We start from the raw sequence: 235,799 nt of genomic DNA, 5'->3' as shown, positions 1-235,799 counted from the left end.
AGACAGGAAGGGAGCAAGGACTAGTTACTCAACAATAGAAGTTGTAAGTGAAGTTCTCCGAGGATTAGTGCTGTACTACTGCTGTTCACAATTTATGTTAGTAGTTCAGAGGTTGAGACTAAGACACAACTTCTGAGTTGGTGGATGACACCAATGTTTCTTTTAACTGGTAAGTTGGAGGGGTATTGTCGAGACTGAAGCAAACGACAGCAAATTAACAGCTTAAAAAATTGAAGAACGGGCAAAATATTAGCAAGTGATGTTCAATACAGATTAATGAGGTTGTACATTTTAGTAAGAGGAATATGACGGTCACTTATTGCTCGTAAGGTACAAGTCTAGGTGTGGTAGAGGAAGAACGGAATCATGCACAATACAATCATCACTAAAAGGTGTGCCAGATTGATAAGGCCATAACTCCATGCATTCTCTCTGGAAGGCTATCATTGAAAAATAGGGGAGTTATCCAAATGTGATATGAACTGATTTGCATATATTTTTAATATCAATTGTTGTAAGTTTGAGTTTTTAAGATTCTGCATTAGTGGAAGACTTGATTTTTAATGTTTTGGCAAAGATCTCTAGCTTGGATTGTGGATGAAGTTGTTGACTTGCTCGCCGAGCTGGCTTGTTTTTGTTCAGATGTTTCATCGTTATATTACATCGGACAGATAGAAAAGAAACTAGCATCAGTATACGTGGGGCATCTGCTAGTAGCAAAATGGCACAACAAACTGTCCTTAATAGCAGTACATTCACACAATGAAGGCTGTCAATTTAACTAGGACAAAGTAACCATAGCAGCCCAAACCAAACATAGACACGCTCGGGAATTCATGGCAGCATTATTCTCTACCCATAATGCAATCAACAGTAATATAGAATTGGACCCAATATACAAACCCATATAGATCAAAATCAGAAATGACAGCACTCACCATAACAGACCGGACAGTATAAATTCCAAGCAGAGTAAAATAACATTGCCTCAATGGCGGCTCCACTGATGATATCACCTAGCATGGTAAAGAAACGTCTGAACAAAAAAAAGCCAGCTTGGCAAGCAAGTCAATAACCTCAAAGACTTGTTTTTTTTCCTCTATATGTCTGAGGGTAATAATTAATCAGTATTTCTGTGACCATGGTGATTTGTTTTAAAACAGTTTGGGTCCTAGCTTTCGAATTTGAATTTATCAGTATTGTGTAAGATTGAACAACTGAACAAGATAAACAAGCTTCAGTTTAGAAGTTAAACATAGTAACACCCAAAGATCTACTGATACTAGAAATCAGAAACTAAAATAGAAATTGCTGGATAAACTCAGCAGGTCTGGCAGCATCTGTGGAAAGCAGGCAGAGTTTATGTTTTGTGTCCAGAGACTCTTCTTCAGAACGCTGACCTTTTGATGAATTTGTCTAGCAATTTCTGTTTTCATTTTCTCCAGTTTAGAAGGTCTGGAGAGGTTTAATAAGTTTAAAGTAGAGAACCAGTTGCTTAGAGAGAAGGTTCTCGCTTAGTTTCACTCTGGATTTTGAGTGGCGCTGTGAATTCTTTGGATGAAGATGGATGGATTAATTAGTGCTACTGAGCAGAAAAGGCGAGAGTAAAACTTGATTATCTTAGAGTAAAGAATTGCTGATAGTTCCAGACCAGAAGTGTTTGAGTAAAGCCCTCAAATGGCTACTTCAGTACATTTAGGTTCAAGTGTATGAGGAGCTCCAGGAAGAAACTGTCTGCTGTTCCAGTTGTTGTAAGTGACTTAAGTCGGTGAGGTGTGAGAGACAGGGACTCGGATGTGAGTACTGTATGACTGGTATCTTTGGGTGCCATACCAGAGGTATGTTTTGTGTGTGATACAAGAAGTGAATATTTTGGGATTAATGGAATTGCACTTTTCACCATGTATTTAAGAATTTCTGAATTTGTATTGAAAGTGACAATTTATTTTGTTTTTTTTTGTTTATTTCTTTTGTTAATAAACTTTTGTTTTATTAAAAGCAAAATCTGCAGTATTGCTTATTCTTCAGTGACAGACCACTTTGTTAAAACCAAAATAAAACAAAAGATGATCTCTTAACCCTGGTTTAGATCTGGGATCTGACTTCCAATAGTGCAACTGGCTGGGATCATGACACCAAATCTTTATTGAACGTTGGTTAGACACCTATATGTATTCCGTGCGATTACGGTTGACACATTATGCAAAGTGAATAGAGACACTGAAGAAGGAAAAAAGAAGATTTAAAAGAATAATAGCAGAATTGCAAGGGTACACATCTGGGAAGAATTGACAGGCTTAACTGTTTTTACTCTTGAGAAAAGGCTAATAGAGATCTATCAGCAGTCTTTAAAACTACGAAAAGTATTGATTGCATGGATACAGAGGCAATATTTTCTCTTGTAGGGGCCAAAGGTGGCTCACTGGTTAGCACTGCTGCCTCACAGCACCAGGGACCTGGGTTCGATTCCAGCCTTGGGTGACTGTCTGTATGGAGTTTACATGTTTTGAGGAAAGGCTGGACAGGCTGGGCCTGTATCTTCTGTAATCAGTGATGACTGAATTGAATCATTTCAGATTCTGAGGGGGCTTGACTGGATAGATGATTCTGGGAGAATCTAGAACTATGGGTCATAGTTTAAAATTAACAGGGCACCTATTTAAAACAGGCATGAGGAGACCTGTTTTTCTTTTGAGAGTTGAGTATCTTTGGAATTCCCTTCCTCGAAAGGCAGTAGATGCAGAATCTTTAAATATTTTTAAAAGAGGTGCAGATAGATTCTTGATTACCAATGTAGGATGCTGCAGTGGTGAAGCCGGTGTGTTCTGTTCCTTGTTGCCATTGTGGCCACATCCTGGTGGGTCCAACAAAGTGGTGGTGTGCTTCCACATCTTTGGTGGTATAATGAGTCCGTCCTGGGATTCCAATGGCAGTAGCGTTGACGATGAGGTTGGTGTGATGCTTTTTATTGTTGGCTTTCTGCAGCGGTGGAGAATGTGGGTCCTGTCTTTTCCTCAAAGATTGACTTTTTCATAATTTTAAATTTTTTATATATGATTTCTGCTATTAATAAAAGTACCGTGTATGGTGAGTTAAACAGTTCACTTTTTTTTGTAAAAGTACAAGTGACAATAAATTACTGTTCTATTGGATGAAATCTTATTGGGGAGATGCAGGAATGTAGTGTTGAGGTTAAAATAGATCATCCATGATCTTATTGAATGGCAGAGGAGGCTTGAAGGACCAAATTGTTAATTTGTGTTGATATTTTCATATGGTAAGTTGATTGTCGTATGCAACTTTTGCTGAAAAGCCAACATACCGTTGAAACATTTTGTCTTGAAGGCCAGGAGCACGAACATGTTGTTCCCTTAGAAATTTGGCATTCTTGCATCTGTTCTAATGAGAAAAGGATGTAAAGCTTTTCCAGTCTATGTCTATTTTATCAGCAATGCTCAGGTATTAAGAATGTGGGACTGACTACTGAGAGTAGTGGAAACGAATGGTGTATGTGCATTGGAGAGGAAATCGGATAAAGATATGACAGGTGAAGGTAGAGGGTTCCTGCTGTTTGATTTAGATGAGAATGAAAGGGATAGGACAGAAGTGGGCCGTAAACACAAATATGGACTGCTGAACTGAATAGCTTGCTTTGGTGCTGTACATCTAATTTAAGCCAATGGAAGGAACTGGAACATCAGCATCTAGTTTTCGGGTTGAACATAGGTGTTCGGCACAGTGATGACCAAATTTATGTTTGGGCTGAATGTACAGGAGAATGCTTTATGACCAATTAATTCATGAAACTAAATATAATAATATACAATTAATTTGTTGTTTGACTTGGAGAGAATGTCTGAGATCCTGGAGGGAGACAAGGGAACACGTTTCAGCACATGTATGGGAAGTTACTGTGTGAAGGATAGTGCATGTTGGGTGGTGATCAGAAGTGTACATGATTGTGTCCTGGAGGGAATAGACAAGTCAGAATTCTGAAAGGAGAGAGGAGAAGCTGACATCTTTGTTGGTGACATTGTGCTGAAAATGCTGGTTAGTTGTCCTTTGCATTTAGAGACTACTGAGGTGGAAAGTGAAAATGCAAAACTCTACTGTGTTTCCGGGAGGGTGGGGAAGCAGTGAGAACAGAAGGACAAAGTAGAAAAGGTGCTTTTGTAAGCAAAACCTGTCTAATTTTCTTAGCTTATGCGCTGATTCATTTGTTCCCCTGTTTGCATGTAAGTGACATACTTACATAAGACATACCTTCAGGCTTTTGACATGCACTGATGGCGCTTCCTAAGCGTGTTGTGTAAATTGAAAATTTGAACTGACTGTTGTCACTTGTCTTGACAGCGACCTGTATGGGCACTTGGAAACAGTTGTAATCCACAGGGATCAAGAGAGAGCTATGTTTCATTTCAAGTTGTGATCTTTGACAGTCGTAATAGGGATATGGCTTTTTAGTTGCTGATGTGTGGCTGAAATTGACCTTGAATTTATAGAATTGTTAAGTGACTATTGGGTGTAATTATTGAAGTTGGCCTCAGTGTTAAATCTGCCTGCTGGATTTTTCTTTTGATATGCTGATTGTTGTTGCCTCGGGCTGTTTTAAAAAGGATGAAACTTCATTGCCTGCTGAGCAACTTTGGCTTCATTGTCAAACTGAACATGTTTGACAGCCTACTTTGGGTGTGCATTATTAGAAGGTAGTTAAGTACATTGCTGAACAATGCCTTAACACAGCCTCGCAAAGAAACAATGTAAACACTAAGCAGCAAATTCTGCTGAAATGGGTTAACAACAGAATGGGAATATTTTAGATTATTGTCATATTATTGACATGAAAAATCAGTTTTAAAATGTCTGTAGTGCAAATAGTAGTTTAACAAAAATACAAAGTTCAACTATTCCAAATGATCTAGGTTTGACTTCTATGCTGCCATTTTTGATACCACGATTAGGCAAGTGTAATGCAGGGACCAGTTTCAAAGACTGTGCAAAATATATTAGTAGCTGGATTTACTGTTTATTTGCTGACAGTTCATTACTTAAGGATTTTATTGTACACTTAAATTGTGATTTTGATGATGCTGTTTTGATTTGACAATATGCCAACACAAAGCTATTTGAGGCAACTGTGGTGTGATTCTAGCAAGTGGTTTGACTTTTTATGCAGTTGATTTGCTGATCTTATCTTTGGTTGTGAGGAGGCAGGGAATTTCTAATTACAGAGGAAGTAATAGCCTATGGTCTGAAGGGGGGAAAAATATTGAGGTCAGTTAAACTCAGACTAAAGTTGCATGATTCCCTCACAACATGGGTGGAGGCCTGGAATTCAGTCTGCATGTATTGCATGGCAAGAAAAACAGGGAGACAGAGTTGACACTAAAGTCAAAGATGTATCATTTTAGGTTAGAATCATGGCTGTTATCCAAACTGTAAGATCACATCCACATAGGACCATGTTCGAAGTAGCTTTACAGTGAAGTTATGAATTTCCTGTTGCATGTATTTTTCTGTTTAGTTTTCATATTGCATGATCATGAATGCCCAGTTAAATATTAAACAAGTTGAACCAAATTAATTTCTAGAGGCACTACATTGACTAAACTGAAGATCTGTAGTGTGTCGGGCTTGACTGGCTGTAGTCCACATGATGTAACTCAACCGGAGGCCTCTCGCCTGTATGGCACTAAAGTTGACAAACATGTATGGTTATGATAGAGATAATGGGAACTGCAGATGCTGGAGAATTCCAAGATAATAAAATGTGAGGCTGGATGAACACAGCAGGCCAAGCAGCATCTCAGGAGCACAAAAGCTGACGTTTCGGGCCTAGACCCTTCATCAGAGAGCTCTCTGATGAAGGGTCTAGGCCCGAAACGTCAGCTTTTGTGCTCCTGAGATGCTGCTTGGCCTGCTGTGTTCATCCAGCCTCACATTTTATTATGTATGTTTATGATGACAATGATATTAACATCCTGTGTTTGCGGGATACCAAAACTTGTCCATGGATGTGCTGCAACGAGTTAATTCACTCCTGTGTTCCAAACGCTGGAGTTTATGGGACTATAATTTAAACTATCACCTTTAATTCAAAGTAAGATGGAGACATTTATGGAAAGGGATAAGACCTCTGTCAAAATCTGCCTTTAGATAAACCTTAGTGCCGAGTGCTATGGGGACAGCAGCCCTAGTCAAAACTTAGTGAGAGTAACAAGCAAGTTTAAACATGTGGATATGAGGGAGGAAGAAACTGTGTACACACTGTCAGACTTTGAGTCCAACAGATTTGGAGAAGATCCACCATAGGTGTCTTGCTGAAGAAAAGCACTATTTTTGGATTCAACAAACAGAGTGCTGGTGAACATGGATTCTCAATTCGAAGAAAAAAAGCTTGTGGAGAGTTCAGGACCAAGGGGTTGCTAGAGGATCACAGAAAATTATGGTGAAACTCAGCAGATCTGGCGGCAACTGTTTCTCTCTCCAGAGATGCTGCCAACTTTGTGAGTTTCTCCAACATGTTCAATGTTCGTTTCAGATTCCATCCTCAATATTTTGCTTTTATTGTGAGATGATACTTTACTACAGTGAATCCACTTGGATTACGTTCAGAAAATTGAATGAATTGACTTTGTTTAAAATGATGAAAGATTCACTTTGGTGGAGCAAAGTTAAGCTATAACAGGAAGTAGGTGTAGGAACTTTGTACACATGTCTACATTTCTGTTGAGAGTATCATGTAATATTTAAGTATGACTTTGGATTTGCAGTTGTGTTTAGTTAGTAGGAATTATGTTTTCTGTAGTTTAGTCTAATAATTGCCTAAGTAACTTTGAGTATTCCTTTTCTGATGAAGGATCAAGGCCCGAAATGTCAGCTTTTGAGCTCCTAAGATGCTGCCTGGCCTGCTGTGTTCATCCAGCTCCACACTTTGTTATTTCAGATTCTCCAGCATCTGCAGTTCCCATTATCTCTGATCATAACTTTGAGCATGTGTTAGTTTTTGTTTGTCACAGTAAAAGCAAAATTTATTTCTCTGTTGTAAAGTTCTCAATCACCTGGCAATTGTGATACCTGAAACAAAGTACAAATAAGACAAGATGAGGCCTGTTGCAGGTTTATATTAATGGCTACTATGCTAGTTGCAGCTGAGATGCTTTTGACTTAATTGTGCTCATGCAACGTTTAAAAGAACTGTGGTGAGTTGCTGATGAAATGTGGAGGTTTATGCTGCAGAAAGAAAGAAAATTACATAGCCTTACGTGGGTGTGAAGCCAATAGTTATAGTGATGCCTGCTCTACAGCATGATGTGTAGAGGAGGAGGTAGACAGCAAATTCTTTGTAAGGAAGGAGGGAAAGGAGGCTGTCCTTAGAAGGCTGTACCCTGCAGGTCTTCTAGAAGTACCATTCAAATACTTGAAAGAACCAGAGCCAGCTCTCAGGAAACTTTGGTTCATAAAAGAGGGAGTTACAGAGTTGTTCCAACTCCTCGTTGATAACCTGTTGCCTCAAACTAGGATGAGGATAGCCCCTCAGTGATGTGAAACTCATTCTGACCTCAACGTGCCACATTTTCAGTACGCGAAATTAGGGGTGACAAAGGGAACTTTATTGTCATCTCCCTGAGAAGAGAAGACCAGTGTTTGCAAAGGCGATATGATCCCTTCACCATCAAATACAGGTAGAAAACCTTCTGTGTCAATAGGGAGTGATATCACAACCACAGGAGCTACCTTGCTATTGAAGTAAAATTGGTGACCAACCACAGGAGGAGGAGAAACAGAAGAAGACCACAAGAATCTCATGGAACTGGAAGGAGTAGGTAGAATCAAATTGTAAGGTTTTGCTTCTTTTACTAGAAATACCACCAAAACAGAACATATTCATTTCAGACTTCTTGTGAGAACATCCCCTTAACTAGCACCACTTGGTAGTACCTCAGTGTGGGTAGCTGCATTGTGGGCTGGCTGTCTGGGAGAGAGGCTGTAGCAAGGGAACTTATAGAGTGGTAGTGTTCATGTGTGAATGCTGTCATTCTGGTAATGCCAATACGGAAGTGTGCACTGTTTACACAGTGGAGAGGATGCCTTTCTGAAGAAGGTCTCGACCTGAAACATCAACTTTCCTGCTCCTCTGATCCTGCCTGGCCCGCTGTGGTCCTCCAGCTCCACACTGTGTTAACTCTGACTCTAACGTCTGCAATTTTGACTATCTTACCTCCAAACTGTGCAAGGTTTTCTCTGCCAGCACTTGAGCCAGATTACTGAATGACCCTATCCAGTGTTTGCAGGCTGTGTAGAAGGCCTGCCAATGCACTAAGCATCTTGATGTGCAACAGCAGCATTGTTTTCTTATAGTGTGATCCGGAAAGGTCCTCTTCTGAGTCTCCTGCAGTAGAACTCGTAAGTGAGGTTACTGTCTGGGGAGCTGTCTCACGAACAGATCCACGTCCCTGTCTTGTGTGTAACCCATTAGTGCCTGGCTGCGTCTAAATCCTGATGTAAGTCTAGCTTTAGATGTTCCCATTGCAGCAGTATATGAATTATTGCTGAGAGTTTTAGGTGAAATGATGGTACTGACAGGCCAAATAATCTCCTCCTATCATAATCATTCTATTGTATACGAGGTGAATAGAGAAGATCTACAGCAGCATATTATCATAATCCAGATTGGCTTCAGCAGCGCTGGGTGCAGTTGACCTTGTAGCATGGATGCCTGTCATGTTATGGATTATCTCCTATCAGGTGGCACGGTTGGGGTGAGACTGGTGGATCAGCCTCATCAGGCAGGGGTTGGGAAGAATAGGTTGTTCCATAGCTCTGTCTAGCTTGAATTGCTTTTACCCCTTGGTTCAAGTATGTACAATTGGAATCTAGAAATGACACAATTTTAAATCTTGGTTTCTCTCTGGTTGGGTGAACCAAATGAGTACACAAGGGCATTGACCCAATGGCCTGCAGTTTTATGTCCAATGCCTTCCAGATTTCATGAAGCACACCTGGTGGCACGTTTCATTCACTTTTTAGACAGCGTCGAATGAGAAATATAAAGCCAGTGGGCCAGTCATCTACTGGGTAGGGCATTTCATTTTGTCACTTCAGTATGAATACTGGATTTGCATAATGACACAAAGTACATTGTGCGTGCAGATTGAAGCAGTTTCATCATCCCTCAGGTTATTTGTGGTTAGAAGAAAACTGGGTGTGTGTTGAACTAAGAATTAAGACTAGAACAGAGATAACTGGCTAGAAGGCAAAATTGTATGTGCAGAATAAGGAAATTCACTATGTTGCTTTGAGCTATGTATCTTTCAATATTTAGAATACTAAGATCTACTTCCTTGGAAGATTTTACAGTTGCCATTTTGCAAAATCCTTTTTGGGCATATAATGAGGGTTCTAATTGACAATTTAGATATGACTAGTTGATTTTTAGTGTTCAAGCTAGATTATTTCCAAGTTGGCGTACACATTTTCTCAAGGACAGTTGGGAACAAGAATAAATGCTTCTCTAATATTAACTCTACTCTATTTTTTTGCTCCAAGTTGCAAAAGTACTGTAAGTGACATACACCAAAGCTGTATACATGAATGTTAATTTGGATGTCTAGAAAGCAATAAATCTCCATTCAACAGAAATTGCTGGAAAAGCTCAACAGGTCTGGCATCATCATGGATTGCCTCTTATGCTCGTTGTAGCTTTACTGCCTTACAAATTTGGCACCTTGCCACTGAAAAATATAATAACCAGATATGCAATGGATGTCAAAATAAATGACCTGCTGCAGCAAACCTGGGCCATTTTATGCGCACCTGCATTACAGTTGTCGTCTTAGTTACCTAGGCAGGAACTCTGAAAACCAGTTGTTTAGAAATGGGTGTTTCCTTGTAAGTTGAACTTTTGACATTCTCTTGTTGAAAATTCAACATTCTATACCTATGGGCCATACCCAAATATTTCTTTTTGGCTTTACACCCAGAAAAATAACCTGATATTTCATATTGCTTAATGGTAACTGATAGGCTTTCCAGAGAGTTGAAGAGAATTAGTGGTGCAATGGAAAGCTACATAAAGTGTTTCAGAAATATAGAAGGTAAATACCTATTGTACCTGTTGATGAACAAGTACTGCAGCCCTAATGACAAGTTGAAGCATGTTGCAGCATCACCAAAGGAGAGCTAATTCTTAAAACAGCAAGTTTCAATTGAAACCAAGTTTGATTTTGTAATGTAGCATTGAGGCAATCTTTGGGTGCAATGTTGAGAATCCACCTGGGGCACAGAAGAAATGCTTTTTTTATAGATACATTTCTTCAAATATTAAGCATCAGCAGGCTGGAAAGTGTAAGTTATGATGTGTTCGCTTGATAGTGGCTCTGCAAAGCAGTGGCACATTTCTTGAGCAGAGCCATTTATAGTTCCAACTAGTTAGAAAAGTAAACTAGACTATCAGAAGTTGAAAGAAAGTAAAGTAAAACAACTTGCATTTTTATAAAATTGAAATATTGCAGATGCTGCAAATTTGAAATAAAAACAATGTATTAAATTCTCAGCAGGACAGGTTGCGTTTTTGGAGACAATATGAATTAACAATCCAAATTTTAGAATCCTGCTGAATGTGAAAACACCATCATGGAATTTTCTTACCTCAGTATTTTGCCATTGTGGTAGTACGTTCCACTTCTGGGTCACTTTTGAGGAGATGCTAATCAAGGCTTTTGGCTACTTGCATGCAAATAATGTACAACTTGTTATATTGAGGGTAATGATCAGAGGCTGGAATTCTTGCCAGCAGCTTGGGGAATCAGCATTTCAGGACCAAATTGAGCACTACATTCAGAATGCCTTCATGTTTGCAGTGGCCAAAGGCTTCTGGATGGATTTCCCCTCCATCTTGTAGTCCAGCAGTTGAGGCTATTTCTTTTACTTTTAAAAGGTTTGCTTAAAATACTGAGAAGAGCATCTTCCACAATTCCGGCTGAGAACACCCCAGTTGTTGTTGTTCGTATGTGATGGTGCAAGAGACTGTAAATTTTTTTTATTTGGGTTTGGACTGAAAATGTTGAGCATGTAGGAAAACTGACAGCAGCTCAAGACTCCTCAGTAGTTAATAATGTCATTTAGGGTGGATAAATTCTGTAGACTGCCTTTAAACCAACCAACTAACCTACTGCTGAGTTCATGATTTTCTAACCAGTTTGGCAACCAAGCTGATGATAGGGTTTTAGAATTATTAACCAACTTTCTGTTCCTGATGCCAGAAAGGTTCTTTAAAATTAAACTGTTATTACAGGATTCATCCATAAAGCCTTGGGTCTCGAATTATCTTGGTAAATTCTGTTTTGATGGAAACATCAAAAATCACATAGTAAATTGCCGAGCCAGTGTGATTCTGTAGCAGTTTGTGCAGATAATTCAAAGAATAAGCAAGCTCTTGTCAATCTTGGTAACATGTAGAGTACTCTCAGTCATCCTTAACTCTGTAACAGTTTTCTAACCTCCATTCTGGACTCAATACTTCAGGCGTGATGTGTACTGGTCCTATACTTCAGATGCATCATGTTTCGTTCCATTTTTGTTATGCAGTAATGGTTAGTACTCTGGGCTTTAAATACAGAGGTGCTGAGCAGAAGGCTAAGTCTGATGTATGAAATGTTGAGGCTGACAAGTGAAGCTGTGCATGAGAAAGCTGAAAGCAGAACAAAATACCGGAGGGTGCAATTGTCCAGCAGATTGTCAGTTTGCAAGTGAGAGAGGCCAGGAAGTAGTATCTCCGTTCGGTGACGTGATGGGAAACAAAGAGGCTGCCAGACAATTGTCATATTAGTTAATTACATGGGATATTTTCCACAGAAGTAGCATTTGTCACAATCATACGTATGTTGTACTCTGCAATGCAAAAATGTTTTGTGATGTAAATATTAATAATAAAACCAGATAATGTTTGAAAGAACCATTGCTGTAGCAGCTTCTGTGGAGAGAGAAATAGTTGTTGTTTCAGTTGCTTGACGTTCCATGAGAACTGGAAAAAGATAGGGCTGTGGCAGGAGTGTATAGGACCAAAATCGGAAAGACTGCTGCTTTTGCACACTGCTGCTGAGCAAAACTGATCTCATCGAAAGTGTTTTGACACTTCGGTAGGCAGCAGCTCTGCATGCATTTACATTTAAATGGTATTGGTATCTGCGGCAGTTGTATGAAGTGCTGGACCTCAAGTGAATTTGGTCCATTTACAGTTATAGTCATAAAGTCATACAGCAAAGAAATGGGACGTTTTGGCCAACCATGTCTGTGCCGACAAACACCAAACTATGTTAGTCCCATTTACTGGTACTTGGTCCATAGCCCACTATGCCCTGGCATTTTAAGTGCTCGTTCAGATTTTGAACCACACCTTTCTATGGAGCATCATTGCTCCCCTCAAACTGCCCAGTGATAACAGTGACATTTCACATTTGTTGTCTTTTCAGCCTTAGGATGTTAAAGATTTTCTGATATTATTCAAAGTACAACAACAGTATTTTTTGATGTTTGACCTTGTATTGAGACGTTTTAATGGACATTGCCGCAGGAAATGGAATGTTTGTTGATTTAATTGAGCAGACACTGAGCAGTTTGATTCCACCAAGCAGTATGATTACTTTGACAGTGCCATCTTTGTTCCAGGCCTCTGCTGTCCCATCTCATTGTAGAGCAGCTGTTTCTGCACATGTGCAAATGCCACACCCTCTAGCAGTGGCATTAACAATAAAGAAAGCAAACAAAATGCTGGCCAATCTCAGCAGGTCTGGCAGCTTCCTTGGAAAGAGAAACAGAGTTAACATTTCAATTCCGCCATGAAGCTTCCTTGGACCTCTGTTTCTCCCTTGACAGATACTACCAGAGCTTCTGCATTTCTCTGACATTCTGTGTTTGTTTCAGATTTCCAGTATCTGCAGTATTTTGCTTTTATTGGAAACAATAAATATATCATGTTAGGAGGTCCTAAGGAGTGAATTGGCAAATTCACATGTTAAGTGATGAGAAGCTTGGGGCTGTGGTTATGAACTGAACTGAAATGTTCCACCAAGTGATCACCTAATCTGCCTTTTGTCTCTCCAGTGGAAATGTGATTGCTGTATTCTGTAACCTTGCTATATTTGTATCTCTGTCAGTTTAGTAAGTTAATGTTTTACCTAGGGGGGCATGTTTGGGGCCTTGAACAGTGAGAAGGGCGGCACGGTGGCTCAGTGGTTGGCACAGCTGCCTCACAGTGCCAGGGACCCGGGTTTGATTCCACCCACGGTTGACCACCAGTGTGGAATTTGCATATTCTTTCCGTGTTTGCGTCGGTTTCCTCCAGGTGCTCCAGTTTCCTCCCACAGTTCAAAGATATGCAGGCTAGGTGGATTGGCCATGCTAAATTGCCCATTGTATTTTGGGATGTTTAGATTAGGTTGGTTATAGGGGGAATGAGTCTGGGTGGGATGCTGTTAGGAGGGTTGGTGTGGACATGTTAGGCCAAAGGGCCTGTTTCCACACTAGGGATTCCAAGGGAAAAACTTCATTTGAGTAAGGAAAGAGAGAAGGCTGTATCTTCAAAAGCATAGTCCTCTAACCCACACGGTCTATTTCTACGTACTTCCAAAATCCTCTTCTAGGATGCCCTGGTAAATCCATCGTTTCGACTTGCTAATACAGAAAGAACTGATCTCTTCTTAATTCAGTTTTATTTTTGCCCCCCTGTTCATCTTTATCTGCCTACTTCTGCACAGTTTCCCAGTCCTGACGGTGTCCTTTTTGTCAAAACTGCACTCAAAAGCAGCACATGTTACGATGATTGAGACTGGACACCGTTGTGAGAATCAGTATTTATTAAACTTATGAGCTTAGCAACTCCTGCTGTTGAGTTCGGTTTTAATATCACATATGCCCAAGTAGATGGTGCTACATGAGTTCCTTGCTAGGCTATGTGCTCTCAGCATCTTTACTGGATTGTAAGACAAATGTGTCTTTGATGGAATGACAGCAAACCACCTGCACCTTGTATATTTCTGATATGTAGATGGAATGTTTGCTATATTTAAATCTGCTGCTGCTTAAAGGAACTTCCTTGCATATCTCAACAGGACCCATCCTGTGCTCAAATTCACAGTGAGATGGAGCTGTAAAATGAACTCCCTTTTTTCAATGTCCCAGTTGTTAAATTGGCCAAATGGCCTGCAATACCGTCTAATTCAAACCTATTTTCTATGGTCAGTATACACCTTGGAAATCTTACAGTTCCATGCAGAATAAAGTCGGCTGATCACCAACCTTGTAAATAGAACCTGAGCCATTTGTTTGTTTACCAACTTGTTGACGAAATCGGCCACATCAAAGCCATCCTGGCAGATGGTAGTTACCTAATCAGAGCATTTCTCACTGTATGTTGTGCAAACTCATGTCAAGTCCACAGACGGTTAGTGACTGTTGGTCTGAGAACATGACCAGTCTACCTCCAATCACTGTGGATGACCTATTTCAAAGTTTGAACAACAGATGGAGCTAACTGCTTCATGCTGCTAATATGCATTTGCAGTATGAGTGATGTTTGCCACCAGTGGGATAATCCCATCAAAACAACAAGATGTTCAGTGTATCGCACAAATGAGTAATGTGATGGTATGTGAATTTCAGGGCCAGTGCAAAGCAAGGTATGTAAGTCAGGTGCTCCAAAGACTAACAGATCACATCAAACGGTATATCCTTTTATTTGTTCACAACAAGCAAATCAGTGACCGAACATAGTCAGCCTGCATGTGCAAAGCACTCAACAGACTGTTTAACACCAGATGTAATTCTGCAACTGGACAAAATTTGCATGTACTGGAAGCTACTTTATTCACATACAGGCCCTGGTCTTTGCAGACAGAAAAGGCATGCACTTGCACTGGGTGGTTCGAGAAGGCAGTTCACCACCGCCATCTCAAGAGCAATTTGCGATTGGCAGTAAATGTTGGCCCAGCTAGCAAATCCCATGTCCCAAAAATGATTTAAAATAAAAGCTGCTCTTGCTTCAAGTCGACAAATAGGTGACAGTCATACGCTGGTTCATTTGTCAAGGCAAATTCCTGACTAGTCAGTGTCAACCTGCTTGGTTTAAAATTTAAATGAAACCGGTCAGTTAACTGTCAAACATAATAAATTGCTGCAGTCCGAGTCCAGTTGCCAAACGATGAATGCTGTGACGTCTTAGAGTATAGGGGATCCCTGATTTGCAAACATCCAACTTAGAAATGTGTATACTGAATGAATGCAATCTCATAGTAGAATGTAGTTTTAAAGATCTCAATGTAGAAACATTTCCTGTACTTATAAATAGCTCCTTTATATTGTCCTGCACTGTGTTCTGACTTACCTACAGATCAACTTACAAATGGACTTCAGATAGGAACCCATTCGCATCACAGGGTTTCTACTTGAATTGATGTTCCTGTAAATTGTCCACTAAATGTGTGCAAGATGGAAAGATGTGACAAAATGTCTTTTTTACAATGGTTCTTAGGTTCTATACTACCTAATGACTTAGTTTTCTAGATATTGAGCTGGGTCTGATAAATGGTAAATAACAATCATGCCACACAAAGGGGAGGGCAACGAACATCTCCGACTACAGAGAGTTGAACAGTCATGCATGGAATGTGGATATTGCTGGCTGGGCCTGCATTTATTACATGTCCCAGTTGTGCTTGAGAAGATACCTTCTTGAACTGCTGCAGCCCATTTGCTCTAGGTGGACCCCCAATGGCACTGGGAGGAAGTTCTGGGATTTTTAACCAAGTGGTGCTGAAAGAACAGTGATACATTGTAAAGTCAGGATGATATGTAGCTTGGAGGAGAAGTTGTGGGTAGTCTTGTTTCTGTGTATCTGCTGTCCTTGTCCTTCTGGATAGCAATAGTTGAGTTTTCAAGGGGCTGTCTAAGGAACCTTGGTGAATTTTTGCAGTGCATCTTTTAGATGATACGCAGTGCTGCTACTGAGCATCAATGATTGAGAGATTAAATGTTTGTTGATGTGTCGCCTATCAAGCAGGCCGTTTTGCCCTGGATGGTGTTGAAGAGAGGCAAGTGGTTACATAGGCATCTAGCTAGCTGAGCTAACTGATGCTTTTTGTTTCACCATTTGTCCCATTATCATTTCTTTCTGCCTAGCACCATTAATTCTGTTTTGTAATTTTAATTTTCATCCAGTCATACCCACTTTATTTGCTCTGTCCTAACTGAAGCCCATTCCCTGTTCCCTGTCTCTGTTTGCATAGCACCTGTTTTAAATGTGCCTTTTCCAGTTTTGATGAAAGGTTCTTCAAGCTGAAAAGTTGATTCTCTTTCTTCACAGGCGCTGGTAACAGCTGAATATTCCCAGCATTTTTTATTTCAGATTTACAGCATTTAACTTTTGTTTTGCAAGTTGGAAGTTAGTGTACTTTGGAACGATAATTTGAAATTTTTATCAGTGGTGTGAGTCACTTTTGAGGTCAGGATCTGTGTGTTAACATTCTTATAGATCATGTACAGAAGTTAACAGAAAGATTCTTGGCAATGTGGAGGAGCAGAGGGATCTTCAGGTCCATGTTCACATTATTCTGAAAGCTGCCACCCAGGTGGACAGAGTTGTTAAGAAGGCATATGGTGTGTTAGCTTTCATTAATAGAGGGATTGAGTTCAAGAGCCGTGAAGTTATGCTCCAGCTATACAAAAGCCTGGTTTGGCCACGTCTGGAGTATTACGGCCTCATTACAGGAAAGCTGTGGAAGCATTGGAAAAGGTGCAGAGGAGATTTACTAGGATGTTGCCCGGAATGACGGGAAGGTCTTACGAGGAAAGGTTGAGAGAGCTAGGGCTTTTCTCTTTAGAACGACGAAGGATGAGAGGTGACTTGACAGAGGTGTGCAAAATGATCAGAGGTATAGATAGAGTAAGCAACAAGAGACTTTTTCCTAGGGTGGAGGTAGCTTTTATGAGGGGACATAGTTTCAAAGTGAAAGGAGGTAGATATCGGAGAGACGTCAGAGGTAGGTTCTTTACTCAGAGAGTGGTAGGGGCGTGGAATGCATTGCCGGAGAGGGTGGTGGAGTCGGCCTCATTAGGGGCATCTAAGCAGCTATTAGATAGACACATGTATGATAGTATAAGGTAGTAGTGGAGGGTGGATAGACCTTAGGTTTCAGGTAAAAGTTCGGCACAACATCGTGGGCCGAAGGGCCTGTACTGTGCTGTACTGTTCTATGAATCCTGTGAATGTTATGACAAATCCTTCTGATTAGATGCTGTTATTATCTATATATATTTTTTCTCTTTACCACTTTATGTGTATTTGAATCAAGTTACAAAATGATAGGAAAACTGTTTTTCTTTTTGAAACAGAACCTTGTAGCTAAGTGTGAAGGGATCCTGGAAATAATTGTTGCTTAACTGTGAAAAACGGACAACATCTTTCTGGGGTGGCATGGTGGGACAAAGGTTAGCACTGTTGCCATGTAGCACCAGGAACCCAGATGCGATTCCGTCCTTGGATGACTGTGTGAAGTTTGCATGTTCTCCCCGTGTGTCCACCGGGTGCTCTGATTTACTCTTGTGGTCCAGAGATGTACAAGTAAGGTGGATTGGCCATGCCCAGTTGTCTGCTTGTCTAGGAATGTACTGGCTGGGTATATTAGCCATGGTAAATGCAGAGTCATGGGGTCAGGTTAGTGGGTGGGGTCTGGGCGGATGCTCTTCAGAGGATTAGTGGAACTTGATGGGCTGAATAGCTTTTTTTCTACACTGTAGGGAATAAATTTTTAAAAAATCTTGGAAAGGAATTGTTTAATTCACCATTTTTTTTAAAATTTCTCCTCTTCAGTTCCTTGGTAATAACAGCTGTGTTTGACCGCAATGTTAACTGTCGAAGGGCTGCCTCAGTAAGTATTTAGCATGAGCTATGTTACAGTGCTATGTGTAAGTGATGTGGCGATGATCTATTTTACCTAATTATATTTCATTTTATTGTATATTTGTACAACCTCATGTTGGAATACAATATGGAACATAATTGGTTACATTGTAGTGATATGACATTGATTAATTTTCACTGGCTTTACATACAAAGGCATCATCAGAGTGACATTACAAAGTCAAAAGCAACTCCCCATTCAAAAAATACAGCGTGCCAAAGTGCACACTCATTGGTTTCTAAAGCAAGCCATGTAGTGGAAGCTAAAGATTTTGAAATAATTTTAAAACCAAATAATATTATGGAAAGTAACTAATGATAGCAGATTTCTAATTGGAACTAATGAGATTTATGTCAGTTGCTTTCAATGAGTTAGTCAATGTAGCACTAGGGAAGATTCAAATAGGCATGTCTTTTACAAATGAAAATAGTTTGATCACAGAATGCTGTCAGTTTATGCTTTAGGGCATTCTGCAGCTAATTCATAAAAACAGGAGTAGAGAATGCAGTATTAAATAGAAAACAAAGTTTACTTGGGCCTCTCCAAATTTGCTTTCTGTACTGTAGCAAATATTTAATTTGTCTTGCTTTTCTAATTCAACAAAGCTTCTTTTGAAATGTGGGTTTCCTTTTGTACTTTTTTCTTCTGGTACAATATTGCACATCAAGTTTATCCTGTTAATCCACTGGTGCCTGGTGTAGTTTCAGCTCCACCTTAATGAAACTCATTTCCTAATCTTTGATTCTTTCTTCTGATTAGTCAGGTTGCTATAGTTAATCCATGGAAAAAGCATGAATTGTGGCCAAGTTTAACACCTGTTCAAGTTTTAAATCATCACTTCAAAAGCTATACAAGTATATGTGTATTGTCTGTGCATTTATTTTAAATGATTTATTGAATGATTTGAATCTCTTAATTCCGATGCTCTCAACCCAAATAGAATTCCTGTGCATTTCGGGATAAACTGCTACTGATTATAGACTAAGAACAGGTTATTTCTACACTGGAGGGAAGATTGTCCCAGTTTCATCTCTTAATAATGTTCCATAACTCCATTTGACAGACAAGGATCCAGTCAACAATTACGAAGTTTGATTTACTTAGTTTGATTTATTATTGTCACATATACCGAGAAACAGTGAAAAGTGTTGTTTTGCATGCTTTACAGGCAGATTGTACCATACAAATTGCATCAGGGTAGATAAACATACTGAATGAACACAGGAGTAAGAAAAAAAAGCAATAATGGAGTAAGAGGAAGTGAGAGAATTGGAAAAGAAATGGTAGGAGAGGACAAAAGGTGATGCAGTAAAGGGACGAAAATGTAATTAATTTCAATAAACTCTTATGCTGGGTGCAGCTGATATCAGTGTTTAAATACCAGAAGTTCTAGACTGTCACAGGACTGGATGTAGAAATGGAGGATGCAAGTTGAGGAGCAAGCTAGCCCACACTACTGTTTGAAGGTCTCTAAAGTTGCAGAGATCAAACGAATGTATGACCAAGTAGCAAGAGCAGACCATTCACTCTTGCACCCTGATCGCCTTTTATAAAATAATGGATGATCTGATTGTGGTCTGAGGTCTACTTTTCTACTTACACCTTCTATTCTTGTCTAACAAGAGAGGAGGTCTAGCTCTGCCTTAAAAATATTCGATGGTCCTTTCTCCAGTGCTGTCTGGGGATGAGAGCTCCTAAGACTTACTTCCCCTGAGAGAAAAGATGTCTTCTCATCATCACCTGAAATGGGAGCCCCCAGTCTGTTGCAAGAGGAAACATTCTTTTCACATCAGCTGTGTCATGCCCTCTCAGGGCCGAATATGCTTTAATTAGATCATCTCTAATTCTTCCAGCCTTTAGTAGATATAGGCCTAGCCTCCCTCATCATTTAAGATAACGCCCTCATCCCAGGTGACCCCTCTCTGAATAGTCTCAAATGCATTTATATCCCTTCTTAAATAATGAGACCAATAATGCATACAGTATTGTAAACGTGACTTCACCAGCATCCTAAGAGCTGTGGCAAAATTTTGCTACGTTGTAATTCATTCAGCTTACAACAAACAACAACACTCCAGTTTCATCCTGAATCACCTGCATACTCACATTTTGTGATTTTAAGATTAGATTAGATTCCCTACAGTGTGGAAACAGGCCCTCCGGCCCAACAAGTCCACACCGCCCCTTGAAGCATCCCACCCAGACCCATCCCCCTATAAACCACACACCCCTGAACACTATGAACGATTTAGCACGGCCGATCCACCTAGCCTGCACATCTTTGGACTGTGGGAGGATACCGGAGCACCTGGAGGAAACCCAAGCAGACACGGGGAGAATGTGCAAACTCCACACAGACAGTCGCCTGAGGCTGGAATCGAACTCGGGTCCCTGGCGCTGTGAGGCTGCAGTGCTAACCACTGAGCCACCGTGCCACCCTATGCACCACCATACCCAGGTTCCTCTGTACCTCATGGTTCTGCAATCTCTCTGTGTTTAAATACTATACTCCACTTTAGCTGTTCTTGTGAAAATAAACAAGTTCACATATTCTCACTTTATATTCCAGCTGCCGATTTTTTCCTATCACTTAACCTGCTAGATCTCTCTCGGCTCCTATATCCTGTTCACAGCTTACTTTCCTACCTACTGTAGTGTCGTCACCAAATTTATCAGCCATGCATTTCGTCCCTTCAGCCAAGTCAGATGTAGATGATAGATAATTGTTGGTCTAACGCTATCCTACCAGCTGAAAGTACCTCATTGTGCACATCAGGTTCCTATGAGCCAACCAATTGCTATTGATGTTGATATGTTATTGCCTCCATTATTATCCCTTGTGTAGTAACCTTCAATGTGGCACATTGTCAAATGCCTTTTGGTTTCCCTTTTTCCACATTGTTACTTCCTTAAATAACTCAAATTGCTTGGTGAAACATGAGTTGACTTTCACATAACCATGATGACTCTTGATTGCATGACGTTTTTCTAAGTGCCCTATTATAAACCGTGTTATAATAGATTCCATCATTTTCCCCTATTGTTGATGTTAGGCTAACCTTCTACGATTTCATCTTTCTGTCTGTTCTTTCTTGCTCCCATGTCTTTTTAAAATCCCTTTCATTTTAAAAATATGCCGCCTCATCTTGAAATCCCCCATCTTGGGCAAAAGACACCCACCATTAACCCTATCTGTAACCCTCATGATTTTATAAACCTCCAAAAGGTAATCTCTCAAACTCCGAACCTTCAGTGCGAAAAAGTCCCAGCCTATCCAGCATTTTACAAGTCAAACCTTCCATACTCGTCAACGTCCTAGCAAATCTCTTCTGAACCATATCTAGCTTAATATCCTTCCCATAACAGGGTGACCAGAACTGTCCATTCCATCTGCAATTTCCTTATATTTCATTATTAATTTCCTAGACACACTCTAGAGGAGCTTTGCTTACTTCACTTGCTCTTTGTCTTTTTGGAAACTCTTAGTATTTGTTGTCATATGTTTATAGTTTGAGTTCTGAAATACTCTAATTTCTCCCTTCTTATTAATGTTTTGGTCATTCTTTGTTGTTTTTTATATTCTGTCCAATTTTTTTATGCCACTCATCTTTGCGGATTTACATGCCTTTTTACTTCAATTTGACACTGTCTTTAGGTCGTTTAGGTAACCATGGATGATGTGTCCTTTTTTTATTAAATACATATCTTCAGTGTATTCTCAGATATCCCAGACTTCTGCAGCTGTGTGTATACTGACCTGTTCCTTAACCCAGTGGTACAGTTAGTTGGGCATTACTCTCCATGCTATACTATTGCATCATCCACTAAATTCAGGATCACAGCGTAACGAGAAGTAATTGATCTGAAGTTTCAGGCTGCAGCTGATCACTGCTGTCACTTCACGTAAAGCAATGCTGGGCCAAATTCCGAGAATTCTCTCCCTAAGCATATGGTGAGTCTACCCACAGCTAGTGGACTGCAGCTCTTCACTGCCTTCTCAAGGGCAACAGGGGAGTGACGCCCATGTCTCATGAGTAAATAAAAACAGCCCTAAAGCTGTCCAGCAACTGCAGATGCCTGTACATTAGATACTGCTGAGCAACATCTGTCTCCCTATTAAGATTAAACTCATGAAGATAGCTTTCAAAAGTGCTAGATAAATAGAAATACTAGAGCCAGAAGACTTGAGTGATTGCAGTTGGAAGATTGCAGCCAGTTGGAAGATTGCAGCTCATCAAGTAACCATTACTCTTAATTTTCTTGATACGATTTCTTCCGTATGTTGGTATTGAAATTGTGATGTATTGTGATTAGGATACTCCTGAACAAGTTTCCAATATTTGGATAAGTTATGATTCACATATTTCACAGAAACTGTAAATGACAAGTATTTTCAGCTCCATTTGCAGATATGGCTACCCCTTGGAGGGCTTGTAAAGATGCCACAGTGGTCTAATGTACTTTCTTTCCACAAGTTTTTCTATTCCAGACTAGTCAGAGCAGGCACTATAGGTGAGGAAAGGCGAGGCTGTAATGTCTGACTTCACTCAAATTCATTGCAGTGTCTATTATTCCAGAAAATGACAAATGTGAGGACCTCATTGTACCAAGTGTCTGTAACTGCTTCTTACAAAGCAGCATTGTGGACTGCAGTCATGACATGGACTCTCCTTTCTCCATGATGACAAAATTTACCCAATGTGATCCCCCAAGTTTATTATTTGGACTAGTTTAAGGCTTTTCAATTTATCAGACCTATTGTTATTTTGAGTATTTATCATAAAAAATATGTGTTTGTAAAGTACACGGCTGTATTTCTCTACTATTAAGCTGATGTTTATTATAACAGGATAAGACAGGATAGATAAACTGTTTCCAATGGTTAGGGAATTTTAGAACTTGGGGACGTAGTCCGAGAGTGAGGGCTAGGCTGTTCAGGAGGGATGTTAGGAAGTACTTCTACACGCAAACAATGATAGATGTTTGGAAATCCCTTCCAGAAACAGATACTAGATCTGTTGTTAATTTTAAATCTGAGGTAGATAATTTTTTGTTATGCAAAAGCATGTGGAGTTAGGCTACAGATCAGCCCTGATCTCATTGAATGGTGGAATAGACTTAGGGGGTTGAATGGCCTATTCCTGTTGCTATGTTCCTATGACTTCATTGATACATTGTTACAGCCATTGTTTTTCTAAATCTTCTTACTGCAGGCTGCTTTCCAGGAGAACGTTGGAAGACAGGTACTGTTTCTTATGTATGCCATATATAGCAAATGTGTTGTGAACAATTGGTAAATATGCTGAAAATATTTCAAGTTGTGTAGAAAGATTTATAAGGAGCAAGGAACTGTTTGTAATTAAGGGCTTGTCAATCACAGCTTGGAAATGGTGTACCTAAAATTGTTTGTTGAGTTAAACCAGAAAATGCTGAAGAACTCATTGCACCAAGTCTTTGTGACTGTATCATCCAAAGCAACGTTGTGGGCTGCTTTCATGACACGAACTCTCTGCTTGCTCCATGATGCACAATTGGGGTTCAATGGATCTTTGCTCACCAATATGTCAAGTTTGTCTGGGGGCACTCAACTCCTCATTAATGCATGATGATTTTATTGGTGAATCCTGGATAGACTTCTAGTGAAAGGTCATTGACTTAAAACATTCACACCATTTATTTCTCTATTGATGCTATCTGACTTATTGCGTGTTTCCAGCATTTTCAGTTTTATTTCACTTTCCAACATCTAGAATATTTTTGTATTGCTTTTGCATTGAGGTTTAAACTTTTTTGTGTTTGTGTTGGTTTTAACTTCCTCATTAAATTGACACTGAGATGCAAATACATGACATTTTCATTCGTACACAGGTTGCACTTGATCAGAGATCACATTGCTAGCACAGATCTGTTACATTTCATTTCTGATGTTCATGTGGTATCCCTGAATCAAACAATTTTTCCAGTATCTGTTCAGGTTCTGCACTAGCATTTTTATCTCCCACTAACCTCAGATTCTCTTCTTCCTTTTCTGAATATGTTTTATCACTATATATATTAAATCCCATCTCTTGGAGAGGTGACAGATACATTTTATTATTCAAATTTGGGCTTAATTGGAATTTTTATTAAGTGTGGCAAGTATGTCTTTCATTGAGATTATGCTTGGTATGATTATCTTAGCCCTTTTGAAAGGACTATGCCATGTACTTGCTTTCATACTGCAATTTGCGGTAATAACGAGATTAGTCTGCAGCATTGAAAGTCAAACAAGATAGATGTCAAGATGAACTGTATATTTCTTTGTAAATGTATTCATTATTTAAAATATGTCATAGGTTAACCTGCATTTACGTTGTGTTTCTGATCATTTGTTGAACATTGAGGGTAATTAGTTTTGTTTACATGTTTTGCAGGGTACATTTCCACATGGAATTGAAATACTCACAGCAGCTGACTATTTTGCAGTTGGAAATCGGACCAAATGTTTTTTGAATATTAGGTAATGCTTCAAAGCTTATGAACTTCCTATTATCTGCAAAAATATGTAAAATACTGACTTACAGTACAGATGAAGCACTAAGGAACTTGTTTGTTTGGATTTAGAATTTCCTTTTTTGCTGAAAATTTCCAACGTAGATCGGTTGATTCCCGGAGGCCATAGATTTAAGATGTTTGGTAAAAGAACCACAGGCAACATGATGATCTCTTCTACAAAATAAACAGTTACTGTCTGGAATTCTCTGACTGGATGATAGCGACCAATTTTATTGGGGATTCAAAGGGAAGTTAGATAAATATTTGAAAGAGAAAAAGATTGCATAAATTTAAAGGAAAAGTAAGGGGTCTGATTGGATGTCTTTTGAAAGAGTCATTGTGGATATGCTAGATCTAATGACCTCCTCCTGTGTTGCACTAATTTAGGATGTACTCTAGTTTCATATCTGCTGATGGCACATAGTCCTTCCCTTAAATGGCCACACTTCAAATGGTGAGGATTGACAGATTATTTGTGTGGTAGGCGTCACACTTTGGTTAATTTTTTGCACAAATAATGTCAGAAGTATTAAATGGTGATTTTATTTTTCTCCTCCTCTATAACCCAAGGAACAGCTATGCTCTCTGCAAACCATATTGTTACCTGGCTGTATGTGTGGCCAGTGCTACTTGTGGCTGGAAGACTGCCCCACATGCATAGAATTGGAGTGACACTTGGTGTAACGCCATTAAAATAGAAGACTGTTTGCTAATTGTTGAAAGTTTAGAGGACCCAAGAGATTGAAGAAAATCTTTGCTCCAGATACATTGGCATTGAGAAAATGTCTTCGATTAGCTTCACAACAGAAGGGTGAATGCAATCTTGGTGCTGTTACAGTGTATACCACGCATTATGCAGTGAAACCATTTGCTTAGAATATTGCAAAGTATGCAACAGATGTCATGATATTTGTATTCTACCTTCAGTGCCTCACTAGATCTTTGTTAAAAAGATATTGCTTGCTCGCTCAAGGAATGACATTATGGCTATAACTGCACGTGCGCACATGGATCATGGCAAAGTGACAGCGCCTCTTTCCTTCATTTGGAACACACTATCTTCTAATATACCAAGGATAGTACCCTAGTCCTCTAGCTGAGATTAACTTAGCAGCTACAATGATCCATTGTATGTTTGCAGCTTGTGTTTTTCTTATTAACGTCTTTGCTTACATGGTTAATGACATTCAGTCGGTGCTGGGGAATGGATCACTGTCTCCATTTGGGCATCTATTATTTGCGTCAGATGCTGTCAGTTGGATTATTATACAATTGGATGCAAAGACAAAGCATCGAGTGTGAATGGGCTTTTAATTTTTACTGTTGTAAGATCATAAGATGGAGCAGTGGAAGCAGACCATTGATTCCATTGTGTCTGCTCCACTATTCAATGACATCATGGCTGATCTGATAATCCTCAATTCAATTTTCCTGCCTTTTCCTCATCACCTTTGATTCTTAAGCTGATTAAAAATCTGTCTCAGCCTTGAATAAATTTAACGACCCAGCCTGTACTGCCCCCTGTGGTAAGCACAAATTCACTTACCTTCGGGAGAGAAGAAATTGCTCCTCATCTTTGTTTTAAAAGGTAATTTTTATGCCCTCTAGTCTTAGACTCTCCCAAAAAGGGAAGCAATCTTTCTGCATCAACCCTGTCAAGTACTCCAAGAGTCTTGTGTGTTTTGATAAGGCTGCCTCTCATTCTTCTAGTCTCCAATGAGCACTGGTCCAACCTACTCAACCTCTTTTCATGAAGGCAGTCCCTCCAAACCCAGGATCAGCTTAGTGAACCTTCTCTGAACTGCTTTTAATGTTAGCGTATCTTTTCTTAGATAAGTGACCGAAAACTGTTCATATCATTCCAGTTGTGGTCTGACTTGTGTCTTGTATAGTTTTAACAGGACATCCTTATTTTTATGTTCCATTTCCTTTGAAATAAAGACCAACATTATATTTTGCTTCTCCATTACCTGCCGTCTCCTGTTTTGTATTTTGTCTCCTGTTTGACATTTGCTATGAAGAATAGACAGCTAACTAAGTCACTGGAGGTTATTAATAATTGTGAAGTGGTACCACAAACAGTCATTACCTTCCACAGGAGGATATTGTTTGTGCTGCGGTTAATGAGTAGTGTCATGTACTTTGAGGTCAACCATGTTTACTGTACTATATATATCTAGCCGACTAGTTTCAAACCATAACTAATTATAAAATTGCTTCGGGTAAGCTCTTTTTATGCAAGACCTGTGAACATATACAGTAATTACCTGAAAGGAATTCTGAATATTAAGCTAGTTTTTTTAAAAATGCTGAGCATCTTCAAAACGTTAATTAGCTGCTTGCAATATACTGACAGGTAAATTATTAAATCAGTTCTACATCTGCGCACTTTGAATTCTACAAGGCCTGCAGGTGCAGAACAGAGGACAAGGGGCCAAACAATTATATAGGGAGGGCAGGAGGTGGATTGCTTGTCAACCTGTCTTAGGAAATCTTATCCTGTGTTGCTCAGCCTGAACACACTTTCTTTGACATTTCCATCCAGTGCACCGCCTCAACCTTTCCCTCATCATTGATGGTTGTGCTTTTGTCTTCGTGCTCCCCAATCTGGAATTTCCTTTTTAAATTTCTCTCCCACCACATCCTTTAAGACCACTGTTTCTAGTTACCAGATCAGTCCTAATATCTCCTTTTTGGTCATGCGTTTCTGCACAGTTCTGAAAGATGGATAGACGTTACTCAGTTGAAAGTACTATATCAATGAAATACACTTTTGAATCAGGATGTTATTTTATGAATTGTTTAAATTTGCTGTTACAAAGGACAGAATTCAGCAGAGGCTTTGACCAAGTGAAACATTAACTATGTGTTATGAAAAATAATTAGAGATGTAAATAACTGCTGGATACCATGCTTTCCTGACAGCCAGAAGATGATGTAATTTGTATGGGATGCAATGCATTATGTTTGATAACTTCTTTTTTCTCCCCATTTCCTGAGAGCTGTCCTTATTTTCTGCATTTTGGTTTATTTAATCACGACAATATTCAAAGCCACGTTTCAAGTCGAACAGGTAGTCCATTTGTGAATCCAGCATTCATTAACTAGTCATCCGACATATTTTCGTTGACTGAACTGTCTGATGAGAGCACCATGTGGCAGCAATATCGCATTAGAAAGACCTTTGGATCGCAATAATGTTCACTGTTTTTCTCACATTTATTGATGAATTAGGTTCACAATGAAAGCTGATGCAGTGATAGATTTCAGAAGACCAGGGATATATATAAAACAGAGCCATTGAAGGTTACTCTTTTCATTATTCATTTGGGGTTACACACTTCACAGGTGAGGCCAGCATTTATTGCCCATCCATAATCGCCGTTGAGAAGGTTTGTTGAGCTGCTGCAGTCCATTTGATTTAGGTATACCCTCACAATGCTGTTAGGAAACAGGTTCCTGGGTTTGACCAAGCAGTGATGAAGGCGTGGTAATTTTCAGATAAGGATGGTGAATGGTTTGGATGTGAACTTACAGGCGATGGTGTCCTATGTATCTACTACTGTTATCCTGATGGATAGCAGTAATTGTTGGTTTGGAAGGTGTTGTTGAAAGAACATTTGGTAAATTTTTGCAGGGCACTTTATACATGGTACACTCTGTTGGTGCTAGAGGGAATGAATGTTTGTGGATGTGGTGCAAATCAAGCAGACTGCTTTGTCCTAGATAGTATTAAGCTTCTTAACTATTGTTGGAGCCACATTCATCCAGGCAAGTGGGGAGTATTTCAACACAATCCTTATTTGTGCCTTATAGATGGTAAACAATTTTGGAAGGTCAGGAGGTGAGTTAATATATATAGGGTTCTTAGCTTCTGACTTGCCCTTGTAGCCACAGCATCTATATGGCTAGTTAAGTTCACTTTCTGGTCATTTGTAACACCCAGAATATTGACAGTGGGGATTCAGAGACAACAATGCCATTGAATGTCAAGAGGCGGAGATTAAATTCTCTCTTGTTAGAGATGTTTGTTGCCATCATGTTAGATAAAGCAAGATATGGAAGCCTGAACCAATTGGTATGAGCCCAATGAATAAAGATGGCCATTTTGTCCTTATCCATGATAACAAAGTGTAGAGCTCTATTTCTGAAGAAGGGTCTAGGCCCAAAACATCAGCCTTCCTGCTCCTCTGATGCTGCTTGGCCTGCTGTGTTCATCCAGCTCTATACCTTGTTGTCTCAGATTCCCCAGCATCTGCAGTTCCTACTACCTTTGTCCTTATCCATGCCTACTTTCTTAACATTAAACTATCTACTTTAGAATTTACATATGAATAATGATGCATTTGTGTTCAATGTCTCCTAAATTTACTGTTTGTCTTAGATAGTTGAAGAGGAATTTATTGGATGTTTTCCTTGAAATTGGTCCAAGTTTCTTCCAATTCTTGCTTCATCACTTTTTATTTTGCCTCACCTAAGTTTTCACATTAGCAAGAGTCAGAGAGAGTTGTGCGTAAGATGCACCCTCTAATGGATAAGCTGAGCATTCTTGAACCAAGCTCACTGTCTTCTCTCACATTCATATTCATATAGTCAGTAATTGATCAAACAATGGCCCGATTAAAACTAGAGGATGAGTTAATTAAATTGTTCAGCTCAAGTTGCAGCCTAGCTTTGATAATTGTGAAGTGTCTATGAATTTATACAAATACAGTAATAGCAAAGATTGCCGAATTTGCTCTTTGCATCAGCATCCTGAAGAAACAGGACTTCAAAGGATAGAATTTCCCAAAGATTAAGTTAGAATGGAAAGTCTTGCTGTTTAGGATTTAAATCTTTGTGCCAAGGTATAATAAATTATTCATGAAATATTTGTGAATAGGTGAGCTTCCCACAGAGTTCCTTCTTGAAACCACTACAGTCTTATTACTTCCGTTTGCTTTTTATGTTACAATCAACATATTGTAGATTTGCATATTAAAGCTCTTTCTATTAAATGTTATATACCATTTTTCATATCTGAAACAAACAGTTGACAAATCTGTCTGTGTAACTAATTCAGTCATAATGTTAACATTGTGCATGTTTTTGTAGAATATTGTTCATCTGCATATACCCTTGATTTCTTTACATATGTTTAAATACAAATTTATTTCACTTTGAACAAAAACTTTCATCTGTTTCCAGTGTCAAAAAACGAATCGATAGAGGAGGAGGATGACATTGGCCCAAAACCTACACAAATTATTGTTCAGTACAGACAAACTACTGAGTATGTTTGTAAAATATCAAAGAAAATCTGTTAAATTTTGATCTACCATGATTGTGAATCATTGTGATTGTTTGCCAAAGGTATAGAGATCCACAGCAAGAAACAACAATGTGATAGCAGCAAGGGAAAAAGAAAATAGAGAAAGTATAGTATATTTGGATGATGTATTTTGGGACTTGAGTTTAAGATGACCTGTAATCAGCTCGTAAATCATTATTTGTGGCAACATATTTATGAAGCCTATGTTTCATGGTTCTCATTAAATCTCTTGTTCTGTAAGCACCTATCAGTAATCGAAGAGGTTTGTCCATAAATCTGAAACATTTGCACATACTGTCATAACATTGTTTAAACTAGTCTTTGTAATATTCTCACCATTCTTTCATGGATAATCCTGATTACTCTGTTATAACAATTGTAGATTCCATTTACATTAAGCAATAATTTATTCCCTTTTTATGTGTGCCTGTTTTGTAGCATTTACATTGTTGGATTCCCTGAGTATACACAACCTTTGATCGATCATCTGATACAAAAGAAATTTAACCACTGGGATTGGTAAGAGAAAGCAAGGTGTTTTAAGTATTTGTACATTGAAACATATATAGATTTTTCATATTTTGTGAAAGTATCTGGTTACTGTACAACTGGAAATTCATATGTGCTTCTTTATTGATTTTATAACTGTAAATGCCAGCCAAAGTTGAATAAGCTGTGCTAAAAAAATCACCTTTTTACTCTTACCAGCAATCAATTTGAGTGAACAAAGCACAATTATCTATGATTCTGATGATGGAAAAAAGGTTTTACCTTTAGGATGGATAAATAATGATCATATAAGATCAAAATCACTGGAAAATAATGCACTCCTGAGGAAGCAGCTGGGATTTGGCCACTGACTGGACAATGGGAATCCCTGCTATTTTTGTGTCACTCAAGCCCTTAACATGTCAACTGGGGGAACAGGTCAACTGGGGGCTGTTTTCCCAGGTCGCAAACTCTGGGATTGAGTTCCCATCCACTGAGAACTATGGGCCAATCAGAGGCTGGCAGCTCTTCGGTACTCAGCAGTACCACTGTTGAGGTGGTGGCTGCTGATAGTACAGCACCCACATGAGGTCACAGATCACTGAGGCACCTAGGTGCCTTTGAACAAGGGACTGCCCAACCCCACTACACCTGCTCCACCTGGCACCCTGCAAGTAACCATATTTGGATTTGCTTATCATGCTCTCCAGAGACTTAGAAGACTCAGAATCCCTACAGTGTGGAAACAGGCCATTTGGCCCAATGAGTCCTGCATTTACCATGGCTAACGCAGCTAACTTCTTACACACCCCTGAACACTATATGGGTAATTTAGCATGCCCATCCACCTAACCTGCACATCTTTGGACCATGGCAGGAAATCGGAGCACCCGGCAGAAACTCATGTAGACCCAAGGGGAGAATGTGCAAACTCCAAACAGACAGTTGCCCGAGGGCAGAATTGAACCCAGGTCCATGGTGCTGTGAGGCAGCAGTGGTAACCATGGAGCCACCATGCTACCCTGGGCACGAAATTAGACTATACTTTGGCAAGTAAATGAAGATAAAAATTTCATTTTAGTTTTCTCATGTTTCTGTATATTGAATGCTGGTTTGGCCAGGCTGAAGTCAGAGTTTGCCTAAGGCACCCAAAATTCTTTGGCCAGCCCTGTTACCAAGCCTCTCACTACCTGCTGAATTGATACACAGTGGTGGAGGAATAATGCTGTTAAGTAGCATGGTCTTAAAGGTGTGGGACAGGAAGGCCTGATTGAGTTCTCCCACCCCTGTCACTAGTTTCACCGCAGCAAAGGTGTGAGATTCCACCCGATCTGTGCACTGAAGTAAGAAACCAAGTGGTGTGCAAAGGTGAAAACTGGTGGGATAGATACATAGTATATATGTATATGGATTTCTTCTGTTCATCACCATGCAAAAATTGGAAAATAATTCTCTAAGAATACTTAATATGGGAATTTTATATTGTTTTGGGGGAGAATTTAAATTAGTCCTGTAGGATTTAGGGTTTGGGGCCATTGTTGCTTAAAATAGGCATCTACAAACTTTATTAAGGAGCAGCAGTTTAGAAATGATGCATTAGCTAATTAGATAGGAAAAGCATACAACCTGTGACTGCTGAAGACCGTTCATTGATACTAGAGGATAAGTGGAAGGTTAACACAAAGGTTGTTGATCACAGCTTATGATGGCAGCCAAATATTTGAGCACTCTCCCCTGGGTTTTCCCCTATCATTCCTGGGCAGTCTTCCAGCTGAAAAAGGTGTGTGTCCGACAAACACTGCCACCCGAAAGAGATCCTTGTTCCCTAATGAAGATTTGTTAACATATTGTAATCGTACAGCATGGTTGTTTGCACTTTGTTGGTCATCTGTTCAAACTTTTTTAAGTAATGAATACAGGACAGATCTTAAATTATTAGGAAAGATTACCTCCCTGTCTGTCCATCTCCCAGTCAAGGTCATCATTTGCTTCTTTTTAAACACTTGCATTGATAATGGATATACACCAGGTGCCGGAGCAGTTCCTGACTGGTTCGGGAACGTAGTGACCTCGGTGCTGAGAGTGCAATCTTTGTCACCTTTATCTCTATAGAATTGCCTATACCTTCACATATTAAAGATTTGATACTGATCAGGAAATGCTGATTTATAAAATGCCCTAATTTCTTATTGTTCACTAATTGAAAATATATGAATTTGATTTTTATTTGTTGTACATTTTTAAAAGTTTAAACTTATAAACATCAGTTTCTTGGGTGTGATCATTAAGTGTCAGAATTTAGAATGTACGCTGTAACATTCTAGCCTGAGGAGCAGATCATGCCATCAAAGTAAAGATCCGTAACTATATTTCCTGTTGTGGTGTTTTGATGAGGTTAGAGAAAACACTTAGCAGGTGGTCATTTTAGCAAAGTAGGTGGCCAGATTTGACTTTGTTGAGAAGGCATTTGATGAGAATTTGTTGGAAGATATGTAGCCACTTTAATAGCAAATATTATAGTGACAAACTTTATTCTTTTACCTTTTGATGGATGTTTTTCTGTTCTGGAAACTTTGCAATTTATGCTGACATATAACTTGCATTGAAAGAATTTTTTTTTCCCCAACATTGCTCTTTGTGAGCCTTTGTTATTTCTAACTCATTCCCAGGGAGCAACTGTAAAGTCTCTGTAACTTTAACCTTACTTTCGGACGTTATTACATAATGAATTGTGCTGTAGTATATGTACAGTCTGATATCTATAATTCTTGTGAAAGGGGGAACCAGAAAATATTTTGTAGTTTGCATTCAAGGTTAAAGCATGATTTTCTGTAACATAATGAATAAATGTCTTGGTTTCACAGTGCCATTCGAGAACTCACGGCAAAGACCCTTCATAATCTTACTCCACATGCTCCAGAATATATGGCAAATATTGGTAAGTGGCCAAGAAAATTGATTTTTATCTTGAAATAAATAGCATTTTTTATAATTGTGATTCTAACAGAGATGTTGACCGATGACCATGCGGTATTCTTATTTCTACAACTGATTTGTACAGTAGCAGCATCAACTCCCATTAAGTCAGCAAGAAGTCCCAGTTGAAAACAATTCAGATTGTCAGCACAAATAGCGCAAAAAATACTGCAGCTTTCAAATCTGATCTTGATGATGTGAGAGAACTTCATTATTTCATTCTGCCCAAAATCAAATTTTAACCCTGTCAAGTCAATCAGATCATTCCTATCTATCTTCCGAACAGGCCTTAAAGACTCATTTCCTGCCTCCCATTGACCTCAAGATGGGAACCTGTGAACATCTCTGTTTTGTTGAATCTCCCCAGTTTTGTTTGCTTGTATTTCTTCAACATCTTATTCTTTTGTTCTTCAGAAAATGATTACTTATATTTCAAGTTATCGGTGGCTAAGACCCCAGCACTGATTTTTGCAGTGCTGCATTATTTACAGCCTGTCTTCAAGTTGAAACTTCCGTGTCCATTTTCTGCCCACTACAAAGTTCGTATTCCAATAAACCTCTGCAATAAACCTCTCTTGCACCTATCCTAAAATTCATATCTCCTTTTCAAATACTCACCAACTAGAGCAAGTAGTCTTTTCCATGTATAATCAAGTTTCTTTATTTCAATATCTCTTGGATACAGCTCGTTTGAATCAAGTGATGCATTTTATTTGTCATTGTACAAAGCAAGAAGAAAGTATACTTGCATTTTAACTTGCAGGGGTTTTATATAATTCTCAATGAGAGCTCAATTACGTGAATAAGAAACAATTATAAATTATTTGACATAAGATTTGATTACTTAGTAGTAAAGATGTTTCTGTTTTGTAGCTTTGCCAAGATTGTTACCTTTAGCAACAGGCATCGATTTGAACACTCGTCATGGAGCTGTCTTGGCCTGTGCAGAAATTGTTTATGCACTGTATAAAATGACTCTTGAGAACAACAGGTATGAGACTAGTGTTCATTACTTTGAATTTTCTTACATTTATTCATGTGTATACATTTTAATGAAATTAAACCATCAGTTGGAATAACTTAAATTAACTTATTAAATTAACTTTCTATGTCAGTTTTTTGATGCAATTATTAATAATAGATGTGATAGCAGCGGTAAGACTATGGTTTTGAATAATATATTCAGTTCTAGGTGTTTAATGAATTAACTCAAAAAAACTCTGTTTCCTAAAACATCAAGCTTCAAATCTTTCCTTTTTTAATTGGAGTATTATTACAACTTTTGGTTTAAGCTTGTTAGTATATCAGTATGTTCCTTTGAAATTCTTTGGACAATTATGTGAGCCAAAGTGTTTGCCTGTTCAAACTAAATTAATAAAAAAATTATACTTTAAAACAGCATACGTAGACTTTTAATTAAATACAATACAATACTTAATATTGTGCAATTGAATACCAGCTCTTAATTCTTTCGTTGTTTGTATCTTGTATTTCATATATCAGCAAATTTGTTGATAGGTGGTAAATCAATTTGATTTGAAGGGGAGCGTCCTTGACAGGACTATTGACAGGATACATGCAAATATGTCACACAGCCTTACAAATTGAATGAGAGACAATTTTTTTTGTTATGGTTATCTTGGACTTAGTTTTCAATTTTATTTTAAAAACATTATGTTTTTAACAGACCAGTGACTGACTATATTAATGAGAATACATTGGAAAGCCTGAAGAACATTCATCGAAAGGTATGATTGATGAAATACAATTTAGGAGCAAATTGCTGCAGATGCTGGAATCTGAACTGCAATCGAACAGTATTGGAGACCACAGCAGGTCACGCAGCATGTATAGAGAATAAACCAGCTAACGTTTTGAGGTTAGACAACTCTTCATCAGAGCTGAAGTGAACTTTGGAGGGGGCAGCTTTTATGTATGGGGGGGATGGTGTTGGTGTTGGAGAGAAAGGATGTTGATAGTTCAGATTAAGTGTTCGGAATATGACAATGGCAGAACAATAGTGTGTCTAACTGCCAGACTGGAAAGAACGGAAAGTCCCACTGGGGTTGTGGGAGGTGAAGAGACAGGTTTTGCACCTTCTCCAGTTACGTGGGAAGCTGCTGTAGGAAGGGGATGGTGGTGTTTGTGGACAAGATTGCGGGAGGTACAGGTGAAATGCTGTTTCACCTAGAAAGACTGCAAGATTGGTGAAACACCAAACCCCCCTTCCCATGTAACCGCAGAAGGTGCAACACCCTGACCCTCCACATCCTCCCTGCACACCATCGAGGGACCTACACAGTCTTTCCAGGTGAAGCAGTATTTCACCTGAACCTGTTCCAATCATTCCAATATTGTATTTGCTGGAACCAATGTGGTGTAGTCATTGGAGAAACCAAACATAGACTAGGTGACTATTTTTCAGAACATTCCAGTCTGAACACAAGCATGACCCTGATCCTCCTATAGCCAGTCCTTTTAACACAGCATCTTGCTTGCATGCTTATTTATCGGTCCTCAGCATGCTGCAGTGCTCCAGTGAATCACAGTGCAAACTGGAGGAGCAACATATCTTCAGACTAGGCAATTTACAACCTTCTGGGCTAAAAATTGAGTTCAACACCTTCAAACTCATTCCTTCCTTTTCTTTTAGCTTTGCTGTTACATTCTCTGACACCCTTTCTCCCCTCCTGTCTCACAATTGGGACTGTCTGTTCTGTCCAGTCTGGCAGCTCGACACGCCATTGTCTTGCCATTCTTACATTCTGATCACCTAATCTGAACTATCAACATTTTTTCTCCCCCCATACTCCATCACCTCTCTCCCAATCCCAACCCCGCAACTATTGCATAAAGGCTGCTCTCTCCACACTTCACTTAGTTCTGATGAAGTGTCATCTAGACTCAATATTAACTTAGAAAGTAATTCAATTGATTTGTATTTATCTATAGTTGTTTAATGTTCACGTTATCATGAGATGGCTTCATGACCATTTCAAAACCAATATCTAACCACATTTTGCAAAACAGCAAATCTGTTAAATATACTTTGAGAGACATTCAGGTTTTAAGTTGTTTTGCCAGTGGTGTTCCTGTAAGAGGATGCTAACAATAGCAAATCAAGGGCAACAAGGAATCTCGGTCCTTGTTGAATAAAGGGACCAGCTGGATCTCCTTAATCAATAAAATTTAAAGATTCAGATGCATAAAGAGGAAGACCAAATGATTTTTAATTAATTGCCACTCAAAGCAGAAAGAATACATGGAAAGAATGGATTACAAGAGAGAAAGAAAAAAGAAAATGTTAAATTTGACACTTTTAAAAATTACAGGAGATAGTTACAACCTGAATGATTGAGACCACATATTTATAAAGGTTCATATTCTGGGCAAGTTAAGTTGATGGGCTGTTATAATCAATTAGAATTTTGCTAAAAGGTTCTTATGGTATGAATTACTAGATTTAACTTTCCATAGCAAGTTTAATAGACATTTATGTGAAAACACAGCTGTTTTACAAAAATCTTGGAGAGGGGTGTTGGTTTTGTTCAACTATCTGCACTGTGACACAAAACAATCAGCAAACTGTGGGAACTTGCAATTCATAATTAACTCAGCATCGACACACCTCTGAGGCAGGTGCTACTTGAACCCAGACCACTATACCCACTTTCTTCAATCAAATAAAAGTCTATTCAAGAGAACATGGAATTAATTGGTTGCGCCAATGTATATACAATGGGTTAACTTGAGATCTTTGTAAATCAAATAGAGCAAGAAAACAGCAAAGCAGATTAAGTTTGAGCCTTCTTAATGTCCTTGGATCTGTTTGGATCCTGCAGATGCCTTGGTAGATATTTGTAAACAATATCTTAAACTTAAACAATTTTTGTCAAAATTGCTACAAAGCACTTGCTATGAAACTAACTGCTTTTTGAATAATGAGTCCGTGAGTTTTCAGGGAAGCATGATTCATCTTCGTGTAATCTGATGGACCTCCAAGCTGGTCATTTTGGGAGTAAAATTTGGTCAGTTATCCATCCTATGTATTGGATGATGGTATACATACAGGAAGTGAAATGACTATCACAGTGTTGTAAAGCTTGCATTGTCTAAATTTTAATTGCGTATACCAGGCACTTCTGGCTGATGAAACTATCATTGTAACATGACACTTTGGCATCGTTGATGAAATAGTTTTGTTCTCAAGCATGTTCTTTTTAAAGAATTTTAGAATAATTAACTGCAAGGTGTGTCCCTACTGCAGAATAGCAACACTGATAGTACAGCCAGGGGCCAATTGCAATCTATCAGCCCTCTACTTATGACTCTTAGGTGACAGGCTGCTCTGTGCGCTTCTGGACATTTATTTGTGGCCTGACAACTGCAGAATTTCATCCAGGCTGAGATTTCCTCTCCTTTCCTGCTTTCTACGAATAGTAGAAGAGAACGCTACTAGTAGGCATTGATATTCTTATTTATCCCCATCAAGTAAAAGTCCACTTTTAAAATGAAACTACGTTCAGAAGGCTTTTCCTCCTCTTGTGGGAAATGCATCAATACACACATAGTGAGAATCCAAAGTAAGATGATTGAACTCTCTTTCTCTTGGCTTATCAACAGCAATCTCTTTTTGTTTGCCTGTTTCTTTTTCTCTCTTTTTCCATGTAGACACCATCTCCATGTACCATATTTTCCAAAACCAACCCTCCCCCAACACACCATGTCATGTCATCTGCCTACCCTTTTCCATCTATCCTCTGTTCTGATGAAGGTTACTGCACTTGAAACATTAACTGTTTTCTCCCTACAGATGCTGCCTGACCTGCTGCATTCACTATTGAATCATAGAGCCCCTACTGTGTGGAAACAGATCCTTCGGCCCACCACATCCACACTGACCTTCAGAGCATCCCAAATAGACCCATCCCCCTATAATACACCTAATCTACATGTCTCTGAACACCATGGTATTATTTAGCATGGCCAATCCACCTAGTTTGCACATGTTTGGACTGTGGGAGGATACCGGAGCACCCGGAGGAAACCCAGAGGGGAGAATGTGCATGCTTCAGATAGACAGCTTCCTGAGGGTGGAATTGAACCTAGGTCCTTTATGTATGAAGCAGCAGTGCTAACCACTGAGCCACTGTGCTGCCCTAATTCTTTGTGTCTGTTTGATTGTGTTGGCTTGTCATTGCTCAATGGTGCAGTGTTTCTGAAATAATCATTCAGGAAAAACATTGGGTAGCTCTACATCAGTGAGCAAAGCTTAAATGTTTGGTTTTATTGTGCACCAATGAAGTTTTTGACTTGTTTGCCGAGCTGGCATGTTCTCATTCAGACATTTCATCACCATGCTAGGTGACATCAGTGGAGCCTCTGATGAAGCGATGTTATTCTACTCTGCTTGGCATTTATACTGTCTGGTCCGTTATGGTGAACAACGTCATTTCCGGTTTTGTTCTGTATGGGTGTGTATATGGGGTCTAATTCTGTATGTTTGTTGATTGCATTACGGGTGGAGAACCATGTCTGTGGAAATTCCCTTGCGTGTCTATGTTTGGCTTGGGCTACTATAGTTACCATGTTCCAGTTAAACTGATGGCCTTCATTGTCTGAGTGTACCGATATTAAGGAGAGTTTGTCAGGCTGTTTTGCTGCTAGTTGATGTACATGTAACAATAGTAACTATAGTAGCCCAAGCCAAACATAGACACGCAAGGGAACTTCCACAGGCATGGTTCTCCACCCGTAATGCAATCAACAAACATACAGAATTAGACCCCATATACAAACCCATACAGAACAAAACCGGAAATGATGCTGTTCACCATAACAGACCTGACAGTATAAATTCCAAGCGGAGTAGAATAACATCGCTTCATTGGAGGTTCAACTGATGATGTCACCTAGCATGGTGATGAAACGTCTGAATGAAAACATGCCAGCTCGGCGAGCAAGTCAAAAACTTCACCCACAACTCAAGTTACAGATCTTTGCCGAAACTTCATGCACCAATGAAGACAGTGATTGTTATGAGTTTGGCAATGAAACTCTCAGGCCTCATTAATTTTAACTTTATCCATATTCTCATGTACGTGAGATTGTAGATAGTAAAACTGTGTGTGTTCACATTGGGAAAGTTCACCAGGTTGCTCTTTCAGAAAAATCTTTCTCATTTTCTTCAATAAGCAGCATTCAGCAAATGGATGCATCTTTGCTCATTAGCATCAATTCAGTAATAAGCAAACTCTATATTTTGATTTGGAAGCTTTTTCATTTGATTGTTTTACTAATCAGAATTTGAGTGTTTTGAACTTTCTAATAAATCTGTGCTGCAATAAATTTGCCAGCTTGTCCATCAGTTGTCTTACTAAAGTGCATAAAGAATTCGATTCATAAATGCTTAATGGCTGTTATTTCTTTCAGCTTTATAACTGCCAGTTATATAGGTAAGCACTTTTTTTGAAAAGCTTTCGTTTACATTTATTTTTGTTGATAAGGCAATTGTATTTATCAGTATTATTGAATACAAACTATATTTTTCATAGCAATCACCACTATTTCTGTTCACCAAACAAATCATAATGTAAATGTAGAATAATATAAAAAAATCCACGTTTTTGCTATCCACAGTTCATTGACTTTTTAAGTCCTATTGAACAGATCAGACTGTCTGATGTATGGACTTTTCATAATGATAGCACCATGCTTTCTGTCACTGAACACAGCCTAACTCTCTCTCTCCAAGGATAAGGATCAATTTTCCATGCTTTTTTAATGTCAGTTTTTACAGACTTTTCTGTTATTGTTTACTTTGATTTTTGTATAAGTCATAATACAGAATTCAGGTGAAGGGATGATCAGAAGTGTAGGCAGAATTTCTCATTCTGATTCTGTTTGCTTTTTTTTCAAAAATATGTCAAAAAGCTCAAGTTTTAGGTAGACCTCTCAATGAATAAACTAATGCTTTCTTCCTCTCTACATTTCCAGATCATTTCTATTTATTAGCTCTGTTTAATGTTGGTATGTTCTTGACCTCAGCAGCATAGGCACTTTTATGGCAAGAACATTTCCCCCTTGAGATTCTCTTCAGAGAACTAGCCAATATTATTCTCAGCCTCATTGTGTTTTTACTGGCCTGGGCTCAGCACAGTTACGTCAGAAAAGGTATTGAGATTTTTCACTGGCTGGAAACCATACTTAATTACATTTTACTGTTTTTTTTTAAGAACAGTTCAGTTCTGTTATGGAACTCCAAGCCTTAGCAAATAGGTCATTCAGGATCATAGAATGACACAGCACAAACTGAGGCCAGTGTCCCTAAGCTGGCTCTTTGGTAGATCTATCCAATTTGCCCACTTCTGTACCTTTCCCATGTAGCCATATCAACTTCTGGACTTCAAAAAATATATTTAAATCCTTTTAAAAAGTTAGTATAGAACACGCTGCTCACAAGGTAATTATTCCAATCACAACAGCTCACCATGTGAAGTTTATTTTCCTTATGACATCTCTGGTTATTTTACCAATAATTTAAAATATTTGGTGTCTTGTTTATTACTTTATTGGAAGCATTTTTTTTCTTATTTACTCTGTAATTTGTTTTTGATTTTGAATACCTCAATCCAAAGTTTCCTTAACCACCTTTGCTTCACTGTGAATAATCACTGCTTCTCACAGTATCTCCTCACAACTGAAGTTCCTGTTACTACTGCCTTTCCAGTATATCTCCTCTTGACACTCTTTCTAAAGTGGTCCCCAGAAAAATGCATCGGACTCCAAATGAGGCTGAACTTTTATTAAATAATTACATAGCTTTCTTGTTTTTATACTGTATGTCTTTATTTAGAAAGCTAAGAATTGTATCTGCATTTTAACATCTTGCTTAATTTACTCTAGAGTCTTTAGAAATATTGATATGTGTACATTTCTCTTCCCCTTGGCTAGCCCACATTCTTTCCATCAAAATGTATCACTGTACATTTCTGTCAATTTCATCTGCCATGTCGCTGGACATTTCACCAGTATTTCTATGTTCTTCTGAAGTCTGTTACTATCTTCCTCATTAAATTATTATTGTCAGACCATTATCCCGTCATACGTCTGTACAACTGTTCGTGTCTCTCTTTGGACTCGATTCCCACCTATCGTTTACTCCTTACCCCATCCCTCAGCCTATCTTCTGCACATAGACTGACATTTTCCTGGGTACTACCAGTTCTGAGGAAGAGTCACTGGAACTGAAATGTTAACTCTGATTTCTCTTCACAGAAACTGCCAGACTTGGTGAGCTTTTCCAGTAACTTCTGTTTTTGTCCTATCTTCCCCATTGTTTACTGCAGTCTGAGTTTTACATCATCACTACATTTTGGAATTATGACCTGTATACTCCAGTCCAGGTCATTGCCCTGCTTTTAAAAAAATCAATAGTCCTAATTACTGACTCCTGGAAGCCATAATTCTGTGCACTTCTCCAGTCTGGAAAATAATGTTCACTACATTCTGCATCTGTCCCTGAACTAATTTTGTTATAATTCTGCCGCAGTCTCTTTCATTCCATGGTATTTAGTTTTGCTCATAAGATTATTTATTACGTAATTTATTTTTATTCATTTGTGGTATATGGCCGTTGCTGGCTGGCCAGAATTTATTGCCTATTGCTAGTTGCCCTTGAGAAGGTGGTGGTGAGCTGCCTTTTTGAACTGCTGCAGTCCTCCTGCTGTGGGTTGATCCACAATGCTATTAGGGAGGGAATTCTAGGATTTTGCCCCAGCGGCAGTGAAGGAACGGTGATATATTTCCAAGTCAGAATAGTGAGTTATTTGGAGGGTAACTTGGAGGTGGTGGTGTTCCCATATATCTGCTGCCCTTGTCCTTCTAGATGGAATTGGTCATGAGTTTGGAAGATGCTGGCTGAGGATCTTTGGTGAATTTCTGCAGTGCATCTTGTAGATAGTACACACTGTTGCTACGGAGCGTCGGTGGTGGAGGGAGTGGATGCTTGTGGATGTACTGGAACAGTTTGGCTAGGGGAGTGGCACGTTCTGGAGGACAAGTCTTCAGTACTACTGCCAGAATGTTGTCAGGGCCGGAAGCCTTTGCCAATAAAGCGGGCTGCTTTGTCCTGAATGGTGTCAAGCTTCTTGTGTTATTGGGGCTGTACTCTTCCTGGCAAGTGGGGAGTATTCCATCACATTCCTGACTTGTGCCTTGTAGATAGGGGACAGGCTTTGAGGAGTCAGGAGGTGAGTTACTCGTTGCAGTATTGCCAGCTTCTGGCCTGCTGTTGTAGCCACTCTGTTAATGTGGTGAGTCCAGTTGAGTTTCTGATCTACAGTAACCCCCAGGATGTTGTTAGCAGGGGATTCAGTGATGATAACGCCATTGAGTGTCAAGGGGCGGTGGTTAGATTGTCTCTTCTTGGTGATGGTCATAGCCTGTCATTTGTCTGGCGTGAATGTCACTTGCCACTTGTCATCCCAAGCCTGAATATTGTCCAGCTCTTGTTGTAAGTGAACATGGACTGTTTCAGCATCTGAGGAGCCACGAATGGTGCTGAACTTTGTGCAATCATTGGTGAACATCCCCAGTACTGACCTTATGATGGAGAGAACGTCATTGATGAAGCAGCTGAAGATGGTTGGGCCTAGGACATTACCCTGAGTAACTCCTGCAGACATATCCTGGAGCTGAGATGACTGCCCTCCCACAACCATGACCATCTTCCTATGTGTCAGGTATGACTCCAAACACCTTAGCATTTTCCCCTTAATACCCACTGATTCCAGTTTTGCCAGGGCTCCTTGATGCCACACTCGGTCGAATGCAGCCTTGATATTAAGGGCTGTCACTCAACCTCACCTCTGGACTTCAGCTCTTTTGTCCATTTTTGAACCAAGGCTGTAATGAGGTCAGGAGCTGAGTAGCCCGGCAGAACCCAAACTGGGCGTCGCTGCACAGGTTATTGCTGAGCAAGTGCTGCTTGATAGCACTATTGATGACGCCTATCACTTTACTGAAGATTGAGCGTAGACTGATGGGGTGGTAATTGGCCAGGTTGGATTTGACTTGTTTTTTGTGTACAGGACATACTTGGGCAATTTTCCACATTGTCGGGTAGATACCTGTGTTGTAACAGTACTGGAACAGTTTGGCTAGGGGAGTGGCACGTTCTGGAGGACAAGTCTTCAGTACTATTGCCAGAATGTTGTCAGGGCCGGTAGCCTTTGCAGTATCCAGTGTCTCCAACCGTTTCTTGATATCATGTGAAGTGAATAAAATTGGCTAAAGACTGGTATCTGTGATGTGGGGACCACTGGATGAGGCCGGTGGGATCAACCACTTGGCAGTTCTGGTGGAAGATTGCTGCGAATGCTTCAGCCTTATCTTTTGCACTGATGTGTTGGTCTATTCCATCATTGAGTATGGGGATATTTGTGGAGTCTCCTCTTCCAGTGAATTGTTTAATTGTCCACCACCATTCTCGACTGGAGGTGACAGGACTGCAGAGCTTAGATCTGATCTGTTGGTTTTGGAATCACTTAGGTCTGTCTATCACTTGCTGCTTTCGCTGTTTGGCTGCAAGTAGCCCTGTTTGGTGGCTTCACCAGGTTGATACCTCATCTTCAGGTATGCCTGGTGCTGCCCCTGGCATGCCCTCCTGCACACTTCATTGAGCCCAGGTTGATCTCCTGGCTTGATGGTAATGGTTGAGTGGGGGATATGCCAGGCCATGAGGTTACAGATTGTGCTGGAGTACAATTCTGCTGCTGTTGATGGCCCACAGCGCCTCATGGATGCCCAGTTTTGAGTTGCTAGATCTGTGCAAAGTCTGTCCCATTAAGCACGGTGATAGTGCCACACAACACGATGGAGGTTGTTCTCAATGTGAAGGCAGGATTTTGCCTCCACGAGGGCTGTGCGATGGCCACTTACCGATACTGTCATGGACAGATGCAACTACAGCTGGCAGATTAGTAAGGATTAGGTCAAGTATGTTTCTCCCTCTTGTTGGTTCCCTCACCACCTGCTGCAGACCCAGGCAGCTATAAAGAACAAAGGAAATTACAGCACAGGAACAGGCCCTTCGGCCCTCCACACCTGCTCCGATCGAGATCCTCTATCTAAACCTGTCGCCTATTTTCCAAGGATCTATATCCCTCTGCTGCCTGCCCATTCATGTATCTGTTTAGATACATCTTAAATGACCCTATAGTGCCTGCCTCCTCCACTTCTTCTGACAACACGATCCAGGCAGCCACCACCCTCTGCCTAAAGAACTTTCCACGCATATCTCCCTTAAACTTTTCCCCTCTCACCTTGAAATCGTGACCCCTCGTAATTGAGTCCCCCACTCTGGGGAAAAAGCTTCTTGCTATCCACCCTGTCTATACCTCTCATGATTTTGTAAACCTCAATCAGGTCCCCCCGTCAACCTCCGTCTTTCTAATGTAAATAATCCTAATCTACTCAACCCCTCATCTTTGCTAGAGTCCTTCATAGCAGGCAACATCCTGGTGAACCTCCTCTGAACCCTGTCCAAAGCATCCACATGCTTTTGGTAATGTGGTGGCCAGAAAATGTACGCAGTATTCCAAATGTGGTCAAACCAAAGTCCGATACAACTGTAACATGACCTGCCAACTCTTGTGCTCAATACCCCGTCCGATGATTGAAAGCATGTCATATGCCTTCTTGACCACTCTATCCACCTGCATTGCCACTTTCAGGGTTCAATGGACCTGAACACCCAGATCTCTCTGTGCATCAGTTTTGCCCAGGACTTTTCCATTTACCATGTTCTGTAGGACTCAACCAGCTCGTTCAATAGTACTGCTGCTGAGCCACTCTTGGTGGTAGACATTGAAATTCCCCACCCAGCGTACATTTTGTACCCTTGCCGTCCTCAGTGCTTCCTCTAAGTGCTGTTCAACATGGGGGAGTACAGATTCATCAGCTGAGGGAGGACGGTATGTGGTAATCAGTAGGAGATTTCCTTGCCCATGTTTAACTTGAAGCCATGAGACTTCATGGCATCCGGAGTCAGTGTTGAGGACTCCTAGAGGAACACCCTCCCAACTGTATACCAAGGTGCCGTCCCCTCTGCTGGGTCTGTCCTGCCGGTGAGACAGACCATATCCAGGGACGGTGATGGTGGTGTCTGGGACATTGTTTGTAAAGTATGATTCGATGAGTATGACTGTTTCAGGCTTTTGCTCGACTAGTCTGTGAGACAGCTGTCCCAATTTTGGCACTAACCCCCACATGGTACTGAGGAGGACTTTGCAGGGTCGACAGTTCTGCTGTTGTCTTTTTTGGTGCCTACATCAATGCCAGGTGATCTGTCCATTTCCATTTCTTTGAGTCTTTGTCGCGATTGGTACAACTGAGTGGCTTGCTAGGCCATTTCAGAGGGCAGTTGGGAGTCACCCACATTGCTGTGGGTCTGGAGTCACATATAGGCCAGAACAGGTAAGGGTGGCAGTTTCCTTCCCTGAAGGACATTAGTAAACCAAATAGGTTTTTGCCAAATGAGATTTTAAGAGTATACACAATCAGAATACCCTTATCAACTTTATTTATTATTTCCTAACAGAATTCATTCAAGTCAGACAAACATGATTTGCCTTTAATAATTCTCTGCTGACTTTGACACATCTTCTGACTGCTAGTTAATTTTTCCCTCGATGGCTGTGTGACAATTTGCCTAGCGCCAACTTTAGGTTTATCTGTCTTCCTTTTTTCTGGACAGGCATGTAATATTTCTAATCCTCCAATCCTCTGGCGCTATCCTGTGTGCAAAGAAGATTGGAAGATTGTGTTCAGAGTCTGTATAGTTTCTGCCGTTAATTCCCTCGTTAGCCGACTATAATTTCATTCAGATTAGCTTACTTTTTTCCTTTTGAGTACTGCCACCTTCTGAAGTGGCACTTCTTTATCTATTTTTGTCTTATCTAATATCACCACTTGACCCTTTTTTACTGCTGTATTGTCAACATCTCTATTGAAGATAATGCTAAGTTCTCATTATTGTCTGTGCACTAAAATTATTTTTGTGATTCCTAATCACCACCACTCTCCTCTTGACTGACTTTTATCTTTTGTATTGTTATGAACTATTTACATTCCCTTTTTTGTTAGTGACTAACTTATTCTCTTACTCTCTCTTTACCCAATTCATTTCCTTTTTTTAGATATCCCTTGTGCTTATTGTTTTTGGCTTTGTTCACTGTATTCATGCATATATTTGTAAGAACTTCTGTTTCATTTTCATTTTTACGTCTGTCATCGTCTGCTTTATCACTGGTTCTGTACCCCTCATAGGAAAATGCATATCCTGTACCTGAACCATCTCAACCTTCAGCCCCTCCCCTTAATATTCACTTACTACTTTGTTTACCAATTTTGATTTTAGTCCACCAGGCCAGATCCCTTATCAACTTAATTGATTTAAAACAGTTCCAGGTTTGATTACATTGTAATCATTGTCCCACAAATACTCTCCTGCTAAATCACTTTCTGCTTGCTCCAATTCATTATTCATAACTAGATCCAACACTGTTTCTTTTCTCATTGGGCTGAAAGCAAAAAAGTTTTCCTGTATGTATATTATGAGTTTCTCCCCATTTTAGTCCTTTCCACTGTTAATATTCCAGTACTTAAGTATTCAATCATTGCGACTCTTTTGTTCTTGCGTCTTTCTCTAATTTACCTGAAAATTTGATTTTCTTTCTCCTTTCCACTTTTTAGACAATAGACAATAGGTGCAGGAGTACGCCATTCGGCCCTTCGAGCCAGCACCACCATTCATTATGATCATGGCTGATTATCCACAATCAGTATCCTGTTCCTACCTAATCCCCATAACCCTTGATTCCACTATCTTTAAGACCTCTATCCATCTCTTTCTTGAAACTATCCAGAGACTTGGCCTCCACTGCCTTCTGGGGCAGAGCATTCCAAATGTCCACCACTCTCTGGGTGAAGAAGTTTTTCCTCAACTCTGTTTTAAATGGCCTACCCCTTATTTTTAAACTGTGTCCTCTGGTTCTGGACTCCCCCATCAACGGAAACATGCTTCCTGCCTCCAGAGTGTCCAAACCCTTAATAATCTTGCACGTCTCAATCAGATCCCTTCTCATCCTTCTAAACTGAAGTGTGTACAAGCCCAGTCGCTCCAATCTTTCAACATATGATAGTCCTGCCATTCTGGGAATTGACCTCGTGAACCTACGCTGCACTCCCTCAATAGCCAGAATGTCCTTCCTCAAATTTGGAGACCACAAATGCACCAGGGCCCTGTACAGCTGCAGAAGGGCCTCTTTACTCCTATACTCAATTCCTCTTGTTATGAAGGCCAGCATGCCATTAGCTTTCTTTACTGCCTGCTGTGCCTGCTTGCTTTTATTGACTGATGTACAAGAACACCTGGATCTCGTTGTACTTCCCCTTTACCTAACTTGAATCCATTTAGATAGTAATCTGCCTTCCTGTTCTTGCCGCCAAAGTGGATATCCACATTAAACTGCATCTGCCATGCATCCGTCCACTCACCTAGCCTGTCCAAGTCACCCTGTATTCTCATAACATCTTCCTCACATTTCACCCTGCCACCCAGCTTGGTGTCATCAGCAAATTTGCTAATATTACTTTTAATGCCTTCACCTATATCATTAATGCATATTATAAACAACTGCGGTCCCAGCACTGAACCTTTTGGTACCCCACTGGTCACTGCCTGCCATTCCGAAAGGGACCCATTTATCACTACTCTTTGCTTCCTGTCAGCCAGCCAATTTTCAATCTGAGTCAGTATTTTGCCCCCAATACCATGTGCCCTAATTTTGTTCACCAATCTCCTATGCAGGACTTTATCAAAGGCTTTCTGAAAGCCCAGGTACACTACATCCATTGGCTCTCCCTTGTCCATCTTCATAGTTACATCCTCAAAAAATTCCAGAAGATTACTCAAGCACAATTTCCCCTTCGTTAAACCATGCTGACTCTGACCTATCCTGTTACTGCTATCTAAATGAGTTGTAATTTCATCTTTTATAATTGAGTCCAGCATCTTTCCCACCACTAACGTCAGGCTAACCGGTCTATAATACCCTGTTTTCTCTCTCCCTCCTTTCATGAAAAGTGGGACAACATTAGCCGCCCTTCAATCCACAGGAACTAATCTCTAGAACATTGGAAAATGATTACGAATACGTCCACGATTTCTAGAGCCACCTCCTTTTTGCTGGCCTGTTGTGTATATCTATAAGCCTAATAACTCCTGTGTTGTTACTCGATTCTAATCTATTAAATCTGCTTTTGACCTCCTAATTACATCATTCTGTAGATGTTTATTTAATCAATACTGTCACACTCCTCTCCTTTTCCTTTTCCATACCTTTTTCTGAATGCCTTACCAGATATTTTGTTCCCCATTCCCCCTTTCTTTGAAGCAGCTCTCTGTTATTTCTACTACACCCTTGTGGCAACTTGTGCCACAGCTCACCAACTTTATTAACTCACGTTATGTGCATCACAAGTTGTTTATCTTCCCATAGACTGTTCGCCACCTGTCTCCCAGTTTCTGTCTGAGCGAAACCAGGATAAAACACACCACTTAAAGCCACAGCATTGTCACACTATGTGTAATGTTGTTCTCACAGTCAGCAGCTCATGTATGGCAATTCCAAAACTAACATTGTAACACAGATTTCATAACTAATAGTTAAGAACTTCTTGTTCAGGTAATTCTGAATGCAAACCCAGATAGGAAGCACACATCTTAAAGCATTTTATACTTTATATCAGTAGAACTGATCTGTACGTCACTGTTATGGATTAATTACAACTCTCTTGTTGGGAATGCATCATCAGTCTGTATCAACAGACACTTACACTGGGAACATCAGGTTTCTTACATTTTTGGGGCAACAAGAACACCTGTGACAGTAATGGCAACCAGTTTCTGTGGTTATGATTTTGATTAAAAACAATGATCTTATTTGTTTTTCATATTCTGTAGGGGGTTTGGTGGAGCATTTATGAGACCAGCAGGTGAGTTGAGAAATGTATCCCCTTAAGTTCTTTTATAAGAATATCATCTGAATCTCAAAATTCTACTCTAATTGATAATTCATATCCAAGTGTTTGCTTCTTTCTATATATTATTGTAAGCTATTCTCCAGTATTTCAGACATATCAAAATATAAACTTTGTTTATTATTATTTTATAACTGATAGAAATTTTAAACTGCAGTAACTTGATTCCATTTAGGTATTTGCTATCTAGTCATTGAGAACGTGATAATCAAATCACCTAATGTCTTGCTGCCATCAAATATAATATGCCTTAGGCTTTTCTGTAAACAGTACTAACATTATGTGGCACCTTTTTATAATGTCAGTTTTGCTGTCAGGCACTTTGGGACAATGAGGCATTTTTGAAGAGTAGCAAGTTTTTAACATTGAACTCTTGTGCCCCTACTTCAAACTGAAAGTGAAGTTTCAGATGATAGCAAGGGGTCTATTAAGCACTAGTACTTACTTCTCCTACTTGTATCTAACTCAAACATGAGGAGGTAATCACAGAAACGATAGAAAAATCCTGGGGTGTTCCTTCAGTATACAGAACATCTTGGTTTTTGTCCACACCAAATACCAACAATTCACAAACATGGAAATTCAAGGCAAAAAATCTACGTGAGCATCTCTTCAATCCTTGTTCTATCTTTCAACATATTCAGTTCAAGTCTACTTTTATTTTTGAAATCTCTTGGGGAGGAAAGTGAATATTGTCAATGTAATTTTAAATGTAACCTATTAATTAGTTGATTGTTTACTGAAGTCTTGTTTCATTTCTGTGAGCTGATTTCAAAATGTGATGACTGCTGCTGCTTAGTACACTGAATGTTGTCCCACTTCTGCACCCCTTAAAACACAATGTTAGACATTGCAAAAAAAAATTAAGCCTTATGTTTGAAAGTTAGTGATGTTTTCAAAGCAATGTATTCTAAATGGTGTGATTTATTTTGTGGATTTAACAGAGGAAGGAATTTTGTTACATAGAGAGCTTAGAGAAGGTGAAGGTGAGAATTAATAAAGGGGTTCAAAATCAGATATAGTTCATAAGACAAAATTTTTGCTAGTCCAGAAAGGTCATTAACAGGGTAACACACATTGTTCACCTTAAAACATTGGTGAGGTGAGATTTATTTTGAACACAAATTGTTATGCTGCAGCTGTACAAAACTCTGGTGCGGCCGCACTTGGAGTATTGCATACAGTTCTGGTCACCACATTATAAGAAGGATGTGGAAGCTTTGGAAAGGGTGCAGAGGAGATTTAGTAGGATGTTGCCTGGTCTGGAGGGAAGGTCTTACGAGGAAAGGCTGAGGGACTTGAGGCTGTTTTAGCTGGAGAGAAGGTTGAGAGGTGACTTAATTGAGACATATAAAATAATCAGAGGGTTAGATAGGGTGGCTAGGGAGAGCCTTTTTCCTAGGATGGTGACGGCGAGCACGAGGGGGCATAGCTTTAAATTGAGGGGTGAAAGATATAGGACAGATGTCAGAGGTAGTTTCTTCACTCAGAGAGTAGTAAGGGAATGGAACGCTTTGCCTGCAACGGTAGTAGATTCACCAACTTTAAGTACATTTAAGTCATCATTGGACAAGCATATGAACGTACATGGAATAGTGTAGGTTAGATGGGCTTCAGATCAGTATGACAGATCGGCACAACATCGAGGGCCGAAGGGCCTGTACTGTGCTGTAATGTTCTATGTTCCTTGAGTACACTTGCCTAAAAGAAAAGTATTTTCAGTTTTAATAACAACTTTGAGAAGAGATTTGGATAAAAACATGATGGAGTAAGATTTATAAGACTGTACGAAAATGGCGGGGGAATGAAAGTTATTGGATAATTTTTTCAAGGAAATGGTACGTGCATGATAGGGTGAATGGCTGTATGATTGAAGCATTCAGTAAATTCCTTCCTGAATTGTATAAATAAACTTGCTTCTAATTTTTCTGATGTTGTAACTGCTATTGATGCAAGAAGTTTTTTTGAAATTGGGCGATAGCTTTTTCACTTTTTTGACTTCACCCAGAAGATTCTGTGGGTTGATTGGAGTAGAGGCTTCACCACGTCTGGATGCATCAGTCAGAATAGACTTTATCTTTGTGATTTTTTGTACATCTGTATCTACATGATTAGGATGATCAAATCGTCTCTTATTTTAAAATATAAACTGATTATATTTCTTTGAAAGTTTGCCATTGATGAATGCCATATTTATTTATGAATTTGGATGAGTACTTTTGAAAATGGACTAATTATAAAAATATCACTAACTAGATAAATTATTTTCCCATTTTTTGGCAGTTTGCTGTTTCATTGAGAGAATGTCACTGTCAAAAATGCCTTTGAAGAATGACCCTATAATTGGTAAGCTGTTTTCAATATATTATTTGAAACCTGTCATTACACAATGTTTATTGCTTGTCTTTAATAATAAAGTCAGTAGTAAATGTTGTACCAAATGGGTACCAGTTAGGAATTTCAATAAATAGAACTTGCAGAATCAGGTTCCATTTAAACAAATCAATTCAATATATTTTGGACATCATTCATGTTGAGGGATTGACTATTTTAGCTGACTAAGTTCAGCAATGATGTGCAACTGGAAGGATAAAGAAAGTCTGGAGAAATAGAGCAGGAAATTTTAAAAAAGCTTTGTGACCCACACTGGCTTACAATCATGTCAGTTTTTGACGCTGTCTGCGCATTCCTTTGTTAGAATCAATTCATCTAAAAAAAACAAAATAAAGCAGTTATTATTAATAGGATGTATGTGCCATTTCAAAAAAAATGAGCTGTTATTTTTACACTGAATGCATACATCTACAGCAATGATGTAATAATGCAGGATATTTTGCTTTATACAGTAATACTGATGCGGAATTTTTATTCATTCATTCATGGCATGAGGACATTACCGGTTAGGCTGTTTGCAACAAATATAATCTTAGCCTACAGGCATACTTACTGTTTAAAATTTAAAATACAGGTCAAAAAAAACAGGGTTAACCTGAAACAAAAATTGAAAATGTTTAAGAAACTCAACAGGGCTGGCAACATCTGTGTAGAGAGAAACAGGATTAATGTTTGCAGCCAATATGACTTCCTCATCACTAAAAAGGGTTGCAAAATGATGGTTTTTGTGCTGTTGAAAAGGGAAAGGAGTTAGTGAAATAGATGGTGAGGGTGCCAGGCGTAAAGGAGAAATGGGTAGGCTCTGCTGAAATGAAAGCAGGCAAGACATGGGTGGGGGAAGATCAAGGTGGAGGACAGAGGTCATGCTGAGTTCTTGAACTCAATGTTCAGTCGTGAAGACTGTACTGTGTCTCAGTGGAAAATGAGGCGCAGTTCTTCCAGCTTACATTGCATTTTGTTGGATCGATGGAGCAGGCTCAGGTAGCAATATTAACATAGGAGCAAGAAGATGTTTTGAAATGGCAAACAACTAGAAAGTCAGGGTCATTCTTAGAGTGAAGATGTTCAGAATCTGGTCACTTGGTCTGTTTTTTAGTCATCCTGACGTGAAGAACACTCACATTGTGAGCAGTGAATTCTGCAGAAATCAACCATTGCTTGCCTAAACACTGAATTTTCTTTGGCTTATATGATTGTTTGTCTTTGAGAACAAAAATGTTTATTGTTTAATTCAGGAAATAGCCTCTCTAAGTTGAGCGTGTCTTATTCCGTATGTATTTCTACAAAATTTCTTTTGATTAGATGAATGGCAGTGGCTTATTGATGACAGTCTGAAAAGCATACATCACTTTACCAGCACTGCAAAGCAGAAAATCAAGGTATTATATCCTATTTTGGTCTTTCTTATTTCATATCGAGTTGTAGAAGTTGAATATGCCAACTGAGTGGCACACTATAAATTTGAGTAACAGAAAGTTAGGTCTTAAATGTATATGAGCCCAGAATGTTTGCTAGACAGTCGTTATTCCAGTGTGGGTGGGAGTTGCGCATGGGGACTGTGTGGAATCGCTATTCCTTCAAAGGAATTCCCTGGGAAATTGAATAGGGCATGGAGCAATTCCTTCACACCCGGAACCCTCTGAAAACCTCATGAAATAGGAAACTTTGGATGGTTCCATGAATTTAAAGAAAACAGTTTTGGAGGAACGGTTTGAGCATTAAATTGATAGTCTAATTCCTGAGTAACCATTAAATTAGCCCTGCACTTCCATTTCACATTCCGAATACTACTCCTCCCCAAGATCCCTTTAGACTCCTTGGGACTTGCCCCAAATTCAAGCTTAACCCCTCCTTGAACCTAGCTGCTCACAGGGCCCAATGGCAGACTCCGCACACACTGGACCTCTCCACCACCCACTACCCTCAGCCCCCAGCCTGATGCTCTGCAAGAGATGTTTCTTGCATCCACTACAACATACTCTCAACGTGGGCATCAGTTACTGTGCAACCTGGCACCCAACCATTTGACATTCTATCCCCTTCCCAAATAGCATACTATCCAGTGAGCACTCTACACCATTATCATCTAGTATCTTATCCCTTCTGCAGTTGAAACCCTGCTTAGTTGGCATTCCATTCTCTATCTTCCCTCCACCATTTGTATTACTATCCCTGCCACCGTATCCCTCCCTAGTTGGCACCCTTCCTAATAGGGAACATAGACATCCATCGCCCTATCATTTGGCATGTTACCGTTCCAACACCCTAACATTGCACACAAGTTATCAGCTTACAGTTTGACAGCAGCTGTCGAAGTGGCTTGTTGGACTCCTAAATTTCTGAATATGGCAATTGACTACTGTGGAAAGGGGGCATGGTTTGCTTTCCTTGATAGTTTGACGAAATGAAAGAGCTGTCAGAATGGAAGTACAGCTCCATATTCTGAAGGAGCTCTGAGCAAAATCTTGTGGAGCTCCCTTCTTTCATAAAACAGTGGTGGAGTAGCGATCTGCCTGAGACACAATGCATTTATTTGTGTAATCTGCATGAGATTGCTACTACTGAGAAAATCTGGCTCAATGTTCCAGACTATGTTCCAGTATATTTTGTGCTGAGTTTTATAAACACTACTGTGATTACAGTTTATATTTTGTTTTGTCACCACCACTTTCCCTTATTGTAACACTTCAAAATCAGTGCAGTTGTTACTTTGCTTGTACAAATTGAATTACTCAAGTCTAATCGTTGTCAAATAGTAATAATCCCTGTGTGTTCAGTTTCAGGAAGCTGTGATCTCAGCACTGACTGCTTTGTGCAATGAGTACTATCAAACTGCCCAGGGAACTGCAGATCCTGAAATACAGAGTAAGGAATTCGTTTGGTATGGTGTTGTTCAAATTCATTTGTAAATTTTGCCCCCAGTATTTTGTGTTTTTTTTTAAAGGTTTGAATCCACTTTATTTGATCCTTGTTCAGTTTAATTTAATGTTACTATTATCAATTCAAGTCTCAATTTCTTTTGCATAATATGTGCATGCCTGTTCATTTCCTTCAAACCACTTGGACTCGAGCATCCAACTAAAAGATAAATAGTAATGTCCACATGCATTATTTCAGCATTCATTCCAAAATAAATCATTTTATAAGTTCAATTAATGACATGTTACTTTCCTGAGATTGCTTCTAACAGAGATACATCTGCCGTCAGGTGTCATGTGTTTAAATGTTTACCTTGCATGATGGTGATCCTGTACAGAAATTAGCTTCAGACCCATTCCTATATTTCTTTGACAGCACCAGAGATCAATGTAACAAGAAAGATTTGTAGTCAGATATATGGTGTCAACCAGTTTCCAATAAATATGATTTTCACTGTTCAAAAAGTGATTGTATAATTGATAATAAAACAAATTGACCAAGGAATGCATAAAACTATTTCTATTAATACAGTTTTGATTGTGTTGGCCTCCGTGCATTTGCTTATTTAATGGACTTGTAAGAATCAAGTTATTAAATGTATTAAGTTTGTCAGTATTTACTTTGTGTAAGTATGTGACAACCTGTGCCAATCTCCTGTGTCACATACAAAGCACACATACAAAAATGAATGTAGGAGTGATTTGTAATGTTGGACTGAGTCTCACATTTAGAATAGAATATCTTTAATCGTCACATATAATTCAGGGACTATCGTGAAAGTTTAAACATCGTCAATTACAGTGCCAACTTAGATACATAAGTACCTAGGCATAGCTTCTTTTGTGACAAGATTTTAGACAATACAGAAATGAAATGTCCAGCATGACAGGAAAGAGTTCAGTACTGCAGACCACGCTGACACAAAGCTTCCAGTTCACACCAGGCCCTGGCTCCATACCGTGTCAGTGACACACCATGCCTGGAGGCTGCTGTAGGAGGTGGGGAGATTGCCATCTCACAAGGAGTTGATGCCAGAGGCTGGGGATCATTGCTCACTGGAGGCTGGGATTCTTTGCTCCTTGCCGGAGGTTGGAGTCGAAGGGCAAAAAAAGGGAGAAGACAAAAGCTTGAGGCAAAGGAAAAAGAGAAGAGAAAGAAAAGAAAGAGCGAGTGGAGCAGACAGGATCCCGCTGGAGCGACCCACTCTGCTGCCATCTTGCAAAATTTGTTACAAACTATGCAGTTTAACACACTTAGACGTAAGGTCATAAAATTATGTGCTTTGAAGCTATTGTAACTCTTAATAACAGATGCTGTTTGGCCAACTGAATTCATTAATTTTCTCACTTTAACAAATTAATCCCCTTCCCCCTTGCAATTTATAGGAACATAAGAGTACTTCATTCAGTCCCTCAAGCCTGCTCTGCTATGCTGGGTCATAGAAGTTTGTGCATCTCAACACCATTTTCCTCTGTTTCCCCATATCCCTTCATGTCATTAATATCTAGAAATGTATCCTTTACATACTCAATGACTGACTATGGAATAGACGTGAGATTCACCAACTTCTGAGTAAAGAAATTCTCATCTCAGACCTAAATGGTTTTCCCGTTACTCCAAGAACTCCCACTCCCACCCAGCCAAGGGAAGTATGCATTCTATGCCTACACTGTCTCATCCTTTAAAAGTTTTGCCAGCTTCAGTGAGTAAGTTTCACTTTATAAACTCAGGAGAATGCAGACAGTCTCCTCAGTATCTCAATTTACAGCAATCCATCCATACCATTCATTTTGGAAGGTCAAATTTGAATGCAAAATACAGGGTTAATGGCAGGATTCTCGGCAGTGTGGACGATCAGAAGGATCTTGGGGTCCACGTCCATAGATCCCTCAAAGTTGCTACCCAAGTTGATAGGCTTGTAAGGAAGGCTTTCGGTGTGTTGGCTTTCTTTGGCAGGGGAATTGAGTTGATGAGCTGTGAGGTAATGCTGCAGCTCTATAAAACTTTGGTTGGACCACACTTGGAATATTATGTTCAGTTCTGGTCACCTCATTATAGAAAAGATGTGGAAGCTTTAGAGAGGCGCCGAGGAGATTTACCAGGATCAAGGTGGCAAGTTTTGACTTTATTTCTTTTCCTAATTTTACATCTTCAGATAAGCTAGTGGACAAATATATTTCAGAACTTCAACTTTCTGAAGAAATGACTCGCTGTGGATATTCTTTGGCTTTGGGTGCACTTCCTAAATTTATGCTCAATGGTAAACTCCACCAGGTAAGATTAAAGATATTTATAGCTTTTAAGTAGCAAGTAATCAATATAGTATTATTCAAAATATAACAGGTACACACTGGTTGACAAAATATTACATTTCTATCTCGAGCAATCCTTGTGACGATGAAGATTTTAAGTATTTCCAACCTTGTGATTAGTAGTGTTTTTTAAAGCATTTATTTGCTGTAATAGGAAAATGACTTACTAAAATTGTATGATGGTTATTTAAAAAAAACTTCAACATTTTCTCCAAATATTGTACTTCTGAAAATAACTTGAAGAGTCAATGATTTATAAAGTTATGCCCAGACATGTAGTGGCATCATTCCACTTGATTCAAACATTTAATGTTTTGACTCTTCTATAAATTGGAGCTAGAACTAATATGGCTAATTGCCAGGGCAGTTATGTGATGACTTGATGACTGTGCTACATCCCTCTATATTTGAACCTGAATAAATGCTTTAAGATGTGTATCCATTTTTGACAAAAATCGGGGAAAAGATCAAGATAATGTGAAGATTATTTAACACAAGTTAAGAAAATGGATGCAAAAAGCAATGTAAGAAACCATAAGCAACCCAAAATTTGCTTCTTTATATTGTTCCTGACATGATGACGGATGTGTTTGAGTGCATTACTATCAGGAAGGAAGACAGTTAACACGACAAAAGATGAGGAAGATGAGATTGGCAAGGTGAAAGATGAAGGAAATAAGAACCAAAAGAACGGCAGATGCAGTAAATCAGGAACAAAAGCAGAAGTTCCTGGAAAAGCCCAGCATGTCTGGCGCATCTGTGAAGAAAAAATTCAGAGCTAACGTTTCGGGTCCGGTGACCCGTCCTCAGAACTGATGGTAGCTGGGAAAACGTCAGTTTATATGCAGAAAATAGGGAGGGGACTGGGGTAGGGAGTAAATAATAGGATAGATCCTAAAGAGAGAGAAGAACAGTTGAACAGACAAAAGAGTTGGTAATGATCTGGCTGGGTGGGTAGATAGTTGTTAATGGGGATTGTTAGTGACAAACAACAAGTAGTGTGTCATGGCAGGCTATGTGATAAAAAGGCCTGGTACGTGGGGTAGGGGATAGGACTTGGGAGAGTTTAGACTCTAAAATTATTGAACTTGATATTAAGTTCAGATGGCTGCAGGGTCCCCAAGCGGAAAATGAGGTGGTGTTCTTTCAACTTGCACTGAGCTTTGCTGGAATACTGCAGCAAACCGGCAGCAGAGATGTTGGCCAGGGAACAGGGTGGTGTGTCGAAGTGGCAGGCAACAGGTAGCTCAGGGTCTTCATTACAAGTAGAATATAGATGTTCTGTGAAGCAGTCATCCAGTCTACATTTCATTTCCCTAATGTAGAGGAGACCACATTGTGAGCAGCAAATGCACTAGACTAGATTCTGGGAAGAGAGGTGAAGTGCTGCTTCACCTGCAAGGTATGCTTTGGCTCTTGAATACTGGGGAGTGAGGAGGTATATGGACAGGTGTTGCACCTTCGCTGTTCACAGGAGAAGGTGCCTCAGGGCTGTGGGAAATGTTAGGGGTGAAGGAAGTGTGGACCAGGGTGTCCTGAAGGGAACGGTCCCTGCGGAAGGCAGACAAGGGAGGGGAATATGTGTCTGGTGGTGGCATCTCGCTAAAGGTGGCAGAAGTGACATCTGATGATCTTCTGGATGTGGATGCTGGTGGGATGGTAGGTAGGACAAGGGGACCCCCCTCGCTGTTGCGGGAGGGAAGAGAAGGGGTGAGGGTTGAAGTGTGGGAGATGGCTCGGACCTGGTTGAGGTCCCTGTTGACAAAGGTGCAAGGGAATCCTTGGTCGAGGAAGAAGATGGACATTTTGGCGGCTCCCTTGTCGAAGTTGGCCTCATCTGAACATATACACGGAGACAGAGGAATTGAGAATGGGATGGAGTCTATACAGGAAGCATGGTGTGAGGATGTATAGCCCAGGTAGCTGTGGGAGTTAGTGGCTTTATACTGAATATTGATGACCAGTCTATCCCCAGAAACATTGAGGAAGGGAAGGGAGATAGACCAGGTGAAAGTGAGGGCAAAGTGGAAATCGGAAGCGAAATTGATGAACTTTTCCAATTGCAGACCAGAGAGGGAAGCAGCACCAAAGATATCATCAATGTATCGGTGAAAGAGTTGTGGGTGGGGTTCGGAATAGACTGGAACAAGGAATGCTCCACAGACCCCACGAGGAGGCAGGCATGACTAGGGCCGACACGGATACCCATGGTCACCCGTCTTACCCGAAGAAAATGACAGGGGTTAAAAGAAAATATTTTGAGGGTGGGTACGAGTTCGGCCCAGCGAAGGATGGTGGTGGTGGGTGGGGATGGTTCAAGTCTTTGCTCCAGGAAGAAGCAGAGAGCCCGAAGATCCATCTGGTGGGGAATGGACGTGTGAAGGGATTGCACGTCCATGATAAAGAGGATGCAGCTGGAACCGGCAAACTGAAAGTTCTGAAACTAGTGTAAAGTGTCAGAAGAATTGCGATATAAGTGGGCAGGGTCTGGACCAGGGGAGAAAAGACCAAGTCAAGTTAGGAAAAGATGTATTCTGTGGGGCAGGAGCAGGCTGAAACAATGGGTCTGCCTGTACAGCCTTGTTTGTGGATTTTTGGAAGGAGATAGAAGTGAGGTATGCGGGGCTGGGGGACTATTAGCTTGGAAACAGTGGGGGGAGATCAATGGATGTGATGAAGGATTTGAATTTAATAAAAAGCTTGGATGGAAATGCCAAAGTGCAGAGAATTCAGTCAAGAATTCGAGAGCAGGAACACAATGGCTAAAGTAACAGCAGCACCAACAGGTGATGGAGCATGATGATGGACTGGCAAGGAGAAGTCTGCTGGTGGAAAATTGGGGGATATGCAAAATGATGGCAGGATGGGAGTGGGATGCAACAATGGAGAAATTCAAAAACAATGATTGGCATTTTGAAAGTACTCCACTTCAGGAGAATTAAAGTGATTGTGGATGCAGCGTTTTGTCTAAATTAAAGATCTTTCCAACTTACTTTAAAGATATGAGTGAGTAGAAAACTTACATTACTAGAGGCATTGAGCAAAATCTAAGAGGTAGCTGTAACTAAATGTAGCTATGAGCATCTTTGATCTGCTAATGATATACCCTGCCAGTTTTTTTTTCCCTTCCTTTGCCCTTTAGAAGCTTTGAGATGTTTGAATTTTCACATTTGGGACATTTATCCCTCAACTCTCCTCTTGCCTTACTCAATATAGACAGTACTCTGCTTTCAATGATCACTGCTCCTCTGATTGATCAGTCACCTCTGGTGTTCTTCGTTTGCTCTGTTTACCATTTGTATGTGAGGAGAAACAAATTACAGAAGAAAAATGAGCAAAAGCCCTGAAGCAAAATGACATTTGTGCTCCAGGGCTGCCTCTTGCTAAAAAACAAGCTTTGTGACTTGTTGCTCAACTCTCAGAGGAGGCTTTTAAAGATTCCCCCACCCAGCTGTGTCACAATTTTGTTGTTTTCAAAAAATTAATGCTTGACTGACTTGGCAATGCCTCAGGTCGGAGCAAAAATATTTTTGCACATCGCGTACAATTTAACTAAATAACTACATTAAGCCAATGAATGAGGATTCATTTTTGAGTGTACAGTGTTTAATTTTATACATTTTTACTGCCTCTTTGGCAAATTCAGAGGGTGTCATTGGCCAGGCCAGCATTTATTGCCCCTCCCTAATTACCTGGAGGACAGTTCAGAGTCAGCCACATCTCTATGGGTCTGGAGCCACATGCAGGCCAGGTGAGGTAAGGACAGCAGATTTCCTTCCCTAAGGAGCATTAGTGAACCAGATAGGGTTTTCTGACAAATCATAATGGTTTTCTGATCATCATTAGGCTGTTAATTCCAGATTTTTGTTGAATTCGAAATCTGTTTTGTTAATCTCTTTGATCATATACAATATTTAATATTGAGATAAGCAATCGTATTAATCTGACTGTGGTTATTTGGATGATTGCAGGTGTTAGAAGGACTACAGAGAGTCACCTGGATCACAGTGAAAGATACCACCTTTGCAGAAGCGAGGAGGGATGCACTAAAAGCCATTGCTCAGTATGGACAATTGCAATTTATTCAGAACAGTGTGCTAATATGCACCACAAGTAAATTACTGCAGATACTGAAATTCTGAAATGAAGGAAAATGCTAGAAAGGTTCAGCATGTGTGTTTTCAGCACTTAGAGATGGAAATAGAGTTAATGGTTTCAGGCTGCACTCTTTCATCTGATGAAGACTCAGTGACCTGAAACTCTTTGTTCCCTCTCTTCAGATGCTGCCAGACCTGCTGAATATCATCAGTATTTTTTTACTTTGGTATATTAGTTTTTTAATTTATGCTCATAATCTGACAATTGAGACATTCCCTAAAATTACTTAATTTGTTGGGAGGAAGTAAACCAGTTAAACAATTTACTGATTTTTGAGACAATTGGAGGCTCATTCAATTTTTGTAAGCACGATGTAGTTGTGAAGCTTAAAATTTTGATACCTCAACGAAGCCAAATAACTGAAGAATGTATTCAATATTGTAAATATTTTTGTCACTTGCTTTATGATTGTAGGATTGACTATCTACTCTGATATGTAACAATAGAAAATAGAGGAAAATAGACCAGAGACCTGTTCCTTGTGGTGGCCACCTCAAAGCAGCATTTGGATCTGCTTGCTCCTGCCTTTGTTTGTTGGATGGGTTGGGGAGCTATAAAAGAGAAGATGAAAGATAACAAAAAAATTACAGAAATACAATACTCTTCAATGTCTAAACAAAATGTAACTGATTTTTAAATTTAGTTGTTGGATCATTTTCTGATCTGTTTTTTCTAATATTTTGACCTAGAGTCTGTAAAACTGTAGGAGTGAATGAAGATGGACCATGTGATCAAGTCGTCTGCCGAAATAATGTGTCCCAGATCTACAATAGTCTTTTAGATTGTTTGAATGACTATACTACTGACAGTCGAGGGGATATTGGAGCATGGTATGTATAGGATTTTGTAACATTATCAATTCCTGCTTATATTCTACTCTCTAACAAAACTACATTGTTCAATCCGTTGCATCAACCTGCAAAGAGTACGTGGCAACTGAATTAAGTCAAGTGAAAAAAATTCCCCTTTCCTTTCAGGGTAAATATTCCCACAGATCTGAGATATCTCATCGTGATGAAATGTATCTGTGCTAGAACAAGCTATGTGTGAAGCAGCTGCTGAGCCACTTTGACTCAAATTTTCTGAAATTGTAAAAATGTATATTGCACATATTTCTTCCTTGTATTCTGAATGATTCAATTGGAAATGTGGGAAACCTGATTTAACTAGAAGGTCTGGATGCTCTCGGCCTTATATTTGCAGACTTTCAGTTTTGTGTTCATAAATTTGCCACTTACTTGAGAGTGATTTTGCCTTGGCTGATTATCAACTCCAAGATAAGTTTGAGTACTGGAATAGATGGGTAATTAAATAAACTTGGAGGAGGAATTGAAGCTAGATTGTTCAACAGGAGGCATTTGGAGGAATGCGAGCTGTCATACAAATGAAATGGAACTAACTTGTGCCTGTCAGATGGAGGTGCTTCTTTTCTCATGTACAAGTGTTCACCATAATCAGAATAGGAGTACTGTTACAAAACATAAGGAAGCTACTTGGGGTATGCTCTTGCCAGCTGTCTGAAAGAGCAATGCAGCTGGTGCCAATCTCCTGCCCTCCCACCATGGCCCAGTATATTCCCACTTTACTGATAATATTCCAATTCGCTTTTGACTGCTTTGATCGAACACGCCATCACCACACTCTGAGGCAGGACATTCCAGATCTTAACCACTTGTGTGAAAAGTTGTCTCCATGTCGGCATTGCTTCTTTTGCCAATTATTTATGCCCTCTTATTCTCATTCTTGGCAAACATTTAATAATTTTCCATGAGGTTATGAGTTTAATTGCACTTGAATAAAACAGGAATTTCATTTCACAGTGAAAACTATTTCAGAGAAAGGAGGATAAATATCATATCCTGCTTCAAATCGGACATAAATTGCATATATTCGTTATGCATGGGATTTTACAGTTCTGTGTTTGAATATGAGTACCAGGTTCACAAATGCAAAGTAACATGAAATTAAGAAAAGTGTTTTATTTAAAATATTCGCTTCAAATTTGCATACTTTTCTCTTGACTGGCATCAGAAAAGATCATATCAGGATTCTACAGATCACATTATGATAATGTATTGTGAGCTTTAAAACAAATCCCTATCCCTATTTTCTCCTATTGTCTGTAAGGTCATTGTGATTTAATATTCCTCCAGTTTTAATTTACAATGAGGGCATATTTTCCCCCATTCCTTCTGTCTGTTGGCTTCAACTTTGTAAGCACTTAAACAGCACTGTGGTAAATGCAATTGTCACAGTCCCAGAGGACCAAAGGACTCTTCTCTTATTAGAGAGGGATGCAAAGGGCAAGATTGAGAAGGTAGGGTCTTCATGGTAACCTCAACCATTGCAGGACTTGGACCTGCTCTGTTGCTGTTACAGACCATCACAAACCAGCTGTTCTGCTAACTGGTCTCCAACACTGTTGCAAAGCTAAACCAGAAGTTGTGTTTATTTCATATTCTCTTGGACATTGGGGAACATGTGGGTTTTGGGATTGAGATGTGACCCACATCACAAGCACACTTACGAACATACAAGATGATGTAAAACTTGAACAGATAGAGATTATTTAATCAGTAATGATTTAAACTTGTATCACTTGGTTGTTATGTCTTTATCAAATACCTTGCTTTTAAAGGTGGAGTCCAGAAATCTGAAACTGCAGTTGCTTGTTTGGCTTTCCCTTGTGGTGTGGATTGATTGGCTAGCCAACAATTAGGATATGTAGGAAGTTTTGCTCCAGTTTATGTTTCATTCTTTTGTCAAATCAAGTTTTTATTTACTTGCGGAGTGCAAAAATGCAAATGCATGCCTCCTATATCAGACCAGGGGCTTTTTCCTTTGTAGTCCAGGGCTGTTGTTCTTATAATGAACACCTTGTAGAATCTTTTCATAAGTAGATGTGGAATGGAACAGTCCTGATCCATTAACTGTCTGCTATTTCATAAATTGTATAGTTTTTAAAAAACAGTTGAGTTCTACACTGTCAAAGTAATGTGACTAAGCCTCCCCAGAGGAGAACCAGTTACCGTCAAGATAAAGGCTGGCATTGTAAATAGCTAACTGTCTATGGCCCCATGCAAGTTAAGTAGAAAGACATCATCATATCTTATAAAATTTGTACAATTTACATGGAAATCCCATGGCATCATCTATAAAAGAATAATAAGTTCTCTAATTCCTGGCCAAAATTAATTCCTTGCTCAGTACTACCCAAAGCAGATTATCTTTCCATTTGTATCCTCTCCAACAGCTTTCCCAGCACTGATGCCAGACTCACCAGCCTGTAATTACCTGGATTACCTATTTTTCCCTTCTTCAACAACAGAACAACATTGATCATTCTCCAGTTCTCTGGAACCTTGCCTGAGACCAAAGACATCATCTTTGGCTTGAATCTAAAAGTATGGCCTTCTTTGCCTTTCTGACCCTCACTCCTCACCTCTGCCTTCTATTTTTAAGAGCTCTGCGTCTGTTACTGAAGATGTTGGCTTTTGTCACCACTCAAGCACATTTCTGAGTACCTCACAGTATCACAATTTTAACTGTTGCTTTGCTTGCAGCCAGCTGCATTCACAGTACTTTGTGGAATTCCCCAATGGTGGCCTTGCAAACCCAGGAAGGTTATGAACTCCTCTAATGATTAAATTTGCACAGACTACTTGGCTAATTTTTGTTCATCAGTGGCAGCCATACGCTAATGAATAGCTGCCCCTTGAGGAGTGCACCCCTTAATAGGCCTACCTATTTAAATAGTGCTGACCATGAACAATTTCCTGCAATTTTGCCTCCTCCTTTGACTGATCCTTATATTTCTGTTTCTCATGTTCCCCATAAAAATTCCAAACTAGTCTTTGAGCGAATGAAAAGCTTTTTAATGAACTTAACTGGCCAATAGTCTGTATTAAGTGGGTTGCCAGGTCCTGCTTCTAACCTTTTGAGCAAAATCACCAAAAATATGAGGACAAATTGGCAGTGTTAGTTTTCATGCCCGGTCCCCACCCAACCTGCATGCACACCTCCATTTTAGAGCAAAAACTTACTGTCTCAAGTCCCGTCGTATCAACATAAATTTTACATTGCAAATGTAAAATGAATGAGTAGATTAGTTTTTCCCTAGTCTTGTAAATCTGTCAAAGACCTAGATAAGAAAACCAAGTAAAAACAGATTGTTAGCAAGAAACTGAGCTGTCTTTGTTATTTGAAGACATTTTTAATGCATTTTAATGTCAAGATAAACTCTAGATTCAGCTTTTGTTTTTCCTTCTTAATCTAATGTGGTAAGAAACTATTCAGTTTAATCACTCGAAACGAAGATACTTTCTATGGTTATTATACCATTAATAGGGTGATGTAGATATTTGTTCATTTACTTTGAACTTTGTACAAATCTAAAACTCTGAGGTGTCAGGGCTTGTGCTTAACTGTGGTCAAATTTTCTATTGTTCATGAATGCTCATTTGTGGAATTAGCTGTGTTGCTTTCTTAGCTGTGAGTGACTTTGATAGGTGTTTTCGGTAGCTTCATATAAATGTTCTGTACAGAAAATTTGCAATTTGTTTTCTCAGGCAGAGTATCCTTGAATAAATTGAATGGATATCGTGGACTGCTCCAACAGTAGCTGATAATGGAATAAAGATGAGGGAGCAATCCAGTTAAAAGCACTCTCGCCCATCCATTGCAAGATTTTCTAAAAAAAGTTGAAATTCCTTTAAAGATTTTCCAAGAATCAAATTTGCAAGTTTATAGCATTTTTTGATCCTATGCAGAATCTTTCTGTACCATCATCTCGCTTTAAAACATACTTTGAAACCAGTGGTTGTCTGAATTTGTTTCCTGTATGCAACATATAATTTTTTTGTTAGTGCCAAGTGCTGCCTTCATCATGTCAGTAATGTGGGACAGATCTGTGCTAGTGCATTTCACCTTTGCAAACTGGAAGTGTTTTGTCCAATTACCTATTGCTTACGCTAGGTTTTTGCTTCCATTCGAAAATTCAATCATTTACTGTGTTACAAATACTACATAAATACAAATTATTGTCACAACATATTTGCAGACACATACGGATTACACCGTGCGACAACCTACCTCACTATCCACAATCCCACCAATTTTTATGCCATCTGTGCACTTACTTATCAGGCCGCTTACGTTTTTGTCCAAATCATTTATAGAAATTACAATAAACAGAGATCCCAGACTAATTCTTGCGGAACGCCGCTGGTCACAGACCTCCAGTCAAAAAAAGCACTCCTCCACAATTACCCTCTACCTTCTATGAATATTGTATCTGACTTCCCGTTTAACTTAATCTCTGGACCAGCCTAACATGAGATACTTTTCCAAAGTATCACAATGTAGTGGTGATACTGGAGAGGTTGAAATGAGTAATATTGAAATGCAGGCCGAAGCTGAGTCTGTGTCTGTGAATGCTGCATGTTTATGAGTAGGTGGAAAGGGCCAAGGACGTAGATTGATAAATTCTGGAAGAGAGGCCAAGGGACCAAAATGTGCCACTAACACAGCTGCTGTGAGAAAGCCGAGAAAGAACTGAAGTTTGTTTGGATAGTTGTTGAGTTGACATTGCCAACATTTGTTATCCATCCCTAAGTGCACTTGAGAAAGTAGTTGTTGAGTTGCTTTCTTGAACTACCACATTTAGTGTAACTACTCACAATATTGTTAGGAAGGGGATTCCGAGTCTTTGACTGAACAGTAGTGAACAAATTGAAATATCCTTCTAAGGCAAGATGGCATGTTCCTAGGAAGGGACCTTGCAAGTGCATGTATTCCAGTGTGTCTGCTGCTGTTGCCCTTTGAGATGGTAGAGGATGAAAGTTTGTAGCAATGAGTAAGAATGGTTGGTAAGGTTATGCAAGTGTTATTTGTTGTCACTGTACACTGATCATGGACATAGTGAATAATTATGGCAGTAGAAAGGGTGCCAATTAATTGGGTGGTTTGCTTTTTTTTTCCAGGTTTGCTGATTTTTTTTTGAGTGTTTATGGAAGTGAATCTATTCGGGCAAATAGAAAATATTCCAATACATTCCTGACTTGTATCTTGTAGATGATGAGCAGGCTTTGGGGATTCAGGTGAGTTACTTGAATTCCCACCTGCCTGTGTGGTCACAATATTTATTTTATTTGTGCTGTTAATTTTCTGACTAATGATAGCTTCCAGGATGTATATCGATTTTTTGTGTGTGTGTGTGTGTGTGTGTGTGTGTGTGTGTGTGTGTTGAGGGTTGTATGTCCAGTGCGCAATGACAGTCACGCCATTGAACGTTACCAGCAGCAAGCTTGTATTTTTTCCTGTATTTTCACTCAGCCAGTTTGACACTTCACTTTCAGGTAAGATTGTGATTCACAACTGAATGTACTGCATGAACTTGTCTCAGCACTCAATAATTATAGTGCCACACCTATAGTGTGACACCTCAAAACTCTTGCTGAAGATGCTGAACATATGTAAGGGAACACATTATTCATCCAATCTAATTAACATTAAATTACAAATAATCTAATGAGGAACAATGAATATCTTATTTAATTATTTCCTTCAGTAATTACTTCCTTTTTTTTTTACAAAGCTTTCATTTATAAAATAAGAAGTATCATAAACCCACCCAGTCATTATTTGAGTGAAATTCTCTTATTTATTGTGTTGACCCTGATTTTCCAATTTGGGATAACAAAGTGTGGAGCTGGATGAACACAGCAGGCCAAGCAGCATCTTAGGAGCACAAAAGCTGATGTCTCGGGCCTAGACCCTTCATCAGAAAAGGGGGATGGGGAGAGGGTTATGAAATAAATAGGGTGAGAGGGGGAGGCGGACCGAAGATGGATAGAGGAGAAGATAGGTGGAGAGGACAGTATAGGTGTGGAGGTAGAGAGGGGATAGGTCAGTCCGGGAGGATAGACAGGTCAAGTTGGCGGGATGAGGTTAGTAGGTAGGAAATGGAGGTGCGGCTTGAGGTGGGAGGAGTGGATAGATGAGAGGAAGAACAGGTTAGGGAGGAGGGGACGAGCTGGGCAGGTTTTGGAAGTTGGGTTGAGTGTTGGGGCTTGATGACTGGATGTCCAGGTTGAGGTGAGATTTGGATTGGGGAATCAGGTATCGAATGACATTGAGGTTGCAGTAGCTGAGGAGGATGGTCACTGGTGAGTTGGAGTGAGGGAATCAGTTTTATAGTTAGCCAGGAGTTGGTGCAAGTTTCAGTCCCTCTAACCTTTCCTGTGCATACATATTAAGGTAAGTGAGCGAGAGTCTTCAGCTCAGATTCAGAATTGAGGACTTTTTGGAGAGTTCCTGATGCTACGTAATTGCCTATCAGAAGTTTCAACTTCCTGGGCAAGTCAGCTGCATTCAGATTTCAACATGATCCTGAAGCACAACTCTACACATCAGCAAAGACTATCTTGCTGTCAAACATCTGGCAATCAATATGCGCAGCTAAAAATAATGCTTATAACAAAGTCACAAAATTGTAAACATTCTGGCAGAAATCACTGAGATTGCAGCTTGACATTGGCAGCACGGTGGCTCAGTGGACCCAGTTTTGATTCCAGCCTCATGTGACGTAGAACATAGGACATAGAACAGTACAGCACAGCACAGGCCCTTCAGCCCACGATGTTGTGCTGACCTATTATCCTACCAAGGACAATCTAACCTGCATACCCTATGTTTTACTATCCTCTATGTGCCTATCCATGAGCCACTTAAAAGTCTCTGAAGTATCTGAGTCTGCTGCCACTGTCGGCAGCACATTCCACACGCCGACCACACTCTGTGTGAAGAACCTATATCTCACATCTCGCTGTACCTTCCTCCAATCACCTTAAAACTATGTCCCCTATGTCATTTCTGCCTTGGGAAAAAGTCTCTGGCAATCCATGCTACCTATGCCACTCATCATCTTGTAAACGCCTATCAAGTCACCTCTCATTCTTCTTTGCTCCAATGAAAAAAGCCCTAGCTCCCTCAACCTTTCCTCATAAGACCTGCCCTGCAATCCAGGCAGTATCCTGGTAAATCTCCTCTGCACCCTCTCTAAAGCTTTCACATCTTACCTATAATGAAGTGACCAGAACTGAACATAATATTCCAAGTGTGGTCCAACCAAAGTTTTATAGAGCTGCAGCATAACCTCACAGCTCTTAAACTCAATTTCTCTGCCAATGAAAGCCAACACACCATACACCTTCCTTACAACCCTATCAACTTGAGGGATCTATGGACATGACCCCAAGATCCCTCTATTCCTCCACACTGCCGAGAATCTTGCCATGAGCCCTGTATTTTGCATTCAAATTCGACCTTCCAAAATGAATGGTATGGATGGATTGCTGTAAATTGAGATACTGAGGAGACTGCATTCTCCTGAGTTTATAAGGTGAAATTTACTCACTGAAGCTGGCAAAACTTTTAAAGGATGAGACAGGGTAGGCGCATAGTATGCATACTTCCCTTGGCTGGGTGGGAGTGGGAGTTCTTGGAGTAACGGGAAAACCATTTAGGTCTGAGATGAGAATTTCTTTACTCAGAAGTTGGTGAATCTCATGTCTATTCCATAGTCAGTCATTGAGTATGTAAAGGTTACATTTCTAGATATTAATGACATGAAGGGATATGGGGAAACACAGGAAAATGGTGTTGAGATACTCAAACCTCTGTGACCCCAGCATAGCAGAGCAGGCTTGAGGGACTGAATGGAGTACTCTTATGTTCCTATAAATTGCAGAGGGGTAGGGGATTAATTTGTTAAAGTGAGAAAATTAATGAATTCACTTGGCTGAACAGCATCTTATTAAGAGTTACAACAGTTTCAAAGCACATAACTTTATGAACTTACGTCTAAGTATATTCAACTGCATAGTTTGTAACAAATTTTGCAAGATGGCAGCAGAGTGGATCGCTCCAGTGGGAGCCTGTCTGATCCACTCACTTTTCTTTTTCTCCTTTGCTTCAAGCTTTTGTCTTCTCCCTTTTTTTGCCCTTTGACTCCAACCTCCGGCAAGGTGCAAAGAATCCCAGCCTCCTGTGAGCAATGATCCCCTGCATCAACTCCTTGTGACATGGCAATCTTCCCACCTCCTACAGCAGCCTCCAGGCATGGTGTGTCACTGACACGGTATGGAGCCAGGGCCTGGTGTGAACTGGAAGCTTGGTGTCAGCGTGGTCTGCAGTACTGAACTCTTTCCTGTCATGCTGGACATTTCATTTCTGTATTGTCTAAAATCTTGTCACAAAAGAAGCTATGCCTAGGTACTTATGTATCTAAGTTGGCACTGTAATTGACGATGTTTAAACTTTCACGATAGTCCCTGAATATATGTGACAATTAAAGATATTCTATTCTAAACATGAGACTCAGTCCAACATTACAAATCACTCCTACATTCATTTTTGTATGTGTGCTTTGTATGTGACACAGGAGATTGGCACAGGTTGTCACATACTTACACAAAGTAAATACTGACAAACTTAATACATTTTAAAAACTTGATTCTTACAAATCCATTAAGTAAGCAAATTGAGGCCAACACAATCAAATTGTATTAATAGAAATAGAATTATGCATTCCTTGGTCAATCTGTTTTGTATTCAATTAAACAATCACTTCTTAAACAGTGAAAACCATTTCATTGGAAACTGGTTGAAACGATATTTCTGACTACAAATCTTTCTTGTCACATTGATCTCTGGTGCTGTCAAAGAAATTTGGGAATGGGTCTGAAGCTAATTTCTGTACAGGATCACCATCATGCAAGGTAAACATTTAAACACATGACACCTGACAGCATCTCTGTTACAAGCAATCTCAGAAAAGCATGATGCAATTAACTGAACTTAAAAAATGACTTACTCTTCCTGTGTGGAGATCGCACTTTCTTCCCTTGTTCCGCAATCCAAAGATGTGTAGGCTAGGTCGATTGGCCATGTTAAATTGCTCAAAGTGTTTGGGGATGTGCAGGTGAGGTGGATTAGCCAGGGTTATGGGGATATGATTGGGGGTGGGTCAGAGTGGGATGCTCTTCAGAGAGTCAGTGTGGATTCAATGGGCCAAACAGCCTGCTTCCACACTCTAGGGATTCTATGGTTATTTATGTGAGAAATGCTTGCAGTAAGTTTCTCCATTTATTGTTCCCCTTTTCTTTAAGTTATGAGGCTTGATGAAACTTCTACTTCCGTGTCAGTGGAAGTTGACAGCTCTACGGAAAAAATGTATTGTTTATATTGCCTTCTCAAAGTTGCCCCTTAAATCCCACTCCTGTAATAACCAGCATAGCCATGGTAACTGGGACATAAAAAAAGACAATAGCTGTGTAAACAATTATTAGACGTAGTGAGTACCTAATTTAAAAAACTGAGCTAGTGGTGTTGTTTGAGTCTTTTTCGTTATTGAGAGAAATTAAGATAGGAACTGGGGATAGAAATTGCTATGAAGAGCTCTATTCCCAGCTTCTCCAACTTTATCCAACTGAGACCCTCTTTTGATGGTTGAAAGCTGATATAATGACAGCTTCAAAACAGGGACAGTGGTGGGGTGGGGGTGTGTTGCTGGGCAAGGTGGTGTCAATTGGTGGGGGGAGGAATAGGTGGTCAGAGGACAAGGGTACAGTTATAAAATCACAATTTACAACATTTAAAGTAACAATAGTTTATAGAAAAATAATCTCAGAAAGCTACCGTCTTATGCAGGCTCTGTCAGTGATAATGATTGTGTCATGGAGTGCATTTCATTAAATGGTGACCACCAGCAAAATGTGTGCACTTCTGTCAAGTGGACTGGGAGCCTATCACTAGATTGTTTCCCCTGAAGTCCACTTCACTACTGCCATTGTAGCTGGCAATCCCAGTTGTCCATCCTGTTGTCTTGCCACATTCTGACTTTGCTGACATGCAACTAAATCTAGACCATGACAGTTGACCATATGTTTTAGTTACTGAAGATTCACAGCAGAGAAATAAGCAAATCTATAAAAGTGGTGTCTTCTGCAAATACTGGTTAGGGAGCAGAGTTTGTGGTGGGGTTCAATGATGCAGCTTTAGAGGAGACCATTCAGCTTATCATGCTTGTACTACTCTTTGAAAGCGCAGTCCAATTTAGTCCCACTCCATACTTTTTCTCCAGAGCTCTGCAACTTTATTTTTCCTTCTCAAGCATTTATCCATTTCTCTTTTGAAATTTATAGATGAATTGGCTCCAACCACCTTTTCAGGCAGTGCATTCCAAATCAACTTAAACCACTGCACATTTAAAAAAAAACATAAATCTCCATCTTTTGCCAAATGTCTTGAACCTGTTGCCTCTTATTATCAACATTTCTACCAAAAAAGTTAGTTTCTTCCTATTTCTTCTGTCAACCTGTCATTATTTTGAACACCTTCATTGTATTTCTTCTCACAGTATAGAGAATAAGAAGAATAATTCCATCTAGCCTATCTACATGAATGAATTTCCATTTCTTTGTAATTAAAATACTATAGGCAATTGCAGCATTAACCCCATAGCCTTGGTAAATGCTAGTATAACAAAACTTGCTTTTGCATAGCATTTTTGAATGCCAGGTGCATAGGCGTAATATAATGGAGCTCCTGCAGAATGCAATAAAACCAGCTTTTTATCAGATTTGTTGAAGCAACCTTCAGGCGCTATTATGATGGAAATAGAACAAGTGGCGTGTTTTGCATTTTAACTGCCTGCATAGTCCTTGATCTAATTCTACACAATTGGTCAAAGATACCAAACGTTATGAAATAACATGATAATCTAACTGATGCTGGATGTTGTAGCAGCACTATATGTGCTGTGTGTTACAATTTAACCGGTATGCATGGGATAGTTTCAGACTTGAAACACAACATTATGATCCTTTTCATCCTTAATGAATAGAGTTTTCCTTTTCCTAACATGCTTTAAGTTGGCGGATGTTTCAAGATAGTTATGTTGCATCAAGTTTGATACAACATGCAATTCCTTGATGCTGTAAGATATAGGCTTTCAAATGCAAATTTCTCACAGCATGTTTCTATGTATGTGCCACCCTGTCATCTCTGTTCACTGTCTTAGTTGTCACCTAGAGGCAGGAGGTATAAAAACCACCAAAGTCGTTACATTACAACTCCTGAAGATGGAATCAAGTGTAGCAATCTTATCCAGTAACAGTAGAAATAGGATAGCCAAATACCAATTTTTGTGTTGACCCAGTGAGGTTATTTGCATGAAGAAAATCTAAAAAGATAAAAGAGAAAGGATGTCATCAAGTGAGAATACCTTTAAATAATTTAAGAAGTTCTCCTGGAATGGAGATTATTGATGTGTTTGATCAAGAATGGCCCTGTTGCAATCTTCAGAGGGAAAATAATGAATTATTTTAAAGGATTAAATTTGGGCATTGTCTTTGAACAGTCAGAGCTAAGGCTTTGTCAGCAACTTGAGAGACGTACGGTGGGGCATCATGGCAAAGTCAAATGTCTTGCAAAACTGTCTCTAAAGATTCACGGTCACATTTGTCATGCTGTTTAAGGTATAAGGCAAGGAAAGTTTGTGCCAAATCCAGTTTGATTAGACTTTGTTCAGAAAGCTGTAGATTAGCTGTTGAACTGATTCAGTGGAAGACAACATACTAAATGGGATTGCTCCACTTTCGTACTTGACTCCTTTTTCAAAAGAGCTTGTATGTAAACAACTTTTGTGGTTTTCGCTCCTCCTATCTATGCTGCAACATTTTCATCTCTGATTTTAAAGTAAATAAGGAAGTCAAGGTTGATAGGCACGTTCAGAATCCTTCATTTCTCATGTAGTGTTTGGTTCCCAGATAGCAGAGGCACATTTGGCAAAAATAAATATCTATCTCCACATTATGTATGAGAAGATCTATTGTGATAAACATGCATTTGTATCAGATGCATATGAGAAGTATTCAAAAAGCAAACAAATTTTTTTTAAATGCTCACCAGATCTGGCAGCAACTGTGAAGAGACACTATTCATATTTCAGAAGAATGCCCTTTCATCTGATGAATGGTTATCATTTGAAGTATCAATTCTGTTCTGTCTCCACAAATACTGATCCTTTCTAGTTTTTTTTTATTTTGGAACTAACCCATTTTGCTAAAGTTTTCCAAGCAGCGGGTTCCTTTCTATATCTATCATTCTCCAGAATGGTCAACAAGTATGAAACTTCTGTTCCTTATTAGTTGTGTAAAAGTAGAACCCCTGTATTGCTCCACAGTTTTACAAACATTGTCTGATTTTAGCTTAAAAGTACATTTGGTTCTTCTACTTTATTCTGTTCAGAGTGTTTTTTTATTAAGCAAAGGCAGGCGTATAGAGTTAGGTGACAGATCAACTATGACTTCACTGAAAGCTGAAACAAGGGGCTGAATGGCCTGCTCCTGTTCATTCCTATCTTCTTAAATGTCTTGTTTGCAGCATGGCAGCACCATCCACTGACACAAAGTGGCGTTAATAATTCTAAGAACTATTTCTATCTCTTAGTTAAAATTAATGATATGTAAAGAGCTAAGTTGGTTGGAAGTGCAACAGTACAGATTAGAGCATAGTTTCAGAATAGTGTGACACTCATTTAAAACTGAGATTTAAAGCAATGTCTTCTTTCAGAGAACAGTGAATCTCTGGAATTCCCTATGCAGAGTGTTGTGGAGGCTAGAATACTGAAAGTATTTAAAGAGGATAAGGGTAGATTTTTTGAAATATCCAGAAGTTGAGAACAACTAGCACAAGAGAGGAGTTGGGACCTGGGGCAGATCTTCCCTGATCTTATAGAATGGTGAGGCAACTTGAGGTACTGAATGCCAAACCCCCAAGCCATTTTTATATTCGACTTCAGGAGGCTTTACACATCTAAGCAGTTGCTTGTTTGCTCATTTGTGCTCTCTATTTCCCTCATTCATTTGCTTCCACTCTGCATCAGTTGTTTTTCCTTTTGAGTAGACAAAATAGTTGGAAAGGCCATAGAATTTCACTTGGTCATATTTTGAAATCAATTTGGCTCAATTCATGGCACCTAAATAGCTGTTGGAGTTACTTGCAGTTTTTCTATCATTCTACAGTATTGTTTACTCTATTTTTGTGATCGGTGCTTCATTCAAAGCTTTCATGCCAAGCTCATTATTTAATGCCTTGCCAGTTAGGGATGGGAAACAAATGCAGGGGTTGCCAGCAATACCTACATCCCATTAAGCAATGAGGGAAAAAATAAGATAAAGAAATTCTATCAGGGTTTCTTGTTATAGTGGCTATAGAAAATTACTAGTCTCGAGTGCTTTACTGGCATGCATTAATACAATTCTGATCGTGACAATAAACATATAATCCCCAATCCCTTAATGCAGAGAGACATTTTGATCTGCAATTTGATCATCTCTAGATCAACAATTAAGTTATTTTCGATGGACAAGATGAAAAGATGTTGCCATTGTTTCTTCTCTTTATAAAGTTGCTGTAGGCAGTTCTTGTTCAAATAAGCATGTGAATGCTGAATTAGGACAAGCTCAGGCTGAGTTGTGGTCACCATAGATTAATAAATTGCAGGCTTAGAAGAGGTAGACAATTAAATAAACTGTGATTTGGTGTGAGTCATCACAGCAGAATAGACTGGGGCTATTCTTCCTAGAGCATCGAAGGCTGAGGGGTGACCTTATAAAATAATGAAGGGCATAGATAGCGTGAATAGCCAAGGCCTTTTCCTCAGGGTAGCGGAGTCCCAAACTGGAGGGTATAGATTTAAGGAGAGAGTAGATCGATTTAAAAGGGACCTGACGGGCAACTTTTTCATGCAGATGATGGTGTAGGTATGGAATGAACTGCCAGAGGAAGTGGTGGAGGCTTGTACACTTACAGCTTTTAACATGTACCTGAATGGGTACATGAATAGGGTGGGTTCAAGCAATATGGGCCAAATGGTGGCAAATGGGTCTAGATTAATTTAGGATATCTGGTTGGCATGGATAAATTGGACTGAGCAATCTGTTTCCATGCTTTACAACTCATTGACTCTATGCCTAACAGAAGGGTGAGGGTGGAAGTGGACAGAGAATCATAGATTTTAAGCTATCTTTTCTGCCCAATTGATCAATGTATAAAACAAAAATTTAGAGAATTGCTTGATATTTCCAAATATCTGGGCTTAGGTTTCAATTGACGTGATAGCAGTACTTCAAATTAAGATGGGTACGGTAAGGTAGATACAGAGAAAATGTTTCCACTCGTGAGGAGCCCAAAATCACTTGCTGATAAACTCAGTTTTGAGTGAGGAGTGTTGGAAATGAGAAACTTGCTACCACTTGAAATGGCTACAATGAAGATCATGAATGTGCTCAAGGAGAAGTGAAGTAAGTACAAGAAGAAGTTGGGAATAGAAGGATATATTGACATAATGGGATGAAGTAAGCAAACCCATTTGAGAGATAAACAATAGTCTAGTCATTAGCTAAATGTACTTTTTGTTTTGCTGTAAAATCATTAGTGTTTATTACTACTCGTGTTACAAGTTTTATATCATCTGCAAATTTCGGTTATGTATCTGACAAACAGGATCAGAATTTGGAATTTATTTGGCTTAGCCAATGCCATCTAAATGACTGTTCGGGCTACTTGCTGTTTTTCTTTCATTCTGCAGTGCTGGTTGCTCTGTTTTTGTGATCTGTGCTTCATTCAATGCTTCCTCATCAAGCTTGCTATTAAATTCCAGGGGAATGCCACAGAATCCCTCCCTCCTATCTGCAAAATAGCTTTTCACCACAGCACTCATTTTCTATCCATTAACTAGTTGTGTACCCATGCTGTTACTATCCCCATTATTCTGTAGGTTTCAGTTTTGCTCGCAGGACCATATAAACACCAACAGCAGTGTTGCCATCCACTCTGCTACCTCATCGTTTTTAAAATGCTACAGAGAAGAAAATATCAAGCAGTCTTTCAGCATTCAACAGCAAATAGCGCTCTTCTGTTTAACCTGTTTACGTAGAGTTATCTGCACTTGTTATTCTCTGAGTTGTGTCTTTGTTTCCATGTAATTCTATGGGAGTAGAAAATAGGTAACTGAAATTAAATGTAAAAAAAAACTTGATCAAACAATTTTCAATCACTAATAACATGGGTAATTGTGCTTTTTGACTTGTCTTTGGTGAGATGAAGTAGGTGATAATCCAGTGTCAAAATTAATTTGATAAGGATAAAGTAGAAGTACATTCTCAAGATGAATGCTTCAAAGATAGTTTTGATAAATATCTTCCGGGGCAGCACTTCATTAAGTTTAGTGGGAAATAATTCTGATACCTTCAATATTTCTATAGCCTTTGGTGCTTGCTTTTACTGTGTCTAATATGTGAAAGATTATTTGGATAAAAATGCTTATTCCACTGCAGTTTCAGTGTAATACCTGTCATTATACTCGTGGGTCTGTTCTAGTTAACCTTTTTGGGATTGTGCCAGCTTTTTTGGTGGTCCAACTCACTAGGTATTTCAAAATTGGCATTTATGAACTTAAACATTTTATTTATTCGACAGAATTTGCCATTACTTTTCTATTTGGCCTAAAATAAGCAAACATAACTCAGAGGCCAGTGTCACTTACCGTTTTGCATTATCAACAGGGTACGAGAAGCTGCCATGACAAGTTTGATGGAAGTAACAATACTCCTTGTACAAACTCAACCTCAGCTCATCTCTCCTGATAAGTGAGTTTAAAATTCTCCACTTGTTCCAGGTGTAATTTTAATTGTGATTTACATATTACTTTAATCAACTATCCAGTGTTTGGCTGTTAGTGTAAACTGCATAGTAATGGTGTTGTGCGCCAGTGAGACGGAATGTCTTTTGTCATTGAAAATACGCCAAAGGCTTATAATAGATTGTATCCAGCAAGAAATGGCAATCATAGCCAGACTGCAGCTCTAATCAAATGCTGTCCTGTATTTCTTTCCTGGCTTTCCCATAAACCTGAATCTCAGAATCCCTCAAGAGCTCTAGCAGCGTAGATTTGGCTGAAGGCAGGAAGTGCTCCCTTTTTACAGCATTAGCTGCCGTATGGTTTTAAAGTCTCCTGTGAATTAGAGAGTGTGAATATGGTTAATAATGAGGTGACATGTTGGGAGGGTAGTTGGGTGGCCTGTAGGAATGAATAAATTTGGGACTATTTTTTTGGGGGGTAGTTCAGTGCTCTGGAGACAGGAGGTTGGGTGGTGTAATGAGAGACATGGAGCATAGTTGAGGGCCTTGATGGTCGTTTAGGGAGCCAGGGCAGTTGGCTGTTGTTTGTGCCTGACTGAGATAATTTGCATTATTATCATGAGTTACACGAGGTTTTTCTCTTTAACATTTCCTGCATAATCTTTTAGGCAAGTAAGACGACCTGTCCAAAATTTGTTTGCAGAGGGTCCCAGATAGCTTTTTAATTGCCCATCAGAAGTTCAAACTTCCTGGGCAGTTCTCAGAGGTCAAAGTGTCAGGAGTCCCATGGGTCCAATTCTTATTTCTTGTTTATGCTGAGTCTCTAATGATTTGGAGTGTGAAAGGTTTGGTCCATTGGATACTTTATTTTCATGTGATTACTTAAATGTAAATTCTCCCTATCTATCAACCTTCAACTCTTGACACCTGTGCTGTGGAAAGGATATGCAATTTATTCATAGCTAGATCACCATGTTCTTTACAAATGCTGTTAGCGAGTACAAGGTGAGTCAATTCCTTTAAATGTCCAAGTGAGAGGTGCACTTCAGTATTGACAAGTCCGCAAGCCTTGAGACCAGGTATCAAACTAATTGTGTTGGATGCTGCTGTTGTGATTCATAATTCTGCATTCATTTTAAATTTCATCAGTTTCATAGATTCTGACTACATGGAAGATTGATGTTGAAACTTTTGTTCAGTGTATTTTCTCTGTTGCATTTCCACATTATAAAATTGACTACACTTCACAAGTATTATTGGTTGTGAAGAACTTTGGGATGGCCCAAGATAGTGAAAGGCTCCCTATTATTGCAAGTATATAAAACATACAAATTAGGAGCAGTAGTAAGCCACTCAGCTTATTGATCCTGTACTGTCATTTGACAAGATCATGACTGATCAAATCAGTTCTTTATCCCACCTACCCACAATAACCTTTTATCCCTCACTTTTCAAGAATGTCATTCTGCCCAGCCTTTCATGTCTTACATTGACCTAGTGCTGTTCATGACTTCAAGGTAAGTGCATTGCAGTCAGTGGTGTACTTTTGATGAGTTATCACTGTTGTAATTTAAGAATTGTAACAGTTTGCGCAAAGCGATTTGATACTGACCAGATAATCTGTTTTTGTGCTGGTAGTTCATCATTTAAGAATTAATACTATAGAATTCTGTGGCATTGATGCTTTCTCTCGCTTCTGTGCAGTTGTAGACAAATGATGTGCTACTTGGCTCAACTGTCAGCTGAGAAGATTGATCGATTTCGAGCACATGCTGGCTCAGTTTTTCTTCGAATTCTGCACTTTGACAACCCTGTAGTTCCACACATTCCACACCGGGAGGAGCTAGAGAATATTTTTCCACGGTGAGTTATTTAAAGACCCACATATCTGCTCTCATCATTTCTTTTGAATGTATATCGTGTTGTAGAGTTTAATGTAATATTGGTCTTTATATGTATTTGAAATGTATCCAGATTGTGAATTAACAAATGGCAGACTGGATTCAACAAAAAGGTTTTGAAGGATAAACAAAATAAGATGTGGTTAAATATTCTGACAAATTTTCAAGTTAAACACGTTTGTGGAAACCAAACTTTCCTAGCTGATGATAGTTCAAGACAAATCAGATCTTGGTTGATATGCTTGGTAGATCTTTACTTGTTTTTTAAACTGTGGAAGTCAGTTACTGAGCCAATTCACAAATGTTTGCAAGTATATTTTTAACACACAGAATAAAACATTATTAGACAAGAGAAAACTTGCATTATATTGCACTGGACAAATAGATTGGAAAGGTTTTGCTATAAATATCAGAAAGGATTGAAACTCTCACAACTTCTTTTATACCAGTCATATCCTTGCAAATACCAAATGCCAGCAAAGATTCACCACTGTCTTTGCACTAAGGCTTTTAGCTAGCTGACACAGCTACAACCAGTTTTCTTATAGTAGATCATTGGTGCTTTTCTTCAAATGGTATCTCATGCTGAGAAACTTAAAATTGCAGATTAAACTCAATGTTACTTTAACTTCAGAGCAAGCACATGCATTCAATAAACTCGGTTTTCAGCGATATTATAGGATTTCTCATGAAAGAGTTTAATTGTGCTGCTACCACTCTCTGGAACACCCATATACTTTCTGCATCTGGATTTTTCTGGCCCCTTTGGAGTTCTGCCACAAGACAACTGCACTGTTTTTTCTCTACCATCTTTTAATGGACTAAACTGCCATCTCATTCTCTTCACTTCAGAAGGTGGATAACTTCATTGAAAATGCATCTATACCAAATGATCTTCAGATCTCCTGATACCAAGTCTACAAAACATTGCAACCTTTTAACACAAAAGAACATAAAATATAAATCGAACTTGAATGTTTACATAATGTTCCTAACAAAATGTTGTTAGCACAGATGTAATAAATGGAGAAGATACACCAGAGGATTTTAGTTTTCTGTTCTCACATGCACTGAGCTACAGTGAAGAGTGTGTTTTGCATGCTGTGCAGACATGTACCATACAGAGTGCATCAGGGTAGCAGACTAAAGTGCAGCATACAGCGTTACAGCTGCTGAGAAGGTGCAGAGAGAGAAATTAGAATTAACATTTGAGACGTCTATTCAAAAGTCTGATAACAGTGGGGAACCAGTTGTTCTTGAATCTGTTCATATGTGTATACAAATTTTTATATCTTCTGCCTGACAGAAGAGTTTGGAAGGAAGTATAACCGGGTTGGCAGGGGTCTTTTATTATGTTGATTGCTTTCCTGAAGTAGCAGAAAGTACAGATGGAGTCAATGGATAGAAGGCTGATTTGCATCATGAACTGGGCTGTGTTCATGACCCTCTCGTTTCTTGTGGTCTTTGGAAGAGTAGTTGCCATACCATGCTGTGATGCATCCAGATGGGATGCTTTCTATGGTGCATCTATGACAATTGGTAAGAGTCTTTGTGGACATGCTGAATGTCCTTAGCCTCCTGAGGGAGTAGAGATGTTGTTGTGCTTTCTGGACTGTCACGTTGACATGGGTGAACAAGGATTGGTTGTTGGTGATCACCACTCCCTGGAACTTGACGCTGTCACCCATCTCCACCTCAGCGCCAGTGATGAAGACAGCTGTGCTCTCCACTCTGCTTCCTGAAGTCAGTGACTAGCTCCTACATTATGCTGACCTTGATGGAGAGATTATTGTCTTTACACCATGCTACCTACTCTATTTCCGGTACTCTGTCTCATCGTTGTTTGAGATCCAACTGACAATGGTGATATTGTCGCAATGTTGTAAATGGAATTGGTGAGGAATTTGGCCACGCAGTCGTGAGTGTATAAGCTGAGTTCTTAGCCTTGTGAGGCACCAGTGTTGAGGGTTATGGTGGTAGAGGTGTTGTCACCCGTTCTTAATGATTGCAATCTATGGGTCAGAAAGTCGAAGATCCAGTTACAGAGCAGGAACTTGTGACCAAGGTCTTGGAGTTTAAAGGTGAGTTTGTTTGGAATTATATTGAAGGTAGAACTGTAGTCAGTAAGTAGGAGCTGACATAGGTATCCTTTTTACCCAGATGTACCAGGGATGCGTATAGGGCCAGGAAGATGGCGTTCTCTGTGGACCTATGTGCACCGGTAGGCAAATTGCAAAGGATTGAGGCAATTTGGTAGGCTGGAGCTGTTGTGAGCCATGATTAACCTATTGAAGCACTTCATAATTAAGGAGGTCAGAGCCACTGGGTAGTAGTCATTGAGGCAAGCTGCATGATTTTTCATTGGCACTGGGATGAAGGTGATCTTTGAGAAACAGGTGGCCATTTAGATTGTAGTTAAGAAAGGTTAAAGATGTCTTGAGTGCTCCTGCCAGCTGGTCTGCACAGGATTTGGTTACATGGCTGGAGACTCCAACCAAGCCAGTCCCATTCCATGGGTTCACTGTCAAGAAGGCCGATCTAACATCTGCAGCAGTGATTGTGGCTGCATTTGCATCCGAGGCTGTTGGATAGGTGACATTGTTTTACTGATCTTCTGTTCAAAGCGAGCGTAGAATGCATTGAGATAACAGGGTGTAGAGCTGGATGAACACAGTTGGCCAAGCAGCATCAGAGGAGCAGAAAAGCTGACGTTTCAGGCCTAGACCCATTGAGCTCATCAGGTAGGGATGTAATATTTCCCATGATTCTGTTTGACCTCATTTTGTAGCCTGTTATGTCATGGAAGCCCTGTCACAAATGATGAGTGTCCATGTGGTTGGTCTGGATCTCAAACTTAGTTTCCCCTTGATGTCTCTGGCCTGAAGAAGATCATACCTGGATTTTCTGTACAGGCCAGTGTTGCCTGCTGACTTTATGCCTTAGACCTGAACTTGAGTATGGATGGATCTTCTGGTTTGTCCATGGTTTCCAATAGGGATATATTCTGATTAACAATACCAGCAGCAGTCTTCTAGACACTTACTAATGAAGTTTATAATTGTAGTAGTTTCTCATTAGGTTGGCCACTGAGTTCTTGAATATGAACCAGCCCACGGACTCTAAGCAGTTCCGTAGAAGCCCTACTGTTGCTTCAGACCAACACTGCACTACTTTTTCTACTGGGTCCTCACACTTCAATTTCTACTTGTAAGCTGGGAGGAGGAGGACAACGTTGTGATCTGATTTTCCAAAATACGTTTGGGGATTGGAGCGGTAGGCATCTTTGATGGTTGTTTGGCCCTCTGGTGGGGCAGGAGATATGTGGATGGTATTTTGGTAGCACATTCTTAAGGTTGGCCTGGTTGAAGACACCGGCCACAACGAACAAGGCATCGGGGTATTCCGCCTTAAGACTGTCGTGTTGTATGCTTCATCAAGTGCACTCATCACTTCCACATGAGGTGGGATATAAACGGCTGTCAGGTTAGAGGAGGTGAACCCACCCAGCAGGTAGTAGCGACAGCACTTCACTACGAGATATTCTCGGTCTGGGGAGCAGTAACTTGCTAGCGTTGTAATGGATGTGAGTTTGCTCGCTGCGCTGGAAGGTTCTTTTTCAGATGTTTCGTCACCATTCTAGGTAACATCATCAGTGAGCCTCCGACGAAGCGTTGTAATGTTTGAGCACCAAGAGGTGTTGATTAGGAGGCAGACCTCACTGCCCTTTGCCTTGCCTGAGGATGCCAAGCAGTCTGTTCAGTGCACTAAAAAACCCTTGGGTTGTAAGGCACAGTCAAGTGTAGCAGGAGAGAGTCATGTCTCTGTAAAGCCGAACACACAGCAGTCTGTCAATTCCCTTTGGAAGGTGAGTTTAGTTTTAAGGTCATCCATTTTGTTCTCGATAGCTTGGATGTTTGCCAGGTGTTTGCTGGGACGGGGGATCTTGAAACCCTGAGGTTTCAGTCTCATCTGAAGTCCAGTGTGTCTCCCACATTTCCTGGGCAGGTAGCTGCTGCTAGTCAACCCTGGGCGTTGATGAGAGAAGTCTGCTTCTCCGAGAGATGTGTGCGCGCTCCTGAAGAGGGCCCTGGATACCAATTGTGGCCATGAGCGTTCCGGGACTTGTGGTGGCTGGTTCTGTTGGGTCGCCTTGAAGTTGCTTCACTGTGTGGTCAGGTCTTGTTCCCGTGCTCATCATGCTTAGGTTCCCGATTTCAATGAGGAAATCGGGCTTGCAGGAAGCTATTAGTTCCCCTGGTCTTGCGGTTCTACCAGTGTCAGTAGTTGAGCCTCGTCACTTGTGGAATCTTTAAACTTGAAAGTAGTTTGAAGGCAATATTCTTAGTGATTCTGACAGGCTTAAAATCGAGTTTTGGATGAACAGAATGATCATAAGATATCTAAGAATAAGATCTGCTGTGGACAGCTCACAAAGTGTCATCAAGCTCTGGTTCCATCTTGAATATTGGGCAGAAATCCAAAGGCGGCCATGACAGAAAAATGAACAAACAAGGGTGACAAGAGAACACTAGAATAATATAGAATTTTTGAAGGTGAAGCTAAAACGAAATTTCCAATAGTTTTGTTCCTAAATCATTTACATTTAATTAATTAATCTCTTGCTGTTCTTTAGAAAAACGACGTTATAAAGTTATTGCAAATGTTTTTTTGAAAATATTTTCTACAATAATAAAACAACATGAATGTTCAGCAGTTATTACAGAAAATAATGAATTAAGTTTAGCTTTGCCAAGAATGTAATTTCTAACTCTTCAAATTTAAACCTTTGAAGATACCTCGCATGAGGTTGTTTACTGATCCACTGAAAATATGACAGATTCATAGGGAACATGTTGAAAGAGAAGTTGATGCAGCATCTTTTACACCCACCTACTATCTGACGGAAAGATTTGACTTTGGGGTAAATGGTGGTATTTTCAGCTTCTTAATACCGCAGTTGAGTCATTTCCTTTTTGTCAAGTCTGATTTTAAAACCAAGTTCTTCCAGCACCTGGAATTTCTTGGATTGAAACACTGCCATGACATTAACTTTAGCTACAGGAGCCCCCACGGCCAGATCACCATATTGGAACAATGGCACTGATTCACTGTAATCGGCTCAGGCTCTGGGGATTCCTCCTCCTTCTAGCACCTTCCCCTTAATTCATACTTTTAATCTCTAATTCCAGGTCAGAATTTGAAACACTGAATTGGAGTGCGCCCTCTCAAGCTTTCCCTCCTATCACAAAGCTTCTGGGACTTCCAACTTACCAGTACCGTGTTCTGCTGGGTCTCACTGTTTCAGTAGGAGGACTTACTGAATCCACGGTACGTAAATACTTGTGATGGCGTCATCGGCATTTGAAGTTTTCATTGATTATATGCAACAATTTACAAATCATCTATAGAGCAACCAAGACAAAAGATATACAGAGCGAAGGAGGGAAATAACTATATAAATAGCCAAAACTGCTAATTAATGCTTTCATTAAACATCCTTGGTGAATCAGTGGAATTCCAGAAAGTATTTGTTAAAATTTGCTCTGAAATAACTGTGCAAAAGGGGGGAAAAAACTGTTTCGAAAAGATTTTGTTTGTTGAATTTGTGTATCTGTATTTGTCATAGCATGTGGGTTCTTAAATTGATAATTTTGTTGTGTATGAAGGTCAGAAGTTAATAAAATAGAAGGAGCACATAAATGTGGAGTCACTTTCAGCATTTTAAGCAAGTTGTGTTTACTTTAAAATGAGAAGCTTAAAATTGGTAAATCTTTGCTGGAAGAAATTTTTCGATTAACAAATATCACTTTAAAATCAACTTGTGGTTAAGGCAACTGAAGACTTTAGGCAAAACCAAAGCACTAGTGGGTACTGGAATACTCAGTTGGTCTGGAAACCTTTGCACAGAGAGAAATAGAATTAATATTTCAGGTTGGTGACCTTTTGTATCACCTGAAAATTTTGAATTTCATATCTATGGTAATTTGATGAAATGATTTTCTTTTTTAGATTGTGGAATTCATTCCCTGTACCTTTTCTTCTGATCTCCCCCTCCCATTGGTTACTGAGTCTCCAACATGACCTTCTGTGAAAGCCCATAAAATCTCCACAGAGGAAGGGCATAAGCCCAGGGCAGATACCACTCAGACTCAGTAGGACATGGCTGCCATCACTCATCCTATTGGGAAAGTATGTTCCACTGCTGGCCGCAGTGATCAGCAGATTCCAAGGAGAGGCTTTTGGGGGGAGTGGGAATCACCAAAGCCGGAGTCTGCGTTGGGTAGTGAATCTCTGCTGTGTTTCTGTCAAGGTGACTTGAGCAGGGGCCTAGTGAGTTCCAGGGTGGCTTAATGTTGCTATATGGCTGTTGAAAAGGCCAGAATACTGAGTGTGTGAGGTTGGGGGAGGGGTTTGGGAAGAGGGGTGTATGTGTTATTGAGGGAGAGAGACTAGGATTAGGAGCAGGTGTACACAATTCAGTCCCTTGAGCATGCCTTACCATTCACGATTATCTATTTCAACTCTATTTTGCCACACCATCTCCATATCAATTGACGTCATGTTATCTAATGATTTCAGTGTATGTGTGGGGATTGTGAATATGGCTTTTGACTTGTCTGAGGGATGTAGACATCACTGGTTGGACTAACATTTATTGCGCATTCCTAATTATCCTTCAACTGCGTGGCTTGTGAGGCCACTACAGAAAGCAGTTGAGAGTCAAAACATTGCTGTGACCCTGGAGTCACACATAGGCCAGTCAGCAAGTTTCCTTCTCGCAATGATGTTAGTGAACCAGATGGGTGTTTACAACAATCAGTAATGTATACATGGTCACCATTAGCCCAGATTTCTTTTTTACTGATTTCAGATATCACTATCTGCCAAGGTGGAATTGGAACCTATGTTCTCAGAATTTTAGTCTGGACTTTGGATTACTTTCCAGTGACATTTTCAGCACACCACCACTTCCCCAGTTACAAGCAGGCTGAATGCAGTAAGGGCAACTCACATCTAAACAGAACAGCAATTTGTAAACATCCCTCCAAACAGGGCTTTGCACAGAGGAGACTTACTCAAGCTCAAAATCCCAGGTCAGATTTATTGTCTTACTGAGCCCAACTTGACCACTAGTTGTTTGACGTTCCATATGTTAGATCTTGCAGTCCTGACCTGAGCATTCTCAATAGTTTTCAGCTGAGACAATTAATTGAAAATGGAAGTCTACAGTTTAGAAAAAAATAGGATGTCAATTTAATTTATGTAAGCGAATGAATTTGTGTATAATGCTAAAATACCAGATTTCTACCATCAATAGATAAGATCTAAGCTCTGCAGTCGTGGATTGTGGTGGACAATTAAACAACTCACTGTAGGAGGAGCCTCCACAAATATCCCCATCTTCAATGATGAAAGCGCCCAGCACATTAGTGCAAAAATTAAGGCTGAAGCTTTTGCAGCAGTCTTCAGCCAGAAGTACCAAGTGGAGATGACGGCATAGTGGTATTATCACTGGACTGTTAATCCAGAGACCCAGATAATATTCTGGGGACCTGGGTTCGAATCGAATTGAAATATAGTGGCAGATGGTGGAATTTGAATTCAGTAAATATCTGGAATTAAGTGTCTAATGATGATCATGCATCCATTGCTGACTGTTGGGAAAAGCCTATCTGGTTCATTAATGTCCTTACCTAGTCTGGCCTACATGTGACTCCAGGCCCACAGCAATGTGGTTGACTGTTACTTGACCTCTGGGCAATTAAGGATGAGCAATAAATGCTGCCTGACCAGCGATGCCACATCTGTGAACAAATAAAAGAATAAAGGAATCCATCTTGGACTCCTCCAGTAGCATTACAGACATCAGTCTACGGTCAATTCGACGCACATGATATCAAGAAATGGTTAGAGACACCAGATACTGCAAAGACTACAAGCCCTGGCAATATTCTGGTAATAGTATTGAATATTGAGCTCCAGAATTTGCCGCTCTAGAACTTGCGTCTCTCCCCTCATCAAGCCATTCCAATACAATACTGGCACTTACCTGACAATGTCGAAAATTTCCCAACTATGTCCTGTACATAAAAGCAGGACAAATCCGACCCAGCCAAACACTGCACCATCAGTCTACCATCAATTAATAAAGTGATGGAAGGTGTTATCAATAGAGCTATGAAGATGACCCTGCTCAGCAGTAACTTTTTCAGTGACACCAATTTTGGTTCTGTCACTCAGCTCCTGACTTCATTACAAACTTGGTTCAAACATGGATAAAAGAGTTGAATTCCAGACATGAATTGAGAGTGATAGTTCCACTCGTTAAGGCTGCATTCGACCGAGTGTGGCACCAAGGACCCCGAGCAAAACTGGAATTGATGTGTATCAGTAGGCAAATTCTGCTGGTTGGAGCCATACCTGGCACATCGGAAGATGATTGTGATTGCTGGAGGTCAGTCATCTCAGGTCCAGGGCATCTTTGCAGAAGTTCTTCAAGGTAGTGTCCCAGGTCCAAACATCTTCAGCTACTTCATCAATGATCTTCCCTCCATCATTAGGTCAGAAGTGGGGATGTTTGCAGATGATTGCACAGTGTTGAGCACCATTTGTATCTTCCCAGATACTGAAGCAGTCCATGTTCAAACTCAACAAGATCTGGACAATATCCAGGCTTGGGGTGATAAGTGGCAAGTTACAGTCATGTCATACAAATGCCAGGCTATGGCCATCACCAGTAAGAGACATGTAATAGTCACCTTATGACATTCACTGAATCCCCTGCAACCAACATCCCCGAGGTTAGCATTGATCAGAAACTCAACTGGAATCAAACATAAACACAGTGGCTACAAGAGCAGGTCTGATGTGAGAGAAACTATGGTGACTACTCCCCAATTATCTGGATGGGTACAGCTCCAGCAACACACAAGAAGCTTGACACTTTCCAGGACAAAGCAGCCTGCTTGATTGGCATCACATCCGCAAACATCCACTCCGTCCGCCACTAGCAGCAGTGTGTACCATCTGCAAGGTGTGCTGCAGAAATTCACCAAACGTTCTCAGACAACATCTTCCAAACTCACTATCACTTCCATCTAGAAGAGCAAGGACAACAGATATATGGCTGCACCACCACCTTCTAGTTCGTCTCCAAATCATTCACCATCCTGACTTGAATATATATCACCATTCCTTCACTGTCGCTGGGTCAAAGTCCTGGAATCCCCACCCTAATGGCTTTTTGGGTCAACCCACAACAGGTGAACTGCAGCGGTTCAAGAAGGCAGCTCACCACCACCTTCTCAAGCATAAGTCAGGATGGGCAATAAATGCTGGCTCGCCAACGATGCCCACATCCCAGGACAAATGAATAAAAAAAAACTACAGTTTGCAAATTGCATACTGGAAACAACTGGTAACATTCCAGGAATCCAGAACTAAGTCACCATCAGTATAGAACATAATCACTGTGATGAGCTCAAAAATGGATATTTTCATTATCTCTGAATTTTTTAATGAACAGTTCCACTTCTTAAGCAGTTTGTTTGTTAAAAGTAGAAAGGTTAGAAACTCAGAAATCTCATGTGCCAGAATTATTTGTTGTGACCATAATGAGGTGGACCTGTCTACATTTGAGACTTTTTTCTCAGCACTTGCTTTTTTTAATGAGCAACTGAGTTCCACCATCATATAAGAGGGCTTTATGAATACTTACTACCTGGGAATTTAGTCACTCCTGTATTTTGATTACTATTTCTGGATTTAGTTGTGATTCCTGAATTTTTGGTCTTACAACAGTGTGCATGGAATGTACCTCAGTTTCCCTTATTCTTTGTGGCACTTCCATTAGATTGTTGTCCACAAGTTAAAATTACTCAGTCAAATTTTACAGTTGGAGTAAACATGGAGCAAGCAATTAAAACAGCATACTCTTTAAATCAAAAGAGCTAGAATTTATCTGCAAAATGTTTAGCTATTGTTTCAGAAAAGTCTCAGAACAATCACCGACTGGCAAGAAGCCCATTTGAGTAGGATAGTTTACTGTATGTAAATATAGGATCTTAAAGCTGCAGTGTTATTGTCATTGCTGTGAAGTTAAGTTTGGATATGGAGTTTGTTGTTCTTGTATAAAGCTGAAATGTTGGAGCCATGGGGATGAAAAGCAGTTTTTGCACCAAGTATTAAGTGTTAATGGGACCTGAAAACAGTTTGATAAATGTGCATCAAATCTCTGCTGAGACCCTCAGATAATCACTTCAGTTACCTCTTGACTAGTCTCCGATGTCCTCGCCTTCAAACACTTGCTGTCTTAAAAATTGCACTGCCCATGTTCTCTCATCAATTCACCCATACTCCTGTGCTTCGTGATTTTGATTGGGTAGTGTTTTAGCCATGTCTTGATTTTTAACATTCTTATTCTCATTTTCACAGCCCTTCATGACCTGGTCTCCAACTGCCTCACCTCCCCTCCCCTCAACCAACCCCTCCCGCCTCACCACCTCACAAATTGGGGATCAAACTCATGACCCTCCAGAGCTCTGCAGCTGAGATACTATCTAAACTATTGAAACATCGTGTCTTATGCTGAAAAGCAAATGTTTTTAAAACTCAAGTTAAAACTAAGCTTTGTTTGATATTTCCCTTTAAATCCTATGCATTGAAAGTTTGCCCATTGTATTTCCCTACTGGAAGCAGGGTATTGTTGAAGAATTGTGGCAGTTTAATGAGTAAATTTGATAGCCTCAAAACTTTATAGAATTTGACTTTTTTTGTTTTTTTGACTATATTAAATAGTTTAAGTCTATAGTACTTTCAGGATATTTATTTCACAGTTGTAATTATAGCACTGATTTCTGGTTGAAATGTAAATTATTGGTAGAAAGTTCAACTCCAGAAAATTGATATGGACGTCACCTTTGAATTGCTTGAGTCAACATATTATACAGATTATAATATGAACAAATATCATCCTACACAAACTTATTGTTGAACTTGATCAAAATCTCTCTTTAATGCATGAAGCCAAAGTTGGAATTTGGTCATTCTGAATTATTAAATATGTGACAAGACAGAACAAGTGCCTTTTTACTTGCAGAAAAAGAAACGTAAACATTATTTAAAACAACATTCCATTGCATTTGGGCAAGACTGTCTGCAATGGTTATTTGAACATTTTAAACTAAATTAAAGCTTCTATTCAACCAGATATTTGAAGCTTTCTGATCAAAATTTATATTGTTAGCCATTTTCTTCTAGAATATTCAACAACCCTTTGTGGTGTAAGAGTTTTAACCTGATTTCCTCCAATCTGTTTTTAAACACTTTGCCGTAATTGTTACTGCAGACTTTAAGTCTTAGTTGCAGTTACAACTAGCCTTTGGTTTTATGTTACATAGAATACACATCTACGCAGTGATGTAGTTAAACATTATTGAGCAAACAAGAAACACCTTATCATCCAAATAATGGTCAAACCTTATCAATGGAATAGAATCATAGAATCCCTATGGCATGGATGCAGGCTATTTGGCCCGTCGAGTCCACCATGCCCCTCACCCTGTCCCTATAACCCTACATTTCTCAAGGTTAACCCACCAGCCTACACATCCCTGGATGCTATGGGCAAATTAGCATGGCCAATCTACCTAACCTGCACGTCCTTGGACTGTGGGAGGAGCTCACGGAGACACAGAGAATTTGCAAACTGCACATACTCAGTCCCCCAAGCGCGGAATCAAAACCAGGTCCCTGGGAGCTGTGAGGCAGCAGTGCTAATCACTGAGCCACAGTGCCATTCCCCTATGGGTGAAGATGTGCATGAAAAGTTTTAATTACTCTCAGTGTTATCTTTTATTATGCTGTCTATTTTTTCAATGACTTGACAGGTAGCAAAAGACACCTGTCAAGTCACTGAAAAAGTAGATCGCATAGTAAAAGATGTAAAAGCTGCTTTTTCAGACTTGACTAGATCTTCCACCCAGTGAAGTAAATTATAGTGTTGAATTTTAACAATATTACTCATTACTGGGCATTATTTGTTCTACTGATGCATTATAAAATTGCCTTTGATTTTGGGATGAAAATGCTAACAGTAGAACACGATGGATCTTCAGTGAAGTATTTAACAATAAAGCTTCCTCAGTTAATAAAGGGAAAACTGAAATAAACTTTGTATCAAAAGGTGTCTGTCAGTAAAGTAAACCCACTTGCACTTAGGAAGCCTTCATTCCTGAAATTGAAAAGGACTCCCAGGTCATTTCCAATTCAGCTGTTTTACATGTGTATATATCCATAAAATGAATAATTTGCATACTAAATTAATTGGTTTAAGAACTTCTTACAAAATGTAAAGTAAACTGTTTAAATAGAAGAAATGTTTATTTTATCTAAAAATAAATCCAGAACTCTGCAAATAGCTGACCTTATTGTATTATTAACTGAAAGGAGAAATTTTCCTAGAATTTGCTGGATTGCCTGGACAGTGCCTGTTGGAAACCGCTGCAAATTTTGTGAAAGAAATATGTCTGGATTTTTTTCTCCTTAAGCTAAAGGAAGAACAGTTGCACAGTTTCCCATTATTCACTGTGCACTAGTGATCCAGCACATCTGGATCTGGGTGTGTCCAAAGTCACTGTGGAAGATACACTGGTAGTTGAATGAGCATTGCAAAATTCATGGAAAACTCCATGGACAAAGAATTGGACACAGTGTTCATGACCTGTGGAATTAGAGAAATGTTGGAAATATGAATAAAAGAAAGACTGTAAGATATATTGGTTTAGTTTTCTATAACTATAATTGCATATTTTAGTGTGTGCAATTCTGTAAGTATTAGAACATAGAACATTACAGCACAGTACAGGCCCTTCGGCCCTCGATGCTGTGCCGACCTGTCATACCAATCTGAAGCCCATCTAACCTACACCATTCCGTGTACGTCCATATGCTTGTCTAATGACGACTTAAATGTACCTAACGTTGGCAAATCTACTACCATTGCAGGCAAAGCATTCCATTCCCTCACTACTCTCTGAGTAAAGAAACGACCTCTGGCATCTGTATTATGCATTAAATATGGATACCGTAAGAAAACAGACTTAAAAATGTTAAGACCATAAGACATAGGAGCAGATATTAGGTCATTTGGCCCACTGAGTCTGCTCTGCCATTCAGTCATGGCTGATAAGTTCCTCAATTCCATTCTCCTGCTTTCTCCCCCTAACTCTTGATCTCCTTGATAATCAAGAATCTATGTATCTCAGTCTTAAATGTACTCAATGGGCTGGCCTCCATAGCCTTCTGTGGCAGTGAATTCTGTAGATTCACCACTCTCTGGCTGAAGCAGTTTCTCCTTATCTCTATTCAATGTTCAATAGTGTAAATGCGCTAAATTGATATGATCTATTAAATCGATGCAACCACTTGTGACGATGGTCTAGGATAATGATACCATCAATGCAATTCAGCCTGTCACTTTATGATTCCTTACTTCACCAAGATAGTTGAACAATTGTATTGTCATCACATTCGTTTGAACAAAAAACAGACAAAGCATATTAATGTGCTTTGTAATCATTGTAACATTTTCAGAAAGTTCACTAGAATTGTCCCAAAATGGAGGGAACAGACAGTGTATGAAGGGAATACTACAAAGCATTTCATGATAGCTAATGAGCACAATGCACTGCTCAAATAAAATCATGTTTTTCTAACATGAAAATACATGAAATATTATCTTTTTACTCAGCAATCTTGTTTATCTCTGAGTATTTTCAATTTGCAGTCATTTGAATATTTCATTTTACAAAATATACTAAATATAATCCAAGTCAGTGGGTCTGTCAACTATTGGAGAATTTTCCACAATTATCTGCCAGATGATAAATAGCATGTAACCATGCAAGGAACAAAACATATTTTCTTTCTCAAGTCTACATTTTAATTTTCAGGTTTTTTTTTAAAATCAGGGCCTTTTCATTCTTACCAATTCCTTTATAAGGATTACAGTGATGCAGTCATGTCACATTACGTTCTGGACTTTTGCTGCTGGCTGGGGTATTTGGACTTTCACAGAATCATAATTAGAAGAATTCATCAATTCCCTCCCCAATTATCAAACATACACTAAAGTGAAAGCCACAACACACAAAAAAGGCCTCCTCTCCCCTAAACCTGAAGCAGCTCCTCCCTTTCTCCAATTCTATTTGTAGCAGACATCATCCTCCCTGTAGTCTCCCTTCCCTCTCCAGCATCCTGCCTCTTTTCCTTCACGCTAACGGTCTCCCCCTCTCCCACCAGACCCTTGCAGCTTCCCCACACCCTGGTATCTTTCCTCAACCTCACAGGTCCGTGTTTCCCTTTCTTCCCTTATACCCTTTTTTTTATCTTGCAATCCCTCCTGATTTCATAGACAGACAGACTGCTCCTGGGCCTCCCCTTTGGTTCAGTTCCCACTCCCAGACTTAGTAAAACTACTCTGGTTCCTGAACCCCTCCAATGTCAGCATATGACCCATGGCCACTGACACACGTTCCCCTGGTGACTCTTCTGCTGGCTTTTAGATGCCTAACTGCTTCTTGCTCATCTAAAAAACATGCTGCTTTGCTCACATGTTTATTATTGATGGGCTCACTAATGAACTTATCAGCAGTGAGTACAGGACAGAAATGGGCTGCGTTTGGAGGAACAGCTCCTCGCTATTTCCTTCTATTCAGCTTACAGTGTCAAATTTTCCTCGATTAGCTGCCTTCACAATTGAAGTTTCCTCAGTGTTTAGGGAGCTTTTGGGGGCATTTTCACACGCTGCCCTCATGTATTTTGGGCACTGTAACCCATTCTGATGCTTGAATTTTATGTTATTCTGCATGTTAAAATAAAGATATCAAATTTTTAAAAAATCAAAAATCAAAGTTAGACGTAAGAAATAGGAATCAGAGTAGGCTGCTTGAGCCTACTTTGCCATTCACTAGAATCATGACTGATCCTACATTCCTTACATTCACTTTCTGGTCTTGCCCCATAACCCTTGCTTCCCCTACTTATCAGAGATCTTTCTATCACAACCTTCAATATGCATGAAGACTCTACTACCACCCCATAGCTCTCTGTGGCAAAGAGTTCCAAAGACTCTCAAGATTTTGAGAGGAAATTCCTCCTCATTTCAGTTCTAAATTGCCATCTCTTTATTCTGAGACTATGCCCTCTGGCCTAGACTCTCCCATGAGGGAAACATCTTCGCACCATTTACCCTGTCAAACCCCTTAAGAAATCCAAATATTTCAAAAAGATCACCCCTCATTCTTTTAAATTTCAATGATTAGAGCCCCAACCTATTTAACATTTGCACACAAGACACTCCCTCCATTTTGGGACAATTCTAGTGAACTTTCTGAAAATGTTACAATGGTTACAAAGCACATTAATGTGCTTTGTCTGTTTTTTGTTCAAACGAATGTGATGACAATGCAATTGTTCACCTCTCCTGGTGAAGTAAGGAAACATAAAGTGACAGGCTGAATTGCGTTGATGGTATCATTATCCCAGACCATCGCCTCAAGTGGTTGCATCTATTTAATAGGTCATATCAATTTAGTTCATTTACACAATAAGGAGAAACTGCTTCAGCCAGAGAGTGGTGAATCTACAGAATTCACTGCCGGAGAAGGCTGTGAAGGCCAGGTCATTGAGTACATTTAAGACTGAGATAGATAGGTTCTTGATTATTAAGGGGATCAAGAGTTAGGGGGAGAAAGCAGGAGAATGGGGTTGAGCACAAAATATGTCACATTAAAAGTCATGTTAACAATTTTAACTATTTTGTTTAGTTGATGAGTTGTAATCATGTCCAATCAGCATACTTTGACTTAAAGGTGTCAATCTTAATAAAGCGAATAATAGACTTTGATAACTAACTACCCTTGAAACTACCATTTACGGAACATCCTTCAGGTAAATAACGTCCCAAGGTTCATCACAAATAGGATTGAGGAAAACAAATAAAGTACAATTTAGAGAGAGGATATGCAAAAGTTTTATTTTTGAATATTTTTAAGTAAGAGTGAAGCTCAGAAATTTAGGGAAAGAATCCCAATGAATAAGATGGAAGTTTCTCAAAATTCTGCTGCCAGTCGGTGGACATGGATGTAATGTACTGTGGAAAATTAATTTAGTTCGGTGAAAGCAGAACACATGGAACAGTTATAGATAAGTTGAAGGGTGAATATGGGAAGTTAGTAAAGTGTCTGAACATAATTATTAGGTCTGGCCACATCTTTGTTGAGAGAAGAGTAACATTGAATGCAAATATTAACTCTGTTTCTCTTTACAAAGATGCTGCTGAATCTGCTGAGTTTTTCTGGCACTTTTGTTTTAGATTTCCAGCAGCAGCAGTATTTTACTTGGTTATGTTTACAATGGGCAGGGATGATAACACAGAATGACTAAGGCAGTCACAAAGGGCAGGCATTGTTTTGAGATGAAAGTAAAATGTATCCAATATTAAATGTCACTTCTGAATACAAAATAAAACAACTTGTTGCTTTTTTTTAGGAGGAGTATCTCTTCATTGTTTCCACACCTATTTCCTTCCTCCCCATCTGTGCGAGGTGAAGATCTTTTATTTTGAAGGCAGGCATGGCCCTATCATTTTCATATCTCCTTGGCTTGGGGTCCTACTTTAATGTAAAATGCTACAATTGACTTGGCAAACCTGGTGAAAGACCCTGGAGGAACATAGGCAAGGTCAAATAAGAAGCAAGTTCTGTACTACTAGAACTTTTGAACTGCCAAGTTGTTGGCATCTTTAATTTAGTTTTTAACAGACATATCTGAAACAATGGCTACCATTATAGTAGCCTTGCTTTTATTTGGCAACACATTGTGGTTTGGCTCATGCAAGGCAGTAACGCTGGCACTATTTGCTGTTTAAAATCAAACCAAATTTAGATAATGGAAATAATTCATGGCTGTTGAAGGAAAATAGAATTCCCATTAAAAACACAAATGAAAAAAAAACTCAAATTATTTAATTTTACCAGCAGTCCTACTTGCAATATACTTGATATTTCCGTGATGTCATCAAGGCTAACTTAGAGTTGTCAGAGGATTATTTATTTTTGGCAAGCAGTTCTGTTTGTTTCAATTATATTTCTTGCTCTGCTGCATCCACTCCCTTGTATTGTATCTCAACTTGGGGAATTCGTTTGGTGTCTGATTCTATGACATTTTTGATCTTTCAGTTTTTGTGAGCGTCTTGTTTATTTTGATAAGTGACTTGTGGAGTACAATGACCAGAAGGTTTGAATTTAGCTAATCCTCAGTACTTGCATTAAAATTATATTATTAGTTTTCATGGCTAATTTTGAAGCATTTATTGACAATTAGCTGAACATTAAAAAGAAGCTGACTTACCTTAAAGGAGCCTAAATTATTATATTTTTCAACATTTTATTTCAGAACTTAGAATCATTATGACCTAAGGCTCATTTTATTTGTGATTATAACAAGACTGCGAGAGGAGCTTTGTTGCATTTTTAAAATTGTGCATTACTGTAAAGCTTAGAGGGATTTATATTAAAATACATTTTAGGTTATCAGATTTTCTTTCTAAATGTTGAGGATTGGTTTGTTGATCTTGCCCAAAAAAATCCAAGTTCTCAAATATTTCAATTTGTGAATGCGCACAATTCCGGGGCTAAATTTTCATTTGTTTGTGGCCTATCCTGAGCTAAAAGCTGGCATGGGCAATTGCACACTTTGGAGGCGGTGATCTTTTCTGACACACTGGGGACATAACATGAGTTTGAGAGAGAACGTTTTCAGTGGGGAGGTGGAGTGGGAAAGCAGGCAACCATCCACATCTCCAATTAACTGTTGATGAGCCTATTGAGAATGTGGAGAACAACAACTTGGAGCTTCCAGCTGTGAGACACGGGGTAAATGTAAGGCCTGTAATAAATCAGGCACAGTTATCAGTAACACAATAGGAATTCACCCAGGCTAAGAAGGCTGTGTGAAAAGATGGCCATTCTCTCAATGGAGCACTTTGTTTTCAAAACCCTGAGAAGCCATGGTGTACATAGGGTGAATAGACTCCTTCATTGCCTGCTCATGCCTCCACAGTGTCTCAACATGGCTATCCTCCATGGGGGCTTGCTCACAAATGACTCAGCCTTTCTGTTCTTCTGCTCACTCAAGATGTGGTTCAAACAGCCCTACCAATTCTAAGCTTGACTGAGGTGAATTGTGTCTGTATTGTTGGACGGTGTAGAGGAATGTAGTGATCGTGCTGGATGAAGGATATCTCTCCCAGCTGAGGAGGCCAGCGATATCTGGGTGAGAACATTTAGCAACTGATCCTGCAGCGAACAAGAAGGTACACATGAGGACTCGACCTACTCAGTTGCCTCAGCACAACCAACCCAACAGATACAAGTGAATAGGACTGAATGGCCCCTGAATTGGACAGGAGTGATACCTTAGTTTGATATTTTAAAAAAACATTATTCAGTTCTGGATGACTTCCTGTCCCTCCCTGGCTTGATGTGCTGGCACCCTGATAATCTCCAGGACTGCCGCCTTCATATTATTCAGTTTATTAATCTGTGTACCTCCACCATCCTGAGACCTGCCTTCTTGAACCATTGCAGATCATGGGATCAGGGAGCACCCATAATGCTCATAGAATGGGAGTTCCAGGATATTGACACAGCATCACTAAAGGAACGGTGATATATTTCCAAGTCAGGATAATGAATCATGTTGATGCGTATCTGCTGCCATTGCCATTCGAGGTGGTAGAGATCATAGGTTTGGACGGTGCTGTCAAAAGAAGCTTGGCAAATGGCTGCAGTGTATCTTGAAGATACTATTTACTGCTGCCACTGTCTGTCAGTGGTGAAAGGAGTTAATGTTGCAGCTGGTGAATATTGTGCCAATCATGTGGACTATTTTGCTCCTAGATGGTGTAGACCTTCTTGTGTGTTATTGGAGTTTACCCAGGCGAATGGAGACTATTCCAGAACACTTCTGACCTGTACTTTATATATAGTGGACAAACTTTAGGGGCTTAAGTGAGTTACTTGCTGTAGAATTCCAAGCTTCTGCCCTGCACTTGTAACCACTGCATATATGGCTAGTTCAGTTCAGTTTCTGTTCAATGGTAACCCCCAGGTTGTTGACAGTGGAAGATGCAGCAACAACAATAACATCGAATGTCATGGGGAGATGGGTAGTTTTTCTCTTGTGGTTGATCATATGATGTGAGCATTACTTGCCACGTATCGGCCAAAGCTTGGATGTTGTCCAGGGCTTTGTTGCATTTGGACAGGAAATACTCAGTAACTGAATAGCCACCCATAATGCTGAACATTGCGCAAAAAAGGCTACTTCTGATCTTAGGGTGGAGGGAATGTCATTGATGAAGCAGCTGGTTAGGTCTAGGACACTATCCTGAAGAATTTTGCAGTGATGTCCTGGAGCTGGGATGACTGACCTCAAACAACCACAGCCATCTTCCTTTTGTGCAAAGTATAACTCCAACCAGTAGAGAGTTTTCCCCCCATTCCCCATTGGCTCTGCTAAGATCCGATTTTACAGGTTAAATGCCCATCCTCAGCTCACAGCTCACTTAGGATATCATTTGGCAATTTGACTTATAACGGTAAAAATCATGGCCTAGCCAATCCTTTGTTTTCTTAATATTTACTTTCCAGCAGGAGTAATAATAACAGCATCTTGTTAGAAACAGAAATTTTTGTTTTCCTCAATCTCATGCGCAAGCCCTGTAAATGTGTTTGCCAGGCCCTAGTACTGTTGTGGCTAAAATCAACTAATTTGGCATTATTTATGACTCAACAGCTTGTACTTGTATAGCATAATTAACATGATATATCAGGTCTAGGCACTTTACATAAGTGATATAAAGCAAAATTAGACCCTGTTCCATGTGAAATGATATTAAAGCAGATGACGAGAAGCTTGCAGCAGGGTATTGGTTGCCTCGTGGTAGAAACTGAAGTGTAATTTGCTGGTGTCAGATTTTCATGATGCTGTTCTGAGGATTAGCAATTATGCTGATAACAGTGGCTACACCCAAGCAACAAAGCTACCCAGTTTGGCTCAATGTCCGGTTAAGCCTGATAATGAGATTGCAGGCTATCTATTAATGAGGTGACAATTTTTGTGAGCCAACAGGGGATCCATGCTAGATCTGAAAAAGACTAATAGAAGGAGGCCAAGTAACTTCGACATATCATTGAATAGCGATGAAGATCAGCATTCTCAGGAGCAGATGCAGAACCTTGGGCTTGGGGAGTACAGTAGAGAGAAACAAGGGTCAAGTAGACAACTTAGGCCATAACCTCAATATTGAGTACATAGTCAAAGAAGAAGCTATCTGAACATGCTAAAGAATCGGTGTCACAACAGATATACGTTTGTTTAAACAGATGGTAACTTAGATTTATGCCTGCATTGGGGAAGATATCAGACCTCATTAAAGTGCTTTCCATGACTGCCTAGGAGAGGCACTGGTGGTGGTTTTCGGCTGAACAGGAACTAGAGCCTGTGTGTGGCAAGAGAACAGTTAGACATTCACATTACCAAGTGAGCTAGCAAGTATTCTTGAGCAATGCATTACATTTTTAGAGCAAGAGCAGTACTTCTTCACCATCACCAAAATTGGCAGTCTTTGAAATTGCTACAGTAGAACACTTGAAATTCACTGATCTATGTACATTTTTAATGAGGCTTAGTTTCCATAAATATGCAGTTTACCAACAGTAGATTTAGAATATGTGCGACCTAAATTAAGTTAAATATAGCAATCTCCCACCTCTTCTTCCCCAAACAAGCATGCTTTCATAACAACTCATTATTTGGTTGGAGTGTAACTCCTTAAAATACAAGCAACAATTTCAATCTAAATTCAGAAAACAGCCATGCAGCAAACTTAATATTTCAAAAAGTTTAACTTCTGTTGAGATCAAAATAATTTCCTGTTGTCTAACTACATCACTAATATTTTCATGACTATTCATAAACTTGCTGCGTTTATCAACATAGATGAAAGCCCTTTTTCATAATGCCTTTTGCATTGTTTTGACCTTAATTTAATAAATATTAATAAATTAGACTAATTGAAGGCATGACTGGCAGCTTCCAGGTCAGATCTGGAATGTTTACACACAGGAAGAGCCCATTAACCTGTTGTATCTATGTGGTCAGTCTGCACGAACAACACAGTAATGTATTGCTATTCCCCCTGTAAATTGCTGAAAGCAACCAAAACCAGAAATTTCTGGTTAATGAAGTAGTTTATTGCTTCTAATGAAATAGTAGACAGAAAAATGATATATGATTGAGTTAAGTATTCACTTTTGTTAATAAGAGTATCATCTGATCTCATGCCTGTTAAGGTCTTCAGAACCAAGTGTTTGGGTGTGGCACTTCATCAAAATTCACTTCTTAAAATGTTTCTTTTAATATTGACTAAGAAGGGTAATTGCTAAAACTGTCACAGAGATAGTAGGAACTGCCGATGCTGGAGAACCTGAGACAGCAAGGTGTAGAGCTGGATGTACACAGCAGGCCAAGCAGCATCAGAGGAGCAGGAAAGCTGACATTTCGGGTCGAGACCCTTCTTCAGAAAAACTGTTGTGTTTCTTTTAGTGTCATGTTAGGTTTTTCATGCTGAAAATACTAAAAATGGCCCTATGTATGACTTCTGTGTTGAATTCTGCTGCTTTTGTCATGTCCTTGTGTTAGTGGGTGAAGCTCAGTTTGTTTGGATGTAAAAAGAACAGAGCTGTCTGTTTAATAACAAAGCCAGTTTCATCAACATTTGGTGCCTGTTGCTGTGGTGTAAGTTTGTGCTTTAATTGTTAGATTGAGCATACTTTTACAGTATGAAATGTTCTGATAATCTTGACTTGCCACATTCTCTGCTGTATTTCAGGTGCGATATTCAGCCCAGTCACTTTTTGATTATCTCAAAACAATCCGAAATGACCTGGAAGCCATGAACAAGTTTTGTGGAACATTAATACAAATCTTTAAGGATAATCTACATAATGACAGGTGGGTAGACAGATGGCCAATCTAAGATAATAAAATGTGAGGCTGGATGAACACAGCAGGCCCAGCAGCATCTCAGGAGCATAAAAGCTGACGTTTCGGGCCTAGACCCTTCATCAGAGAGGGGGATGGGGTGAGGGTTCTGGAATAAATAGGGAGAGAGGGGGAGGCGGACCGAAGATGGAGAGAAAAGAAGATAGATGGAGAGGAGAGTATAGGTGGGGAGGTAGGGAGGGGATACGTCAGTCCAGGGAAGACGGACAGGTCAAGGAGGTGGGATGAGATTGGTGGGTAGGAGATGGAGGTGCGTCTTGGGGTGGGAGGAAGGGATGGGTGAGAGGAAGAACAGGTTAGGGAGGCAGAGACAGGTTGGACTGGTTTTGGGATGCAGTGGGTGGAGGGGAAGAGCTGGGCTGGTTGTGTGGTGCAGTGGGGGGAGGGGACGAACTGGGCTGGTTTAGGGATGCGGTGGGGGAAGGGGAGATTTTGAAGCTGGTGAAGTCCACATTGATACCATTGGGCTGCAGGGTTCCCAGGCGGAATATGAGTTGCTGTTCCTGCAGCCTTCGGGTGGCATCATTGTGGCACTGCAGGAGGCCCATGATGGACATGTCATCTAAAGAATGGGAGGGGGAGTGGAAATGGTTTGCGACTGGGAGGTGCAGTTGTTTGTTGCGAACTGAGCGGAGGTGTTCTGCAAAGCGGTCTCCAAGCCTCCGCTTGGTTTCCCCAATGTAGAGGAAGCCACACAGGGTACAGTGGATGCAGTATACCACATTGGCAGATGTGCAGGTGAACCTCTGCTTAATATGGAATGTCATCTTGGAGCCTGCGATGGGGGTTAGGGAGGAGGTGTGGGGGCAAGTGTAGCATTTCCTGCGGTTGCAGGGGAAGGTGCTGGGTGTGGTGCGGTTGGAGGGCAGTGTGGAGCGAACAAGGGAGTCACGGAGAGAGTGGTCTCTCCGGAAAGCAGACAGGGGTGGGGATGGAAAAATGTCTTGGGTGGTGGGGTCGGATTGTAGATGGCGGAAGTGTAGGAGGATGATGCGTTGTATCCAGAGGTTGGTGGGGTGGTGTGTGAGAACGAGGGGGATCCTCTTTGGGCGGTTGTGGCCAATCTGTTTTTGTTTGCTATTTGTTAAGTACAGTTTTAGTAGGTAATCAGCTCCAGTCAGTCTTCGATTGTCTTTGCTAGCAGTGATGAAGGCTGTATACTCACCACATAGGATTTGGATTTTCTACATGTTTAATGAGCATATGTAATGAAAATAAAGAAAAAGCTTAATCTCAAGTGTGTATTAGCATTTTGTTTAAGTTTATCAATGGCGTGTAACTGTTATAATTTTATCTTGTACACATTTTGCCTGGTTTCAATTCCTTTCTGATCGCACTCAGGAAGAACCATCAATGAGTCAAATTTTCTTCTGTGTTTAAAAAAAACTGTTGCCTTTTTTCAAACATTAACTCACAAGTTAAACTCTGGCAGCTTCACTGTTTTTAGAGCGAATTTTTACTTGGTTGCCCCACTTCCACTCTGCATGTAAGTCATTATCTATGATCCATAAAAGACTAAATCTCTCTCCCAGTATTGCTTTTTTTTAATTTAAGATCCTAAATATAGGAACCCTTTTGGAAAAGCTTTTTTTAAAATGCCTCTCATGAGCATGTGACATTTATTTTGGAAGATTAAAATATGAACTCTCAGATGTTTTTTACTTTGACAGCTTTTTTGACAATGATTTATTTCCTGTTTTCCTCCTCAATATTGTTACTATTTTTTAGGGTGTCCATCCCTATGCTGAAGATGCTTGACCAAATGCTGGCTAATGGATGCTTTGATATTTTCACAGGAGACGAAAGGTATTTATTAGTAAGAGATGAAATATCTACTTATATTTTAGAGATCTGTTTACATTCCAAGATATGACTATTCTGCTTTATTCATTTAATTTTTGAACCCCCCCCAGATGGTTTTCACATCCCAGGCACCAACCTGAGGCTACCACTCCTCTCCCCCGAGACACATTAGAGCCGACACTCCTTCCCTAATTCTAGATCTCACATCACTTCACCCACTGCAGCACCAACACCCACCCTTTTCCCTGCATTAGACCTGTAATGTCATCAAACATTCTGAACCTGATCCCCATCCCTTTACCCAGTCTAGATCCAACCACCCCTACCACATCCTCTGCTCTAGACCTGACCACCTCACCATGCAGTCTGAACTCGACCCCCTACCTCTCCATGCAAGACCTGATACTACTTTCCACAAACATGCACACTGGACCAGGCACACACCCCTCACCCATTCCAGACTTGACAACCCTTTCACCAGTTCCACACCCAATCTCCCACTCCCCTCTAGAGCCAACACCCCTTCCCTTGCTCCAGACCCAAGCTGCCTCCACTGCTCCAAAACCATATACTCCTCCATCCCCTGCTCTGGATCTGATCTGTTTGCACAGACCCTACAACCTGTTGGTGGAGCTAAAGCTGCTGGACCTAATTTCTACCACCCAACCCAAACTATCCTAAACTCAGCATTACTTGCTAAATGCCACCTTGTACCTTGACACCATACCAACCTGGCAACCTACCCCTGACACTACTCCCTATTCACTTGGCATCCTACCTAACTGGCACCCTACTTAGCTGATACCCTATTCACCAGGCATCCTAACTTCACAATTACCTTTATGTACTTAATCGTACTGAAACCACTTTCTGACGTGACGGTTGTTTGTGATTCGGATTCTTACATTTTAAATTAAGGCATCTGACTGCTGCGAAAAGGAGTGCTGTTTGCCTTCCCCCAACGACTCTGCACTGCAAGCAAACTGTCAGAATGGAAGTACGACTCTTCTTTTCTGCAAGATGCTTTGATCAGCATCTCCTGTCAGAAATATGAAACTCTGTCCTTTTGTTCTCTCCCTATGTTAAAAAGAACAGGCAAAATGACAATTTGCCTGAGATTGCCTCTCTTTGGAAAATCTGGCCCAGTGTTTCCTTTGATTTTGCTATTAGACAAGCTGCTGAACAAACTTCTTGTTCTTGTTCTTGCTTGGATTGTTGACTGACAGGTGTGAAGTTGGGTTGCCACTACAGTTTATTGTTAGTATCTTATTACAGTGTAATATTGAGAGATGAATCCAACAAATATGACACCATGCAATTCCATATGACTTAAGTGTTCTGAAGTAAGCTGAACCAGATCTATAACATTCATATCTTGGAATTCAGTGCCCTTTGCTGAAAACTGCTCTTAGTAGCTCTCGATAAATTCCAAATTGCAAGAGTGTGTGGAATGAAAGCCTACACCCAAAGTGAAGTAGGTTTAAATGAAAATGATTTTCTTTTGGTAATTGAGAGCGTTCTTCTACTACTTCTATACATGCTACAGTTCTCTAATGAATACTGAATAAAGGTGCAGTGTTCATTGTATTTTCGGTAATTTAACTGTTATGCGTACTGAACAATAGGGATGTTGAATATAAAAGGATACTCTTGTTGTCTGGCTTACTATGTATTTATTTTTCAAAAATAAGAACATGGGAGCTGTTGCATTCCCTGATGGGAATAAGCTGGGTTGCTTTCCTACTTTTGATTGCATTTTAACAATTATTGGAATCCTGACTGCACCCGTCCAACATTTACAAACAGTACTGTTCAAAAGTAAATGTTAATCAATATAAAAGTCCTGTTCTGTTGAATACAGTTTAGCATTGCAGTACAAAATTGTCTATAGAGTCTGATAAAATGTGAAGAACATTCTTAGATTGTTTATCTTTGAATGTTTGATGTAGTACAACGTTAATGTTTACAGTGATCAAGGTGATAATATCTTTAAATACGTAGAAATGCTGTGAATTGTACAGTAAAATTTATAAGTCAGAATTTTCCACGTATGGGGGTCTGTAAGAAGCAGTCTGAGTAGGTCACTTCCAATCAATTAATGCAATGATTTGAAAGATTCCACACATTGCTGCCATTCGGTTTCAAAAGACTGTAAATTGTTGAACTTTGAACTGCTCAATGCACCTCCTTCAGCTAAAAATTAATTAATTCAAGGGTAGCAGAGATCTCCTTTTATTTCAGAGACCACCCTCAGCCATGCCATAAGAAATATAATTGATATGTTGCTTATCTTTACAGCAGATGGCCTGAGTTCAGGTCACACATGTCCCTGATTCACAGAAAGGAAACGCTGGAAAAGCTTTTTTTTTCCCTTAATGTAGACTTATTTTTCAAACATTTTGCCTATCAATCATATTTCCTAACTGCCAGCAAAGAGTCTGGAACTTGATGTATTTTTTTAATGTTATTGACACAGCACTTTTCTCCTAAAGCATATTTGAAGTAGCTGGTACACAGAAAAAATGATGCCTTGCTCAATGGTACAAAAAGATGAATTTTTTGAACGAACTTGTTCCAAGCACAGTAATAGAATTGTGTTCTGTTACAGCAACGTATGCAATACACATTTACTTCCCACCATATTTAAACAAATAACTTGAAAAATGAAATGCCTGTGAAGTTTTGTGTAATAATATTTATAAAAGCAGCACTGCAGATTCACATATATCATTTTTATTAAAAGTCGCATAGTAGTGTATTGGTTAAGATACACCTTTCACACTTTATAACATGATTGATCCATCCTGTGGTGCTGGCAGCCAGCCAGTGAGACATCATTTCTCACAGTCCTCCTTAGAAAAGTGGCACAGGAAAAAGTAGTGAAGGAAGAAAGCTAAAATAGATTGAAGAAAGAAAATCATATGATAAGTGTTATTACAACATTGTGGAAGAGGCGTAGATTGTGGACAATTGCTCTTGAGGATGTGAAAGTTGTACGCGATATGGTTGTAAGTGGCTAAGCTTGGCTGCTTTGTTGAGGTTTCTGGAATGCATAGAATCAGACGCAAGTGCATTGCTGCATCTTATACAAAAGCAGAAAGAAAAAAGAAAGAAATTCCAGTAAATTGTGTTGATTGAAAGAGACAAAGTATGTTTAATAAATACATTGATGCTGTTTTCCCCAAGCTTCAAACTGTAACAGTACACCCTACTGCCTTTGTACATTGCATTATAATTTGAAAAAAAATTATTGTAAATTTCCCAACTTTTGCTGCTGACGCTCCATCAGAATGATGCATGGTCACAAGGCAGCCCTCTATCATCTGTTTCTTGTAACAAACCTGTGTCATTTTGTCTCAGCATGAGTATTCTACATAGCCAACTTTAAGTCATCTCCTCATTTGCTGCCCCATTTCTGGTTACAGTAAAAATCACTGGACAGTTACTTAATGGTATTTGATATTTTAAATCTGATGAGAGACAAAGGGCTGAATTTTGCCTCAAATCAGTTAAATGTTCATTTTGCTAGGTTTCTTGGTGATTTCTCTCCATGAACACAAATGCATTCATTTTGTAATGCTATTCGCCACAGCTCAACTCATTAGTTATGCACCACACCTGTATAGTGCCCCACTCACACTATCTTCCACTCACAATGACAAAAGTACTCGCCACTGCTGGGACTCCCCAGGATTCCTGGCACTGGTGTCATATTTAGAGCCCAGCCATGTACCCGTCAAGTGTTATCAACCAGGAGTTGCGTTTCACATCGCAAGAATTGGGTTAGGTATTAAAAAAAAATGCTTCAGAGGGCACATGGGTAGCACTGCTAACACTTCATTGCAAGTTCATGTGCACATTTGTAAATGTATTGCTCTTTAAAAACAAAACTACACATATTACACATCTTAGCATCATCCCATCTTCAAACTCTCTCTCAGGGAGTGCTGGTACTCTTTCTGTAAAGCCCAGTATAACCTAGCATCATCTCATTGTTCAATCATATGTTGGATAGTTTTCACATAGTTGAGACTGTTCATTTTTAATCAGCTAAGTGATGTAAAAATGATGTAAAAGCAAAAAAAAACCTGCATTTGCTTCTTGGAAGTGAAAGGGACTGCTTTGTCTTTTGACCAACAACAAGCTTACAGTCAGTGGGTAATGACTGCATGCAGCTATTGAATAAAAACAAAGTGCTGGTGAAACTCAGCATGTCTGGCAGCACCTGTGGAGAGAGAAACAGAACTAACACTTCAAGTACGATATGACTCTTCAGACTCTTAAGAACTGAAACTCTTGAAGCCGTTACATTTAACCCATCATGTCTCCAAGGGTACCTGGCACCGATTTCTAAGATGTAGCATTGATGAAATGAAAAACAACCTGTTGATAAAGTTGGCTGTGTTATGGCACAGTATTCTCTATGTGATGTGAGTAAACTATAGTGTCTTGCATCTGGGGGAAGCTAAATTGGAAAAGCCTAGTGCCAGGACTGCAACACTAACCTAGTCATGAGGAAACAAGATGAAGTGACGTGATCTCTGTCAAACTGTATTGGTAACAGCCTTAGTGGTTCAAGGTTTGTTGCATTAAAGTTTAGAAAGATGTCACCTTGATGGCCACTGCAATGGGATCACCATGCACTCTTTCAAGTCACAGTTCCCACTACAGCAGTTGCCGTGGTTCTGTGACACTCTTCCAGGACATTCTCAATCTGCTGCCGGCCTATATTTTGCTCTTCTAGAGGAAAGTGTAACATCTTCATCTGGAGGCTGTTCAGCTGGAGGTTACTGCTGTTCTCGGGTTTGCTGTGTATTTGTTCCTCTTCCATTTTTATGTGCCTTTCAGGATCCTCAGCATCAGTGATAGTGACCCCTCCTGTGGCTGTTGCCAGTGAACCTGTGTGGACAATATCAAAAACAGAGCAGGTCCTTAATAACGTGAGCAGTCAGCATTCACTTCATACACATCTGATGGTTTAGCATATACCTTCGTACAGTGGGACATGGAGGATTCCAAAAAGGAGGGCCGTGGAATGCTCCTACATGAACATTTGACGTAGAGACCTCATTCCAATGAATGCAGCATTATCAGTGTGATGCCAGAACAATAGGAGATTATAAGTGTTTCTTCTCATATTACTTTTCATATCTTGTCTTCCGCACCCTCCACGTTACCCAAGAAAGGCAGCAGTTCATAAAAGAACATGTTGGTGAATACTTGCAGATCAAAGTGAGAGGAGATCAACTCGATGCCTCTGAGCACTTATGAAATCTTGCATTGTCTTTATGAATAGTCCCCCCAGGTAACACTTTTAAAATTACCCCTGATTACTTCTGCTTCATAAAGAAGATTATTATCTATCTGTAGTGATCAATGACATGGTCAAGATTGCTTGTGACCAGGATTTGTATTCCACCCAGTTGTACACTGCATGCATTTTACACTGCCTTTCAAAATTGTTGCCTCTTCTGTATGTTGCCTACAATCCCCAGACGGACACCCAGGACAGACCGTGGCCCATACCTTTTGTCAAATTGGGTGGACAGTCCTAATTGACTGTGCCTGACTGATAGCTTTGCAGGTCCCCAACTAAATTACTACATATCCCCAAACTGATTGACTGAACTGTCAGGACTGACTATTGCTGTATTCGACTCCATCACGAGTGACATGATCCTGATTGCCCTAAGCAGTAGAGCAACTGTGTCCGAGCCCCTGAACTGATCTTGAACACCTCCAGAGTTGGGACTCCCTAACTGAAGGCTACCCACTATGACTTGACTGAGGATTACACCACCTAAGACTTTGAGGCATGGCCATTTGGTTGAAACACATACTGCATTTTTGCTGAGTAAGCTGCTGGCACATAATGCAGTTGTTGGGAAGATTCTGCTCATAGACATTCATGGCTGTTTTACAGTACAATGTGTTAGATTCAATTATTATCTTGAGAGCTAAGTAACTTTCAGAAGGCCACATAGCAATTTTTTCTTCCGATTTGCAGAAGTCAATTATAACAAGGCCACCATTAAATTAATTTATCACAGAGCAGAGATTAAACCAAAGGAATTCTTGTTGTACATAGTTTGGAACCATATTATATGATTTACTTGACTGGACTATCAAGGAAACACCTTGATAGTGTATTGACTATCAGTAGTCAGTGATACTTTTTACATATGCAGTTCAGCTGGTAGACCTCAACTTGTAGTGGAAAAAAGAGCAGCAATTTATAAGATATGATCATAGTGCAAAATTGATCAACTTCTGGCTTGAAACTAGAATTCCTCTTCAGTCCACTAGCTTATATGGTCTGATGTTACATCACACTTTCTTTCACATGCTGTAGCTCCTCCTTAGCTTCATAAATCCTTTTAGAATCTGCATGCTTTGTTTAAATATGCTTTAGAAGCGTCATTTTGTTATTAATGTGATTGGTGTACAGCAATTTATATTTGGACCTAAATTAAATTTGGATCCCTTGGAGCAACACAATTTTGAAATTATTTCTCTTCATCTTCTGTATCCAGCCCCTCCCACTCCCACTCCTAACCAACCTAATCTGATGCTCAGAAGTGTATGCCCATCCTCGTCAAATTGCAAGCAGTTTATTCATATACTTAAATCTTCAGTTTAAAATTTACTTTGGTAAGAGTTTATGAACATTTTTCTGTCACTTGTTCGTTTTATGCATTTCCATTTTTTTTCTTCCAAAGTAAATGGAGAAGCACTTAACGTTTCAATGTTTAAAATAGTTATTTTGCATCCATGCAAATGTAAATGCAATCAGCTTCACACGTAGCAGTGAAAAAATGAGAATTTGATTATCGAAGTACTAATCTCATGGTGGTTAGTGGAAAATATTACATTAACACAAGGACAAGGATTGGTTACAGTAGCTTTTCCTTTTGTCAGCCTTGATTTATAAATGTCAGTACAATAGGAAATCTGTGAAAATGTCCTCCAGAATAGACTGAAAATAGCACATACAAATTTCTGCACAAGTTTGATGTTTTATTTCTGTGTGTTTCTCAGTCATTTCTACGCCAAAGAGTTGCTTACCCTCTGCAAGGAAGAAATCCGGAAGTCCAAAGATGTCCAGAAGCTTCGAGCTAGCATTTCCGTGTGAGTAGATCCAGGCATCTCCTGTATTTTGTTTTCTCGCTGACTCTGATTGGGATTACTATAATCTGAATCATTCAAGCTTTTTGCAATTGCATCTGACTTTCAGATTTAATTATTTAGCCTGTTGCTTTGGAAGTGCAACTGAGTAAGCTGTCATAATGTGCACATGCTACACAAAACACAGATCATTTTTGGCTTGTTTTTAAGTTATAGGAACCTACTGCCTATTGCAGGAAAAGGGAGGTGAGAGCTGTGGCATAGAAAATTAATGTAATACTGCAAAATTAAATCATACATTGATGATAACATTTTGCATTTGCCTGCAAATTGATGAGGATCTATGCTGCTTCACATTTTGACCTAATATCTCAGCTAGTATTTATAGTGCTAGCAAAGCTTTTTGCTAAATGGAGGCAGGAACTACCAAAAGGATACTTTTGTACTTTTCTCCAATTCTTTACTTGATCTGTGGATGAGATAAGAACCAGCATAATCAGGAGTCCTGGAAAGTTTGATAAAATCCAGTTAGCAAGTGGGGTGGGGCTGATTTATATATAATTAATATTCCTTGCCCTGATCACTTGTGAGATAATTTAATCTTACAGTGTCCATAAATAGATCAAGAGCTGTTTAGAAAGAAGAGACTGTAGGTTTTGTTAAAACTGTCAGTATTAACTAGATTATTAACATTCTCTTGCCTTTTGTGATTGGCCTGAAAGTTCTTCATTGTAGCTACTATCAATTTGACATTGGTATGATCGCCGAGCAAATATTTTCCAGGTTTATAATACACGCAGAGCTCCATTTTACTTTCTGCCACATTCAGTCCCTGTGATGTTTGCTATTTGGCTTCTGTCATTACCTGACTTTTCTGATTGAACAATTAGATATTCAAGGAGAATTAAAACTGATGCCAGTTTTAGGAAGGAGGATTGGACAATCTGTTGGTTGCAATTGTAATTCAGGTATGCAATAGCCTAAATTGCGTATCGAGAAATCTTCACCTTTTTAGGGATTTGGTCATTCTTATAATTTATAACTTTTTTTCAAAGCAGTCTAACTTGTAGAAGCAGAAAAAATTGCTGTTCCTCAATAAGTTTTGCAAGATTGAGATCGTTTCCCCTGTCATTCAGATTGGCTTTGTTTGTTGTTGCATTTTCAGTTTGGAAAATAGAGTTGCATTTTGGTTACTTCATCGAACTACTAACTATTTTATTTATTTTACTTTTTGATTGTTTCAGTGGAGTGGAAGTTATACCTTGAAATGCAAATATCTTGGCATGTGAAAGGCTATTTGTTTAAAGACCAATTGTACTTTGATGGTATGCACTGACACTGTAATAGTCAAGCCTGCAGTAATACTGCATCAATATGTTTATCCTACATCACCCAGAAGCTAGTGTATCATACACTTAGTCCTTTTCGGGCAAGAAGGTGGAGTGCCAAATCTCATAAACTTCTTGAAAGATGTAAACAGTGCTATTTTTTGGCTGGCCAAGCAGAGAGCATGAGTAGCTAACTCGTCGGCTCACCAGCACCTTTAGACAATATTCCCTATTTGCCTGACTTAAGTTTGCAAACTTTTTTTGGAGTAAGAATATAAGTCAAATTTGTGATTTATTGTCCAATCTCAAAGTTCAGGAACTTGTGCACTAACATGAGCATGAATCTCTGATGGATTCCATTTTAAATCAACATGCTAATAATGTCATTGCACTCATTTATACCATCATAATAAAAGAGCAAATTGTCAAAATTACTACAATCAGCTAAATGTCCTACACATAAGGTAGGTACCATGCAACCCATGTCAGCATGATGACTAAATGTTATATCCCAATCAATAAACAAGATAAAAATATCCTTTGTTTTATACATTGTTCAAGTATATATGTTACAAATTAATAAGGAACTCTGGCATATATTCCATTGGACATACATAACATTAGTAATAAAAATCAGAGGTGAAGATCAAAGAAGTACGATGTTACTTACAGGACTGAGATTACTTTGTCTCCAACAGACAGCAGGAGTGTAGCATTACAGTTTCAACATTACTCATGTTGCAGGTTGTAAATACATAATTAACAATATTAGTGACAGAAGGCTGAAGAGAAACTCCAGAGCATGTTCATACAAGTTCAGTATAGACCTTGTTTCTCAACATGCAAATTTCCCGTGGGAAAGTAAAACCAGCAGGCTACTTTTCTTGAAAGCTATATTTCTGCACCTCTGTCAGTATGTTAATTAAGTATTTAACCATTTTATATCTCATGCAGGCAAAAATTGATCAGTATTCCAAAATAAAGCTCATACTGCTTTCCTGATCTAAATGCTGATGTCAATTAGCATGATTGAACTGAGATTCTTAAAATTAATATCCAAAAGCAACAGTGTTAAATGATCTTTGGAACATTTGTCAGCTGATTCACTGAAACTAACAATAAGCTCATGATTGTACCAAATTGAGTGATGCATAAATATTTTGAGATATTTATGTGCTAAGGGGAGATGGAAGTAATAAGGAGAAATAGATAAGATCATTGTACGTCTCCTTTGGAAACTTTTCAGTGCATGCACTGAATCGGTATGTAAGATTTCATTTATTGAAAAGCTTGCTTGAAATTTTTTTGGCGTTTTTGCGTAAACTTAAAGCTTTTATGTTTCTTTAGATTTGCATGTGTTGGTTTTTGTGGTGTAGCCAAAAGGCTTAATCTATTCTGATCCCATCCGCAATCTACTGTCAAATTTTGTACAATTTTTTAATCAAATCGTGGGGTTAAAATACCAGGGAGGGATGGTGCAACAAAAATGTTATGCAGTTTGGGAAGCCAGGAAAATTCAAAGGCTTTGAAAGATAGCAAACAATAATAGCATTAATCATATTCAGAAAAGCCATTGGAAAGCTATCCCATGCAATATTTGTCATTGATCTAACTTGTAAAGTAGTTTTTCACAGGTCAACTGCACTGTTTAATTAAAACTTTTTAAAAAGTGATTTTTCCAATCACATTTCTGAATCCTGGTTTTCTTTAAATGCATTTGACTTTTAAATATTCTATGTAAAAATTTGGGCACGAACTGTAAGATGATTACCAATTTGCAGAGTTGCCTAAATTCTAGGATTTCAACCCAGTTTGATAAGTATAATGTTGCCATTCTGTGAAGGAGCTTTAAAACTACTCCAGATGACCTAAGTTCCTAGTTCTTGATTGTATCATTTCCAGAATACTGTTCAGGAAATAAATGATACGTTGACAGAATGTGAAAGATATTCTTACAGTCTGTTATTTCTCACAAACTAGTCCTTAGAGCACTTTTAAATTAACAAAAACTCATACTGTTAAATAAATAAAGTCCAGTTGCAATTTATATTGTTGTTAAATGAGATATTCTCTGGTTTGACTTATCTTGCAGGTTCTGTGGTCTTATTCAGTTCCAAGGTGAAATCAGAAAAAATGTTCTCTTCCAGCTCTTACTGTTGTTGTGCTACCCCTTCCCAATAGTAAGGATTCATTAATTAATTTATGCACTTAAGAGCCAATAGTTTTACAATAGAAGCTTGTTGTGTTACACTTTTTCCATTTGATGAACCATGTAAGAAACTACAGGCTATTCTAAAGTCTTTTTTGGCAATTATGTTGACATCGTAGGTCTTTTATTCTGATGCAAATTGTGTAATGACAACAATGTGAAGATAATTTTTAGTTTCTACGCATCAATAAGTTAAATTAAAATTGCCGGAGCATGTATTTGTTTATGTTAATATGATATACTTATCCAGTGTTCATATATTATGCAATCTGAACAAAGCTACTGCTTCTGTAACAAAAAATCAAGCAACGCCTAAACTATCTCAGGTGGTTGTGAAAGCATAACAAATTAAAATGCATAAAGGTAGCCATAGATTTTTCTGATACTTCTGAGTTTGTAGACTTGTGGAAGTAACAGAACCTGACCCCTGCATCAGTTTTACTTTGCTTCAAAATACCATGAGGGTTTGCTATGGCATCAAATGCTTAAGGATAATCATATCCTCAGAACAAGCATGGGCATCGTAAATACATCAGAACTCAGATAGAGATTTAGCAGTTTTATAGAAGAAAGGGAACATTTTGTTTACTTTACCATGACTATCCGAAGAATCGTTTATTGTCCTGTGGCCTTTGGGAGGAGTCTAATTTTTCTGGAGTAGAATTCTGCAGTGAAGGAAATCCTTGAGTCAGCAAATAACTTTAGAACTGGGCGATTGCCATTTAATGCCAAAAATTTTGCTTTTCATAGTTCTACTGTTCATTTTATCCATTTTGGCTGCTCATATAGTTGAAAATTCAGCAGAGAGCACTTGGCTGCAGAATATTTTAACATATGACATTGACGTAGTGGAATTTTCAGTGGGTGCACCCCCTGTGCAATTTTTAGATATTTGTACTTTCAATTTTACAAATGTTCTTAAGAACTATATTTTAAACCCGTTAAAACTGGAGTGAAAGTTTTGTCTTCTGAATATCCATTTTAAATTTTAGGTTGTTAAATTGTAAAATTAAATCAGACTGGCCTCTGGTTGAAAAAGTAAAAGAAGTGTTAAAATATTTTAAAAATAAAAATTAAAGAGCACGTATGTGATATATGTTGCATACTTGCTGGGGAGTGTAGCGTTTTAGCCGTGCGTGCTTTTAACTTCAACGTTTTTTTAACTTCAAGCTTCACCTGTAGCCTGATATTAAAAGGATCATTAGCTAAGACGTGGAAATTTAAAGTATTTATCCATATCTAAGTAAAAAAGTATATGTTGTTAATAAACTTGTTTGATTATATTATGACACATATCCATGGCAGGTGGGGCTTGAAACAGACCTTCTGGCCCAGAGATCTGATAACTACCACATCACTCCTTTCACATGTAAACAATGACAAATTAGTTGAGAGGCTCCTGCTATGAACCTGTTCTGAGAAACAGGCTTACGCAAGTGATGTACATCAGTCAGACCCAACTGCAAACACAGTGTGAAGTTTCTGTTTAAGAACTGGTCATGCTTTTCTCCCCTTTTCCCTCTACCACTGTCTTGTTGATATTCAGCATTGCCATTTTTTCCAGTCTAGTCTATGATTAGTTCCTGAAACAGCTAATTGTGTCAGCACTTACATTGTCAAAGGCCTTTTGAAATCTATCACATGGTAAGCCTCAGGCAAGTATGAGGATACAGAAAGGGGACAGATAGCTGAATAAATAACAAATTGTTTAACAATGGAAGAAGTAGATACATGTAAATAGTTGTTATTCAGATTTGAGGATGTTAGGAGGCAATGCTCCCACAAGATTTGCATTAGGACCGCTGTTATTCATAATTTATGTGAATAATTTTAACTTAAGTACAAGTAATACAATATAAAAAATGCAAGTTTTACCAAACCAGGTGAAGTATCACTAACACTAAGGAAGAATACATCATAATGCAGTAGAAAACCTGCAGGCAAGCACTTCGGTGAGAATTATTAGAATTATAGAATATGATAGTTTTACATGTAATAAATGGCACAGAAATAGACCATTCAGCCCATTCACTGATGATTATGCTTCACATATGCCCTTAGAAATTAAGAAACTGAATGGGGTAGAAGAGAAAAGTGATCTAAGGACAGATAAACACAAATTTTATAAAGCAGTATTGCAGGCCATCGAAGCAATTATAATGCTAACAGAACATTGGGATCATAGAATTCAAAAGCAATGTTAATTTTATGTAGGACCCTAGTTAAGTCACTTTTCTAAACTACAAAAAAGCACAGAAAAAGGTGAATAAAAGATTCATGAACATTGTACAAGGACTGAGAAGTGACTGTTATTATGAAAGATTGATCAGGTAGGAGGCGTTTCTATTTAGAAAAGAGAGGGCTTAGAGGTGACCTAACTGATGTTTAAATTTTTGAACAATAGATGTGAAGAAAATTAATGAACCAGATGAATTTTTCTGATGATCGACAATGGTTTCATGGTCATTATTAGACTCTTAATTCCACATTTTTATTGAATCCAAATTTCACCAACTGCTGTGACAGGGTTTGAACACCAGTACCCAGAACATTATCTGGGTCTCTGGATTAATCGTCTAATGATAATACCACTAGGACACTGCCTCCCCAGCTGACCCTCTACTTTTCCCATTAATAGGTATTGGAATGACACTTCGTTTCCCTCCAGGCATCTTTCTACCTCCCAACCTGGCTCTGATAAAATTCCACTTCTTGTTTCATTAAGTCTCAAGTTCACTGTTAATGAATTTTCAAGTGAAAACCAAGAATATTAGCAAATTATTATAATCCAGCATAAGGATAGTGTGTGTGATCTTATTTCATTTGAAAAGTCCCAGGAGTGGCAGACTTGCTCAATGGTGGTTTTGTGTTTAATGGCAGTTATTTTCTAATTAATCTTTTCACAGATAAGGAAGACGACTGCTAGCCAGCTGTATGAAATGCTTTTAACATATGATGACGTAATTGACGCAGAAGTATTGGATGAAGTGATGGCGAGTCTTAGTGACAACAACTGGTAAGTGACATTTGATGTGAAAATAAGCTTTGCACTATACTGAATGTGCTTCAGTAAACACCGTTGAATTTGAGTGCCCAAACCAACATTTATTCCCTCAATCAACATCACAAAATAGATTAATTTGTCATTAGTGTATCACATTTCTGTTTCTGGGAGTTGGTTAAGTACAAAACTAGCTGCCACATTTTCTAAAAAACAGGAATAACTACATTTCAAACAATGCTTCATTGACTATAAAGTGTTTTGAGATGTCTGGTGGTCTACAGTACTATACAATTAATAGTTTTTTTAAGCAAGTTATTTTCTTAAGCTGTTATCCAACATCATTATTAACAATGCAGACAACCTGTGAAACATCTTGCCATAGTTTTGTACAAGTATAAATGACCTACAGTTCACAAGTATTGTTAAGGTTTTCAGAGAGATTAATAACATTTAAAAGAAATTTGATCTTCCAGATAATAAATGAAGGTTTCACATTTTTAATCATTTACTGGTGCTGGTCATTTACAATGTCAATGTCACTATACCTTTCACAGAGAGATTTTGTTTTCTGAGGGACTGCATCTACAGTTAACAGTGGGCGACTCTTCTAGCATCATTTTAATTGCCCGTGAATTTGTAAGTCTTCACCTGCATTCCGATGTACTAAACCGTGGAGACTTACTTTCTCCCCTAGGTGCTCCCTCTCTCTCAGATCCATACGTAACCTTATGTGATATTCACTGATACTATAGGAAGCTTGTAACCTGAATTTGACAGTTGCCTCCCCATCATCCCCATTACAATATCAATCATTTGCCCCTTGTATCTAATTAGAACAGCTAATTAATCTACTACTAATAGAACACTCTTTCATCTTGGAAGTAAATAGACGGTTTAAAGCACACTTGTTTAGAGCCCAACATTCTTACCACCTTCTTGGGACTGCAGGATTGGCAATCTCTACCATTATGTGGAGGTGCCAGTGTTGGACTGGAGTGGACAAAAATTGCATGACACCAGGTTATAGTCCTATTTGAAAACATGAGCTTTCGGAGCCTCAGTCCTTCTCACCTGAAGAAGGATTGAGGCTCCAAAAGCTTGTGTTTTCAAATAAACCTGTTGGACTATAACCTGGTGCTGTGTGATTTCTGACCTTGTCCACCCCAGTCCAACACCGAGACCTCCACATCATGGCTATCATCGACACCACCAACTGCCAGCTTAAAGTGGAGAGGATCTGCAAGAAGATCTCGCATATTAATGCTTCGGTTGTTGCCATTGTCTCTTAAGTGTAAATATCTTGCACCATCTTCCCAGAAAACAATCAAAGCATTGCTGTGATCTCCTACAGTCAATACACCAGCTGTACTGTGAGGAGGAATGTCGAACAAATCACATGGCCCCATTCACTTTGCCTTAAATTAGAAAGAGTCCTATTGTGTGAACATCTCATTAAACTCATTAATTGTAACTGTATCTGTAACGATAAAGCCGTTTCTTATCAGTAAAAGGTTACTTGTCCTAACTTCATTGTCAAGCATAAATTTTCTATTCTGTAGTAATTGTAATTTGCATTTATACAGCTGCAGAACTCAAGAAATTAGGAAATCTGACAGTTTTATGAAAGAATCTCAAAAATAGAGTTAAACTTCCTCAATTGTTGAGTTACGTTATGTTATTCACCTGTGATTAACTAAGAAGATACCCATGTATAAAGCTTCTATTTACTTTATGTTTCTGAATAGTACCTGCCTCAACTGATGAGTACCCCAATATTGACAAATTCAAAAAGGCATTTTTAAAATCAATGATTATTCAAATGTTTTTGCCATTGTCTAAATTCAGCTTCATCTTGGAGGATGTCAAGGCTGTTAAACTAACCAATTAATATTTTCCAAGGATAAGATTTGTTTATATATTGTTTTTCCTTGTTAATATGGAATGCACTACTGTAAAATGCATTGACACAGTTCAAAATTATATCATAGATAAGTAAATTTATTGCTTTGAAAAGCTTAAATGATCAGTTAACAGCAGTTAAATATTAATGAAAATCAAAGAGATTCAATTTCTCATCCTTTGGATGGTAGTTGTTTTCTAGATTCCTGAATATCTACAAATCTATCAGTAAGACACACTGCATTTCTTTGATACCAAACTTGCCATTTTTTACGATAATGACAGGTTTAATAACACATTATCCTCAGAATAGACAGAACTAAATAGGTATTTAATGTTTTTGCTTGTCAACATTACTCAGAATCTCGCGCTGAAGCTTTACTGTATGCTTTTATTTTCCAAAACCAATTTTGTTTCATCAAATTGGTGCAAGATCCATCTGATCTCACAGCAGTGATTTAGATGTGAAATCTGGGAATGTTACATGAAGGGGAAATAGGTATTGTGGAGAGACAAAAAGCATTTTTTGGGAATGAATTGATGCATTAATAGTTTGTAGTGATACAGATGTTACTGATAAAATAGTTATAACATGAAACAACATCTGTTTCTCTTTATTTGTGGAGCACCATGCAGCTGTGAAATGCCAGTGAACACATAAAGGAAAATATTAATGCCATCCCAGATGAAAGTTTATTGTATGTTGTAGGGATTTCCATTTCACTTCATATATAGATTTATGATGTTGGTAGAGTTAGAAACGTTCTAGCATCCAGTCTGTTCTCATCTGTATGGCATTAAATTCAAGTTTCACATAGTCCAATGAGATTAGTTATCTAATATCTGATAACATATTTGACTATTAAAGTACTTAATGGCTGAGAGACTGCAGGAAATTGGATCAACTCAGGGATTTAAATAGTTGGAATGCTTTGTACGGAGCAGACTAGTTGAAAGGATTGATTTGGTTAACCTCAGCCAGCTGGCATTGGTAGAGTTTAGACACTTTCTTCAATCTGTTTCTTATTTTGCTTCCTTAATTCTAATTAATGTCCTATAAGTAATCTTCTGAGTAAGTCTTCTACCTACTATAAAATTTATCACTCAGCTTTGCGCTTGTTACTTCAATGACTTTAAAATTATATTGCTTTGAAGATGCAATTGTAAGTGTGCCATCTAGTTTTAAATTTCTCAACCTTTGCTGCAATGTAACTAATTCTCAGCTATTGTAACATCAGCTTTCCAGTCAGCATGTTGAATTAATAATATGGTTTTGAGCATCATGGGCTATCATCACATTGCTCCTTGGCAATTTTAATTGCAGCTGAAAATGCTTTAACCTTAAAAAAGTGAAATAGTCCAGTTTTAAAGATATTTAACCATGGTGTGCTTATGTCAACTTCATGTGTATCCTTCATTGGGGGTTGTGGAGGAATGCAGTGAAATTCCAGAATTAAAATGTCTATGGATAATGTACAATAACTTTATTATTCTAAGGCTTCATGGTAAATTATCTGTTTATATGTGGTATTGTTGCCATTGATTGATTACGACCACCATTAAGGGAAAGGGAAAGAGAAAGAAAATCCTCAAAAGTATGCTGAATGGATCTCTCAGCTGCAGTTCTTGTGTCATGAAGAAAAATGTACCGTAATTCGTATGTTGTTAGCGAATGCAAAAAAATTAATTTTCAGCACACGATGCTTCAGTAGGAGCGTACCTGAATTTTATCCAAGGTTAACAAGGTTCAAAGCTGAACCATGCTAATAAAGAATGTTTTATTGTCAATTGTTTCAACTTTTAAAATTTTGCTGCACTTAACAAAAGTACTGATCATACTGATCATTAGACAGCTGTAAATTTGTTATAAACAGTTAACTTGTGGAAATTGTCTTTTGATGACAGGGATGCTGATCTTCCCACAGTCCGAGCTCAACGGAATCACCTATGTGATCTGATGGGAGTCCCGAAACCAATAATCGCTACTAAGGTACATTAGCAAATGAGAAATCAGTATTAGGATTTATTATAAGTTAAGCTTTCAAACTGATTTCATCCAACATTGTTCGTGCAAATTAAATCTCCAAAAAAGTTTCCTTTTTCTCATGTTTCTGTTTTTTGTTGGCATTTTGCTGAAAATTGTAGTAAATCCTACCAGATTGAATTAGCTTGATTCTTTTGATGACGTGAGATGATAGATTTTTTGAAAATGAATATAGGTCAATTTCATACAAGGGTCAATAATACTGCAGATGTTGGAAATCTTAAATAAAAAATGGAGAAAATAGAAATACTCAGCAGATCAGGCAGTATTTGTAGATTATTCTCCCATAGAGAACGAGTAGAAATCTTGAAGAAATAGTGATACCTTGAAAAGTGTCCCTATAACGGAAGTGGTGGTGCTGGATGTCTTAAGACACACAAAGATAGATAAATCCCTGGGGCTTGATCAGATGTATCCTAGAACTTTGTGGGAAGCTATGGAAGTGATTACTGAGCCTCTTGCTGAGCTATTTGTACCAATGAAAGCCACAGATGAGGTGCCAGAAGACAGGAGGATGACTAATGTGGTGCCCTATTTAAGAAAGGTGGTAAGGGAAAGCCAGGGAACTACAGACTAGTGAGCCTGACATCAGTGATGGATACATTGTTGGTGGGGATTTTGAGAGGCAGGATTTACAAGTATTACATTGATTAGGCATAGTCAACATTGCTTAGTGAGGCGTGATTTCCCACACACAAACTTGATAGAGTTTTTTGAAGAAGTGATGAAGAAGTTCAATGAAGGCAGAGTGATGGACATTGTCTGTTTTTTTCCCAGACTGGAGGCCAGTGGCCAGCTGTGTGCTGCAAGGACTGGTGCTGGGTCCACTTTTTTTGGTCATTTATATAAATGATTTCGATGTGAATGTAGGGGGCATGGTTAGTAAGTTTGCAGATGACACCAAAATAGGTGATGTAGTGGACAGTGAGGAAAGTTATCTCAGAGAACAATGAGACCTTAATAAGTTGGGTCGACGGGCTGAGGAGTAGCAGATAGAGTTTAATTTAGATAAATGTGAAATGTTGCATTTTGGTAAAGCATATCAGGACAGGACATATACACTTAATGGTACGGTCCTGGGAAGTGTTGCCAAACAAAAAGACCTTGGGGTTCGAGTTCATAGTTTCTTGAAGGTGGAGTCGCAGTTAGGGTAGTGAGCTAGGTAAGAACCGAAAGAACTGCAGATGCTGTAAATAAGGAACAAAAACAAAGTTGCTGGAAAAGCTCAGCAGGTCTGGCAGCATCTGTGGAGGAGAAAACAGAGTTAACGGTTCGTGTCTGGTAACCCTTCCACAGAACCGATGGTGGCTGGGAAAGCATCAGTTTATATGCAGAAAATAGGGACATGACATGACACCGAACTCTTCTTCCGCCATCTTCGCCTCCCTGCCCATTTCTTTGGACAAGAATCCTCTCACTGTCTCACAGATCCCTTTGCCCAACTCCAGCACTCTCCCTCCACCTGGGCCCCTCCCACCGGCCTTTTACCTGCTCTCGATCTTTTCATTGAGAACTGTCAACGTGACATTAGTTGCCTCAATTTCACTGCCTCTCTTACCAAATCCAACATATCTCCCTGTGAACTGACCGCACTTCGTGCACTCAGATCTAACCCTGACTTTGTTATTAAGCCTGCTGATAAGGGTTGTGCTGTTGTAGTCTGTCTTACTGACCTCTACCTTGCAGAGGCTGAGCGCCAGCTCTCAGATACCTCCTCCTACCTTCCCCTGGACCAGTACCCCACCATGGCACATCAGGCCATTGTATCCACTATGGTTATGGATCTCATTTCATCAGGTGCTCTCTCCCCATCCACTTCCAAGCTAATAGCCCCCCAGCCCAGCAGAGCTTGTTTCTACCTCCTGCCAAAAATCCACAAACAGGATTGATCAGGTAGACCCATTGTTTCAGCCTGCTCCTGCCCCTCAGAACTCATTTCTTCCTACCTTGACTCAGTCTTCTCCCCTCTGGTTCAATCCCTACCCACATACATCCATGATTCATCTGATGCCTTACGCCGGTTTCAAAGCTTCCAGTTTACTGGCTCCAGCGACCTCCTCTTTACCATGGATGTGCAATCTGTCTACACATCCATTCCCCACTAGGATGGTCTTAGGGGTCTCCACTTCTTTCTGGAGCAAAGCGCTGAACCATCCCACACACCACCGCCCTCCTCCACTTGGCCGGGCTTGTCCTTACCCTCGACAACTTCTCTTTCAACTCCTCTCATTTCTTCAGGTAAGAGGGGTTGCCATGGGTACCGCATGCCTGTCTCTTTGTGGGAGACATGGAACATGCCTTGTTCCAGTCCTATTCTGGCCCCCACCCACAACTCTTTCTCTGATACATCCATGATATCATCGGTGCTGCTTCCCTCTCTCGTCTGGAATTGAAAAACTTTATCAATTTTGCCTCCGATTTCCACCCTGCCCTCACTTTCACCTAGTCTATTTCTGACTCCTCCCTTCTCTTCCTCGACATTTCTGTTTCCATTTCTGGGGATTGACTGGCCACTAATATCCATTACAAACCCACTGACTCCCACATCTACCTGGACTGTACATCCTCACAACCCGACTTCCTGTAAAGACTCGATCCCATTCTCTCAGTTCCTCCAACTCACTCGCATATGTTCAGATGAGGCCAACTTCAACAAGAGCGCCTCCAAAACCTCCTTCCTCAACTGAGGATTCCCCAGCTCCGTTGTCAACAGAGCCCTCAACCAGCTCCAACCCATCTCCCGTACTTCCGCCCTTATCCCTTCTCTTTCCTCCTGCAACAGCAATAGGGTTCCCCTTATCCTCACCTGCCATCCCACCAGCATCCACATCCAGAAGGTCATCAGATGCCATTTCCGCCAACTCCAGCAAGATGTCACCACCAGACATATTCCCCTCCCCTCCCTTGTCCGCCTTCCGCAGGATCCGTTCCCTCTGGGACACCCTGGTCCAGACCTCCTTCATGCCCAACGACCCCCACAGCCCTATAGCACCTTCCTCTGTAACCAGTGAAGTGCAACACCTGCCCATTTACCTCCTCCCTCCCCAGTATCCAAGGGCCTAAACATTCCTTCCAGGTGAAGCAACACTTCACCTGCACTTCCCAGAATCTAGCCTGCTGCATTCACTGCTCACAATGTGGCCTCCTCTACATTGGGGAAACAAAGCGTAGACTTGGCGACCGGTTCGCAGAACATGTACGTTGTGCTCGCAAAAAAGACCCTGAACTACCTGTTGCCTGCCACTTCAATGTAACACCTTGCTCCCTGGCCAACATCTCTGTCTGTGGCTTGCTGCAGTGTTCCAGTGAAGGCCAACGCAAGCTGGAGGAACAACACCTCATTTTCCACTTGGGGACCCTACAGCCCTCTGGGCTCAATATTGAGTCTAATAATTTTAGGGCCTAAACTCTCCCATGTCGCAGCCCCCCACCCCATGCACCAGGCCTTGTTACCATAGGCCTGCCATTACACACCACCTGTTCTTAGTCACTAACAGTCCCCATTAACAACTGCTCACCCTCCCAGCCTGATCGTTAGCAACTCCTTTGTCTGTCCAACTGTCTTTCTCTCTCTCTTCGGGCTCTATCCGATCATTTACTCTCTACCCCAACCTCCTCCCTACTTTCTGCTTATAAACTGACGTTTTCCCAGCCACCATCAGTTCTGAGGAAGGGTCACCAGACCCAAAACATTAACTCTGCTTTTTCCTTCACAGATGCTGCCAGACCTGCTGAGCTTTTCCAGCAATTTTTTAGTGAGGAAGGTGTTTGGTATGCTTGCCATTATTGGTCAGTACCTTGAGCGTAGGAGTTGGGATGGCATGTTGCAGCTATACAGGACATTGTTTTGGCCTCTTTTGGAATCCTGCGTTCAGTTCTGGTTTCCCTGCTCTAGGAAAGATGTTAAACTTGAAAAGGTGCAGAAAAGATTCACAAAGATGTTGCCAGGCTTTGGAGGGATTGGGCTACAGGGAGAGGCTGAATAGGCTGGGGCTATTTTCCCTGGAGCATTGGAGGCTGAGGGGTGACCTTATAGAAAATCATGAAGGGAATGGATAGTGCAAATAGCCAAGGTTTTCTTCCCAGGGTGGGCGATCCAAAGCTAGGGGACGCAGGTTTAAGGTGAGAGAGGAAAGATTTAAACGGAACCTAAAAGGCATCTTTTCACGCAGAGGGTGGTGCGTGTATGGAATGAACTGGCAATGGAAGTGGTGGAGGCTGGTACAATTACAACATTTAAGAAGCATCTTGATGGGTACCTGAATAGGAAGGGTTTAGAGGAATGTGAGTTAAATGATGGCAACTGGGACTGGATTATTTTAGGATATCTGGTCAGCATGGACAAGTTGGACCAAAGGGTTTGTTTCCGTATTTTACAACTCTATGACACGTGTCAGAGAGACTGAGTATTTCCAGTAATTTCTGATTTTAATCACAGGACAAATACTGCCTTCATGGCCGAAGCACTCCTGTCTTGCAGCTGCAGTAAACAGTTGTCATTATTGACTTAAAACTTAGCAAACTCATGTACATGCTGTTCTGATGTAAAGTCAACCCATGCAGAAACCACCGTTGCAATATAATCTGAGTGTTTTCCATAAGAGGGGAGAAAATGTTTGCAAACTGTGATTATTTTAGCATTAAATATTAAAATAAAGCTGCTGTCAACATGTTGCTATCTTGCTCACGAAAGACAAACCATAAACCATTTCCACCATTGAAATTATCATTAGAAATGGTATAGATTTCTCTATACTGTTGATTTTTCAGTGTCAGCAATTCAACCATACTTTGATATACCATACACCTGAAACTGTAACTATAATTCAAATAAATAAATCACATTAAACTAAAGGAAGTCAAGCAGATTTCTCAGTTACAAAGTTGCTTTTCCAGCAACTTTGTTTTTGTTCCTGAAGTCACAACCCCTGTTTCAAAATAACAAATGTTTAATAGTTCATACACATTTACTCCCTACTTTGGAACAGACATTGTGCTTGAGAGGTAATATGAGGGATTGGATGATATTGCTGCAAATTTCGGGCCCAGGAGTATAAAAACTTCATAATTTAATCTGCCATATTTTGTAGATTAAATAACCATCTAATAGAATTACATTCCATCTCTTTATCATAATAAGGACTCATTTAGATTGTACACAATACAAAATTTTTGAAGCTGTACTGGGAGAGCAGCCATTAATTTGAATTGTCTGCTCCTCATTATTGAAAGAGTTTACTTAACAATGGTATAGCTCAGGATGAATTATTTTGTCATTTGTTACAAATAGTATATGGTTGACCATCTTAAATAAGCTTTTCTTAAAGAACCATCTTACAACCACCCTTCTCAATTGAATGCTTGACCTTTTGAAAAAAAAAGCTTTAAAAAAAGTAGCCATTTGCTCATTGCACTGGAAACTAATGTGCTGCCGATAATGCATTTTTTTTTAAAATAACTAACATTGTAGAAACACAGATAAATATTTAGCTGAACTGCTTGTAGAAATAAAATCTTTAACAAGAGCATGCAACCTGACTAATAATCAATACTCGATTTTACTCTTGTGAGTTTTGGGACATGGAGTACGTGCTTGAAAGCGATACATACAGTAGAAAGTCAGTGGAGAGAAAAAGTTTATATTGGTGCCACTGAGGGTTCAGGACTCGACACCTGAATTGTCTCCCTATATCACCTTGTTTTCAGGTGAAGTCATAACACTTAGCACCCACTGTTGGTCTACATTTCAAAGGCCCATAGGTCAGCGCTGGTATACGTTTTGGTTTTGCAGTTTGGCTGGTTGTACTCCATCAAGAATCAAAAAGTATTCCTGTATGCACTCACATGCAGAAACTATTTCTTACGAGTTGTGTTGAGAAGTTGGTTTCAGGAGAATGTCTTGTATATTGGATTATTTCATAACTAATTTTTATTGGCGAACTTCATTGAATTTTTTGAGAGCACATCTAAGATGCTGAACAGCCTGTTAAAATTTTACATTGCCTTTCAAGCCTTTTGTGAACCAGGTATTTTTAAAACAATGTTTTATCTATTTGTAAAATCAAAAGATAAATAATAATTAGCCAATTATTTAGCTTAGGTTCAGGATTTTCGTTTGAATCTTTTTTTTGTGACCACAGCTGCACCAAGGCGTTCTATGATGGAAGATTTATCATGTGTTTGGACAAACAAGGGCATGCAGAGAGCTAAATGTGTGTTCAGTCTACTGGATCTCAGATGCCTTTCACAAACTGTTCCAATCTGGATGCCACTACAAAGCAAGGCATGTAAGAAGATGCCTGAAGAGCTGCTCAGCATGTGAAAATACAAACGAATAAAGAGTAGACTGTGTTCAACCTCAGCATTCCCCTCCAGATGTTGTTCTTGATGTGGTTACCAATTTCCTTAAGATCCTACAGGGGGTAAAATGCTGAATGAGTCAGATGTGAATGCACTAATGTTAGCAAATGTGTTTTTTAATGTCGTGTTTAGATGTAACCCTTCCCCCACAAGATGGCACCTCTGCTCCCTCAACGTCCTTTATTCAGGTAGACTGTACAAGAGTGAACGTTCTGTTTTGTATATCAGCCTGACCCTAAAACATTCTTCAATAAAATCATGAGTTTTGCTTCTACTTCATTTGACCTTGTTTGAGGCTTTATTTGAACAATTTTCAAACACATACCAAAAAATTTAGTTAAAAAGAATTTCCTTAAGTTGATTCACTGCTTAAACTTTGAAGTGGTGGAATTCAGACTTCTGAAGTTTAAGTCCATTCGGAGACTACTGATATTTTCTTGTATTTTTCTACCACAATAAAGTCCACTGTTATAATGGTGCTGAATCTGTGGTGCTGTACACTACTAATCAAATATCACTCTATCTTTATTGCTGTATCATTGGATCATCTTCATACTATAGTTCATAGCTGCTACAAACCAACTGTTTAAAAAAAACAATTGCGGCTACCAGAAGAGCATATCACTTTATGTTGCCTTAAATAATTCAATTTGACTTTGGTAAAGTAAATTAAGAATTAAGACACCAGTCTGTCCATTCACACACTACATATCAATAGATTCCCTGTGTATGTTTGTCTTTTATCTTAATGTCAGCCCTAGATTTTTTTTAAAATCAGGAACTACTTTGACAGTGGAAGCTGGTCTGAAAGAGATTCTAAAAGTCACATTGCATTCCAAACACACTTGTGTAGATGTGTTGTACTGCAGAGGTTCTAATTAAGGAGAACCTGCCATTATTGTTCTTCGTCTAAATGGCTTAGAATGATATTGAACCATCGCTTATTGTAATATTCACTCCTGAGAAAACATGATCCACCTATAGGAAATATAAAGCTGGATTTTCTGGTTACAAATTGCCCCCACAGCCCCATATCTACCATAATAGTGTCATGTTGCTAGCTTCAAAAGTTACAGAAGATGAGTAGGCAGAATATTGGAAACCTGCCCATCTTTTCGAAATTGCTGTTTTTTTAACTTTCTGGTTTGGGTAAAAGTGATTCATTTTATTCCTTGTTGCACTGCTTGAGCATTTGACACAAAGAGATTTAAGATTGTTTTATGGCATTTATAGTGAGGCAGCACAAAGGCAGCGGAAAATATCTGTCCCTGGACCATAGCTGCATGTAGCAGCAGATTACACTGGCCTCTGTTTGACATTTCAGTTCATTGACTTTTTTGAGCCATCCAGAAGAAATAAAGACAAATTTGGGTGCAGTAGCCTTCAAATTTGGATATATAAGTAGTTTCCTACTCATGGCATGACCTCTCTGCTGTGTGATGTCACAGTTTAGACTCCCATTTGGGCACAAAGTCTCACAATGCACCGCTAATTGGTCACTTTCCCACCAGATGGAATTTGGATGGCTGACTGATGCTTGATTCAATGATCTGAGACAGTGGGAGCAGGTGGACCACTCAGTTTCTGTTCTGTCTCCCTCACTCCACTGTGAAATCTAAAATCTAGCTGATACGGTTGATGTCTGTCGCATACATATAGTTTCAAAGGTCCAAAGTCCACTGGAAGGGTGTATCTTGTAACGTGTCTAGTAAATTAGACTTTTATCTGCTGTTTTCAGTTCGATTTTGTTTGTCGAAATGTTTCTGGAAGTGCAAGCTGAGAAGGGAGGCAACTGTGTATTTGGGATCATGGTAAACTTCCTGGCAAACAAAATCTCAGATAACAGAGTAAAGACAGAAAAGGAGGATGAATGGCAGTGGGTAAATTTAATGTCAAATCACTTTCAGAATGAGAAATAAATAGAGGGAGTGGGTCATGAAACAGTAATCCAGAGCAAGAGTCCATTGTTTTTGGGACATAGATATGAATCCCAGTGTAGCAGATTGGTGAAATTGGAATTCAGTTAAAATCTGGAGTAAAAAACTAGTCCAGTGGTATTTGTGTAAGTATTGTTGCAAAATAAAAACCCATTTCTATTCTCTGGCATTCATTAGTGAAACAAATGTATCATTCTTCCCAGGTTTAGCCTTCAGACCCACAGCAATGTGAGTGACTCTTAACTGCCCCTTGAAATGGCCTACGAAGCCAATCAGTTCAAGGGTATCGAGAGATGGATGATAAATGCTGGCCTCGCCAGTGATGTCGTCCCATGAATAAATAATAAGAAAAATCAAATTGACAGAGCAAACATAGAAAGAATAGTCTTTTAAAATATTGTTTTTGAGCTTTATTATTTTTAAAATCTCAAGAATTTACTATGTGAAAGAATGAGACTCCATAATTTCAATTGTTTACTTTCTGTCTAAGCGAGATTAATTGACAGTTAAGGAAAATGCTATAGTAATATCACTTGACTAATAAATTAGAAGCTCAATTAAATAGGGGTGAGGTTCAAATCCTACCAAAGCAGGTAGTGGAATTTAAATAAAGTCTGGAATTAAAAGACAGTCTTAGTAAAGGTGAGCAAGAAACATATCGTTGATTATTGTAAAAACCCATCTGGTTCACTGATGTTCTTTGGGGAAGAAAATCTGCCATTCTTACCTGGTCTGGGCTATACATTGGCTCCGGCCCTACAGTAATGTTGTTGAATCTTCTCACTGAAATGGCTTAGCAAGACACAAAATTAAGAATGGACAACTAACGTCAGCCTTGCCATTCACATCTCATGGAAAAAAAATCTTATAATTAAATGCATTGATGACTAGAATTAACTTTTCATGGTGAGGTTAAAGTGTGATTAATGTGTAAAGGCAAATTCAGGAAGCTCACAAGCAGGTTAAGTGTAAGATGCCTTTTCATGATACACCTGTGAATTTAACACAAACATATAACTTTTCCTTTCCTTCCACAGAATGCTGGCTGATGTGCATTTGAATAATAGCGTACATTGTTCATTGCTGTTACATTTTCAGAAAATTCTGGCCCTTGTGATGACCCAGCCACACCGGTTGCTAATGAGGAATGTTCAAACAGCTTGGATTATAGTCACTGAAGTCTAAAAGAGTGAAAAGCAATCTTATTGAAATGTAAAAGATTCTGAGGGGACTTGACCAGACCGGTGCTGACGATGTTTCCGAGAGTGAGTGCTGTCTAGATTGGGGCATGCTGTTTAAAAAATAGAGACCTCCCATTTAGGTCTAAGCTGAGAAATTTCTGCTCCCAGTCCATGGAACTGTATTCTTTCAAAGAATCAGTGCCTTCATGAGCAAGGAAAATGATGATGATCATGTATCTACTAATCAAGAGGCCTAATAATTGCAGGATTGAATTACACAAAAAGAATAAAATTAGATAAGAGATGTGAGGATGTCACTGATAACATTACAATCTTAAAAGTTTTGTTTTAATTGCCCTGCAATCCTAGTCTAATAGTGACGAATCCATTTGCAAGTTGTGAACTGTGCTTTACAGAACTAGACAATAACAATTAAATCTTCAAATCAGTCAGATGCAAAAGTTAATTGGGTTGGCAGAAGCAATCTAGCTCACCTACTATATCTTCTTTCAAAATCTACAACTTCTGCATCAAAAAATATTATAAACCTGTTGAATTATTCTAGAGTTGTTACTACCACTTCCTGATTGTCAAAGTACAAGCATCAAGTGTTCATTCATAGAATTGCTCTTGAACATCAGTTTTTCCTTAACTTGTGCTTTTGTGTGCCCCTTATACTGGCCTAATATTTCATCTTGTAATGATTAACCTTTTCTTTTCCGGACAGTACTTTCTGTACCTTCAACTCAGGATGAAAAGAGGGAAATATTTCTTAAAGTCATAAATTTTGAGATGAAATTTTGGAAGTAATTTCCTAAGATCCACTGAATCTACAAAATATTATTTCTTGTCCAAGTGCTGGAATGTTGTTACTATGAACTAGAAAAATTAGGAAGATCTGTTATTTTAGGTACTTGGCAAAGTCTGAAGTGATTCCCTAATATTGACTTGAACAATTTCACTCATTCATTGTCTTCAACCAAAATGAGAGAGGAAATCACTGATTTTGTTTTTTGTAAAATTGAAGTGACCGTCTGTTTTCTCAATGTCATAGACCATTCAAGTTTTGGGTTAATTCCTTGGTTTTGTGTTGACATATTCAATCAAAAACATTTATTACATTATAATTAGGAAGATTAATGTAGCCTTACCATTTTCTTTTTTGTTATTAAAGCCAGTTATGCAATCAATATGTCTTATTGGTGCAAATGTCTTGGAACACTGCTACACAACCATTAAAGATGCCTACTGATGCTGTGTTCCTCTTCCCAGTTTACAAGCAGAAGCTGAAATGGGACAGTCCTTCACAGAAAGTAGTGCATTGCTTGTCCGAGGCAGCGGGAAGAACATTTCCAGGACTGCTTGGAGTCACTGGACTGGACTGTATTCAAGTACTCAGCAGAAAACCTAGACAAGTATGCCACCAACATTATGGACTTCATTAACAAATGCATGGAGGACTGCATGCCAAAGACGTCAGTCCAGGTGCTCTCCAACCAGAAACCTCGGATGAACTGGAAAATCCACCGCTGGACCAGGCATGCAGCGTTCAGGTCAGACAACCCAGACCTATAGAGAAAATCCAGATATGATCTCCGCAAAGCCATCAGAGATGCCAAGAGGTAGTACCTAACTAAGTTAGAGGCTCAAACCAACCATAGTGTGATACAAAATGAAGCACAGCAAGATAGCACACAGACACATCCTTCCCTGATGTGCTCAATGCTTTTTATGCTCAGTTTGAGCAGAATGCCAGCGGCACAGTGTCACCTGCCCTGACAGCCCTGGACACACCTGTTCCCTCCACCACTGTTGCACATGTCAGATCAGTCTTCCTGGGAGTCAGCCCAGGGAAAGCGATGGACCCAGATGGAGACTCCAGCTGTGCACTTAGATCCTGTGCAGACCAGCTCTCAGAGGTTATTACTGAAATCTTCGACCTCTCGCTCCTACAAGCGGAAGTCCCCACCTGTTTCAAGAATACCACCATCATGCTGTACCTAAGAAAACACATGCAATGTGCATTAATGACTACTGCCCAGTGGTTCAGACCCCCATAATCATGAAGTGCTTTGAGGGGCTGGTCATGCCCCCCATTAACACTCGTCTCCCAACCTGCCTTGATTCCCCTGTATTGTGCCTACCAATGTAACAGGTCCACAGTGGATGCCATTTCCCTAGCCCTTCACCCATACCTGGAACATCTGGACAACAGGACACCTACATCAGACTCCTGCTCATTGACTACAGCTCTGCCTTTAACGCCATTATCCCATTCAGACTGATCTCAAAACTCTGAGACCTAGGTCTCGGCTCCACCCTCCGCCCCTGGATCCTCAGCTTCCTGACCCACAGACCGCAATCAGTGAGGATAGATAACTGCATCACCTTCACAATAACAGTCAACACTGGAGCCTCCCAAAGATGCATTATTCGCTGTACACCCACAACTGTTACCAAGTTCCAAACAAACACTAGCTAGAAGTTTGCTGACAGCACCACCACGGTAGGACAGTTATCAAACAACAAGGAGTGAGAATACAGAAAGGAGATACAGGGCTTGATGACATGGTGCGATGACAACAACTCTGTCTCAATGTTAGCAAAATGAAAGAACTGATCATTGACTTCAGAAAGAAAGAAGGAGAACCCGCCCACCTGCCTCCTTCTACATCAACAGAGCGGAGGTTGAGAGCATCAAGTTCCTAGATGTGACGATAATCAACAACTTGTCCTGGACTTGCTATGTAGATGGGACAGTCAAGAAGGCACAACAATGTCTCTTCTTCCTCAGGCAGCTCAGGAAATTCAGCACATCCGTAAAGATCCTCACCAACATTTACAGACCCACCGTAGAGTGCATACTATCAGGTGCATAACAGCCTGATACAGCAATTGCTTTGCCCTGGAACACAAGAAACTACAGAAGGCGATGTGCACAGCCCAGACTATCAGGGAAGCCAACCTTCTATCCATAGACTCCATTTACACTTCTCGTTGCGACGGAAAGGCTGCCAACATCATCAAAGACTCCTCCCAACTGGGTAATGCTCTCCTACAACCTTTTCTGTCAGGCAGAAGATACAGAAGCTTGAAGACACACACACGGTAACAGCTTCCAGAACAGCTTCTTCCTTGCTGTTATTAGACAGATGAATGGACTCTCTAACTTCAAATAATGATCTTATTTATGTTGATCATTTTTTGCTCACCCCTGTGCAGTGTAACCTGTATACCTCATCCTGTCCAAGCACCCTGTGATTTGCATGTACTTTCACAAACAAAGCTTTGCACTGCATTTAGGTACCAGTGACAGTAAATCAGATCAAATTAACAATTTGCTTTATTTTGATCAATCAGCACAATAGGTACTCAAACTAGTAAAAGTGGAAATAATCTTTAATGCTTCTTAAAGGAAGTGGCTTTCAAGACTTCTGTATTTTCAAGGGAGACTTCATGTTCCAAATTGCATGTTGCTATGAAGGTGTCTTGGTGATAACAGTTTGTAGATTCATTGAGTGCTTGCTGGCGATAGTACTCCATTGTGGGTCTGTGCTGTGAGTTTTATCATTAATAAGAGCATTGCCAGTTTCAAATCTAAATTCGATCTTTTCTTGAAGGAGACTAAAAAAAGGCTGGGCATGATCTCTTTAAAATTATGACCAGTTTCAAAAGAATGGGCATAGAGAGAAATGTTTCCCTCTCATGAGGAACAGCATAGCTATAGACCATCAACATAAAAGGGTCACCAAGAAATCCAACACAGAATTTGGGGGAAACATCTCACAGAGAGGTGAGAATGTGGAGTGTGCTACCACAGAGAGAAGTTGAAGTGAATAGTGTGGATGCATTTAAAGGGAAGATATGCAAGCACACGAGGGAGAAGGGAGAAAAGCATAATAGCAATAGATTTAGATGAATTATGATGGAACATTGAGATGAACATAAACTCTGTGGACTGGTTAGGCTGGGATATGTAGCTCACAGATATTGCCTGGAGATCTGATTCTGCTTTATTACTCACTGGTGTGCTATGAACCTCTTAATAAAAAATGTGAAGTTGTCATTGTCTGACCAGACCACAAGGCTACTCTCTCATTAGAGCCAGAGACAACTGGTGGTGGTTTAACCTGAGGGTCACTGTGCCTCAGCCAAGGAGAGAGGTTGAGAAGGGAAGTCCTTCATGGTAACCTTAGCCAGTGCAGAAATTGAACCCATGCTTTGTTGTTATTGCATTACAAATCAGCCAACTAAACGAATCAAACCCAACCTTAAATTTAGCCTTTTAATTAATTGATGGGAAATAAAGATTTCCATTATTTGGCAAAGAAATGAAGTGATACATTTTAAATGAGCATCTCCCCACTGGTTCTCCCGTGTTGGTGACTGTGGTTATTCTTGATCTTGTGAAGGATGATTTTGAAAGATTAAGGACTCCCATCGAACTGAGGCATTGATCTAATGAGTGCAATCTATTTGTGACTGTTATAAATTCACAACAAGCTCATGCAATAAAACAGTGGCTTTTAAACCTGTGTAGTGGGCTCTGTAAATATTAATGAAACCCATGAGCTTTCTGCTTTAAAGATCACTGTCAGTCACAAAAATAAAGGCAGCACTACCTCGTACCAATTTCAACAACACAGCTAATTCAGTAAAAACAAAAATTAGTGGATAAATGATGTAATTCTCATTATGTTTGCATCCATGTCATGTGGTAATTATAAACAGAACCTGATGGCTTTGCAGACTTGTGTAATTAGAGGACTCCTAGATGAAAGCATAATAGTACCGTAGAGTACCAAAGAAAAAATGTCTGAGGACAATTTGTCTTTTGAAGAATGTAAAGCATTCTGTATAGACCAATTTAATGCTGATTTTGTGAAAACAAAGTTTAAATACTGTTTCTGAAAGAAGTGGGGAGAATTAATGTTTCAGAAATGGAAGTACTAATAGAAATTTTTCTGATCAGTATTGATCTATTCAGATTGAAAATTTGTTTTCCAGTTTTAATGTAGTGGATTATTGTGCTCAACTCTTTGCTTTCATGATTTTCACAACACGTGAGATTGTCATAAAACTTTTGAAGGCTTTTTTAGAACTCCTTTATTTTAATATCAATGATAAAAATCTGGGGTCAATATGTTTTGCTCCACCTGTTTTCCATATATCTGGCTTTTGATTTCAACAAGAAGCTTCCAGGAATTAATTTCCTCTTGTGACAATATAATCCATAATTGCACATGCTTGTCACTAGTGGGTCACTAACACTGGGCAGTGAAGTTTGGGCATTCTCTGAATCGGCCGACTTCTAATCCAAGTAAATAATGAAACTAATTATCAAATGTAAAATTGTAAATCATCTGTACAAATACATGGTTAACAGAAGTCAGCATGGATTCAGGAAATGCCTGATAAATCTGGTCATTTTTTTGAGGAAGTGACAAACCAATTGGATTGAGGTAATCTTCAGAACATAATGGACTGCCTAAATGTTTTAGAATAAATTGTACATGGAAGGGTATTAACTAAACACAAGCAGGTGGAGTTGCATAGTAACCATTGGGATAGATTAAAGAATTAGCTGAAGGACAGAAAACTGTTCGTGAAATTATATTGAAATGAGGGAAAGTGGCAAGTGGGGTATCTTTATGCTCAGTGGTGGTATTACTTTTGAATAATTTACAAAAAAAAATTAGAAACTTATCAAAAAAAGTTATTCCACATGAATTTGGATGAATCATTTGAGAATATTACCAGATTGGTTCATATAATTGACCGGGTTCGTATTGTTTCTTTTTATTTTGAAAAACCACTTAGTGAGGTCTGAGTTCTTAGAAATGACAGTCGGCTTCATAGGAATTGATTAGGTTCTAATAAAGAAAAGGTTATTATTAATGGTAGTAGTTTTGTAGGGGACCTACATACTAGAGGGAAACATATTTTTCCCACTTTGCCTTACTTCTTCCAGAAGATTTGATGACTGTTGATTGGGAGTGGGACATGAATCCTGGTGTGCAGATGTTGCTCCATAACAGCATGGGACAGGCTCAATGTGTTTAGTACAATAGATGCGATTCAGTGGAATGACTGTGCTCTTTTGCTGCTGTGGAAACACAAGGATTTTAAGCTCGATTTAAATCTTGAACTTGTCAAGTCTAAAGATCTTTGCATGCATTTAAAAGAGATGCATGAATGCAAACCTTATTCAGCAGGGTTAAATGCAAAATGCAGCAAAGAAGTGGTGACAATGGAAGCTTTCAGGTCACAATTTTAACATTTCAAAACTGCCTCTCTCTATGTTATCTAAGGGCATGATGCAATGCATGTATGCATACAAGCTCCAAAGTTAGAATGTTAAAGAGTTTTTGAGGCTATGTGTAGTTGACAGTGAAGAAAGGCTGACCTTAAGGAAATTTACAGGGATAGTCCCTTCCATGACTGTATATGTAACAAGCTTCCTGTGTTTGCCATATAACCCTGCATTCTAGCAAGGAAACATGATTTACTCAGTACAGGATATTTGATGTTGAAAGGGGAATGCTTCTTTATATATTTTAAAATCAATTTTTGTTGAACTTGTAATGCAACCAAGGGATATTCTATTCTTACAAATGAGATCAAAAGTGCAAGCTATGGTGAAGGAATGAATGGAGACATAAAAGCTCCAGAAGATCAGGATTCAAATTAGGAAAAGGTATAATGGACTAAGGACCAGTATCAAAATGAGTGTACATATCTGTACAGTTTAATTGAGCTAAGGCTCCCCAGGGTATACTTTTTGGTAAGGTTAGATCACATGGAATACAGGGAGAACTAGCCATTTGGATACAGAACTAGCTCCTCTGTAGGTAGAAGACAGAGGGTGGTGGTGGAGGGTTGCTTTTCAGAATGAAGTTCTGTGACAAGTAGTGTGCCACAGGTTCAATTCTGGGTCCACTGCTTTTTGTCATTTATATAAGTGATTTGGATATAGGAGGTGTGGTTCGTAAGTTTGCAAATTGGAGGTGTAGTGGACAGCAGAGAAGGTTACGTCAGAGTACAATGGGATTTTGATGAGATGGGCCAAGGAGTGGCAGGTGGAGTTTAATTTGGATATACGTGAGGTGCTGTGTTTTGGAAAGGCAAATCAGGGCAGGACTTATACACTTAATAGTAGGGTCCTGAGGAGTGACCTTGGAGTGCAGGTTCATAGTTACTTGAAGGTGGAATCCCAGGTAGACAGGATAGTGAAGAAGGCATTTGATAAAGCTTCCCTTTAATGGTCAGTATATTGAGCTGGGAGGTCATGTTGCAGAATTACAGGATATTGGTTTGGCCACTTTTCAAATACTGCATCCAATTCTGATCTTCCTGCTATAGGAAGGATATTGTGAAACTTGAAAGGGTACAGAAAAGATTTACAAGGACGTAGCCAGGGTTGGAGGGTTTGAGCTTTAGGGAGAGGCTAAATAGGATGGGGCATCAGAGGCTGAGGGGTGACTTTATAGAGGTTTATAAAATCATGAGGGGCATGGATAGGGTGAGTAGGCAAGGTCTTTTCCCAGGGTAGGGGAGTCCAAAACTAGAGAGGCAAAGCTTTAAGGTGAGAGGGGAAAGATTTAAAAGGGACCTAAAGGACAAACTTTTTGTGCAGAGGGTGGTGCGTGTATGGAATGAGCTGCCAGAGCAAATGGTGGAGGCTGTTACAATGACAACAGTTAAAAGGCATCACAATAGGTATATGAATAGGAAGGGTTTAGAGGGATATGGGCCAAATGCTGGTAAATGGAACTAAATTTATTTAGGATATCTGGTCGGTATGGACGAGTTGGACCAAAGGGTCTGTTTCCATGCTTCACATCTTTATGTCTCTATGACTATAACATACATAGCAATATTGTATGTAGTGGCACCCCAAAGGGAGATTTCAGCCAAAATGATTAAAACAAACTTAATTTCTATATGGTCATAGATAAGTACAGGGCAGGTGTTTTGCACACTCTGCACTGTTGTATTAAAGTGTTGAAGTACCTTTTCTGAACTGGCCCTGCCATCAGAGCTTAATGCAGACAGTATGGCATTGCACTCCCCGAGCAGGTATATGTGCTCATCACAGGGTTGTGCATGTCCCTAACATTTGACGTATTGTGTGTGCTTTCATGTGCATGGGCCATCAATCTTCAACTGATATCCCGGTAGCTGGAAGCCTGTGGAAGGCATGGGGAAGGGACCGCTTTGAAATGTGCTTTCCTTTCTAGGAAATATCCTCTTTCTTCTACCCCATTGCTACTCTTGTTCCCCAATGTTTTCCAAAAATTGTGAACAATTCTTTTAGGAATGATACCTCTGCATGGCCCCTCCAGAAACATTGTTCACATATCTGCCATTTGAGGAGGAAACATTAAGTGAAACAAGTAACTGATGTTGAACAGCAAATGGAGGTACTCAGCGGGAAGCAGCCAGTAGCTGTATGTTACCGTACTGTGTAGTGAAGGCCTTTTTCTTACAGGAATGTTCATGTACAAGGTGCACCTAAAAAAAAATGGCATCCATCACTTAATTTGTTAATCTTTAGGACGTGTACACAGATCAATCTAATAAGTGTTACTTCTAGAGGTTTGAAAGGACCAAGCAGCATAACAGTTAATGATATGTTGCACTTCACAAACAATGGAAGAGCTGTCCCTGTTCCAGAGTTGCATTGGTAGCAGAGAACAGAAGCCAGTGAATATATAGTTGCTGACACAGGAATCATTAAGCATCCTCTGACAGACACAGGCAGGTACGTCACAGTTTAAGGGTGAGACCCAAGGTAACGACAGTTGCAGACACAGCAGGTCGAATTTTTATTGGCTTCCCAATCTGATTTCTGGAGTGAACAGGGTGAAGAATTGGGGAAACAAAGACAAGTTTCTGTCAGAGGCTAGCTCATTGCTGTTTTCAATACTTGTGACCAAGAGCTTCACTTAAACAAGGGGGCAATGATGCAGTTAGGACGTCTGTGCCAATTGTGATTTAGTTAAGTGTTACCATTGCAATGGCTGAAATCTGTTCACTGATTTTGCAGTCTGATTGGCAGGGTTAAGGCGCAATGCTAGGATTAAACATTACCATTCCCTACTGAATTTGTGCAAATCATTGTGTCATTATATGTTGTTGCTTTCTTCAGGGAACACCAACAAAATTTCCATCCTTCAGTCAGGTATTTTGTGATAGCGTCAGAAGTCAAATCAGATAAACAATCAAATGCAAGAAGGACAAATTCCTTGGGTAAATAAAGTAACTAATTGTAATTATATGTACTTCTTCCCTAAAAAAAAACACACACATAGATTTGGGAAGAGAAGAATTTACATTTATATGGTGTCTTTCACCATTATAGGACTTCCTGAAGTGTTGTACAAGCAGTGAAGTACCTTTTTTTTGAAGAGTTATAGGGAAACATAGCAGTTAGGTCATGCACAGAAATGTCCCATGAATAGCAATTATATAAATCACCATGTATGCTGCTTCTTGTTGTACTGTTTGAGGAGTAAGTGAGGTGGAAGCACGGCAAATTTCCCATTAGTCTTCCAAAGAGAGCAACAACTTAGCTTTAAGAATCCAAATTCAGTAGATCAGGAGGAAGACCAAATGAACATACAGGTTCTGATCAGCAACTTGCTCTGACATTTAAGAAATCAAAGAGATAATAAGCATAAACTTTCCGAATTACTTGCTGTATCTGCACAGAACATTAGCCATTTGGATACTCAAGCACCCAGATCTGAGCTCTGTAATCTTTCACCATTTAGATAATATGCTTCCCTTGTTATTTGTTTTTATTCACTTGTCCTGCTAAAATGGACAATTTTCACCTTTTCCTACACAATAGTTAATTTTCTAGATCTTTTCCCATTTGATAAACCTAGCCATAACTTAATTTCCTAACCTCACAGAATCCCTACAGTGTGGAAACAAGCCATTCGGCCCAACAAGTTCACACCGATTCTCAGAGCATCCCACCCAAACTCACGACCATACCCTATCCTGCGGGTTCCCATGGCTAATCCAGCTAACCTACACATCCCCAGACACTACAGGCCATTTAGCATGGCCAATCCACCAAACCTGCACACCTTTGGACTGTGGGTGAGTACCTGGAGGCAACCCACGCAGACACAAGGAGAATGTGCAAACTCCACGCAGTCGCCTGAGGCTGGAATTGTGAACGTGGGTCCCAGGTGTTGCGAGGCAGCTGTGCTAACAACTGAGACAATGTTCCGCCCCTATCTTTAGGTCATTAACTAATTTAACAACCACTCCCTCTGGTCCCTTCATCCAAATCATTTCCATAAATGGTGAAGTTTTGAAATGGCAGTGCTAAGCCCTGTAGTGCACCAACCATTAAATATTGTCAACCAGAAAAAAAACCATTTATGCCTACTCTTTGTTCCCCATTAGCTAGCCAATCTTCTGTCCATACCATTATGTTACTCCCTATGTCATGAAATTTTTTTTTCTACCAACCTTTGCTGTGACACCTCAGTGAGAGCCTTCTGGAAAGTATAGTACATCACCCAGTTCACTTCAAGCCACAGCACATGTTACTTCTTCAAAAAAAAACCACAGCAAACTGGTTAAGCATAATTTTCCTTCCACAAAACCATGCTGACTCTGCCTAATTAGCTTGGAGTTTTCTAATTACCATCCTATACTATCTTCAATAATAACCACTACAATATTTTTCTCTGACAGATTTAAGATGGTCTGTTTCCTTCCCTTTCTCAAGCTATGTTTGAAATTTTCCAGTTTAATGGAAACTTCCCTAAGACTTTAATTTTTGGCAAATTAAAAACAAAGCATCAACGATCTCACTAGCTACTTCTTCTATGATCCTAAGATGATATCTACCCCGGCACAAGGACCAATCAGACCTCAGTTGCAACAGATGCTCAATTTCACTTTCCTGGTGATTGTGATTCTCTTGAGTTCCTCCCTTCCTTTAATTTCTTGACTTATACCTGTTTCAGAGGTGATATTTAAATGCTCAATCGTGAAGACCAGTGCAAAATGGTGTTCATTTCATTTGCCATCTCCTATTTTTCCATTATTAATTTCCCAGATTCCCTTTATATAGCACCTGTGCACACTTTGTTAGCTTTCTTCTTTTTTTGGATATCTGTAGAAATTCTTACTATCTGTTTTTATGTTTCTAGTTAACTTTTTCTCATAGTCTAATTTTTCTGCCATTGTTATTTTAGTCATTCTTTGTTGGTCTTTATATTCTGTCCACTTGTTTTTGTGCAATTGTACATTTTTTCTTTAGCTTTGATGTCATCTTGAATTATTTTATTGAACTATGAGTGGGTCCCATCCTTCGGAATTTTTCTTGGTGGACTATTCTTTTTAACTGAGTGAGATGTACATTCAGAGAGGATGATGATATCTGTGACTTTGTCTCATGCCCCTGAGTGTCCAAAAACCTAACCCATATGTTTCTCCAGAAGATTGTATAAAATATAGGATATGCCTATGTTTGAAAGAACATTGAAAGTTCAGAATGATGAGACTCCTGCTCCAATTAAGAGAAAATTTGAATCTGGTTAAAAAGATTATGGATTTGCATATATTATTTACTGATGCTATCCTTTCTATAGAAAATAGGGGCAGCAACAAAGGCTCTTCAAGCCTGCTCCACCATTCAATATGATCATAACTGATCATCCCAAACAACATCTAGTTCCTGCTGCTTTCTACCCATTCCCTTTCATCCCTTTGATTCTAAAAACTATATCCAGCTTCTTGGAAACATTCAAAGTTTTGGCCTCAACCACTTTCTGTGGCAGAGAATTCCACAGGCTGAGCACTCACTAGGCGAAGAACTTTCTCCCCATCTCAGTCCCAAATGGCCTATCCCATATCATTAGACTGTGACCACATCACATCTCAATGTGATTTGTTTTATTCCCGGGAAGTTATGACTGTGTCACCACTGGCTGTGATTCTACCTCTCCTCCTCCTGTTGAAAAGTTAATTCAAAGCTGGGTAAATTTCCCATATGTGACCCATCCAGATTCGGAGTAAAATACTGAGCTTCTTATTGGATGATGGCACTAATCTTTTACAAGTGCCCTTGATGTTTTCCAGTCAAATATTATTGTTATCTTGAAATCTTTTCAATGTTAAGCACTATCTTTAAAGAGAAAAAGATTTTAAGTCATTTTGTTACTTTTAATTTTAGATCTACCTAGAAACATACCTGCTGCCAAGAGATCAGGCAGCTGCCTACTCCCAGGTTACAGGAAATACTTCCTAAGAGGCATAGGTTTTAAAATTCAGGCTCTCTCCCAATACTTTTATGCTCATGTTCCCATTCATACCCATAGAATTAAAAACATACCCCTTAATGCAGGCTGTTAGTGGGATAGTGTACTGTAGGACTAACAGATATCCTTTCATCAAAGAATCCATCCCAAGTGCCCATCATGTACTCCTGACAAATTATGAATGAGGTAGCATTACTATTATACTGTAACATGTTGGTTAAAACTAACAGATTTAATTACTGGTATTATAATTATGCTGAAGAAGTGAACCAAGTAACCAGTGTCATAAAACTTGACTTGCACTAAATCTTCCATAAACAATGACTCAATGAAGTCATGCTTTGCTGCCTCATAGTGAATAACGAGACAGAATTAGGGAACTAAACATTGTAAAAGAAACTCAGACCTGTTACACAATTTTCTGATGCTCCAAAAACAGGTTACACCTGAAAATGATTAGTTTCTTTTTCTTAGTGGAAATTGTCACTGCTGCTTGTCTAGATTCTCTGATGTGTAGAGCTGTCATTCAGTTGGTCTTCAATTAGTTTTCCAAGTATCTCACTGAGATCTTGAAATCTTTTTATGATTGACTACCATTGTTAACCTTGAAATGATTTTATCTCCAGAAGGGTATTTTATCTGATGCAGTAATGTTTACGTTACCCTGCATAAGAAATTGTGGATATTGTAGTATTGAAGAATCCACGAAGCTATTAATTGCAGTTTATTAATCACAAATATTACGCTTGAAGCACACATGTGCCTAGGTTACTTAAACTATTGGAATACAGCAGAGAAACAGTACAAGGTGCTGGTGGGACCACAACTGGAGTACTGTGAGCATTTTTAGTCCCTTTATTTAAAGAAAGATATTATGTTATGGGAAACAGTTCAGAGAATGTTCACTAGGATTATTCCCAGTGAGGACAGACTGTCTTATGAGCAAAGTTTAAGCAGTTTGGAACTGTTCTCATTGGAAATTAGAAGAATGAGAGATAATCTGAGTGAAGGTTTCTTAAGGGTCATGACAAGGTAAATGCTGAGAGGATGTTTCCCCTCATGGGAGAGTCCAGGACTAAAGGGCATAGTATCAGAATAAAGGGATACCAATTTAAGACAGAGATAAGGAGGAATTTCTTCCCTCGAGGGTTGTGAACCTTTGGAACTCCTTGTCACATAGAGCCATGGGCAGAGTCTTTGTGTATATTTAAGGCCGACAAAGATAGATTCTTGGTCAATCAGGGAATCAAGGGTTATGGGGAAATGTGGGAAAGTGTGTGTGTGGAGTGTCAAATAGCTAGGATCCTATTAAATGGCAGAGCAGGTTCAAGGGCTGAACAGCACACTCCTGTTCCTATTTCTTATGGTTTTATTAGCAGTATTCAGAAACAAGCTAACATATCAAGGGTGTGTGGGTTATAGGGGAATGGGTCTGGGTGGGATGTTTCAAGGGGCGGTGTGGACTTGTTGGGCCAAAAGGCCTGTTTCCACACTGTAGGGAATCTAATCTAATCTAATCTATATCATACTTCAAGGTGGAGTTTGAGACCATTATGCCCTCCAATTACAGCTATGATACGGTGAGTGTATTATGAGCATGTCTAATAGTTGACCGTGACATGACACAATACTGGTGTGCTGCCATTTTGAGACATTTTACATCATTTTACCTTCCATTGCATCCTGCTGCTTTATTCACTGGAAGGGTTTGTGAATTGGAAGTCCCTTTACTGGTGTTATTTAGACATTGATCCCACCCTTTAGCCATTAATTGGTCTCCCTGGTGCACATGACAAAGAGTGAGTGTTTCCAGAGCTGTGTGATCTTCTAAATCCCCAATCTGATTCTGATGACAGGTTTCAGGGAACATCCAGCTTTATAAATGTACAGTAATAAGGAAATAATGGTTTTTTATTCACTCAGGGATGTGGACACCACTAGCTAGACCAGCATGTCGCGCCCATCCCTATTTGCCCAGAGGGCAGTTAAGAGTCAACCCCATTGCTGTGGGACTGGAGTCACATGTAAAGCAACACCAGGTAAGGATGGCGCTTTCCTTCCCTAAGGAACATCAGTGAACCAATTGTGTTTTTCCTGAAAATCGATTCATGTCATCCTGAGATCATCGTCATCCAGATGTTTACTGAATTCAAATTTCACCATTTGCCATGGTGGGATTCAAACCAGGTTACCAGAACATTATCTGGGATCTCTGGATTAATAGTCCAGTGATAATTCCACCAGACTATCGCCTAATGTTTAGTCAAATAACTAAAAAGATGAGGTCTGGAAGTGATGGGACTTTGGAGCAGAGTCAGCCACTTAGCACTCAGCTTGATTCACATGATGGCAGACGTGTGCTAATCAAACCCAGTTATTAAAATGCAACAAACATAAAAGACAGCAGAAATAAACCTGTCGAGAGGATAAATGTGTGGAATAATTTGCTAGGTAATTAATATCAGCAATCATTCGCTAAACATTAGAGCCTGTGCCTCTAAACTCCTTTCTGGGTTGTGACCCACTGTTTTGGAAGCTCTGTACTAGAACTTTGATACACTGTGGCCACACCCCACTCTCTGTGTGGCACACTTGATGTCCAGTTTGACATGAAAAGCAGATGTTTCCTCCCCACTGTATCTCACTCACAAGCACAAAGGCCTCCTCCTTTCCCATGACATAATATTTGACCAATTTAATCATTCTGCATTTTAGACGGAACTAAAATGCAAAAGCTGTTTTGCAGTAGCAGCCTTGTTGCTGTCTGCACACTTGAAAAGAGAATCGGTAATCCTGCTGCAAGCTGTCAAATTGTCCAGAGATAATGGGAACTGCAGATGCTGGAGATTCCAAGATAATAAAATGTGGGGCTGGATGAACACAGCAGGCCAAGCAGCATCTCAGGAGCACAAAAGCTGACGTTTCGGGCCTAGACCCTTCATCAGAGAGGGGGATGGGGGGAGGGAACTGGAATAAATAGGGAGAGAGGGGGAGGCGGACCGAAGATGGAGAGCAAAGAAGATAGGTGGAGAGGGTGTAGGTGGGGAGGTAGGGAGGGGATAGGTCAGTCCAGGGAAGACGGACAGGTCAAGGAGGTGGGATGAGGTTAGTAGGTAGCTGGGGGTGCGGCTGGGGGTGGGAGGAAGGGATGGGTGAGAGGAAGAACCGGTTAGGGAGGCAGAGACAGGTTGGACTGGTTTTGGGATGCAGTGGGTGGGGGGGAAGAGCTGGGCTGGTTGTGTGGTGCAGTGGGGGGAGGGGATGAACTGGGCTGGTTTAGGGATGCAGTGGGGGAAGGGGAGATTTTGAAACTGGTGAAGTCCACATTGATACCATATGGCTGCAGGGTTCCCAGGCGGAATATGAGTTGCTGTTCCTGCAACCTTCGGGTGGCATCATTGTGGCAGTGCAGGAGGCCCATGATGGACATGTCATCAAGAGAATGGGAGGGGGAGTGGAAATGGTTTGCGACTGGGAGGTGCAGTTGTTTGTTGCGAACTGAGCGGAGGTTTCAAAATCAGTTTCAAAATCTCCCCTTCCCCCACTGCATCCCTAAACCAGCCCAGTTCATCCCCTCCCCCCACTGCACCACACAACCAGCCCAGCTCTTCCCCCCCACCCACTGCATCCCAAAACCAGTCCAACCTGTCTCTGCCTCCCTAACCGGTTCTTCCTCTCACCCATCCCTTCCTCCCACCCCCAGCCGCACCCCCAGCTACCTACTAACCTCATCCCACCTCCTTGACCTGTCCGTCTTCCCTGGACTGACCTATCCCCTCCCTACCTCCCCACCTACACCCTCTCCACCTATCTTCTTTGCTCTCCATCTTCGGTCCGCCTCCCCCTCTCTCCCTATTTATTCCAGTTCCCTCCCCCCATCCCCCTCTCTGATGAAGAGTCTAGGCCCGAAACGTCAGCTTTTGTGCTCCTGAGATGCTGCTTGGCCTGCTGTGTTCATCCAGCCTCACATTTTACTGTCAAATTGTCCACTTGTTTTGCTCCTAGTGCAATTGTGACAAACAACATGAACAAACCCAGGCAGCCAAACTGCTCTCAACCATTAAGCAAATGAGAGAAAATTTTAAAAGGACCCATTTTTTGGTGACGCTTGTTAATGTGGTAAAGGCAGATAGCTGGACAGATTTAAAGGAGCTCCCAAGATTAGATTTGATGTGCTGGGAATTAAACTCCATCAGAGTAATATTTTTGTATTGAAGCTGAGTTAGAGAGCTTACCTTTTTATTTCAATGATTCTAGTAGCTGGCAAGCTATTCTGTTGATTCTTGCAGCTGCACATTTTCTGGTTTAGAAACACAAAAAAAAAGCCATTTGAAGTCGTTCATGCATTTGTGGCAAAGTGTTGATTGATTTTACATTTCCTGCATTTTTAATAAAACACATAATTTGTTAGTTACAATGCATATCTTGCTAACAGTCAGCATATTACCGTCTTAACAAAGCCAGGCAATAATACTTTACATGAGTAACTGAACAAGAGCCAGCAAAGAGACCAGTTTTTTTAAGTAAGATATATTTGTAATTAGGCAGTACACTTCCTACCCTCCTAGACCTAAGAAATTTAAGAATCAGATTACTAAACACTGGTAACCATGTTATTTCGACAGACAAATCTGTAGTGGATATGCAAACCATCAATAATCCTCATTACTTGCTGTGCATCGCATGAAAAATTATTAGATAGTTAATCTCTGCCAGCAAAGGTGGGAACATATCTCTAACGTACAAATGGAATAGACAGTGGGTAGGGGAATGACAATTTTGCTTTGGAACCTTTATTTACATTATTTTGGTGGCAAAGCATGTACGACAAAAGACCGCTTGGCGAAGGTCTGGCATAGCCTTGTATCAGGATTTCAGCAAACTTAAGTCATGACCTGTTTGACCGCCTCCCACAGGGAACAAACAGCAACCTGTCAATGTCCACAAGGTCACATGCTCATCTTATGTTTACTGAGATATCTGTTTACCAACCGCCCTAGCAGTGATAACACTGACAGCAAACAATCCTCGGTCAAGCAAAAAGTACCCAGTAGTGGGGCTGTGTGCATGGCAGGAGTTTAATCAGGACATAATAGTTCCAGCAGAAATACTAAGACAGAATAACTTCAAGCATTTTAGCAATGACATGAGAGATTCTTCCAAGTCGACCTATTAGATGTCCAAATCTATTTGTTTTTCTGAAGAATTCCTAGACAATGCTACACAAGCACATGGCTTTTACACCACAAAGCCTAAAGTTAAACCAAAAATAGTCAAAAGGTAAAACAATATGGAATTTCTTTGACAAATTTTGTCCTCAAATCACTAAGACTTCATTTTACCTAAGATTCTGGAGATGTCACGGTCTTGCTATGCTCAAATGAAACATCTCACAGATGCTGATCCAGTAGTGCCAATTTGATTTCTACACCAAAATGAGACGATCAGATATATTGCAGGGTAAATCACTCTTTCAAGACAAACTGGAATGGTGCACGGGAAATCAAGTCCCACTATTTCCAGAGTTCCCACGAATGTGAAAATTTAATTTACCGAATGCTGACAGTTACGTAATTTATGTTAAAGTAAATTTATGTTAAAACATAATGTATGTTTATTCTTTCTATTGACAAGAAAAAAATCAAAGTTTTTTTAAACCAATGGCTAAATATGAAAAAGTTGAATTGCTAACCTCTAACTCTATAATGTCAAATCTATCTATTTCCCAAAATTTCTATAGACATACATTCAGACATAAAGAGGCAAGAGAAGACACAAGTATAAAGGCTGGAGAAGTAAAACTGAATGTCAGAGAAGCACAGTTCTGGCACTAGTCCAGATTGTAAACATCGAGGAGTTGGTTTCGTTCAGCTTTCTTTGCTAATGATATGTGGTTGTGGATATGCTGACTCTCAGTCTTTTATTCACTGGTTGAAGATTCACCCTTTCGGGGTTTCTCCCCTTTTCCTTTTGACAGAGGATCTGCAGACAGACGTAGGTGAGGGAAGGCAGGCAACTACCGGTGATTTTACTTTTATTTTTTACACAGAAGGGAGGGGGAAAGGTCAATGCACTCTCTTTGATGCTGCATGTTTCTGCGGTATTGTCCACACTGAATGTCATTGCCACCTGCTCAAGAACCATTCAAGTGAATATTACTTACCTGAACCCTCTTGACCCCACAACTGTTTCACACCCAGAAGCCAATCAAAAGATTGTCTCTGGTCAATGTTGCCCTAAACTCACACAGATGGTCGACTGTGTCTGGAATGCTCCCTCAGTGCTGGAATGAAGCAACATTGTAGATACAATTCACAATGTATTTCACTTGTTTCTAAAAATTACTAAAAATATCATCTTACACAATTTCCTTGGCTGAATGCAATATTTCTAGTAACTGACAGTTCATATTCCAAAAAAAGTGGTCTTCACATTCCTCCATCTTTAGAAGAATAGGATATTATTTAAGAAAAAGTGTTTTAAAACTAGGTATATGATACACAGACAACAAAACATAAGTTCTGAGGAAGGGTCACCATACCTGAAACGTTAACTCTGTTTTCTCCTCCACAGATGCTGCCAGACCTGCTGAGCTTTTCCAGCAACTTTGTTTTCGTTGTTGTTGAACAAAACATACATTCTCATCTACCTGATGCATGTGTTATACACTCTTTTTATCATCATTCTCAAATTCTTAATTTATTGCACCATTATTACATTCTAAATAATGCATCTGATATCTGATTATTTTTACCAGCAAAGTGAACAATCTTTACATTGAATGGTTGAATCAATAAACTCCATTTGAATAATATTACTTGTTAGTTTTAAATTTTCCACAAAACTGTTGTTCAGAAACAGGAGGCTTTATTATATCTATGCAACCAGTCTTTTTCTTCAAAAGAAAAAATAAAGTTAATCTATGATAATAACACTCAATGTCTTTAATTGAAATGAAAAATAAACTCAATTTCCTACCTCAGTGATTTTCTCTGTAAAAAGTGTCTAAAAGTGTATTGCATGTATTTGGGCCCAAGGTCAATGCTTTCAGATTAGAGACATTGGAATCTTCCTTTGATTCTAGTTCAAACAAATTCTCCAGCATTTCTGTTTCAATAAAGTCATCATTAAGGTTTGAAATAGAAACCTTTTTCCCCACTCACCTGCTTTCAGATGCATTTCCCCACTTTCAACTGTAGTTGCTGTGCTATCACAGTTGCTTCGCTAATGTCCACTTCCTCAGACTGATAGAGAAACCTGATTGCTTTGAGTAGTTGATCAGTATTTGTATTAAACAGTTGAAAACAAAAAATGCTGGAGATTACAGCAGGTCAGGCAGCATCCATGGATGGACAGCAAGCTAACGTTTTGAGTCGAGATGTTTTTTCATCAGAGCTGATGTGAAGTGTGGAGGATGTAGCAACCCACTCTCATTCCATCTTAAGCAACAACATGTCACCAATTAGAGATAACAAAGTGTGGAGCTGGATGAACACAGCAGGCCGAGCAGCATCTTAGGAGCACAAAAGCTGATGTTTCGGAACTAGACCCTTCATCAGAAAAGGGCGATGGGGAGAGGGTTCTGAAATAAATGGGGGGTGGGGGGCGGATCGAAGATGGATAGAGGAGAAGATAGGTGGAGAGGAGACAGACAAGTTAAAGGGGTGGGTATGGAGCCTGTAGAGGTGAGTATAGGTGGGGAGGTAGGGAGGGGATAGGTCAATCCAGGGAGGATGGAAGGTCAAGGGGGCGGGATGAGGTTAGTAGGTAGGAAATGAAGGTGCGGCTTGAGGTGGGAGGAAGGGATAGGTGACAGGAAGAACAGGTTAGGGAGGCGGGGGGGAAAGGGAGATTTTGAAGCTTGTGAAGTCCACATTGATAGCATTGGGCTGCAGGGTTCCCAAGCGGAATATGAGTTGCTGTTCCTGCAACCTTTGGGTGGCATCATTGTGGCACTGCAGGAGCTCCAGGATGGACATGTCGTCTAAGGAATGGGAGGGGGAGTTGAAATGGTTCGTGACTGGGAGGTGCAGTTGTTTATTGCGAACCGAGCATAGCTGTTCTGCAAAGCGATCCCCAAGCCTCCGCTTGGTTTCCCCAATGTAGAGGAAGCCACACCGGGTACAGTGGATACAGTATAGCACATTGGCAGATGTGCAGGTGAACATCTGCTTGGTGTGGAAAGTCATCTTGGGGCCTGGGATGTGGGTGAGGGAGGAGGTGTGGGGGCAGGTGTAGCACTTCCTGCGGTTGCAGGAGAAAGTGTGGTGGGGTTGGAGGGAGTGTGGAACGGACAAGTGAATCCCAGAGAGAGTGGTCTCTCTGGAAGGCAGGAGATGGGGATGGAAAAATGTCTTTGGTGGTGGGGTTGGATTGTAGACGGCGGAAGTGTCGGAGGATGATGCGTTGTTTCCGGAGGTTGGTGGGATGGTATGTGAGGACAAGGGGGATTCTCTTTTGGCAGTTATTGTGGGGACGGGGTGTGAGGGATGAGTTGCAGGAAATGAGGTAGACATGATCGACGGCGTTTTCGACCACTGCAGGGGGGGACATTGCGGTCATTGAAGGACAAGGTTAGCTGGGATGTACGGGAGTGGAATGCCTCATTCTGGGAGCAGATGTGGCGGAGGTGAAGGAATTGGGAATAGGGGATGGAATTTTTGCAGGAAGGTGGGTGGGAGGAGGTGTATTCTAGGTTGCTGTGGGAGTCGGTGGGCTTGAAATGGATATCAGTTTCTAGGTGGTTGCCTGAGATGGAGACAGAGAGGTCCAGGAAGGTGAGGGATGTGTTGGGGATGGTCCAGGTGAACTTGAGGTTGGGGTGGTAGGTATTGGTGAAGTGGATGAACTGTTCGAGTTCCTCTTGGGAGCAAGAGGCAGCGCCGATACAGTCATCAACGTAAAGGAAGTGCTACACTTGCCCCCACACCACCTCCCTCGCCCCCATTCCAGGCCCCAAGATGACTTTCCACATCAAGCAGATGTTCACCTGCACATCTGCCAATGTGGTACACTGTATCTGCTGCACCCGTGTGACCTCCTCCACATTGGGGAAACCAAGCGAAGGCTTGGGGACTGCTTTGCAGAACACCTATGTTTGGTTCGCAATAAACAACTGCACCTCCCGGCTGCAAACCATTTCAACTCTCTCTTGCATTCCTTAGACGACATGTCCATCCTGGGCCTCCTGCAGTGCTACAACGAGGCCACCTGAAGGTTGCAGGAACAGCAACTCATATTCCGCTTGGGAACCCTGCAGCCCAATGGTATCAATGTGGATTTCACAAGCTTCAAAATCTCCCCTTCCCCCTACTGCATCCCAAAACCAGCCCAGCTCATCCCTGCCTCCCTAACCTGTTCTTCCTTTCACCTATCCCCTCCTCCCACCTCAAGCTGCACCTCCATTTCCTACCTACTAACCTCATCTTGCCCCCTTGACCTGTCCGTCCTCCCCGGACTGACCTATCCCTTCCCTACCTCCCCCATCATATCTATCTTCTCCTCTATCCATCTTCAGTCCCCCTCCCCCTCTCTCCCTATTTATTTCAGAACCGTCTCCCCATCCCCGTCTCTGATGAAGTGTCCAGGACTGAAACATCAGCTTTTGTGCTCCTAAGATGCTGCTTGGCCTGCTGTGTTCATCTAGCTCCACATTTTGTTATCTAGGATTCTCCAGCATCTGCAGTTCCCATTATTTATGTCACCAATTAGCTATTGTTTTGAACCATAACATCACATCAGTTTCAAACTGTATTTTCAGAGGCTTACTTCCTAAATTTTGTTTTGGGCTACATTTGTCCATGGTGCCTGAGCCAACAACATTGAAACTGTCTGATCCTTTTATTTCATTCAAACTTATCAAATCTGTTTGCTCATCGAACTGAAAACCTGCAAAACTTTTATCATCAGTTGCTTCAGGTTCCAGTTCTAAGTTTGATAATTGCGACTGAATATTAATTTCCTGCATTTCAAATTCATTGCATTTCCTATTTTTCCGAATAATCCTCTTCATCGGAACTAGCAGGGATTTTCAGCACTTTACAGCCTACCACACGCACGGGGTATATTCCTATATGTCCTGCCATAGGGATTTCATTTGCAAATCACAATATCTCCTTGCAATATCTGGGTTACTTGGTGAATAACTGTCCATTCCATATCATAACACTAAGGACTGTGGGTGCTTAAACTCGGCAAGTCTGGCAGCATCTGTGGAGAGAAAGCAGGAGCTGACAAAAAGTCATTGGACTCAAAATGTTAACTCAGCTTTCTGCCTCCACAGGTGCTGCCAAACTTGCTGAGTTTCTCCAGCAATTTCTGTTTTTGGTCCATTTTTCATCTGTAGGTCTCTGAGAGTGTCTCCACTGCTTCATTAAAGATCCATTTTTAGTGTATTTTGCTAATGTGAAGTTAAGCATGTTCAAGGCAATGGTCTAGATATTTCCGCTCAGAGATGTTATTACATAACTTTGGCATGGGTGGGACTTGAACCAGAGATGGGGACACCGCTGATGTGTCACAGAGCCTTCCCATTGCAATGTCAACAGTCTGTGCTTATTTAACTCCAAACCTACTTATTGAGCCTCAATTAATGAAGATATGCCAAATACTTAATTTCTGTATGCCCTTCTTTGAAGATCTTTAGCTATTCTAACATCAACTTGCAGCATTATTTTGACTTTGTGTCATGAACTTTGTTTAGCCTTTGTTCTGTTCATCACAAACAAACCTGGGACCTGTTCTTGTAACTGTTCCTTCACATCTCTTGAATTTTATGTGATTATCCATGAAGGTATTACATTTACCTCTCTATAATTCAGGTTAATTGAATGTGCATTGTCCTAAACATTGATGAGCTGGTTTCTGTTGCTTTCATTTTGACTCCTTCCAATGCTTTGTTTCAGAGATGAGGCCATGGATCTGCTAACTCTCAGTTTTTTGTTCATGCATTGAGGATTCACACTTTCAGTGAATCTAAAGGGTTTACCCCATTTCCTTTTGACACGGGATTTACAGAGACCTGCAAAGGTGCGGGATAGTAGGTCGACACTATGGATTTAAAGAAAAATTCTCCATACAGATGAGTGTGATACAGAGCGTGATGGATGCTTTCTCTTTGCAGGCTGGATGTTGATTGCCGTGACGTCCACACTGAAGGCTGTAGCAACCCGTCTAGGAACCAGTCAAGTGCATGCTTCTATGCTGAGGCCTTCTGAACCCACAACAATTGGTCCTGATCCAGAAGCCGTCCATATGTTCATCATCTCAGGCCAAAATTGCCCTGAACATGCACAAGCAGTGCCAATCTATCAAAAATACTCCGTGATTGCTTGAATAAGGAAACATTCTAGATGCATCTCAGAAACTTGTTTATAAGACTGCAAACATCTTCTTACAGTTTCCTTGGCTTTAAGCAGGATCCTTTTTTTCCCTATTTTTGATCCACAGTCCAAAAACAAAGTGGTCTTTACAGTACTGCTGTACTGAAATTAAAATGCAATCAACTGCATTCTTACACCTGGTTTACCTTTATATAAATCTTCTTTTCTGTTTGTCTGAATATCTATTTTCCTAACTTTCAAACAATGCCGGCACACTTTGAAAACTTTACTGCACAATTGTGTGATGTGGGTAAGTCAGTGTTTATAATTTGAAGTTAATTTAATTTCACACATTGGAAGGACTATTATACTCTGATCATTCAGCGTTCCTAGCAAGGATTGACGTGTTTACTTTTGTGCCATTGTTGTGAAACAAGAAAAACCTGAAAAACCTATATTCTTCTCCAGGGATCACAGTACTCCAGACATAATTCCGTATGCATCTCCATATATTCATTTCCAATTTAGTTCTCTGCCCCCATTCAGTATATCAGTGCACATAATGCAAAATTCACTACAACAATTACACTGGGAACAAAATCACATGCATCAATTGTTTCAAACTTGGGAACCTCAACAGACCTTGGTTGATTTTGCCTACTTCCGAGCTAAATGTCATGTAATATGTGGCACCGCAATTTTGTATCTACGCTGAATTCTGAGGAAGGGTCAACTGGGCACAAAATGTTAACTCTGATTTCTTTCCACAGATGCTGCCAGATCGGCTGAGATTTTCAAGCAATTCCTGTTTTTGTTTCTGATTTCTGACATCCATAGTTTTTTGAGTTTTTATGCTTCTTTAATATTTTAGCTAGAGATGGAAGTTTCTAAAATAACACCAAAGTGATGTGAAAAGCTCTGGAAATGACCCAAACACTTGGCATGTCTATTATTTCTGCCTTTGTTTTTAATAGTTCAACTTGTAATGAGTAAGAAGATTCATGTGTTTAAGAAACAACACCTAATGTTTTACATTAGATAATATAGTAAAGGAAAGGTCAACTACATTTTTACTTTGTTGCATTGATGTGAGATGCCAAGGATTATCCCATTATTCTAATATCTACATTTTGATTCTGCAGCAACATCTGACAGAACAATGTGAACAGTTGGAAAGCTTAGCATTCCAAATTTCAGAATTGTGTTTCCCCATTGTAGTGATGGAACATGTTCAGCCAGGTGGACCTCATAGAATATGAGTTCCCTGATTGGAGCTGGTAAAATCAGGGAGCCCTGATTGACAGATATAAATGGGAGTGTCAGAGGTTCTGTTCACTCTGAGAGCTGGATCAGTGTCAAGAACTCGCCACATGGAAATAAAGGATAACTAGGTGACAGGATATCAGCCTCTGTGGAGTTATTTCACTGAAGATGAGAAAAAAAAGTGTGCTCCTGAAGAAATTAGCTTGCAACAATCTTCTCTGAGTTGGACCAAGCATTTCTGGCATCATGTTGCTATTTGGGAAGCCTGACTCATTTGATTCTACTGTTGAAGACTGGGCCCAGTATGTGGAAAAAATGAGTTTTTTTTTCTGAGCAAATGACATTGGGGCAGATGGAAAGCAATAAGTAATTCTCCTGATAGCTTGTGAACCTGCAGCTTTTTTGCTTATTCGGAGACTGACTTTCTCTGAGGCACCAGATACTAAAGCCTTTTGAAAGTTGACAGATTAACTTAAGGAATATCACAATCCCAAGCCTCCTCTAATTCTGAGATACTATTGGTTTTCTTCAGCAATTCAAGAATCAGGGAAATCCATTTTGGGATTTTTGACTAGGTTAGGACGATTGGAAAAGGCATGAGACTTTGGTATAATTCTTGATGAGATGCTGAGATAGTGTTTAGTGTATGGGATTAATGATGTAACCATGCAAAAGCACCTAGTGGACTTCAATTGGCACTACAATAGGCTTTATCATTGGGAAATGCAACAAGTGCAGCACATGAATTTCAGGGAATTCCGATGGAAGTGGACACCCTCGTCAGTCTGCCTGAGCTTGGGGAATACCATTTGAGTGAAGGCAATTACATATCCTAAATAGAGGAACAATAGGTCAGCGCAAATTAAAGCCCCAAATCAAAGACAAACCGCAGCCAAACAGATAAAATTTTCTTCGGATCTGGACTGTCAAACATTGTAGTTGCTGTTGGTATGTGGACTCAAGATAGCCAAAGAGTCATATTAGACCTAAATTGAACTCATAGCCTGTTATTCAGGAGAGTGCACACCCTAGAAAGACTACCTACATTTGACTTGAAACAGCTAATTTGCTTAGCAACATCCAGATCAAAACCAAATAAAATAAACGTCTTGTGAAATGGTCACCGAGTTCTAATGGAGGTTGATACCGATGTAGCCATTTCAATGATCACAGACCCAGCCTAGAACAAAGAGATGGACCTAAGGATCCATTTCTGATACATTTCTATGACTCTATGACTCTATGACTCTTTAGGTTTTTGCAAGAGCTTGGCTAGACTGAGAACCTATACCAGGGAACCTTTACTGATTAAGAGTAGAGCTTCCATTCCAGTCTCTTATGAGGAGCAGCCTAGTAAAAGGCTTGGGACCAAGCTTAATGGGATGATTGGTTAAGAAAGATTCACCTAGACTGGCTCAACATTTTTCAATTAGGAAATGGTTGCCTGAGTAAAGTCCTAATTAAATACCCAAACATTTTCTAGGAAGGTCTAGGGACTATCAAAGGAGCCAAGGTCACATTGCATGTTGACCAGGAAGCAATTCCACGATTCTGCAAGGCTTTCCCAGTGCCACTGGCCTTTAGAGCAAAAGTAGATTCAGAAACCAGGAGACTGGAAAGCAAAGGAATTGTCAGATCTGTCCATTTTGTGGAATGGGTAGCACCGGTCATACTGATGGGTAGGTTTGCCTTTGTGGGGATTTTAAACAAATGGTAAATTGCTTTTCACAGCTGGATAAATACCCAATCCCTTGAATAGGAGATATATATATAAAGCTTACAGTGGGGCTGTCCTTCACAAATCTTGACATGAGCTATGCATACTTACAGTTGAGTTTAAATGAGGATTCCCAGAAGTCTGCTACAGTTAATATCCATAAGGGATTGTACCGATACAAGAGACTGCCCTTGGGGTATCATCAGTCTGTGCAAATTTCCGGTGGATGATGGACAATACTTTACAAGGTGTACCCCAGCTCACCATTTATATAACTGATAGCTAATAAGGAGCACTTAGAGAACTTGGACATAGCCCTTGGACATTTCTTCCAGGTGGGCATATGCCTTACAAAGGCAAAATATGTATCCCAGGCACCCCACATGACCTACTTGAGCTACAGAGTCAACAATACTAGGTTACACCTGTTGAAAGATAAAGTGAGGGTGATCAAAGGTGTTCCTGCTCCCACATCAGTACCAGAGCTTAGGTCTTTCCTTGGGCTGGTGAATTATTACGCAAAGTTCATCCGTAACCTTAGCTCCACCCTGGTGCCTTTGCATCAACTCTTATAAAAAGGTTAGTCTTGGAAATAGCCAAGCCATAGTTTTCAGGGAAGTAAAGAAACAGCGATCATGCTCGAAGGTGTTGGCACATTATGATCCCAAGCAAGATCTGCAATGCCTTCCTGTATGGTAGCGGGGTGATATAAGCTCATAGATGGCCCAATGGAGAAAAATGCCCAATAGTGCAAACATTCACGACTTTGGCTAATGCAGAGTGTAAATATGCCCAGATAGAAAAGGAATGTTTGGCAGCCATACTTGGAGTCGGGAAGCTCCTCCAACACCTTTACAGATGTGAATTTGTAATACAAACAGACCACAAACACCTGCTAGGCTTAATTAAAGAGGTCAAGGCAGTGCTGCCTATAGTTTCAGGCTGAATTCAGCAGCTAATGCTAATTGTGTATAATTACAAGTTGGAACACTGTCTGGGAGGTCAAATAGCAGAAGAAACCCACCAGAGCCAGGCCTTAGCCATTTGCAGGCAGAGGGGGAGTATTCTCAACCCCAGCAGGTGAAACATTGTTCAATGGGGCAGCACAGTGGCTCAGTGTTTAGCACCGCCGCCTCACAGCACCAGGGACCCAGGTTCGATTCCAGCTTCAGGCAACTGTCTGTGTGGAGTTTGCACATTCTCCCCGTGTCTGCGTGGGTTTCCTCCCACAGTCCAAAGATGTGCAGGCTAGGTGGATTGGGAATGCTAAATTGCCTGTAGTGTTCAGGGGAGTGTCGGTTATCGGGAAATGGGTCTGGGTGGGATGCTCCAAGGGGCAGTGTGGACTTGTTATGCCAAATGGCCTGTTTCCACACTGTAGGGAATCTAATCTAAACATTCAAAATCACAACTCAGCAATCTGAAACCTTCTAAAGCTAAATCTCCTTGGTCAGGCTTCCACTCTGTTAACCTAGCAAATCTACATTCCACTCAATTATCACATTTGCCTCTTGTGAAGCAGTCATGTATTATTTTATGCTAGAAATCCCATGTAATTTGAAGTTGCTGTTTTGCTTTTGTAATTATTGTTTTTATGATCACCCAATCAGCTTCTCCTTAGTTCTCCTTTGTACGTTGCCTTGACATTTACTTGTTATAAATATGAATGCAGTATATGTATGTTCACTGTACAATATATTGTGCTATGTGGAGAAGAGATGCTATTTTACTACCTTTGAAACTAGAATTGCAAAATGGTAAGCATTGGTACCCAGGAATCATATTACTTTCTCCCTTTTTGTTTCCTCTCGCTTCAGATTATCATCTGAATCTCACTTTGCCTTCATTGTACATCTTAGATAACAAGGTGTAGAGCTGGATGAACACAGCAGGCCAAAGAGCATCATCTTACACCATTTTATTCTTTCCCAATATTGTACGTATCATCATCGTGCTTCAATCCATAGATTTTGCAGCCCTGGTTGACCTAATCATTGGTTGCTTTACCTGGTCTAATCTCTTAATCTGAGTACTATGTACAATTCTGCTTACCATCTGTTCAAAGGGTATAGTACAAAAAAATTACAAGAATGAGACCAGGAATATGAATTTTCCAGTACTTTCTGCTTTTGTTTCAGATCCCAGCATCTGCATTACTTTGCTTTTGTTAACACAAATTAGAGTTTCAATTAGTATTTTCAGTAAAACTACTTATTTTCAACAAAACATCATCTCTCTTCTCCCAACCAAACAGAAAAAGCCAATTTCAAAAGAATCCTCCTTTACAGCTTTACGTTATTTCAGCTTTAAATTAGAAAGAAATATTTACCAAATCATCTTCATTGGCTGAATTGGCCAATAATGATCCATTATTTCAGTTACAGACTACCTTTCTTTCTTAACAAACTAACACAACCAATAGTGTTAGCCAAAGAAATGAAACTGTGCACTAAGTAAATGCAAAATCAATTACAAATCATAATCACAATCCCACCCAGTTTAGAAGCCTCTGTGGAGAACAATTGTTGTTTGACCTTCATTTGATCTCTCAGCACAAATGGAAACATTTATCTGAATTCAGAAATCGGCCCGTCGCCCACTCTCCAAAAACACAGTCTTTATTTTTATAAAGAAGTACATTCCAAATTGGTGCAAAAATCGAATCATTTCAGTACATTTTGTGCCAGTTCAGTCTTTTCACTTTTTAAACACAACATCCATCCCAAAAAATCTGATTTATCTATATCTTCCCACTTTCCAAATCGTTAAATGTAAAAATGTAAGGACCAAAAGGATTTGTAGGAGTTCTCTTGGTCTCCATCATAACTCTGTAACCAGGCCATACAAGCATCCCTCCATTGTTTTACTATCTTGCCAGTGGAGCAATAGAGTCACCATGGTGATAAAGAGATAGCAAGAGAAATGTGACAGCTGAAATCTTTTCTTAACAACTGAATATTTCCGAAAAGGCTCTGGTGTGAACATGACTGTGTTGATATCAGTCAACAAAGGTTAAACACAGATATAAAAGTGTGTAGCTGGATGAACATAAACACAGTTGCTGTGTGACGTTCTTCTGTGCAAAAAAAAACCAGAAATTGCCGGAAAAGCTCAGCACGTCTGGCAACATCTGTGAAGAGAAACCAGGGTTAACGTTTCCGGTCCAGTGACCCTTTCTCAGAACTGGACCAAAACGTTAACTCAGATTTCTTGTCACAGATGCTGCCAAGCCTGCTGAGCTGTTCCAGTGATTTCTATTTTTGTTTCTGACTTTTGGCACCTGCAGTTCTTTTAGTTTCTGCTTATGCAGTCATCTCTACAACGGCACTTTGTTCCAGAACCTTCTCATCTCCCAGCTGTTGTCAGCCATGATAGCATAATTTATCTTGCCTTCTCTTTTTCTGACTGCCACATGGCCCCCCCATATTTTAACTTTCTTCCTGTTGGTCCTGCTTTCGGGTCAAAGGTCATCTGGTCACATGCACAAATATTTCTTATTGTCCAAGAAGTATCACAGATCCCGTTACAGGTGATACAATTCTTAAGGCTCTTTTCAAATTAAAAAAAACAGATTTCCTAAATACTTTGAAGTGATTCTAGATTTTCCTTTCTATTATTGCTTTTGGGTCAGAGGTTGTCACAATGGATGGTCATCTATGTGGGTTAGTTAAATGATCACAATATCGTCAGGTACAGATTCATACCCAGATTTCCCACATGATGGGTTCCTGTTCTCAGCCTGGATTCTAGCTGGAGATTGGGGTGAAGCAGAGATTAAAAGGATAAAGGGGAGAATTACCAAGTAAAGTCACCTTGTCACACTTTATACCCTTCTGATTAGTTACCAAATTGTAAGCTTCCACTGATGTAAAAATGTGAAAATGTATCCACTAAGGAGTAAAAACCGTCAGGAGAAAAAGCAGCAGGAATAAATAGCACCTCCTGTGGTATCGGAATCGTATTTTTACTGTGTTTTGAAGAAAGGGAACTCTCCACTTACTCATCTGCACATTTTCAATCTTATTTCCTAGGGTGAAGGAGCACAGTGTCAACATGGTGTACAATTCAGATATGTTGTATGAGTAATTAAATTATTACAATATGTCAATTCAGACAATTCTACCATCAGTTTACTCAACTTCTTCCTATCACTGGTTCTGCAAAACATGCGAGACTATGTCAGACATGTACAGTGGAAAATTACATCATTGAGTCTCTGTGAAAGGGATTTCAGTGTAGGTGGGAGTACAGGAAAAGAGATCATAATGATGTCAATACCTGTAACTGCAATTATTAAAGATATACTTTAACAAAGAGAAATATTTTATAAAAAGATGTAAAGGTTCAGATATATGGGGATTTAATCATTTGTACAGCAATAAATTCCAAAACTGTAAAAACCCAAATGGTATGAAGTGATCTTTCTAATATATATTGCTGAAATCATCTGATTTTTAAATTAAGATGATTTAATCATTTCAACCAATGTCCTGCCGCTTCATATCTTTTCTTAATGAAAAGTAAAGTGAAGTTTTTTTAAAAGGTGCAACTAACAGGATAGCTAAGGGAAAAACGGTATTTCAAAAGTGTTAAAAATTAGGCTGTTATAAAAGTTTAAGACTTCCAGAGTTAAGGATGATATAGCAGCATGGATTGTGGATTGGTTAACGGATAGAATGACTGGGAGTAAGAATAAATAGTTTAGCAGGTTGGAACCAGGTGTGTGCTACAATTGTCAGTATTTGGGGCTGAGCTATTCACAATCTATATCAATGACTTAGATTAAGCAATCAAGTACATTAAATATACAAGTTTGCAGAATTTATGAAGGTGGGAAAATGAGCTGTGCAAATAAAGACATATAAAGGAATCTATGCTAGTTACGTGAAAACAAGAGGGTGGCGGAGGGAATATGGTGTGGGAAAGTGTGAAATTATTCACGTTAGTAGACTAGCTGGAAAAACATAATAGCTTTCAAAATTTGGGAGATAATTAATGATGGCATTTATAAGATTTCAAGGTCCTTGTACATGAATCAAAGAAAGATAATGTGCTGATAAGCCATTAGGAAGGTAAGTGGGGACTTTGCAAGGATCTGGGTCTATTAGTGCTGATAATACATTGTGTACGTGCCTTCTACCCTTGAAGAAAGCCTACCCCTCCTAAAGGGAAGCTTCACTTGAAGATCAAGAGGCACTTGCTAAATAAATTACTGCAATTATACATGTGGAAAAGGTAACACCATGACAGATGGAGACCTGTGGTATTTTGACTGTCAAACTGGGGGCCATTACGCAGCACAAAAACAGTAATGCTTAGAAATACACATATTAGTGCACCGGACCTCCATGCAAGATGAGTCGCACTAAGAAGTCTCATTTGTCAGTTTTACAGATTTTTCCTTTTGGGTAGTAGTGGAGAATCACAGGACAAACATCATGATTTCTTAGGTGCTTTATAAGGGTTTAGGAGTGGGTGGTCGGTGAGATCATTTCCCAGCATCTATCCTGAGGCCCTAGCATTGATGATGCAAGGTATTTAATGGCCTCATGCTGTTGGTCATGCTGAATGCATCTACACAGGGCATCTCCCATCTATTACATCATCTCCATCTCCCACCACTCAATTTAACATAGCCAATCCTCACACACAACATCCTCTGGTACTCAGAACTCACATCTAACAGCCAGATAATGTATCTTACCCTCACACAAGTAATGCCACCTCCCCACAACTATCATTTACATTTTCCATACCAGCTATTGCTTACAGAATGAGCATCATCCAGACACAGTGCTAAACAATCACTGATATTCTTTCCTGTATTAGCATGTGAATGGACCTTTTGCACACTCTCACTTCCATAGACCTATGACAGGATAAAGATTTTGTGAGCAAAATATCAGACTGTAACCACATAAAAAAATTTACTTACGTGAAAGAACATGATACAGAAGACAATGTTACACACCAGGGCTGTAATGACAGGTAATAACAGGCAGATATTGAGAGGTTCAGAAATGATAATTATGATTTAATGACCTATTACTTCTAATTTCATAATCAAAGTTTTTTATTGGAACATATAATTGATAATATAGATGCATTTTTATGATCTTAACCACTTGGAGTGAGGTTTTAATCTTTCAAGTCTTGCATATTGCAATTATTAAACTTTGGAGTGTGGATTCATCCGTACAACATGTGGCCTCCACATGTCCTTTCCAGTTTACAGTGAAATATTATTCTGCAGAAATAACAGAAAAACAAAATGTTTTGCATTTGTTGAATATAAACCATATCGTGTTTAAATTTCCACAAAGTATTCCAAGTGATGATAGTGTTTGAGTGCATGGATTGAACACGTAGCCACATTGACGATCTTTGGCATTTTGTGAAGCTAATGTTTGTTCCATTGGGTACAATGTTTCTGCATTCATACTTCTTGTTCAGATCTGTCTTTGACAACACATATACTTGAGGTCTTATTGTGTTTGTTAAGATGTGGGATCTCAGCAACATGAAACAATGCATGTTTCATACACTTTCAAAGCACATTCCCAGGGCCTTACACTGTCATTAAGTTATGTTTCAAATCCAATATTGGAACATACAAGTGTACGAATTAGTGACAGAAATCAGCCTTTCAGCTCTCAAGCCTGCTCCACCATTCGTCAGAAAATGACTAATTTGACTGTGGTCTCAAATCCACATTCCCATCAATCCCTGAGAACTACTGACTTCCTTGTTAGTCAGAATCTCTATATGTCTGGCTTAAAACTTGCCTCTTGCCTCCACGTCTTTGGGGAAGAGAGGTCCAGAGCATTGTGGCTTTCTAAGAGACAAATTTTCTTTTCAACAGTGTCAAATGGGAGATGACCTATTCTTGAACCGTGCACTTAAAACCTGTTACCGTACTATCAAGACTTATCCAGTTTGCACACAAGGATGTCAAACAAGTCTCGTCCACAGTATCCATTCATTCAAGGCTAATTTTCAAACATTTGGTACACAAATGGATCTGAAGAAGTTATATCAGACTTGAAACTTTAACTCTGTTTCTCTCTCCAAAGATGCTGCCAGACCTGCTGAGTTACTTCAGCGTTTTATATGTTTGTTTTGAATTTCCAGCATCTGCAGTAACTTTGTCCTATGTGCTGCTAATTATGCACCAATAAATGCTCTCCTTTTGTCATATTGACATATTCCTTTCTCCCTTATTTGTTTAATCTGTTTCACTTTATCATCTCACTATAATCTCCCTTATTTACCCTATGCACCCCTTTCATAATTTTTATTACCGATCAGACCACATTCTTCTCCTTTACCTAATGAAAAGAGTTCCAGCTTGTTCAATCTTTCCTGATAGCCAAGACCACTGAGTTCTGAGTTATCCTCTGAGTAATCTTCTCTTCTCCAATGTCTTTATACTGTTTTATTATATGGATCTTTACTGTATAAACAACAGTGAATCTATGTTCTGCTTAAAGTGTCATGTAGGCATGCTTGCTCACCTCACCAGTGCTCAATTAGAAGGACCAAGGAGGATTGGTGCTGTCAAATCTACCCAAGAGGTCCCAGATCATGTTTGACATTATAAAATATTGAGCAGTGGTGAGATCCAGTGTTTACCACTGCATTTTACAGATCTCAAGCTTGATCTTATTGAATGGTGGTGCAAGCTCAAGGAACCACATAGCTTATTCCTGCTTCTATTTCTGATCACATTATGTTCTGATATATCTATGGTACTGTGGCTAAGTGGTTAGTACTACTGCCTCACAGTACCAGGGACCCAGGTCTGATTCTAACTTTGGGGTCCTGTCTGTGTAGAGTTTGCACATTCTTACCCTGTCTGTGTGGGCTTGCTCCAGTTTCTTCCCACAGTACAAAGGTGTGCAGGTTAGGTAATTCACCATACTAAATTACCACATAGTGTCCAGGAATATGCGGGCCAGATGCGAAATGCAGGGTTACAGGGTAGGGCAATGGGTTTGAGTGGGATGTTCTTCAGAGGGTCCAAATGGTCTGCTTCCATGTTATAGGGATTCTATGATTCATTTACTCTCCTGTCTGTAAGGCTCTAACAGGAAACATAACTTATTACACACAGTTCCTTTGAAACAACCTGTCCATCTTTTCCCCCACCTATCCACCGCTCCCACCCCACTGACCAATCACCACACTCCCTACCCGGATTCACCTATCACCATCCCACTTACCTTCCCGAGCCCTATCCCTCCTCTGTTTATTTCTGAGCTCCCTTCTCCCTCCCCATTTCTGAAGAAGGGTCCCGACCCTTTCCTGTTCCTCTGATGCTGCCTGGCCTGCTGTGTTCCTCCAGCTCCACACTGTTTTATCTCCTCTATTTACAACATGCATTCCTCTTGTCTCCACCAGGAGGTGCCTGACAGTATCCCTGGGTGACTTGATCTTCCTGGAGGAACTAATTTACACTTAGCATCCACTACGAATGCCTTTTGTAAAATAACAAACGAATAGAATTATTGGAAATAACTGATAATCTTTTTTATAGGTTTGAAAAAAACTTCACTTCCTATTCTTAAACTGAGAAGCTGGAAAAGAGGTTAAATTTGTATTTTGTAAGGCCTGTAAATACAGGCATACAATCACAATGTCCATTTATATAGTGTGTTTAATGGAATAAATGGGCTTCACAGACAGAATAAACCAAAAGTTATCACCTTGACAAAGAATGTCACCAACAACTTGATCAGAGGTAGGTTTAAATGAAGCGAGAGAAGTAGAGACAGAGAGAGAAGCTATTACTCAACAGAGGCTAAAGATATGGCTGACATCTATTCTTTGGGATTACAGATTTATCAGAACATAAGGAGATCAGAAATAGAAGCAGGAATTGGCTATGTGGTCCACTGTTCAATAAGATCAAGTTTGGGTTTCATCTACTCCACTTTGCTGCCCTATCCACATAAACATACTGATCTCAGTCTTAAATATACTTGTTGACTGAATATCTGCAACACTGTAAGTTGGAGAAATCCAAAATTCACCCTCTGAATGAAAAGGTTTTCTCCAGATTGTGTTACTAAGTGCCTGTGGCCTTATTTTGAGAATGCGATCATTTGGGAAATATTCTCTCAGCATCTACCCCTTCAAATCCTTCAAGACATATTTATACTCCAATTATATAAACTCTAATTTTTCTGAAGAACATTGACCCATTCTACTTAATCTCTCCCCAGTGGGCACCCTTCTCATCCAAGGAACCAATCGATTGAACATTAATTGTATCACCTGTAAGGCAATTATATGTTTCCTTAGAAAAGGTCTGTTTGCAGTACTCACCAAAGCCCTATATAATTGCAGCAAGATTTTCTTACCTTTATACTTCAACCTTGTAGCAAGAAAAGATATTTTTCTGAAAAGTGGTCATTAAGTCCATTGTTTGAAATTACCATCTGTTCACTGCCCAGGACCCTGCAATTATTTTCTTTCATGTGTTCATCCAATTGCTTTAGCGTAAGTTTTTAATGATTCTGTTTCCATGACCCTTCAGGCAATGCATTAGATCACAACAATTCGATGTATGTATCTCCATTTCCTTGTTGTGTTTAGTTCTTTTGCAAATTATCTGTTTATTTATACTATGAAAACCCTTCCCAATTTGAAACATCTTCATTAAATCTTCCCTTTGTTGGTTTAAGGAGAATAACGCCTAGCTTCTCAAGTGAGTCCACATAACTTCAGTCATCATTCCTGTTACCACTTGAGCCAATCTCCTCTTTACTCTCAATTAGGGCACGTGAGTGGTGCCCAGAATCGGACATTACATTCCTAAATAAAGATTTTTTTTCTTAAATGTTTAACACCATTTCCTTGTTTTTTTGTGCTGTGCGCCTTGATGCATAAAGTCAAGGAACATGAATATGCATTTAACAGGTTTCCCAACTTGCCTGACCATTTTCAAAGACTTATGAATGTATGCCATCAGCTTCCTCTGTTCCTGCATTCCTGTTAAATAATAGCATTTTTAACTTATCTCTGCTAAATTCTCTCCTAAAATGTATCACTTCACATTTCTCAAGAGTTCTATTTCACCTGCTACGTGACTGCACATTTCGACATGTCATCCTGAAATCTGTATGATTCTCCTGGTTCATATTGTCTGCAATCTATGTACCCTGTCTACCCAATCCAGTGATGTGTAGCAAAAAGTGTGTTGCTTCCGACATTGACCTCTGAGAGACATTAATTTATTCAAACTTTGAGTCTGAAGAACAATCTTTCTCCTCTACTCTCAGCTTTCCATCCCTTAGGCATTTTCATGGCCACATACTACTGTTCTCTCTATTCCTTAGACTTCAGTCTTCATCTATTATGTTGTTCTCAGCTAAGCTCAGTTGAAAAGTCCACATACACAGCAATAACTGTGTCACCTTCATATAGGGCTAGAGAAGCAGATAATTTGTCTGGGGGAGGAATGTCCCTTTGCTCATAGTGACACTTGACTGGGTTTTGTACTACTGCATCATATTTTCCACAATGCAATTAATCCATGTGAAAATAATTTTCAAGTCTATCTAATTTCTTGCATGAAATAGCAACAATATCTGGCAGTACCAGTTCCACTGAGCAAAATATGTTTATGATTAACGTGAGATGAAGGGCATAATTTGAGTGAAGAAAATCGGTGAAACATTTGGTTTAATGAATTGTGGTTGTGGTATCCCACTGATGATAGACTATTGATGAAATTGCAAAAGGAACTATAGACTAGCTAATACTGAGGGAATCCCTTTGATAGTAAAATGAACAAAAAGTCATTTCAAATGCTATCTTTTTCAAAACCTGTTGCTTCCATACTCTCACATCTTACGTTTGTAACATGTACGTGTTTTATACTTTTATCTGGACAATCCTCACTCTCAGATTCAGGTAGTTTGGAGTATTGGCTATTTGTGTGTTAGTTTTCCATCACATATTTTTGTTGAATTCTTCCCCAACTCCGGTCTCTGTTTGAAATCAGACCCCTGCTTGATCCTGTTGAGTGATTTCAATCTCACACGCTCTCCATTAGGAAGATTATGCCTATTCACCCCTCTCTACTAGCCCACCTCCCTCCCCACCCAAATCAATCTGCTGCTTAAACCCTCATTCTTGTTTATACCACCTCCAGAGATGATTGCTCAATGCATCATTGCCAGACTCGCATCCTCATCCAATATCCTGGCACTTTGTCTTCATTGTCTTCGTTTTCTTCTTCTGTGTTGTGCCTGAAAACAGCTCCAACCCCAGTGTCATGATCTCCACCATGGATAGAGCAAGGGGGCTGGTCCAGAAACCACGCTTTCATAATGGCCCTCGCTTTCGGCATCAATCTGATGCCCACCTGTCTCCAACCAACTGAGCCCCCAAGTTGGTGTGGCAACATACACCTTTCCACACATGGTATGGCATGGAGCTATGGATGGTGATGGTAGAAGCTCCAATGTCTTCCCATCATAAAGCTGAATGGTAATCTCCCATTCTGACCACTTGCAAGTGGTATATGTTGGAAGGATGGGCAAGTTTAGTACTCAGCTTGCATTACGAATGCAACATTTTTGGCCAAGAGCTTTGGAGTGGGACTTGAACCCACAGCTGATGGCTCACTAGCAGGGAAATTACTTACTACAACGTATGAGCTCTGGCCTGCATCTTATCCTGAGCTAATTCATAGTTGCACTTGTCCTCATTGCCTTGGATTTTAGATCCTTAATTGACTTTCCACCCCATTAGGAAAATATCTTGCTTCACACAGAACCCCAGCTGGCTTGGATCAACCTCTGACATAAATGAAGTAGCAATTTTGCTTTTCAACATTATTTCACAACTTTTAGAGCAATTTTATACATAACTGCAAATTTTCAAAAAGGAAAATGTTTACAATCTAATTGTCTGTCATTACTTAGTTTCAGAGGGTGCTTTGGAGTCAAGAGGTACTGTCGTATTTAATACACGAACCAGCATTGTACCATTTGTCACTTAAAGAATGATTTAGCATATTCCATTGAGAGGGATGATGTTGAATCATAGGTGAGAGTGGGATATACACTGTTCTATATTTAGTAATTAACAATACTGACTAAGCAAACATCATAATAGAATAGAATGGTGTTAGGTATCTATAACTTCTCCTTGGTATTTCCCTTCCAACAATCATGTTTTATGACGTGATTCATATGTCCAATATTTTATTTCAATTACTAGTTTGTTAAAAATAAATGGATTTCTGATTGTTTTAAGACAATGCGCAATTTCTTTTACAAAAATGTTATTAAGCATGGCTTGACCTTACTCCAACAAAACCATAAACATTCAAAATATATAAGCATCTACAGCACACATTAGAAAGATTAAAGCTACGAGTTGTAAGGAAAAAAATTATTTAACTGATATAAGTGTGCATTGAAATAGTCCCATTGCATTGTTTCAAACTTTGTACGTTCCAGATGTCTTCCCCACAGCCCAATAATTCATTGGCAGTAGGAATGTTATTGTAGCATGTGGGAAGGCTATGCTCTGAACATCCTGCCCCTACACCAAGGAATAACCTCCATCAGTACGGAGAATCGTTCCTCTAAAACCAGCTTGCCAAAAGCAGCCCCGGAGACAGGTGTGCATGAAGGTCCAGTGAGACAGAGAGCGAGTCTACTTTTGTTAAATGTTGGCAAATTCACTGTGTGCTCAGAAGGCCTGGCTGGTTCAGCGCTCAAGATGTGAACATCCTTTGCCTGTCACAGTGTATCTACATAAATATAAATCAGTATCAGTCACCAGAAGGCTGATTTTGTTGATGATAAGCTTCTTGATATGAAGAACGTATACAGATAGTGCAACCACTTTAACACCAGATGTTGGGGAATGTGGGTACAACAAAATTTTTCTTAGTGTAGTGTATTTGGTCCCAAAGGACAGAGTTAGGCTGTCTTGATCTGTTATTTTCCACTGTCGAACTTACTCCAAAATTTGCTGGACTCTTCCGGTATGTCACAGTGAGTCAGAGAACTCTAGACAATCCACATCCATGTGTTTGGGAATTGTCATTATCTTAGTCAATAGTTATTAAGGGAATCAGACTTTTAGAAATACTTGAGTTTTGATCCCTCTCGCTACATACAGCCCTGATATCATCATCATTTAATTTCCATGGTTCCATCCAATAGTATGTTTATTTTAAAATTGAAAATAGATATGAGGGATATAAATACATAAGATACATAAAAGATATAAGCAAATATAAACAATATAAGCAAATGACATGGTTGCACCCACCAAGCTGTGCGGGTACTTCCATTGCAATTTGTATAGTATTAGCCAAAGCAGTATAGAAAATTGAGGTGTTTCAAGCACAAACTTCATTCAATATAATTCGAGTTTGCAATATCCTTTCGTGTTAGCTTAAAAAAATGTTGTTTGGTATGCTTGCCTTTATTGGTCAGTGCATTGAGTGCTGGAGTTGGGATGTCATGTTGTGGCTGTTAGTTGGATCACTTTTGGAGTACCGTGTTCAATTTTGATCTCTCTGCTTTAGGAAAGACATTGTGAAACTTGAAAGGGTTCAGATAAGATTTACAAGGATGTTGCTAATGTTGGATGGTTTGAGCTACAGGGAGAGGCTGAATAGGCTGGGACTATTTTCCCTGGAGCCTGGAGGTCGAGGGATGACCTTACAGAAGTTTATAAAATTATGACGAGAATGGCTAGGAGAATAGACAAGGTCTTTTTCTCAGGGTCGGGGAATCCAAAACTAGAGAGCATAGGATTAAGGTGAGAGGGGAAAGAGTTAAAAGGGACCTAAGGGCAACTTTTTCATGCAGAGAGTGGTGCACATATGGAATGAACTGCCAGAGGAACTGGTGGAGGCTGGTACTTCATAAGAAACATTTAAAAGGCACCTGAATGGGTATATGTATAGAAAGTGTTTAGAGGGTTAAGGGCCAAATGCTGGCAAATGGGACTAGATTAATTTAGGATATCTCATCAGCATGGATCAAACGGACCAAAGGGTCTGTTTCCATGTTGTTCAGCTCTATGACTCTAGACTGGCCCCACCTACAAGTCGGCCATGTCACCAGATCAATGGAACCACTATAATGGGTTTCCACTGAACTGAGACCTCACGTAGTCTGTCATAACATAGTCATGACAGAGTGATGAATATGTAGCTGTTTTAAACTGTTCAATACATAGTTAATTTATTGAGAAGTTGACTACTGTACATTCATGAAACAAGTAAATGATCTGCAGAGTTTTCTAGGGTCATTGTACGTTATCAAGTCAGGGTACTCAACACCTGGTGAATTTCACACTCTCATAGCAAAATTTATATAAACCCAAATTCAAATGTATTTATTAAACTGAATCAAATTTCCATACTTAAGGACATTAGGGAATATTTTGCAATTTTTAAATATAACATACTAAGAAACTACAACATGCAAATATGTTTGAATAAAAACTTGAGCTGAAAACTCAATTCCCAAAGCTAATATAATTTTGGGTGGAATTTGCACACGGACCCCAAAGCACAAAGCCAAGGTCTATGTATTTATATGTGGATCTCTGACAAGAATCAACTCTTGTGAGAGTAACAGCTTTTTAAAGATACTGAATCCATATATTTTAAACAGAAACCTATAGCTTTTGTCATTCTGATCTGTAAATGTTTTAACTGGCAGCAAGCCTTCCAGCTCATTAATAATAACTATGCTAACATTGATCAAGCCACTTTGCACTATTTTACTGAAACAATGCAACAGTCCTTTGTCATAAAATCCACTTCCTCATTTTAAATAAAACATGTCAACTGATTCCCAGTGACAGCATTAAGGCCCTTCCTTCATCCGATACCACCAACTGAGCAATTACTGGTTTGAGCCATTTTAGGATGCCCAGTCAGTGTACTATTACTCACTTACAACAAGGTAGTGTTACTGTAGTGAATTTGTGATCACTGGTGATTCTGGAAGGCTTATTTTTCATGTTTTGGTGAGGGTCACGACGGGCATGGTACAACTTCTGTGGATTTATGGCAGCGTTTAGTCATGTCGTAATGTCACAATTACCTTTTATATCTGCATTTGAACAATGGTGGGTGCCATAGCTGTGTGACTACCATGGCACTGATTCTCAGGAAAATCTGAGCTTGTTAAGAGAGGAGTGGAAGGAAAACAGGAATGGACAAGAATGATGCTTGTATGGATGCCAAATGTTGGTTGAACAGTTTGGGCTTGAGTGGACTGCTCTGTGATGCAGCTTCTATACATATATTTTTGTTATCAAACTCAGATAGATACATTGAACGGTATAGTATGTCGATGCTCTAGTCTTACACCTCCAGAATTCAAGACTGAATCTAACCAAAAGCAATAACTTCAAAGTATGGTAAGGACCATACACAACATGGGGCAGATTTTAATTGCTCTTAGCTACTGTCATCAGGAATAGTCATGTGGCTTTAAAATGACAGTGAGTCACCTGCTGCCTGTTCATGTACTTGTATCAGATATGGAACAGTCTAATCTGATATGGCAGAAGTCATGAAAATGTTAAAGGGCAGTCAAATAACGAAAAACTCATTTTGAGTTTTTTGACTTGATCACTGAGCTGGCTTGTTCTCATTCAGATGATTCGTCACCATGCTAGGTGACATCATCAGTGAGGCCTCCGATGAAGCGATGTTATTCTACTCCACTTGGAATTTATACTGTCTAGTCCATTATGGAGAGTGGTATCTTTTCTGGTTTTGACCTGTATGGGTTTATATATGGGGTCCAATTCTATATGTTTGTTGATTGAAGTATGGGTGGAGAACCATGCCTCTAGGAATTCGAGTGCATGTCTATGTTTGGCTTAGGCTACTATGGGTCCTAGAAGCATGGTTCTCCACCCCGTAATGCAATCAACAAACCTCTCGAATTGGACCCCATATACAAACCCATACAGAACAGAAACAGAAATGACACTACTCACCATAACAGACCGGACAGTATAAACTCCAAGCGGAATAGAATAACATCGCTTCAACGGAGGCCTCACTGACGATGTCACCCAACATGCTGACAAAATGTCTGAATGAGAACAAGCCAGCTTGGCGAGCAAGTGAATAACCTCATCCACAATCCCAGCTACAAATCTTTGCTAAAACTTTAAAAACTCATTTTGTATTAGTTTGGGGTAATTGTAATTGTGCAAACATAATATTTTAATTTATCTTTATGAATCCACTTCTCCTGCAGATCATACAATCACATGTCTATATCTCTTAGTTTTCTTTAAGGGTACACAATGAACCATAAAACTTTAGCCTTGAAAATATCACTTGCATCGCTGAAATTTTCTTTATACTTAAATCCTTTGAATGTCTGTGAATGGACTTCACAATACAGCAATGTTCTGTTGTTGCACCGTGGTAGAAATTTGAAAGTGGTTAGAAAAAGAAGGATCACGCACTCAATCATATATTTGCTAATAAAGAATAATTCACCATTGTGTGTGGGTATATGAGTTCAAAACTCATCAACTTGAGCAGGTTTTGAAACCTGATGTTGCAAGCTGCTGGACGCTTAACAGTGATAATGGGAACTGCAGATGCTGGAGATTCCAAGATAATAAAATGTGAGGCTGGATGAACACAGCAGGCCAAGCAGCATCTCAGGAGCACAAAAGCTGACGTTTCGGGCCTGGACCCTTCATCTGATGAAGGGTCCAGGCCCGAAACGTCAGCTTTTGTGCTCCTGAGATGCTGCTTGGCCTGCTGTGTTCATCCAGCCTCACATTTTATTATCTTGGACGCTTAACAGTGACTTGTTGGAAGGAAAGATCACAATGTTGACAGGAATACATGAATAAACTCTTAAGCCAGAGATTTGTGTTGCCTTTCCAATGCATTGACTCAGCAAACTTTAACCTTTTGATTACAAAGCATGATGCATAAATGTATTTTGAATATACCTGATTTAAAAGCCTGAAGGGTGTTCTTGCTGGGACATGACCTGATGTCCCTGACAAGGTAACCATCTGCATTTTAATGTGATGTTTGTAACGCGTGATATTTCTTCCAAATTATGTTCCCAAGCTTAAAAAGTGAAAAATTTTGTTTGATCTTGTCACTGATGTGAATTGTTGCCAATTTTGTTTTTAAAGGTAACTTAAAAATATTATTTCATGAGACATGTACGTCACTGGCAAGGCGAGCACTTCTCGTCCTTCCCTGATTGTACTTGAGAAGGCAGTGGTGAGGTACATTCTTGAACTGCTATTGTCTAGGTGATGTAAGTAAAGCCTATGCTGTTAGGAAGGGAGTTCCAGGACTTCGTAATTGATGGAGGCTAAACTCAGCCCCAGAACATCATTGCAGGAATTCCTTGGGATTGTGTCTTACATCTTGATCTACTTCACAAATAATGTTTTCTCAATCATAACGTTGGAAGTAGGGATATTTGCTGATTGTGCAGTTATGTTCTGCATCATTTGTGACTCCTTAGAAATTGAAGCAGTCTGTGTCCATAGGCAGCAAGACTTGGATAATGTGTAGACGTAGGCTAATAATTCATAAGAAACATCAAGGATTGATTTAACTAAGTGTGGCAGCAAAACTGGAATTGATGGGTGTGAGGGGCAAACTCTGTGCTGGTTGAAGTCATTCCTGGCACATTGTCAATGATAACAACCATCTTCCAGTCAGTCATCTCAACTCCATGACATCTCTGCAGGAGTTCCTCAATGTAGTGTTCTAGGCCCAAGGGTCTTCAGCTGCTTTGTCAAAGACCTTCCATCATCGTAAGGTTGGAAGTGGGGATATTCACCAACGATCGCACAATGTTCAGCATCATTTGCATTTCCCCAAATACTGAAGCAGTCCATACTGAAATGTAACAGATCCAGGCTTAGGCTGACAAGTGGCAGGTAAAAATGTTACACAAATCTCAGGCAATGACTATCTCCAATAACAGACATTCTAAACCACTACTTCTTGACATTCAATGATGCTGCTATCCATGAGTTTCTCACTATTATCATCCTTGGGATTACCACTGAACAGGAACTCAACTAGACTTACCACATAAACACAGTGGATATAAGAGCAGGTCAGCAGCTAGGAAGACTAGCACGAGTAACTGACTTCTGACTCCCTAAAGCCTGTCTGTCATCTAATACAATAGTCAGCACTGTTATGGAAAACTCCTCATTTTCCTGGATGGGCGCAACTCCCTCACAGTCAAGAAACCTGACACCTTCCAGGACAAAGCAGCCCCTGCTTGATCGGCATCGCATCCACAAATATTTACTCCCTCCATCACTGATGGTCATTAGCAACAGAACTATTTACCAGATGCATTGCAGAAATTCATCAAGTATCCTCCCAAACCCACAACCACATTCTCCTTGAAGGACAAAGGCAACAGATACATGGGAACACCATCATCTGCAAGTTCTTGTCCAACGCATCACCATTCAGACTTGGAAATATATCGCCATTCCTTCACTGTCACTGTCAAAATCCTAAATTTCTCTCTCTAATGGCATTGTGTGTCAACCCACAGCAGGAGGACTGCAGAGGTTCAAGAAGGCAGCTCACCACCACCTTCTCAAGGGCAACTAGGGATAAGCAAGAAATGCTGGCCAGCCAGCAATGTTCATATTTCATGAATGAATGAAGAAAAACATTCACGGCACCTGCCTACCAGATGATATTGTTCCAAGGTAGGATGGTGTGGGACTTGGACAGGAACTTGCAGGTTGTGGTGCTCTTATGTGTCAGTTGTCCTTGTTTTCCTTGGTAGTGGAACTTGTAGATTTTGTAGCTACTGCTGAAGGAGCTTGTGTGAGTTGCTGCAATGCAATTTGTAGACAGCTTACAGTGCTACCACGGAGAGATGGTGGTGGAGACTGGAATGTTTAACATATTTGAAGGGGTTCAAAGCAAATAGGCTGCTTTTTCCTGGATGGTATCAAACTTCCTGAAAGCATATGGAGTCATATTCATCCAGGCAAGTGGAGAGTACTCCATCTTACTCTTGACTTGTGCCTTACAGATGATGGACAGGCTTTGGGATGAGTTACTCACAGCAGGATTCCTAACCTCTGGCCTTCTCCTGTAGTCATAGCATGCATATGGCTGGGCTGGTTCAGTTTTTTTGCTCAAATGTAACTCTCAGGATGTTAATAGGATTCAGGGATAGTGATGTCATTGAATAACAAGCGATGATAGTTTGATTCTTTCTTCAGCAATTCTGAAGAACAGTTCTACCAGACTCAACATTGACTCTCTTTTTCTCGCTATAGACATTGCCAGATCTGCTGAGTTTTTTCCAGCAGTCTCTGTGCTGGCTTCAGATTCTTTCTTGTTGGATTTCATCATTGCCTAGCACTTGTGTGGTGTGAATGTTACTTGCTGCTGATCAGCCTAAGCCTGGATACTGTTCAGGTCTTGCTGTCAATGTTTAGCTCTTTTGTTGACGTTTGTATAAATGTTATGAGGCTAGGAATACAATTGTCCACTTGGAACCCAGGCTGAGGGTCACTGAGCTGCTGAACTGAGAGTGTCACCTGATGGCACTGTCAGAAATGTTTTCCATCATTTGATGATGATTGAGAGGAGATTGATAGGGCAACAGTTGTGCAGATTGGATTTATCCTGATGTTTTGTGGGCTGAGCACACCTGGGAAATCTTCCATATTCTTGTGTAGATTCCAGTCCTGGAACAGCTTAATGAGGTGCATGGCTAGTTCTGAAGCACAAGCCTTCAGTACTATTACTGGAAATGTTGTAAAGGCCCAAGGTTTTGCAGTATCCTATGTCTTCGGCCATTTTTCGATATCCTGTGGATGTATCAACTTGGCTGTCTGTAACGCTGGGGACCTCCAACCGAGGCTCTATAATTGAAGATGGTTGCAAATATTTCAGCTTTGTCTTTTGTACTGACGAGCTGGGCTCCACCATCGTTGACGATGGGATCGCTTGTGAAACCTCCTCCTCTGATTCTTGTTTAATCATCCACCAGCTTTAATGACTGGACACAGAAGGACTTCAAGAGCTTTGATCTAATTCATTGGTTGCAAGATTTCTCAGTTTTGTCCATAATGAATATAGATTATATAGTATTGCAATAATAACTCCCACTCTCCTGTGGTCCCCACCATCTGGAATTCAAAGGCCCAGAATAAACAGGGTGTAAGCCCAGCAGAATCAGATTCTGGTCCACGTTCCAAGCCTCTCATTTTCTCATTCCCAGTGTTTGAAGTGCAATGTAGTTTTTCATAAAACATCCCACAGAAGACACATGTATATTTAGGCCTTCTAAATGCTGGCCAATGCTATTTCAGATTTCCTTTTGATAAAAATTGATACCAGTTAAAGAGGAGTTTGACTTACAGATGTATGGCCTAAACAATGATATGTGAAATATTGCATCACATGTCATATACATGATGTTAAAAATGTCTTTTATTTGTGTTTTTCACCTTACAGCAAATTATGTACATTGACTAATGTACGTAATCGACACATCCAGGACTGAAAGGCAGAAGAGACATCTTTCAGAATGAAAACAGACACCAGGCACTTTCTGAAAGGTTTGTGAATACCTAATACCACTCTAGCCATGAGGTCAACAGAATAACAGATAGCAACAAAAATTGTCACATATACTTAAACAAAACAAAGTCGCCAATATAATTGCAAAAATACATGTGTGTGAGTGTGCAAGGCCACAGTCTGCTTTTGTGCAATAATTCAAACACACCTTATTGTCACCTACACCAAAGGCTGCTCAACCAGTTTAATTCTGGCCTCCTTGAGTGATGTGTCACATGTATAACTGCCCAGAAGGCATTCAAGATGATAGACAAGGCCCCAGCTGCAATTATCCAGGGTTTGCAAGGGCGATTCATTCTCCAAATTTGGCAAGAAAAGCCATGTGGTAGTTCTGAATGTCTGTGATCTAACTGAGTGATGCCTGAATGTGAACACTGCATTCTTACAGTGTTTCATCAGTACTATGGAGCAGTCATCAGAGTCTGCAGAGCAGGCACACTCATGAATGAAAGTGTTGTTCCCATTGAAACTGGAGTAGCGGTTACATAGCACCAACAGGATTGTTTCAATGACACATTACGCAAACCACCCGAGTGGTCCCATTCCACTCTCATGGCAGGAAGAGTATAAACCTGGAGTGGCTTGGGAGAAATTAACCTTGTGTTGCCAAGTCTGTAGAATCCTTTTGGAATTGATTACATTTCCTCCTCATGGTTTAGGGCTTTTCAAAACACAGCCTAAGAACTTCTTTGAAATGGGAAGATTGGATGTGGATCTTTAGATTCAGTTCTTGCTTGAATTTAAAGGCCAGCATAAACTGGGTGGATTTCTAACAGAACAAGGACCTGTTGCAAACTGCAGGATCTCTGTGCGTGAATTAGCATTTCTACCTGCTTGTGACCCTTTCGTTTTGGAATACCACGCCATATTATAGTGTTGACAGCTTTTGCCCTAATCATAGTACGTTTCCACTGTCAAATTTTATCAGTAAATTTACACTGAAGACTATTCAAGATACAGTATTGCAGGAAGATAGCCATGAAAGAAATCCCCTGAGTCTGATCAATGCTGTTAGCAATGGTGCTAGAAAGTGTTATCGATAAAATAAATTTCTCAGAAGATCCTGGCCAGAATACAGCTTTAAAAAATGGCTTTAAAGTGGGACACGTATGGGTTGTGAAGAATGTTCTAAAGTGCAAGTTTGTTTTCTGTATTCATTCATGGGACGTGTGTATTGATGGCCAGACAAGCGTTGATTGGTCACTTTCAATGGTCCTGCAGAAGGTGGTGATGAGCTGTCTTTCTGAACTGCTGAAGTCCTTGTGATGTAGATACACCCACAAGGCATTAGGAAGTGAATTTTATGTTTTTGGCAAAGCAGCTCTGAATCAGCAGCGATGTATTTCCAAGGCAGGACAGTGATGTTCTTGTATGGTAACTTTGTGGTGTTCCCATGTATCTGCTGATCTTGTCTTTCTGGAGGTTAGTGGTTGTGGGTTTAAAAAGATCTGCTGGAAGAGCACTTCTATTCTTGCGAATAGAATCATCCGGTAATTTTTAATGCACTTAGAAACTTTAGTTCTGTGCGATCTATGAGTTCAACTGCAGACGTGAACCCTGCCCCAAAACATGATCGAAAGCACAACGCACCACTAAAATGTCTTCTCATACAAACTCAACTGCACGTTGAATTAATTGTAATAAAATCTGTAATGAGACAAAATGATTTTCTATCTTCCTGCAGGCACTGGTGTAGTCAACCATATAATAGTAGTAGCACGGGTCCTTAACTGAAATGATAGTAGTCCAATCCTTCCGTCAATTTCAGCGAATTCAAGTTTCCTTCAAATCCCCCACCTGTCAGGTCCTGCCAAAACAAGAAATGTTAGATGACACAAGTCCAACCCAGCCCTGCTTCTCATCATAAAATCAATGACATAAGTGCAAAGCTAATCCATCTTGAAACCTGGCAACGCATCAATGTGCTGGGAGCTTTGACTCTATCCTCAGTTATTGAGAAATACACAGACTAGTATGAATCATTTTGAGAAGACAAAGATTTTTGAGCAAGAATACTACTCTTTGACAGTTTCCCACTGTGACTGGGCAGCTGTAATATAGATTTGAATAGTTTGCTTTTCAGAAGAACACTGAAAGCTCGAAAACAAAATAATAGCTGGCCGTTGAGTGCTTGGTTGTAATTATACTCTTGATTTGAAGAATTCTATCACTAAACTGCCTCACTTTCATTCCACCTGGGCGGTGGTTTACATCTGTCTCAGTCAATTAACAGTATGCTCCCTTTAACTTTCTGGCTAATCCTTTAATTCCTCTTCATTTTAATGTGTGCTTATTGAGGATTTTACCACCTCAGCAGGTGTGTCAGTCCTTCTCACCATAGCCTAACAGCCCCAGATAGAGCTATATGGCCATCTCCATTCAGCCTAATAGAAGCACTTAATATTCTTTGCAAAATGAATCACAGAGTTGTTACTGTTTTGGAGAAAGCCATTCTACCTAACATCCTGACTAACTTGCTGAGCCTTCTGACTCAGTGCCAATTTCCTGTTATTTCTCTGCAACCTTACATACTGTTTCTATTTGAATAATCATCCACTTAAATGCCTCAAATGAACTTGCCTCCACCACACTGCCAGGCAGTGTCTTCCAGACCCTAATTACTTGCTGTGTGAAAACATTTTTGCTCACCTCACATGTGCCTGTTTTGCAAAACACGTTGGTACTACTCCTTCTGGTTCTCAATCTGTTTCTGAGTGGAAACAGTTTCTCCCTGTCTATTTGGTCCAGGTTCCTCCTTATTTTGAAATCTTCTTTCAAATCTCCTTCTAACCCTCACTTCCTAATTTCTCCAATCTTTTCTCATAAGTGAAGTTTCTCATCCCTGGAACTGTTCTTGTGAACAATTTTGCATTCTCTCCAATCCTTCCTGCAGTGTGGTGCCCAGAACTGCAGATGATACTCCAGCAGATATCTAATCAGTATTAAATCCCAACCTCTCAGCTCTTGTACTCAATGCTCCTATTCCTGAAAACTAGAATACTGTCTGCTTTATTGATAGATCTCTCCACGCTCTAGCACACTCTTTTAAATAATACACTTCATTTTATACTGTGTCATTTTCTGTATCAAAGTGTGTCACGTAACATTTCTCTAAAATGACCTTATCTGCCACCTATCTGCTGACTGCACCAAAATGTCAACATCCTTCTGGAATTCTGCACTTTCCTCCTCGTTGTTTACAGTTCTTCCAGGCATTGTGTCAGCCTCAAACTGTGAAATAGTTCCCTGTACACCAAGATCTAGATCACATATATCAGGAAATGCAGGGGACCCAATACTGAACCCTGAGGAACTCCACTACAAACACTCCTCCAGTCTGAAAAATAGCTATTAATCATTATTCTTTTTCCTATATTGTCTAATATTGTCATTTCATCATTTACAAAAATGATTTGGATGTGAATATAGGGGGTATGGTTCGTAAGTTTGTAGACGACACCAAATAGACGATGTAGAGGACAGTGAAGAAGATTCCCTCAGAGTACAATGCAATCTTGATCTGATGGGCCAATGGGCTAAGGAGTGGCAAATGAGGTTCAATTTTGATAAATACGAGGTTGCATTTTGGTATGGCAAACCAGGGCAGGACTTATACAGTTAATGGTAGGGCACTGGAGAGAGTTGCCGAACAAAGACACCTAGAACTGGAGGTACATATTTCCTTGAAGGTGGAGCCGCAGATAGACAGGGTGGTGAAGAAGGCATTTTGCGCGCTTGCCTTTATTGGTCAGAACATTGAAATATAGGAGTTGGGACATCATGTTGTGGTTGTAAAGGGCATTGGTGAAGCTACTTTTGGAACAGTGTGTACAATTCTACATTTGGAATACATACTGAATACAACAAAACCAACTATTTGATATGTCTTTCGAGATGGAAAGGTTCAAGTGTCCCTGGTTTTCTTGATAAATACAAACATCAAAACTGGGCTTAGTCTAATTGTTCTTCATTTTTCTTCAATACTTGAATATCTTTCATATGTCATAGTGACCAAAACTATACTGTCTGAGTAGAGCATTTTGTTGTAAAACTGGTGATCTAATTTTATTATCAAGTACATTTCCAAATAAACTAATAAAGGGACAAGAGGCAGGACCTGGTTCCTAACTGACTGATGATCAGATTGCTGGTAATCTTAAGGTTTGATTTATTACTGTCACGTGCACTGAGGTACAGTGAAAAGTCTTGTTTTACGTGCTTTCCAGGCAGATCATACTTTATGTAAGTACATCAGGGTACTAGAATAGAATGCAGAATATAGTGTTATAACTACAGGGAAGGTACAAAGAAAGATCAATTTTAATCTCTGATAATAGAACATAGAACATAGAACAGTACAGCACAGAACAGGCCCTTCAGCCCACAACGTTGTGCCGACCATTGATCCTCATGTATGCACCCTCAAATTTCTGTGACCATATGCATGTCCAGCAGTCTCTTAAATGACCCCAATGACCTTGCATCCACAACTGCTGCTGGTAACGCATTCCATGCTCTCACAGCTCTCTGTGTAAAGAACCGGCCTCTGACATCCCCTCTATACTTTCCACCAACCAGCTTAAAACTATGACCCCTCGTGCTAGCCATTTCTGCCCTGGGAAATAGTCTCTGGCTATCAACTTTATAAGCCTGATAATAGCAGGGAAGAAGCTGTTCTTGAATCTGTTGGTACATGTTTTCAAACTCTGTATTTTCTTCCCAATGGAAAAGGGTGGAAAAGAGTATGGCCAGGGTGGGAGGGGTCTTTGATTATGTTGGCTACTTTCCTGAGGCAGTGGTAACTATAGACAGAGCCTATGGATGGAAGGCCGATATGTGTGATGGACTGGGCTGTGTTCACATCTCTCTGTAATTTCTTGCAGTGTTAGGCAGAGCAGTTGCCATACCATGCTGTGATGCATCTGTATAGGATGCTTCCTCTACTGCATCAATAAAAATTGATGAGTCATTGTGGACATACCAAATTTCTTTAGCCTTCTGAGAAGGCAGAGCCGTTGTTGTGCTTTGTTGAACACAGCTTCAACGTGGATGGACCGGGACAGATTGTTAGTGATATTTACACCTAGGAACTTGAAGTTCTCAATCAGGTCTGCCTCAGCATCATTGTTACAGACCAGGGTATGCCCTCCACTTCACTTCCTGAAGTCAATGACAATCTCCTTCATTTTGCTGACGTTGAAAAGAGAGACTGTTGTCTTGACACCATGTTACTAAGCCTGTATCTCTTTCTTGGACTTTGTCTTGTTGTTGTTTCAGATCTGACTCACTACAGTGGTGTCATAAGCAATTGGAGTCAGGGCAGGATTTGGCCACACAGCCCTGTGCGTAGAAGCAGTATGGTAAGGAGCCGAGTACGCAGCCTTGAGGGGCACCAAGGCTGAGGATTGTTGTGAAGATTTCAGTATTAGGGGTATTTCTGATTTTGTTGGTGTGGTGATGATTATGCCCTTGAACCTGGTGGTCAAACTGAAAAAGGATAACACAGTTGACAATTATAGAAAATTCTGGAAGAAAATGTAGTCTTCAGAATTTTAGATTTTACAAACACAGGCCTCTTACTGGACTGTTTGACTAATGTTTGTATCATTGGCCCCAAAGCAATGCACAATGCATGTGTCAACATTGTGATCTCTTTAATAACAGTGGTTGGGTCTTATTTGTAATATTAATCCACCTATAATATTAATACTCTTACATGAAAACCATAGGGAATAAAGCAGCAGATTCTTGTTTTTATTCCTGGAATATTACTGATCTACAGAGGACGGTACAGTAGCTTGCGGTTTCAGCCAAATGCAGACATTTCTAAAGTTAACATTGAAACTCAAATCAACAGAATACTTATGTCAAGACAGGCAGCTAGTTAAAATGAGAGACACTGTTTGTTGGAACTGGTGGTTTATGTGAAACTATTGAATAGCTCTGACTCAGTGCCCTACATTTGGGCGTACAATTCAATTCACTTGCCTGCAAATCTATATAAAGGAAACTCAGCCATCTATCAAACCTCAAGGACTGCTTCTGCCACTTTGTTCTGGTCTATTGCTCAGGAACTCTGACAGTAATTAAATATACAATAATGCAGCAAAACTACTGGAAACTCATTGAGAGTTGGAAATTCTAATTTGTAAAAAAATCCAATGGATCTGTAAGAAGGGTATAGCAGAAGCTCACATAACTACCTTCAATTTGTAACTTCTCTTTCATCTTAGAGATTACTGAGGAGTTGAAGCAACTCTCCTTCAAAGTACAGGACATGCTAAGTTATTAACAAGGGAAGAGATATTAAACAATTGCGTCCTGGTAGATTTTAATGTGATACCAAGGAATGCCATATTCAATTTGGAACAATGGGTTATGACTCTGTCTGTTTCAATCTGCCAAGTGACTTTTGGATCCAGTTAATGAAAGGAATGAAACTTCTAATTTTGTGCCAGAGCATTCAGTCTCTTTCCATAAACTCTGATCAGATTATTTTATTTCTGATGGGGCTGGATGCTATCATGGTCTACCACCTGCCATCACGGACGTCATGTTGATGCAGACTTAACTGTTGGCAAGGGTGAGAGAATTAGAAAGTGCAAGAGTTCTGGCCGGTCACAGGGCAATGATCAGAGCATGTAAGACACAGAACTATTATTTCAAACGCTTGACTGCTGAAGTCAGTCCAATTTACACTTATATTACAGGGCCTTCGACCCACAATGTTATGCTGACCTATTATTCTACTTAGATCAATCTACCCTGCATACCCTACATTTTACTATTCTCCATGTGCCTCAGCAAGGAATTGAAAAGAGAAGATGGGACAATATTTTTTCCTAAAACGCTGAATCATTTGTTGTGGCATGTTTTCCTATTTCAGATTTCCAGCATCCAGTTTAACTTCTTTCTAATTTACATAAATTTTGTTTTAAAACATGCTACTGTCTGTCCCAAAAAAAACCATACTTGCAAATCCAGGAAGGTGAGCTATGAAAGGCTCTACGATATTATGAGTAAAAGTCTCCTGCGAATTACGTGTCTTTTTAGGTGGATGTGTTAGAACAAGAAAAACAATCTGATTAAAACAAGCAATGCCAATGACCTTCATTTGACATCAGTGTAAAGCTCAATGGGATTCCACCTCCCAGTTTTTAAAAAGCCTTCCAAGAAATGCACTCACACATATTTAAACTTTTATTAGTCAGATGGATTTATAAGACCAAATCAACAAATTCCATTCCACACACCAGATACTCTAAAGTAGGTTGAAAGCTGCATCTTAATTTCCAAACTAAACAAAAATATGGCCATTTATAAAAAGCAGAATTTTAAACAGAATAAGGTCTTTCTTAGTCAGTTGTGATCAGCCCTTCCATATGAAGGAATGAATACCTTTTTGGATATTTTCTAGCCAAATTATTCCAAGATACAGAGTTTACAAAGCTAACCAGATTTCATTCTCACTGGTGCTTTGTGGATTGTATCCCCTTTGTGATAGATTTAAAAGTTGTAAACTCATTTTGTTTGTAATGTAGTTAGTACAGGGCCAAGTACTGCTGACTGCTGGCGAGGTGTGTAAGATATCCCATTCCTGCTGCCCTAGCATCACAGTACAACAAATTTGAAATGTTCTTAATGGAGGCTCTACTTAGTTGTTTCACTATCCTTAAGACCATAAGGCATAGGATCAGACTAATAGGCCCACTGAGTAGGATTCACCATGGTTAATATGTTTCTTAACCCTATTCTCCTGCTTTGTCCCCATAATTCTTGACCCCTTACCAATCAAGACCCTATCTCTTTCTTAACTATACTCAATGACTTGGCCTCCACAGTAATCTGCAGCAATGAGAACCACAGATTAACCACCCCCTGGCTGAATCAATTCCTCCTTATCTCAGTGACATATGAGGAGAGACTGGATCAACTGAGCTTGTACTCACTGGAACTTAGAAAAATGAGGAAAGATCTCACAGAAACATAAAACATCCTGATGGGACTGGACAGGCTAGATGTGGGAAGAATGTTCTCGATGTAGGGGAAGTCCAGAACAAGCAGTCACAGTCCAAGAATAAGGTGTAGGTCATTCAGGACTGAGATGAGGAAGCATTCTTCAATGTTGTGAACCTGTGAAATTCTCTCTCACAGGGAGCTGCTGGGGCCAGTTTATTAGATATATTCAAGGAAGTGATAGATGAGGCCTTACAGCTAAAGGGAAATAGGGGTATGGAGAGAAGATGGGAATGGGATACTGACATTGCATCATTGTACTGAATGGTGGTGCATGTTCAAAGGGACAAATAGCCTACTCCTGCATGAAATTTCCAAGTCATCTCTTCACTCTGAGGCTATGCCCTCAGGTCTCAGTCTACTAGTGGAAACATTTTCTTCAGGTCCACTCTACCCAGGCTCGTCAGTATTCTGTAAATTTCAATCATATCTCCTCTCATTCTTCCATCAGCCCTGCTCTTGGTTACTTATCTATTTTAAAGATTTAGAATGGAAGCTCATTTGTAAAATGTGTCCTGCACACATCCTTCAATCCCTCTGCCCTCTTCGATATGTTGCTACAGGCTCTGTTGTTATCATTCAATTCTAGATTTGTCTTGTATTTCATTCTCTTTCTAATCTTGGTGCTGACCAACACTATAGGATTCAGCCTTTCATAGAATCCCCACAGTGTGGAAACAGGCCCTCCAGGCCAACAAGTCCTCACTGACCCTCAGAGCATCCCACCCAAACCCAACCCCCTATAACCCACCTAATCTACACATCTGGCAACGGCCAATCCACCTAGCCTGCACATCTTTGGACTGTGAGGAGGTAAGAGCAACACCTGGAGGAAACCCACGCAGACAAGGGGAGAATGTGCAAACTCCACACAGACAGTTGCCCGAGGGTGGAATCGAACACAGGCCCCTGGTGCTGTGAGGCTGCAGTGCTAACCACTGAGCTACTGTGCCGCCCCAAATTTCATTTAAGCTCCTCAGCTTTTAAAAAAAAGTTTCATAGAATGGTCACAACAATTGAAGGAGGCCATGCGGCCTTTCATGTACATGCTGGCTACTTGCAAGGTCACCTGCGGTATCCCCACTCTCTTGCCTTTATGCTGTAGCTCTGCACATTTTGTCTGTTCAACTAATTATACAGTTCATTTTGGAAAGCCCTGATTGACTGATTGTGCCTCCAAAGCCCCTCTTGGGCAGAGAATAATAGATTCAGTCACAAGCTGTAAGAAAATGCTTTTTATCATGCCCTTTTTTTAAATTCAGTGATTCTTCTGTCAACATTAACAGATATTTCCTATCTCTACTTCTGTTTGAACATCAGCATTTTCTTTCTTGTCCTTCCTGGGTCTATTCGAAACAGTAATAGAAATCCAAGTCTACTGGCTGTCAGGAGTCACTACTTTGTACCCATTAGACTGAGTTTATTGCCAAAACCTTTGGTCCTGTCCATGGCTGGGAGGTTAGGAAAAACTCCATACTGGCCATTTTCACTCACCCCAAAGCAATGAGATTACAATCTAGTCGTAAAATGCCTGTTGTTTGTTGTGGGGAGGTTGCCTCTGTTCCAAGGCCTTCAAGAGGTTGCAGGCCAGTTGGAGGGTTGGCAGCTCTTCAATCCTAACAGCACCAGGAAGACCACAGTAGCAGACCTGCTGGGCTGATTCAGCCAAATGGGCCCTTACCATTGAGTGGATCATCGATGGGATCACAGACAGTTCAATCAAGGGAATTACATCCCAACTCCAGAGGGAGGTCACTACCTTTTATTGGATTATAATCGCAATGCAGGTGGCCATTCATTGGTCACTTAAGGGACTTCACTATCTTCTGAGCATGACCTCGTCCATCCCTCCTGCTAATTTACTCAGGGAGCTGATGAAGCCAACAGCACCATTCCAGGTCCCCCTTCCCCACACCTCCCTCCACCTCCCTGCTGATTCTGCATAATGCCCCACCCCACGACTGAGCAGTGATGGGATGAAGGACAGTGAGAGAATTGAAATCCAATCATTATGTGTTACAGCATTTCATCAATGCTGTCTCACTTCAGTTGGGTTCATTACTTAGCTAAACATAATCTTATCAGGTTCCTGCCATAAATTTCTCTTTACAAGTCATAACTTGCTCTTCATCTATGCACTCTGGCACATGCAGTGCTGCTAACATACACATCAAAGATTACACAATAATTCTGAAGAATTGTTATTCAAACTCAATTCTTGGCTTCAGAAGAACTGTCATGAGTGGCCTTAATTGACATATTTTCCCAATCATTGTACAACTCAATTTATTAAAATTTCATTCTAAAGGAGTAGTATAATTATTTAGAAGATCTATTCTTAATTTATTCACAAATTACAGGATAATTCCTTTCAACAATGTCTTCATCTTGCAGTGTATGTAAATAAGCATCAAGATTTCAGATACCTTTCACTTGCATTTCCTGCTCTTTTATAAGGTTTTCTGACCCTTTGAGGAAGATTTCAACTGCTTGAAGATGAATAACTGCGGAATTCTTTCATTTATTTTCGAGAATGCTAACTTCTTTATTTGAGGGAGAATTTATGCTGAAGCAAAACTCCGTCAGTCAATGCAAACATAATCCAACTCTGTCCAAACATGTGAGCCAAGAATCCCTGGAAAAGCAAACCTCAATCTGCTTCACTTTGCAAAACCTTTGGTGCTTCCAATCTAATTTATGTTTTGTGTGCAGCAGTGAAGCTAATTATTTTCTAAGCTGCAGAATCACTACTATTGCCAAATATAACTAGAAATGTGAAGAACAATCATGCAGAAAGTATTACTGAAGATATACAGCATGGCCTGAGAAAAATTCAAACTAATTAGGTAGAGTCAATGTGGTTTTGTGAAAGGGTTATCATGGTTATCCAGTTTGTTCTTTGAAGAAGTAACGTGCTCTGCTTAGAGGTGAATTGGTTGATTTAGAGCCACAGAGTCATAAAGGTCTACAGCAATGGAAACAGACGCTTTGGCCAAACCTGCCCATCCTGCCCAGTCAGTGCAGTATTTAATACAGTTAAATGTCAGAAGACACTTGAAAAGGTGCCACATGAAAGGTTATTGTGGAAAATAAAGGCTTATTGTGTACGAGGTAACATATTAGAATGGATGGAAGATTATCTGGCTAATAGGAAACAGACAGTAGGTCTAAATGGGTCTTTTTGTGGTTGGCAATATTTAATAAGTGATGTCCCACAGCGGTCATTACTGGGGTGTTAACATTTTATAATTATATAAATGATTTGGATGTAAGCATCTAAAATATGGTTGCTAAATTTGTTGATGACACAATAGGTCGGAAAGTAAGTTGTCTGGCAAATGAAGTGAAATGTGAAGTTTTTTATTTTAACAGGAAGAATTAAAAAGGAAGCATTTATCTAAATGGCAAGGACTTGTAGAACTCTGGGATGAAGAGGAATCAGAGTGTTCGAGTACATGATTTGTAAGAAGGTAATTATGCAGATACATCAAGTAATTAGGAAAACTAATAGAATGCTATTGCTTATCGCAAGGAGAGTTGAATACAAAAGTAGGGAGGTTATGCTTCAGTTATAAAGGTGGTTGGTGAGACCATTTGTAGTATTGATCTCCCTATTTAGGGAAGAATGCAAACAGGTTGAAAACAATTCAGATAAGGTTATCGGAGTAAAATTGAAATGGCAGGTTGTCTTACAGGGAACAGCTGAACGGGTTAGTATTATATCTATGATGTTCAGAAGAATAACAGGTGACCTGATTGGAACATTTAAGGTGCTTAAGGGTCTTGAGACACTAAACAGGGAAATAATGTTTTGTCTTGTGGGACAATCTAGAAATAGGAGTCACTCTTTAAACATAAGGGGTCATCTATTTAAGACAGAAACGAAGAGAGATTTGTAATCTTTGGAACACTCACCCTCAAAAGGTCATAGAGATGTACAGCATGGAAACAGATCCTTCGGTCTAACACGTCCATGACAACCAGATATCCTAAATTAATTTAGTCCCAAGTGCTAGCATTTGGCCCATATCCCTCTAAACCCATCCAGTTCCCCCTATTCATACACCCATTCAGAAACCTTTTAAATGTGTAAGTGTACCAGCTTCCACCACTTCCTTCGGCAGCTCATTCCATACACGCACCACCCCCTGTGTGAAAAGGCTCTTCTTGGATCCTTTTTAAATCTTTCCCTTCTCACTTTAATTCTTTGCCCTCTAGTTTTGGACTCCACTACCTGGGGAAAACACCTTGACTCTTCATTCTATCCATGCCCCTCATGATTTTATAAACTTCTACAAGGTCACCCCTCAGCCTTTTATGCTCCAGGGAAAAAAGCCCCAGTCTCTTCAGACTCTCCCTGTAGTTCAAACCTCCAACCCTGGCAACATCCTTGTAATTCTTTTCTGAACCCTTCCAACCTTTGAATATTTTTAAGGCAGAGGTAGATACCCTCCTGACAAACAAGATGGTGAAAGGTTATTGGGTATGGGTGGAAATGTGAAGTAATCAGCCACAATCTTACTGAATGGTTCAGCAGGTTGAGGAGCTGAATGGTCGACTCCTCTTCCTAATTTGTACGTTTGAGTATCAGCCACAATTTCCCCTTGTAAAAATGTTGCTGTAAGTGCATTTTCAAAATATTCAACTGGCTTCGTAAAAATGCCTGGGCAGACCATTTGTATACATTTATATCAAATTTTATAGGAGGTCCCATTTCAAACATTTTTTCACAAAATATTATTGCAGAATATGTTGATATGGAATTTTTACTTTATGTTTAGAATGCTTGCAATTAGCAGTTTCTGGTACAATTAATAAATACTGTTAAAATATTGTAAAATTATTTGCTCTTGCAATAAAATTAAAGCTGCACTTTAACTTAAAAGACCTAGTGCACAAGAAATCTAATTACTGTGATTACTAAGACCACCCAAATTAAGGAGTGTGACCAGAAAAATGCGAAGTCCCCTTTTCCTCACCCATGCAAAATGTAATATGCTTGTAGGAAAACTAATTATACTTGCACAACCTAAACAATCTCACTGGCCTTTTTATTTAAAATGGCGTCTTAACTGTGTATGCAAATGAATGTGCAGCTGCTGGACTTCTTACCCAAATAAGAGAGTAGCTTTTCTATTCACTGCTGATGTATATTCAGCTAATTCTCTAAACATATGAACGCATAAATCAAGAGCAGGAGTATGTCATACTGTCCCTTGAGCATCCTCACCAGTCAATATCATCATGGTTGATCTAATTGATGCTTTGACTTTACTTCCTTGCCTTCCCCAAAACCTTTATCTGAATATTTTTACTCACAAACTGACATATTTAACATAGTTACATGATTCCTGATTATTTTTAGCTGAGTTCAAACCAATACTGCAGTACACCACACCTAGTAATAATAGAAAGGAATTCCTTTCTCAGACTGAAATTAATTCCAGTTGTTGACTGATCTATCACTGATCAATTGGTAATTGGTGCTGGTGAAAAAAAACACTTCTTTCCTCCTTCCCCAAGGTACAGGCTCACAGACAATATGAAGTCACTTCTCATGAAGTATTTATCATCATCTCCTCATCAAGCGTATTGGCCAAGGCTTACCCCACTACAACCTGAGGTCAACTGAGAGTATTACAGGCTGTGACTGAGTGTAACTGACACTGGGGTTGGGCTGGGGATTTCCCAGCTACACAGGAAGCAGGAGCAATAATAGGTTATTCTGCCTCTTGAGCCTGCTTCAGATCATGGCAGTTCTCTTACCTCATATACATTTTCCTCCACTATCATTTGATACCTTTGTACTCAGGCTGGGCCACTTAGCAATAATGCCATGTGGTGCACTCTGTAGATACATTTTGTTGAGGTTGGTTGGCTCGCCGAGCTGGCTTGTTGTTTTGCAGATGTTTCTTTACCATGCTTAGCAACATCCTCAGTGCAGCCTCCAATGAAGCGTCAGTGTGTTTTCCTGCCTGGTTTTTAAACTCTGGGGTCCGTTGAGATGGATTGCCTCACTTCCAGTTTTCTTTCATAGGGAAACGATGACAACACTACCTGAACAAGAACGCGACCCCAGTGAAACCATCTCCGAGGACAACATGCTCAAACAACTAGACCTGTGCCTGACCACCCACTTCACCTTCAACAGCCAAACGTATGAGCAAATCAACGGGACACCCATGGGGTCGCCTATGTCTGGACTCATAGCAGAAGCAACCACTATGAAGGAAAACTGGAAGTGAGGCAATCCATCTCAACAAACCCCAGAATTTAAAAACAAAGCGGGAAAACACATCGACGCTTCATCGGAGGCTGCACTGAGGATGTTACCAAGCACGGTAACGAAACGTCTGCAGAACAACAAACCAGCTCGGAGAGCCAACCAGCCTCATCACCCACACCCCAAGCTACAGATCTACTCCAAAACCTTACATTTTGTTTAAGCTATAGATGTCACAAAACTTCTGTATTAACTCATGATTTGAAATTAACATTGAGGACGTGCCATAAGTATCAACTCACTGAGTACTTAGGGAGCTAGATATAAATTCTGTCGTGATTTGGGTGGCACTGTGGCTCAGTGGTTAGCACTACTGCCTCATATCGCCAGGGGTCCAGATTCAATTCCACTATCAGGCAACTGTCTGTGTGGAGTTTACACATTTTCCCTGTGCCTGTACGAATTCCTCCAGATGCTCCGGTTTCCTCCCACAGTCCAAAAGATGTGCAGGTTAGGTGGATTGGCCATGCTAAATTAGTCATAGTGTCCATGGATGTGCAGGCCAGATGGATTAGCCATGGGAAATGCAGGGTTACAGTGACAGGGTAGGGGGGTAGAACTGGGTGGGATGCTGGTCCGAAGATTGGTGTAGACTCGATGGGCCAAATGGCCTACTTCCATGCTGTAGGGATTGTATGATTTACTTCCTGAAGGGAGCATTCTTTAACAGGAGTGTAAGTAAGAGAGAGGGCATCAACATTCTGTTCTTGTTGATTGAGCCTCCACATTGAGGACTCATGGTTTCCAAACAAATCCTAAAATTTACATTTTGGCATTCTGTGAACATTTCTTTTTTGCTAACGAATGTCTTGGAAATGCTGCTACTTTAACAAATTCTTACGTGAGGGTTAATCCAAAAAGAACAATAACTGAAAATGTGAACTTTTCAAGAAAACACTGAGATTATTTTGCCGGACTTAATTAAATGGAAGAATTTGCTTCCTGTAGATTTCAACAATTCGATTTCACAGCGGGGTTTAATTGAAAAAGGTGGCAGCATCACTCACACAATGTTAACAGGAAGGCTGTGGAGAGGGCACACACAGAGCTGAGATTCACACTGTGCTGATTTGGCAAATTCAGCTGCAAGGGAGAGACAGCTATAACTGGCTTGCTGTCACTAATGTTAGTTACATTGGGACTGAACCCTGTGAATGTATAGTCTGCCCAGTAGTGTGAAGATTGCTGAACACAACAAAAAAAAACTTGTTCTATGCTTAAGAAAAAAGCTGGCATGACTGCCATGTGACAAAAGGTCAGAGTTATAGATTTAGAGATTACTGTTAATTATATTAATAAGCATGTTTAAAATGCTGGCATAATTCTCTGTCTGGATTAAAATTCCTATTAAAACAACAGACTAAATTTAAATATGTTAAGTATTCCTGCATTAATCAGTAATCTTTGTAGCATTTAAAGCAACACACTGAACATATTTGTGTTTATGTCCCCTAATCCACAATGTTCTTCATTTTCAGTGCATTTTTTCAGAAGTTTAAATGCAATTAACTCATGTTTCTGGCTGTGAAATGTGATTCTTGTGAGCTTAGATGATCTGGCCCTGAATGCCCTGCAATTTTAGATTGATGCTGGAGAGTTTAGAAAGGGGTGAAAATTGGTACTGGCGTGGTTGTTAGGTCTGACCAGTGTAATCGTTCTCAGATGCCTGTGGTGGGGGTATTTTAGAGCGTTGCGTTCTTGACACTGGCCTGCAGCACAGCATCTGGTCGGTTGCCTTGATGTGTCATAACAAAACTCATAGTGGTTGCTTGTGGGAAGCATAAATCCCTGAGTGAAGACCACTGATCTGGGTGCCACATACAGTGTGTAGTGCAGAAATCACAAACACTTAGTGCTTTACAAGGCAGCAACAAAATTGGCCAAGATAATAAAATGTGAGGCTGGATGAACACAGCAGGTCAAGCAGCATCTCAGGAGCACAAAAGCTGACGTTTCGGGCCTAGACCCTCTGATGAAGGGTCTAGGCCCGAAACGTCAGCTTTTGTGCTCCTGAGATGCAGCTTGGCCTGCTGTGTTCATCCAGCCTCACATTTTATTATCTTGGAATTCTCCAGCATCTGCAGTTCCCAAATTCTCTAACAAAATTGGCCAAGCAGCTTTTCTGAAATACTTTTCATAGTACTTTTGTCAACAGTTGAGAATTAACTGAAGGTTCTGATCTGAACCCAAAACTGAATCACATTCGTGAACTGCTGAACATTTACAGTGTTAAGGCTCAAATCTAAACTCTCAATGCGTTCTGGCTCCTGCAATGCATCACAATTAATTTGGGCTTTATAATGAATCAAAAGTGTACTGACTGCTTTAAAAAGGGAAACGGAATCATAGAATGATTACAGCACAGAATTGGGCCATGCTTTCTATCTGTTCCAAGCTGTCTTGTTACAGGGGAAAATCAACTAGCCCCATTCCTTATCCTTCCCTTGCAACTCTGAAATGTTCCTCTCTTCAGGTGCTTATCCAAGTTTTTTGTAAAACTCACAACCACAATTTTTTCCTCACACTCTAAATGTACTTCAGATCCTAGACACTTTTAGCTTAAAGTTTACCCTCATGTTGCAGTTGGTTGTTTGACTATTGACCTTTTATTGGTAAAAACCAAAAGAACTGTGGAGGCTGTGAATCAAAAACAAGAACAGAAATTGCTGGAAAAGCTCAGCAGGTCTGGGCAGCATCTATGGATAGATATCAGAATTAACATTTCAGGTTGTGTGACCCTTCCTCAGAACTGATGGTAGTTAGGAAAATTTCAATTTTCATGCAGAAGTTAGGGTGGCGGGGAGGTAATAAGGAATAAATGATAGGAAAGGACAGAGCCCAAAGACAGAATTACAGTTGGACAGACGGACGAGTGGATAACAATTTGGCTAGGAGGGTGAATAAGTGTTAATGATGACCGTTAGTGGCTAACAATGGTTTGGGTGTAATAGCTGACTCTGTGATAACAAGGTCTAGATCCATTTCTGAAGAAGGGTCCAGACCCAAAATGTCAGCTTTCCTGCTCCTCTGATGCTGCCTGGCCTGCATCCAGCTCCACATCTTGTTATCTCAGACTCCAAAATCGGCAGTTCCTACCAAGACATAACAAGATCTGGTGTGAGGGGGTTGAGATTAGGGCACTGGAGAGTTGTTGATCTGATATTGAGTCTGGAGAGCTGCAGGGTCCCCAAACAGAAAATGAGGTGGTGTTCTTCCAGCTTGTGCAGGGTGATGTGTTGAAGTGACAGGCAACTGAAAGGTCAGGGTCTTTTCTGTGGGCAGAACGTAGGTGATCTGCAAAGCAGTCATCCAGTCTATGCTTTGCTTCCCCAATGTTGCAGAGGCCACATTGTGAGCAGCAAATGCAGTAGACTAGTATGTGTGAAGTGTGGGTGCTTCACCTGGAAGGTAAGTTTGGGCCCTTGGAAACTCAGGAAGGAGGAAGTAAACTGACAGGTGTTCTACCTTCTCTGGTTACAGGGGCAGGTGCTGTGGGGCTGAACTGGGTGGGAATGAAGGAGGAGTGGATCAAGATGTCCCAGAGGCCTGAGGAAGGAAATATGTGTCGGGTGGTGGAATCCCACTGGGGGTGGCAGAAATGGTGGCAATTGATCCTTCTGATGTGGATGCTGGTGGGGTGGTAATTAAGGATACGAGGGACCATTTTGCTGTTGCGGGTGGGAAGACAGGGAGTGAGGGCTGAAGTGCAGGAGATGGGTCGGACCAGCTGAGGACCCTGTCAACAATGGTGCTGGGGAGCCTTTGGTGAGGAGGAAGTTGGACATTTCAGAGCCTCCCTTATAGAAGTTGGCATCATTGGATCAGATGAGATGGAGATGCTGGAACTGGGCGAATGGAAAAGAATCTTTACAGGAAGCAGGGTGTGAGGATGTATAGTCAAGGAAATCCTTTGTCTGTCCAACTGTTCTTCTCTCTCTCTTTGGGTTCTATCCCCACCCTATCATTTACTCCTTAACCCCCCAGCCCTACCCTATCTTCTGCACATAAACCAACATTTTCTTAGCTGCTATCAGTTCTGAGAAAGGGGCACGCAACCTGAAACGTTAACTTTGATTTTTCTGTACAGACACTGGCAGACCGACTGAGTTTTTCCAGCAATTTCTGTTTTTGCTTGTTACCTTATATTGGTGTCTTTTAGTTTTTGACTCTTTTCTCAAGAGGAACAGTTCTCCTTACCTACACTGCCCTTATGGGATGAGAGCAGAAATGATAATTCAGCAACAGAGAATAAAAAGAAATTCAATTTACGTGTTATGATTCAAACCAGACTACAAAAATGTAGTACCTTGCCTATATCAAATTACCTACCTCCCTTTCAGATCCATATTATCTGTAAATCTAAGCTAGCCTGTACTGCACATTCTGCTTCCAATAACCTTTTCCTCTTAGGCTTTTGCATGTAAAAGCAAAACACTATAGGATCCTTAATGTAGTAAAACACCTCAAGGCGATTCCACTGAGGACCAAACAGTATCATTTTACAACAGCGCAAAAATCTAACAATCTACAATCCATATCCAGCAAGTCTTTTGCTGGAGACATCTAAGTTTAGAAAGATCCAGTCAACACAGCGTGGAGCCGGAGGAACACAGCAGGTCAGGCAGCAGCAGCAGGAAAGTTGACATTTTGGGTTTACAACCTGCATCAGGACTCTAGTATTTAAATTAAGGTGCAAAACACAGCAACATGCAGCACTTAGTACTGTTTTATTAGGATGTAGTGCTGCACAGTTTATGAATGTACCTAACATTTAACTACTCCACCCTGAAATAATTCAATAGTTTAGCACCTTGTTGCAAAGCATCCTGTGCTGTGAGTGTTCTGTCTGCCGATTTCTTCAAACTTCACTTATTTCCTAAGTAAAACTGTAAACTAATAATCCCTTACCAGTGATGCCCCAACCATAGGAAATGGTCTTTCCAAAGGGACTTCAGCATTTTAAAGTAGTTAAATTAAATCTCCTCTTGGCCTTTTCTGCAATGCAAAACAACATAGAAAGCTTGCACATAAAAGCAAGCAAATTATTTTGGTGAAAGGACGGAGTCAGTGTACATATTGTTGTAATAAAGAGTTATCTTTTCCTTCAATTACAACACTAGTTTGTTATTAATTACTTAATAATTTAAGTTATTTAAAGTAATAACAATGCCTCAAGGAGCTTCATGGGAGTGGTATTAGAATCAATTTAATAGTGGGCCATATAGGAATACAGGAGGAAAGATTGTTTTATACACCAGTATCCTTGTGGATTACAGAGCAAAAGGCTTCATGAATGTTCACCTTTCCATTCTGGATCCTTCCCCTGTCCAGATAACAACACACAATGGGTAGAACTCAGCGCATTTTTAAAATTTTGAAACCCACCATCAAATTAACAAGACGACTAATTTAGAAACTATTACCCACAATGTCCATCAGGGGCAGTGTAAAATAATTTTTTTTCTTATTTTACGAAATCCAATTCCAATTGATCAAATCACCCATTAACCAACTAACAATTAAAACATACTGAAAATCTCAGCTCCTCCATATCTTCTAATCAACCAATTTACATACAATTAACAAAAGTGAGTGAAGGACAGGAGGAGGCGGAGAGGACTAAATTAAAATGGAGTTGGAGGGGTAAGAAATCAAGCTTTTCTTAATTGATGAAATTAACTAATGAAAGAAATAAAGAGTTACAATTAACAAAATGACAAAAACCAAAAAGAAGGGGGTAACAAAGGAGGTACTAAATCAAAATGTTGGTTGACGGGGAGATAAACATCTACTCGACACTTGTGGCTGAAGATTCCTGTGAGTGCTTCAACCTTGCCTTTTGCATTGGTGTGCTGGTTTTCTCCATTATTGACAGTTGGGATGTTTGTGGAGCCTTCTCCTCTATTGAGTTGTCCACTAACTATCCACTAACATTCATGACTGGAATCAGCAGGACCATGGACCCTGGTCTGTTGGTTGTGAGTTTGCTTAGCTCTGTCTGTCACTTACTACTTATGCAGTTTGGCATGTAATTATTTCTGTTTGGTCGCTTCAACAGGTTGACAACTCATTCTTAGCCTGGTGCTGCTCCTGGCCTCTATTGAATCAGGGTTGATCCCTGGCTTTATGGTAATGGTTGAGCAGGGGATATGCCAAGCCATGAGATTGCAGATTGTGATGGAGTACAGTTCTACTGTGGTTGACGGCCCACCGTGCCTCATGGATGCCCAGTCCTCAGTTGCTGTCCCATTTAACATGGTGATATTATGACACAACATGATGGAAGGTATTCTCAACACGAGGGAGGGACTCTGTCTCCACAAGGACTGTCTGGTGGTCACTCTTACTGATACTGTCATGGACAGATGCATCTGCTGCCAGCAGTTTGATAAGGACATGTTTTTCCTTCTTGTTGGTTCCCTCACCAACTGCTGCAGACCCAATCTAGCAGCTATGTCCTTTAGGACCGGACCAGCTCAATCAGTAGTCCTGCTGCTGAGCCACTCTTGGTGGTGGACATTGACATTCCCCACCCAGTATACATTTTGTACCTTGCCATTCTCAGTGCTTCCTCTAAGTGCTGTTCAACATGGTGGAGTGCTGATTCATCAGCTGAGGGAGGACAGCTCATAGTAATTGCCAGGAGGTTTTCTTAACTGTGTTTAAATTGAAGCCATGAGACTTCATGGGGCCCAGATTCAATATTGAGGACTCTCAGGGCAACTCCTTCCTGACTGTAAACTACTGTATTGCTACCTCTGCTGGGTTTGCCCTGCTGATGGGACAGCACATATTCAGAGATGGTAATGGTGGGTTCTGGGTCAATGTCTGTATGGTATGATTCTGTACGTAAGACTAAGTCAAGCGTATGAGAGGCATCTCTCCCAAATATATATAAAATGAAAATACATCACTGTTCCTTCACTACTGCTGGGCTAAAAACCTGGAATTCCCTCCTTACCGCTTTATACATCAATGTATTTTGTGTAGGCTGCAGCTATTTGGGAAGGCAGTTCACCACAATCTTCTCAAGGGATGGGCAATAAACAGAAGGTAATATTATCACTGAACTATTAATGTTCTGGGGATGCAGGTTCAAATCCTACCATTACAGATGGTGGAAACTGAATCCAAGACGAGTCTTGAATTAAGAGTGTAATGATGACCATAAAACCATTATCAATTGTCGGAAAAACCCATCTGGTTCACTAATGTCCTTCAGGGAAGGAAATCTGCCATGATTACTTGGTCTGGCCTACATATGACTCTAGACCCACAGCAATGTGGTTGACACTTAACTGCCCTCTGGGTAATTAGAGATGGGCAATAAATGCTGACCTGGCCAGTGATGCCCACACCTCATGAATGAATAAGGCAAAAGGGAAAATAACATTCTCCTATGTTGCTGCGACCACTTCTCAAAAGCTTCAAGAACTCAACTCTTGACATTTTTATTTAGCCTGCTAAGTGATGTTATGACACACCTCTGCCGGAAGTGGGACTTGAACCCAAACCTCTTACCACTGTTTCACAAAATCTTTAAAATCAACATAGTTGTACTGGACTACTGGGCTGCTCACTCATTAGATAGAGAGAAATGAGTGGTAGTGATTTAACCTGAGGATTACCATGCCTCAGGTGAGGGGAGATGTTGAAAAGAAGAGTCCTTGGTGATAACATCAACCAGTGCAGGAACTGAACCCACATTGTTGCCATTTGAGCTAACTAACCCACTCCAAGCTCAATTCTTAGATAGTTTCCTAATCAACCTATTCAGTGATATTGTTACACACCTCTGGAGTGGATAGGACTTGAACCCAGGTCTCCTGGATCAGAGGTAGGAACACTGCAACAGTGCAACAAGAGCCCCCATGCTCACCTCTAAAGTACAAAAGTTTGATGAGCATCTCTTGTGTTCAATCAATTCTGGAGCCGATCTGTTTGAGCCTTAAAGGAACCTGCATATTTAACTGGTTGAAGAGACAGATTTTAAGGAGCAACTGAAAGGAAAGAGAGGCTGTGAATCAGAGAGCTTTAGGGAGGGAATTCCAAAGGTTCCTGGGACAGTGGAAGGCATTTCCACTGGAAAACAGAAGTGAAAATTTAGGTTGAGTTGGAGAAACACAGAAGTGTGGTTTGTGCAACTGGAGGAGCATACAGTGATTGGGGAGGAAGGTACAGAGGTTATGGAGGAATGAAGGCAGGGAGAAATGTGAACACAAGAATGAGAATTTTAAAATCAAAGTGTTCCTGGGCTGAAATCGATGCTACGCTGTCAGTAGTAATATGTCAAACATACTATAAAAATCTTAAGAACTACTAGTCAGTTGTATTTTTTTGGCAGAACTGGGGTGGCACGATGGCTCAGTGGTTAGCACTGCAGCCTCACAGCACGAGGGACTCAGGTTTGATTCCAGCCTCGGGTAACTGTCTGTGTGGAGTTTGCACGTTCTCCCCGTGTCTGCATGGGTTTCCTCCGGGTGCTCCGGTTCCCTCCTATAGTCCAAAGATGTGCAGGCTAGGTGGATTGGCCATGCTAAATTGCCTGTTGTGTTCAGGGGCGTGTGGGCTACAGGGGGATGGGTCTGGGTGGGGTGCTTCTTGGGGCAGTGTGGACTTGTTGGGCCAAAGGGCCTATAGGGAATCTAATCTAAACCAGTTCCATTTTGGTAAGTTTAAACCACCAAATATCTTTACTGCAGATACAAACACTAGCTCCCAAACTAGACATCTGTTTGGGAAGTTGTGAAACAGATTGTATCTATTTTAATAAAGAGTAATTGATATGGACAATGTTGAAGCTTACTCGATCAGGAAACATTTGTTTTTTCAGTTCAGCTTCAAATGTGTGATGATATGGAAGGACTTGCAATCTTTAATGGTCTGCACGTTGATGAGCAGTACAGTGCTGACAGAATGCTTTGCTGATGCTGGTAATGGTAGAGCCTCTAAAATCAAGGGACAACATTTATAAAACCCTTCACCGGGGAAACACAAAATATGGTTGGAGGCAAAGCACAAACAAGAACAAATGAAAAGTGGGCATACGTCCCCAGGTATAGAGTCATTGAGAGACCGAGAGAGACAGAGACAGAGAGAGAGACAGGGTGAGGGTGAGGGAGTGAATGTGAGAGCTAGAGAGAGGTGCATTATCATTCTGGGTCACCATAGCAGTTAAAGCAGACTGCCTTTGTGACCACATGTCTGACAACCCTTTTTAGGATTGATTTCACATGCTAAATTAACATAATGAACTACTACAAAATGTATCACTTACATGGGAAGAACAAGGAGAAACAGTCAGACTGTGAAATACTCTGGGTAGTTCATTGCAGAGCTGCCTGCAACACCTGTAGAAAGTGGAGCTGAAGGAATCTCAACAAGGCACTAAATTGTTGCAGCTAGACATGGCAAAGGCCGAAAAATGCTTTAGCTTCATTGAAATTTAAGCGCCTGACAGACACTGATTGGACAATGTCTACTTTCTCTGAAACAAGAGCCAAACAATGTGACAGCTGAAACTGAAATCATGCAAGTTTGCAATGATGTCTTTAAAAAATGATCTGTCTATAATTTTATGCAAATGCATGTTGTGAATTTTCCTATGTTGGCAGAAATGCCAAATCTTTGTTTTTGATCAAAATGCTCCTTGGACTAACCACAATGACTGACAGAAGTTTCTGATAATGTTAACATATCAATCGTAAACTAGATTTTTAAAAAAATTTGTCCAGTCCACACTCCCCTCCAACCCCACCACACCTGGCACTTTCCCCTACAACCGCAGGAAGTGCTACACCTGCCCCCACACCTCCTCCCACACCCACATCCCAGGCACCAAAATGACTTTCCACATCAAGCAGATGTTCACTTGCACATCCGCCAATGTGGTATACTGCATCTGCTGTACCTGTTGTGGCTTCCTCTACAATGGAGAAACCGAGCAGAGGCTTGGGGACCGCTTTGCAGAACACCTACGCTCGGTTCGCAACAAACAACTGCACCTCCCAGTCGTGAACCATTTTAACTCCCCCTCACTTTCCTCAGACGACATATCCACCCTGGGCCTCCTGCAGTGCCACAAGGATGCCACCTGAAGGTTGCAGGAACAGCAACTCATATTCCGCTTGGGAACTCTGCAGCCCAATGGCATCAATGTGGATTTCACAAGCTTCAAAATCTCCCCTTCCCCCACCGCATCCCAAAACCAGCCCAGCTCGTCCCCGCCTCCCTAACCTGTTCTTCCTCTCACCTATCCCCTCCTCTCACCTCAAGCTGCACCTCCATTTCCTACCTACTAACCTCATCCCACCCCCTTGACCTGTCCGTCCTTCCCAGACTATCCCCTCCCTACCTCCCCACCTACACTCATCTCTACAGGCTCCATCCCCGCCCCTTTAACTTGTCTGTCTCCTCTCCACCTATCTTCCCCTCTATCCATCTTCGATCCGCCTCCCCCGCTCTCCCTATATATTTCAGAACCCTCTCCCCATCCCCTTTTTCTGATGAAGGGTCTAGCCCGAAACATCAGCCTTTGTACTCCTCTGATGCTGCTTGGCCTGCTGTGTTCATCCAGCTCCACACTTTGTTGTCTTGGATTCTCGAGCATCTGCAGTTCCCATTATCTCTGTTCCCTCTGAGGTTGACTGTAGCAGATTTCCAGTTTCATTTCTATTTGTTTTTTTTTTCACTTTTTTTCTTATTTACAATGCAAGAATATTTCTATATTTCTGGCAGTGTGAAGAATAAATGCCCGAGTATGAATTGTAGTGGGATAGGTGAGGTCCATGCTGAGACTTTCAAACACCAGGGGCTGTGTGCTATGGGTTTTAGGCTTTAAGTACGTTATGGCTCTCTGTAATAATAACAATGCTGGCTTGTTTATAACAGCAGAAATGTTACCATAGTTTTGCAAACTTTCAGGGAAGGTGTCTGCATGCCATTCTCCTAGGGTGGCACTTAAACCAAAGGAGTGTGCCAGCATGCCCGAAAGCTATCGGCATGACACCAGGATAGATACTTGAATAGTTATGCGACAATTTTAATACTCCTATTCCTATTTTTAAAAACTATGTATCGGATGCAGAAAATAAGTTCTGCTTTAAGAACCATAGAATCTCGAAGTACAGAAGAAACCATTTGGCCCATCAAGTCTGTACAGCTAAAAATATGCCACGACGTACACTAATCCCACTTTCCTGCACTAAGACTACAGCCTTGAATGTAATGACATTCCAAGTGCTTATCCAAGTGCTTTTAAAAAATTATGAGGTTTGCTACCCCAAGTACCCTCCTCGGCAGTGTATTCCAGACCTCACACCACCCTCTGGGTGAAAATGGTTTTCCTCAAATCCCCTCTAAGCTTCCTGCCTTTCACTTTAAAATTATGCCCCTTGTTCTTGACTCTTCAACCAAATGGCACACAGCTTTCTATTCACCCTGTCCGTGCTTCTTACAATCTTATACACCTCAATAAGGTCCCCTTTCAACCTTATCTGCTCTGAAGAAACCAACCCAAGCTTATTCGGCCTCTCTTCATGGCTAAACTGCTCCAACCCAGATAACATCCTAGTTAATTTCCTTTGCACTCCCTCCAGGGCAATCGCATCTTTCCTTCAGTGCAGTGTTCAGAACTGCACAGTACTCCAGCCGTGGCCTAACCAAAGTTCCATATGGCTCCAAGATGACCTCCCTGCTTTTATAATCTATGCTAGAACTGATAAATGCAATGTCCCGTATGCCTTCTTAAACACCCTATTAACCTGTGTGGTCACTTTCAGGGATCTGTGGCCAAGCATCCCAAGATCTGTCTATTCCTCTGAGCTTCCTAATGTCCTGCCATTCATTGAGTACTTCCTTGACCTTCTTTCTTCTTCCAAAGTGTCTCACCTCATCTGGGTTAATTTCCAGCTGCCACTGATCTGCACATCTGATTAATCCCCCTATAACCTAAAGCTTTCTGCATCACTGTCAACTATCCAGTCAATTGTTGTGTCATCCTCAAACTTGCTCATCATCCCACCACATTCTCAACTATCAGTGAGCAAAGGCCATGTTAGAAATCTACAGGACAGAATTAAGGAAAGATACTTCCTGGTTTGTTCTTTGCAGTTGCAGGTCTCACACCATTGATGGGGATTCCAAATATTGTTGTGCATTTCTCTCTACGGTGGACAGAATCTAACATCTCAAATAAAACCTAATCAACAGAATGAACACAATAAATTCTTGAGAAGTATATAAAGAAATAGCACTGGAGAAACTTAGCAGGTCTTGCAACATCTGTGAATAGAGAAGCACAGTCACACTGGACATGATGTGTTACTTTCACTTCTCTCCCCATACGTGCTGCCACAATTGCTGAGTTTCTCCAGCACTTTTTGTTTTAAATTCCACATCTCTACCCTCTGCTATAATTTGCTTTAATTAAATTCTTCAGAAGATTCTGCAATCTGAAGATTTTAATTTCACCTCTATATTGACAGGCATGAAAATATCTAACAACCCTCCTGAAGTTAGCCGAAGAAAGCACCCTGCAGTTGTGCATTTGAAATCAGAAAACTGCAATAAAGTATTGGCTTTAATGTACTGATGTAACCTGTAACCTGAAATAGGTTGCTAAATGGCCATCTAAATTATTTAGTCAATAAGAAGACAAGAGCATTAACTCTGAAATTTAGCTTCAAATTTATCCTGTGTAGACAGAAACAAAACAAAGTTGCAGGAAAAGCTCAGTAGGCCTGGCAGCATCTGTGAAGGAAAAAACAGAGTTAATGTTTTGGGTCCGGCGACCCTTCCTCAGAGGGGCCTTATTTATCCTGTGTAGATTCCAGCTGACATTGAATTCAAATCCAAATTAAATTTCAGCATCATTACTTGTCAGCCCAAATCCCTAGCACTAAACTTCTTCCACAACTCTCTATTAGATTGAACAAGAGGGGCAAAATCATGCAGGGTTAAATCTGGGTGTTTTAGCAGTGTAATGAGCTGGTAACCTGTTCATTCTTAAATTTCCCTCCATCAGCCAAATTTTCACCACTCTGCTCTTGACAGAGTGAACTCGAGTTGTACATGCAGGTGGCTTGCAGTGTCAAACATGAGCAGCCAGTAGGGAAATCCTCAAGAATGGGTGTGGATTGGCAGTGGGTCAATGATTTTTACGAAAATGCATCATCTATTTGATCTGGGGAGCACCTTTGGCTTCCATGAGCTCGTGTCTCACAAGGAGGCATTCAAACGCAAGTCAGAGGTAAGCTCACCAAAAAGATTTCGTAACTGGAAATCGATGGCCATTTCTTTGCGGAATTAAAGGCTCTGATCTCCTGAGCCATGGCAAAGGTGAAAGGCAGTACACATTTCTTCTGGGGCTGTTTTATTCTGGATTTATCAGAAGTCAGCAGCACAGCAAAGCATCCCTCAGGGAACATTGCTGAAGTTGAGAAATATGATGGGAAGACAGGACACACCCCTGTTTTATGGTACTAGCTGCCATATGGTAAGTTTTTAAAGGTCCAGGCTTTGTATATCAGTGAATGCGAGGGTGAATGTGGGAAGGGCAGAGAGATGAGTGAGTGAGTGAGTGAATGGGTAGATGGGTCAGATGGCTAAGGTGGCAGTTGGGAGAGTGGGAAGTGGGGTTGGTGGTTGGGTTAGGCCTATGACAGGTTAGTCAGAAAGGCAGTTGGTTCAGGAGAGTAGTTGGGAAGAATGATCAGAAGCAGTCAGGTGGATAGACAATAGACAGGTAAGTTCAGATTGGGTGTAGTCGGGCCAGGGTTAGTTGGAGTGTCAGGGGATTGGTTTGTGGGAGGATGGGGTGGGGGGGCTGGGCGCTTCACTATGGAATTACTCAGAGATTCGACTAAGTTGTTTTGTGCTTGATATTTCCAGGATAAGTACAGGTAAGCACCAGGGAAGTATCTTCATAGTCCCTCACCCTAGCTCAGGGTCAGAGATATTCGCACAGTGTCCTGCTCATTGCTAGTTAATCTTTCTATGTAATTCTCATATACATCCTCATGTTAGGACTTCCTCAGGAGCCCAAAGTGCAGCTGGATAGGCTGAGACTTATTCATTGGAGCATAGGAGGTTGAGAGGTGACCTCATAGAAGTTTATGCAATAATGAGGGGTGCGGATAAAGTTAATGGTCATTGTTTTTTACCCTAGGGTGGGGGATTTCAAGAGTAGGGGGCACATTTTTAAGGTGATGTGAAAGGAGAGAGATTTGAAAAAGACATGGGGGCAATTATTTACACAGAGGGTGGTTCACATGTGGAATGAACTTCCTGAGGAAGTGGTAGATGTGGGTAAAATTGCAAGGTTTATAAGACATTTGGAGAAGGACATGAATAGGAAACGTTTCCAGGGATATGGGCTAGGAGCAGATCGGTGGGACTAGTTTAGTTTGTGATTATGTTTGGCGTGGAAGGTTGGACTGAAGGGTCCATTTCTGTGCTGCCAGTACTGTTGTTGACAGCTAACTGACCTCTGAAGTTGCCTAGTCACCTATTCAATTGGATAACCATTAAAAATACTGCATCAGGTTAAGAATGCGGGCCATCATCATCTTTACAAGGCAATCGTAAATGATTGATAATTGCAGGCCACTTCTTGAGAGGAAAAAACATATTGACAATAGACAATAGGTGCAGGAGTAGGCCATTCGGCCCTTCGCACCACCATTCATTATGATCATGGCTGATCATCCACAATCAGTATCCTGTTCCTGCCTTATCCCCATAACCCTTGATTCCACTATCTTTAAGACTTCTATCCATCTCTTTCTTGAAACTATCCAGAGAGTTGGCCTCCATTGCCTTCTGGGGCAGTGCATTCCATATATCCACCGCTCTCTGGGTGAAGAAGTTTCTCCTCAACTCTGTTCTAAATGGCTACCCCTTATGTTTAAACTGTGTCCTCTGGTTCTGGACTCACCCATCAATGGAAACATGCTTCCTGCCTCCAGATTGTCCAATCCCTTAATAATCTTATATACCTCAATCAGATCCCCTCTCATCCTCCTAAACTCAAGTGTATACAAGCCCAGTCGCTCCAATCTTTCAACATATGATAGTCCCGCCATTCCGGGAATTGACCTCATGAACCTACGCTGCACTCCCTCAATAGCCAGAATGTCCTTCCTCAAATCTGGAAACCAAAACTGCACACAATACTCCAGGTGCGGTCTCACCAGGGCCCTGTACAGCTGCAGAAGGACCTCTTTGCTCCTATACTCAATTCCTCTTGTGATGAAGGCCAGCATGCTATTAGCTTTCTTCACTGCCTGCTGTACCTGCATGCTTGCTTTCATTGACTGATGTCCAAGAACACCCAGATCTTGTTGTACTTTCCCTTTACCTAACTTGACTCCATTTAGATAGTAATCTGCCTTCCTGTTCTTGCCACCAAAGTGTATAACCACACATTTATCCACATTAAACTGCATCTGCCATGCATCCGTCCAATCACCTAGCCTGTCCAAGTCACCCTGTATTCTAATAACATCCTCCTCACATTTCACCCTGCCACCCAGCTTTGTGTCATCAGCAAATTTGCTAATATTACTTTTAATGCCTTTATCTATATCATTAATGTATACTGTAACCAGCTGCGGTCCCAGCACCAAACCTTATGGTACCCCACTGGTCACTGCCTGCCATTCCTAAAGGGACCCGTTTATCACTACTCTTTGCTTCCTGTCAGCCAGCCAATTTTCAATCCAAGTCAGTATTTTGCCCCCAATACCATGTGCCCTAATTTTGTTCACCAATCTCCTACGCAGGACTTTATCAAAGGCTTTCTGAAAGTCTAGGTATACTACATCCACTGGCTCTCCCTTGTCCATCTTCATAGTTACATCCTCAAAAAATTCCAGAAGGTTAGCCAAACGCGATTTCCCTTTTCATCTCAAAGAATGAGTGTGAAAGTTCTAAGATTTGGCTCCTATAGTTTAGGGATGAGCTTTTTACATTTTTTAAAAGCTTCTTTTTTATATACTCGCTCATACTATTTATTTTATTCAAACAGTTCATCCCATTCTCACACCAAACTTTGCAATAGTCATCTGTTAAAGGCTGCCTCTTGGCAAAAGCAGGAGACCTTCATGCCTCTTGGCAAAAGCAGGAGATCTTCATGCCAGTGATTAATAACAGTGACTTCTGTGCTTTTGTTAACTGTGTTTTTGTAGATGTCTCAATGGTATAACATGTGATGTGAACCAAAGATGCAATTTGCAAGCATGTGTCTGTACTTTGTCCAAAAATAAACTGCTGAATGTCATCCAGGCAGGTGTATGTAGGGACTAGATGAGTTTCATCAACAAATGAATGGACTTTTGGAATCAGGCTGTTAATTTACAGCTGGCATTTTCAGCATTTTTACAATGGTTATGATCCCCATCAAAAGTTACTTGAGCACAGACAGCCAAAGTCAATGTTCGTTCTCTACTTCCTCTGATAATAAATTCCACATCCTCTAAGATGACAATGAATTTAAACTCAGTTACAAAATCTGAAAGAACCAACTTCAAAATCCATTCTACCACCATCTTGGAGTTTGCTTGTATTGGTCTGGTTGATCTCATGATTGTTCCTTTGAATATTTTTTTAAAAATATGAAAACAAGTGGATATCTATCACTCACCAGTTTCACACAGATGATGAAAGGGGGCTTAGCTTCTGTAAAATGAAGAATGGTAACTTTTGGCTTTGGCTTGTCCTGGAAAAAACAAGAATGTGTGTCAGCACACCACAGGGTTTATACTCCCAAAGTGTTGACATATTGAAGAATGTGTCATTCTCAGACTGATGAATCATCGCCAATGGACGTTCCTTGTACGAAATGGCTTGAGAGGTGATAATATGATGAAGGTTCTGTAGTAATGTAACTTATTTAATGTAAGATTTCTAAGAGAATCCGAATGGAGTTAAAACTTGTGTGTGTACAAGCGTGTGCATTTGATGAATCTGATTTTATTTCTGTCATAGCTTAAATTTTGGATGCTAAAACAAAAACTAACTATTTTAGTTTCAAGAGTATGGTATTCTATAATTTTATGTATTCCTATTCCATTATTATTCTCATCAGTCTGACAGTCTTACACAGCTTTTTAGGGGATGGTGACAGGTTCTCTGCCTATGTACAGATATGTGTTGTTATGACATTCAGTAGAATGCCAAACTATAAGAAGCTTTGAGTCAATTGCTTACAAACTCTTGATTTAGCTCGCATTTTACACATGGGGCACCAGGTAGATTGTGCAATTCCTAATTTTGAAGAAAAATATTGACGAAAACGTATCTACACAAAAAATTCACTATTGCGAAGATTCATTCTGGACGAATAAAAAGGCAAACGTGGAAACATAGAAGACAGGAGCAGGAGGAGGCCACTCAGCCCTCAGAGCCTGCTCCGTCATTCATCATGATCATGGCTGATTGTCCAACTCAATAGCCTAATCCTGCTTTCATAGAGTCATAGAATTGCACAGCATGGAAACAGACCTTTCGGTCTAGCTTGTCCATGCTGACCAAATATTGTAAATTAATTTAGTCCCATTTGGCCCCTATCCCTCCAAACCCTTCCTATTCACAGACTCATCCAGATGCCTGTCATAATCTTTGATCCCAATCACCCCAAGTGCTATATCTAGTGACCCCTTGAAATCATTCAATGTTTTGGCATCAACTACTACCTGTGGTAATCAATTCCACAGGCACACTACTCTTTGGGTGAAGAAATGTCTCCTCATCTCTGTCTTAAATGCTTCACCCCGAATTCTCATACTGTGACCCCTGGTGCTGGACACACCCACCATTGGGAACATCTTCCCTGCATCTGCCCTGTCTAGTACTGCTGGGATTTTATAAGTCTCTTTGCAATCCCCCCTCATTTGTCTGAACTGCAGTGAAAACAATCCTAACCTAGTCAATCTTTCCTTATACGTCAGTCCCTCGAATCAGTCTGGTAAACCTTCACTACACTCCCTTGAGAGCAAGAGTATCCTTTCTCAGAAAAGTCCAAAATAAAGAAAACTTTCAAAATTTGATAAGCTCATTGGTTAAAACAAGGGAATGAGTGAGATAAGACTATTTGAATCATTGCAATATGTATAATGTTGACTTTAAATTAAACCTATGATCAGTGTAACCTTGTTAAAAACAAAATGTGGTGCAATTGTTGGACAGGGTAATTGCTTGTTGGTGTCAGGCACCAGCGTTTTTCCTTACAGACGTCTGATATCACAGAATTACAAAGATTCAATTACCACTTTTATCACTTCCTTTACAGGGAGTACTCTGTCATCAGGAAGCACTTTATCAGGTGGCCTGCCTGTGACCCAGAGAAACAGAGCAGCTGACTGTCAGTTCAGACAGGAAATGTAATCAGTGTTTTCACTGTGAAGGTCCCACTCTAAAGGTACAGGTGCAGGTGAAAAATGTGCAGGAACGCATTCATTTCTCAACTGCACTGTTGGAACAAAATAGTTATACATGTCGCTGACATTGTAATTATCATATGAATCCAATATGAATCAGGAATCAAGGATGCTGGAGTGAAGTTAAGTAAGGCGCACTGGAGGGAGTCTAGTCGTATGTTCAAGTGAAGATTTAGTGTTGATGTAAATCTCAAGCCCCATTGCACTGGCATTAAATTTGTACATAGAGCTTAAAATATAAGGGGTTCTGGTATTAGAGGGTTAAAGATGTGGGAACCAGTAATCTTACCAGTTTGTGCTGTGAGCTATCAGTTTAGCTAAGTGTCAATTACATCATTATCTGTTTATCATTAATCTTTACTGTTTTTATAACCCGTCCCAACTAAGTACAGTGAAGCATCTATTGCAAGATGTCACCACACCCTACTCACCCATCCAGTTAAACAGGACTAAAGTACCATTATCCATATGTACTGAGAATAATGGTCACTGCAGTATTAATTACAAAGCATTAATTGTTCAGCATAAATAATTTAATCAATACAGAGGAATGCACAGTGGCTACGTTGTTGGACTAGTAATTCAATGGGCTAGACTAAGTCCAGAGATATGGGGGTCCAAATCGCACCAAGGTGACCAGGGATTTAAACACAGTTACATAATAAATCTAGGATAAATGCAAGACTTCTTAATTGTAAAAATGAAACACTGGGTTGTAATAAAAAGAAATTTGCTGTCTTTACCTGAAATGACTCCAGGCCCACAACAATGTTATTGAGTCTTACACTGTCCGCCTATGCACCATCATGTGCTCAAGGCCAATTAAGAATGTGCAACAAATTCTGGCCCTGTCAAAATGCATCTCAAGAACAAGTAAAAAAATTAAAACTTTGGTTTACAAATTTGAAATTCCTGAAGTATTACAATATCTTGGTCTCATATCAAAATTAGACTTGTGAAAGATGTTTGTTTTCTTTCAAGATCTCACATGAATGGGTTCATTGGAAAATAATTACTTCAGGTCTACAACAATTACATATAATAGTACTTTGGTATTTTCAGTAAACAGAGTGTTGCTTTCTCATATTAGTGTTCCATTATACAGTGTGTGGGCCAGGAATACCAGCAGATTATAGGGGTCAAAACTGAGGAAGAAATGAAGAGCTGCATGTGGAGGGTTTTGCTTAGCCCACGGCCTCTGTCGCAATCCAAACGGGATTGGTGGATATACCTGTGCTCTCACTCAGTGGACCCCTGGAAATCAAACTCTTTAAAAAATCCATTTGGAATGAAATGACAGAAAAACTAACCGTACACTAGTATTTGGTGTGACTAAGTGTAGAGCTGGATGAACACAGCAGGCTAAGTAGCATCAGAGGAGCAGGAAGGCTGACGTTTCGGGCCTACAGCCTTCTTCAGAAAAAGGGTCTTTTCTGATGAAGGATCTAGGCCTGAAATGTCAGCCTTCCTGCTCCTCTGATGCTGCTTGGCCTGCTGTGTTCATCCAGCTCTACACCTTTTTGTTATTTCAGATTCTCCAGCATCTGCAGTTCCTACTATCTCTGAAACTGGTATTTGGTGTTCTGTTCAGGTGAATCAGAGGGAATGTGGGACCAGGAGTTCTTTGCTGTAATGTATTTAACACTGGAGCAAAGTAGAGCAGTATTTAAAAGAGGGTTTCTTACCTTTGACTCTTGATAAGTGTAGAAACCCTTTGTTATCTTACTTTGATCTACATCACAAAAAGACACAACCTGTAGAAGGTAGAGCCCACAGTTAGCATTATTTATGTATTAACAATGTTCAGTATTTCAAATGGTGGTACAGTAATGGACAATCTTTACTAGCAGATTTTGAACTATTCGGAACATGAGTTCCCTTATTGTTTGCTTGTTAGCTGCAATGTATATGTGTTACTATTGTAACACATATACATTGCAGCTAACAAGCAAACAAAGCATTCAAATGCATATAAAACACATTATATACCACGTTAAAACGTGAACAGGAAACCTAGTTACTATGGCAACTGTCATAGAACTGCTGTCTTTCTGATGGTGCTTGTGCACAGACAGGTGTGTCACAAGAATATAGTGAATAGACTTGTTTCATTTGTGACCTCCCATTGATATTCCGGGACAGTAATTTTGCCCCAAGTGAGAAAAAATGTGGACTTACACAGTTCTTTTTATGACCTCAGGTCATCCCTTTACATCCAATGAACTTTTCTGAACAGGAGAGAATGTCATATTGTGGGAAACGCACCAGTCAATTTCGACAAAGCAACCTTTTTGGGATAAATTTTCATTTGACGGAATGAAGTTCCGTACTTCTAAAATTAATTACTCAGGGCCAGAGAAGTTCTTCAGTAATAATTATGCATAATTCAAACATATTAATAATAGTAAATGATTAATAAAGGATTGAGAACAGCCATAAGGAACAAGGAGGGTAAGCTGCTCACTGAAGTGAAGGGTATAGCAGAGCTGCGAAATGAATACTTCACTTCTGTTTTTACTAAAATAGAAAATGGTCACTATGGCCCAGTTGAAAACGTGTGTGTTGAACAACTGAGCAGGATCATGATAGATAAAGAACCGGTGTTATGGTGGCTCAATGGTTAGCATTGCTGCCTCACAGAGAGAGGGAACTGGGTTCAATTCCACCTTTGGGTAACTGTCTGTGTGGAGCTTGCACATTTTCCCCGTGTCTGTGAGAGTTTCCTCTGGGTGCTCCCGTTTCCTCCCACAGTCCAAAGATGTGCTGGTTTGGTGGATTGGCCATGTTTAATCACCTGTTGTATCTGGGGAGGTGTAGGTTAGGTGGGTTATAGGGGAATGGATCTGGGTGGGATGCTCTCCGAGTTGGTGAGGACCTTGTTGGGCCAAAGGGCCTGTTTCTATACTGTAGTGATTCTATGAAAAAAGGCTGGTAACACTCTGAGTAGAGAAGTCACCAAGCCTGGATGAGATGCATCCCAGATTGCTCATACAGGTAAAGGAGCAAATTGTAGAGCCATTGGCAGAAATTTTCCAGACCTCTCTGAACAAAGAACTCATTCTAAGAGGACTGCAAATGTGATACCATTGTTTTCAAAAGGGGCAAAGGAAAACCCAGAAAGCCACAGACCTATCAGCTTGACTTCACTAGTGGGAAAGGTGATAGACATCATAATACAGGATGAGATAAATATAGACGAGAAAAATAAGGTAATACTAGACAGTCAATGTGGCATTGTCAAAGGCAGGTCATGCCTGACGAATTTAATTAAATTCTTTGACGAGGTGACATGGGCAGTAGATGAGAATGGTGCTGTGGATGTTGTAGATGTCGACTTACAGAAAGCATTTGATACAATGCCACATGATCAGAGATAATGGGAACTGCAGATGCTGGAGAATCCAAGATAACAAAGTGTGAAGCTGGATGAACACAGCAGGCCAAGCAGCATCTCAAGGGTACAAAAGCTGACGTTTCGGGCCTGGACCCTTGCTCTCTGATGGCATGGTTGGGTAGCAAATTAGAAACATTTGGCAATGGATGTGTCTTTGGCAGCATGGGTTAGAATTTGGCTAAAAGATAGGAAGCATGGTATAGTATGGATGGGCATTTCTCAGGCTGGAAACAAGTTGAAAGTGGTGTTTCCCAGGGACCCGTGTTGAGACCCTTACTTTTCCTGACTTATATAAATGATTTGGAGTTGGCTCTTGAAGGCAAAATCTCTAAATTTTTTCATGATACCAAGCCAGGGAGAATAATGAACTTTGAGGATTATGCTGAGTGACTTCAGAGGGACATTAACAAGTTGGCCAAATGGGCAGACACCTGGTGGATGAATTTCAATTCAGGGAAATGTGAGGTAATGCAGTTTGGGAGAAGAAAGATGGAGAGGCCATACATGCTCAATGGTTTTGAGGAGAGTACAGCAGCAGACGGACCTTGGGGTTCACATGCATAACTGATTTATTTATTGTCACATGTACCAAAGGACAATGTAAAGCTTTGTTTCTGAGTAGTACAGGCAGATCATAGTAAGTAAGGGTGTAGTAAGTCAAAGGTTGTAAAAAGCTTAGACAGAGGCACGCATGTTACACTGCACGGGGTGTGCGCTAGGCAAGATCAATGTTAGCAAGATCAGCATTATTTGAGGCTACAGAGTCTGTTCACTAGTTTAATAATGGCCAGAAAGAAACTGTTCCTGAACCTGCTGGTGTGTGTGTTCAAGTTTCTGTATCTTCCACCTGAGAGTAGAGTTTGTGAGAGATCATTATCGGGGTGTGATGAGTCTTTGATGATGTTGGCAGCTTTTTTGCAGCAGCGAACTGTGTAAATGGAGTCCATGGGTGGAATGTTGGCTGCTGTGATACTTTGGGCCGGGTACACAACTTCTGTAGTTTCTTACAGTCCTGGGCAGAGTAGTTGCCGTACCATCTCGTTACGCACCCGGACAGCGTGCTTTCAATAGTGTATCTGTGGAAGTTGGTGAGGGTCCTTATGGACGTGCCAAATTTCCTGAGCCACCTGAGGAAGAAGAGGCATTGTTGTGCCTTCTTGACCATCGCATCCACATGGGAAGTCCAAGAAAGACTGTTGGTTATTGTCACTCTGGGGAACTTGATGCTCTCCACTCTCTCAAACTCAGTTCCATAGAGGAGGCTGTGTTCTCCTCCTTTCTTTCTGAAGTCGATGATCAGTTCTTCTCTGAAGTAAAGTTGAAACAGTTGTTACGGCTTATAGGATTCTTGGGTTTATAAATAGAGGCAGAGGGTGTAAAAGTAAGGATGTGATGTTACACCTCTACAAGTCATTGGTCAGACCAAATTTGAAGTATTGTGTCCAGTTCTGGGCACCTTATTTAAAGAAGGAAGTTAAAGCCTTGGCGAGAGTGCAAATGAGGTTTACGAGAATGCTACCAGGAATGAGGGATTTTAGAGACAAGGAAAATTTAGAGAGGTTGGGCTTATTCTTCTTGGAGCAGAGAAGATTAAGAGGTGGCCTGATTGAGATGTTCAAAATTATGAACACTTTTGACAGATTAAAGAAGGGTATTCTGTTTTCACCAGTTGGTGTATCCATAACCATTGGGTCACAACTTCAAGACTGTCAGTATGGGACCTAGGAGTGAGATCAGGAGAAATTTCTCTACTCATAGAGTTAAGATTTTGAATGTACTGTTTGGGAGTGGTGGAGGCGGATTCCATAGTAGGTTTCAAATGAAAGCTAGATATATATTTGGAAGGGATGAATTTAGAGAAATACGGAGGTCCAGCTGGAGAATGGGACCAGCTGGGCAACTCTTATGGGAACCAGAATTGGCACAATGGGTCAAATGGCCTCCTTCTGTACTGTAAAATTCTATGAGTCGATCATTACAATGTTGTTAAAAACCTATTAAGGCCTGCTTGAACAAGGCTATGTTCTTCACTTGGCTTTGGCATAATAATAGTGGGGAAGTAGTCTAAACAAGTATCTTAACAATGATTTCTGTGTGGATTCTATCCGGGAAGTCTGCACTGGCATAGACCACGGAGGGACAGAACGGTTGGAACTGCAACTGATGCCCAGAGCCAAAGACAACAGCAGCCATAATGATGAAAAGAAAGTGATACAGATGCAAATTTGGTGTAAATATTAGGTTTGAAAAGAGAAAAGTTCTCATTGGAGAGAAGGAGGCTAAGAGGGGATTTAATAGAGACATACAATATGATCAGAGGATTAGATAGGGTGGACAGTGAGAGTCTTTTTCCGAGGATGATGATGTCAGCTTGTACGAGGGGGCATAGCTACAAAGTGAGGGGTGATAGATTTAAGACAGATGTCAGAGGCAGGTTCTTTACTCAGAGAGTGGTAAGGGCGTGGAACGCCCTGACTGCCAATGTAGTTAACTCAGCCACATTAGGGGCATTTAAACAGTCCTGGGATAAGCTTATGGATAATGATGGGATAGTGTAGGGGGAGGGGCTTAGATTAGTTCACAGGTTGGCACAACATCGCGGGCCGAAGGGCCTGTTCTGCACTGTATTGTTCTTTGTTCTATGTCCTAAAAGTGATCCACTGTGCTGGCAGCAAAGGCAATAAGATACAAACATTGTATGGCTGGGGGCACATAAGGCAGAAGTTATACTCCAAAGCTGTGGAACTCAACAATGAGTCTTTGTGGCAGTAAATTGGAAAATGAGGTGTAGTTCCTCCAACTTGCATTAAACTCCAGCTTCATGTGAACACCGTACCAGGGCAAGGATGGAAATATTAGCATGGCTGCAAGGTTTTTTAATATGGTTACCACAGCTTAATGTCTCATGTAAGAGATGGAAAGTATGACTGTGCAGCTGTCTGTCAGAACAGTACCACGAAGAAATGTCAGCTTACATTATGTCCTCAAGGTTCTGGAGTGAGGTTTGAACACCCAACTTCCTAAGTCAGGTTTCAACCACTGAGCCAAGAACAGCACCAACATAGAACAACAATTTAGTCTGGTCCTGTGTATAAATTAGTCTTTTAATTGTAAATTTAATTTGGATGTTTTTAAACCAATCTGAGATGTTGTTATTAGCACTGATTTACTGGTGCACTGAACTCTGCACTTACAACATTTCGGCTTATCACGACAAATTCTGAGAGGTTCTTTCTCCTGGCTGGAGAATTCATACTCCATGGGTCCTAGGCTCCGGATAAAGTGTCAGATGTTTAGGACAAATGGGAGCTATTTCTTCTCTCATAGGGCTGTAAACCTTTGGACTGCTTTTCTCTAAAGGGAGATGCATGTTCAGTCACTAAGTATATTCAAATCCTGCAGATTTTCGACCACAAGGAGTATACAGAGATATGAGAATTGTGAAGAAAACGAGGTTGAGGTCAGAGATTAGGCATAGCTGTATTGAATGGTGCAGCAGGTTTGATGAGCCATATAACCTACTCCTTTTATTTATTTCACATGTTCCCTCAGATCCACTCCACTGGAGTCATAGATTATCTGCTTCTTACTTATTGGTGTTCAAGTTCAGTCACTGGGTTTCCAAGTCATGATCTGCTTTTGTTACTCTACAATTACGTTCAAATTTTATATTCATTCGCTTGAATATGCCACTACAATGCATAATGATGACAGATCATGTAAAGCCCATGAAACCTACAACCATATGTAAAACACACCTGTTGCACTAATGACCATTTCTACAACTTCCTCTTGCTTCATTAATATCGCTTGCTAATTCCGCAGGTTAAGTTTAATTATAGCATGTTTTCAAATGTTGTAGGCTCCTCATTATTTTACACACAAACATGATCTTAGAGGACAGGCAACATTTGTTTTCAATTTACTCATTTCATTCAGATTATTTTGTTTGTATTGTGCCATTGAGGATGGTTTGAACTTTGTTATTTTGTAGATGGGGCTGAGTGGTTAGAGAATGGCAGTCAGCTGTCTTCTGATTTCCATGCTGAGGTGCATGTGGGGAAGCTGGCTTCCAAGTAAGGAACACCTTTCACTTTTTTTCTCCTGATATTGTTTGAAATAAACAAGCAGCCTCGCAAAATGTCACAGAATTGAGGGGCCATCCACAGGAGAATTGGTTTCAGTCACTCAGTGTGTCCATTCCTACGGTTGGCTCTGCAGCTCTCACATCTAACAACACCCACAAATATTAGAATCAAAATGAACATTTCTTTGTTCGATGTGGAACGGAACATTCAATCCAGGATTGCTACTGGAGCTTTACAGGTGTGTTTCATGTATTAAGTATTCAAGCAATATCTAAACGCTTTTATGCTGAGACCAACATCCCAATTAGTTGTTGAGAATGTGGCAGTGATCATGGACTTCTCTGACAGGTGTGCCCCAAGTATGATTCTCTAATGTCAGTTCCAGTGGATGTACTGCCTGTGCAGATTAATGTACTGTTTTTGGTAAAACTGTTCTCTGTCTTGAATTTTGTGACAGTCCTGGACTTCTAGCTCTGATTTATGCAGAGCAGCAAGTTGTCTTCTGAGCTTAGTTCCCATCAACAGTTCTGATGGTTGAAATACTGTAAATCTGTAGTTTAGGAGTTCAGTCTGAAAGTCTTTGTTTCTCTTTACCAGTCTGTCTCCTCTTTCAGCTTCACTGGTGCATTGGGGGATAGCGGAGAGAATGTGTAAGAAACACAAATCTGCAGTTTCTTGCTACGTGTGTGAATTAGTCATTTGCAAATTGTGGACCATTAACGAGGTAACCTGGTCAAGGATGCTGTCTGCTGCAAAGATCTCCTTTGAAGCTCAGATATCCGTACAAATCTTTGATTTTGATCCATATAGTAATCAGGAATAATTTCTTCTCTAGATGCTGATATTCCCTATCACATACGGATAACCGAGGCTATGCTCTGCATTTTATGACACCCATGTGCCCTCGGTATATTTTCTCCCAGGTGTTTGCCAGAGTGTCAGACCAGAATCACCAACCTCTTGTCATATACCATTTCTGTTGCTGCGCCACTAGGGCTCTGCTGTGGGCAGCCTTGTGTGCAATGTTGGCAGATAAGAATGCGTTTCACACCTTGATTTATGCACGGCCAATTTCTTAAGATTCTTTTCAGCTTCTGGCACTTGTGGTGCAGTAAATGGAGAACATAGCTCCAACTGCATTTGTGAGGTTAACTTTCTGATGTGTAGGATGGTCAATGATGGCTTTGGACAATGCATCTGCTGTTCTTTGCAGCTATCCCTGGCTGTATACCTGTGATGCAGCTAATCGAGTCTTTGCAGCTTAAGGAATCGCCTTAGTGAGGCAAATCCGAAAAAAAGGCAAACATTAACAATTACATTTTAAAACAGAAGTATATTCTATTTTTTTTTGATCTTATGGGAAATAATTGCACAGGCATGTACAACGGACATTGTTCATTGTGCATGTTTCCTGTCAGTTGAGAAATCTGATGAATCGTCAGTTATTGTAAAACAAGAGACTGTTCTTTTGTTTGTTTGAGAAAGGTAATGATTGTTGATTGTCAGGCGGTGACAGTGAAGCAAGGTCCTGCAGTCAGCCACAGTCCAGTGCAGGTTCATTTAAACTAGTCATAACTGGGAACATTGTCTTGTAAGGCAGTCTCGTTAACACTGGAATGTGCAGCACGATTATAGGTTGTATAACATTACATAAGTTAGACTGTGCAGAAAGATGCTGATGGTATGTATTTAAATGGCATGTACCATGACCAATCTGGGATTTATTTGTATGCCCTGACATCTGTTCGGGTAGAATTCATATAGGTCAGCTAAGTAAACAACTTTAAATTCCTTTTTACATATTTAGGACATCAAAGTACCAAGCTGTGGAATAGCTTTGTTGCTGCAAATCTTAGGTAGCATTCCTCGGCATAAAAGGACAGCTATTATAAAAATAACCAAATCATTATCAGGATCAAACAAACATCGGAGAAAGACAAGGCTAAAAAGTCAGGTCATGAGAGCAAATTTCAAACATTACCCAGTTCTTGTATGCATTTTGTTTCTGGGGTGCAGTTGGCAGCAGTAATGTGATTGACACAGGTTTCCCCATTTCACACTCTCAAAACTTGAATCATTCAAATAGAGTCATAGAGATGTACAGTACAGAAACGAAACCTTTAGTCTAACTTGTCCATGCGGATCAGATACCCTAGATTAATCTAGTACCATTTGCCAGCATTTGGCCCTTATCCCTCTGTACTCTTCCTATTCATAGACGCATTCAGATGCCTCTTAAATGTTATAATTGTACCAGCCTCCACCACTTCCACTGGTAGCTCATTCGATACATGCACCACCCTCTGCAGTAAAATGTTGCCCCTCATGTCCCTTTTAAATGTTCTCCCACTCACTTAAAACCTGTGCCCTCTAGTTCTGGCCTCTCCTATCCCGGGAAAGAGTTTGTATATGCACCCTGACCATGCCCCTCATGGCTTTATAAACCTCTATAAGGTCACTGTTCAGCCTCTGACACTCCAGGGAAAATAACCCCACCCTATTCAGCCTGGCCCTATAGCTCACACACTCCAAACCCAGCAACATCCTCATAAATATTTTCTGAACCCTTTCAAGTTTCGTAATATCTTTGCTATAGCAGGGAGACCAGAACTGAAATCTGATGTCAAACTTTTAAAGCCATTGGCCACTGGGGAGAATTCACCAAAATGCCAGGAAAAGTGGACAGATACCTATGTCTTTTATGTTTGCTGTAGAGATAGAAGGAACCACAGGTCTCTTGAGGCAATGTCCCTACCTCTGAGTCAAAATGTTTAGGTTCAAGTCCCACCTACAGCATAGTTGTGTTATAACAAATCTGAACAAACTGACCAGAAAAGAACTATAAGGAATCAAAAAGCAAGACAAAGTTATTCAGTTTGCCTTGGTCAAATAATATGCAGAGTCAAATGTAACATGATCCGATCCTAATTAGGAAATATTGTGACAACAAATTCTGTACCCACTGAATATCATTTTTATTTACACAATTCATTGAAGAGCATCTCCCTAATCCAACAATGCTGGATCTATTGTGTCCTATAGAGTAACTTACTTTTTCTATTAGTCTCTATGATCCTCAATGTCAATATCAACCAGGCAGTCATCAGATCCATATGGCACATAACAGTGCTTATCTTCTCCAGAGATTTAAGAATACAGGCAGCACTGTCCTCATTATGTTCCATGACCAACATAAACGCTCTGCTCAAGACAAATCATAGTCCTGAGGAAAGAGGCTAAGAGGGCAATTTCATGTCAGATTGCCAATGGACATAGGAGCCAAATGTCTACCTTTCAAGATTGAAAACTTGAATATACAAACTGGTTACAATGTAAAGGCGCAATGCATTGATGTAATTGTTTCTGAAATGGTTGGGCTTCCTCACCTCTTGATCTCATTTTCACGAGCAAATGTTAGGTGCTTTCCCAAAGGAAAAGCAACTCCACAACTGGAACTCTGCTAGTCAGCTGAAGAATGTCACTGGACTGGAGAACTAAGCTTTGATTTATTCAAGGAATTACCACTTTCATCAGGAGACCAAAGAGATGGGAACAAGGACAAAGACCAAAAAGTGGGTAGAATATTTTTACTGTGGAAACAGCTTTGTTATGTGGTTGTGCTCTCACTCCTGAGTCACAAAATCAGAGATTTAAATCCCATAATGAACATCAGCATGTAATCTGGGTTGACATTTCAGTCTGGCACTGACAGAATGTTGCATTGAAAGGGGCGCTAGCTTGTAAAATGATAAAACAAATTACTATCTGCCATTCCCTGGTGGACAGAATCAAACCCACAGCACTGTTGATGAAAGGTAAGGAATTCTTCTGCTATATTGGTCAAGTGTCATCCTCCAACCAAAACAATCCACATTTGAGGGCCACATTTATCCAGGTGATGAGTGCATTTTTGAAGTAGTTTGCACATGTGTCTGAATGAATGTCAAACTTTTGAAAAGCACTGTATATGTTTTCTTTCTTTGTATATTTTATCCCATGTTAGTTATTAGCAGCCAGTTTATATTTAACCAAAGTTTCATAATGTTACAATTAAACAGTAAATCATGCACATTGGGGATTGTAAACACTGTGAACCTAATAAATTTGCTGTAGATGTATAATTGTACAATTTTGTGCAGATGTTTTATATATGGAGCAGATCTCCTGCCTGTAACAGCCAACAGCAAAACAGAAAAGAGCAGCTCCGCACACTTTATTGTGTAATTAGGCTGTTAGCCACTTTTCACAATTAGTTTCTTTATAAACTACCGTTGATAAATCTGAAAAAGGCTAATGTGGGCATTTTTTTCTGTTTTGAGTTGTTTCTGCGCCTTTGAAATATGAAATAAAAAGGTATTTTCAAACAGAAGGAATCTGGATCAGGTACTATCACCAACTCATTATTGCACTGAACGTTTATAGTGCTTTACTAGACTAATTCACATTATGTATAACTTTTAATGTTGTAAATCATGTAAAGGTGCATCTCTGAGGCATGAAGAACATGGCTGTTGCACTGAAGAAGGACAGACCACAACGATATAAAAATTCATTTTTCCTCATAACGTACATTGTGTTGCAAAGTTAAAGATCTAGAGTTAAAGTTCCATATTACTATCCTGATTTAAATAGAATATACAGAGGATTAAGTAAGATTGGGACTGATTTTGACTTTCATTGTTGAACAGAAAACTGGTTCGGCTCAAACAATTCTGTGGAAAAGCAGCATCTTAGAGGGAGTGCACCAATAATTTTTGCTTAATGGAAGTGGTTAAAAATTACCCTAAACGTTTTACCCCTATATTGTACCTCACCAGCTGTGAAAGTTGGGTTGGGGAGAAGTAAATGCTAAACTTCTTGGTACTGTGTTCATTCTTCACCCATTAAAAAAAAATTACTTCAACAAAACAGAGCAAAATAAATGCATTGCATCTATAAAGCTTAATTAATAGCATATTTCATCCTACAGTAGCAACAGAAAAATGTGGAGTTAAAATTGTGAAGAAATCTGCAGCAAGTCTGTAAAATATTTAATTACTTTTTCATGATGTGGGTGGATTCCCATCCCTAACTGTCCCGGAATTGAGTGGCATGCCTAGCCATCTCAGATGACAATGAGAGTCAGAGGTAACACAGTGTGGAGCTGGATGAACACAGCAGGCCAGGCAGCATCAGAGGAGCAGGAAAGCTGACATTTCGGGTCGGGACCCTTCTTCGTCAGCTTTCATGCTCCTCTGATGCTGCCTGGCCTGCTGTGTTCATCCAGCTCCACACTGTGTTACCTCTGAATCCAGCATCAGCAGTTCTTACTATCTCTGAGAGCCAGCCATGTTGCTGAGGTTCTGCAGTCACATGTAGGCCAGACCAGGTAAGGATGACAAGCTTCCTTCATTGATGAATAAGATAGATTTTTACAACAATTGATGCTTCTTGTCATGATCATTATGACCGAGGGTATCCATCAATTGAAGAATTACTAATCAAACTTAAATTCCAATCACTCTTATGATGGGATGAGAAACCATGAACGTTAGCCTGGGCCTCTGGATATTAGCCATGTGACATTGAGCACTACGCTATCATCTCTCCCTGTATTTGATAACACTGACTTTTAATAATTACATTTTTGTTTAAACTTACCTTTTTCTGATTGATTGCTGACAGACTTCTGTATAACCTCCTACCCTGTTTCCCAGCATTCCAGATGGTAAATGAAGGCCAACGACTCAGAACTCGCTCCTCCAGGAATGTAACACGTTGCTTCCAAATGGTCTCTCTAATGCGACAAAGAAGGAATGAAGCACATCTCTGTCTTTATGTTACGGCCATGATAATCTCCAGAGTCATCAAGAGACATGTTGATTTTATTACTGTATAGTATCAGAAGACTTTAGATAGTATTCACATATAATTACATACAAATACATGGAGCTCCTCTAGATTTGGGTGGGGATTTTATAGAGGTGTCAAGACTTGTAACGTCAACTGGAGCAAGAGAACGAGACCCACGTTACTCCTATCAGAAGGACGCAGTAATTTTAAAAGTCTCTGAATTGGTCACCGGCCAGTCTTCCCTAGAATCAAAGACTCTGGGGACAGAAATCAGAGGCTGGTAGCTGTTTTGATCATCGGTTCCACTGGGAAGGTAATGGCTGTTGCAGGGTAAGAGAGAAACTGGATACCCAACGTAAAGGAGTGATGCGGGCTCGAGGTAAGCTGTGGCCAGAGGAGTCATGTGGGATTGGGGACACTGGTGGGGGAGGGGGACTGGGTGCTGACAGAGGCCAGAAACAAGAGCAGAAGGATGAATCTCAGTGGGCCTCTCTGATTCCTGCTCACCTGATCCCTCATTCTGGCACCTGGGACCTTTGCCGTTCCCCCTTTTATGCCACAAGCAGCCCGCAAAGGTTTGTTGTTCTCCCTGAGAGCTGATACACCTGCCCACCACTGCATTAATACCAGCTGTAATGGGATGAGCTGGTCCTTAATTGCCCACTTCTATGTACATTCAGTGACTGCTGGGCAGGATGTCCAGCCATGGGTCTTGCTGTTCTGGCTGTAATCCCAATGAAGGTGGGAAGGGGGTGAAGTGGGTGATGTGCTGCTTGTGTGTCACCCTCTGAACTGATTAAATGACCTCCCTGCTCCAAACATGCCATGGTTGTACAGTCATAGAGTCATACAGCACAGAACAGTCCATTCGATTGAACTTGTCTGTGCCAATCAGACATCCCGATCTGACTTTGTTCCATGTGCCAGCATTTAGCTCATATCCTTCTAAATCCTTCTTATTCATATACCCATACAGCTGCCTTTTAAATGTGTAATTGTACCCACCTCTTCCATTTCCTCTGCCAACTTGTTCCGTACATGTAACGTCCTTTGCGTGAGGAAGTTACCCCTGAGGTTCCTTTTAAATCTTACCCCTCTCAGCTTAAACCTCTAGTTCTGGAATCCCCTACCCTGGGGAAAAGATCTTGACTATTCAACCTATCCATGCCCCTCATGATTTTAAAAATTCTATATTGTCACCCCTCAGCTTCTGACATTCCAGGGAAAATAGCCCCAGCCTATTCAGCCTCTCCCTGTAGCTCAAACCTTTCAACTCTGGCAACATCTTCATAAATCTTTTCTGCACCGTCAAGTTTAACAACATTTAACCACGACTAGAATTATACTTTGGTACACTTTAGGGAATAATTCTTAAGCTCTGGCATTCATTCGTATTTTAAAAAGAAATCACCAAAATTAATCTACCATGGCCTCTTTTTATTTACTATACTACATAATCCAAAAAACTTTCAAAACGAAGTCGGGAGTATGGAATCAGAGGCAAGTGACATATCTGATGTCTACTCGTAGACCTTACTCAAACAGTTAGATCTTCTTGGTTCCAAACACACAAGGAGAAAAACAGTTTTCTAACATACACATAACTTTCTGAAAATGTTGTTTCTGCTACCCGGCAACAGTCAGGAATGTAGCTACTGACTCGTGAGTTCTCTGCAATATTGTAACGTGGTCCAAAAGCAGACTGATTCTGCAGCAGTGCTCAATGGTTTCTTTGTGCTCGGATCATAAACCAAGAATGGCCCTGATATGCAAATCAGTTCCAAGGGATTGCTACCTGGGACCAGAGCTATGAGAAAGAATCTTGATCTGAACTTCTGAAGATTTTTCTGGCCCTCTTTTTTTTCTTTATATAGAATTCTATTCTTGAACCTGTTGAAATTAATTATTGTGGGCCGGCCTCAGAGTGAAGAAATCTTTCCTCATTTCAGCCCTAAATGGTCTCTACCACACACCCTGAGACTATGTCCCATGGTTTTAGGCTCGCAACCAGGGAAAACATCGTCCCCGCATCTAGTCTGTCTAGTCCTGTTTAAATTTCATACGTATAGATCAGATCCTCCTCATTCTTCTAAACTCTACTAAATACAGGTCCAGTTGAGCCCATCTCTCCTCATACGACAGCCCTGCAATCTAACTAGTGAACCCTAGATAATAAAATGTGAGGCTGGATGAACACAGCAGGCCAAGCAGCATCTCAGGAGCACAAAAGCTGACGTTTCGGGCCTAGACCCTTCATCAGAGAGCTCCTGAGATGCTGCTTGGCCTGCTGTGTTCATCCAGCCTCACATTTTATTATCTTGGAATCTCCAGCATCTGCAGTTCCCATTATCTCTAACTAGTGAACCCTTGCTGTTTCCTCTCAATGGCAAGTATATCAGGTAGAAATGTAATCAAAGTGGAAAAAAAAATTACATGCCAACTTATTATGCATCTCCAGCTATCATTCTGATTGTGGGGATTCTTGCTGTTCTACATATTCTGCTGCGAGATGCTTTTAGCATCAATGTGATTGGGCAAATCTGATTATGGCTCAATGTCTCAGCTGAAGGGTTGCATCTCCAAAAATGTTGTACTGTCTCATGACTGCACTAAGGTGATATTGCTTCTAAATGTATAGTACTATTTGCTGTAATAGCATCATCCAAATCTCATTTCAGCAAATCTGAGTTTTAGGATCAAAAACAGAAGTTGCTGGAAAAGATCAGCAGAGCTGGCAGCGTCTGTGAAGAAAAAAAAAGTCAGAGTTAACGTTTCAGATAAGGTGCCCCTTCCTCGACCTGAAACATTAACTCTGATTCTTTTCTTCACAGATGCTGCTAGACCTGCTGATCTTTTCCAGCAACTTTTGTTTTTGTCTCTGATTTACAGCAGCTGCAGTTCTTTCAGTTCTTACAGAGTTTTAGGACATCTGTCTGCCCATGAAACTGCAAAAAACATCTAACATCCTGCCAAAAGCATTAAACACAGCAATGGAAACAGATGTTGCAACATTAAGTTAAATGTCTAAGCAAAGCTGGGTAAAGAGGAAAGATCCACATTGCTGGATGTCACTAAGGTCGAAGAGAACCAGAAGGTACGTTGGATAACTCAATAGTGTTTCAGAGACTTCTTAAAAGGCTAAAGAGTGTTGGAGGCAAGGGACGTTAACGGAGGTAAAGAGGTCCACAGTTCTAAATTTCACGATTGATAAAAATCGTGTCTATACAATTAACCTTGAATGCATTACAATGAGGATGAAGGCTGCAGGGATAACATAGGTAATGTCCAATATTGAACCATAATATTGACTACAAAACTACCAATATACTCAATCAAACCCACCTCAGAATGATTATAGCACGATTATCAGATCTTACAGTTCAGTTAGCGTGCCAGGTTAACAAGTTCATTTTCATGAGTTTCAGGCACTCTTCTAAACTAGAACATGCAACCTTTCCATTGCTAATTTGTCTATTGCTGTTGCCTATCAATGATAAAGCAATTGACTGCAATCAGAGGTTTCCTGACTGCGGATGTCTTCGGGCGACAGTATTAAGTTTTGCAGGTGAAGTTAACTTGTTCCAGATGTTGAACTGGTCAATTTCTGGTCAGTTTCATAAATTCCCATTTTGATTCTAACCAGACGGACTATGTCTGCCAAATTAACAAAGTTGTATCCAGATGCCTTGTTGCTGTAACATGATGCTTTTCTTTGCACTAATGGATGACCATTTTCTTTCAGGACTAAAACATAAAACAATTTGTCATTTGATAGCTAAATAAAAAGACCTCATTTATTGCCAAGCTATTTTCTATTTGGAAGGACATTGCCCTTTAAAGGGCAATTTAACTCCTCAAATTTTGTCACTAATATTGCAAAGATCACCCAGTGGAAGTACAAATGTTTGGAGGAAAACAGAAACATTGATTTTTATAATATTTCTTATACTAAATGCATTCAGAAATTACATATTAGTCACAAACAACTATGAACTAAAGTGGAAATGTGTGAGACTGGAGTCAAAATGATGTGTGGTAACACAATAAGTGCCTGGAACTTATCCTGAGTACTTTTGCCTTTATTAACACTTATGTTTGTATTGTTGAAATGTTAACTTTTTTAAATGTTGTTTATTTCAGCATTATGAATGATTGACAGGATTTTTTTTCTCAATCAGCACCAATGGAATTTTGGTTCTTTAAGTTTTAACATGGAAATGATTGAGAACACAGGATTGAAGAGATAGGACAGATTTTAACTCCACAAGAAGCTTGACCTAACAACTAGCTTCTTGCATCTGCAATTATTTTGCCCTGCATTTAAATTAAGGTCCTGAATACTGCCTCCTACACTAGCTCATTCTTTTGTGGAGCACTGAAGCTGTGACATTCCTTCCTCCCTCAGAATTCTTGTTGCTGCAGCAATAGTCCTGACCTTGAGATCCAAAGCTTGGCCTTACCTTTTCCTCATTTAAATTTTCCTCACTTCTTGCTCTCTTCAGGTCTGTTGTTTGTTCAGCTTTGACAAAAAAAAGCAACTAAACCACGCTTTATAGGCAGAGCAAGTATATAGAAAAGGAATGGGAGGATTTATAAAGCTAATAGCAGGAATGTCATATTAAAAAGAGAGATCAATTTGTAGCTTATAGAGGGCTTGGTCAAAAATGACAAAGGAATATTTGGCAGATTTTCAAACTAATGGATGACTGCTCTTCCATGCACATGAAGGGAGGTACAAAGGAAATTACTTTACTGCAAAATCTTGCCACCCACGAGCCAGATTCTTCTTCCTTTCATCGTTCATGAAGATATTTGGAAAACTTCAGCAGAAAGCATTCTTTCCTGTTGTCTGTGTATGGAATTATATCTGTCGCATTTCATTCCACGCTCAACATTGAAACAGCTTCATCTACATTTTAATACGATTGTGAAATGCTCCTTGTGCTGTGCATTGAATGTTTTGATGGGTGGCAGACTAACATATCAAGAGAGTTCAAGTGATCTTTAGAATGAAAATCTTCATATTTTCATAAGTGCTTGACTTGGAACGATCTTCGATCTGAACCTCTCAGGGATTGGTGTCAAGAGTTAACAATCCAACTGACAACTTGTCTCAGTTCCAAATTTTTTTGCATGTTTGTCTTCAGATTGGATTTTGCTTCCTTGTAGAATGAACAAGTTTGTATGACTGTTCCAGTCAATTATGACCACCGTCTTCCTACCAAAGGTTACCATTGTCTAGAAATTAAACTGGGCCAGCCATAAATACTGTGGCCACAAGGGTAGGTTACAAATAAGGAATGCTGCAGCAAATAACTCACCTCTGGTGTCCCCAAAGCCTGTCCACCATCTATACATCATGAGGTGTGTGATGGGATTCAATCAAATAATGCTGGAAAACTCAGCATGTGTGGAGAAAAAGTTAATGTTTCAGATCAACGACTCTGTCTGTCCCTCTCTTTCTTCATAGATGCAGCCAGGCCTGCTGAGTATATCCTGAATTTTTGTTTCTAGTTCAGATTTCCATAGTCTATAGTATTTTGCTTTTGTGTCTTGGAATATTCTCCATTTGCCTAGATAAGCATAACTTCAACAGCTTTCAAAACTATCCAGAACAAAGTAGCCTACTTGATTATTATACCAACCTCCACCAACTCACAGTTGCACGAATGTGTACCACCTGTGAGATGCAGTAACTAAGGCTCCTCTGATAGCACCTACCAAATCTCTAACACTTAGAAAGTCAAGGGCAGCAGATACATAGGAACATCAGCATATACACGTTCCTGACTGACCCACACAACATCCTGAAATGGTACTAAATAGCCAAACCTTCAGTATTACTCTGTCGATGTCCTGGAACACCATTCCTAATAGCACTTTGGATATATCTACACCACATGGACTGTAGCTTTTCAAGAGGGTGGCTCACTACCACCCTTTGAAGGGCAATTAGTGATGGGCAATAAATACTGGCCTAGCTAGTGATGTTAAATATCATGAATGTAAAAATAGAAAATTTTAGTAGAGTGCTAGATTTCTAATTCTTTATTTTTTGTTAATGTCTCCACCCGAAATTGGGGTAAAATTGATAGATTTCCATATCTTTAAGGGGTTAAAGAAGGAAACTACCAACAAAGGTCAGAAAGGAAACACTTAATATTTTGGGCAGCATTAAAGGAGCTTTGCGAAATGATGTCTTGTCTACCATGATAGCGAAGATCAGCCAAAGGCCTTCAGCATCAGAGACAAGAAACTGTGATACACTGGAGTTTATTTTCCCCATTTGGCAATGGTCTTGAGAAATGAGTAGAACATGTTAGGTCTAGCTCTGAATATGTTCAGTTGGAGCTGGCAACTCTCCTTTGGCCTTGAAGACCCATTGTGTCACAGTGTGACTTCAAAATTAAATGCTGCATTTAAACTTCAACCACACCTTAAGTGAGGGTGACAGTGGTAATATCACTGGATTAATAGTGCAGAGGATTTGGTTGATGCTCTGGGCACAGGGCTTCAAGCTCCAAACTGAATTTACATTTGACTCATAAATCTGGAATTGAAAAGGTAGGCACTGACATTACATGCTCCTATTGGGTGTTTTTTTGACAGGAGGTCAGGCGTCTAGACCACCAATCTTCCCACTCACTCCAAATTGTACCCTCATTTATCAATGTAAATCTGTCCACATTGTAATGTAGTTGATGCAGACAGCTAGAGGGAATGATTTCATTTTACAGAAACTTTTAAAAAGGGCAGGATGGAAAAGAATATTCTCTTCAGGAGCTTTCCTTGTGCATTATGGGTATTCCCCAAAGATTAAATTCCGTTTTCCTTCCTACCAGCCTGCTCCCGAAACCCGGCTTCCTTGCACACACCTTGCACCCAATACCCTGAGCTCACCTGACTCTGTCTTCCTCGTGGATCTGCTTGCAGGACCAGCAGCATCCATTACTGAGAATGTGGGGCTGCTGGGCAATCAGATTGGACAGCGTCATTAAGGATGAAACTTCCTCCAAATGAGAGGCGGCAGTCCCATACTTATTTTGTTGCCGGGAGAAATTTTTTCAGCATTTGTCGCTTTCTGACTGACCTTTTTGTCTGGTGGGTGAGCGATTCACCCCCGCTCATCACCTGCTCGGTGATCTCTAGTCCTTGCTCTCAGTAATGGTGACCATCATTGAACTATCATCAATTGCTGTTAAAAAAAATCTGATTCACTAGTGTCCTTCAGGGAAGGAAATCTGCTGTCCTTACCTAGTCTGACCTATGTTTACTCCAGATCTATAGCACTGTGATTGTTTAAGTATAATTTCAAATGGCCTAGCAAGCCACTCAGTTCTGGAGAAATTAGGGATTGGCAACAAAATTGGCCCTTCCAGAGGTGTCAACATTACGTGAAAGAATAAAGGAAAAGTATTGCCAGAGTCTGGAAGAAAGAATGTGTTCCCTTCATAGACACACGATAGCACTGCAAGGCCAGTGAATTACTTTTCCATCATATTCCATGCTGTAGTGCCCTCTGTATAACCTAACTTGGTCACTTTCCAGTTACTAGTGGTGTACCGCAAGGGTCGATGTTGGGTCCACTGCTGTTTGTCATTTTTATAAATGACCTGGATGAGGGCGTAGAAGGATGGGTTAGTAAATTTGCAGACGACACTAAGGTCGGTGGAGTTGTGGATAGTGACGAAGGATGCTGTAGGTTGCAGAGAGACATAGATCAGCTGCAGAGCTGGGCTGAGAGGTGGCAAATGGAGTTTAATGCAGACAAGTGTGAGGTGATGCACTTTGGTAGGAGTAACTGGAAGGCAAAGTACAGGGCTTATGGTAAGATTCTTGGTAGTGTAGATGAGCAGAGAGACCTCGGTGTCCATGTACACAGATCCTTGAAAGTTGCCACCCAGGTTGGCAGGGCTGTTAAGAAGGCACACAGTGCTTTAGCTTTTATTAATAGAGGGATCGAGTTCCGGAACCAAGAGGTTATGCTGCAGCTGTACAAAACTCTGGTGCGGCCGCACTTGGAGTATTGCATACAGTTCTGGTCACCGTATTATAAGAAGGATGTGGAAGCTTTGGAAAGGGTGCAGAGGAGATTTACTAGGATGTTGCCTGGTATGGAGGGAAGGTCTTACGAGGAAAGGTTGAGGGACTTGAGGCTGTTTTCGTTAGAGAGAAGAATGTTGAGAGGTGACTTAAGTGAAACATATAAAATAATCAAGAGGGTTAGATAGTGTGGATAGGGAGAGCCTTTTTCCTAGGACGGTGACGGCGAGCACGAGGGGGCATAGCTTTAAATTGAGGGGTGAAAGATATAGGACAGATATCAGAGGTAGTTTCTTTACTCAGAGTAGTAAGGGAATGGAACGCTTTGCCTGCAACGGTAGTAGATTCACCAACTTTAGGTACATTTAAGTCGTCATTGGATAAGTACATGGAATAGTGTAGGTTAGATGGGCTTCAGATTGGTATGACAGGTAGGCACAACATCGAGGGCCGAAGGGCCTGTACTGTGCTGTAATGTTCTATGTTCTATAAAGAGTCACTTTCCAATTGAGCATCTGCTAGAAACCAAAATGCTACAAGTGATCAATAACTTTAACATCCTCCTGTTTCTGAGCTAACTGTATTAAAGTCTTCAAGTGAACACTGAAGGCATTCATTGAATCCCTACAGTGTGAAAGCAGACCATTCAGCCCATTGAGTCCACACCAACTATCGAAAAAGCATTCTACCACACCCTATTCCTTTAATCCTGCAATTCTCATGGTCAATCCACCTAGCCTGCACATCACTGGACACTGTGGGTAATTTAACACAGCCAATCTACCTAACCTGCACATTTTTGGGCTGTGGGAGGAAAGCAGAGCAGCCAGAGGAAACCTACGCAGATGCAGGGAGAATGTGCAAACTCCACACAGATAGTCCCCCAAGGCTGGAATCGAACTGGGATCCTCGGCACCGTCAGGCAGCAATGCTATCCATTCATTACAAGTATTTTCTGACTGACCTGTTTGGAGCAGGTGGGACTTGAACTTGAGTCACAAGGCTACCCCCTGAAGACGCTCCATGAAAATTATGTTGACGGATCTTCAGCTGGATGCTTTAAGACAAAACTGGAACGACAAGTTTTACTGACCAATTAACTGTTGTGACCTTTATGGTTAAATTAATCTTCCCTGCACTGTTTTAATCATACAAAATGGAGTCTTGCCAATAATTTTACAAGGTTCTCTCTCCAATCTCAGTGTAAGTGGATTAGTCAAATGTGCTTCAAGTCCTTAAAATTTCAGGAAAACAGGCTAATAAATCTCCAGTGAGAGTGATGACTTTTTTTGGAAAGAGGATGCAACAATTTATATGAGTAGTGAATCTCCAGATTATCCATCCGCCCCGTAACCAGGTTTACACGAGCTGTTCACTTATCCCAGAAACTCAGAATTGACTGAGTGATACTAGTGATGACTAACAATGCTGTGACACTCAGCCAAATCTCTATTAAGCCAACAAAATTAAAGTGGCAGCCAATTACTTAACATGACATTTAATTAAATTAAGTCATTATTTGGTAACTTTTAATTTAATTTCCATGAGTAAGTTTGAAACTCAACTGGTTCTAATTCCTTTAGTTTCTTGGGTACAGCTGTTTATGAGTTGCTGTGTTTATTTGACTTCAGAGCTATCGGTCAATTGTATGTACATACCGTGACTACTGAGTCAACAATTAAGGTGGCTGCAACCAGGACTACAGCTCATGGTTCTGTTCAGCCTTGCAATCCTAGTCACACGCACACAGTTAATAGACAGCTCCAAAGGTGACGAGACCTCTCTTTGCCCAATTTGAGTAAGAACAGAAGTGGGATCGGATCTTGCTTCACTGAGATTCTTGTCAGCAATGATTTGGGGAAGGCTGCAATTTTATGAGTTTGTAAGTGTTTGAATGACAATCAACACTAACAAACGTGAACAGAATCCAATAACAAATATATCCCAGTTGTACTGACCAGAAGTTGATGTAGTATGTAACTTAGTGACAGTCTGAAGCCCATGTTGTAACAAGGTGTAAAAGAAATCTCAAATATTATAATCCTTAATCAGACTACTGTAATAGATACATTTTTAAACCAGATGACTTGGGCTGATGAAAACGCATCTCTTACTTGTCCTATATAGTTGCAAGACAACAACAAATCGTTTACATTTTTTTTACATTATTTTTGTACAAGAAGTATTTCCCTCAAAGAAACAGACTGACAGTGTTTTGCGGAATGCTAAATAGATTCCTGGGAATATTTAAATAGGCAACTTTGACTAATAGTCACTTTAGTTTTGCAAACAGTAACTGTTTTAGGTTTTGTACAATGTCGCAGATCATCATTTTTGGCAAGAGCTTGAATTTCGAAAAATAGGAAGCAGCGAGACAACTGGAAACTGTGAACTTTTAAACCAAATAAGGTTTAAATGGTGCAAAGCAGCTGTGATGCAGCACAGTTGATAAATAACTTTGAAATGTCATTCCATTGGCTCTGCGTTAATCGCTTCAATGCTGCAATCCAATGTTTGTTTACTTTTGTATAAAATTCCTTCAGGATGACAGGAGGCCTTTTGTGTGAAGGATTATGTTGCAGTCTACTTCCTTGTGCTCTTGTCAATGAACCCACCCTGTCCTAGCATTCTGATGCAGTGCAGCATTACAACCCAATTCTAACTGAACTTGTTTCCATGAAAACATTTTTTAAAAAAACACGCAGTGTGTAAGTTTCCAGAGGAATCTTTATTCTGCAATTATAACATTTGACAAATATATTTTGGGAATGAAAAGGAAGGATGGAAGTGCTTGGAAATGAAGCACATTTCATTTTAGGCAACAATCAAACAATCCTGGATCAGGTAGGTAGAGCTAAATCCTATCCGGCTTGCATATGGGTCTGAAACAATTAATATTGAGGCATTTCACAAGCAACTTTCACTAAGATGATCTCAGATGATCTTGTGGGCAGAACAGATTACATCTGATTCCTTTTCAAAGTCTTTGTAACAGTGTCTATTATGCCGACGCAGCATGTAACTAGTTGCCACCCATTAACTGCACGAGACCCTTCTAGTTGGGCCAGGAAGTGGTTTTCCTCTGCGCAACAGTAGGGCCTGTAGTTTTCCACACTTATCGGGAATGGTAGCAACAACTTCCATCATAAGCAGCAGCTCTCATGGATTTGTGCGCTGGTATGCTCATCCTACAGAACCCAAAGTCATCTTTTAAGATTCAACGTGACACGAGACCTCTGCACAAATGTGTTCAGTAAAGCTTTCTTAAACTCAGTAGTGATTTATCTCAAGAGAGTACCATCTTCGATAATGCTGTGCACTGGGTTTATGAACACAAGCTCTAATTTAACAGACATTGTGTTATGCGGTACATGTCATCTCAGATCTGACAAAATTTATTACGCTTTGTAACCTGTTATCAGTATCAGGATAATAAAAATAAAGAACTGAAGATGCTGGAAATCTGAAACAAAAAGAGTGCTGGTGAAACATAGCAGACCTGGCAACATCTGTAGTGAGAGAAACAGAGTTAATATTTCGAGTCTAGCAACCCTACACTAGAACTGAAAGTAACTGTAAAAGGGTGGTATTAATGCTGATGACAGGCTCGGGAAGTAAACAAAGTAGATGGTCCCCAGAGAGAGAAAGAAAGAGGGAGAGAAACAGTCATAGGTAAAGAAAGAGAGCATCAGAATCTTTGAATAAGCTT

General features: G+C 40.1%; 2 protein-coding genes across 2 annotated transcripts in view; one reads left to right on the top strand and one right to left on the bottom strand.

Moving 5' to 3' along the window:
* The first annotated feature begins 2,904 nt into the window (after nucleotides 1-2,904).
* tbcd (tubulin folding cofactor D) lies at nucleotides 2,905-127,944 on the top strand. The gene is made up of 27 exons (XM_059653557.1): nucleotides 2,905-2,949; nucleotides 4,147-4,172; nucleotides 17,867-17,924; nucleotides 23,171-23,200; nucleotides 24,371-24,456; nucleotides 30,241-30,321; nucleotides 33,156-33,229; nucleotides 34,141-34,258; nucleotides 34,955-35,015; nucleotides 39,700-39,722; nucleotides 49,295-49,326; nucleotides 51,655-51,717; nucleotides 53,068-53,144; nucleotides 54,543-54,630; nucleotides 56,840-56,958; nucleotides 60,968-61,059; nucleotides 61,844-61,984; nucleotides 77,786-77,869; nucleotides 79,566-79,724; nucleotides 84,952-85,090; nucleotides 101,721-101,842; nucleotides 103,622-103,699; nucleotides 110,735-110,824; nucleotides 114,242-114,329; nucleotides 117,265-117,374; nucleotides 121,167-121,251; nucleotides 127,446-127,944. Exons 1-27 carry the CDS (start codon nucleotides 2,905-2,907, stop codon nucleotides 127,464-127,466), a joined length of 2,190 nt encoding a protein of 729 aa, XP_059509540.1. The 3' UTR covers nucleotides 127,467-127,944.
* Nucleotides 127,945-177,364: 49,420 nt separating this feature from the next.
* The window catches only part of b3gntl1 (UDP-GlcNAc:betaGal beta-1,3-N-acetylglucosaminyltransferase-like 1), a 331,506-nt gene continuing 273,071 nt past the window's right edge, over nucleotides 177,365-235,799 (bottom strand). Inside the window, exons 9-12 of the mRNA XM_059653792.1 lie at nucleotides 223,856-223,991; nucleotides 212,419-212,487; nucleotides 208,939-209,013; nucleotides 177,365-179,804 (exon numbers count right to left, since the gene is read on the bottom strand). Of these exons, the coding sequence (XP_059509775.1) occupies nucleotides 179,724-179,804; nucleotides 208,939-209,013; nucleotides 212,419-212,487; nucleotides 223,856-223,991 (361 nt within the window). The 3' untranslated portion in view covers nucleotides 177,365-179,723. The remainder of the gene's footprint in view (nucleotides 179,805-208,938; nucleotides 209,014-212,418; nucleotides 212,488-223,855; nucleotides 223,992-235,799) is intronic.

This window comes from Stegostoma tigrinum, chromosome 22, assembly GCF_030684315.1.
Source record: "Stegostoma tigrinum isolate sSteTig4 chromosome 22, sSteTig4.hap1, whole genome shotgun sequence".
Taxonomy (NCBI): Eukaryota; Metazoa; Chordata; class Chondrichthyes; order Orectolobiformes; family Stegostomatidae; genus Stegostoma; species Stegostoma tigrinum.
Note: the sequence above shows the minus strand (reverse complement) of the source record. Positions and strands in the feature narration are given on the sequence as shown.

What these genes read in the sequence shown, in the direction of transcription:
- tbcd (XM_059653557.1), top strand. Translation starts at nt 2,905, where the DNA reads ATGAGTCCGTCCTGGGATTCCAATGGCAGTAGCGTTGACGATGAG. An exon ending in TGTGCTACCCCTTCCCAATA is followed by an intron (nt 114,330 to 117,264) that starts GTAAGGATTCAT and finishes ATCTTTTCACAG; the next exon opens with ATAAGGAAGACGACTGCTAG. An exon ending in AACCAATAATCGCTACTAAG is followed by an intron (nt 121,252 to 127,445) that starts GTACATTAGCAA and finishes TTGTGACCACAG; the next exon opens with CTGCACCAAGGCGTTCTATG.